Source organism: Anabrus simplex, chromosome 6 (assembly GCF_040414725.1).
Source record: "Anabrus simplex isolate iqAnaSimp1 chromosome 6, ASM4041472v1, whole genome shotgun sequence".
Lineage (NCBI taxonomy): Eukaryota > Metazoa > Arthropoda > Insecta > Orthoptera > Tettigoniidae > Anabrus > Anabrus simplex.
The window spans coordinates 194,132,351-194,389,274 of NC_090270.1; the positions used below are offsets into that span (position 1 = coordinate 194,132,351).

The 256,924-nt window shown below is 38.9% G+C and overlaps 1 protein-coding gene, 1 long non-coding RNA gene and 1 other non-coding gene across 3 annotated transcripts; 1 reads left to right on the forward strand and 2 right to left on the reverse strand.

Annotated features, from left to right (window-relative positions):
• Nucleotides 1-44,500: 44,500 nt before the first annotated feature.
• On the forward strand, nucleotides 44,501-63,425 carry LOC136876299 (uncharacterized). The gene is made up of 3 exons (XR_010860562.2): nucleotides 44,501-44,621; nucleotides 52,309-52,382; nucleotides 63,193-63,425. It is a non-coding gene; the product is annotated as an uncharacterized lncRNA (long non-coding RNA).
• Nucleotides 59,520-238,288, reverse strand: ClC-b (chloride channel protein 7). Its single transcript, XM_067150131.2, has 17 exons — nucleotides 238,094-238,288; nucleotides 221,227-221,358; nucleotides 212,038-212,236; nucleotides 202,815-202,924; nucleotides 186,877-187,020; nucleotides 178,078-178,255; nucleotides 177,867-177,998; nucleotides 161,362-161,521; nucleotides 147,163-147,301; nucleotides 134,168-134,261; nucleotides 133,915-134,084; nucleotides 118,990-119,166; nucleotides 111,803-112,015; nucleotides 103,519-103,683; nucleotides 84,649-84,732; nucleotides 77,409-77,489; nucleotides 59,520-63,537 (listed from the first exon to the last, which is right to left on the reverse strand). The coding sequence occupies exons 1-17, from the start codon at nucleotides 238,184-238,186 to the stop codon at nucleotides 63,436-63,438; spliced, it is 2,373 nt and encodes a 790-aa protein (XP_067006232.2). The 5' UTR covers nucleotides 238,187-238,288; the 3' UTR covers nucleotides 59,520-63,435.
• On the reverse strand, nucleotides 122,613-122,689 carry TRNAS-CGA (transfer RNA serine (anticodon CGA)). Its single transcript has one exon. It is a non-coding gene; the product is annotated as a tRNA-Ser (tRNA).
• Nucleotides 238,289-256,924: the final 18,636 nt, after the last annotated feature.

A 256,924-nucleotide genomic window follows, 5' to 3' on the forward strand; every position in this document is an offset into this window, starting at 1 on the left:
GGATTAGAGCATTAATAATCATAAAGTGCGAATAGCGCCTCTTCATCGATGTTGCGGCGCGAGCCCAACATCACGATCAGCTGATTGTAGGTTATTTCGAAAAGGATATAAGGAGAATCGTCGTACAGTGACATACGAACAGGCCACGAAATCAGAACACGAGCGTAACTCTGCTTGGCTTTTTGTGGTTAAGCCTATATTACAATAAAAACCGTGGATATAAATTTTATGAAGGAAGTCCTTAAAACGAAAGGGACGTACGATAGGTTACAACCTCATTCTGATCATATTTTTAAACGTATTGCATCCTCATGAGTACCACTCTAATTGTTTTATTTATTTATTTATTTATTTATTTATTTATTTATTTATTTATTTATTTATTTATTTATTTATTTATTTTTGCTACGTGTTTAACGTCATATGAACACATCGAAGATTTTCGGCGACGGAAAAATTGGAAAGGGCTAGGATTAGGAAGGTAGCGGCCGTGGCCTTAAGGTACAGCCCCAGTATTTGCCTGTTGTGAAAATGGAAAACTAAGTAAAACCATATTCTCGGCTGTCGACAGTGGGGTTCGTAACCGCTATCTCCCGAATGCGATCTCCCAGCTGCGCGTCCCTAACCGCACGGTCAACTCGCTCGGTGTACAATAAACACTTCATACATTCCACGAACACCAGTAAAATACTGTTTTTACCATGCCTGGTGTACTTTTGACTGAAATAGGCCTATATGAAACCAATGCCCAAACACAAGACAAGTCTTCAGGACCATTATGGAGAGAGAAAAAGAAAGAATGAATGAACTTGAATATCAAACTTCATTGAATCATACACCGAACCGGTTGGAAACAAAAATGAACTTTCAAGGGGAAAATAAACAGGTACCAAGAAATCACCACTCATGATAAGTCTGAAAAAAGGGAACATTATCAATCATCTTAGTGCAGCCATACGCTGAGTCTACGGCTGGCTGGCATTCTTGAAGGCGAGAATTTAACTTTTCACTTCTTAAAACACACGATGTTCAACCACCATGCACAATCTTCATGTCACCTCATTGTACGTTCTCGCGCCAATTCGCTTTGTTTTGACAACTCGAAACATGGCTGTCCCTTCGAGCATACACTGAAGAAAATGGAAATTGCAACACCCAGAAGGAGTGGTGCTACATTGCTGCAATTGAACATGCAGGACGAGTGTATTCGATTATTACACTTTCAGGCCCCTCCCTCTGACCGCAAGTTTGGACAACAATCACTACAGGATGTGCCCACCACGAGCTGCAATACATCGATGAATTCGTCGAGGCATGGAGTCAATAAGGCCCTGGATCGCTTCCTGAGGAATTGTGGCCCATGCTTGCTGTACTGCACGGGTCAGTTGTTCCAGAGTTGTGGGTGGCTGAGGACGGTTGGCCAGTTGTCGACCTATCATGTCCCACACATGCTTAATAGGACTGAGGTCCGGGGTTCTGGCGGGCCATTCTAAGGTTGTGATGTGGAGAGCTTCTCTGGAGATGCGTGCAGTGTGAACCCGGGCATTGTCCTACTGAAACATCCCATTAGCAATGTTCGCCATCATAGGGACAACCACTGGGTTGAGTACCCCATCAACGTACTGTCGAGCAGTCATAGTGCCCTCAACAAGCACTAATTGTGATTTCACATTAAAGCCAATAGCTCCCCAGACCATAATGCTTGGTGTTGGCCCTGTGTGCCTCTCAACAATAAGATCTGGGCGGCCCCTCTCCCCGGTACGTCGGCGCACACGATTCCGGCGATCACTGCGGGCAAGACAGAAGCGCCATTCATCACTAAAGACGACCCTATGCCATTCGTCGACCCACGTCGATCTTTCTCGACACCAGGCCAGCCTTACACGTCGCTGTTGTGGGATCAATGGAACACCTTCTGTAGGGGCACGGGCTCGTAAGCCAGCTGCACGCAGGCGATTACCAACTGTTTGTTGTGTAACGTGGGGTGCCACAGCTGCTCGAATTTGCGCTGCTGTTGCATGGGGTTCCATCCGGGCCATCCGAATGATGCGGCGATCCTCTTTCACAGTTGTCCGTCGCGCTGGGCCTGTGCCAGGTCTACGAGTGTGGGTACCTTCATTTGACCACTGCTCCCATACACGTTGTACCGTAGATGCCTGACGGCCAACACGTGCAGCGACAGTCCTTAGCGATAATCCAGCCTCACACCGCCCAATTATCCGAGCCCTCTCAAACGGCGACAGTTGTTGATATCGTGCTCTTCTCTGTCGTCGAGGCATGTTTGACAGGGAACACTTCACTGCACAGACTGCAAGTCAACTACGCTACACCAGAGTCCGTATACTGGAGTTGATTCCTCCGCGACCAATCACGTGGGGACACCTGTAGCAATAATCCAATGGGTCTGAAACTTTGATCGTTTACATACCTACATGGCATCGTGTCATATCTTGAAAATCAACACAAACGGCCAATGCCTTCATGGTGTTGCAATTTCCATTTTCTTAAGTGTATAAACAGATGGAGAGGGCGCTCCCTATGTTTCTACCGGCCAAGCGTGGCGCCAACATCAAGCTCTAAACGTATGGCAAAACAAGGCGGTCTTCCTTAAGAAGAGCATTACGGAGTGTTTTCAAATCCTGATTTAAGTGTGCTCCTTATGATTAATTGGTTTAAACTATTGAAGATGGTGATAAATGCAATTCCCTTGGAATATTTTATTTCCTTTTTGTATGACAAGTGTTAAATATAATTATGATAATAATATATTTATTGCAGCCAAATAGCCATACAGAAAGAGAGAAAAATAATACATTTATATACACTGTACTCGCGCGCTTGCGCCTTGGATTGCATATTCTTTAATAGTTTTTGTTCTTTTGATGCAGAGTTCTACGTGGTAACGTCCACACATGTATCCACATAGTTTGCACTTACATGTCTCTGTCGGTTCATGGTATGAGGTGTTGGTACAAATTAGATGGTGGAAACCATGTATGCCAGTCTTGTGAATACGTGCCTCATCTCGAAGTTGGATGTTTTCCATGTCCGGTCTATCATGGCCCCAGTTCCAAAGAATTCTGAAGGAATGTCTTCTCTTTTTTTGCTGAGTGTTGCTAGGAGATTTTCTGATGCTCTGGTGTTCGGTAGAGTCAGATGTGTTCTGAAGTCCAGTGAGGAAGGATTCTCGCGCTAGGAGGTAGACGAGTCTTGAACTTGTAGTCTTGGATACACCGATCGCTCTTTTTATGTATAGAGCTTTTACTCTTTCTAGAGAGGATAGGTTGTTTTCTGTGAGGTACGGCCATATGATTTCTATCCCATATGTCATTATAGGCATGATTTTGATCTAAATAGTGCCATCGCCGTCTCTAGGCTGAATATGTGTGATATTTGGATATGTTTACATATCAGTTAAGCGATACGGTGGCTTGATTAGGCCTTACATGGTTAACATTTTTCTTTGTCGGTAGATGCCGAGTGGGTCTCGGCCCTCAGGTGCCGCCGGGACAGTTCATAGTATAGGCCACGCCCACCACCCCCCTAACCTTCTCCGAGCATCACCTTCACCGTAACGAACCTCCCAGCCCGAGAGACGGCGTCACCGTCTAAAAGGCCCGCCTCCTCCTTCAGGGGAGGAATGAAACATTTCAGTAGTAGTAACCTATCTTAGTTACTTGTCTTCTAATTTAATAAGTTGAATTTTCTTCGTGATATTTATCTAAAATAGTTCTTTTTATAATAATGTTTTCTGGTTAAGTCTTATAAATCGGGAAACGTGGCCCTAATTACGCTGTCGGCCCCATCACACCTAGAATAATTATTGTCAAGGAAAATTTGAAGGTACTAATTCTTAATGCAGCTGATAACTTCAAGGTTCTACCCCTAAGAACAGCTATGACCACCACCCTCACACTTATTCACAGAGCTTCATATTTAGTTTATGATGTACCATTCAGCTGTGCATGTTGATAATTATTATTGTTTTACAGGGACTAACATCTAGGTTATCAACCACTATCATGCATGAACGGACACACAAACACCTAATACCTAGGTTATCAGCTACTATCATATATGAATAAGCACACACACTACACGTTGTTCATCACTTCTAAATGCTCAGGCTATATCAAACTGAGTTAATGAAGCCTGATGAGATGTACCATTCACAAAACTATCCTTTAAATGTAACATAATTTACAATATGATGTAAAACAGGAACCATGTAGGCTATAACTCACCAAATCAGCCAGTCAAGAAATGTATGATACAATGCGGGAAACAAATATTTACATGTAAGTCACACACCATTCTTCTCCAGAAATGTTGTGGAAACGTAAGAACTGAATGTCTTGACAAAACTGTCCCACGTGAGATTTTTAACGTGCTAGTAGCCTAAATCTACCCACACGAGGCTGACGTATTTGAGCACCTTCAAATACCACCGGACTGAGCCAGAATCGAACCTGCCAAGTTGGGGTCAACAGTCTGAACCACTCAGCCCGGCCATCTTACATTAAATAATTTATGTTGTTGTTAATTCATTTGAGGGACTTGGGACATATTGGCCATCATCCAGGTATACTTAGGTGTTCGTTGAATTTGTCTGATAACTTAGTGAGTAGAACTAGTTTTTAGGGTCTAGGATTGAGGTAGGTATCCCATGACATCAAACGAGGTATCATCCCGCCATTTTCCTGGAAGGAGTGTGGGAAAACCACTCTCAGGATGGCCGCTGTCAGGATCGGGATTCGAACCTTCTAACTCCGGACATCCGGACAGACGGCTATGCTGTGAGGTCCAGAAATATACGGTATTTAGAAAATGTTCAAAGTAAGATAATTCCACGATCTGAGTCCTGGAAGGGATTTCGGTCTTTGGTCGAAGTAGTGTAAGTCAGAACTAAACTATTCGTACAATATTTCATTTGGTTCTGATGGTACAAGTAAACATTTTAATGTCCATGTAGGAAAGAAGAGTGCATGCCATTTTTGTCACTTGTACTAACTTTCCCTGGCAGCTCAGCCTAAATACGGTATGTAATCATGTCAGTGTATTTTCAGTTACAGATCTTAATCCTTACCTGTGAAAAGATATCTCTTGATAATATTATTGACATTTATTTCTAATTAAAGAAATGTATTGATCAAATGAAAGCTGCTAACTTTTTATTTTAATGGTTTAATTCCATTGATATTTCTCCTTTTTATGGGTGTATATGTTTCTTTGTATATCTAGGTGTATGAAGCACGAAAATTTTTGATACTTTAGGGAATAATTTAAGAGTATTAGATATAATGAAGGTAAATAAGTACATGCCCCTTTTCAAATCTCTGACTGCAATTGCAAAACAACGCAGGATATGGCCATTTTTTGCCATGTTCCTTCAAGTTGGCGTACTCCGCTTATCACATTTACGAACATACCGGTACGTGCTTTTATAAGTTTGTAATATATTACACTTATAGAAAAAGCCCCGTACGACAACAATGATTACTTGAAATTTCCCGCTTACGCCGACAGCCCGAGCATATTCACCATACAGCTGATTTTTATTCTGGCGCCATGTTCTGCCAGCAGTCCCCTCTCTACCTGTTTTTATGCTCGAAGGGCTGTCCTTTATGAACGTGCCTCCACTGATGTCAGACATACCGCCCTTCTATGGTATTCAACCTCGTTGCTTCAAACCGGCATGCCTTTACGCTCCAGAAACACTAGCAAAATAAGTAAGATATATCGATTGAAAAAAGGAAAGGAAGTTCCTCAGAAAGATTTTGGGTCCAAAGAAAGTGTCCGAGGGTTTTGTCTTCCAGCCGAGGTCAAACAAGGAACTGTATGCGAGAGTCAAAGATATCAACATCGTTATGAAGAAACGAAGGTTAACATTTTATGGTCATCTGAAGAGAATGAGCCCGGAGTAGTTGACGCAGAAATTGCTCATTTTACAGGAAAAATGGAAATCTCATCCCTGCTGGCTGAAGGAGAGGCACAAAGACATGTGGGTAGATATAAGGCCAGAGGACATAATGGAGAAGTCCATCCTTTGGAAGAAAGTTGCGGGGTTGAGGGTTGATCCCGAGAAAGAACCTGCTAAACCACGGAACATTTCGGCGGAAGAACGGCTCTAAGAGGAACAAGAGGTTGAAAAATCTTTGGTTGCAATGTGTACAAAAATGTGTAAGCCTAATAAAGCGAGGCAGGTATTTTCTGTAACCGTAGTCCACAGATGGCTGTATCCACGTAATACAAAACACCTGAGATATACAGTGATATTCAGACGTGTCATAAATGCATGTCCTAATAAATACAAATTTATTTACATTGTTTGAGTTCAGAATTCTGGTCTTACTTATCACCAGGGTGCGAATTTTCACAACCTAATGACTGCAAAAAATTATATGTAAAAATGACCTAAAAGTCCTCAAAAATCACCCCCAAAAATGTCATGGAAAGTATCTATTTAATAAAAATAGTAAGTAGTTTTTTTAGCTTTAGCGAGTGAATTCATTGCATTATGTGTCGTCGTCTTCATCTCTATTGCGCACTTCAATGTAGTCCCATGAGGACCAAGAGAATGACACGTACCTCCCATGCAAAATCAGCTCTGGATGGACATAGTTTGACCTCATGCCAACTGGAGAAGATGTGCCGTGTCAAACGTAACTTTTCTTTACAAAGTACAGAATTCGTGGTTGAGAGAGTTTCATTGTAATTTTTCTTGTAAAGGAGAGATAATAACTTTTATTGGCATGAATTTCAGCTCCTAAAACATTGTCGTTTTCTCAATATCGCTGTGAATGACAGAGAGAATAGTGTCTGTTCAAAAGGTGCTATTTCCACCCTAAGAAAGTTGTGAGAAAAGCGCAAGAAACTTAAAATAAAAGGCACATGGAACGTACCCATGATCGAGTTTGGTACAATTTTTAAGGGATTACATCTTCCTGATCTGGATTGCTCATGGCAATCAACAATATTCAACTACTGTAATGCTTGTGGACGAAATAATGATTTATATTTGGAAGTGGAAACAACGCCTTTTGAACAGACACACCTCATATATAGATAAGTAATGTCTGTGATGTACCGGTTATAAGATGACATTGAAACCTTTCATGATGCTATATGGAAGTGAAATGGCCAGGCTAATATCCGAATGTTTTGTAAATTAACAATAACCAAATGATAGAATACTTTCTATTTGCAAAGTGAAAATACTGTAATAATAAATAATCAAAGTCACTTAAGAACTAAAGCAATGTTTGGACGAGCTTGGGTGATAAAGACCTACAATGAATGAAGACCAAGACTTGAAGCCCAAGTTCAATTTTTTAACTAGCGTATTTACACAAAGTAGGCCTAGCTAAAGAAAATAGTGAAAACCTAAATTAAATCAAACAGTTGTATGTAAACCATATTATAGAGCGAAAATCATCACAATGTATATTCATGTACAGATATTTACTCCGCGACTACTTTTGTTTGAAGAAAAGATATTAGTGGCGGACGCAAATTTTCGTTGATTTCAAATCTAGTAAAAACTTGATAAGTTGAGACGAATAATTTGTTGAGGCCAAGCCTTAAAGTGTTGCTACATTGTAATTAGTTATAACAAAAAGAAAAGGTAACTAAAGGAAGAAGCTTTAATATATATATATATATATATTTCGTCATCAGAAGATGTATCGATACTGCAATACTTCGCCATGAAATGAAATGGCGTATGGCTTTCAGTGCCGGGAGTGTCCGAGGACAAGTTCGGCTCGCCAGATGCAGGTCTTTTGATTTGACTCCCGTAGGCGATCTGCGCGTCGTGATGAAGACGACACATACATCCAGCCCCCGTGCCAGCGAAATTAACCAATTATGGTTAAAATTCCCGACCCTGCCGGGAATCGAACCCGGGACCCCTGTGACCAAAGGCCAGCACGCTAACCATTTAGCCACGGAGCCGGACAATACTTCGCCATTGTATGTAGAGATGTGATATTGAAGTAAAAAGTAATTTTAAAGAGTGAACTACTTCGCCAAGTATAAAGTAAACTGGGTTCGTGAAGACTTGTTCAAGGATAATACTTTTGAATTCACTGATACCCTTGGAGAATAAAACATTTGGATGGATCTTTAGGATCAACTTAAAAAGAATCTTGAACTCAAGGTAGAAGACGTTGACCCAATTACACATACATCAGCAAGACGGAAAATAGATGTCAAGTGTTTCGCTTTGAAGTTCACGCCAGGAATAGTTTATTTAATCTAACGAGCTTCGTAAGAAGAATTTCAATCACCGAAAGTGTAAAGACTGTATGTACTATATGAAATATCGCTAGTGCGCAACTATCAAGTATGTGCTTTAGAGAAAAGAATATACAAGGACTATATATACAGTAGTGGCAATGTTAATAGAACGCAATATTTAATGAACTAACAAGTACAATTACATTACATTCCTTCACTTTAGCCACCCGCAAAGTCTATTGCGTTTTGCAAATGTCGGGAAGCCATTGGAGACCGTTTGCAAGGCGTCTATGGCTTCGGCTAAAAAAACAAGCAAATTCTTCGACAAACTTGTCGAACTGATCAGTGATCGTTTCGTAAGAAAACTTACAGTTCCACCGACACAAGCTCTTTTTTTATATTCGTCGATTGGTCCCATCGGTTTTCTATTCTCATTTTGAGAGAGAATTCTTCGTTTTCATAAGTTTCATAGTCTTGTGAAGCGGGAGAATGGTTTGCGGTAGGCTGTTTTTGTATTATCATTTTGCGATGGATATCAGGATGAGATCGGCTGATGTGCGTATTGAGTTTTATGAAGTCCTTGCCACAGTGAGGACAGGGTACTCTTGTTTTTATATAAATTCTTCTCTGAGCTATTCCTTGCAATATGATCTACAACACACTTAAAATTTGCTGCTTCTTTACCGGATTTCGCAGGTTCTCTCCATACCATAACATGTAATGTGATGTTGAAGAGCTTTTGCGATTTGTTGGTTATGATTTTCCCTATCAGGTTATGCTCTTATAAATAAATAACTATCAAATTTATATAATGGAATGGATATTAATAATAAATCAAATTTTACTATTCGTAGATTTATGTAATACAACCACGGAACGTACAGACGATGTGCGTTCCCTAACCTTAAGATATTACTATAAAATACTATCACTACTTCACTATACTGTCAGAGATTAAAAGAAAAAACTCTAAACATTTCGGAATTTAGCTTAATAACAATGAATAAAGAGCAAAATTTAATCAAAAATACTATTACCAAAAGCTTCGTATAGAATTAAAAAGTTTTCTCGTTACTCAGTCGTAATAACCATATGAACAAATGCACTAAGTGAAAGACTGCACCTCCAAATAAATTACTATAATCACCGTAAAACAACACTCAGCAACAAAAATAATCTTAAAAACTCAATCTAAACTATAAACCACCGTGCATAAGTGAAGAAACCAAATTAATAATTCAAATATCGAAACCATAAAGTCTCCACAGTCTTGTCTGTCTACCATCATATTGTTGCTTCTTTACTGGTTTTCGAAGATTTTATCACCATATCATATGTAAGGTAATGTTGTTCACAAGCTTTTACGACTTGTGGTTATGATTGTCCAAAGACAAAGTCACCTGCGTACAGGCCATGAAGGCCCTTGGAGGAGTGGAAGGTAAATGCTTCCACCATTGTTAACCGCGGCACGTGATGGGATAGAGTGGTTAGCTCTACGCCCGGCCGCTTTTGCCCCCAGGTATTAACCTGGTACTCATTTTTGGTGTAGGCTGAGTGAACCTCGTTATGATTGTCCACATCTTACAAATCATGAATTGCCAATCTATAACTCGACAACTACTTCACCTAGAGCTTACATTCTTGGACTGTCATCTTCAAAATTGTCCCTAGATGTCTTATTTCCTCTTTTGAGAGTAAATGATAAATTAATCCTTCTTCTCACATCTTGACCCCCTGTGGGTGTGGGCGGTAGAAGTTACACCCACGGTATCCCCCCCCCTGCCTGTCGTAAGAGGCGACTAAAAGGGGCCCAGAGGATCTCAACTTGGAAGCTTTGTTTGGCGACCACGGCGCGCTCAGCTGAGTCTTGACATTGCTTCCACGTACTTTTGTCAGGCTCCTCACTTTCATCTACCCTATCCGACCTCCTTTGGTCAACTCTTATTCTTTTCCGACCCCGACGGTATTAGAGTACGAGGCCTAGGGAGTCTTTCATTTTCACGCCCTTCGTGGCCCTTGTCTTCCTTTGGCCGGTACCTTCATTTTTCGAAGTGTCGTATCCCGTCCATTTTGTCTCTCTGATTAGTGTTATACAGAGGATGATTGCCTAGTTATACTTTCTCTTAAAATAATACCCCCTGTGGGTGGGGGCGGTAGAATAACACCCACGGTATCCCCTGCCTGTCGAAAGAGGCGACTAAAAGGGGCCCCAGAGGCTCTGAACTTTGGAGCGTTGGTTGGCGACCACGGGGTCCTCAGCTGAGTCCTGGCATTGCTTCCACTTACTTGTGCCAGGCTCCTCACTTTCATCTATCCTATCTGACCTCACTTGGTCAACCCTTGTTCTTTTCCGACCCCGACGCTATTAGGTTTGCAAGGGCTAGGGAGTCTTTCATTTTCACGCCCTTCGTGGCCCTTGTCTTTCTTTGACCAATATCTTCATTTTTCGAAGTGTCGGATCCCTTGCAATTTTCCCTCTGATTAGTGTTATATAGAGGACGGTTGCCTAGTTGTACTTCCTCTTAAAACAATAATCACCACCACCACCACCACCACCCCCACCACCACCGCTGATACCTTCATTTTTCGAAGTGTCGGATCCCTTCCATTTTTTCTCTTTGATTAGTGTTATATAGAGGATGGTTGCCTAGTTGTACTTCCTCTTAAAACAATAATCACCACCACCACCACTCTTAAAATAATATAATCACCACCACCACCATCTCACAGCTTGTCTGTTGCTATCTGAAATGGGTCACACAGCTGAATGGGATTTTGGCTGATCTGTTTCTTATAATTGTGCATATTCATGCAGTTTCGTTACTCTGCAGTTTATTTATAAACTTGTTTATAAAATACTCGAATGTTTAAAACACCTACCCCATGTGCCTCTTATCGTTTCCTTGCACCCTCGACGGTATAAATGGTGTGACTCTTGCATTTGTAACCCTAACCCTCCCACAATATCAACCCTGTTAACAGGTTATGTGTAAATTATGGCACTCATGTATTCCCACAAAATGAAATCCATTTCTCTGACATATCCCATAGTCTACACTAACAGCATATGCACCAATTCCTCGTTGCTGTAATGCCCCTGCTCCATTCAATAACAAAATGCAAAGGGACGGTTTACTAATGCCCTACTGTGATCGAAGTCATAACTTCAAAACACTTCTCCCCTCGTGTACAATGCTTTAACCTCCATCTAGTGAGTCATAAAAAGTCCCGATTGCTTTTATTATGAACCTTTAGCATTACTTCAGCAAGAGTAGACAGCCTCGCTGCACAGGTAAAGCAGACAGGTTGCCGACACACCGAGTGTTTGGACTGAAAATCGACTTCTCCGAAGCACCTATTACTTTACGTAACCCAGTCTACTGAGCTGTAACTATCTGAAGCGCATGGTACAGTTCCAACATCGTGGCGCTGTGACATCTAACTCCTCCACCTCAGAGGTGCACAGCTGGGCGCCCGTTGAGACCAGCTCAGTGCGACCGGGCTGGCTTGACGGAAATATGGGCAGCTTACACGCCAAATCGTACGCCACAGTCAAGCGAGAGAGCACAGGAGCAGTGACGTGAGATTGTGACTACAAAGCTTTCCTCGCACCATTTTCAACAAAATATTGATAGGAGTACAGTATTACAAAAAGAAAAGACTCTTTAATCGCAAGAAAAACCCACATACATTTTAAATGTTCGTGTTTGATTTATTCTGCACTCGGTATAAACAGACGCGGTTATTCAAAGAAAATCGACACTTACCATTTTTGTGTTTCAGTGTACAAAGATACAAGTTTTAAGCATGGAAGCTATAATTTACAATTCCTTGGATGGGAATGACACAATTTCCACTAAGAAAAGTAAAATACCAGTTATACATTCAGTAAAACAAAAGTACATAATTCAGCAAGTTTTATACTTGATTCTGCACAGCGTTGTAGTGTTACGTGACATTCCCTGTTCATCGAGTTTCTGAAAGTAATATTTAAAACGTACCTTCAACCATCGATCACTCTCTACAACGGTCTCATTGCGAATGAGAATGAACTTTCGTTCTGTAGTGGCGTTTTACATTATATACAGTAGTTTCGATGTAACAGGCTCCCCACATACAGACACGGTCCTCTGCTTGCACCAAAAAATACTGTTCTTTCCACTGGCTCTCTGCAGTCAGATTTGGCAAGGCCCTCTTTCTTTCATTAGTTTCTGCCTCCATTTCAAACTCGGGTATCACCGCAGTGATCAAGACTGACTGCCGTACCTTCACCCGGCATTGACCTTCACAGACTGTGACGTAACCACAACGTCACTCTGGCTGAAGCACACACCTGATCGCCCGTCTACCTACTTATATTGTGTGTGCTCGCATGAGACTGATGTAAGCTGTATACTACACTACTGTACCAACGCTTGCGTTTCAAAATTGTATTTTTTTTTTCCTTCTCTCCAACGTTCCCCATTTGCTCCAAAATCCACCCAGATTATTTTTATGATGTTGAAGAGAGGACAGATAGTAACGTAACTGAATGAACAATTTTTGTTTTCAGGATTATCGAGTACAGACCACAGAAGATTCACAAGAAACGCAAGCAGCACATCGTGAAGCGGGATATCTGTGAATGTGAAGCAGCTAGCTATTTGATACGAAGAACGCGCAGTGGATGTATCTACGGCTTATATCTATTTCCTGGGTAAAAAGATTCACATTTAAAAGTAGATAATTATAACCACCAAATATTGTACTGTATTGTACTACATTTACAGACAGACCTCAGGGCAGTGAACCCCCTGTAGACGAGGGCGGTAGAATAGCACCCACTGTACCCCATGCCTGTTGTAAGAGACAACTAAAAGGGACCCAAGCGCTCTTAATTTTGGAGCCTGGGGTGGTAACCACAGGTCCCTTAGCTGTGTCCTGGCATTGCTCCCACTTCTGTCAGGCTCCTCATTTTCATTTATCCTATCCGACCTTCCTTGGCCAACTCTTGTTCTTTTTCGACACCGACGATATTGGATTTACGAGGCCTAGGAAGTATTTAAGTTTCACGCCCTTCGTGGCCCTTGTCTTTCTTTGGCCGATAACTTCATTTTCGAAGTGTCAGATCCCTTCAGTTCTTTCTCTTTGATTGGTGTTATATAGAGGATGGTTGCCTAGTTGTACGTCCTAAAAAAAAATTTAAAAAAAAGGGGAAGGACCCGATCTTGCAGTGTTCTTCAAAATCTGGTGGCCTGGTTGTGATACAGGGCAACTGGAGTTACTATGGAGCAACAATGGATTTCCATATTTTCGACCATCGATCTGTTACCCCGACTCCATTATTTTCATAGTTTGTGTTTTTTGTAATGGAAGGCAGGTATGGTAGTGATTTAGTACTCTATTGTGTAAGTGTTTTGCATTGTGATTACTTGAAAATGTGGTGTTGCTCTTTTCATGAGGTATATTTTAAGTATGTGAAGGGGTATACGTAGATTTGTGAATGTAGGAGTAATATTTGGCGAGTCCTTAGATAATTCCGAACGCCGCCAGGCGGTAGTAAGTTACGTGTGAGACTAGCGTTAGATTGATATGCCATGATAAGACCACCTACATTTGCCTAGTTAGTGGACCGAAGCTTGTGGAGCGTTATTTATTTATTTATTTATTTATTTATTTATTTATTTATTTATTTATTTATTTATTTATTTATTTATTTATTTATTTATTTATTTATTTATTTATTTATTTATCGTATGGCTTTTAGTGCCTGGAACGTCCGAGGACACGTTCTACTCGCCTGGCGTAGGTCTTTCTATTTGACGTCTGCACGTCTAGATGTGGGATGATGGTAATTAGGTAGGGAAAGGGTGAAACCCGGTGTCGGCACGTGGCCTACTCCTGTGTCGAATAACATCAAGGGGTCTGCTCAAAGCTTTACGTCTCGTTCCGGCGGACGAATCACCATCAACAGCGTCATATGCTCTCACTCCATTTGAGAACCGCGGAGAGGTTTTGGAATTTAATCAAGGCTTTTGGCTTACAATATAGTGATTAGAAATTGCATACCACCATCTCCCCTACCCTGCCGGCCAACATTCTGATGCTGGTATTTTTTTCGACCAACGGGATTCGAACCGGCTAACCACGGTGTCACACCATATATACTTCAACGCCTTAACGATCATGACCACCAGGCGGGCGTTATTCATTTAATGTTGATGCCGAACAAGTTTGTATTAAGGGGAGACGTACATGAAATCCCTCGAAACTACGATTTTTTTTTTTCCTGAAATTGCTAGTGTACTATGTTGGGAATCTAGTACCAAAAGGATTTAGTTGAATTCAGTACCTGAGTGCACTTAAAAAATTAAATTCTTAGTAAATGTAGTCTACGTCAGGTGCCACGGCGCATTTTTTCATGCATCGCTAATTTTTCTTTATCTTTGCTGTACCAGTAGTACTCCTTATGTCTGTTTAGTCTGGCAGCTGACGGTATCTCACTTACGGGTATCGAAGAAGGCTGTGAAGCATCATTTCTGATTGGTCAATCATGGCATTTACCGCGGGAAGTTTGTTTTAATTTGAGTGATACAGTGTCAGCTTGCGAGTTGTAAAATTCAATGGTCATTTCCTGGACTTCCTTTTCCTTTGACAAAGGTACCTTTCTTCTCTTGAACTACTGAAGATATAAATCTGAAACATGATAGACGAGCAGGCTAAACACTGTCATACATTTTCCTGTAAGGAAATTTAAAAATATGTAATTCTATTGACTTTGGAGTTTTATTTATGCATTTTTGTAAACATTTCAAATTGAAAAGTTAATTTACTTTTCTAAAAATCGAAATAGGTTCGAAATTAAAAACGCTTGCAGGATTTAAATCATCAAGGTATTAATAATCACGAACCGAGTGATCTGACCGTGTGGTTAGGGTCACGCAGCTGTGAGCTTGCATTCGGGAGATAGTGGGTTCAAACCTCACTGTCGGCGACCCTGAAGATGATTTTCCATGGTTTCCCATTTTCACGCCAGGCAAATTCTGGGGCTGTACTTTAATTTTGCCACGGCCGCTTCCTTCCCACTCCTATCCCTTTCCTATCCCATATTCGCCATAAAACCTATGTATCGTTGCGACGTAAAGCAAGGTGTAAAAGAAAGAAAGAAAGAAATACTAAAACAAGTACAAGGTCCAGGACTTCAGCGTTGCTTTGGAAAAGGTACATCGACGGGACTAAAATTACAATTTGAAAAAAAAAAACAGTTTATTTAAATTAACTGATTAGAGTTTATAGGTAAGAACGATGTATTTTAAATCGATATGCAAAGTTTCATGATACTAACTCAAATAGTATCTGAGTTAGAGAGAATTTAGAAAATCAATTAATGTTCGTGCACGACTCCCCTGGTAAGTATTTTTTGGTCTGAAAGATTTGTTCCTCGCTTCTTGATTTTAAGAACAGTTCTTCGTACGTACCGTAGGCCAGAGTGGGGGTAGAGGATTTTGGGGTCAAACGTTACTTGGTTATGTGGGGATCATTAGTTGTGGTGATTATTGTTTTAAGAGGAAAGTACAAGCAGGCAACCATCCTCTATATAACACTCATCAGAGAGTAAAATGGAAGGGCTCCGACACTTCAGAAATGAAGGTATCGGCCAAAGGAAGACAAGGGCCGCGAAGGGCATGAAGATTAAAGACTCCCTAGGCCTCCATACGTAATACCGTCGCGGTCTGAATAGAACGAGAGTAGACCAAGGGAGGTCGGATAGAATAGATGAAAGTGAGGAGCCTGGCACAAGTAAGTGGAACCAATGCCAGGACTCAGCTAAGGGCACCGTGGTCTCCAACACATGTTCCAAAGTTCAGAGCCCGTGGGGGCCCATTTTAGTCGCTTCTTACGACAGGCAGGGGATACCATGGGTGTTTTACATCATCCCCACCGACAGGGAGATGTGGCGATCATTAGTTGTCCGGATTTTTAGGATTCCTTAAAAATACTAATACTGCGTTTTGTTGTGACCCGTCCGAGTTTCAAGTGTAGGTGGTTGCTAGTGGTCCCGGTTTCCCTATGCAGATTGATTGATATTGTTGTGATGTAGTCAAGAATGCAGCGTATTTTAGTCAGGTCGTGCAAGTGTACTATTGCTTGTAGCACAGTGTGTCTCACTCCCAGCGGGGCCGGCAGTCGACACGCATGCTCCGAGCGGTGTATTCATAACCTCATGCAATCTCAGTGCATTGCCATGAGGCGGTCATTTACTCGAGTTAGTGTGTCGTGGGAAGCCGCGAAGCCATAAAATGATACGTTTGTTGCAAGAGCAAGTTCCTTTATATGATCAGAATATTGGTGTATGGTGTACTGTAACTGCCTAATGAATATTAAGCCCCATATTTTTCAAGGATATCATAAATACCGCACAAATATTCTCGCACCATTTTTTTCAAATGTTGACAGATAATGAAATAAGATATGGCTATTTCCAACAGGATTCTGCCACAGCTCATATTGCACATGATTCTTTGCAAGACCTTTGCATTTTTTGATGATAGGATAATATCGAAAAGGTTATGGCCCCCCGCTCCCCCGATCTTACTGTGTGCGACTTATTTGTGGGAAACCCTAAAATATAGGCCTAAAGTTTACAGAAATAATCTTCACACTATAGATGAACTAAAAGCAATATAACAATAGTAATGAGGACAATTACGCAACTGAAACGTATGCGTGTGAATAGCAATTTCATTATAAGATGCCAGGAGTGTTTGAATGCAACCACTTTCAACACTGCCTGTAAAAAAGGATACTACTCATGATAAAGGCTATTGGGTGCATGATAACGGCCATTGTGTACATAAACAAGCAATAAATGTAATAATATTGGTAACAGAATACGCAGGAGGTCATGAATATACCGCTCGGAACATGCGTGTTGTTCCCCGGCCCCGCTGGGAGTGGGACACACTGTAGTTCTCGAGTGCCAGTCGGAGCCCTACTCCTGCAAAGCAATAAATGTCCCATTCCGGGTACAGAAATTTCGAAGCTATCAGAATTACTGGTCAACAGGTTATGCCATTCTGTTCATATATGTACCATTCCAAAAAACAACTTGATAATCTGTTTCCTCCAAACAATCCTACTTTAATACCAAGAAATGCCCTACTGTTGGTGGTTAAGTGTGCCGGCTCCCATAGTGACCAATTAGTGCATTCTACGAAGTGTAGATAGGACTTCACACATGCTGTGTTGTATCGCGGCTTTCTCCTTCGAAGTACTACATAGTTACAATGCTCGTTCAAGGCACTTGTGTTCAGAGCAACGAACACCTGCAATTGAGGGGTGTCTGTTCAAAAGGTGCTATTTCCACTTCCATAAAATAAATCAATATTTCGTTCACATGCATTCCAGCAAACGCAGACACATCGTGTGAATGTGGTGCTGAACACGACCCACGCCATCTACTTATCTGTCCCCTCCTGGACAACCCACGGACATCACACCATGATTTTAGAAGAAACAACAAGGCCATCGCAGGTGCAGTTTCTTGGAAATGCAGACCAGATACTGAAAATGAAATGAATGAGTGATTCCAGCAGTTGAATATCGTAGATAATATCGTAGATTGCCATTACCAATCCATACCAGGAATTTCTAATTCCTTAAAAGTTGTACCAAATCCGATCATGGGTACGTTCCATGTGCTTTTTATTTTAGGTTTCTTGCGCATTTTCCACAACTTCCTTAAGGTGGAAATAGCACATTTTGACAGACTCTCCTCAATTGTGTTGTGATTGTTTAAAAAACTTGTTAAATATGTGCTATATACGATACATGTCCGGCTCCATGGCTAAATGGTTAGCGTGCTGGCCTTTGGTCCAGTGGGTCCCAGGTTCGATTCCCGGCCAGTCGGAGATTTTAACCTTAATTGGTTAATTTCAATGGCTCGGGGGCTGAGTGTGTGTGGCGTATTCAGCATTAGAAATCATCCTAGATAGGGCCCTCATCTTCACAGACATGCAGGTCGCCTAATAGGCCGTCTACGAGAAAAAGACCCGCACCAAGCCTCTCCGGAGGCCATCCATCATTATTATTATATACGATACATGAGAGTCCAAACACGTGCAGATAAAATTTAGAAGTCCAAACACATGCAGTAACGTTCAGTACAGTAATTCAGTTATTTGCAACTTAAAATTGTACTTTCTGATTTATTTCGAACATCTGCATTGAAGGAAATAAATCATACAATTTCATACAAATCTGATGTCTAATGGTCGCTGTTCTCTTGTTCCAGGGATCCTGGTCCGTGCTGCAGTCATTTTAAGCCACTCTGTAAAAACACGTTTCAGAGTGAGGCAGAGCCTTGTATAATTCATCGCACATCAAGTGGTCGTATATGCGACGCGTCCTGACCTGTCTTCAAGTAGAAACAATAAAGAGCCCTGTAACCATAGAGAGAACTAGTGTTTTCTCCTTCCAGTCTTTTAGAGGTGGCACCAACCCCAGTGGTAGAAGGACTACACTACACCAGAAAAAAATGAGCCGTAAGCTTTCAGCAGGTTCTCAACTAGGTAGTGCGGGTTGGTGACGGCAGGACACCAGTTGAGTAAAGTATTACATTAAATTACTTGTGACTGGCTCCTCACTTTCATATTCATTTCTGGTTCTCCGATGGTATTGGATTTCCGAGGCCTAGCGAGTCTTACAACGATCAATTCCACCGTCCCCGGCGGTCTTTCATTTTCACGATCTTTGTGGCCCTTATCTTTCTTAGGCCAATGCCTTCATTTTCAAGTACCGTAATTAATATTATTAGCTTTACGTCCCACTAACCACTTTTACGGTTTTTGGAGACACCGAGGTGCCGGAATTTAGTCCCGCAGGAGTTCTTTTACGTTCCAGTAAATCTTCCGGCACGAGGCTGACGTATTTGAGCACCTTCAAATACCACTGGACTGAGCCAAGATCGAACCTGTTGGGGTCAGAAGGCCAGCGCCTCAGCCATCTGAACCACTCAGTCCGGCCCTTCATTTACCAATGTGTCGAATCCCTTCCATTTCCACCCCTCTGATCAGTGTTAATAGAAGATGGTTACCCAGTTGCACTTCCTCTTAAAACAATAATCACCACCACCGCCAGTCCCTCGCAACATCAACGTGAATTGAGGAATGTCTGTTCAAAAGGTGCTATTTCTACTTCAAATTTCTTTTTAGTATTTCGTCCACATCCATTGCAGTAGTTGAATACTTTCGAATGGCATGAGCAATCGGAGCCAGAAAGATGCAATTCTTTAAAAGTTGTACCATACCCGATCATGGTTAAAAGCCGTACTCAATGGCTAAATGGTTAGCGTGCTGACCTTTGGTCACAGGGGTCCAGGGTTCGATTCCCGACAGGGTCGAAAATTTTAACCGTAATTCGCTCCAGGGGCTCCCAACTTGGGAGCGTGGGTTGGCGACCACGGGGCTTTCAGCTGACTCCTGGCATTGCTTCCACTTGTGCCAGGCTTCTAACTTTCATCTGTCCTATCCGACCTCCCTTGGTCAGCTCTTGTTCTTTTCCGACCTCGACAGTATTAGAGCTCTCGAGGTCTAGGGAGTCTCATTTTCACGCCCTTCGTGGACCTTGTCTCTCTCTTTGGCCGATAGCTTTATTTTTCGAAGTGTCGGATCCCTTCCATTTTTTCTCTCTGATTAGTGTTATATAAAGGATGGTTGGCCAGTTGTACTTCCTCTTAAAACATTAATCACCGCCACCTTAACCGTAATTGGTTAATTGCGCGTGCACGGAGGCTTGGGTGTATGTGTCTTCTTCATCATTTCATCCTCATCACGACGCGCAGGTTGCCTACGGGAGTCATATCAAAAGACCTGCATCTGGCGAGCCGAACATGTCCTCGGACATTCACGGCACCAAAAGCCATTAGCTATTTCATTTCATGGGTATGTTTCCTGTGCCTTTTATTATACGTTTCCTTGCGTTTCTCCACAACGTTCTTAAGGTGTAAATCGCACCTTTTGAACAGACACTCCTAAACTGAAAATCCTTTCGTAGAATGAAGATATCACCTCAGTAGCAGTGCTCAATTTCGGCCGAAATGCACCTCCCAGTGTTTTTCTTTTCTTTCACGGTGTTTTTAAGGGGATTGCTGAATAAAGAGAAATCAAATGGCAGGCAAATAGTGCAAATGGTCAATGGTAACAATAAAACTTGTGATGTCGTAATGGGTCACGCTTCACAATTCAAAGCACAAATATTACAGAAACCGGAAGTAAACGGCCGGAAATGTACAAAAACATCGCTGAAGCCATAAATGTGGCATAAGGATATAACATACACGTTCTTCTTTTTGTTACAAATTGAAATATAAAATAAACATGCTAAATTACCTTCAAGTATTCATCTTTCATTGATTTGTAGATAGCTTCACATGTTCCTGGAACTATTTTTGAAATACTCAATTGTAGTGTTTTGGCACTAAAATGCAAACTTGTAAAATTTTCTCCAGTTGCCGAAAATCTTAGCGTTACCATAAAGAGAAAAGGTATTCTACACTGATGGGGTTCCTCAAGAGAATATTTTGTTTTGCAATATAGGGTGACGCTATTGAAACAACAAGCTGAAATATTCCATCATCCTTTCTAAAGTACTTAGTATAGGGTTTCACGTCTTCACATTTAAATTCCCACAATAGAGTTGGATGAATTCCCTTTGTAACTCTTCCCCCTACCCAATCTCTAACCCAAACACTTTGCTTTCAAATTCTTCTTTAGTATTAATGCAACAACCATCACTGCACTTTCAGTTACAGCACATGTTGTGAATCCATTTTTAACGTAAAAGCTTTGACATTACTCAAAATCATGCATTTGATCACATTTTTATCATATGCGGCACAAAAATGTGTAACATAGGTCAAGAAATTCGCTCCAAAGAGGATATTCAGAGGTACAATTCAGTGTCAACAGCTCCCCAGAGAGCTCAATACTTAGTGGGATAGCCTTTGGATTGAATAATAACCTGGAATCGTCTTGGCACTTCTGCGAGTGCTCATTTCAGGTCTGATTTGGAAGAAATGTGTCCAGTACGAATTATTTTCTTAAGGTAACCCCACATATGTGTGCTGTAGAGGATACATATTCTTGTATTGCTAGCTGGAAGCGTTATGTTGCATGAATACAAAACTGTCTTTAAGCCCAAGATTTCTACAGTGGGGACGAGAGGAAGCTTTTATATGTTAATGTAGTAGTGGTGGCCCATGTTTACTTCAATAACATGACAGGCTCCCATACCTGCGGTACTCATACACCCACATACCATTACGGAGCGTCCGCCGTGTCTCCTTCTTTAGCTCTGTGTTCTTCTTTCTCCACATCTTGCATCTCTCATCAGAAGCAAAATCATTCAATTTGCTCTCATCAGTAAAAATAACCCTATTCCACAGGTGCATGGAGGCAACTCTTTCATTGTAGTCGCTCTTTTTAAGGAAACTGCAAACCTTCCTGTGACATACATTTATACTGAAACTAGCTGCAATACCCATCCTTGGCGGGACAATCATATAGCATGTGCAAAGTTATCTAACTCCCCAGCTACTTTCAACTAATATTCAGGCATGCTGTTTTACTGGGGACGCAGCATAAATCCCATCTATCGGAGGTGAGTGGCAGCAGAAGAGAACTAATCACAAAAAACATAGGTAAATGTAATGTTATTGTCGATCAGTTTTATGAGCTTTGGATATTGTATGCCTTCACATTAGTTTTATTTATTTATTTAGTTATTTTTGTTATTAGTTTATTAGTTATAATTTTAGTTTTTTAGTTTTAGTGCGTGTAAGGTAAAGGGAAAATGCTATTTTCTTTACGTCCCACTAACTACTTTTACGGTTTTCGGAGACGTCGAGGTGCCGGAATTTAGTCCTGCACGAGTTCTTTTACGTGCTAGTAAATCTACCGACACGAGACTGACGTATTTGAGCACCTTCAAATACCACCGAGCTGAGCCGCCATCGAACCTGCCAAGGTGGGATCAGAAGACCAGCGCTCTATCATCCGAGCTACTCAGAGCGGCATTAGAGCTTAGAGTAAGTTGGTCGTACGGTTAGGGGCGCGCAGCTGTGAGCTTGCATTTTGGTGATAGTGGGCTCGAACTCCACTGTCGGCAGCCGGGAAGATGGTTTTCCATAGTTTCCCATTTTCACATCAGGGAAATACTGGGACTGTATCTTTATTCAGGTCTCGAACGCTTCCTTCCCACTTGTATCCCTTTTCTATTCCATCGTCGACGTAAGACCTACTTGTGTCGGTGCGAAGTAAAACAATTTGTAAGTACCTGTTTCGGTAATTTCGGAGACATATCTGCAATTATAAGATTAATAATAATTCGGACTTGTTAAAAGTTCACTATTTTATTTAGTGTTTTCTGACAGATTACCAGCTACGAAGTTTGAGTGGGGCGTTTACACCTAACACTCTGTATATAGATTACATTTTAGGCCTTCCCCTAAAATACCATTTCTCTCAGCGTGAATAAGATTATTTATGGCCTAGATTGTAGCGACTTATTCTCGGACTTTACATACCGATTTTCAATAAGACAGGTCCAGTAATGACATAAATATTTCAGAATTAAATGTTATACCTTCCCCTAAACTACTATTTCTCTCAGCGTGAATAAAAAGATTTATGGCCTAGATTGTAGCAAGTTATTCCCGGACTTTACATACCGATTTTTATTAAATTCTCTTCAGCTGTTTTCTCGTGATGCGTGTACATACATACAGATAGACAGACAGACAGAAATTACGGAAAATTAAAAAGTGCACCTCCCTGTTACTATGGACACGGCCAATGCAGAAATACCATCCTTTTTAAATTCTGAGCAATGTACGGACAAAAATCTTCTTATATATAGAGGTTGTTAGGGGTATACGTGCAGATATTAAGCTAGTCGGCAAAGAAAAATACATCTCACAATATATGCTATGTACTTTTTACCTTGTCCTATTAGTTTTCCCATAACTGAGCCAAATATTTCAGGACCTAATGTGTTTTGAACGGCCGTAGCAGGATACGCCGGGTACGTCATTCTGTCCACGTGTAGTGGAAGTACAGTGCCAGAGTATAGGGCTTGTTGAACCTGTTTCTTATCGCAGGCCAACGCATGTTGTTGTGCATTTCCCCTAAAGGCTTGGCAAGTAGGAGAGGTTGACTCACGTGCCAGGCCACTTGCTGTACTCGAAAACCGGTCTAGGGTAGTATGAAAAGTACACAGAATCCTGACAGTGACGTCGAAGATCCGTACCAGCACATGCATGCGAATCAAGTGTTGTGTAGTTGTGTGTGATTTATAAGACGTCAATGGCATTACTCACTGATCCAAGCAGACAAAATGAAAGGAAATTGTTAATAAGTAATGAAAAATGGGCGCAACATTTCTGTGCTGTTATTGCGACAGTCTACGATGAATTTCTGACAATAGACAATACGAGTTGTCTATGCCTATTCATAAACTTTTCAGGTCAATGGAAGGACGGTGGACACTTAAAGAAAAGGCTATAAGTATTCAGTGAAATTGTTATTAATGAGACAAACTTCAAAATCCGTAGTTGCATCCACCGTGAACATTGCTCGAAGGAAAAAGAGCTACTGTGGAACTGCCGCCGGGCATTTGTAAGAGAAGGCTTATTCTTCCTTTTCCTAATCTGTTTGCCCTCCAGGGTTGGTATTCGCTGGGACTCAGCAAGGGATCTCACCTCTACCGCCTCAAGGCCAGTGTCCTGGAGCGTGAGACATTGGGTCGGGGATACAACTGGGGGAATGACCAGTACCTCGCCCAGGCGGCCTCACCGGCTATGCTGAACAGGGGCCTTGCGGACGTATTTGGTAGGGATAGACAAGGAAGAGGGAAGGAAGCGGCCGTGGCCTTAAGTTAGGTACCATCCCGGCATTTGCCTGGAGAAGTGGGAAACTACGGGAAACCACTTTCAGGATGGCTGAGGTGGGAATCGAACCACCACTTCCAAAGGCTTAGTGGACCCCGTTCCAGCCCTCGTACCACTTTTCAAACTTCGTGTCAGTGCTGGAAATCGAACCCGGGCCGTCGGAGGGTGGCAGCTAATCACACTAACCACTACACCACAGAGGCGGACAGAAGGCTTCTTACTGGACAGTAAGTGCCGATAGGTAAAATGATGACTGTAAATGACTTCCGTAATAATAATATTGTTACTACTACTACTACTACTACTACTAATAATAATAATAATATCATTACGTTTCACTAACTAATTTTGACGGTTTTCGGAGACTCTGAAATGCCAGAATTTTTTTCCGCAGTAATTTTTATGCAACTAAATCTACAGACACGAAACTGGAGTATTTGAGCACCTTCAAATACCACCGAACTGAGCCGCCATCGAACCTGCCAAGGTGGGATCAGAAGACCAGCGCTCTATCGTCCGAGCTACTCAGACCGGCATTAGAGCTTAGAATAAGTTTGTCGTGCGACTAGGGATGCACAGTTGTGAGCTTGCATTTTGGTGATAGTGGGTTCAAACTCCACTGTCGGCAGCCGGGAAGATGGTTTTCCGTAGTTTCCCATTTTCACATCAGGGAAATACGGGGACTGTACCTTTATTAAGGTCTCGAACGCTTCCTTCCCACTTGCATCCCTTTTCTCTTGCATCGTCGCCGTAAGGCCTACTTGTATCGGTGCGACGTAAAACAATTTGTAAGTACATGTTTCGGTAATTTCGGGGACGTCTGCAACTATAAGATTAATAATAATTCGGACTTGTTAAAAGTTCACTATTTTTTTCAGTGTTTTCTGACAGATTACCAGCTACGAAGTTTGAGTGGGGCGTTTAACTTTTATTTTCATAATAGTTAGTAATAATAGAATAACACAGTTATTATTATAATATTGGTAGTGGCTTTACGACGAATGCAAGCTGACAGCGCTCCTAATCAAACGGCCAACTCGCCCAGTAATAATAATAGTAAATGTTTACGTGCCAATGGAGACGCGCGGTTTCGGAATTTTGCCCAAAGGTATTATTTAACGTGCCTGTAATTCTACCGATCAGAAGCGGACGTATTTGAGCACCTTCAAATACCAGCGGACTGAGCCAGGATCGAGCCTGCTAAGTTCATGAAACCAGTGCTTGAACCGTCTGAGCCACTCGGCCTGGCAACGTTTATTTTGATACGTTTAATAGGCATTGCAAAAGCAGAATGCTTTAATTTACCATTAAACATGTTCTTTTCGTTTGGAAGCACGAAAGGAAGGAACGTTTAATTTATTTTTATAACATATCCCTTATTGGTATGAAGCAAAACGTTCGATGTGCTTTGACAAATCGGGAAAGGCTTCCCAAAAGACGGGTGCCGAATCCATCAACGATACTTGCTGTACTGCAGCGTATTCGCGATACAGGTTGTGTTACATCACGCTTTGAGAAGCGATGGCCTGAACGGCCACGTGTAATCCTAGACGCGGAAGAAAACATCCTGACAATGAAATGAAATGGCGTATGGCTTTTAGTGCCGGGAGATCCCAGGACGGGTATGGCTCGCCAGGTGCAGGTCTTTTGATTTGACACCCGTAGGCGACCTGCGCGTCGTGATGAGAATGAAATGAGGATGAAGACAACACATACACCCAGCCCCTGTACCAGGGAAATTAACCATGATAGTTAAAATTCCCGACCCTGCCGGGAATCGAACCCTGGACCCCTGTAACCAAAGGCCAGCACGCTAACCGTTCTGCCATGGAGCCGGGCATCCTAACGGAAGTCAGCCGAAGTGGTTACTTCAGTTCTATATAGTTTGTGTTTCATGTCCCCACAGACATAAAAATCCATTGGAATAAGGTGTTTTGTTAATTTACAAAAGAAAGTTTAAAATTTCTTTTAGTGTAAGGCAATCTGTACATTTTGTTTTCGAAACTGTTGTACTGTAATGTCTAACATAGGTACATTTCTTGTACACAGGCGTTTTCGTGTACGTTCGTAAATCCGTGCTTTTCTATTCGAGATAGTCTTGTTACCGTCCACCTGGAATTACGGAGCCCCTACTGTATTTTAGTTCATTCTTTTCTACAACAGAGTGTTACTATTGCGACTGTAGTTCCTACGACCACGCCACTCTTATGTTTGTGTCATTAATGTGCGCCTTGTTCGGCTGTGTTCTGCTTGACTATGTGGCTCTCGTTACCTTCTTCTTGCTCTTCTTCTACTGCACCGAGCTCGAAAGCTGCAGTCACTTAAGTGCGGCCAGTATCCAGTATTTGGGAGATAGTAGGTTCGAACCCCACTGTCGGCAGCCCTGAACGTGGTTTTCCGTGGTTTCCCATTTTCACACCAGGCAAATGCTGGGGCGGTACCTTAATTAAGGCCACGGCCGCTTCCTTCCCACTCCAAGCCCTTTTTGTCCCATCGTCGCCATAAGACCTATTTGTGTCGGTGCGACGTAAAGCAACTAGCAAAAAAATCTTCTACTGCAGCCTTATGTCTTAACAGGTATACTGTATTCTACCGACATCATCTTAACACGCAGTACCGTAATCTGCTGTGATTTGTTAATAGCACTATCATAGTACAATGTAGGATGTAGTTGTGGAGGAATCTTCTTAGATACGTTCGACATCTGTGAATTGTGTGTAATTTGATATCTCATCTTGTGCTCATGAAAGCGCCCGTCGGCCTGGCGTTCAGGTTAATAGCTACATGTCTCTAACGAATAACCTTGTTTATGTTTTTCAGATTTGTTGATGTGCATGTTTGATGTTTATACACAATACGAGATAACAGCTGACTCATCCCTACGAACTTGACCTGGTTCTCGTCTTACACATAGTGACATGTCGTATGGCTTTTAGTGCCGGGATATCCCACGACGGGTTGGGCTCGCCAGGTGCAGGTCTTTCTATTTGACTTCCGTAGGCGACCTGCGTGTCGTGATGGGGATGAAATGATGATGAAGACAACACATACACCCATCCCCCGTGCCGTAGGAATTAATCAATTGAGGTTAAAATCCCTGTCCCGGCCGGGAATCGAACCCGGGACCCTCTGAACCGAAGGCCAGTACGCTGACTGTTCAGCCAACGCGTCGGACTTACACATAGTAATGTGTAGTTAACTACTGCGACCGAAGTTGCATATATTTCATCTTGTTTCCTCTTAAACCACACATATTTTACTATTTTCTTCAACGTATTTCAGCTTTTAATGACCTGATAATAATAATAACGTTAAGTGCTTTACGTCCCACTAACTACTTCTACGGTTTTCTGAGACGCTGAGGTACCCGAATTTAGTTCATTTATGTACCAGTAAATCTACCGATACGAGGCTGACGTACAGTATTTGAGCACCTTCAAATACCACCGGACTGGGCCAGGTACGAACCTGCGAAGTTGGAGTCAAAAGGCCGGTACCTCAACCGTCTGAACCACTCAGCCCAGAAGAAGGCACGAAATGTAGGTACGTTTAATTTATTTAGTTGTTTTTTGCTATTTTGCTTAACGTCGCACTGACACAGATATGTTTTATGGCGACGATGGGATAGGAAATATCTAGGAAGTGGAAGTAAGTGGCCGTGGCCTTAATTAAGGTACAGCCCCGGCATTTGCCTGGTGTGAAAATGAGAAACCTCGGAAAACCATCTTCAGGGCTGCCGACAGTGGGGCTCGAACCCACTATCTCCCGATTACTGGATACTGGCCGCACTTATGCGACTGCAGCTATCGAGCTCGGTTTATTTAGTTGTATAACATGCCCATTATTCCTTTGAAACTAAACGTCCGATGTGTTTCGATAATTCAATTCCGATGCACAACGGGGATCGTACCGTATTTCACGTCCCGGCGCGCCTATCCCAACCAATAATCATATCACACGCTCGTACAGGTCCCGCGCCGACACAGGTTTTCAGGTCATTTCCATACTCACTAGACCACGGGGCTGATGACCACAGATATCCCAATCCCCTAAAGGTCGTAACAGCAAATGAACCAGTATTAACGCTGAGAAATCGATACATCTCCAGGGTCCGAAACCGATGACCAGTGTTGTCTGAAGCCCCTAAGACTGAAACTAAATACTAGCAACAACAAAACCAGCGTGGCGAGAATGTAACGTAATACACTTCAGCCTTCAGCTGTTATCGCTGTTGAGTTGCTCTGAAACATAAAACCACTTTGACAAGTATGTGACGTAACATCTCGTGCATTGCATAGGTAGCGTTCAGCTGTTACATTAGTACATTTGCTCGTAAACATAAACAGAAACCAGTTTGGCACGGATGGCGCGTGACTTGCCTGTTAACAAATGGAAGCTATTCATTCACAAGAACAAGGCATACTACCTATTCTAAAAACATCGTATCTCTTTGCTCTCGAAAATAACTTCCGATGATTACTAAAAGTTTGATATACAGTTACTCCCATAAATATTAGGTCACTCTGATTTTTGACACACTTTTATTGGGTACTTATTCTCACACTATAATGATAACGTATAATACAACGAAATATGTAGGAAAAAATAATAACACGTTCTACAAACATTATGATGTAAGTCAACCTCTTCTGACAGTTATTAGTACGCCATCTGTCGCACATGAAATAAAAGCAATAATTCCGGTGCCGCCTCAAAAATATTCGGCCACTACACAAAAAGCAGCATAAACTCGCATAATTCACAACCCTGTTACACATTCAGTACCTTGTAGGTCCACCTTGATGTTTTATGACATCTTCAAGTCGATTCGGCATACTGGCAATAACTTTCTTGATATAATCAGGGCTTAATGCCACCCACTCCTGCAGCAGTCTCCTCTTCAAGTCTGTGACGGAACTTGGCGGCCGCAATTGCAGAAGTGCCTTAAGTTGACTCCACGCATTCTCGATGGGATTTAGGTCCGGTAATTGTGGTGGAGTCTCCAAAACCTTCGGGCAGTTGTACAGCAGCCACTCCCTAACAAGGTACGACTTGTGCTTGGGGTCGTTATCTTGGTAGAACTTGAAAGTACGCTGTATACCAAGTCGTTCCGCAGATTGTCGCAAATTGTTTTAAGAATAGCCAAATAGCCCTCTTTTGTGAAAGTGTGTTCAATGAAACTCAGTGCACCAACCCCGTTCGATGCAACACATCTCCACACCATTGCACTTCCTCCACCATGTTTTACCGTTGCTTGTAAATTGCTTGTTTTCAATTCCTCGTTACGTTTCCGCCACACCAATTCCTTTCCATCGGACCCGAAGACGTTGAACATTGACTTATCCAGAAATAATACATCCTCCCACCAAGCACTGGGTTTGCTTACGTAGGTTTTTGCGAACTCTAGCCGCTTCTTTTTATTTATTGCACTAATGTATGGTTTCCTCCTAGCTCACCTTCCAAAGAACTCATTCCTTCGCAGTACTCTTCGCACGGTTTCAGTACCCACTTTCTTTCCACACACCTCTAAAACAGCTGCTCCCAGTTTCGGAGCACTCATTTTCGGATTTCGTTTCACATTTCGAAGCACAAACCGCTCCTCTCGTTCTGTCAGCCTTCTTGGTCTGCCTGTCTGGGAAACTGAATCAATTCTGTATTCATTTTTGAATCGTCTTATTATATCTCCAACTGTTGTTCTGCTTACGTTAAGCATCTGCGATATCTTTCTGTGTAATGTACCTCGAGCATGATGGAATATCACGAGCTGGCGTTCTTCAAACGTGGTATTGTGTTCTCTTTTGCGCCCCATTTGATACCAGTCCGCAACACTGTAGCAAATGACGTGTCTTACGGCACCGCACTACTGAACTGAACGTTCTGCAACGCTATCAGCGCTGTCTCTGCAATCCCGGCCTTTCCGGGTGACCGAATATATTTGAGATGTGTCATTTACCCATGTGCGCAATGTCCTTTCTTTTACAGCATGTTTTACATCAGTGCTCCGTGATTCCTCTTCGGCATAAGCAACCGCATGTAGTTCCATTACTTGGACACACGTGGTTTCACATCCTGCTCATGGTTGCGTTATTGTCATCATGTTTTCGCGGATTTTATCAGTGACCGAATATTTATGGGAGGACTGTATAGTGGTTCGTCACATCGTTCTCTATTGCTAGAAGAAATATCTGCAGGTAACCCCTAACAGCCTGTATAGGCCGTGGCTAAAAGGGATATATTACGGGAGATATATTGCCCTTTTAGGATAAATCGTTTAAGTTCGAATACTTCTTACACTCATTGTATTTTGTGGTCCCATTATTCGACGTCCCAAAAACGCTTACTTTACAGCTGGATTTTGCTATATGATGCAGTCTAGCAATTCATTATATTCATTGTATGTGGCTTACTCCAAGGTTAGAACTCAGAGGAACTTATACAGGGTTATTCACCTAAGTTGTCCACCTCAGATGTATTCCGTTAAGGGTATATACATTCTGTTTTAAAATTCTTTAATTGTATTAAGGGAGCCATAAAACACCGTCCAGTTCGTCTCCATCACGTACCGGTACGTAATTACCGAGAAACCAGTACCAACTGTGTTTCTTAAAAATGGGTCTATAGTAATTTCACCCAATATAACAAGTAAGAATCGAGCGGCAAGTTTAGTGATGTGCTTAGTTTGAAAATCTGGTGAGTACCTTTGAGGATATTAAAGAATTTGATACGTGTAAGCATTAGATAGAAAGCGATGCCCCACTCGCTTTGATGCTGAGTGACACTTCTTATTGATAAACACACATACCTCGTCCTTATCTCGAACTGTCCCCGATAATACAACGGAATGATATACAGTATTTCGGAGTTACAAAACTTTCGTTTCATTGACGTTGAATGGGAAAGAGACGGGATAACACAGAGAAATTGTAATACTTCAAGTGCTTCATTGTCCTTCTCATGAGTACGCAGTACCTGAAATGAAAGCTGCCTCTGTGGATCAGCGGTAGAGTGTCGGCCTCCGGATCCCAAGATAGCGGGTTCAAATCCGGCAGAGGTAGTCGGATTTTTGAAGGGTGGAAAAAAGTCCATTCGACACTCCATGTCGTACGATGTCGGCATGTAAAAGATCTCTGGTGACACATTTGGTGTTTACCCGACAAAATTCATTAAATCTCAGCCATAGACGCCCAAGAGAGTTTCGGTTTACTCGGACTGCCATCTAGTGGGGGCCTAGAGTAAAACGGAACGTCGAAATTGACGAGCAGACAGCCAGATGGCGTCAAATTGAAATGTCTGCACACGGTAGCTGAGGCCATACGATTATTATTACCTGAAATGAAATCAACTACTTCAAAATCCATTGAATGACATGATCACTGAAAAAAAAGCAAGGCAAAAATTAACGGTGAACGTTATTGTTAGGCTCTTTGGTTCTCCTTAAAGCCAACATCTAAGATTCAGTAGTGGTCGAGTTCAGAGTAAATTACCGCTAGTGTGCTAGCACACACGCTGTTTAGACAATATGGTTCAGGTCATTTATTTTTTAAGAGCGTTGTTTCATTCTCTCCCTTTTCAACCTCTTTCGTCGTGCAGGGTACAGTCGCTCAAAACGTGGTTGAGGTATGAGTGTTTATCAAGTAGGCGTGAGTCTCGCAGGCATGTCCTCTACATCAAAGCGAGTAGCGCATGTTTTCTGCCTAAAGCCTGCACATATGAAACCCTTTAATATCTCCGAAAGTACTTGTCGGCGCACTAATATACCATTCATTTCAGCAATGGATGTTGGTTCACTTTCAAGTTGTTTTATACCATCACGAAACACAGACATTAATGAATGAAGATGTTATAAATATGCTTTACTTAGTCTGTTTTCAAAGAACAATTTCAGCACTAGGGGAATTGGATACAGATGAGAAATACGATTGTAATGGCTCATTCAACTCAATTATTCCAGCAAGGACTGAAAACAGAGATAAACATACTTAACATACTTAAACTGACTGGCCTCTGTTAGACGGCGTTATTATATGAGATGGGCAATCCGCACCAACTATATATTCATTACCATATGATTTTAATTCACTAAAAACATTCTTGCCCTCAGCTCGCCTTGTACCACCGAAATTAGTGTTGGTATGGTCAGCAGCAAATGCTAAACTTTTTTTCTTTTATACCTAAACTTGACAATGTATCGCTAATATACGATGATGTTGTCTCAGCACTTTCATTGTAAGTAGTTTTGATTTCCACTACCTTTGTCTCAATACCCCTAGCATCCGGGAGATAGTGGGTTCGAACCCCAATGTCGGCAGCCCTTCCTTCCCATTCCCCGGCCTTTCCTGACCCATCGGCGCCATAAGACCTATCTGTGTCGGTGCGACGTAAAGCAAGTAGCAAAAAAAACCTCTAGCTTTAAGATCAAATATTAAATCTAAACAGGAAATATTTTCTGGCTGCAATGATTGCTACCATCAATACAAACCCCGAAACAATAAATGTTCTATAGATATTGTGTTGTCACATCAGCAGAATGTGCTGAAATAACATTATTGGTTATTGCTTTTTTGTTTTTGCACAAGTAACTTTCCGAATCACAATAAACTTTAGCATTGGACTTAAATATGATACATAATGTTGAACCGGATGGCATGAAAGTGTTGCCTCTGCAGGGCTAACGCGATCTGAAGACAGCGTAGATAGAAGAAAAAATCCTTTAATATCGGAAGTACCGGAAGTATTTTCTGAACTTTTCTCTGAAAGGCTGAATAAACATCTAAATCCTGCACCCGTAAAATATAAATTTTAGTCCAACGTTAAAATGCATTGGCCGGCCCCGCGGTGTAGGGGTAGGGTGCCTGCCTCTTACCCGGATGCACCGGGTTCGATTCCCGGCCAGGTGAGGGGTTTTTACCTACATCTGAGGGCTGGTTCGAGTTCCACTCAGCCTACGTGATTAAAATTGAGGAGCTACCTGACGGTGGGATAGCGGCCCCGGTCTAGAAAGCCAAAAATAACGGCCGAGAGGATCCGTCGTGCTGACCACACGACACCTCGTAATCTTTAGGCATTCGGGCCGAGCAGCGGTCGCTTGGTAGTCCATGGTCCTTCGGGGTGTTGCGCCATGGGGTTTGTTTTATTAAAATGCACTAAGACTTAGACCAGTTTCGTAATTTAATATTTAAAATGTATTTGGACGTTACAATAATGTGTTACACTTCATAACTTGATTAGATAATTACTCTTGTAACAAATATTGTAATAACTGTATCATAGCAATGTGGCAGCCCACGTGGCTTGATTAGCACCAAAACATACGTTAAGTTGTACGCTTACCTTTATATGCTACGGAAACATAAGTTGCTGGAGGACGAATAAGACACTGTGTTTCGTGCTAATATCTCTCTGCTTAAAACCCTTTCACTATATCATCAGTAAACTTACATTTTCTTTTCGTCATCTTAACACGCGTGTTACATCTGAACTAGTAATTATACAATTCTTGCTTCTGTACTCTACGAGAAACAAAATGCAAATGGGAAAGTGTAGTTTTGCTAGCCTGTCGTTGCTGTCCACTCCAGTACACTTCGGTTGATCACTTTACTGTTGTAAAATCTTTCGTTTACAGTTACAACGATAGCGAGAAAATCCTGACGATAATCGATATTGTTACGGTGAACTGCAAGAAATATTTCTGTGGCTTGGTTCTAAAAGGGCCAATGTCAAAAAACCTGTTTTTTAGCTATGAGCATTTGAAGTTTTGCTTATAGTTTTCCAATTATTGTTTTCAACAACTAACTTTAAATAACTTTATACTTTCTTTGTGGAAGTCACCTTATTAAACGCTATTTTTTCTATCGTATTCTTTAAAAATTGCCAGGTCTCTAATCTTTATTGGTAATCTAACATTATTGGCATGGGTTTATTTAATTAAATGTTAACTGTTCGTTTAGTACTTATCAGAGACATTGGCCCTTTTAACATGTTGCAAGCCAGGATAAAACGCGTTTGTATCAGTTAATATCTCAATTTCGATAAAAAATGACATTGGCCCTTTTAGAACTAAGCCACAGATTTTTCTAATCTTTACCGAGTTGCCAATCCATTTGAAATGAATGAATGTCCACATTCCTCAAAATGTAGAACATCCCAGGTTTTTCAGAAAATATCAAAGTAATTCACAAGCAGAATTATCAGTTGTAGGATTCAGGCTAGTGAGGTTTTAAAGCACTAGAAATATTCTTGGTAGTGTTAAACTAAGTGTACAACAGCTACAGTCTTAGTTGTAAAGCGTAAAACAAAGGTTGGGCCGGTAAATATATTGTATAAATAATCTATGTAATTATTAAAATAAATTTTAAAATGTGCTAGCGACAGATGCTTTATTTTCTTATTAGTTACCTTAATTTGCCGTTTGAAGTAGATGTAAAACGTATTGCTGCAGAACTACCAATCAATGCCTCTACAAATTAACAGCCCTTAGAATGCCATATTAGTAAATTCCTACAACGGTGTTTTGTACCTTCCATTAGTCTATACTTGTTCTTTAGCCTTATATCTACTACATTAGCTGAAGATTGAACTAGAGTTCTTTTTAGTAATAGAAAAAGGCTAAAGCATACTCGCCTATGCTAACTAACTGAATAGCTGACATAGGACGGTGAGAAGCAGAGGATACAGTCAGAAGCAAGAAGAGTTGGTCAGGAGCAGGTGAACTTCAGAAAAGTCGGTAAAAAGCAGGTGATCCTAAAAAGAGTTGGTAAGACATAAACGATCTTCAGAAATTACGGCAAGACGTAGATGATCCTATAAAATTTTGTTTTTGACATGCTTTTCTGCACGACATAGATAATCGTAAATTTAGGCTTTTGCGAGGTGTGACAAAATGGTCGAACAGAATGTAATAAAATTTTCAGTGCAAAGGCTAGGAATAAAATGTTATTACGTAGACAATAAATTCGTTTTTGCTAGATGAAACAGTAGGTAGCTCAGCGGAAAGTCTAAAATTATATTCTGCGTTAGTAACGGTCCTATAAAAAATACTACATACCTTAAGCCGTAGAAAATAAAATTTCTTAATATTTATGTCTTAACATGATTTATTTTTTATGCAGGCTCTCATAACAGAAATAGTCGTAAATTTAGACTTTTCCAGAGTTGTGAAAAAATAGTTGAACAAAATTTAATAAAACTTCTCATAAGCCCCTGCCCATTAGCAACTGCCTATTAGTCCTTGCACATTAGCCTTTAATCATTAGCTACTGCTCATTAGCCCTTGGCCATTAGACCCTGCTCTCGTCGCCATAAGACCTATCTGTGTCGGTGCGACGTAAAGCCCCTAGCAAAAAAAGAAAAGACCCTGCCCATTAGCAAATTCTCATTAGTGGTTGCTCACTAGCCCTTGCTCATTAGCCACTACTCATTAGCCCTTGCCAGAAAAGTATCTAGCTACTCTGTGTATCTTCTTCTATTGAGTCCTACAAGAGTTCTTTTACGTGTCAGAACAAGAGTCTGTCGTATTTGTAGGTATTAGGTGTCGAGGCTTAGGGAGTCTTTCATTTTCACGCGCTTCGTGGCCCTTCTCTTTCTTTGGCCGATACCTTCATTTTCGAAGTGTTGGATCCCTTCCATTTTTCTATCTGATGAGTGTTATATAGAGAATGGGTGGCTAGTTGTATTTCTACTCAAAATCATAATCACCACCACTGTCGTATTTGTATGCCCTACACTACCTGACTGAGCTAGGATTGAGCCTGCTAAGTTGGAGCCAGCGCCTCAACCGTCTATGCCACCCAGCCTGGCTGCAAAAAAGTAAATCACACTAAGAACAGTCGGTTAAGATGAAACTGCTAATTTAAGCCCATGCACACCAGCCTACAGTTAGTATCTTATAACCAATATATATCAACCCTATTGTCTAGTTAGGTTAAGCCTGACTGCCATTTTAGGTGCCAGTATTCCATCACCCCAGTGTTAGGATAGGTTAACGCATGGTTAGCATAAGGTTAAGCCTGCAGTCATAGCCAGGGAGTGATGTTAAGACCGCACGTTTACTCAGAGTGTGAAGCCGCACTCTCAGTCAAGGTGTGAGATTAAGCCCCTAAACTTAGCCAATGTATGAGGCCCCACTCTTAGCCAGGGTGTGAAGCCCCGTACTTAGCCAAGTTGTGAGGTTAAGACTCTTAACTTAGTCAACGTATGAGGTCGCTCATATAGTCGAAGAAGCAGGCGATCCTCAGTGGATCGGGTCTGAAGCATGTGATCCACAGGAGATCTTATTAGAAACAAGTGATCCACAGTAAATCGGGTTAGAAGCAAGTGATCCACAGTAGATCGGGTTAGAAGCAGGTGACCTTCAGTTTGTCGGGTTAAAAGCAGGTGATCCTCAGTGGATCGGTTCGGAAGTAAATGATCCTTTCTGTATCGGGTCAGAAGCAAGTGATCTTCAATTTGAATTTTCAAGATAAGGCTAGTTTCTACACGAAACCAATTTTCACTCTAAACTTTATTTCTGTGGTACTAAGGCAGACTCCGATAAGTCAAAAGGCTTGATTTTCCAGGAGGTGCTTTTTTAAAGTTGGTGAGCTCGTTGAAATTCATATCGTATTTCATTACATCTAAACTGAAGAAGGAACAAGTGTTATTCTTATGTATTCAGCAAGTTCAGGGAACAAATCACACAGTTGTCTCAAACCTATGTATTGAATATATCGGAATCTTAATTTTGAGATCAGCGTATTCTAGGGGCACCAGAATCACACCGTGTTTGTCATCATATTCTTCATCGCAAATCTACCATATTAGCATAAACTGATTTTTCTTGTTTAACATATGGGGTTCTGCCTTAGCACCACAGATTTAATCTATTTTCCAAAAAGTTTTTAAAGTCAAAAGTAATTTTTCCTCAAACTTTGAAAAGAAACACTCGGGGGTGAGTTGATCTATATCACCGGTTAGAGGATAAATTTTGAATATCAATTTTCTAGGACCATTGGTTTAGGAGTTATTACATTTTGAATTTAAAGTTTTTTCACCTCCAAACTATTTTTTACTCTAATTTATTAGTAATTTTTACCTCAAAACTTTGAAACAGTGTAGAGAAGAGCAATCTGTTGTAAAGAGGGCAGTTTGGTGTAAAGAAGGGCCCCTGGTGAGCATAACCACGCACTCGAGTTCATTTTTAAAACCCTAAGGTTACCTAGTTTTGCTCAAGCCGGCCAGGGCATCCTAGTGTAAGGAAGGGCAGCCGTTTGGTTAACCCCACACTCTGGTTCAGCTTTAAAGCCCTGAGATTACTTATACTTGCTCAAGCCGCGAAGAACTACCCTGTGTAAGGAAGGGCAGGCGCTGAGATTAGGCCTATACTCTTACCTAGCGTGAGGTTGAGCCTACACTCTATTTCATCTCTAATGCCCTAAGGTTACCCAGACTTGTGCTAAATGTAGGGAAGGGCAGCCGGTTAGGTTAGTTTGAGGTTAAGCCCATGCTCTTTCCTAGCATGATGTTAAGCTTACGCTCTAGCTCAGGTTGGACAGCCTGCTGTAAGGTAAGGCAGCCGTTGAGGTTAAGCCTACACTCCTACCTAGCGTGAGCCTACACTCAGCTCTAAATCCCTAAGGTTACGCAGACTTATGAACGGAAGGGCAGCCTGCTGTAAGGAAGGGCGGCCGTTTAGGTTAACATAGCTTTACTATCTTTTCAAATCGCCCGCGCTGTGACGTTTTAGCCACGCCCCGTTTGATGTAATCATAAGGATCGGGCCCGATCCACAGCGTATGGATTGTGGATGCGGCAGAATCAGTAAAGATACACTACTTTCATTGATAGGCCTTACAAAAATTTCAAATCCTAATGCAACCAATCAAAAGTTTTTGAAGCCGAAAATATTTTTACATTTTGGTTTGTTGTAGTCACGTCCTAGATCGTGAACCATGGACAACGGCTGAGTGGCCTAGTAAGTGCTCCTGAGAGTCGGGATACCAGTTGCTATGGAATGGGAGTGGGCATCTCGGACATATTCTGAGTCGTGGCCCTCCTTATGCTCAGGCGGCTATGACTATACAATTGACCGGTGGTCCATAACCCGTTAGAGGAGAGATCCTCACTTGGACTATGTGTAAGTAGGGTAGCATCCTGCTTCATGAATTTACCAAGCTCAGAACATTTTTGGCAAGCATCGGACCTATGGGAGTAACGAAGTCCCACTCCCATTCGACAGGCGAAGGACTCCTTGGAAACAACTTGGCGAACAGAGTGGAATTCGATGGGGAGCTATCAATATTAATGGGGCTTATGGAAGAAAGAAAGTAGAACTGGCTGAGTCTGCAAAGAGGATGCATCTGGATGTGCTAGGAGTAAGTGATGTTCGGAAGAGATAGGAGATTATAAAGTGTACTTGACGGGTGTTAGAACGGGAAAGGCAGAATCTGGGGTAGGGCTCTTTATCAAGAATACCATTGCACGCAACACAGTTTCTGTTAGGCACGTAAATGAGCGAATGATGTGGATAGATTTGTCAGTTGGAGGAATTAGGACTAGAATTGTCTCTGTGTATTCACCATGTGAGGGTGCAGATGAGGATGAAGTTGACAAGTTTTATGAAGCATTGAGTGACATCGTGGTCATGGTCAACAGCAAGGAGAGGATAGTGCTAATGGGCGATTTCAATGCGAGAGTTGGGAATAGAACTGAAGGATATGAAAGGGTGATTAGTAAATGAGAGGAAGATATGGAAGCTAATGGAAATGTTTGCTGGACTTCTGTGCTAGTATGGGTTTAGCAGTTACGAATACATTCTTCAAGCATAAGGCTATTCACCGCTACACTTGGGAGGCTAGGGGTACCAGATCCATAATAGACTATATCGTAACCGACTTCGAATTCAGGAAATTTGTTAGGAATGTACGAGTTTCCCGCGGATTTTTCGATGATACAGACCACTATCTGATCTGTCGTGAACTAAGTATATCTTGGCCTAGGGTAGAGAAAGTGAAATCTGTCTGCAAACGAATAAGGGTAGAAAATCTCCAGGACGAGGAAATTAGACAGAAGTACATGGATATGATTAGTGAGAAGTTTCGAAGCAGGTTCAGGATATAGAAAGTGAATGGGTGGCATACAGGGATGCTGTAGTAGAAACAGCAAGGGAATGCCTAGGAGCAACTGTGTGTAAAGATGGGAAAAGGCGAACATCTTGGTGGAATGATGAAGTGAGAGCAGCTTGTAAACGTAAAAAGAAGGCTTATCAGAAATGACTCCAAACAAGGGCCAAGGCAGACAGGGATTTGTACGTAAATGAAAGAAACAGAGCGAAACAAATAGTTGTTGAATCCAAAAAGAAGTCGTGGGAATATTTTGGTAATAACCTGGAAAGTCTAGGTCAAGCAGCAGGGAAAACTTTCTGTACAGTAATAAAGAATCTTAGGAAGGCAGGGAAAAAGGAAATGAACAGTGTTTTGAGTAATTCAGGTGAACTCATAATAGATCCCAGGGAATCACTGGAGAGGTGGAGGGAATATTTTGAACATCTTCTCAATGTAAAAGGAAATCATCCTGGTGGTGTTGTGAACAGCCAAGCTCATGAGGAGGAGGAAAATGATGTTGGTGAAATTAAGCTTGAGGAAGTGGAAAGGATGATAAATAAACCCCGTTGTCATAAAGCAGCAGGAATAGATGAAATTAGACCTGAAATTGTGAAGTATAGTGGGAAGGCAGGGATGAAATGGCTTCATAGAATAGTAAGATTAGCATGGAGTGTTGGTAAGGTACCTTCAGATTGGACAAAAGCAGTAATTGCATCTTACTATAAGCAAGGGAACAGGAAGGATTGCAACAACTATTGAGGTATATCATTGATTAGTATACCGGGCAAAGTATGCACTGACATTTTGGAAGGGAGGGTGCGATCAGTCGTTGAGAGGAAGTTGGATGAAAACTAGTGGGGTTTCGGACCACAGAGAAGCTGTCAGGATCAGATTTTCAGTATGCGCCAGATAATAGAAAAATGCTACGAGAGGAATAGGCAGTTGTGTTTATGTTTCGCAGATCTAGAGAAAGCATATGACAGGGTACCGAGGGAAAAGATGTTCACTATACTGGGGGACTATGGAATTAAAGGCAGATTATTAAAAGTAATCAAAGGCATTTATGTGGACAACTGGGCTTCAGTGAGAATTGATGGTAGAATGAGTTCTTGGTTTAGGGTACTTACAGGAGTTAGACAAGGCTGTAATCTTTCACCTTTCCTGTTCGTGGTTTACATGGATCATCTGCTGAAAGGTATAAAATGGCAGGGAGGGATTCAATTAGGTGGAAATGTAGTAAGCAGTCTGGCCTATGCTGACGACTTGGTCTTAATGGCAGATTGTGCCGAAAGCCTACAGTCTAATATCGTGGAACTTGAAAATAGGTGCAATGAGTATGGTATGAAAATTAGCCTCTCGAAGACTAAATTGATGTCAGTAGGTAAGAAATTCAACAGAATTGAATGTCAGATTGGTGATACAAATCTAGAACAGGTCGATAATTTCAAGTATTTAGGTTGTGTTTTCTCCCATGATGGTAATATAGTAAGTGAAATTGAATCAAGGTGTCGTAAAGCTAATGCAGTGAGCTCGCAGTTGCGATCAACATTATTCTGTAAGAAGTAGGTCAGCTCCCAGACGAAACTATCTTTAAATCGGTCTGTTTTCAGACCAACTTTGCTTGGGAGCGAAAGCTGGGTGGACTCAGGATATCTTATTCATAAGTTAGTAGTAACGGACATGAAAGTAGCAAGAATGATTGCTGGTACAAGCATGTGGGAACAATGGCAGGAGGGTACTCGGAATGAGGAGATAAAGGCTAATTTAGGAATGAACTCGGTGGATGAAGCTATACGCATAAACAGACTTCGCTGGTGGGGTCATGTGAGGCGGATGGAGGAGGATAGTTTGCCTAGGAGAATAATGGACTCTGCTATGGAGGGTAAGAGAAGTAGAGGTAGACCAAGGCGACGATGGTTAGACTCAGTTTCTAACGATTTAAAGATAAGAGGTATAGAACTAAATGAGGCCACAACACTAGTTGCAAATCGAGGATTGTGGCGACGTTTATTAAATACCACAGAGGTTTGCAGACTGAACGCTGAAAGGCATAAGAGTCTATAATGGTTATGTATGTATGTATGTATGTAAGGCACTTCTCCAGGAAAGAACAAAACTCGTAACAGTTACCAAATTAAGTAAAATGAATTTTGGTACACGGTTTTAATCATATTCTAGAACACGGGAATATACAAGCAGACTGGAATGGCTTTGTACTAGTTCCCATTATGAAGTCAGGAAAACCTAAGAATGATCCAAATGGCCATAGAGGAACTTGTTTAACTTCTTGTATAAAGAAAATACATCAACACATTTTATTAAACAGATTAATGTAGATCTTAAAATACTATGAGCTACAACCAAAGTTTCAATTTGCATTTTTAAAAGGACGAGGAACGACAGTTGATCTAAATAGTCGATATTTTATTAGCGAAATATAGAAATTAGCATGTTGTCACGATAGGCTCAGATATGAAAGGTGCATATGATAATGTTAATATTTCAATGTTACTTAATAGATTCCGTAAATTGTGTTTTCCGTCAACATTGGTTACCTCCCAGAATTCTCAGCGGCAGAGGCCATTTTGGGACCAAAGCTCTCTTCTTGCTGTAGTCTGCGTGTTATCCAATGCAATGAAATTACATTTATAATGCGTTATTGTGTCGCTCCATATTGTAAAAGTCACTCATCTAAAGGGGCTATATTATTTAGACTCCAGAAAGACTGAAAGAGAAGAAGATGAGGGGGAAATGGGTGCAGAATTGCCGACGTAGTAAGTGGCAGCAAACAAAAGATTCACAGCTGCGTGAAGTTAGTGTAAAATTTGCTAGAAAAAAAGAAGTAATAATGGCCAAGTTTATTCTATTTGCTTTTGTAAAAAGCTTGTGTATGAAAGTATTTTTACTGACCATATCTTAATTATAAGCCTTTCCTGTCAGTTCAGAGTAAAGAGAGCAGATGGAAGGGAGCTGCTAAACTGGAATGCGATCCTTACATTCTTCGACTTTCCTAATCCCTCGAAATCTTTCTAGTGTGTCAGGGAAGTCCCGAACGAAAGAGGGTTGCCTTCAAAGCTTGTATATAAAATTGTGTTTGTCAATTTATTGGGATGGTTATTTATTGTAATAATCTTTCTTTCTTTCTTTCTTTCTTAATCCGTTTACCGTCCAGGGTTGTGTTTTCCCTCGGACCCAGCGAGATATCCCACCTCTACCGCCTCAAGGACAGTGTCCTAGAACGTGAGACTCTGGCTCGTGGTGTACATTTGGGAAGAAAGTACAGGATCTCGCCCAGGTGGCCTCACCTCGTATGCTGAACAGGGGCCTTGTTGGGGGATGGGAGCATTGGAAGGGATGCACAAGGAAACGGCCGTGGCCTTAAGTTAACCACGGAAACCACGGAAAACCACTTCGAGGATGGGTAAGAGGGTAATCGAATCCCCGCCAACTCAGTTGACCTCCAGAGGCTGAGTGTATCCCGTTTCAGCCCTCGAATCCCTTTTCAAATTTCGTTGCAGAGCCGGGAATCAATCCCGGGCCTCCGGGGTGGCCGATAATCACACTAAACACTACACCACATAGGTGGACAATTATTTTAATAGTTTTGTAAATTCATGTCAATCAATGACCTCTCGGATTCTTTAGCACTTAAACACGGTTTTCTTGATAATAGTAATGTAAAATTTGCATAAATTATTCAACGGATTTTCATTCGATTATTATAATATAAAAGTTATCACTCTATTATAATAATAAACTCACGTCCTCATCTCGAGGTGATACAGCTGTTTTTCAAGCAGAGTTGAGCTATATATGTCATTTCAATCAAATACCAGCTCTCCTGCCATTCTTACATTTCTGACAGTACCGGGAATCGAACCCGGGCCCAGAAGACGGCATCTAAAAGCATTAACCGTTACGCTTCGGAGGTGGACACGCTGTTGTAATGTATCGCAATTTTCTAATACGGTATATGCTGTTTTCCTGTTACTAGGAATGTAGCCTAAATTGTTGGTTGTAATATTTATTGTAATAATGTTGTTTTAGGCCACCAAACGGGCTATCACCTAAGATACTTTCCTATCAGCAGTTTACGGCCAGATTTCATACTTGTTTAAATTTTGGTTCCTCCCGCGTACCTATATTGTATTATTTAATTTTAACCATCCGCACTTTTTTGATCATCATATTACTTTAGTCTGTTAGCTCAAAATTATTATGATAATTTTGTGATTTTAATCCCATTACAACTGTTCACAATATGAAACCAAAGTTCTTACAGATGGCAAAATAGATATGTTATCACAATTCGCAGGTTATATTAAAGCTATTAATTACGCCTACATGTAATCAGAGGCAAATAGAATTAATTTTAACAAATTTTGTGTTCCTAAATACATTTTTAATCCGAAACTTGCCTATGTGCAACATGTAAATGCTGTGGTACGCGCCTAGACTTAGTCTCAAAATGGCGGCTCTATAAGCAACATTTGTGCCCTGACCTGTGTATACAGACCTTGATCCGTACTGTCGGAACTAGCGCTCCGGAGAGAAGGCGGCACTCCAGTTAACCTCCGAACACCGCCGTCTCGATCCTCCTCCGTAACAGCTTTGTCTACGTCGCTAGTACCGGAGATTACCGGAGGAGCACTGTTATCACATTGGCCTCCTCTTCACAGCGCTAGTTGAATGAAATAAAGAGTTCGAAATATAATTCAAAATTTTAATGCTAAATGGCATGGCATTACGAAGGACTTTGTATTTCAATCTAACTAGAAGTGTAATAAAGTAACATTGGCCAACTGAAAGGTAGGAATAAAGATGTATGGTTTTGCAATGTTTTGTTGGAAATTAGTTTCTAGGTCCCAGGACCACGATTATGTACTATACGCGAACCTTTTCTTGAACCCTGAGCTCTCTAGTGCTGAATCGGTAGACCTCGGCTATCTTCGACATCCATATTGGCAGCCTTTGAAACACAAACATTAATCGCTTATTCATCGCTGTGCGACATCTGGCGTATAGTTTACGAACTAGTACTGTTGTTTACACAGCAAAGTCAATGCTAGTAACAAGATTCGCATCGAGAAATGTTATATAATTTAAATAATGTATGTGTGACACAGTTCTTGACGTAAGATAATAAATGTTTAGAAAATTCATATCGGTCGATAATATTATCGATTAAATTCAGATTTCATTTCCATCCTGTTGGCAATACAACCGGAACCGGCAGCGGTCACTTCTTACTCCTCAACCCGCAAAATCGGGCTCAAGAAAAGGTTCGTTTATAGTAGTGATAAAATTGATTATAGAAGTTCCTTGGATGTTTCTCTAGTCACCGATATTTGCATGCTATCTCGTTGGGACTGGAACGGCAAGTACGACAATCTTACGGATTTGTTTTATAGGTGCGGTGGAGTCGAACCTCAAGTATGTTGTTCGAAATACCGCATTCAGCAATCTTCATATGATTTATGTTGTTGCCCTTGGTTATGTTGATGACGATTGTTGTGTTTTAGAGGTGCCTAACATCTAGGTCATCGGCCCCATAATGGTACGAAACGAGACGAAATGTAACGACAGTTTAAAATTCCTAAATTCATCCATTAACTAGGATTCAAAAAACACAGTGATTATGAACTTAAAACAATCAATGGATACAACCTGCAAAGCCCCACCTTCCCAGGAACTAACTTAAAACAGTGGTATATACTGACCAAGGGGCTGCTTCCAAAGCACAATCCTGAATCAGTGATGCTTGTTGTCTAATGGGGGTCCAAAATTCAGGTCAACGGACCTTCATAATGGTATTTATCACTAGTAAAGTAGAACCAATGTATTTCTCATGTAACAGTACTATCACAAGTAACGTAGACTCACGGTGTTCCTCACCTTGTGGGACTACTCACAGGTAATGTACTTCGCACAAGTAACGCAGACCTATGGTGTTCCTCACCTGGTGGCCACTAATCACAGGCAACGCAGAGCCATGGTGTCGCTCATATAGTGGTACTAATGACAGGCAACTCCCAGACCCATGACGTCCACAATCAGAGTCTGAAACACCCCAGTGAGGATAGCCTCTTTTTTTTTTTTCTCCCATGGGGTGTTCCATCCAAACCTGGACAGAGGGGAGGTTCTGTCATAGTGGTGGATAGTACACACGGGTACTGTAAACCCACAGTGATCCACCCAAAGACCCATGGTATTCCCCACATAGTGTTACGAATCACAAGAAAAGTCGACTCATGGCGTTCCTTGCATTATGGTACTAATCACAGGTAATCTCTTGGTTCAAAATTCAGCATCCCTTGGTCACTCCTTTCAATCGCCTCTTATGACAGGCAGGGGATACCGTGGGTGTATTCTTCATCTGCGTCCCCTATCCACAGGGGTGCTTGGTTATGTTGTTACCTACCTTTTCATGTACATATTGGTTGTGTATCAAGTCTTGAAAAAGAGTTCCTAAGGATTGTATCACAGGATGGCTTGCAGGGTCTCACAACATTGTAGGCTTATTAAACGTCCAGTGTTTTGGAGAGGTGCGGTATTTCAACTGATGTGCTCAATGCCGCATTAGTACGAAACACGGGTATTTTTACGATTAAGTAACCTGAGTTTATTTAATGTTCTCAATCGGGAGCAAGAAATTAAACTTCCCTTATGGGAACTTAACTTTTGATCAATTGCTTAGGTGGCTGACAACAGGGATAAAACTCTGCTGTCTTTTGAATCAATAAGTCTGTCACGATTGGTCACCAAACTTACTAGAGCAGAAACCCACTGGATAAAAGTCTTGAATGGTGGGTACCACCAGTTACACATCTCAACCTGTGGTAATTTTCAGAATATGTGTATATACACAGCTGAACGAAGTCTAATGTCTTTTGTCGAGTGAATGGTGACAAATTAACAAACACAAACACGCCCGATCATAGTCAAATTCCTTATATTGTAAATAGACTAATTAATAAACACACACACCTAAACAAAGTCTAATCTGTAATGCCGAGAAAATATGCCAAAAGGAGGCCAATAATTTGATATTTCACATGAATTCACCATCATAATTTTGGTGACTGTTAGCCAACATTCATCACGACTTTGAATTGGGACCCACCCTCCAAGAGTTTTATCATGCACTGAGATATGTAGATCAGTAAGGCTGTTTGAGTAAAATGGCGGGGGGATTTAATATCAGCGTATTCAACTCCATTTTGATATTAAACTATTAAGTCTGCTCTGGTAACAGTAACAAAAGGTCACCTGCAGGAAACTATGCAATAATTCTTCCCCAATTGGACCATGATTCAGTTAGATCATAGGCCTATTTTAAGTTATAAACAGGTTAATAATATTCACTACAGTAATGTTTACCTGGCAGTGGGTGTTTTCGTGATGAGTTTGACACCCAGCTTGTTGCTTAAGTTTAAGGGAGCGGAGATTATCAGTGGGATAGAGCCTGGAGGGTGATCAGGGTTTTAAATGAGACTATGGAGTGAGTATGTGGGAAATTGGGGGTGAGATTTGTACATCCTAATAGGTGGTAGGAAATAGGGAGCTACACTCAGGTAGCCTTCACTTGAACAGCAATGGTATGTATAAGTTATGGTGTTTCTTTAGAAGAATTATAGGGAGGTACATTCAGGGAAACGGTGTGGACTAGGATATGATGATGAAAGTATAGGTAGCTGGAAGTAAGGATGACAAAGTTGTTGCTGTTAAACTGTAGAAGTATTGTCAGAATAAAGAATAAAATAAATAAAAAGGAACAAAATTAATTAATTTAATAGATATATATATTTACCAGATATTGTCATCATAAGAGTCTAATCATGGCTAGGAAGTGATGTTATGTATGCAGAAATTCTCTCGTTGAACTGGAGTGTTTATGGTAGAGATAGTATAGGAACGGTAAGAGGTGAAGTATTCATACTGGTGAAAGAAGAATTTGTAGGCTATGAAGAGTTAAGGATTAGAAATATGAAATTTTAAGTATAAGGCTCATCTCTGTGATGAATTATTTGATAAGATAACTGGATATATGGGGAAGACACAGAAAGGAACATTATTGTAGTGGATGATCTAAATTGATCAAATCCTAACTGGAAAGATAGTGCAAATGATAGAAAGTATGACCAACAAATATAAATATATATGAATCTGGGAAGCAAACCTGAATGGGAACCAACTAGATGGAAAAATATTCTAGACATGGTGCTGATAAAACCAGATGAGCTCTATAGACAGTGATAAGATAGATGGAATAAGTAATCACAAAACTATTTTTGCTGTAGTTAAAGAAACTGCAATAAAAAGGAGGATAATCAGTGGAAAATGGTAAATAAAAATGTAAACAGCCTATAGAATGTGTTTAAAGCAATTCTTGAGGAATGTGAAGACTGGTGTGTACCTTTAAAGGTAGTGAGAAATGGTAAAGGTAAAGGTTTAAAAAGAAATAAGAGTTGGGAATGGTTGTGGAAGTAAGAAGAGATTGGAGGAATTACTAGGAAATTGAATTTAGCCAAAAAAGTTGGCTAGGGATACAATGTCAAACATAATTGGCAGTCAATGAATTTTAGGTAAAAATGCATGAGCAGGTATTGGTAGGTACTTTAAGGCAGAAGTAGGTTCCAGGAAGGACATTCCAGAGATCTTTCTTTCTTTTTGATATTTGATTGGGCTCGGTATTTAACTAACACCCAATTCCAATACTTTATAAATGAAACACTTCCGAACACTCAGAAACACTTAGTTATGGTGACTAATAAACACTTTATCTCACAGATGTTAAAGCTGGTAAAACTGTGAACTTCTTGGCTATTATCATGTATGGATTGAACCGTAGTAAGTGGAAGTAACCTCAGAGATCATTAATGAATAAGGAGAGTGTATATGCGAGAACTTACCATAAGGCATGTGAAGGATGTTCAGGAGAGTTTAAATTTAAGAATTTCATTTTTAAGTCTGTATTGAACCGAAAATAATAGATAAGTAAAATTAAAAATCCAACTTTTCAATACTAATATTAAACCAAATAAGTTATAACATTTACTTGGGACTAGTTTCAACGCTAGCGAGTGTCATTTCAGCCAAATATGAGAACAGGCAATCGTAAAAATACGTATCATAATTAAATCAATACTCACATAAACACTCTTAATATGGGACCTATGATGCCCCGAAAAGTATCTGGAGAATACAACTTCAAATAATCACAATTTCAAAATTTTGAAGTCACGATTAGCACGCCACTTAAACACAGTATAACTATCTCAATCGGAAGCCACATTTTGGTCATGCTAGCCCAGGAGGGCAATATAGCAAGAGGAGATGCAATTCTCCCCTAGTACGTCGGCACTGCATTGTGCTTATCACATGTATGGCTTGCAGTGGTGTCGCTACCGGCGTGCTAGCCGACCAGTGTCTTGGAAAAGGTGCGGTATCCAACTGATGAGCCCATGCCACACTCTGGGTGAAACACTGGTAATTTTGATGATTGAGTTTCCTGAATTTTAACTATCTCAATCGGAAGCCACATTTTGGTCTTGTACAGTATAATCCTCTTCATTCAGGTTAGAACTTTGGAAGTAATGAGTTCGACTTAGAGCTGTAAGATTTTCAAATAAATAAAAAGTCTTGTCATAAATTAAATGTTATACAAAGGTCGAATCACATAACTTACAGAATTTCTCTGTAAATATGACAGTCACAATTAGAACGACACTTAATTATTTTATTCAAGATGGAATCTTGAAAGTGCTGAGTTCTACTTAGAGTAGGAAGATTCTCAATTTAAATAGAAGGTCTTGTCACAATTGATCAGAAGCAGAAATGAAACGTGTATACAGTTTCTTTATAAAGAAACAATTTTACGATTGCCTGTTCTCATATTTGGCTGAAGATGACGATCACCTGCGTCCAAACTAGTCCCAATTAAATGTTATAACTTATTTGGTTTAATATTTCTATTGAAAAGATGGATTTTTAATTTTACTTATCTGTTGTAAAGGAGAGGGTGTATAAGTCTCTGGTAAGACCGCAGTTAGAGTATGGCTCCAGTGTATGGCACTACTTGATATGAAAACTAGAAAAAAAGTCAAAGGAAAGCAGCACAATTTGTTCTGGGAGATTTCCGACAAAGGAGTAGTGTTACTAAAATTTTGCAAACGTTGGGGTGGGAAGACTTGGGAGTAAAGGAGACAAGATGCTCGACTATGCGGTATGCTTTTACATTACATGTTATAATTCTCATGTTAGGTCCGTATTGAAATATACGTAAATGCAAAGTATGTTACAAGTGTTATTTTTAATATCCACCTATTCAATACCTTAAATCTTATCATAAAAAGTTACAAGGGACATGTTTCACCCATATTAAGGGCATCATCAGCCTCCAACCCAAACCTGTAAGGTGAATAATCAGGATCCTGATTGTTCTTACAAATCATAGAAAGAGGATATCAATGTAGGTATTTGTCTAACATAAAATTATTAGAATGTCCTTCGTTAAAAGCTACAAAAGCAGTTGGGAATGGTACGATTTTTGTGAACTTGTGACATGAAACTTGATACTATAATTTTAACCAAGGACATTCTAAAAATTTTATGTTAGACAAACACCTATATTGATATCCTCGTTTTACGATTTGTAAGAACAATCAGGATCCTGATTATTCATCTTACATACAGGTTTGAGTTCGAGACTGATGATGCCCTTAATATGGGCAAAACATGTTCCTTGTAACTTTTTGTGATAAGATTTAATTCTTAATTTACTAGATCTCTTTGTATCAAATAGGTGGATATTAAAAATAACACTTGTAACATACTTGTATTTATGCGATATGCTTCGAGCTGTCAGTGGTGAGTTGGCATGGAATAACATAAGTAGAAACTTGAGAGGAGCTTTTGAAAGTAGGAAAGATCATAATATGAAGATAAATTTGGAATTCAAGAGGACAGATTGGGGCAAGGACGAGGAGTAAGGGATTGGAATAAATTAAAAAGGGAAATGTTTGATAAATTTCCAAGTTCGTTGAAAATACACAAGAGAAAGCTAGGTAAACAATTATAAATAAATGTAAATATAAGGTAAACAATTGATAGGGAATCTGCCATGTGGGCAACCACCCTAAATGCAGATGATTGATTGATTGATTCAGTCAGCAGTATATAAAAGTTGGAAATAAGGATAATATTCAGGTAGAGGAGGTGACTAATACTGGCAAAGTACTGAAATTTACCTCTAATAATTAAGACATTTACAAAAAAGATACAAAAGTTGAAAGCTACAAAAGCAGTTGGGAATGGTAAGATTTCTGGGGATTTACTAACAGTAATGGCCTGGGATATAGTGCCGTGCCATATATGAAATACTTATCTGATTACTGTTTGCATGAAGGAGGAAGGAGCTATACCACATGAATGGAGGGTTAGTATAGCACCCCCAATGTACTGTACAAAGAAAAGGGAGCTAAACATAAAACCGATTTTAAAAAAGCTACGAAATGGTGAGTTGTTTGATGCTCGCTGAGCAAATTTCGACAGAGGTAAAGGTTTGACAGTTTACCAACTTAAGTGTGTTAATAGTAGTGTTTGAGATTTTGATTCAATAATATACAATAAAACTTTCACCAATGGAACAATATTACACATGTATTACATTTAAATAGAAGTACAGCAGGATTATACAAGTGAAAATCTTTTAGTATTTGACTACACACTGAAAAACTAACAGACACTAAAGAGACGCTGAATTTGCATGGCAAGCGGGTGAATCATGCCTCAGTGTCCATGACTTTAGCAAGATAGACCACAATGGTCAGCACTCCCCCTTTGTTCTTACTTTAGAATTTTATCAAGGCTGTCAAAAACAATGAACGGCATTTTTAAAAAAACTTTTAATATGTCAACACCCAACTTTTCCATCGATCGTGTTTTTTAATCACCTATTTCACTTTGAAAATTTTAAGATATCTTCTTCATGTATGCTGGCTGAAGATGAACCATAAATGATTGAAACATGTCCTAGTCTTGCTCATTTTAATGAGTGTAAATTCCATGTAGTTTTCTTATATCAATATTTTTTTTTTCTTTTTCCAACCTGCTTTACGTTGCACCAACACAGATAGGTCTTATGGCGATAATGGGATAGGAAATGGCTAGGAATGGGAAGGAAGCGGCCGTGGCCTTAATTAAGGTACAGCCCCAGTATTTGCCTGTTTTGAAAATGGGAAACCACGAAAAACCATTTTCAGGGCTGCCGACAGTGGGGTTCGAACCCACTATCTCTCGGATGCAAGCTCACAGCTGCACGCCCCTAACCGCACGGCCAACCCGCCTGGTTTACACTGTATGGAACAGGTGGACCTACACAAATACATTCTTCTAAAGAATTCCTTTTTTTTTTTTTAATTATCACATGGTACTACTACTATTTTTTTGCTTGTAAATAGCTATACTATAGTTATATATTCACTGGGACCCCAGAAGGGGAAAAGACATGGCAAAGTTTGGCAGCCATCTCGCAGGCGATACCTGTTGTGGATAAAAATAAAATATTTTTCAGAAACACATTATTTTGCATTTTCCACTCAGTTTCACACTTTTAAACATTTAATACACTTTTTCAGCATTGTGGCCAAATTTCACATTTATTGCAATTTCAAAGACCTGCCATCTTCTATATATTGGCAATCATCAGGTTTTGTTAATTAAATCCAGTCTATATCCTTGTGCAATTAACATATATTATTCTACACTCTTTACATTTTTGCTTTCTTTAAACATTGAGGTACAAAATGTTTGAAGTCCTCACTAGAGCTACTTTGAAAAGGAAAATTTATTTTCTCTATAATATCAAGCAAGTATTTTACAATCCTCCTTAATTCTATACAGCTTCTATTGTTGATATTATTTTAAGGCTGTTTTATCTTTATTTTGATTTTGTGTGTCAAACATCTCTGTGTCATCTCATGGATGATTATTAAAATATTAAACATCTTTGTCTTGTATTCAAAATGACATGGCATATATAAACAAACAAAGCCTTGTATGTTTCAGGTAGGCCTATTTCACTAAGGAAAGCTCAGATCTCCTTCGCAGGTAGCCTATTCAGGAGCTGAAAATGGTTGCTGGTATGTGCAGATTTTTTGGGGCTGATATCTGTATCCTAAGTAATTTCATTTTATTGTGTATTTCTTAAAGATGTGTGGTGTTTTGTAGACCTCTTACAAAGTACAAATAGTGTTATTAAAGTTCTGATTGTATGAAATGAGTAAAACCTAATAGTTCAGTTGGAAAGACTACATTCATAATGGTGCAATGTCTTCGGTATAGGTGCTGTGAAACTTCTTACTTGTCCTCCGTGTAACAGCTCTCTGCATTCAATACATCCTTTTGAGTGCTTTTTTAAAGTCAGAGTCTTGTATGTCCTGCCAGAGCGACATCCTCTGCATAGATAAAGCTCTTTGCCCCTTGTGGGCGAGGCTGATCATTGGTGTAGATGTTGAAGAGTATAGGAGCTAGCACACTCCCTTGTGGAAGGCTATTCTTTAAGTTCCTCCATCTACTCCTGTGGCTTTGGAATTCAACAAAAAAACCTTCTGTTCTGTAGAAAGCACTCAATCATTCGGGTGAGTATATAGTCCTTAGTTATACTGTGCACTTTACGAAGCAGTATATGGTGATTAATATCGTAGGCTGATGGCAAGTCAACAAAAACTACTCCAGTGACTTTGTTGTTTTCATAGCCGTCTTCGATATATTGTGTGAGGTGCAGTACTTGGGAAGTACAACTTCTCCCTGGTTGAAAGACGGCTTGTTCTGATATGAGTAGTCAAGACAGTCTGTCCAGAATCATTCTAAGATTTTGTCTAAATGGCACAACAAAGAAATTGGTCAGTAGTTCTTTTGATCACTTGCATTCTTGCCAGGTTTAAGTATGGCTATAACTCTTGCTTTTCTCCACAGTTTAGGAATTTTGCAATAGTTGATGCAGTTATTGAATAAGTCTAAGAGCCATTGCTTACTGACAGGACCAAATCTTTTGAGTTCCTCAATACAAATGTCATCAAGACCTGCTGCCTTACCATTTTTGCATTTATTCAGCGCTCTATGTAGATCTTCCATAGCAAACCGGTTAGAGAGAAGACTGTTTTCCTGATTAGTCAGCTTTTCTTCTTTTTGTTTTGATCCTCTCCCAGCTTTATTTGATTTGCCGCTCTCCACGAGCTGTCTAGCTATTTGATTTGCAGAAACCTTACTGTGTACTAAGGTCTTAGTTGTATCATTACTGAGGTGTCTAAGTTTCTTCCCATATCCAGCTCTTCCATTAATTTAATCCATTGGTTACGTTTGGATTCTGAAATGGAGGAAATAACACGCTGTCCGCTGTGGATAGTTTCGTCACTGAAAGGATCTTTTTTGAAAAGGTCTTGATATTCCTTCAGCAAAGTGGATGTTTCAGAGGTAAGACCTTGAATGTAACTGGTCCTACATCTTCTAGGAATAGCTTTTCTGGAGCAATACTGGACGACTTCCAAGAACTCTTCTTATACCTCTGGAATGGGATCAAGTGTTGTAATCCTCTTATCAAGCATTGTAGTGAATTTTTGCCAGTCTGCCTTCTTAAAATTGTACCTTCACCTGAAGTGCACAGTGTGTGGGCGTATTGCTGGTACCAATTGACACATAATTGGGCGGTGTTGTGTGTGAGGAATCGATGTACAAATTGACTTTATGCTTTGATTAGCTAATTTCTCGCTCACAAAAATAAGATCAGGGTTGTATCCACGTTGCCATCTACCACTATTAAAAGATGGAGGAAGTTTATTATCATGGATCAAGGATAGTCTGTGCAGTTCTGCCCACTCTAGTACGGCATCTCCATTTGAATCATCTTGAGAATAGCCCCAAACAGTGCTATGACTATTAAAATCACCAACAGTAACAGATGGTTTCTGACTGCTGAAATTAGCAGGAGGATTAAATGAGAATATCTCATTGGGAGGCTTGTAAACAGAGGAAATTGCAAGGTTACCAACTTCTAAAGTAATTATTTCAACGTTATTTTGTTCTGTGATGGAAGTCGTAAGAATCTTAAGATCTGGTTTGGCAGAGATGGCACTACCATACTGATCATGAGGTCTTTCGGCCACTAATTTCATTCCTTGGATCTTAGGGCGCCGTTGATGAATGTCCCTATGTGTTTCCTGAACACATAATAAATCACATTTTTGGGTATAACAAAGGTTGTGTAATAGCTCTTCTTTACACGTTGATAATCCTTCTATGTTTACAGAAATAATTGTAATGATTGGCTCTGATACAAGCCTTTCCCTATTGTTAGAAAACATCTTACTCATCTTATATGAATTGTATTGTTTCTGGAATGCTTACGTTCAGTTAGGTAACGGAAATTCAATTCCGACTACGTATGCAGGGGCACCACGAGCAGGAATCAGCTTCACCCCCTACTTAATTATAATTGGTACCGATTTCGACCAGTATTCTTGGTCATCATCAGCTGTTCACAAATAAGTATAAAAGACAATGCACAGGTAAATAAATCCGTCAGATGCTGGTTGTGAAGTACTAAAACACTTTAGGGAGCACTGTGTGTTGAAATTTCAATGTTATGAATAAGTCTAGAATCAAATACGTATTTTTCAGTTGCAGTTTATGAGGCATTGTATAATTTTAGGGGACAGCACTGCGTATCGATAGTTCTGAAAAACTTGAAGTCATAGATCAAATACGTAAATGTAGTACGGAGCAAGTTTTTGAAGAGTAGCAAGAGGTATGTGCCAATTAGCACTGCGCTTCCAAAAGTTTGTGGAAATCTGATGAAAAAATTTTGAAAGTTCCAGTATCATGCCTTTAAATGCTGATATGAATTATTTAATCTTCACATTTTGTTTATACATATTTGTGATTGGGTGAAATTTCAACACACAGTGCTCCCTAAAGTGTTTTAGTGCTTCACAACCAGCATCTGATGGATTTATTTACCTGTGCATTGTCTTTTATACTTATTTGCGATCGGCTGATGATGACCAAGAATACTGGTCAAAACCAGTACCAATTATAATTAAGTAGGAATGTAAAACTTACATTTCTTATTTTAATAGTACTGAAAGGTTGAACCATCATTTATCTTCTTTCATCTTAATAGTGAACTCACTTCAATACGGAACACTATGAAAGAGAGATGCAGAGAAAAGAAGACTGTGCATATAGCTTTTTCCACATTTAAAAGTGCTATCATTTGAGAACTGCACAATCTTATATGGTGAGCACTAGGCAGCCACAGAGTCCCAGAGGTATATTAGAGAGGATGGATCAAATTTCTGTACCGTAACATCACAAGCATGATTCAATGTCCAGCTGAGCTCTTGCCGCCTTTTAACATCACCGTCGGCATTAATCAAGTTCATAACTCTCGTCCCCATTCTTCAACCTTTGTATGGATACAGCAAAACTTACATTCAGTCTGATGTGGTACTTCTACAGAAGCATAGCCTTGCACTTCAGTGACAGATGGAAAACTGGAAAAAGAGGTTGGACAAGAATGGGCTGTGACTCAACATCCAGGGTTGCATTCACAAAATATTATTCTCCAACTCCACGTAAACTCCGAGTTCACTCTATCCGTTCACAAAAGTAAAGAGTTAACTCTACAAGGTGTTAGAAAATGCATTTGAGTTAACTCAAGAGTGTAGTCTTTTTACTCCATGTAGATTTAACTCGACATGCGCAGTAATAAATTCATTGGTGGCAGTGAAAAATATTAAAATACGAGTATACTGACATGCCAATGAATTCAAATTATTTTCTAGTTGTCGACAAAGAAAGAGATATTGAATGAAGGAGATATTTTTGTTCAAAACAGGAAAAATAGGTACCAATTTTAATAATAGGCGAAAATGGCATGGTCGAATATTTATAATATCCATGTTATGATTGATCAGCTGATTTATTAACCTCAACTTTCTAAGATTTTCTTGGTAAATGTATAATACGTAACGTTATTTTAGGTGACCTGAACGAGACCAATTTTTATCAGAAATATCACACAGTGCATTTATAACTCTCATGAAACAGATCTGTATGAATCAGGTGCTAAGAGCCAAATTACAACCAGAAATTGCTTTCGTGGGTCTTGCAATGCTCTTCCTTGTTCCCCAATTTCTGGTTTAGAAAGTTTAGGGCCAATGACTGAGTAGATGTTCGAATGCTGATCCCGGCAATCTGAAATGATGTTTATATTTAATTTTGTCGTAGTTAACAATCTAATCTACATTGTTAGTTGTCCTAAATAGCTTATCATGCACTAGTGCAGAGCCGATATATTGGTATTCATCATCAACGTAATCACATTGTTCCCACGAGATAAAGAATAACTGATACTGTCTTAAGGCACAACTCTGTGAGGAAAGTAGTAACAACTCATATAGCACGCTGCTATGAAGAAACTCGCCTGAGAATTAGACATTAAATTCCTCGCAAATGAGGTTATGGTAAAACAAATAACCTTCCTTAATTGATTAGCCATGTTCTGTTACTCTGTATTCACTAAAAGTGTTCACAAAATACCATTACTCAGAGTTAACCTTACTAGTTACTCTGCGATACTCTACTCGTAGTCTTGTTTTGTGAACGCAGCTCGGAAGTCAGAATATCTAATATATGTCCCACCAATGTTTTCTCTGACATCCAGATGAGGGTCAGCACAGCATGGTCCAAGTGGAGACAGGTACCTGGTGTCCTCTGCAGTAACATGATTCCTGAATACCTGAAGGCTAAAATTTATAAGACAGCGATAAGTAGTGATGGGCAGTCTGAGACGAGGTCTCAAGATTCCTCGGGATTTCTCGAGACTAGCGCAGGTACTATTTCTCACGAGAAATTTCGAGAGGTCTCGAGAGCATTGTACGGCGAGCAGCGTGTCGTAGGCCTACAAGTAGTTGGAGTTGAATGTTGTTTGTGCCGAGTATGCGAATAGCCAACCACAGACCTTCTCCATTTCGTAAATACGTGTCAACAAGTGACTAGGGCGTTCATTTGTACCGAGGTCTATTTTGATGCAGTATAACGTAATTATAAAGGATACGCATTCTGGCATCGTATGCACTGGTAGGTACACGAATGAGTGGTTTAAGTACAGAAACTGACGACTACTGTAGGTACATGTACCTGCATACTAGAGGCGTGCATTATTCGAACTCAAGATGAGGCAAGATATGCCTTGCTGCATATGCAACCACCATTACGCATGAGTGGAATGTGTAATCTAAAATGCTTCAGTTTGCTCGAATTCTTTCAACAGGTTGGTGTACATCGTTATCAGACCCCACATTCAATAACAGATGACCATTGCTTGTCTTTACCGATATTTTGGTGACGAAGGAAATAATTCCTTACAATGTTATTAGAGTATTCGCGTCATAATTAGGTATACAATAATAAAGTTTTATTATGAATCCACCTGTTCAATACATTATAATGTTGTTACATTAAAATAACTTCATTAGTTAAAAAGTTATATATGGGACATGTTTCGCTCCCTTATAGAGCATCAGCTTAGTCACTTGCAATCATAATTAGTCACTTGCAATCATAATTAGGTACCGGCACTTCGATACATGACAGTGCAATGTGAAATTGTGTCTAGTTGTACGCGACAACTTGAAGACTATGTCCGAAATGCAACGTAAGTCGTGGATGTCGGTTATTTTGAAGAGATGTCACATAGTACAGCTCGCTGTGTTGCTTATTCAAAGGAAGTGAAATACGTTGGCAGAAATACTTCTGGGATGATCCGACACTTAAAAACATACGGTAATGTAAATGAAGAGGAATAGTCACAGAACACCTCCGGCCCAGTCTGAATCACAAGAAGCTACCCTATCGACAATGATTGTAAGGCATTCAGGTAGTTTTACATTCTTATAACAGTTATTAACAAATTATATGAGTTATTCAGTTAAGAAGTCCACCTGACATAAATCGTGAACAGTTTAAGATACTGACATTCTGTCTTCACTTTTGTTAATGGCATAAAGGAGCTCTGTTAGGGAATCTGTCATGGACAACAAAATATTTTTGAATAAGCAACTTTGGAAGACGCTTGTTTTCAAACACCTTACCCAGCTTGATGGAAGGGCAAACCGATGATGATGATGATGATGATAGTTCAACATGCAGTGCTTTCCTAGGCTTTTGACAAAATTTATCATCACACGTTTCCATATGAGAACTGCTGATGATAACTATCAAGCTTACACTCGTAGTTACTGGGACGTCGCACAGCTTAAAGCACACTAGAATCGGTCTCGAGAGCGTTGCCCATCACCCCTGATGAAAGAATTTGAGCAAAGTTGGACATTTTAGATTACACGTTCCACTTATATGTAATGGGGGTTGCATATGTGGCAAAGCAGGTCTTTCCCGTCTCAGGTTCGAATAATGCACGCCTCTAGTATCCAAGTAGGTGTACATCCTATCTACAGTTATTCACAAATTATGCATGGTTATTCAGCTAAGATGTCCACCCCAAATAAGTCGTGAATAGTTTAAGATACTGACATTTTGTTTTCACCTTCGTTAATGGTATTAAGGGGTTCATAGTTGAACACGCAGTACTTTTCCAGGTTCTTGACAAAATGTATTGGCTCACACGTTTTCATATGGGAACGTTATTTCACGCAATAACTGCCAATGATATACTATCAAGTTTACAGTCGTAGTTACTGGTACGTCGCACAGCTTGCACTACAGGAGGATCGGTCTCGAGATCTGCGACGTCAGTCTTGAGCGAGAGCGTTGCCCATCACTAGTGATAAGACCAGTTGCTCTCTATGGAGAAGAATGTCACCCTTTGATGAGGAAACACTGATATATCCTTCATGCTATGGACATGAAAATGTTGTAATGGTCACTGGGACCAACTCTCTCGGACCATGTCAGAAATGAAGATGTGCGACTTGGACTTTGGTGCGGCCCCAGCTCCCAAAAAAACAAAGGCGCTTGACTTCAGTGGTATGGTCATTTTATGTAAAGCAATGATTATTCCATGATAAAAACAATCCCCCGGTTTGACCCAGGGGGATGCTGACCATGAGAGAGACTGCTGAAGTGGTGGATGGACATCATTATAGAAGGCATGCAAGCTATGGGTTTCAACATTTAAGATGTCCTAGACAGGGCCAAATGGCGAGTGTATCAGAACAGCAGAGTCCATTTGATGGAAAAAAAAAAAACACTGTAGAGAGTCCGTTTTTAAAATTTATTTCTTATGGCAATAAATATTTCTTTATTCTGTATTGAACAAAGTATTTTACAGAATCAGATCTTTAACAAAGAATAAACATACACTGCAGAAAAAAATAAATATTTCATATTATTAGAGCCCTTTAAAATAAACCTGTTAAATGTAATAATAGCTCTTCTTTGGCTAAAATCTTTACTTGTAAAAATTAGGGTACACTCCAAATCCTGCAACACTTCTCTATTTTTTAACACCTAGGGGAAACCAGCCCCTTTACTATTCAGATAGCATAAAATTCTTGGTATAAAATACTTTGGAATGTGATGTTCAAATTTACATTTACTCTTATTAGCAAAATAGGTCTGAACACAAATGACAATGCTGTACATGCTGTGAATTAATAAAAATACAATTAGTTTTTGAGTGAAAATAGAATGCCATATTTCTATGTGAAAATGTGTTCTACAGTGAACTGGTCAGTAAAATTACCATTACAAGGGTCTTGTATTTGAGTTATTTTTTATGTCACCAACCTATGCTGGAATTCATTTCTACATCCTTCAGCTCAGTAGGGGAGGTTCTACTCAACTGTGCAATCCAGCCAGCCATTCTTGAATTCACTCCTCAAAGAAAATAATCATTTATATAGGAGCATACAAATTTGTTGTGGTATACAAATTGAATCAAAAGTAGAATACAATAACTGTCAATACAAAAACTAATAAAATATTCCTTCCAAGGAAGGGGAGTACAGTAAATAATATCCCTGTGATACTTGAAACATTATCTCTCTGGATAGCGATACCGTTGCACTACCAAAGATATTCAGTAGCGCGGGAATCATCTGTGATGTCCTGTAGCTCTCAAAGGAGTATCATTAAAGGTGCAAAAACGAGGATCCTTAAGCCTAATACCCTTGGACTTGGAAGAGAACAACAGTTAATCACGGATGTCCAACAGGAACAGCTTGCCAGAAATAGTTGGAAGTAACATTGTAGCAATGTATACTAATATATTAAGATCATCTATTTGGGCCTACTAGCTATGTAATAATAATAATAATAATTATGAAATTATAAAAATGGGTTTTAACACCTAGGAGAAACCAGCCCCTTTACTATTCAGCAATTATAAAATTATTATTATTATTATTATTATTATTATTATTATTATTATTATGACTGGCAGCATGTCAGTGCAGTGGTTGTGATTTCCACGTGAAGAATCGCATGGCCTCAGGAAGGGCAGCCGGCCAAATCCAAATTGGCCTAGGGTGGCTGTTCCGGCCTCAGAAATACCCGAGAACAGCAGTAGAAGATAATATGTTGGATAATTTAATGAATGAATATTTATGCATGATAAAGCAAAATGATGCTCAGGCACTTGACATTTAATAAATAATAGTAATAATAGTAATAATAATATTATTTGCTTTACGTCCCACTAACTACTTTTACGGTCTTCAGAGACGCCGAGGTGCTGGAATTTAGTCCCGCTGGAGTTCTTTTACGTGCCAGTAAATCTACCAACACGAGGCTGACGTATTTGAGCACCGTCAAATACCACTTGACATTTAAGAGCAAATTCAAAACTTTCACTTGAACTAAATAATATCCTTAAAGTACACCCAATTTCAACAGGTCTATGCAAAATTATACTGTGCTTACATTACTCAAAATTACTGAATTGATATTACAACTCGGAAATATTAATGGTTGCTTGTACAGTACACTTATCACAAGTTTCACAGGCTTCAGGTTGTCATTGGCTAAAACATCGAAGCACAGTTACAGTTCCTGGTTATTCACAAGATTCACAGGAATGTTGTTAAGCCTAGTACTGACAGACTGAGAAAAACTTCCTGCCTGGGTTCGCTGCACTGAGAACAGCAACAACTGTTACACAAAAATAAAATTCGTGAACACTGTATAAATATCGAAGGTGATAAATAAGCAAGTTTCCCATAATTATATGAAAATAGTATTATTTGGTTTTATATTACAGTAATATTCTATAAGAAAAATATAAAAATTTAAAGTTGAAACTGCCAATCCCAATAATTTTGTGGTATGAACCTTAAGACTACACTATCCATAACAAATAAGAAAAAATTTTTTATATCCTTTATTTTATATAAGAAAGGAAAGAAATCTGTGTCCTAACCACCTAACTGAGGCATGAAATATGTAGATTAAATTCATACAGTGCGAGCTTTAGTCTAGTTGCTGATTATTCCTGTGCAGTGTTTAGGTTGGTGGGTGATACAGGTGCCTGAGCCCATGTAGCCCAGTGGTGTCAGTCTCGGCTAATCTGCAATAAGGTTTCGTAGAGTGTGATTGCTTCTTATACAGCAGTAATAGATTGGTTGTGTATTTCCAGACTCCTGAATTAAGTGTTGAAGGTATTATCCTGTGCTGTAAACTTTTACATGCAATTCCCACCAAAAATTTTGAAGATTCATGAGGATGAATTGCAGAGAGTGAAGTGGAATAACATCACATGCTACAATGCTTGTCTACAGACTGAACGGGAGAATTTTCAACACTCAGGCCTGGTTTCATCTACATGGGTTAAACCTAAAACTCCCGAGTTGCAGTTTAAACTCTAGATTAGGATTAGAGTTAACCCCTCCTTTCACCTGAGTTAAACTGTTAACACAAGGCTAAAAGCAAAGTATCCACACAGTTCTAAAAAGTCCCCTATGTACACTGATGAGTACAGCAGAACAAGCTTTTTGCCAAACAGCTGCGATTTCAACATGCTCCGCTCGCTACAGTGATTCTCTCGTAGACGGTGGCGCCAATGCTACCTTTAGTGTATTATTTACTCTTATGTTCATATCAGAAAGGAGAGGGGCATTGTAACTGATGTTCATGGGGCAATAGTAAAAGAACCAACCAGCACCCATGCGTTCGACAAAAATTAATTAAAAGGTTTTTTTTCTCTAACCCTCAAGTTGTTGGTCTAATTTTTATATACAGTATGTAAAATATATATATCATTTGTACACCAATGTGTTAAGAGACAGTGAAAGGAAGAACACTGAAGATTGACTCCGAATGATGACTCCTCACTATGAAGGCAGAGTTGCCTCCAATTACGGTCCTGTTTTAAGTATGTTAGATTCGAACAGAACCACTTTCTAGTCTAGAAAAATCAGGTACCAAAATATAATGAGGTCCATTAATCCTGCTGTGGCAATTTCTGAATATGTAATTTAAATACCTATTCATTCTTAACATGAGGAGTTTCATACAGAACCTAATGAAAGTCATCAATATGTTAAATTTCCACATTAACAACTTACTATCAGTATAAGAAAACCTATCTTGAATTATACATAATATGTAGTTCCCACATTCAACATAATACACACTGTATTTAAAAATTACAGACTTGTGCATTTTCACAAAGTAAGGGTACAGATGCTTATGTCAAATACTGAGCACTCATCCATTAATAAGAATGAAATAATATTTACATAAAGAAATATTTACAGAATCCTTGATAAAAATTACCTGCTTCAATAACTTGTAATAGAATCATAGGGATAAATAGTAGTTACTAAAAGAAACTTGCTCTTCTTAGCCTAGCTCGATAATATCTTAGAAAAATAGACAATATACAAGAATTATCTTATATCGTATATACTTAAATATTGACTTCTTTGGTAACAGGTCCATCCTCATTCAACAGCAACTTGGCAGTGGCAACAGCAGCAGAAGAAAATGCTATCAGTGGCCTGAGCCACATGGAATATTACATCCTCCTCCTGCTCATTGTACTACCAGTTAAGCTGTTCTTCGCTCTGTGGGCTTGGCTTGGATGGGAACTCTTCAAAAATAACTGACAAAAAGAGCAATACTATTTACAAATAAAATAACTATTAAAATATATCTTAAAATATCAACTTGCTATGTTCAAATTTTTTCAGATATCATCAATTCCTCGAGACCCATTCTCCCCCTGTGTTTCCACACACGATATCTAGCTAGATCCTTCCGCGTAACCATGCCAATGACCTGCAGAAAAAAGACAAGAAGTGCACATTAGAATAAATAACAACATAAACAGAAGGCCTCCAGCCTCCTGACCAACTAATATCTCATTGGTATGGTTGTACTGAAACTGTTGAGGAACAATTTTTTCCAGAGTCATGATTTCTTATAACTGAAAATCTGCCTACACCATCTTAATCTACAGGGTTTTCTTCCCTTTCCAACATAATTTATTTCTTTGTACATATTTTTCTCACCGATTAGCAAGCCTGAAAATACTTTTGCAGTAGAATTCTGTTCCAGCAGCCCTCTGACACTGATGTTCTACTTTCTGTATGTCCTATATCATCTTGTAGCATTGGCCTAACATCTGTTCCTTCACAAAACTGACAAGATTATGGAGGGTCCTATGTTAGGACTGCAGGCTATGAGCAGCAGAACTTCTTACCCTATTTTTCCTATTTTCTCCTTTATGAAACGAGCAGAGGGGGAGGGGGGAGGGGGGCACATTTTATTGTGTCAAAGGTTAATCATTTTTGCAGGGCATTTTATCATGCATACACAGCTAAGCTTGTGCAGTGTTTGAATATAATGGCAAGCATTTACTGTTTGTCCATCAGGTTCAAGAAATTCAACAAGAATGCACCCCTTCTGAATTCCAGAAGACATTGCCCATAACTTTCCCAGCAGAATGAATTTTCATTAATAACAACATCAGAAGTACCAGCTTTCATAATGTGTCACAGTTTTCAATACAAAATCATCTCCATCTCTGAAGGCAGTCTCAAGGTTCACTTCCTGCATCCCACTGTGTCCCACTACAGATCTGCAGCAATTTAGAAGCACATCTGTCTAACTTTTTTCCACTATGCTTTCAATGGAGGCAGTTTGAAGGTGAATATTCAAGAGCTGATCTTGGATGCTCGTGTTTCTGCATCATTTATAACGGAAGCTAAAATATTACATAGTATGAAAACTTTGTCATCTATACATGAACGTGCAGGTTATTAATATAATCTTACAAGCACAAATGAGAAAATAGCTGGTTTCCTGTTTAGAACCCCCATTTTGCCATAGGCAGCCTATGTAACAATGGCAGGCATGCAGCAATCTTCTGATTTCTTTCATTGCAATCTATGCATTCAATACACCATGTTCCATTTAAAACTGCAGCAATAAATTACTAATTTTTAAGCATGTAAATATTAATTTATGGCAGAATGTCTATTACCAATAAGTTTACGATGTTTTCATCCTACCATGTTTCATTGCAACGGTCAGGTCCAACCTAGAAGTTCCCTTTCTAGTGACTGATGGCTTTAGAACCACCAATGGAATGGTTAGTCATAATAAATTTAGTCCACTGAGCGCAACGTATCAGAAAGAGAGCTGGGAGCGGAGCGAGTAAAACTGATGAGCAATCCGGTTGTAGCGGTAGAGCGCACCACTGATCCCCTCCACTTACAACTGCAAGTACTTGCGGAGGACCAGAGCACAATGTAGCGCAACGACATGTTTAGCACGGGGAGACCACGACATTAGGATCATGGATTATCTTCAAACTTTTATACTTTTAGTAGTCCATTAGGACAACATAATGTGTAAGTAGTAAGGCATACTACTTGGGCGTTGAGAAAATTGCAAAAGAAATTTTGGCATCAAATATGTACCAGTATGTTGCGACCATGAGCACGAAATGGCAGTGGTCGAGTGGTTAGCTTTCAAGCTCCGTAATCGCTGGGCCACTGGATTGAGCCCCGCTCAATGCCATTTTGTTTTTTAACACTGGTCATATTCTTTCATATATGTTGCAGGTCAAACAGTCCAGATGCCAAGTAGTTCCGGGTACCTCACCCGATTTCACTGTCAGGTATGAGGGATTTTGCAAATCATGACAAGCATACATTTTCAGGAAAACTCATTTTTTAAATTTACTTGTTGACAATTATAATTTTTTTTTTAAATGTAGTCCGCCTCTGTGGTGGAGTGATTAGTGTGATTAGCTGTCACCCCCGGAGGCCCGGGTTCGATTCCCGGCTCTGCCACGAAATTTGAAAAGCGGTACAAAGGCTGAAACGGGCTCCACTCAGCCTCGGGAGGTCAACTGAGTAGAGTGGGGTTCAATTCCCTATTCAGCCATCCTCAAAGAGGTTTTCCATGGTTTCCGACTTCTCCTCCTGGCAAATGCTGCGATGTAGGCCCTTACGTAATGAAGGCCACAACCGCTTCCTTCCCTCTTCCTTTCCTATCCTGTCCAATCTTCCTATCCCTCCACAAGGCATAGGTGAGGATGCCTGGATGAGGTACTGGTCATCCTTCCCAGTTGTATCCCCGACCCAAAGTATCTAGCTTCAGGACACTGCCCTTGAGGTGGTAGAGGTGGGATCGCTTGCTGAGTCCAAGGGAAAAACCGACCCTGTACGGTAAACAAATTAAAAAAAGAAATATATTTTTGTAATGATAAAAATTAGTGAAGAGCATTGGAAATCCAATAAAAGTTCATTCAAATACACTTTTTCATTATATTACCTTTGAATTGTAATATATATGAAAGAATGACCAGTGTAGAAAAACAAAACGACAAGCGGGGCTCGATCCAGTGATTACGGAGCTTGAAAGCTAACCACTTGACCATCGCCATTTTGTGCTCATGGTCGCAACACACTGGTACATATTCGATGCCAAAATTTCTTTTGCGATTTTCTCAAGAACGGCTTAGTAGTATGCCTTACTACTTGCACATTAGCTTGTCCCAACGGACTACTAAATGTGTACAAAGTCTGAAGATACTCCGTGATCTGAACATCGTGGCCTCCCTTTGTAAGTGTATTGTACCTGTATTTAGTCTGTGCTTATTAAATTTGTATCTATATTTCCTCCACTACTTGTGTTTTGTAGATAATGCAAAGTATATTACATAATAACTGTGGTATTATTTTGATATTTAATCCCATTTTTAGATGGTATTCATGTCTTAGAATATTTAAAAGCATTTAATAAATTTTTATGGAAATTTGTATCACAAATACCACGAAGACCGTCTGATGCATGGCAATTCTTTGGAATTACCGATGATAAGAATCAGCGAAATGCATATTTTGCGGTCGCATTTATGCGACGCGTGGTGGTGTATCAAATTTGAGGCATCACGAGGATGAAATAAGCAGGTCTGCTTCTGCAGCAGAAAACAATATTGCTGTATTAAGCAAACCAATTATGTTGTGAGAAAAGGGCATTGAATAGATGGGTGAAATACCTTTACATTGTCATACCAATAACATTTAAATTTAAGAATTTCATTTTCAAGTCCGTATTGAACCGAGAATAATAGGTAAGTAAAATTAAAAATCCACCTTTTCAATACTAATATTAAACTAAACAAGTTATAACGTTTACTTGGAACTAGTTTCAACACTGGTGAGCATTATCTTCAGCCAAATATGAGAACAGGCAGATACTTTCAGGGTCATCATAAGTCCTATATTAAGAGTGTTTATATGTGCATTTATATTATGATATGTTTATTTATGAATGCCTGTTCTCATATTTGGCTAAAGATGATTCTCACCAGCGTCGAAACTAGTTCCAAGTAAATGTTATAACTTGTTTAGTTTAATATTAGTATTGAAAAGATGGATTTCTAATTTTACTTATCTATTATACCAATAACGTGTTTAAACGTGCCGCTACAGTATATTCACTTGGTAGTTTACTCGGTACAACCAGGTGCTGACATCACAACAATTGCTCCACTCCGCACCGCTCCGTCCCCACCACTATTGCTCCATAATGACTGGTATTCCAATTCTGAGGACCACCCAATAGACTTCTCAGCCACTGCCTATGGTCTGCAAATTACTACAGAACACAGTTATAGGAAACCGCCACTAAAACATAAGTTATTAAAATTCAGGGGGGAATGTGCACAACAAGAAGTGGACTCATAACACAAACTAAGAATAGCCAATAAAAAAAACAAGAAATAATGATATTTCTGGTAAGTGTTAGATGTACAGTAGTTTCTCTCACAATTTACTCCAATTTAGGTGCTTAAATTTTGAATTTATGCAAAGTCATCCTCAACCTACAAATACAACAGAAAAACCCGAGTTTTTTCTTTTTTTACGTATCATAAGTACAGATTCAATATATACGGTCTTACAAACTAAGGTACATTGAAATATCAAAAACATTGCATTAAAAACACCTGGATATACCTTCTGCAGTGTGAACGTTTGATGTCAACACAAGGTATTGGCAAAGAAAATCAGGCAGTCAAAATAAGCTAAGGGGTTGAAGTGTACAATTTATTAATTGCATAGTGTTCTGTAAAGGAAGTTAGTTTGTATACAGGGTGAAGCGTAATTCGCGCACTCGGGCGTCGCAGCGCGACTCCTCACATGCCAGCAATAAAAAAAATGTCTCTTACAAATTTTCGTCTTGCGAGTATATCCGGTAGAAAACGGACGTTGAAGAGTAGCAATCTGGCAACACTGTAACCATATGTAGAGTAACTACCGCTTTCAGCACGTTCTCGGCGTGCTGTACAGTTGGTGCAGTGGGTAGAGTTTTTGGTTGGCATGCAGGAGGTCCGGGGTTGAGGCGCATTTTTTATTTGCTAATTTGCATCTGACATTACCTACTATAATACAGTAAGACACCGTTTCTGAGCTCACGTGTATCCTACATTTACAACATTTTGTAACGCTGAAACAACAAATACCTGGTCAGACTAATAAGAAATAGACAGCTGAAACAAATGACCAGTCATAGGACAGAATAACTACACAAACAATATCACTTTCGATATGCTAAAGATGATAGCACAGTACAATAACACAACATCTACTTGTCATTTACATACTACATGTATAATAATAATGTTATTTGTTTCACGTCCCACGAACTACCTTTTAAGGTTTTCGGAGACGCCACTATACTACATGTAATATGATCGCGCAGATGTAGCACATTAGCACTAATACTGTCCATATTAAATTCACGCCCACGACATGACCAAAGAAAACGATTGTTCGTCCATTTCTAGGATCGTAGTATGCAAGTGCAAATGGTTTCTAGAGGACCCACTGCAATCTCTGTTGACGATTAAGATGCCAGATACCATACCACCTGGACTACATTTACGAAATAAAAAACATACACCTCAACCCAGGATCGACCACTCGACCTCCTGCATGCTAACCCAAAACTCTATCCACTGCACCAATTGTACAGTACGACTACCTACTGCTGACAGAGGTAGTTATCCTACATGTGGTTACAGTGTTGCCAGATTGCTACTCTTCGACGTCGTTTTTCTGCCGGATATACTCGCAAGACGAAATTTTGTAAGAGACATTTTTTTATTGCTGGCATGTGAGGAGTCGTGCTGCGACGCCCGAGTGCACAAATTACACTTCACCCTGTATACACATTTCTTGGTTATTTTTTGACACACTTCAGCATTTCTAAAGAATTTAATATGGAAACTTGATTTTAATATGAAGCCTTTTGAGATGCTGATGCAGATTGAAGAAATGATTGTTATATGGTGTTTGGCGAACTGCAATTCTATGGGCTTGTGTAATTTCAAAATATCTAATATGTTCTTTCATCCAGATTTTAAAATTTTGTTCTGTCTGACCGACGTAAACGGAACTACAGTTGCCTCACTGTAAATTTTACACAATACTTTTATTTTCTTTACGAGCCCACCTGATGGCCATAATTGTTAAGGCATCTAGTCTACATGGTCCTGAACCATGGTGAGCACGTTCGAGTCCCGTTGGTTGAAAAATAATTTCACTATGAGAATGTTGGCTGGCAGGATAGGAGAGGTGGTGGTATACAATCTCTAACCACTAGATTGTGTGCCAAAAACCAGATTCAATTTGAAACCTCCCTGCAGTGTTCATATGAAGTGTGGGCACACGGTGTTGATGGGGACGTTACACCCTGAGCAGACCCCTCGGTACTGTTCAACAGGAGTAGACTACTACTACTACCACCACCACCACTTTTACAACTGCATACGGTCAATTTAGTCAGTCCATTATCCAAGTCTCTTTGAAGGGACTGTTTAGGCCTTGTGGTCCTCTCAGCACTTTTCATGTGTTCCAATCTTCATGCCCTTTCTGGTGTTGAAAATATTAATGTTGAGAGTGTCCTTCTTGCAATTGTGAAGCAGATGTTAGTGCCCTGGATTTTTTTTTTAAATATCTTATCTGTGGTGTCTTCTGGTGTAAAGCCAATTTCTTTCAGATCATCTCTTATTTCTCTGATACATCTGCAGCCTATTGTGTTGTTTTTTTAGTAGGGATTATACTGTAACAGTTGTTTCAGAAATCTTGAATCCTGCATTCTCATTATGTATCCAAAGAATCCCGGTCTTCTCTTGCAAACAGTATCAGTAATGGGTTTGAACTCTTCGTACACGACTTTGTTGGGTACTATCTGCCATTATCCATCCTTCTGGTATTTTTTGTTGATGCAGGTTGTTCCATTCCTTGTTTTGATCTTCTGCAGTCTGTCTTATTGTACATTCAGGTGGAAGAAGGTCTGCTACATATGTTGCTTCTGGTTTTATAACTTGTGTTGTAGTGTTCTAGTTTTGTGGGTACAGACAGGTGATTATTATTATTATTTTTTTTTTAGATGTCCCAGGTTAATTTTTGTGCTCTAGCTAGTTTATTCTTATTTGGATCGAGGGATTTTTATTTACGTTGTTTGTCATTACTTTCGACTTTATTACCATTTACAGTACATTTATTTCTTTTATGCCTTTGCTGGCGAGATGTAGTGTTTACAGTGCACTATTTCTTCTGGTATGGGCTACATCAAATTTGTTACTTTCATTGACCTGTCTCAGTGTCATCCTTGGCTTTGACAATATGAAAGTGACTGAGGTATGAGTGATGTTGGTAATACCATTGCTTATGCAGCCAGTCCCTGTTATGAATGGTGTGAAAATATCACTCATAGGGTCGGTTGGTGCATGCATTTCAGTGGGCTTGGCAGACATATGTAATAGCAATGGCTGGCTCGGTGAGGAAAACAATGGGAAACTACCTCACACATCATTTCCCTAGTACGCCTAGGCTATTTATGACAGCTGTTGGCAGAGCTGCAGAGGATCAAACCAGCCTTCGGGCTGAATACCCTACATACTTTTTTCTTTTAATGATGATAGTTTTTGGAACATAATTTCTGTCTTTTTGAATGATATTTTAAGGCCAAATTTAGTTGCAATGTTTTGAATTTCTGGAGCACAGTTGAACACTAGGGATGAGAATATTTCCAACTATTATATATCACATTATTAATCTCATCTCGGTAACTTCTCTCATGAGGTTGACATCAGGAAGGGCATCTGGTCGTAAAAACTCACTACAAAGATTCATCTACATATCCAACCCCACAGAGAAAGGAAACAATGGTTGGACACACACACTTATTTTCTTTATTGTTGGTATCCTTTGTTTTTGATAATTTTGAAAAATAAAAATTGCATGTAAATGCTACAAAATAACCCTACATTTGCAGAAGAGTTTCTAGTTTTATAGAAACTGGATTGGAGTATGGTAGAACTGTCAACTCATGATGGAATGATGAGTATGGTGAAAAAATACTTAATTTCTTCTATTTTTGAAATACTAATTTGTCAATGAGGTTCGTCTTATAGCCATTATTCACTGCAATTTCTTTAATAATCTGAAGTTCTTTATCAAAATCCAACTGATTTATGAGTACAGAAAGAAGTCTTAATCATGCTGTGGAAAGTAGCTAACTTTAATGGAAAGGGCGGCATGATTTACCTGGAATTATCCATAGAAATAGGATTCCTGTATATGTTAAAGGTAGATATTCTGAGAGTGGCCAATAGTTAAATGAAGGAAATTTACTTTGAAATTGTTTTCAGTTTCAAGAGTAAATTGCAAGGAGGATTGATATGAATTTAGTAACTGAAGTAATTTCTCAGTTTGACAGTTGGTACCTTTCAACATTAAAAACTTCGTATCTGGTCTGTATTGAAAGGAGATAACATACACTAGAGGGAAATTTGATTGATCCACCTTTTTTCAATACATAATATGTTGTTAATATGATCACAACATTTTTTTATTCAGTACCGGTTTCGGTGTCTATGGACACAATCATCAGCTGAAACAGGTCATATGAACAAAGATTTACAAGTATGTAGTACATATAATAAACCCTTAGTAATAAGTGACATTAAAAGGATGAAGTAAAAATACAATGCTTAAAAGAATATAAACAAGTTATGGGCTTGTTGGTCAAAGTATAATATGAAAGTGAAGATATTAACCAATGTTTAAAGACCTGATCACTTTGGAATGGTTAAAAAGTCTCAAGCGTAGCACTGCTAAATACTGGGTGAAAATAAAACAAGGACATCCAAAAACTGATTTAGTATACCGTCCTTCCACAGAGTATTGATAATAACGTAACATAAGTAAGTTTGATGTTGGCTTGTAATATGAGCTCATAAAAAGAAGCTGTCAATTATGAGGTACTCAAGGAAGTGGATCATATTGCAGGCAAAGAGAAAGTAGAAATATGTGCTCAGAGCACTTGCTCCTTGCTACTCTCCACGCATACATCAGGCCGTTCCAAGTTCCGAATTGGATCGAGGACTTTCTGGCCATATTTCTACTTTCCCTTTGCCTGCAATATGATCCACTTCTTTGAGTACCTCATAATTGATGGCTTTTTTTTATGAGTTGATATTACAAGCCAACATCAAACTTACTTATGTTACATTAATATCAACATTTAATAGTTAAGTTCCTCGCCATTTACACACCTGTTTGTGAGTTAATAATATTAAACCACTGCTGTCAAGTATGCACTCATCTTGAAATGTACTGGTACCTTCTGCTCTAAGAACATCATTTATCTTGCATAAACAGCAAAAACAGTCATTTCGATTACGCATGTTTTGAAGTTTCTGTTTTATACTGTTTTATACTATTTCCATGTGGTTGTTCTACTGAAAGTTCAACACTTCTCACAATTTCAATACTTGCATGAATTTCTAAGCTAGCAGCTTCTAAACGAGTAATTGACTTGATATAATTCCAAAGTTTAAGTAGAAAAGGACTTTTATTAGAAATCCACCTAATAACACTGTACACAAAATCTTATTACCAGGAGAGTTGGCCATGCGGTTGGGGGCGCGTAGCTGTGAGCTTGCATCCGGGAGATAGTGGGATTCGAACCCCACTGTCGGCAGCCCTGAAGATGGTTTTCCGTGGTTTCCCATTTTCACACCAGGCAAATGCTGGGGCTGTACCCTAATTAAGGCCATGGCCGCTTATTTCCAACTCCTAGCTCTTTCCTATCCCATCGCCGCCATAAGACCTATCTGTGTCAGTGCAACGTAAAGCCAATAGCAAAAAAAGAAAATCTTATCCTATCTCATAAGAAGTAGTATCCGTTACAAACCATTATTCTCGTCATTATTCCGTACTGAAAAATAGCTAATTACAAAGTTTATACAAGGAGTACTTTTAATAACACCTATTCAATACAATTTGTAATTTCTGGTAATTGTAATTTCTGGTAATTTCCATGTGTATTTAACCACACTATAGTGGAATAAATTGTATTGAATAGGTGGTATTAAAATTACTCCTTGCATAAACTTTGTAAGTAGTATCCAGTTTGGTCATAGTGTAACAATCTTAAGCTACATATGTAAAGTCATTTAAAAACTAAACATAACACACACAAATAATAATGACATGGCATACAAAATCTAAAAACTTTTTGTGAACATTCTTTACGATGTCACTTTTGGTATAGTCTGTTGATTTAGATTAAGAAAAACATCCACATTCTGCTATTGTTGAAGCTTCTTGGAATTTGTCCTATAAAACTATAATTCCAAAGTTCAACTTAATATACGCCAGCCTTTCTGACAAACTGTTGGAAAACAATTCCTGCATAATCTTGATAGAAGAGGAATCATCTTTGTTGAAGCCGTTAAGAATGTTTTTGATAGTGGAGTAGTTTTCGCAATAATACACTGCAGCATCGAGCCAAGCTCCCCACTTAGTAAGAACTGGCTGTGTAGAGAGTGGTGTCGAAGGAGCTAACTCCTCGAAAGTTGCAACCTGCAGTAGTGTTTTAAAAAAAGTTTTTAAATGTTAGATATCAATTTTATCGACTTCAGGGAAATATCCACAAATTTCTTCTGCCACACTATGCAGACCATGCGCAAGGCAAGTGAGGAGTCATTCTTTGATAAAATATCTTGAGGCCTTAAGCAGCTTTCACCATGTACGGAGCAGCATCGGTAACAAAGAGAAGAATGTTTTCCTGCTTAATTTCATCCTTCCACAAATTTTTTAGTGCATCATCAAAAAGAATTGCAATCATTGAAGGATTCTCTCTCGCTCTAAAACTTCTGAGGTTAATAAAAAAATATCCCCAGGGCCATCAGCATGGAGTGTTCCATTAATTACATTCTCTATACATCTACCTGCAGTGTCCGTCATCTCATCAACAGATATCCAAATCTTATTGTCCGCTACACTGTGTCGCATTCGGTTTAGATTATCTTCGTAGGCGGTAGTTTTTTCACAGTGTTGGTGTTGATTCTGTAGGAACGTATTTCTTTGTGTATTTATCCAGGAAATTCTTGAAATGGGGATTCTTCACCTTGTTTAGAGGAATGTTTGCAGACACCATCATCTCGCAAAATTCCTTTGAAAAATCCGAACATCTGTCCATCACTGAAGATGTAACAGCCTTATTGAATATTAATTGCTGCCTCTTCTTATAGACGTGTTGTCATTTGACATTGCTGCTGTGTTTTGCCATGTTACAGTGTTGTTGCACATTAAAACGTTTTTCAGCCACGACTTGCACTTCACACAACTTGCAAAATAGAACTAAACTGCCTGTACAGAAATACTCTTCACCAAATTCCTTAACAAAACTTTGTTACTAAACACTAGTAGAAGACTTTTCCTTAGGCATACTGGAATGTATGCTGGGATACGATTCACTGTAAATTGACACTTGCGTAAGTGAAAAGAAGGTTGATATTCTAATATCTGAACAAAGACAAGTGAGCAATTGCCAGGAGTAATTAGCTCACTGCTTGGATGGATTTTTCAGGATTATTTCTGTCTCTACCTGGGAGACTGAGTTGCCGAGTACAGCGGGTGGGGTAAGAGGTGCACTGATGTCTATGACCTTCATCCTATACAAAGGGTATTGCACTTCCATTAACTGCAGATGTGATACCAAGAAGTTTTGTGAACACTAGTTCACATTTGATAAGTTGAAGATGATTTTTGCACAGCTACAGCTGTCGTCAAACTGCTGAAATATGAAGTTTCTACGAGAATAGCTCAAAATATGACAACAAAAATCCAAAATGTGACAAATAAAAATCACGTAATTGTGACAATCACCTGACTTGCACCAAAATTCAATCAGGCAAGAAAACAGAGACAAAGAAAAAATATGACTTTTCCTAAACATCCAAGCCCTAATGATTACTACTGAAATTAACCAATTTATGTTTCTTCATAGCTGTCTGGATGTGTGATGTGCACTTAACTTTTAACACTCTGCCATGGTTGTGGATAAAATTAGTATCTGTGTATGCAATTAATCTGTCTAGGTTTGCTATATTAGAATTTGGAGGGCTGAGTTTGTTACATTTCTCAAGTTCATTTTCTGAAGCAGTAAAAGAAACATACAGAAGTTATCTAACCTATTATTAAATTTACAGACATTTATGTGACTGAACAGTTTATGAACTGGTAGAATTTCTTGGTTTGCTCTTCGCACCTAGTTAGATACGTAGAAAGTTCTTTCCCTACATCTATAATCCCACACATCCCATTATACAGGTGGCAATTTGAAGGTTAGTCATACCTGCAATAAATAAATAAAAAATTAGAGAAAATCATGGTGATTATACCAAAGCTTCACTTCATTTGATACCTAGAATTTCTTCTTTTATTTTTTGTCATATTTGAAGCCACTTCCTTCCACTTTTGACTCGTTCAATTTATAATAATTGTTGGTTTCTTCAGTCTATTGAAACTAAATTATACATACATAATCATTATAGACTGTTATGCCTTTCAGCGTTCAGTCTGCAAGCCTCTGTGAATTTACTAAACATCACCACAATCCTCGATTTGCAACTAGTGTTGTGGCCTCATTTAGTTCTATACCTTTTATCTTTAAATCGTTAGAAACCGAGTCTAACCATCGTCGTCTTCGTCTACCTCTACTTCTCTTACCCTCCATAGCAGAGTCCATTATTCTCCTAGGTAACCTAACCTCCTCCATTCTCCTCACATGACCCCATCACCAAAGCCGGTTTATGCGTACAGCTTCATTCATCGAGTTCATTCCTAAATTAGCCTTCATCTCCTCATTCCGAGTACCCTCCTGCCATTTTCCCACCTGTTTGTACCAGCAATCATTCTTGCTACTTTCATGTCTGTTACTTCTAATTAATGAATAAGATATCCTGATTCCACCCAGCTTTCGTTCCCGTAAAGCAAAGTTGGTCTAAAACAGACCGATGTAAAGATAATTTCGTCTGGGAGCTGACTTCCTTCTTACAGAATACTGTTGATCACAACTGCGAGCTCACTGCATTAGCTTTACGACACCTTGATTCGATCTCACCATATTACCATCCTGGGAGTATGAATAAATAAAATTTAGAACTACCTGAAAAAGAAAACAAGTGAAATATAACTGAAAAATTAACAACTTAATTAAAATAAATTTGATATAAAAGCCAAAGGTAGCCATTTATCCTAGGGGAAGTACATACTTCCCCTAGTGTATCGTCACTCCACTGTCCAACACAGGAGGCTTGCAGTGGTGTCTCAACAATGCACTAGCTGCCAGTGTCTTGGAAAGGTGTGGCAATCCAACTAATGAGCCACACTGGAGCAAAACGCTGGTAATTTCACTACTGCAAAGGCCTAAATAGCTTGTGTTGTTAAAACTGTTTCTTTTTCAGGTACAATTCTGTTATCACATATATTCTTTTAGGCAGTTTCTAAATTTTATTCATAAATTTGTTTCTACAGACTAAGGAAATCAACAGTTTAAAACAAAACATTTGCAGCACTAACACTTCTCTTGGCATTTTCACTGTGTGTTTCTCGTATACACATTAACATTTTGAAATTACATTATTTTTTAAGACACTATACATTAAACCAAAGGTTGAGGTTGGCCACATTAAACTTAAGCACGAGTCTGTAGTTTAAGCATTTCTGTTCCTCTTGACAGGCATTCTTCAAATCTTTTTCTTAAATTTGTTTTACGTCGCACAGACACAGATAGGTCTTATGGTGACGAGGGGGTTAGGAAAGGCTTAGGAGTGGGAAGGAAGCAGCCGTGGCCTTAAGGTACAGCCCCAGCATTGCCTGGTGTGAAAACGGGAAACCACAGAAAACCATCTTCAGGGCTGCTGACAGTGGGGCTCGAACCTACTATCCCCCGGATGCAAGCTCAGAGCTGTGCGCCCCTAACCTAACGGCCAACTCGCCTGGTCTTCAAATCTTTAATGTATGTACAACAATTAAACAACCATTAAATAATCCTATTTATATCAACTATTTTTTCTCAACTAGGTCTTGAAATATGCAAGATACTGAACCAACAGTAATAGATAACACCATGGTTCTACAGTTACAGAGCATTTCTGCATCTAGAGAACAAGTTCAGTTGTGAATGTGTTTTAGTGTTGGGGAAACCAAGTGAAAAAGCTTGAAGGGGGGTTAATCCTACTATCAGAGCAGACAAACTTATAAATCTAACAGAAACAGAAGATGGAGACCCTTCAGTTAAAGAAAATATACCTTTTATTACAAGCCTACACTTACCTCATTAGTATCATTTACTACAACAAGATGTCGAAGTCCCAGTCCACGAAACAGTCTGAACACTCGAGGCAGAGAAGCAGACTGAAAGCATGAACAGTAACTTTTTTGAAATACTGGAACAAAAAAAATTAATCAAGGACAATACAAAAATACATAATAGGATACTAATAATTTAATGCCCCTTCAACAACTGGTGGTTGTAAGTGGTACCTGAGTGCTGGATGTTTATGTTCTCATAAAATAAGAGTATTTTTTGAAGAGCTCACTAAATTTGATGTGAGTCACTAACATTTCACCACTCAAATGTTAACCAAAGGTGGTGGAATTTGATCCCATAAAGTTTAGTGGAGAAGGCAGTTCCCCCCCCCCCTTACAAGTTGCTTTACATGTAATTAATCTCATATTAGACCGTATTGAAGATGATATATTAAAATTATAAAATTATTTTATTTATAACTACCTTACATTAGAAAACTGAAAACTTTTTTGCCAACAGCAGTTATACAAAGGGCACTAGGAAAGTTTTGCAATGTGAGTGAACGCTTTAGACTCTTTCAAAATAATTTCCACCACACTCAATACACCTCTCCATACGTTGAAACCAGTCACTGAACCAACTTTGCCACTTTTCTTCGGTTACATTTTCACACTCTTGATCCCATGTTGCCAGAAGCTCCTCGTCGGATAAAAACTCCGCCCTTTCAGCTTCATCTTCACTTCTGGGAAGAGTGGGAAGAGTGCGAGGTCACATGCGGCAAGTTCAGGACTGTATGGAGGGTGATCAAGCACAGTCAACCCTGATCTGGCAAGAAAATTCATTGTTACATTAGCACGATGTGCTGGAGCATTGTCGTGATGCAAGAGCCAAGTGTTGAGCCGTGACCTTGAATGGAGCTGCTTGAGAGCCTGGATGACCTGAGGCAGACAAGTCGCACTATACCACTTTGCAGTAACTGTCCTTTGTGTTTCTAACACAACCAGGGTCTGGATGCCCCATTTTGTGAAGAATACTGCAATCACCCTTTTCTTCACTGACCTTGACTTTTGCATAGTCACAGGAGTACCCTCATTTTTAAACAGCCACACCTTGTTCTGGGATTTTGTTGGGACATCGTAATAATAAAGCCAAGTTTTGTCACCTGTAACAATGCTATTGACGTTACGCGAAGTCCCATTTTCAAACTGTTTTAGCATTTCTCGGCACCATTTCACTCAATGTGCCCTTTGTTCCTCTGAAAGTGAATGGGGCACCCAAAGAGAACAAACCTTTCTAACATGGTCATGTAGAACTGAATGAATAGCTGATGCAGGTATGTGGAGGGTCTCTTCTACCTGCCAGTATGTCAACTGCCTCTCTTGCTGCAACATTTTTCTCACAGCTTCAATGTTTTCCTCAGTCACTGATTCAGACGGTCGCCTTGAACGAGGATCGTCTTCAACCCCAAAAGTTCCCCTCTGGAACTCTTTGTACCAGCGGAAAATTGTTTTCCGATATGGACAGTCTTTCCCCAGCACAGGAGTCATTTCCTCCAGGCAATGGTCAACAGTTAATCCACGAGCAAAACTGTAGCGGATAATTGCGCGATATTCACCTTTAGACCACACTGACATCTTAATTTGCTTTCAATCCCACTGCTTGGTAATAACTGGTGTGAAGGTGGTCCCATTTTTCACCCCTCTTTTCATCCCTCACCATAACAGGGGTGTCCAGCCAACCGTTTCTGCGTACTGCAAAACTTTCCTAGTGCCCTTTATATTAATAAAGATCCTACTACTAAGATCCAACAAAGTTTAAAGAACCTAGTGAAGAATCTACCTTTCTTATTACAAGAACACGAGTATCAGAAACTTATAATAATGAACCCAAAACTCCTAACCGCAAAAGCTTTGCCAAAAATCCATAAAAATGACATACCTATGCGCCCTATTATTAATTGCATGAATAGCCCTTGTTACAAAGTCTCAAAATTTTTGCATAATTTTCTCAGTAAACATTTTAAGTTCAATAATACCACTTATATCAGAAATTCTGTTGAGTTTGGTGAAAAATTATTGAAATTCAATCTTTAACACAATCACATAATGGTATCCTATGACATTACTAATATGTATTCCAATATTCCGGTAAATAAAACTGAAGATTATCAAAACAAACCTTTTAAAACATGGTAACCTAAGTAAATGTGAAATAGATAACTACATCAGTTTGTTAGAATTTGTACTTAACAATAACTATTTTACTTTTAATAATACATCACAAACAATATGTCATCTGATGAAGAAAGGGCAGCCAGGTCAGCCAGAATGAAGAGGTTTTGCGAAAGGAAGATGATGATGCAAGCTAAATCTTCAGTTAATTCTTTGTTAACGTGAATGTATTTGGGTTTGATTTAAGTGCTCCATTGTGGGCGTAAACTATGTAAATAAATAAATAATAGTATATACCACCAAAAGAGCCTAGCAATGGACGACCTGATCTCGGGCATTCTAGCCAATATTTTTATGGATGATATGGAAAATAACAAAATAATCAATAATATCAACGGTCTTCAATTATGATTAAGATATGTTGATGACACTTTTGCCATCATACACAGAAAAATGACAAGTCACAGTATACCACAGTATACTAGCATCCCTTAATGAGCTTGACAATGACATAAAATTCACTAAGGAAGACGAAGTCAATGGTTCTTTGAACTTCTTAGATTTAAATGTTTGAAGAGAGAATAATAAGTTCATTTTTCAAATATATAGAAAACCTTCTTGTGCTCCAATCACTATAAGAAACGATTCATTACATCCGCAATCTCATAAATGGGCTGCATTTTTTAGTCTTGTACAGAGAGCATTAAAGATTCCGCTTTCAACTGAAAATCGCAGGGAAGAACTAGATTACATCAAGGATTTGGCCAGGATTAATGGCTATAATCCCTCGATAATTAATAAAATCAACAAGGTAACATTAAAAACTGCAACTAAATTGATTCCGGACAAGCCTAAGAAGACAAAATATGCCGCCTTTACCTATACGAACTTAGGCTTATTTCAAGTTACCAACACTCTAAAGAAATATGACATCAATATCGCTTATAGAACCCGATGCACGAACCGTAACATATTTTTCAGCTCTAACACAGTTAACACCAAATACGATAAATTCTCAAACTCTGGTATCTATGGACACAAATGTACCCATTGCGGGTTTTCTTATATCGGTCAAACTGGACGTAGCTTTGAACCTTGAACCTTGAACATTACAACGCTTCAAAACATAAAAAATATTCCGCCATGAGCACCCATATGGAAGAGACTGGTCACAGTTTCACGACAATTGAAAAAGACCTTCAAATCATAAAATACGTTAATAAAAGTAAACTGATGACAGAGTTCGAGAACATTTACATATCCTTAGACCAGCATTTTAATGGAAATCAAAATTTAAATGATACTTCAGAAATTAAAAGCCCAATAATCGAGAAAATTCCAGGGCTACTCTCTCCTTTCAATATAAACAAAAATAGTTTTATGAGCATCTTTAATTATAAAATTGCTAATAACATTCCTCCTTTAACAAGAGATACTGTTTCACCACCTCTTCACTCTACATCCCCTCCACATAAGTCAGACCCGCCCAAGGAATCTGCCGCCCCTTCTGACATGACTCCCTCCCCGCCTCTAAGCATACATACAACACTAGAAGCAGTAATAGAGCTACCCGCCAGTCTGCTTCACGCAGCCAACACTAGCGGACATCTCATACCAGTCCCAGGGGTTAAGCTTCCTTTTTTTCTTTTTCTTTTCATTTTCTTCTTCTGGTGTCAACATAACTTCATTCCCCTTTTCTCTTTCTTTTCAGATTCAAACTCTAATTTGCGCCAGAATATGCTCTCTGTCTTATAAGGATCGCTAACACTCTCCCCACATTCAAGTTTCATCGCTACTCTTTAATGAGTTTATTATATCAATTTCTAGTTTTATTTGCTACCTTGTATATATTAACTAGCTTAACTGGTATTTTCTGACAGCAAGATTGCACCTCTTTTATGAATTTTGCTTCTGCTAAAGTTCAAGTTTTATGTCAAATTTAGTTTGTTCAATGTCATGTGCCTTTGACTAGTTCAACTTGGACTCGTGACAAGTCAATGAACTCTTATTTTAACCCTTATTTATGAAAAATAACAGAACTTCATCCTCACAATATTAATCCACGCTTCACACATTGACGTATATTTATGTCACAATATCCACTGTCATGTTCCAGTGGCCTCATAATTGTTTTTAATTTCATAGATCGCCACCGTTCATGTACTCCACAACGAATTTTGCTTTTAACTTGCATATATTGTTACAACCTCAAATTTAATGTTTTTAATGTTTTTAGTGTATTGATTGGTGATTATCACTTTTTATTATGACATGCTTCATTTTTTTAATATGATGATATTTTCTATATTTTAAGCCCAGGGCCCTGACCTAGTGTTTGTTGCATTAATGGCTGATGATGATCGCTATGTCGAACGAAACATGTCCCAATATTAGAATTCCCCATCAACAGAGGTGTCAAACAAGGTGATCCCATCTCCCCGAAACTATTCTCAGCGGTCCTAGAGATGGCTATGTCTAAGCTGAGCTGGGAAGAAAAGGGAATTAGAATTAATGGGAAAAGGCTAAATAACTTGAGATTTGCAGATGATATTGCTTTACTGGCAAACGACTTCGAAGAGCTCCAGACCTTAATTACAGATCTTGCATTAGAATGTCAGTTGATTGGCCTAAGCATAAACCTTTCCAAAACAAAAGTTATGTCCAACGAATGGGTTCAAGCTGGAAATGTGAATATTAAGAACATGCCATTAGAAGAGGTCAGTGATTACATCTACCTTGGCCAGATTATAAATATGACAGGTGATATAAGACCAGAAATCTATAGGCGCATCAAGCTCGGATGGCAAGCATTTGGAAGGAATTCTTCAGTATTAAGATCAAAAATGCCAGCAAATCTGAAGAAAACAGTATTTGACCAATGCATCCTTCCTGTGCTGACTTATGGCTGTGAGACTTGGACTCTGAACGAATTCACAAAAGGGAAACTTCGGACCGCGCAGAGAGCCATGGAAAGGTCAATGCTAGGCTATACAAAGAAAGATAGGAAAAGAGCTGATGACATCCGGTCTGTTACAAAGGTTAAAGACATCTTAGAGAGAGTACGCTCCTTAAAATGGCAGTGGGCTGGCCATGTTGCACGAAGAAATGATGATAGATGGACAAAACTAGTGCTGGAGTGGAGTCCGAGAGAACATCGAAGGCCTAGAGGAAGACCACCGGACAGATGGGACAAAGATATCAAGAAGATCGCTGGTACCACTTGGATGAGATCTGCCCAAGACCGTTCTACTTGGAGAAGACTGTTGAAGGCCTACCTATACCCACGACTTAAAGAGGCCACATCATTTTAATGATTGAAATGGCTGATTGTATATATGTTCGACAAACAGTCTAGAAATATCGATTTCTGGAAATGTTCTTGCAACACAACACATGTGAACATACAAGGAGCAATCGATTGATGGGCCTCTCTATTGGAGTAGATGAAACTCAAATGTTCAATTATGGTTAGAAATCTATAACATTCGTAATGTTTCTACATACATCTCAGTATCTGGATAATAAATCATTACAGTGAGTTTCCAGAAACCTCCATATGTACTAGAATGATGGTGGATTATATCCAATATATGAATATTACAGAGTTCCTACAGTTTCAACTACACAGATTGAGGTTAAATGTATTCGCAATATGTATTAGAGATTATGCAAATTTACAATACATATTTACAGGGTGCTCCTCGGTGGTTCAGGCGGCAGCGCGTTGGCCTCTCACCACTGGGTTCCGTGGTTCAAATCCTAGTCACTCCATGCGAGATTTGTGCTGGACAAAGCGGAGGAGGGACGGGTTTTTCTCAGGGTACTCCGGTTTTCCCTGTCATCTTTCATTCCAGCAACACTCTCCAATATCATTTCATCTGTCAGTCATTAATCATTGCCCCAGAGAGTGCGACAGGCTTCGGCAGCCAGCACAATTCCTATCCTCGCCCCTCGATAGGGGCTTCATTCATTTCATTCCTGACCCGGTCGAATGACTGGAAACAGGCTGTGGATTTTCATTTTCATTTACAGGGTATAGTTATGCACAGCATTTAATAAAAGATAATAATAAAAATATATTAAACATACTAATTGAAGGTTTTACAAGAGATAGGTTATGTGTAGGATGGCGTACATATGGCATGGTTTGGACAAGTGATTGTAAGATGAAATGAAATGGCGTATGGCTTTTAATGCTGGGAGTGTCCGAGGACATGTTCGGCTCGCCAGGTGCAGGTCTTTTGATTTGACACCCGTAGGCGACCTGCACATTGTGATGAGGATGAAATGATGATGAAGACAACACATACACCCAGCCCCCGTGCCAGCGAAATTAACCAATTATGGTTAAAATTCCCGACCCTGCCGGGAATCGAACCCGGGACCCCTGTGACCAAAGGCCACCACGCTAACCATTTAGCCATGGAGCTGGACAATTGTAAGATATAATTATACACATTTCATTATCGTGGTGTTTAGCCAAATTGTTCGTAATTTTAATTTGTTCCCGGATTTTCCGTTTTCCCGTATTGTACATTTTTCCCGTGGTCCCTCCAAACAGAGAGAATCTAGGTTCCACTGTATTTGCTTTGGTGCATGTATGTTCTTCAATGTACAGGTCTAGATTTTGTGCAGTGGGCACGCAGTGCTGAAGTCTTAAGTTACAAGTATGTTCTGTTAAACACTTGGTCTTATTTACATGTTTTGTTACGTTTATGTAAATTTACCTTGACTTTGTCATAGATATTTAATAATGAGCTCATTTTAGAAAAGATTAACCGAGTTATTCTTATTTGAACATCAGTTCATGAAAGTACTTCAGTTCACAACCTCGTGCGGTCCCCTCCACTGTCCACATGCTGGGTTTAGTTGTCATTTGTTTTTACCCTGTTTAAACTTGCTTTACAATTGTTTTTACCTGTTTTGAATTTACTTTATGTTTTGCTGAATAATATATTTTAATGATGATAACCGCTTAAGTATACATCTTAAACGTTAACCAAAGGTGGTGGAATGATCCCATAAACTTGAGTGAAGGAAGCAGGTGTCAGACCAATTACATCATGGAGCTGGTGTATTATAGGATACTTACATGCTGTACAGTATACGCAGAAGGATTCAAGAAGGGTCTCAGATCAATGGTGAAGTTACGCTCCTCTTCTGTGAAAGTAACCTCCTATTTATAAAAAAGAAAAATGAAATCTATTAATTCAAACCATAAATTTTAGAAATATAAATATTTTCCTATCAAACAACTTAAGCTAGCAGTTAAAATTAAGACTGAAATATAACCAATAGAACAGACCAGCTTTGAAGTTAGAATGGCAAATGTCTAAGTCATAGTTTTACATCTGCTAAACGTAAAAGATGTTTTGACATTGAACACAAGCAACTGGTTCTGTGTTGTCACATTGCAGAAAAGTGACTACATAACATCACGACATGTTTGACAGTGACTGAGTCACCTAGTCACACTGAAGGTTGTAAATACTCAAAATAAATGAATGCAATTAATGCAATTTTCCAAGTTCTTTCCCTTTATTTTAAAATATTCTAAATGTAACTAATAATCTTCAGAAAAATATTAGAAAATCATAGGCAAGTATCTCACACCATGGACAATTTGAATATGAATGGTTAACAAGTTAAACTTTCAACAAGACAGTTAAATTTTGAGACTAAGAATAGTAACTAACTACAGTATTTCCTGTGTAGTCATACTATGGTATGTAGAGAGAAATTCTAAATTAAAGTTTGGTATTTTAATTTCTTTCGGAATCCTTTCAGACTGATGAGTACAATTTTCATAAAAAATATGAGTTCTATATTTTTCATACCAGAAAATGATAAACTGCAAGAAAAATATCAAAAGAATAAACTTCTTTTTTTTTGCACATATGACCTGCACATTTGTGTACAGTGGGTCATAACTATCAATTTTTCAAGTTCTTTCCCTTTATAATAGGTTAATTTTAACTGTAATTACTGGACATTTAGTAATCAAATAAAACAACGACAATGTATTGGAGGATTAGAAGGTAGCTTTAATCCATCCTTTACATAAGAAACAAAATATTTAAGATGTAAATAAATATCGCGGTAGTGGGCGAGCTGGCCATGTGTTGAGAGATGCACAGCTGTGAGCTTGATCCAGGAGATAGTGGGTTCGAATTCCACTGTTGGCAGCCCTGAAGATGGTTTTCCGTGGTTTCCCATTTTCACACCACGCAAATGCTGGGGCTGTACCTTAACCCTTAGAACTCGCGCAGCGGACCATGCCCGACGAGAATATTGCGCACAGATCCTATGTCGGGCAATGCCCGACATGATTTTCTTCCCTATACAACTCCTTTGTCAGGTTACGCACGCATGAATTACAGGTACAGTAAGCTACTGACATCTTTCAACGGCAATTTGAAGCCGTGTATAGCTATAATCTCTTTCACATCAGACTCTGTGGGCATGCTTTGAAGACTATGCGAGTTTGTAAACAGACGTTTAGCAACATGGCGTCATTCGAGCTGCATGAGAAGGAAATACCCTTAGCAACATGGCGTCATTCGAGCTGCATGAGAAGGAAATACCCAAACTTTTAGATGAAAGTGATGATTTCAGCGATAGAATAATTTTCAATTAAGTGGTGAGGAAGATACTGCGGAACGAGATTGTGTTGTCGAGTTGAGTGATAAAGATCCCGATAATGAGAACAGTATGCTAAATGGCAGTGCTGGTACCTCTACTGATGGCTGGAGGGAATACCATGACACGAACCTGGACTTCAAAAGAACCCCATTCACAGGTTCGTCAGGTTATAAGCCACTGCAAGGAACTAAACCTAACAGTGAACTTTACTTATTCCAATTATTTATGACCGACGACTTATTGTCGGAATTGTCTGCGAGACTAACTGGTATGCCAGTAGAAACATTCAAAAGGTTACGCTTTTCAGACGCGAGTCTATTTGGAGGTCGTGGATAGATGTTACTCTTCCAAATTCCAAGCACTTTTAGGCGTAATCCTAAAAATGGCAATGAACAGTAGGCCTGAATTATGATGCGAGACAGTGTTTTTCTGCAATACTTGTAAAAAAAAGCCTGGATTACATCCAAGCAAGTGCTTTGAGACGTTCCACACAATGCAAAATTACAAATAAAATGTGATAGATAATTTCAGACCAAAAAATGCTGAACACTGTACCTGAATATTGTATTGTACTCGTATTATATTTATTTTGTGTTTGCTTTAGTTGATTTTTATAAATATGCTTCTTGGTGTATTGCACTTTATACTGCCGCACATGTGGCTCCCATGATATTTTGCTATCAAAAAGGAGCCCAAGAAATCCGTGTCAACTACGGGAAGGGCAACATTTCCTAAATAAAGCTCAAGATGCGAGTGAAGAGTGCGCTCCTGGCAAAAGTGGACAACGGAGGTCTTTTTGCAGTTGAAAACCGAAAGCCATGTTCTAAAGTCCACTTGCTGTAATTGTCGCTCTGCGAGCTATAATGCAGAGCAAAATCATCCACATATAGCGACAGTATTACTTCTGAACCAGCAGCAGCGACAGTACCGTTTATGGCAATCTTGAACAGAGTGACACTAAGACCCGATCCCTGTGGGACTCCATTTTCTTGAATGTGGTATTGCGAATATTCCCCCCCCCCCCCCCCCCCCCCCAACTCGGACACGGAAGAGATGGAGGGACAAAAAAATTTGCAAAAAATGCTGGCATGTTACCTTGAAATCTCTATTGATGCAGGACTGAAAGGATACCATATCCCCATGTGGTGTCATAGGCCTCTTCTAAGTCGAAGAAAACAGCTACCAAATGCTGTTTGTGGAGAAATGCATCCTGGATAGAACTCTCCAGGCGTACCAGGTGGTCAGTGGTCGAGCGAGCGGCTCAAAAAACACATTGGTCCTCTGACAAAAATCCTTGTTTCTCCAGCCACCACACAATCTGCGATTTACCATCCTCTCAAATAGCTTACATAAACAGACAAATAGGCCTATAGCTTCCTGCATACTTAGGATTTTTGACAGGCTTGAGGACAGGAATAACTATGCTCTCTCGCCACTGAGATGGAAACTCCTCTATTCAGATTTGGTTGAACACACGAAGAAGATGAAAGACTATCCTCACTACGGTGTTTCAACATCTCGTTATAGGCACCGACCGGTCCAGGAGATGTGTCCTTGCGAAGCGCCAAGGTGCTGCGGAGTTCCCACTCCATAAAGGGCACGTTACAATCCTCTGAAACTTGAGTGGAAAAAGGAAGGTGGTGATGTTTTGCCTCCTGCTTCAGAGCGAGGAAATCACAATGGTAATTCCAGTAACCAGACACATCCATGAAATAACGGGCTAGATGGTTCCCAAGGAGGGAATTAGATATTTTTCCACCAATAGAGCATGTCAAAAAACAGATCAAAACGAATAATTCCATTGTGGAGTTTTATCTCCCGTATGCAGTTATCAGACTGTGCCTCTTATAAGGGCTTCTGATAAGTTCACCTGCATACACCCCAGCGTCAGTGGGTAGGGTCTGTCACATCCCACTCTGATGAGTCTGGTGTCAGACCTAAGACAAAACGCTGGTTAATAGAGCAAACGTCTGAAAAGCGTTTTGATCTGTTTTTTAGATGGTTAGCTATCAAGAGTAATTCAGTGACGATACTGCCTGCAATGGAAATTCCTTGGATACCCGAAATGCATCAAAGTTTAGTCCACACTCAAGATGATTGAGTACGTGACGTAACAGACGACTCATCTCTCCCACAAAGCTTTCTTACTTTGGCGAATAAGAACTCGTGCCTTAGCTTGGAGTTTTTTTAGATGTTACCAAGTTGGCCACAGTAGGCTGCCTATGATAGCCTGTATGAACGCGACAGCGTTCCTTGATAGCTGCTGCAATTTCTTCGTTCCACCAAGGAATGAGTTTTAGGAGAGGAGTCTGAGAAGGACGGAATGGACTCCTCAGCAGCAGCAAGAATAACTTCTGTTATGCAAGTTATTTCGACATCTATGGTTCGCCTAGTCACGTCGTTAAAGATAGCTAGTGATATGATCTTTGGCCTATCAGCATGTTTAAGAATCCATAGAGGAAGAGCCGCAACTGATTTGTTTTCAACAAAAACAATGGGAAAATGGTCACTGTCACAGAGATCATCGTGTGTATTCCATCGAAACAGCAGAACCAACGTTCGGCTGTATAGACTTGCGTCCATGCGAGAGTATGTGCCACAACGTACACTGAAATGTGTTCAAAATACATAAATCCAGCTCTTACTAATGTTTCCAACTCCCTTCCCCAGGGGCAAGGCGCTTTAGAGCCCCATATGAGGTGATGGGCGTTACAATTGCCCAATAAGAGGAAGGGAGGTGGAAGCTCATCTATAAGATCAGTGACATTTACGTTAAGAGGCTGGCCTGGTGGAAAATGAATGTTACACACTGTTGCTATGACAGGCAGTGGTACCCACAATGCAACTGCTTCCAGTGGGGTTCTTAGAGGAACCTTTTCCTATAAGTATCAGAATGAAAATACCCACGCCACCGGACGCCCGGTAAGCATAATATCGTTCTGTCGAGTATAGTCTGAAATTTCTCAAGACCACATGATGTGGTCTGAGGTTTTCTCCTGAATACAGACTATACTCACCGCAAACTTACTAATGAGCTGGCGCAGCTCCGCAAGATGCCTGTCATAACCATTACAATTCCACTGTAACAGTGCCATAGTGTGGACTAAAAGAGCGAGTATTAGGTTATGAGCGACAAGATGCTCTTAAACCTAAACACAATCAATGTCTACATCCGTAGATGTAGATGACAGTTCGATGTCTATCCCGTCATCGACAGGCGATGGGACTGACGCCCAGAACTTCCGACGCTTTCCGGGGGAAGGAAGTCCCCCTACAAGGGGAGCGCGCAGGTTTTGGAGCAGGCGTACCTGCTGGTGCAGACTCATACCCTCCAGATCGAGGGCATGATTTCCCCTTCGCAGCAGAAGTGCGGGAACGTTCGGTAAGGGCGTTCCTCTTCTCAGTCTTCTTTTCATGTTTAGATGGGCTGGGAGATAATTTCCAGAAAAACTGAGAAAAGCCATTATGGTCTCATTTTCAATAATGATGATGAAATCCCGACATCCACCTCCCCACGGTAGAGAGGGGGCAATGACTGTTTATGACAATTTTGTTATATGCAGGTGGCTAAAAAATGAAGGGTCCGAGTATCTTCCGGTATAAGAAGATCCCCTCTACCAAGTGCCAACAGTCTCCTTGAGGGTGGATGAGCGGGTAGAGGTTAGGTCACTCTATTGTCCTTGGGACAGGAAATGGTTCCAAAAGGCGGAAGAACCTACAACTGGTCAACAGCATTAGGATGCGGAAGGCAACAGGAAACCACTGCATTAAAGATCCTGAAGGATATCCCTTCAAGTTCATATGGCATGGCTCTGTTTAACGTAAAATTATTATCTGGAGTTTCTACTCCCCCATTCGGATCACCGGGGGGGAATGTGCTTTGAACGGTGCTGTGACTAGAAAACCCAGCAGTTTTGGAAAGATAAAAGTGTCAAAAACATATCAGATGTAAGGCTTTTCAGGCGTCTGCTCTATTAACCAGCGTTTTGTCTTAGGTCTGACACTAAACTCATCAGAGTGGGATATAAATATAAATCTATTGGTAAAAAATATCTAATTCCCTCCATGGGAATTTAGAATTTTCCATTCGGAATTGCTAAGCGGGCAATAATTCCATTATGGAGATTTATCTCCCGTATGCAGTTATCAGACTGTGCCTCTTATAAGGGCTTCTGATAAGTTCACCTGCATACACCCCAGCGTCAGTGGGTAGGGTTTGACACATCCCACTCTGATGAGTCTAGTGTCAGACCTAAGACGAAACGTTGATTAATAGAGCAAACGCCTGAAAAGCCTTACATCTGATATGTTTTTGACATTTTTAACATGCTCTATTAGTGAAAAATATCTAATTCCCTCCATGGGAATTTAGAATTTTCCATAAGATAAAAGTGTACGACAACGAAGTTCAAATTGAAGGACATCCGAAGCTGGCACAACTGCACTTCAGAAGATGCTTTCCATGCTGCAACATCACGTTCGGAGCTGGCTATGTGGACTGCCAACCTCTGCTAGGAGAAAGCGCCTCAAGAAGAAGGAGGTCGACGATGCCACCTCCGCCAATTTGGGCATGGCTTTCGCCGACCTCTTAGGGGGGGGGGGGGGGGGGACTTGGCCTTCCCCCCTGCTGTGTCAGCTCAGGACTGCCAGCTGGCACAGGCTTCTAGTTGGTCGAAGGTTGAGTGACAACCCCCCCCCCTTTCAAGCTTTTACTCTTTGCAACTTTGCTCTCAGGAGCAACAGCCACCTTGGGCGCAGCGATCTTCATGGGTAAAGATGTCGTAAATGAACCTGGGAGACTCTGAGCTATCTGCTGTAGTCTAGTGTACTGGCAGGTTTATTCATGGAATTAAACTTACGGCGCACTTCCTGGTAGGAAGGACCATCCAGGGTCTTGATCTCCTGGATCTTCTCACTCAGATATGTCGGACAATTCCAGTCTCAAGAATGAAGACCAGAGCAGTTAGTGCACCTGTACAGAGTTGTGCACTCTTCCACGCCGTGAGCTCCTCTTCCACATGTAGCACACACAGACCGATTCGAACAAGATACCGTATGTCCGAATCTGTGACATTGATAGCATTGCATAGGAGGTGGGATGTATGGCTTCACATCGCAACGATAAGTTGTTGCTTTGACTTTGTCTGGTATCACTGACAACTTGAGAGAGACAATGAAGGCACCAGTGGCAACATCTTCACCATTGACTTTGCGCGTAATGCACTGGACGTGTGTCATGCCACGGTTCTTCATGCCTTCCACCAACTCTTCATCAGTGTTCAAAATAAGGTTGCGGTGGAAGATGAGTCCGCGAACCAGATTCAAGGATTTGTGCTCCTCCACTTTTACAGGGATTTCGCCAAAGTGGTCACACTTAAGCAACTGATCAGCTTGCAGTGCTGTCCTGGTCTTCAAAAGCAGACTGCCATTGTGCATTTTCTTGAGATCCTGAAGTTTGCCGTAGACGCCTTTAATGTGCCTACTAAAGAGGATCGACTTTACCAGCTAAAAATCGTGCCCATCGGTTCTGGTAGCAACCAGAAACCTAGGGAAGCTGGGACCCATTCCTTCACGCTGCGCATGTTCCCAGGAGGTTGAACCCCTCAAAGAATCAAAAGTTAAAGACTTCGGTGGGGGACCACCTTGGGCAGGTCGAAGAAGTTTCGAAGCCATGCCCGAAATCATCCTCCCCAAATGCCACCTACTCCGATCAGGGGTCTCTGTAGCCGAACCAAGCAGCCAAAGCAATACCCACCTGATTGTAGCCGGTACTGCCCGGGGTCCAATGTTGGACGATGCCTAATATGGAATGACTGAGGCACTGAGCACTAGGACTCCCTTCCTCCAATCACCCGCAATAGCATGTACCCCATAGCGTGTACAGAGTACTAAATATAAAGAAAAATTTAAAAAACAATTAATAATATGTCCTCCTGGCAATCAGCTGTGTGGGGAGCTGTGTTGTCAGGCGGATACTACTGCATGGGTACATGGCGCTCCCACCCGCCGATCCCTGGGTGGTCATAAGCAGGCTTTCGGGTGTAATCGCCCACGGAAGATGCCCATCTCCGAGCAGCAAGCACATCAAAAATTTTGAATCAGTCTACAAATAACCCTAAAAAACAATAAAAAATAAAGAGGGGACCATGACGATATGACCTTTTTAGTCGCCTTCTACAACAGGCAGGGAGCAGGGATTACCTGTGAATGTATTCAGCCCCTTCCATCCACAGGAGGTCCAACACATATCAAGCCGCAATCCATGTCCGCGCCTAGGTTGCCCCTTTTAGTTGCCTCTTACGACAGGCAGGGGATACCGCGGGTGTATTCTACACGTGCGTCCCCCACCTGCAGGGGGGTGTTACCCTTTTAGTCGCCTCTTACGACAGGCAGAGGATACCGTGAGTGTATTCTTTTCCTGTGTCCCCCACCCATAGGGGGTAAATTTTCATGTAATTCAGAAAGGTGCTGAGTCATTGACTCTGGTACTTTTCTTCAGAAAATGTTGGCTATTTTTTCAGCTGATGATCAGGTTGATGTTGGTAACTTGGTAATGTTGCAAAAAATGGAGCAAATTAAGTTTCTTCATTTTCTCTGACAATTCTCCTGGTCAGAACAAGAATCGTACTTTGTCCAGAGCATGCTGAATTTAACAGACACTGGTAGATTCAAAACAATCAAGCAGTTCTTCCCACTGAGAGGACATTCATTTTTTTCCATGCAACCAGAAGTTTAGTAGAATCAAACGCCCAATGAAATGCTCCAGCACGATTTACACAGTCAAACAGCTTTGTGAACTGATAATTGCCACAGTTATTAGACAAAACACACTTAAATGGTTGAAACTGAACAGATTATTGACTATGATAAATGGTGGCCAGTGCTGTAAAAGAAAACTGTGTTCTCAATTGAAAAAGCAGGATGACCATGCAAGGAGAGGGAACAGGTCAGTGTATCCAAATAACACAGATCGGAATATAATTATGGAAGAAAAGCTGCCATCCTGGCATCAAAATACATTCATACAATGTACTCAGGAGACGATCAGGGTTATTACTACAACACACTACTATTGTTTTAGGGAAATGACCATAGTGCGCGCAATTCCTAGTATTCGTGCATACCCAGCTAGCCATCTACCCATCAGGTAGGCTAAGATGGAGGATATAAAGAAGGCAATGAAGTACGTTCCATATGAATTCAGAAACTTTTATGATGAAATAATGCTAGTGCCTACAGATTGTGATTAAATCACAAGTAATGGAATTTAAAGTTATTTTTAGTAACGTAACAATCTGCTGATTTTTGTAGTAGTCTTGACAATTATTTATGTATTGCAGATGAAAATTATGTATTGGAATAAATTTCCAAATGTGGTTTCTGTATTCCAATATCTGTTTTTGAGTATAAAAGTTAAAATTTAATAAAATAAATAACACGTATCAGTTCTTGATTTTATTGCAGAAAGGGACCTCTGTCAGCAGTATTTAAAAATTATTTCCTGGAAGTAAATGGAGTCCATTTTGGTTTGTATGTATGTTCAGTCCGTTAGTGCTTCTGCTGGTGGGATCCTCAACAGCTCTTCCATCAGCTGTCATAGATGGCTTAGGCATTACTGAAGAAGCGTACTAGGGAAATGAGGAGTGAGGTAGTTTCCCGTTGCTTTCTTCACCCATTTTGGTTTAGAGAAATTTAAATCATTCATTAAATACAGGTAAACAACATGACAAAAGGATAACCTGTATAACTCAAAATTAAACTGTTTTTGATATATTTCTCAAAACTATAGAAGAGTGACTTAGGTCCCTTTCTGAAATAAGATGTTCATTTATAATTGTACTAATATCAGAAATTATCTGCAAATGCTTCCACCTTGGATGCTGATGTAGAAGCTAAAGACCAATTCTAAAACCTGTGAACACTACCATCACTAAAGTACAACCAAGAGACAAGATCTTACTACTTGGTGATTTCAATGCCAAAGTTGGTAGAGATCACCCACCAATTATGGGGCAATGTGATAAAAAACATGACTTGGAAACTATAATGCCAATAGTCTACTGTTCCTAGGTTTATGTGCTGAACAATAACTATTACTAATACTCAGTTTTGCCCGCATAATCGCTACAACCATTTGGATGCATCCTCGCTCAAAGCACTGGCACATCCTTGACTATATCATCACCAGGCAATGTGATAAAAAAGATGTCCTTGTTATAAGGACCACAAGAAACATCTAGGACTGCTGGACAGATCATAAGCTCCTCCTTTGTCGGTTGAGAATCTTAATCTATCGCAAACCAAACAGATCTATCCACAACCTGCCCAGAAAGAAATTCAATACTTTTCAACTTCAAAACAGAATCCATTGCTACAGATTACAGAAATGCAATCTCAAACTAGCTAGTCATCCAGTCAGCAGTTCTAGTACAAATCAGGAGTGGGCTACGCTTCAGAAGGTCATCACTGAGTCAGCTGAAGAAACAATTGGTTTTGTGAAGAAAAAAAAAAAAAAAGGACTGGTTTGATGAAAATAACGAAGAAATTAAGTGTCTGATCAATGATAAAGATCTGTCTTCCAATGTGAAGAAATCACATTTCTGGGAACTTAAAGGAAATGTCAGGCACAGGTTGGGGAAATCAAGAATAACTGGTCGCAACAAAAAGCTGAAGAACTGCAAAGACTATCTGATGCCCGTGACTTGCAAAACCTCTATGCTGGCATAAAGGAGATATATGGTCCAATTTGATCTTCATTGGGGTCATTGAAGACTGCTGACAACTCCATCTTAACTGATAATGAAATTTTAGAGCGTTAAAGAAGGAACATTTCTCCGCGCTTCTAAATCGTGCCTCCACTGTTGCTGAGGACTTTCTTCACAATGTCCCTTAGCAGCCCCAACAACCATGGATGGCAGTTCCACCCACATACAGAGACTTCAGCAAAGCACTCAACTAAATCCAAGAAAGGCTTCTGGTCCTGACGACATCCCTCTGAAGCTGATACAACATGTGGGTATACCCTTGAAGATTAGACTTTTCACACTTGTCCTCTTGATTTGGGAAACTCTAGACATACCTGAAGACTTGAAGAATGCTACCATCATCACTGGGTAGGGTTGAGGCTCTGGTCATGGGGGATTCTATCGTTAGACATGTCGGGAAAGTGTGTGGAGGAAAGGGTACCAGAGTAGAGTGTTATCCAGGAATTAGGTTAAGGCAGATGCTGAGGAAAGTAGAAGAGAGGGAGGAGGGAAAGGAGAAGGTGGTAGTGTTTCACGTGGGTACTAACAACGTAAGACAAGCAGGTATAAGTACCAACATAGTTGGGGATGTGTGGGATCTGGTAAATGCAGCACGGATGAAATTTAAGAAAGCAGAGATTGTTATCAGTGGAATTCTGTGTAGGAGGGATACTGACTGGAGGGTGATTGGGGATTTAAATGAGACTATGGAGTGGGTATGTGGGAAATTGGGAGTGAAATATCTAGATCCTAATGGGTGGGTACGAGATAGAGATCTGCGCTCAGATAGCCTTCACTTAGACCGCAGTGGTACATACAAGTTAGGAAATTTGTTTAGAATGGGTATAGGGAGGTACATTCAGGGAAACAGTGTGGCCTAGGGAGCGGTGTTAAAGGAACAAGGAACTGGAAATCAAGTAGGGATGAAAAAACTGTTAGTGCTCAACTGTAGAAGTATTGTAAAGAAAGGAATAGAATTAAGTAATTTAATAGATATATACTTACCAGATATTATAATAGGAGTTGAATCATGGCTGAGAAATGATATAATGGATGCAAAAATTTTCTTACGGAAGTGGAGGGTTATCGTAGAGATAGGATAGGAATGGTAGGAGGGGGAGTATTCATTCTCATGAAAGAAGAATTTGCAAGCTACGAAAAAGTTAAAGATGACAAGCACGAAATTCTAGGGGTAAGGCTGATTTCTAAAGATAATAGGCAACTTGATGTCTTTGGAGTGCACAGACCAGGAAAGGGTAGCACAGATGCTGATTCAGAATTATTTGGTAAGATAATCAGCTATGTGGGAAACGATAAGGAAAGGAACGTGATTGTAGCGGGTAATCTCAATTTACCAAATGTCAATTGGGAAGGTAATGCGAACGACAGGAAGCATGACAAACAAATGATGTGTAAAGAAGTGGAATCAGAGAAGGCTTTTCGCTGATGATGATGTTCGCAGATGATGTTATTCTGTACAGAGTAATAAATAAGTTACAAGATTGTGAGCAACTGCAAAATGACCTCGATAATATTGTGAGATGGACGGTAGGCCATGGTATGATGATAAACGGGGATGAATGTCAGGCTGTGAGTTTCACAAATAGGAAAAGTCCTCTCAGTTTTAATTACTGCGTTGATGGGGGTGAAAATTCCCATTGGGGATCATTGTAAATACCTAGGTATTAATATAAGGAAAGATCTTCATTGGGGTAATCGCATAAATATGGTTGTAAATAAAGGGTACAGATCTCTGCACTTGGTTATGAGAGTATTTAGGGGTTGTAGTAAGGATGTAAAGGAGAGAGCTTATCTGTCTCTGGTGAGACCCCAACTAGAGTATGGTTCCAGTGTATGGGACCCTTACAGGATTACTTGATTCAGGAACTGGAAAAAATCCAAAGAAAAGCAGCTCGATTTGTTCTGGGCGATTTCCGACAAAAGAGTAGCGTTACAAAAATGTTGCAAAGTTTGGGCTGGGAATACTTGGGAGAAAGCAGACGAACTGCTCGACTAAGTAGTAATCAGTAGTGAATGAATCTTCAAGAAAGGCGATCATAGTGTATGTGGGAACTACTGTGGTATATCACTTTTGTTAATTACAGGTAACATTCTCGCAAGAATTCTATTAAACCGTCTCCAAGTTATCTCAGACAGGATTTTGTCCGAGTCTCATTGTGGTTTCCAAACCTCCAGAGGCACAGCAGATATGATCTTCTGTGCTAGACAACTCCTAGAAAAATGCAGAGAGCAACAGCAGCCTCTGTATTTAGTTTTCTATGATCTGGAGAAAGCCTTTGATTCAGTACCAAGATCTGTTATGTGGAAAGTATTGAGACATTTTGGATATGCTGAATGTTATGTGGAATTGGTTCAAGCTCTTCATGATGGCATGTCTGGACAGGTTCTTCATGGTATCAGATTCGTTCCCTATCACTCATGGATTGAAACAAGGCTGTGTGTTTGCTCCTACACTATGCACTGAACATGGCTGCCATGCTGTATGAATCATCTGCAAATAACTAAAGCACGGAGATTAAATTTCGTTTTGATGGAGGCCTTTTGAATCTGACACGACTTTGCTCACAAAGACGTACTCTGGTTACCCGGGTGACAGAACTGCAGTATGCCAATGACACCACATCTCCTGCTCTAACATCTGCAGAACTACAACAGTCAGTCGACTGCTTTAAAACTGCATGTGATCACTTTGGTCTTGCCTTTAATGCAAAAAAAAAAGAACTAAGGTACTTGCACAACCTGCCCTACGATTAACTCTTCCTGAGTTCAGTATCTCCATCTTAGACAACACTGGAGCAGGTTTATCACTTTTTATACCTTGGAAGCACCTTGTCTAAACAGTGTACCTGCGAAACAAGATGTTAAAAGAATTAGGGCTGCTCATGCAGCATTTGGACGGTTAATGTCGTCCTCATGAACAATGACCTAAAACTGCATAACAAACTCAGAGTGAACAAAGCTGTTCTCATTTTCACACTACTGTATGGCTATGAAACTGACACTATTGTCGTGATATAAAATAAACTTGAGCACTTCCACCAACAAAAAATGAGATATGTTGAATATCAAGTAGGACAGTGTGACAAACACTGCAGTTCTCGAGAAAGCACAGTTAAACAGCACTGAGGCAATAGTCATCGCTCATCAACTGAGATGGTTAGGCCATGTTCACCGTATGAGTGATACCAGGCTTCCCCACAAAATTCTTTATGGTGAACTTTGCTCTGGCAGTAGACCTTTTTTTTTTTTGCTAGGGGCTTTACGTCGCACCGACACAGATAGGTCTTATGGCGACGATGGGATAGGAAAGGCCTGGCAGTAGACCTCATGGAGCCTCTCTTAAGCGTTTTATGGACCAGCTGAAACACATCATGAAATCAATATACAGACATGGGAAGAATGTGCTGTGGACCGTTCACTGTGGCAGAACACTACATCCACTGCTGTCAACTTGTTCGAAAGAACGCCGCAGACATCAAGAGGCCAAGCGACAAGCAAGAAAGCTCCGTCAATTACAACTCCGCCTTCCTGCATCCATTCAGTGTGATTTGTGTGGGCACATGTTTTATGCCAAGATTGGTTTGTTTAATCAGCGCATACACATCCATAAACTGAGTTAAACTGCTCACTTTATGCAGAAAGAAGTTATTGAGTTACAGCCAACGATGAATATCAGAACTGCTCAGATTACTTGAGTTTCACGAGGCCATTTTGCGCCTTCCCAATGTAAACACAGCGTCTAATATACGTTCCACAGAATGCCTGCCTAAACTCACAGAATAATATTCAGAAGACCATGGATTCCCTAAAGCCTAGGTATTGCCCGAGAATCACAAAATACTTAAATTCTTCCTTCATAACAGATTAGACTTGGAGTAAACATTATGTCGGAACAGTTCTGACATACGAGCTCAACAGAAAATCGCAATGTTGGAACATTTACGACATAAGAGCACTAAGGGTTTATGAACCTCTGGGCGGATATACTGCTTTTCTGAGACGTTCTTGGTATTTGATTCCAATCATCTTCAGAATATCAGAGGATCTGGGTAACTTGCCACAATTTACTTGTTGGAGTTACAATTCAACACAGAATTAAAATTTGTAGTAATGATATTGTCACACAACTACAATTCTTCACAGTTTTAACAGGTGTATTGGATTTATCAAAATTGTACCATGTACCATTGAGTATCAACCTATTTATTTTTCCATAATTTATTTCTGACTTTTTCCTTTTCACAAAAATGTATTTTTTATATTTAGGTACTGACAACTTTCCAGATCAGAAGTTTTTTTTTTATTACACACTGTAAGCTAGTACAAAGTATACTGTGTACTTTGGGCAGATCCTAAATTGAGGAAGTATTAATAATGTTATTGGCTTTACACCCCTACTAACTACTTTTACGGTTTTTGGAGGAGGAAGTATCACTTGTAATAAATATTTCCACTGCAAGTTCACAATATTTTTACAATAATATGCTGAAATTAGATAGAAACAAACCAAAAGAGGACTGCAATTTAAGAATCTCATAACTGATCAAATATTGACTTTACAGTACAGAAATATTTAAATTAGAAGTCCACCTTAGTCAATACACAAATGGTGTCCAGCTGCATGGCTAAATGGTTAGCGTGCTGGCCTTTGGCCACATGGGTCCCAGGTTCAATTCCTGGCAGGGTCGGGAATTTTAACCATAATTGGTTAATTTCGCTGGCAGGGGGGCTCGGTGTATGTGTTGTGTTCATAATCATTGCATCTTCATCATGACGCGCAGGTCGCCTATGAGCGTCAAAAGTCCTGCATCTGGCGAGCTGAACTTGTCCTCTGACATTCCTGGCACTAAAAGCCGTACGCTTTTTTTTTTTTTAAATTATGATCTACTAGTGCCATATCTGGTCCCCCAGATGTTGGCAATCACCCTGAAAAAAACATCCCATTCTTTAGAGTAGTTCGGTGTTGATGCAAGGCCAGTTTTGATGTTTTGGAGCCATGACATCGGTGGTCTAACTGCTCATCACTTGCCTTCTATTATGAGATATAGAAACCCGTACTTTCTACCTTGTAGAACATAGCCTAAATAAGCCGTTTTCCTGGCTTCGATGATGTTTGCCAGCTCACGCTCAGATCTAACTCTACTTAACAATTCATTTCTTTTCTTTCATCCATTCACTTTTCCAGATTCTCTCTGGGTAGGGTAGTGTACCAAAGCCCTGCACCTTACTTGATCTTTCCACCACTCCTCTTCTAGTACTTTATTGCTATCGACTCCTCTACTGCAATACAGTCCACAACAGAGCTCCTCCATCTCATTCTAGGCCGTCCCCTAGGCCTCTTTGCAGTCTCTGTATCCATGAATGTTCTCTTTGGTATTCTCTCTCCTGGCATTCTCATATGTCCACACCATTTCAACTTTGCTATATCAATCTCTTCTTGAAGTTTTCATACTCCCACGGTTTTCCTTATTTCCTCATTTCGTATTCTATCTCGTCTTTTCCTTCCCTGTATGCTCCTCAAGAACCCCATTTCAGCTGCTTGTATCTTACTTTGGTTCCGCTTAGTTGACGTCCAGGCTGCTGAAGAATAGGTCAGTATAGCTTTATAATAGGATGTGTATAAAACCTTTTTGCACTTCAGAGGCACATCTTTGTTCCATACAATGTCTCTCGCACACTGGTAGAAACTTGCAGACTGCTATATTCTTAAATAAATTTCTCCATTCAAATTTCCATCTTGTGAGATCATGCTGCTCAAATACATAAAAATTTTCACTACTTCAAGAGGTTCATATCCTATTCTTATTACTCCTCTGGAATTTCTGTTACCTCTCATGATCGAAGTCTTGCTTTCCACAGTGCTAATCTTCATTCCGCTTAAGTGCATCCAGTATCCAGTATTCGGGAGATAGTGAGTTCCAATTCCACTGTCGGCAGCCCTGAAGATGGTTTTCTGTGGTTTCCCATTTTCACACCAGGCAAATGCTGGGGCTGTACCTAAATTAAGGCCACGGCTGCTTCCCTCCCACTCCTAGCCCGTTCCTGTCCCATCATCGCCATAAGACTTTTCTGCGTTGGTGCGACGTAAAGCAAATTGTAAAGAAAAAGAAAATCTTCACTCCAAAATTTCTTCTGTACTCCCTCTTCATTATCTCCCCAAACTACAATGTCATCAGCAAAGAGCACAGACTTTACTTGCTCGCCCATCATCTTCTCTTTGACATTATGTAGAATTCTATCCATGATGAGAATGAAGAGTAAGGGAGACAATACACTTCCCTGTCTTAAGCCTGTCTCAACTCTGAACCATTCAGTTTGACCAATTTTGGTTCTAACACAGCATTTGCAATTTTGATACAATGCTATTATCTGCATTGTTTTATTCCCAACCTGTGCCTCTGTCAAATGTTTTCCATACCAAATTCCTTGGGACACTGTCATATCTAGAAATGTTACTCCCATGTCCTTTCCATATTCCCAATACCTTTCCATTATTTGACGCAATGTAAATATTGGGTCAAATGTGGACATGCCTCTTCTGAATTCATTCTGGTGTTCTGCCAGTTTTCCCTCTACTTTGTCTCTTATTCTTTTATCCAAGATTCTTTCAAGGATCTTAGCTGTATGAAGTACCAGTGTCACTCCTCTGTAATTTTAACATTGCTTTCTGTCTCCTTTCTTGAAAATTGGTATAATGACCCCTTTCGTCCACTCTTTTGGAACAGTCTTTTCTCTCCATATCACTCTGAAGAGTCTTTATTATTGGTTATATTGGTTACAAAATCTGTCCAGTGTATTCCGAGCATTCTCCTATGTAACAACATTTCAAAGGCCTCTAATCTGTTCATGGAGAAAGTTTTGACAGTCCAGGTCCCCAGTCCATAAAGCAGTGTTGACCATACGTAACATCTCAACAGCTTTTGCCCGAGTCTTAGGTTTAGATTATCATCATAAAAGGATGATCTCATCTTTTGGAAAGATGATCTGGAAATCTCAATATGGTGTCTGATCTCTTTTTCAGGCTCCAGACTATCTTACGGTGCTCCCAAGGTATAACTCACTCATTTAATGAAATGGAGACACCTTCAGGGTTGGTTCTTCTAAATACCATGAACTTGGTTTTTGTAGTATTGATGTTTAGACCCTATCTTAATCCACTGAGATGAATTCTACTGAGCAGTCCTTCAAGACCTTCAATGGTGTTGCATAAAATAAAGGGTGCCATCTGCATACCTAATATTGTTTATGATGATTCCATTTACTTTCACACCTTGTTCAGTATCATACATGACTTCTTTCAATATAGAGGTTGAATAAGAGCACTGAAAGTATGCAACCTTGGCATACTCCTCTTCTGACACTTATCTCCAAAGTTCTTGTTCATCCAATCTTGACCGTGGCTTGCTGGTTCCAGTCAAGATTTTGTATGATGCAGATATCTTTTATGTCTGTTTCCTTCTGATAACCAATGAAACATGCAAATACATCTTCGCGTTTTTCTCAGCATCCTTGAAGGAGAACACTGATTATGAACAATGCCTCCCTTGTACAAAAGCCATTTTGGAACCCCATTTGGTTGTCGCCCATGTGCATTTCGCACTTGATCTCATGCGTGCATATACACTGGCAGAAAAATATATCCACACACCATGAAATAAGGAATGTAGAATACGGAAAGTTTGGCAATATATTTGTCAAGGTAACATATTTAATTGATTAAATACAGGTTAATATCCGCGCAAGAAAAGCCATCGCATATGTGCCGTGCTGGTCCATTAACAACCGGTGCAGTCACCTGACTGCTGAATGCAGGCATGCAAATGTGCATGCATTGTGTCATACAGGTGCCGGATGTCAGCTCGAGGGATGGAGTTCCGTGCCTGTTGCACTTGGTCGGTTAATACAGGGACGGTTAATGCTGGTTGTGGATGACGCTGGAGTTGTCTTCCAACGATGCCCCATATGTGCTCAATTGGGGACAGATCGGGGGATCAAGCAGACCAAGGCAACATGCTGACACTCTGTACAGCATATTGGGTTACAACAGCGGCATGGGGTGGTGCATTATCCTGCTGGAAAACACTCCCGGGAATGCTATCCATGAATCCATGAACAGGTGGAATCACTACACGGACGTACACTTCTGCAGTCAGGGTGCATGGGATAATCACGAGAGTGCTGCTGTCAAAGGAAACTGCTCCCTAGACCAGAACTCCTGGTGTAGATCGAGTGTGTCTATGCCACAGACAGGTGGAATGCAGGCATTCACCTGGCCTCCTCCTAACCAACACACAGCTAACACTAGCACCAAGGTAGAACCAGCTTTCGTCAGAAAATACAACAGACCTCCACTCCATCCTCCAATGACCTCTCTCTTGACACCACTGAAGTCGTAGACGGCAGTGGTTTGGAGTAAGTGGAATGCATGCCGCACGGCATTTGGCTTTGACCATATTATTATTAATGTTCAGAAAAACATCCTTTTGTACTTAGTGAAATGGTATGTAATAGGACATGCCTAGTTAAATTCACACTATGAAGTTTTCTGCACTTACCTCAATGGTAGGATAACGAGGATAGGCATTCCAGAACATCTTCATAGAAACCCTCTTAGGGTTCCAAATTTCTACCGACTCATTGAAAATTCTATTCTGCAGCAGCACTATCAACTGGGACCTCAAAATGATGCCACGGAAGGTCCCACAAGATTTCACATCACCCTGAAACACATGCATATCCACTACACATAAAAAGATATTACTGGGCAATCTAAGGTAATAAACATAAAACATGTGCAAAATGAAATCCTTATATTCCTTCAACTTTCATTCTTAAGGAATGTTGTAATGCCAGAATGCCCATATTTTAATTTGCTAGTGTATCTCCTGGTGGTCTAGTAAATAAAAAATAAAACAAAATATTATCCTGCAGATGCAAATAGAGGAAAATGGATTACTGTATATTTATTATAAAATGTCATTCTTCTGCTGTTTCCTCAGGGTGGGGTAATGAGGATATATATTTCACAACTACCTTAAGACAACCCAGGTCTCTCACATTAAATTATTCTCAATCTCACAATCTTATCTCATAACAATGTTAGAGATACACTTCAACCTATATGGCCAATATAAGTTTTAGAAATGAATGAACAAGTGATAAATCAAGTTGTATGTAGAGAGATGCTTGTTGGTCTTCAGCCCAAAAGCTGGTTAGATCCTCAAATACCACCACCAAATGTTATATGGTTATAGAAAAACTGCAGAAACCAATGGCAGTGCCATAATGTTGCATACTACGGTTGATTTGTGAAGCAGTTTGCCACTGCATTGCTTGCTGGGCCACAAAATTCTATTGCAGCATGACCAGACGTATAAGCAACAGATTTCACAACATCCAGATGCACAGCCATGTTCTGAATGACACTTCTCAGCAGATTCCATATTCTCACAGCCATACTTCAGTGAAAGCTACATTTTGCTCTGGCCTGTAAGGTGAAATGTAGAGGGATAGGAACATGGAATGGAACACACAGCAGGATAAACACAATGGCAAGTAAGTATGGAAAGAGGGACTAACAGAAAGAGGAAACAAGGGAAAACATGAAGACATAAAAGAACAAGGATATTCTATGAGTCGGCGAGTGAAATGTTAGAAGTTTAAATCATCGTGGTAGGTTAGAGAATCTGAAAAGGAAAATCAATTAAAATTAGATATAGTTGATATAAGTGAGGTATGTTTGTACCACACTAAGGTCTCCTTGGGTTGCACCATTCTATTATCGTATTCTTTAGGATGTCAATGACAACCAGTCTATACATTTCAATGTGACGTAATATTCATTTCTCTTTGACAGATGGCACTCTCTGACTATCTGAAATTGTCAAAGCATTTCTATCTCTCGAATGATTATTATTTTGCTCTCACTTGGAGAGGCAACAATGTCTGGTGTGGTGAGGATTGAGACGTTGGACAGTGGCATAAAAAGTATGAATTTATATAGTATTTTTTGTGGAATTACTGTCCGCCCTATTGGACTTCCTGCCTTGAGTCAATATTGATTATTATATAGGGTTCTGCTCTTCAAAATATAAGGTATTTATTACACTTTGGGGTCTGTCATAGTTATTCTGATCTTGTGTTTTGATTTTCTGTTTTGCAGACTTGTGTATTTCACTCGATTGCGAGTCATTAATTTAATATATATATTAAATTAAAGTTTCATTAATTTTGAGTGTTTTTGTTTTATACATGAAAACGGAAAGTGATACCGGTCAGTGTAACTGGTGTGCATGCATGTGGCTTCGATTTGAGACCCCTGATTATTTTTCTTTGAATCTTCGGCAGGCTGAGCTTGGTCAACACTGTTTTGGTTTGACGCTAATGCTGTGCATTTCATGTTCACCTTTGAGTTAGGGTGATATGAATTCGACATGTGGCGTGAATTGTGTGCGATGGTTACGATTGTGATTGGATGAGCCTGGACTATTTTGCGGCAATCGAATGTCACAGTCTGGGATTTTGTTCAAGCTCAGGTGCCTGCGATCTTGTCTGTCATGCTGTACGAGCGTACTCGTATTGTGTCTTGACACTGACATTATACTGGGTTTGTTTCATCATGGCCTCTACGCTGTGCATGCATGTTTGTGTGGATTGTTTGTGAAGATTTGTGTTATTTTCCATCTCTCATGGGTGCTAGTTTAGCTCCACAGTTACTCCTTTATTTACATTTGCTCTCGGCTTTAATTGCCTGATAGTCCTTTATATTAAAAGATTTTTCCTTTCTGTTTAGATGTGTCAGTGTTAGGTATGCTTGTTGATCTCCATAACTATGGCAACCTCTCATCCTCCTTGCTTTTGTTTTGTGTTATCTACTGGTTTTACCCTTTTGTTTTGCTCTCTGGGGATATAGTCTCTACGGACCAATTGTTGTGGCCCGAGGCTTTTGAAATGGCGACGGTGGCTCAAGTTTAGCATTACCATAGATTCCCTTTTTGCGTGATTTTTTTGGAGTGAGATGTGTTCTTCCACACGAGTCCACCCTCTTTATTACGGAGAAAGGAATGCTTTATGTTACGAACTAATTCGTTGTTCCGAGGAAGATTTAGTAAGATTGCTAATGTATTTATCAAGCTTCGTAATGTTACTACAGCAACCTTATTGATGTTTGTTAAAATGATGTGTGTGGTCAGAAGGAAAGATGACTGCACGTATAATAATCTCTGGGATTGATTATGTAAGGAAGTTGTTCTCTGCATCCCCTGTTTCTTTTGTTCTTTATTTATTCGCAATTTATTTGTGTTAATAAATCTTTTCATTTGATTCTATTTTTCACTGGAGGTTCAGTTCCAGGCAGTTTCTGGTCTGTTCCGACCTAGTCCACGGAGCGTGCTCTCACACACACACACACACACACACACACACACACTGGTAGGCCTTGGATTTATGGCCGCACATTGGTGTGACACGAAGTCCAGCCGACGAGTACCTGTGTAATAAACACCCTTTTCACGTACGAGAATGAGTATGTTTACTAAAATATAGGTATTTATGAATGGCCTGCATCGAAAAAGAAAGGGGAGTTCGCTTCTCAACGTGACCATAGAAGGTAATATCAGAAGCTGCACAAAGCCACAATGGTACGGACTTTCGGGAATCGAAAGTGCACTGGCCGAGATTCGAACTGCGGCCATTTTTGTGAAAGGAGACAACACCGCACGTCGAATGCATGCAGCAATGAATGTTTTCTAAAGCTTATTCTAAAAGTGCAGTTTCTGATACAGTTCTACAATTATGCTCACAAGAGAGGAACGTCATAACAATCTATAATAATATTATAAAAGGAAGTGTTTGTCTGTCTGTCTGTCTGTCTGTCTGTCTGTGTGTGTGTGTGTGTGTGTGTGTGCGCGCGCGCGATGCCCAGCAAAATCTACAGCACGTAGAGATCTGAAATTTTGAACATAGGTAGATGGAAAGGGGTCCGAATGCACCTCAAAGCTGGAATTTTCATTTTCGCTTTCGTTGGCGAGTTAAGAACGAAAAACCATCGGAAAACGTGCATTGGGATATGACAATCCAACGTGCTGTCACCAAGATTAAATGCATAGAGTCGCTGTCGCTAGGCAACGTACATAGAGATAGGTAGAGAACACAATATTCAAGGAGCCATTTTACGTCCAGGACATAGGAAACTGTTTTTGGTCTTATATGGCGTGAGGGCATATGACGGTGTTGATGATTCGTCCGTCGGATCGGGACGTTAAGTCTTGAGCTATTCGAGAGGAGTGGCATATGTGCCGGCGCCGGGTTTCATCCTCTTCATTCTTGCTATCATATATCATGCCATTCATTTCTTTCAACAAGCAACTTTTATAAGAATTACCCGATGTTCTACACATTTACAAGTCAATCGACTACAAGGCAGAGCTTCGAAAGACTTGGAGTCACCTGGAGTACCCTCGAACATCTTAGAGCGGACGATTGTAGCACCAATTATCCTTCTTAAGAATAAGAATCCTGCCCTCTGCAATGAACACGACTCTGAAACTGATGACTAATATTATTGAAGACATTCTCCTGATTGGGCATGCCGCGAGCGTAGTAATATTCATTCCTCGGATTCGAATAATTTCTTCGGATATACAGTTTAAGTTTAGATCTCTGCAGTGTTCAAAACAAAATATCTCTGTAATAATAAAGCAAGCATAATCTTCTTCCTCTTCTTACTAAATATAAAAATGGATGTATGCATGTGTGTGTGTGTGTAAATGACACATCTCCTCCTAAACCACTGCAGCAATTCCATCCAAACTTGGTACACTTATGACTTTATCTGGAGACGAGCACTGTGGGGGTAAGCCATCCGTAGCTCCCTTAGGGGAGGGGGGTCGGGGGCAAGGTATAAAAATAATCGGAAAAAGTGCCGAATCCACAGTTTTCGGGGTCGCTGAGATGAACAGTGACACTCCCCATTTTTCAAATGTCAAAGTTCAGCTCCCTTTCGCATGGGGGCGGGGGAGTGATATATAAAATTAAATGAAAACAGTGTCGAATACATAGTTTTCGGGGTCGCCGAGGTGAATTGTACACTCCGGATTTTTAGTATTAGGAGACAAACCACGTGGGGGTAAGACAGCCCAGGAACCCTTAGGGGCAGGGGGGGCCAGGGGCTGAGATATAAAAATCATCGAAAATAGTGTCGAATCCATACTTTTCGGGGTCGCTGAGATGAACAGCGACACTCCGGAATTTTTTAAAGTCCAAGTTCAGCCCCCTTCGTGGTGGGGGGCGTTGGGAGAGTTATATATAGAAATAATAATGATATATAGAAATAGTTGATACAGATGTTGATTCCCATTGGGAATTTGTAATATTTGTTCTGAATGAGTAAATTTATAATACCAATATAAATGGTCCGTTATTGGACATTATAAATTTTCCAGCTAACTCATTCCTGGTTGCCAGTGTTTCGCCCTCGTGTGCTAGGCTGGGCTCATCAGTTGGTACCTAGCACACCTACCAAGACGCATGGCTAGTGCATACTGTGGAGGCCACTGCGTAGGCTAATTGTAGCCACCGGCAGTGCCAATGCACTATGAGACACTCTGCCTCACTACTAAAAATTGATGCCTGCTTGGCCATCAGATGATACAGATGTTGAGCGTCTCACAGTGCATTCCCAATGGGAATCAACATCTGTATCATCTGATGGCCAAGCAGGCATCAATTTTTAGTAGTGAGGCAGAGTGTCTCATAGTGCATTGGCACTGCCGGTGGCTACAATTAGCCTACGCAGTGGCCTCCACGGTATGCACTAGCCATGCGTCTTGGTAGGTGTGCTAGGTACCAACTGATGAGCCCAGCCTAGCACACGAGGGCGAAACGCTGGCAACCAGGAATGAGTTAGCTGGAAAATTTATAATGTCCAATAATGGACCATTTATATTGGTATTATAAATTTACTCATTCGGAACAAATATTACAGATTCCCAATGGGAATCAACATCTGTATCATCTGATGGCCAAGCAGGCATCAATTTTTAGTAGTGAGGCAGAGTGTCTCATAGTGCATTGGCACTGCCGGTGGCTACAATTAGCCTACGCAGTGGCCTCCACGGTATGCACTAGCCATGCGTCTTGGTAGGTGTGCTAGGTACCAACTGATGAGCCCAGCCTAGCACACGAGGGCGAAACGCTGGCAACCAGGAATGAGTTAGCTGGAAAATTTATAATGTCCAATAACGGACCATTTATATTGGTATTATATAGAAATAGTGTCGAATACATAGTCGCTGAGATGAATAGTAACATTCCGATTTTTTTAAACTCAAAGTTTAACCCCCTTTAGGGTAGGGGAAGGGGGAGTGAGATATAATAGTAATCGAATATACTGCCGAATCCATAGTTTTCCGGGTCGTTGAGATGAATAGTAACATTCCGGATGTTTAAAGTCTAACTTCAGCCCCCTTTGGCATAGGGGGTGAGAAAGGGTGAAAAAATAAATTGTTAGAAATGACCGAGATGATGGACGTGTGTATGTTCCAGTATGATTTTCAAGTATGACTTACTACCTGGAAAACGTACTGTGGGAGTAAGACGCCCCTAGAACCACTAGGGAAGCGGGTAAAATATTATCCACACTAATAAATGGAAGTCTGTTTGGCGCGATCTATATATACTGTACTAATATATATATACATAAATTAAGGCATAAATATGAAACCAGACGTAAATTAGTGAGACCATTCTAGGCATCTTAGAAATTTAAAATTCTATGTTTGAAGCTGTCGCATAAGTATCTGAAAAGTAATGCACTGTGTGAAAATCTTACACAAATTTCACCCTATTCAACGTTTCTAAAACATAATGAATTGTAGTAGACAAGTGCACCTGTCATCATCACAACTCCACAACTCGCACTTTACATTGGAAACATCGTCTGTGGACCTCCTTATGCTTTTTCTCGGATAACGCCAATTTACAACCTGATGACTTCAGGATCCCTAGAAAAATATCAAATTCTCATAATTCTCTGAGGGGTACATGCTGGGAGTTTCAAACCTGCATAAGAACACAGTCGGTGATATTTATCCAGAACCTACAGGTTTTATGGGCTTAAAAGCTTCCTTAAAGTCCTGATTTTTAACCCATTCCCCCATATCAAGATAGCAGCACAATCTCCCAGACAAGTTAGAAAATTGAAATTTGGCAAAATTATAGCTTTTAGCATGTAACCGACAGAAAATTTACGAGATGTTTAAAAATTTTATTTTTTACCCCCGAAAAAAATATCGAAATATGGAGGCAATTTTAATGACGCTGCAGTCCTTCCTTTCGATGTATTTCGTGGCTAAACGGTAAGTCGTATCACAAAATGGATAGCACAATCTCCGTTCAATTTAGAGTGAACTACAACTTCGGTCCTAGGACCTTTTGTCGTATCTCTATCCCTTATACATTAAATTTCTCTCTACTTCTGGATTTACCTAAATTTTGCACTTTGTACACGTACAATTGATGGCTTGATTCACTTATAGGAAACATGGGATCATCAAATTCTACATGAATATTGGCCCACCCAGTAGCCATATGTGAGCCAAATTCTATGTTTGAAGCTGTCGCATAAGTATCTGAAAAGTAATGCACTGTGAGAAAATCTTACACAAATTTCACCCTATTCAACGTTTCTAAAACATAATGAATTGTAGTAGACAAGTGCACCTGTCGTTATCATCACAACTCCACAACTCGCACTTTACATTGGAAACATCGTCTGCGGACCTCCTTATGCTTTTTCTCGGATAACGCCAATTTACAAGGAATTTAAAAATTATTATTCACTTCATGTACAGTAATTTACTTCGATATCCGTATACAATCTGGAATACCATAGCGAAGCACGGGTACAATTGCTAGTGTTACTATAAGAAAACATACCTTGATATTTTTGTTTCCTTGCATTTCCACTGCTGTTCGTTACATAATTTCTTCCTACCCTTGCCAGGGCTATACTTCTCAATACGTTTATGAGGTGAATCCATTAGTAATAGACAATACACGACACTGTGTCAACACAAATGCTTCTTCTCACGGTCGCGCCAAGAGCTCCTCACGTGCCTGACACTTGGCCACGTATTGCCTTCCTATTGGCTGGCGGAGATGGCGGGTTATGTTATCTATGGGCTGAGCGTAAGGCGTAGGAGGTGGCGGAATATGAAAATAACTCTGTACTTTGACACTGAATTTCGAACGGTTAGAGCGGCTTTTGATGCATACTAATAGCATACAGTGGTGGACATGCCCACAGCAAAATAAAATCAATTTTTATCTCCATTTTTGTGAAAATTGGAGATAGGGGTTTTTGAAACTACATGATTCATTTATAGACTTTCATTTAAGCATTTTTCACACTCACATAGGTTCTTTTTTTCCTTCAGGCCCCTGGAAAATATATAAATAAAGTTTTACTGTATTATGAGGAGTAAAGGAGGATAGAAGGTTGTTACAAGAAATAGAAAGGAGAAAAATTAAATTTGTTTGACATGGTTAGACAACATCTTCATCACTAATACAAGTGTAAGGGAAGAAAAGAACAGGCTGACCAAGAAAGAAGTATCTGCAGGAGATCACAAGGAAAAAATGGGATGTGAAAATGATTACAAAGATATGAACAATAGTGGAAAGAAAAAAGTGGTTTCATCGAAAAAGCATATTCTTTAGAACATGAATGAGTGGATGAATATACCAACTTTCTATACTAAACTGTAAAACCAAATTCTTGGCTATAGGAAACTAAAAAGACTATGTTTATGTATCCCTCAACATCTGAAGAAGACTAACCTGGTCAGATGGTTGTGGAGGATCCACAATTGGAAATCCATTGTGAGTTTCTGTTCTCAGTACATCCACTATAGTTCCTACACTCTCTACAGCTCTGAAGGTAACAACAGGATGACTCATCACTTCACTAGCATAGATGTTGTTGGACAGTGGAGGTGGCTGCCAAGGTAGCAATGGCACACCAGATAGCTGGGTGTGGATATCGTATATGCCCTGCAAACAATTACACGATCATTTCACTAATAAGACTGCAATAAATTGTGTCATTTCACATTTAATTAAAAGAAGAAAGCAAAGATTTAAAAACAATAACGTGATGATGATGATGATGATGACTAAACACTATGAGAGTAGATTTGTCCACAACTTTCTCAAATGAGCTTAAATTAACTTTGTGTTCTCATATGACCGTAGTCCAATGTGAGAGCTGCATATTCTTCCACAGTATCTGCAATGTTTCCAAAAAGGCCTGTTCATAGAAAATCAGTCCTTTGTTAATGTCTCCTCAGCCTTCTATCTGCCAGTGAGTCGGCAGTTGGCTTTGAATATTTCTGCACCATTCTAAACAATTTCCTCCATAATGAGTGACCCAAGACTAACTTTTCCCACGATATCTACGTTGCACATTTTGAGGCTGGCATTTGCAACATCCTTATAACACTTCCTTTGTTCTCCGATATTACAGTTTCCTTCTGTAAGCTCAGAAAAGAAGTCAAGAACATGACATTAGGATCATAAGACATATCCAGTCGAGCCTGATGTCTAAGTATCATGGTTTCAATACTTGCTGCCTGAGCATGCTTCAAGCACGCTAATATAGCAGGCATGTATATACAGAAGAAGACACATTCTTTTTCTTCCTGTCGTTGGCAGCTGTTCCAGGTGCGGCATGCAGGACATGACCATACCACTGGAGAGACTTTTCCTGTGCCTTCTCAGTGATGGGTGCAATGACCATTTGCTAGTGAACTGTGTAGTTTTTGACGTAATGTAGGAGTGTGATGCCCAATGACCAACAGAGCATACCCATTTCCATGTGTAACTGGCATTCCACAGTTTTGACAACTGGTTGTCATTCAACACAGCAACAGGATGTACTACAATGCAGTATATTTTGGATTTCACATTTAGTGGCTTCCTTCTGTCACAGAATACGCCCCATCCATCTCATTTAGGCTGCCTTTATCCTATTTAGCGCTTCATCACCTACACCAGCAACAGTCTGTAGGAGAGATCCTAGATACCTAAAGCTTACGGTCCTCATTAAGGTCTCTCCCCACTTGGATGGAGTTGTTGCTTGGGATGATTTCTGGTTATTTTGTCTTCTTTTTGTTCAGTCTAAAATCGTATTGTGAGAGATGGCTGTTCCAAACCAACTTGAAACTGCAATCCTCTTCTGGTGACCATCTGCATATAAGAGAGACCAAAGCACACACTCTCCAATACCGCCTTTCACAGCGCAGCCTTGTTCATACAATAATTCAGTACACAGCTTACCGCACTTTTCATAATCAAGACAATCTTTCTTAAAACTGATGCACTCCCAAATGACTCTGAACTGAATCATAACTCACTCACAGGTGACTCAGAGAGACTACTTGTCAACTTCTCTCTTTATATAGGCCAGCGGAAGATTCTCGTACTTTCTATTTCCAGTTCATTCTCGTTGCATGCTCCATTGTTAGCCAGCTTCTTCTCAGAAGCTTCCTTACAGCAAGCCTCAATAATTCATTAGCAGTATTGTTTTTCTTGCTAGCCACGCTGTAAGGCACTGTAGCTCTACATACATAAATAATAATATACACAAAGAAACCACTCGTCATGAAATCTTCAGAATCAAATTGCATGGAAACTTTAAATTTCATATGGAATTCTCCACTGGGGTATTAAGTGCTTGCTAAGAAAAAACTTTTGACAATTCAGTGCCTCTCTATGAAAATTGTGATAAGTAAAAATAATTTCTCTCGAACCAAATTATCTACGTACACAAAATTTGTGTATGTACGTGGCTCTTAGGTGTTAGGTTCTTGAATACGTAAAGGTTTTGACATTACAATGTGCAAACCAAAACATATTATGTACAGTTGGTCTACAAGGTATTTGGTTCGTATTGCTTCTTGGATGTTAAATTCTTGGGTAGAAAAGGATTCCTTTGGACTGTTCAAAGTTTAACTGCAAAACGTGAATAGTAAAAATCAATCACACATTACAAAATACCCAGAAAGATCATGCACGCAAACTTAAAATTTGGTAGGTAGGGTGTTGAGTGCTGGGTGCATGTAAAGAAAGGATTTTTGACAATTCAATGTCTTAACTGCAAAGTTTGCTAAAAAATAATGCAATCTATATATATAAAATAAAGAGTTTTGTTTGTACATTACTCAGAATTTAAAAATAATAGTATTTCTGTATCAGTCATGTCCACAGCAACAAGGAAATGCACATTTTAATTTTTCGTAATTTCTGTCTGTATGTATGTACGCACATCATGAGAAAATGGCAGAAGAGAATTCAATGAAAATCGGTATGTAAAGTCAGGGAACAAGTCGCTACAATCTAGGCCACAAATAATTTTATTCACGCTGAGTGAAATGGTAGTTTAGGGGAAGGCCTAAACTTTAATTCTCAAATATTTATGTTATTAGTGGTCCTATCGATAAACACTACACTAAAGTTTTATAGTATTAAAATTTATGCCATACATTTTTACCGTACCAGCTATGATAACAGACATTCACAAATATGGAATTTTGTTGCTAAGAGAATATCAGCGCTGAAACATGAGAAAATGGGTAAACAGAATTTAATGAAAATCGGTATGTAAAGATGGGGAATAAGGAACTACAGTCTACGCTATAAATAATTTTATAAGATGCCCTAATATACAGAGTCTGAAGAAAACTAAATGTGAAGGCCTACAATATAGAAAGCTCATAAAATTGATCAACAATAACATTACATTGAAGATTGTTTTTTGTGGTAAGCTTTGTGTCTTCTGTTGCCACTCATTTCCAATATATGGGATCACTGCTGCGTACAGAGTATAACAGCCTGCCTGGATATTGGTGGGAAGTAGGTGGGGAGTTAGATCTCTCTTCTTTAGCATGCTGTTCCTCTGGTTCATAACTTTTCTGATACTACTGGTATGTAACACACTGGTTCATCATAGCATTCCAGCTATTCAATCCCTATTCTGAGGCAGAATAATGGCAGAGGAGTGTTAGGGCTGTCTGCAGCCTGGTCATTCCAGCTCTGTAATTTCCGTCTGTTAGATCGGCACCGTAGTACTGTTCATTAAAAGTGAGAAAATGCTCGGTTTTTCATTTGATTGAGTATTTTATATGATAACATTGCTTTTGATTGGTACATTGCTACTGACGTCATTGCAATGACTTATGTTGACTTTAGCTGGGAAAACCACAAAAGACAGTCTTTCTGAGAATTCCGTAGTGAAGCACGGGTACATCAGCTAGTAAGTAATAAAACCATTATTTCTCCATAAGCAAAACACCTGCATATGCAAAATTCAATATGTAGGCCCTATGTGCCTCTTGGGTGTTAGGTTCTTCAAAAGCTATGTATTTCTGACAATTCAACGTCTAACCACAAAAATCATGATAAATATGTGAAAATGCAAAAAGTACAAAAAGTGACAAACAGTATTCCTAATAAATCAAAATAAATTCTCGCTGTTTGTAGAAAGGGACTCAGGAAAAGAAGTAAATCTCTAATGTCTGATGTAGAACAAGCACCGACTTGCTGGAGGAAGCAGGCAAGCCATTAATATCCACGGTGACAGAGCATGTAGGCAATATAGCAGGATTTTGGAGTATATTTGGCAACAAAGGACTCAATTCTTTTAATTGCTTGTAGTTAATAAAATATTACGATGATATGCTATGAATATGCGAACTGTGCTTTGATAATATGTATGTAAAATGGATATTTGCATAGAATCATTGTAAATGAATATTTAAAAAAACAAAAACAGTAAATGTAGTCATCGAGATGCGAGTGTAATGGTGTGTAAATGTGAGTGCAGCATAGAATCTTCAAAAGCAAGCCACATGCTATATTATGCCACATGGAAAAAGCTGCAATGCGATGATTGTGACCATCGAGAAGAGCTTATAGTTGTCATGATATTACATAGCCTGTTATTTCATCCTAATCCAGTTGTTATAAGATGATAATCTTATGTTAGAAAAACATCCAGTGCTGATCATCATTTGACTGAGCATTGAATTCTCCTGTTAACAAGTTTAATATGTGCATGAACAGTAATGATCATCTTACAGGAGAAAATCAGAGCCACAGAATACCACGAGGCAATTCATATCCTCTCAAAGCAATTTCATGGGATGTTAGATTTAAATGATTAATCTTACGATGTGGAATGGGAAGTGTATCTTCAAGTATGGTAGAAAATTGCAAATTTATTTGCATCTTCAGCATCAGTCGAGTTTTGCATGTGCATGCATCTTTGCTGTTTTAAATCGTTTCATTTTGTGGATGCTGTTGGCATTATTTCCTCATTTCTGAGTGTGTACTATTGATTTCAGAGAGATTCCGCTTGAATAAGACAATGTTGACGTATCCTTTTATGTTTGAACTTTGTTATTGTTCGTCATAGTGTCTTAGCATTGTTTTGTTGACATTCAGGTTGAGAATCTCTCTCAGATTTAAAAAGCTTATATGACTTATGATGCATTATTTAATTCATTTCATCATATATTACTGTAAAGAGGAATTAAAGTAAGAGAATGATTATGAGTAGAAATAAAATCATAACCAGGAATGAAATATAAAATGATCAGGAAGAGGCATGAGAATTCCATAATATTTGATTTACTGAGCAAGTGGTTGTGTGGTTAGGGTCGCGCAGCTGTGAACTTGCATTTGGGAGATAGTGGGTTCAAACTCCACTGTTGGCAGCCCTGAAGATGGTATTCTGTGGTTTCCCATTTTCACACCAGGCAAATGCTGGGGCTGTACCTTAAGACTCCAGCTTCCTTCTTTCTCATAGCCCTTTCCTATCTCATCATCGCCGTAAGACCTATCTGTATATGTGCAATGTAAAGCAAATTGTAAAAAAAAGTTATTGTTAAAACTTCAGCATTTTAATCTCATTTGACTTGTGATATTAATATGAATATACAGATCTATGTGTGTGTGTTTTGGAATTCACATTACTTTCTTTTTTAAGTCTATTGTGGAATTCAAATGTCAGCATCATGCCCCAGACTACATTGTTTAGTCTCGCTGTTGATTGTTATGAATGAAGGATTAAGATAACCCTTTGTTATTTTTGTTATTGATGTAACTTACCACACATATTTCCTTATTTTTGAATATGCGACCCGTTTCGTAGAAAGGGACCCAAATTCGGCAATGGAAGTTTTATCAGCAATTCGAGTCATCATCACTTGATGTCATAAAAACTTTGTACAATTTGTATGAAAACTGGTGAAAGCTGTAATTGCGTTTTTCTCAAAATACAGTTTTCTTAATGGCAACGGTGAATAACTAAATATCTTGTGAAGTACTACATCTTGAAGCATGATCCCTTTTTTAAAATGCTTGGTATCTTATGCCAATTTGAGAACCACAAAAATCTCAAGAATAAAAAATCGGATAGGTTCCTTTCCGTGCAATGGGACACACATTAATGAACATGGAGCCATCGTCCTCTTAGGTATGCTCATTGATATTTATGTATTCTACATTATAACCTCTCCCATATTTATATGAATTTTATGCCACTGCACGAGATGTTAACAGAATTGATGGCCCGAGATTTGCGATGTTACAAACAATCTGAACGACAACATAGAAAATAGGAATCCTTTATTTAATTAAATACCTCCCTTATTAAACCCAATTAGCACCACTTAGACTGAACATTTCCCCTCCACCTCCTCCTGCAATTGTTGTTCCCCCTCCCTCCACTAAGCATTCAGACCTTGCCCGCACACACAGATACAACTCTACGAGGAAGGCAGCTTTGAGCGCAGTAGGAGACCTGGTGTGAATCAGGTGGTGAGTAAACTTAAGGTCTTATTAAACATGACAGCCATATCACTTATTATCGAGCTTCAAAATGTTGTTCACCGGGCGAGTTGGTCGTGCGCGTAGAGGCGCGCGGCTGTGAGCTTGCATCCGGGAGATAGTAGGTTCGAATCCCACTATCGGCAGCCCTGAAAATGGTTTTCCGTGGTTTCCCATTTTCACACCAGGCAAATGCTTGGGCTGTACCTTAATTAAGGCCACGGCCGCTTCCTTCCAACTCCTAGGCCTTTCCTATCCCATCGTCGCCATAAGACCTATCTGTGTCGGTGCGACGTAAAGCCCCTAGCAAAAAAAAAAAAAAAAAAAATGTTGTTCTTTCCAGATTTGGATGCAACATCATAGGGAGTTGCTTTCCATCTCAAACAATTAGACCATTTCATCTGACAAGAAAATTCCCTCTTTCCACTCACATCAAGTGTTGAATGTCAAAAAAATTTGTATAGTTGTGCACTGCTGTTTCTTTTTTTTTTTAAATCAAGCAACTTTAAGATCCCTTTGTCTTTGAATAATTTTCCAAGTGGTATTTTATGAATAACATACTTTCACATCAAGACATGTAAAATAGTGACAATGAAGAAAACTCTTTAGATATTTAGACCTTTCATCTTGTCAAGGACAAGTTTTTTATATGAGTGGTTAATTGTGTTCTATGTAATCTGTGTTTTTGTGCATATTTTAACTGTAAGTCAAGATCATAGCTGAAGATGTTTTCTATGAAAAACGAAACGTACCAACTAATTTTAAAATAAATCAATTTTATTTTAATCTAAGAAAAAAACGTAATATTTTAAAGTGGTGGAAAGGTGGAGCTTCTCAAACTTACAAGTTGGAATCTGTTATATATAGATTCTGCTATGACCGATACATATTTCGGAACCTACGTATCCCTTAAGGTAAAAGCAGTTAACCCTAAGGATGAATTTCTGAGATTATGGAGAGTATGATGCAGCCCTGCTGCCTAGCCAACGTAAAAGATATATATATATAAAAACACACACACCAAAAAAAACTGGATATGTTTTGCAATGAATAGAATTGTTATTGTTTATTCTTTCTTTCAAATTCTCTGAATTATGCAAATATAACATCTATAAATAATTGTAACCACAAACATTTACCTCATTAAAGAAGTCTCCAGTCCACTTTGCCATTATCACTGTGAGCATTAATGGAAGACCAAAACAAATGTCGCCAGTTGCCTCAATGAGGATAATGGTTAGACTGATGGTCATGCGTACAACTCCTCCTAACTGTGCAGCAGCACCAACCAAGGCATACTTGCCTGGGTCGATCATCTGAAAATAATACACCAAAGAACAACTCAGACTTAAATTCATAAGACGGTATGTAAATTTGCTTAGCAAGCAGATAAATATGTGACCAAGCTCTCAGGAAAGATACAGTGGAACCTCGATTATCCGTTCCCGGCAAATACGTTTTCCCGGAATATGCGTTCAAATTACGTGGTCCCGCGAGCATCGTAATTAAATCACGTTGTAAAAGTCCCGCATTATCCGTTCCTCGAAGAAACGATTTCCCCGATCAACCGTCCAGAAATTCCAGTCCCATCAACGCTAAATCCTCGATCAATCGGTTTTTAATAAACTGTATCTCACAAAAGGACGGCTATGGCATATTTATGGATCTTGGCGTTAACACCCCGTCACTGCGATAATTAAATCAAGTACTGTACCGGTACTGGAAAAGCGATCGGCGGTGAACTTGCATAAGGGACCATCTTAGCATCGCATTCGGGTGGTATTGTTTAGAGAATCTCAGAAAATCATAAAGCAGAGAGTGGCGACAATTGCAAGGAGACACGGCGCATTTCGACAGCTCTGCTTGAAGACGGAACGAGTTTCGTCAAATGTTCGCACTTATAAAACGTCCATATTACGTCCAGGGTTAAATGTTTATATTTTTACTTTTTTCGATCGTACTGCCGAAAAGGCTTTTGGCACTTTGCTCAGGGCAATGCAGAATAACTGGGCTTTCAGGCAGGAATCGAAACTGCTTCTTAACACAAATTCAGTATTTTTGATATTATCGTAGCCTACATGATTATGTTAGCGAGACCAAAACACACGTTGCACCTAAATGTAATTTAAAAAAAGAAAGCCATGGGAGGTCTTGGAATTGGCTATTACTGTTTAGGTCCTAATGCAAGACTAGAATTTTACGTTTTCGTGTTAAAATACCAAAAACCGCAGTCGTTTTATTTGCGCACGTTACATTTTAAATGGTTGGTATAATTTCAAACTCGTACTGACATCAAATACAGTAGAGACAATACACGACACTGAGCGAGATATCGAGGGACAGCTATTGGAGCTCACTCTAGCGGATAGACCTGAACGGTACTGATTCTGTCATAAGAGCACGTGTATTTTTGTGTGAAGTTTTTGGTGTTATTTATGCGTTTTCAGTGAGTTGACATAATTAAATAGTAGCGTGTGTCATTCCTTGATATCTCCTCTCAACATGAGGGGAAAGGTATGTCCTGTGTTTGGCTGCAGTATTTACGAAGTAGAGAAAAATGCGCGCTTGTTCTTCAGGTTCCCTCGTGACAAGAACATGTAAGTAATATTGTGTTTGCATATATATTCTTCCAGTGACAGAGATTTTTATAGTACTTCATAGTCTTCTGACCTGCTCGACCCATGTTTTAACGGGCTTAAAATATAATACGCATATTTTATTGTATAGTGCAGCAGTTAAACCTTCAATACCGATGTGTTGTTGTAGGTGTGATCTGTGGGTTTTGAAATGTCACAGAAGTGATTTGGATAAAGTGTACAAGAAATAAGGGACGTTACGCTTGTATAAGAATTATAAGATCTGTTCAGATCATTTCCAGGCCAGCGACTTTAAAAATCCTCGACTATACAGCCAAGGGTATGTTACATTTTTACCCTAATTGTACGTAAATATTCCTCAAAGCATCACTATCGACAACTTTTTCAAACTTTTCTTTCTTTTATCCCTCTTCTCAGATTAAAGCCGGGATTGTATAGATTTTCTTTCTGTTAGTAGGCTTCATGTTAAGAGGAAAATTGTCCAGCTATTAAATGTTAATTCATTGCATCATATGTGTAAGGAATGTGCCGAAATTTTTATTGACAAATGTCTTAATGTGATGATACATTGTTTTAAATGAGGAAAAAAGACAAATCCAACCGTAAGATTTCAGGTAGGTATGCTAAAGCTAAAAAAGTAATGCATAAATGAAAGATCAAGCCATTTCACAGCAGTCCATTTCACACCTTGTTTATATGTCTAATTTCAGTTTTTGAATAATAACCTTTTAAATAATTCTTCATTTAAAATTTAGCGCGATTTGTTCAGGTCAAGTCACCAGGAGCGCCACCGTCGAATTGTCTCCCATTTTAGCAAGGCGAAATCCGTAAGTGTCGTGTATTGTCTCTACTGTATTTGCTGACATGTGCAGCGAGCGCGCTTTCCAGATGACCTCAAGGTCACGAATAACCGTAATTTCTGAAGTTTTGATATTTCTTTTATCTTTCCAATTTGATTGGATTTGTGACGCGCAGAATTGAATATAATGCATTCGAGAACTTTTAAGAATCGATACTTATATTCGAAACCATGTTTTCGAGTTCAACATAACCTTTAAAAGTCGACGTAGGCCTAATTTGCGCGGTACGAGATTTCCGGAAACTGACTACGAACAGTATACCGGAGACCAAATTACAATGAATGATTAAGAAATGAACGGATTTCGCATTCATTTTGGGTGCTTTCGTATCTAATGTGCTTTATTTTATTAGATGAGAGAATTAAAAACTACTTGTGGTCGATTGTCGTTTGGCTTGGCGTTACCGGTATTAGATTTTTCGAAGAGTTTGGCTAGCCTAATCAAAGTCGCTGAACTGAAGGAAGTTTTCACGGGAAACTGACGAAGATTCCCCTGTAAAACTGAATATAAAGTATCGAGATTTTGACCTCGCGTACCGGTAATTAATGCGGTTTCGTGGTCTAACATGCCCGCCTCTCATCCAGAGGCCCGGGTTCGATTGCGACCAGGTCAGGCAATTTTACCTGGATATAAGTCTGTTTCCAGGTCCACTCAGCCTACGTGATTACCTTTAATTGTGGAGCTATCTAATGGTGAGATGACGATCCCGATCTACAGAGCTAGGAATATCGGCCGAGAGGATTCGTCGCACTGACCATGCGCACCTCGTAATCTGGAGTCCTTCGGGCTGAGCAGCGGTCATTTGGCAGGCAAAGTCCCACTGGGGCTGTAGTTTGGTTTGGTTTAGGAGTTTTGTAAGATTATAATTATACATATTTCATTTTTGTGATGTTTAGCCAAACTGTTGATGGTTTTCATCCATTCCCAGATTTTCCGTTTTCCCGTATTGTACGTTTTATTTTCATGGTCCCTCGAAAAACGGAGAATCGAGGCTTCACTGTACTTAAGCATAAAATCTTTGTATCCACACACTTTTCAAGTTTGTCAGTAGTACCTTCATGCTATACAAATGCAATAAAATGAGTAATAAGGAGGAAACCGCACACTTTCCCCCTCCAAACCTCACCTCACCTATTCTGCAACAGTTTAGTCAATACAAAAAAATTACTTTTCATTACATGCCTGGCAGGTATCCTGCTTTATGTAAAACAATGACTTAATAATCGAAACAGACTTTCAACATATTAGGTCGTGTTACGTACATGTAGTACGTGTTGAGATGTTAAGTACAGAACAAAAATGGCCAGCCGGACACCAGTGGGATCCGAACCCACAACCTCCCGATTTCGCGTCGGTTGCTCTACCAACTGAGCTATGGTGGCCTAGGCCATCTTTGTTCTGTTTGAAAGGATCTGAGCTACAGGTCTAACCCAATGCAGTTGTGAAAATTCAATATTCATTGACATGCCCCACAACGGGCGACTTAAACGCACTCTACAGTGTGCTAGCACCATAGCTCAATTGGTAGAGCAACCGACGCGAAATCGGGAGGTTGTGGGTTCGGATCCCACTGGTGTCCGGCTGGCCATTTTTATTCTGTACTTAACATCTCTTCAACACGTACTACATGTACGTAACACGACCTAATACGTTGAAAGTCTGTTTCGATTACAATGCGGTCGTTAAAATTCAATATTCAATGACTTAATAGCTCATTGGCCTGTTTCTAATTATAATAATGTTATTTGCTTTACGTCTCACTAACTACTTTTTAAGGTCTTCGGAGACGCCAAGGTGCCGGAATTTAGTCCTGCAGGAGTTCTTTTACGTGCCAGTAAATCTACCGACAGGGGGCTGTCGTATTTGAGCACCTTCAAATACCACTGGACTGAGCCAGGATCGAACCTGCCAAGTTGGGGTTAGAAGGCCAGCGCCTCAACCGTCTGAGCCACTCAGCCCGGCGGCCTGTTTCTAAGCAAATGGACATGTATATACTATTGTGAGTTTAGCAAACTGGCTTGCAACCCTCATGCTGTGGTAGATACTGGTAAATGAAATGAAGGAATTCCAAGTGGGTGACACCCTTCCAATATACATCGACAAGCATACCGCATGGGAGTTGTATAACCAACTGGAGCAATATGTCCGTAGTAGTATCGTCATATGGGAAGGACAGATATTTTGGTGTGATAACAATGAAATGTCAGACACTTTCTCTGAAGATAGTGATACACCTAGGACTCCCAACACACAACATAGCAAGTAGTTCCAGTTCCTATGAACAATTACCCTCTAGAGTGAAACAGAAAGTATTCGCAAACAGTTTTCTGAAGGGAAAAAAAACACACCGTGATGTACTTAGGTCACTGACAAGATTGGAAAGGAACCTAGCAGCAAATGCCCTGAAAATTCAAGATACCACTGAAAAAATTTTTTAAAAAAATAAAATGCAAATAATAAAGGTTGTTGAGAGAGAATACTAGAACAAGGAAATGCTCAAATTCACAAGCATATGTAAACCAAGTTCCGTAATGTGCATATATCATGGGACCAGTCCGGCTCCATGGCTAAATGGTTAGCATACTGGCCTTTGGTCACAGGGGTCCCGGGTTGGATTTCCGGCAGGGTCGGGAATTTTAACCATCATTGGTTAATTTCCCTGGCACGGGGGCTGGGTGTATGTGTTGTCTTCTTCATCATTTCATCTTCATCACGACACACAGGTCACCTACGGGTGTCAAAAAGACCTGCACCTGGTGAGCCGAATCCATCCTGGGATATCCCGGCACTAAAAGCCATAAGACATTCCATTCCATTCCATTCCATTCCATTCCATTCCATTCCATTCCATTCCATTCCATTCCATTCCATGGGACCAGCAATTCACTACTGGCATTTGAAGAAGTGGGTGAAAGAAGCAGCTATCTTGCTGGACATTCTCAGTTTTAAAGGTAGGAAGCATTTCCAGCACTAATTCAAATGCCGCTAAAAACTAACATCATACAACATCACAAGGTTTGTTACCAGGTGGGATATTTCTCTTGATACCATTAGAGTTTGTAAGTGAAGTTAAAGCCTTCGTTTCTGCTAAGACAATCAATGTCAACGTAGTGTTCAATACACACCACAGTCAATTTGAGTGACTTCACATCAAATCACAGGGGTCCCCGGTTCGATTCCCGGTAGGGCCAGGAATTTTAACCATCATTTGTTAATTTCCCTGGCACGGGGGCTGGGTGTATGTGTTTTCATCATCATTTCATCCTCATCACAACGCACAGGTCGCCTACGGGCGATGACCAGAGAAGCTGCTGTTCAAAGCATTATATCGGTACCTACCGGTACCTACTCTTACACCACTCAAGTGCCTATATACAGTATATGTAAGAATGCCTTGCAAAGAAACTCATCTGTTTTCATGAAGCGTTAATACTGGAACGAAAGGGAGCATCGCTTCTGTTGCTGGATCATGGTCTTGGCGAACTGACAGGGTGGTAAATTTTGCATAGAAAAATCACACGACTTGAAACAACATTCTCACAATCTTCTGAAATCTATTCCTTTCGCCAGTTTAAACTTTTTCATGACACATGGAAGAGTACATACATTATGATGATGTCTTTAACATGGATGGCAGGATCTTATCATGTTAGCTGCCATAGGAATCCAATCGGACCAGCAATATAGGAACTTGTGAATATCTACACCGGTCAGACAACAGCTGGTTCCTAGGGAACATGAGATGGAACTCTTATAGTAACTGCACACATTCTAGTGTGGAACTAATGAACTACGGCATCTCAAGAATCTTTGATACTCTGGCGACGTCTGGTCGGCTACGCAGCATAAAAAACCAAACCAAACCCCTTGGCACTACAGCCCTTGATGGGCTCAGCCTACCAACCGACCGCTGGTCAGCCCGAAGGCCTGCAGATTACGAGGTTTCGTGTGGTCAGCACGATGAATCCTTTCGGCCGTTATTCTTGGCTTTCTAGACCGGGTACGCAGCATAAAACACTTACACAATGACACAATATGTGACTGATTATTGACCCTATCGCTCACCCCAATTATTTGATATTACAATATATTTCAGTAGAAAACTATACAAAATTTGTTTGTATTTAAAGATGAAAAATAATTAGATAGAAACCGACCTGATCAACCATACATAGTTCCAGTATTCTTATGATGATAATGAAGTCTTTCTGCATATTTAGAGACATCATCAGGCTGGCTACATAAATTCAAGGTTAGGCACAGAAATATCAGCAAGCATGTGTTGTGAAAGTGTTGACGTTAATACTGTATGAGAAGGGAAAGGAAGTTGTTTGAAGGAGCCGATATCCAGTATACCCCCAAACACATATTTAATGTCAACAAGACAGATTTAAAAAAAAAAATGTAATGTCTGAGCGACCAATGGTAATCAAAAGGTGAGAATTGTCATGGTGGGAAGCGCAGTAAGGAACATGTGATGGTATTGTTATACGCAAATAGCGACGGAACAGAAAAGCTGCCTCCTTTAACTGGAAGAAAATTCACACAGCTACATTGTTTTAAAAAACATACGAGTGTTTGAAGACTGGCCGAGAGGAATTCAAGCAAAAATGGGTCCGAAAGTTAGGACGATCTATCTGCTTGTGGCTAGATGTACAGCATGCACGAGTGAAAGGCAACCACTACACCTTGGAATCGTACACAATTTTAAGTTGCACTATCACAAGATATTGGTGCAACACGCCATCCATTACATAGATATAGGAAAGATGGATTTAATGAAGATCAACATTTTGCAGGCAAGACTTTCTCTCTCTATACCAATAAATGATGTAGTTACCCAACAGCAGATTCCTTCACACAATGTCTTTTTTGCAGCAGCAGCAGCAGTTTTGTGGCAAGGACTGTCACAATTAACCATTCACAACAGTTTTCGTAAAGCAGGATCCGGCCATTATGAAGACTCGGGCAATGATGATGATGATGATGAAGAATCAGACAGGTTGACGAACACACAGACACCGACAAGAATGCCATTACTACGGAACCAATAATCATCAGTGAAATTGTTGAAGGCATACAGCAGGAGTTGGGTGAGGAAGAGTCTGATGACAACAGTCGCCCGCCGAGCACTGCTACTTGTTTTAATGAGGTGGTTAGTGTCTTAGAAACTATCAAACGTTTTCAACACATCATAAACTGTCTGAAGAAATATTTGAAGAGTTATCACGATTTGAGAACGAAGTTCCTTCCTGAGCAATAGACAATAAAAGTCTAAAATAAGATTTTTTTTTTCCTGTAACGAAATACATAATTTTGTACGAAGTGTACCACAAGTGTATATTACCTCACATACAGTGAAACTCTGTTAAGAAGTTCCCGCATAAGAAGTTTTCCCACCTAAGAAGTGTGAAATTCTTGGTCCCTTGATCGGTTGCATTAAGATATATGTATATTTTTCCCCGTTTAAAGTGTTCTGTTGCAAATATATTTCCCAGTTAAACAGTTCAAATTTTAGAGCCCCTTAGAAAACATCCGCTCAAAGCAGCTCCTGATTAGAACCCTCCAGTCTCCGCGCAAGTTGAACCCTGTGTTAGACCGTTTGTGCCTGTCATGGAGCCTCTCTGGGCTTGCTAAGGCCATATGATGTCACGCTATGACAACACGAACACCAGATGCTCACTCTCACCTTGTGGAATCGAATCGAACCCATCAGTCAAAATTTCCACTCCACCGTTCACATCAAGCGGAATAGAATCGAATGGGATTCTACGTGGGAAAAACAAACCACGCTATGGATGTTTGATAAAACTTTAATGCAGTAAGTTGCGTGCCATGACAGGGTGAAGTCATTAATTGGCCTGAACATTAATTAAAAACAGAAAAATGGATTTGTCCACAACACAGCAGCTTCTTTCTTATGCATTACCGTACTGTTCGTTAGAAATACATGTACGACAACCGGAGGGAATGCCACTTATAAAATTGTTCACAGTAAAGACTGTACATTCCAAGCCATGTCAATTATCGTACTGACATATCGTACTGTATATGAACTCCAATATGATATGATTCTGAAATAAGGTCAACAATAATTGGGAACATGCATCATTTTCAAAAATATTTTTTTTGAAAAGTACACCAATGAAATAGTACGTAAACGTATTACATTGTGGTATGTTGCCTTGTTTTATACCATTAAAAAAATATTTAATAGTGCCTTTCCGCAAGGCGAGTGAAACGGCCTCTGACGTAAGCGGCACGCTGTGACGTCACCATCCAGTACCGCATGGAGCTCTACCAGCCGTTGTGCATCAGCCGTTGCTAAAAGCCGATTGTTTATTACTCATGATCGCGAATAACTTCGAAATGACAGAAGAAGGTTCAAAACAGCACAGTCAGACAATCTACCATGTGTAGATGTCATCATTCTTGAAAAATAGTGACTTTTGTGGCCGCAGAAATTAGCGGATAACAAGCAAGTTTGTAAGTGGCGTCTTTTATATACGTGCAATATACTGTAACCCATAGTATTAGGATAACAACGAACCTGGATAGATATCACATCACTTTCAACATTTCCTTCTAGACTGATTCCCCTATTAAAGAATAACATTACATTTTCGGGCTTTCAGCATTAGTAAAGTAAGAAATCGGATTTCAGCACTAACATAAACATATAGGTAGCATTATAGTACTAGTCCGCTTCTGTGATGTAGTGGTTAATGTGTGCCACTCCCGGAGGCCCAGTTTCGATTCCCGGCTCTGCCATGAAAGTTGAAAACAAATAGTACGAGGGTTGGAACGGGGTCTACTCAGCCTCGGGAGGTCAACTTAGTAGAAGGGTTTCGAATCGCACCTCAGCCATCCTCGAAGTGGTTTTTCGTATTTTCCTACTTCTCCTCCAGGCACCTAAGGCCACGGCCGTGTCCTTCCCTCTTCCTTGTCTATCCCTTCCGATCCTCCCATCCTCCAACAAGGCCCCTGTTGAGCATAACAGGTGAGGCCGCCTGGGCGAGGTAATGGCCCTCCTCACCAGTTACATCACCATACTCAAAGTCTCACGTTCCAGGACACTGCCCTTGAAGTGGTAGAGGTGAAATCCCTCGCTGAGTCCGAGAGAAAACCAACCCTGAAGGATAAACTGATTAAGAAAGAAAGAAAGAAGGAAAGAAAGAAAGATCATAGTACTGTAGGTCTATAACCTATCATTTCTGAAAAAATATATATTTATGGTTGGGGCAACTGGCCTACCCACTTCCGGGGCCCATGAAAGAGAATTAAATATCTTTATGGAGGGAAAAAGTTAAACATGATAAAGATAAATATGACTTCATCTAGTTTTCACAAGTTGGGCTGAGTGGTTCAGACGGTTGAGGTGCTGGCCTTCCGACCCCAACTTGGCAGGTTCGATCCTGGTTCAGTCCGGTGGTAGTTGAAGGTGCTCAAATACGTCAGCCTCGTGTCGGTAGATTTACTGACACGTAAAAGAACTCCTTCAGGACTAAATTCCTGCACATCGGCGTCTCCGAAAATCGTAGAAGTAGTTAGCGGGGCGTGAAGCCAATAACATTAATTACATTTGGCTTTTAACAAGCTGAGCATATCAGGAAAGAAAAGTGTCCTGGTGACATTTTAGTCGCTCAATACAGGAATGTCTTTGGGTGCTGTGACTTTTACTTTTTTTTGTTTTTTGTTTTTGCTGTTTGCTTTACGTCACACCGTCACATATAGGTCTTATGGCGACGATGGGACAGGAAAGGCCTAGGAATGGGAACAAAGCGGCCGTGGCCTTAGGTACAGCCTCAGCATTTGCCTGGTGTGAAAATGGGAAACCACGGAAAACCATCTTCAGGGCTGCCAGCAGTGGGGTTCAAATCCTTCTATCTCCCTGATGCGAGCTCACAGCTGCGCGCTCCTAACCGCACGGCCAACTCGCGCGGTATTTTTACCCTTCGGTTTATTGACTTGGCTTATATAACCTAAAACTTAGGCTAAGTTGGATAATATTTTAAACACCTACATCACTATTTTCACCTGTGTGCAATTATGGTATTTATTTCATTAATATTATGATAATTATTATTATAATTGAGCATTGTTAACTTATAAGACCCCAACAAACAAGCATTGGTTTTGTGTAGAGTTATACATTTGTTAAATTCACGTTGTTTCCTTTCATGATGTACACGCCTATTCTTTGTTACATTATAGAGTATTTAGATATAGCCTAAATTTCTTTACCAATTAAGCTCATTAATAAAGACATACATAACTGTCCCATGCCAAGATATATTGGTAGAATTAGAGCTGTCAAAATGGTTCATAACCCCTTTGATTTATTATCTTGACATGGATCACCCAAAACATAGGTTAGGTTTGTAGAATACTTTAATAATCAGCATTATTTAATGCACTGTTTATTACTTTCATATTCCAAGATGTAATTGAAGCATTTAAATAAAGCATCATACATTAAAATTTAAAGTTTTACCACTAGAACAGCGGACATGGAAAAGTGATTTGAAAATTCAAACAAATTCATCTTACGTTAAAATCTTCAAAAAAATAAACTGTAGACTTTCCCGATATATCACCAGCATTTCTCCGGCTCGCCAAAATCCATTTCTCCCTAGTTTTAGCGTCTTTGGAACATGTATAAACAATTTGTTTGGCATGGTATGCGATGTGCTATTGCACATCGGAACTCTACACCATTTATAAGTTTTCTGCCTCACTGTCTGCGCAGGATTCATTTTAAGTCTAAAATATACCACTCAGATTATTATCCGATGTATAGACCTCGAATTTAATCATACTAGACACTAACGTAAAGTAGAAATACGCGAAGTGTATCCTGCTTCTCACAGCACACTATGTGTTATTTCGTCTGCTAATTCAGTCAACCTGTACGATGACGTCAGACCAATGAGATCGCGTACTTGCGTGACGTGACATTTTCGTAGATTTTTATCATGTTTGGAGTTATTATTTGTACATTCTGATCACATTTTTAAATTCTGCATGAAATTTTGAATCAGATTAGCATATTTTTAATTAAAACCCCGGATCATGCATGTTCCCTATTGCAAAATAAACTAAGTACCGTATGGGCCTAATCTACCACAAAATTGAATATTCTAACCTGTTTGATTTTTCATTCTCTTGCTTATTTCCTTCCAGGCATTCTCTTACGTTGTTGTTGTTGTTGCTGCAATAATACTTATGGGTCTTGTCGTAGAGGAAATTACGTTTTGGAACTAAACTGATAAGATTTTCCGTGTCCATTATTAGTTAGGTGAATAAACTATTATGAAACAAAGAAACTTCCCGACTCTATGCAAGAAACAGCTGACTTGCCAGCTGATACATGTTATGCTGCCAAACAGCCGGCTGAAGAACCCCGATCATCTATGAAGTTGAATGAATGTTGATAACCAGCTGGGTGTTGGTGGGAAGGGGCCTGACACACGCACACAGAGGTATTACGATACCACATGTTAGCATAAAATTGAAAGTTATTTTTATTTTTGCCTTTATACAAGCTAAACATTGTATCATCGTATCACTCGTAATTATTACATCACATTATTAGAACGTAACACAGGGATGAGGAGACATGAAATAAAATTCTCGCGGGGAAAGAGACTGTTTACGTTTAGATGTGCCAGTGTTGCTACTGCACCTTTATCACTCGCATGTAATACCCCAATACTTTCCCATGCACTCATTTCTGCAACTTTGAACCTGAGTTTCTTTTCTTCATTACTTATAGCATGAAGTGGATTAAAGCAGAAAAATAAACTCAATACCGGCTTATCCATGCAATACTTGCGAAACAGCCAGAAACTATGTCCGTTGCCGTGACAACTAGTAGGAATGCAGGGACGATATAGGCCTATGAATAGGTTCTAAGAATCTCCAAGAATAAGTTGCCGGATATCCCATTTGATGCCATTAACTTGAAGCAAGTGTCGGGGGGAGTGTGAGGAAGATAGAAAGCACATGCTAACGAACTGTAGTACACGTCTTGTCTTTTCGTCTTGTAAGCCTAAGCTACAGATTGCCAAGCGTAGTGTAGCGTTGTAATTAGTGTGAATAGAAGTCAGTGAAGTTAGTTGTACTTGTAATATCAACGTGCGAACGTTTTACGTGAAAATGAGCGGAACTCAGAGGAAAGTGATCAAGCGAAAGGCACTAACAATTAAAGACAAAGTGGAGATTATAAGGAAAGTGGAGTCATCTACACTTTTCTGTGTTGAGCATTATAGTGAAGGAAGAAGAGATTTTGGCTTCTGCAGGGAATACTTCAGCAAACTGCAGGAAAGTTAAATCTGGAAAGTACAATGAAGTAGAACAAGCTCTGCTAATATTGTTTAAACAGCAGCGAAGTTTAAACACACCTTTGAGCGAGACTATTGTGAAGGAGAAAGCCGAAAAAATTGCGTGCAAATTAAAGGTACCTTTTACCGTGTTGAACGGGTGGCTGGACCGCTTTAAAAATCGAGCCGGTACCATTTACAAAACAATTTATGGCGAAGCAGAGAGAGTAAGTGCGAGGAAAGGGGAGCGTGGAAGGAAACAGTTCTGCCTGCTAAAATAAGCAGTTACAAACTTTGCAATGTTTTTAATCTCGATAAATTCACACTTTTTTACCAGCTTATCCCAGATAAATCTCTAGTTTTGAAGGGAGAATCTTGCCACGGGGGAAAATTAAGTAAGTTACGGTATTGGTTGGTGCTAATATGGAAGGAACTGAAAAACTACCTCTACTGATGATAGCGAAGTCTAGGAAGCCATGTTGTTTCAAAAATGTCAGGACTTTACCGTGCAAGTACACCATCAACAAGTCCACTTGGATGACAAGTTCCCTGTTTGAAGAGTATATGCAGGCATTAGATGCCAAAATGGGGAGCCAGAACAGGAAGATTGTGGTGTTTATGAACCACTGCCCTGCTCGTCCCAAGGAGTGGCCCCATTTAAGGAACATCAAGGTAGAATTTCCCCCCGCCCCCCCCGAATGTACTACAGCCCATGGACCAAGGAATCAATGAGGCATAGAAGCAGAGGTACCGAAAATCAGTTGTGCGCCATATGTTGCTATGCATGGAAGCAGGCAAACCCATCTAAAAACCATCTCTTTTGGACACAATTTATTTCATTGCCTCATCATGGGATTCAGTGGAGCCTGTAATAATAGCAAATTGCTTCAAGAAAGCAGGCTTCGATGGTGGTACCAACAGCATTGTTATGGAAGTTGGTGATGAAGAGCCAGGATGCTGGAAAACTATACAGGAGAAAATGGAGATTACCAGTAGTTTCAACGACTTTACTGCCATTGATGATATGGTAATCACTTGCGAGGAGAAGACCACTGATGAGATCTGCAAGGAAGTTCAGGCAGGAGCTGAGGAGATTGAAGAAGAAGAAGATGTTGAGGAAGAGAATCCAAGACCATCTCGCAGTGAGGCAAGCATCTGCCTTGAAAGGCTGAAGCAGTTTATGGAAGGTTCAGTCAGTGTGCCTCAGAACACATGGAAAGCAAAGTGGGAAATTCAAGAAAGCAGTCAACCTGGACAATTTCTTTTCCAAGTAGGAGCCTTGTGTTTGGAAAGGTATTTAATGTCTAATGCAGTATGGAATTTACATAATGTACAGTTACCATCCACCGTTTTAATGTTCTTAGTAATTCTTCCTATCTCTTATGCAAGGTTTTATATAATATGCTCCCTTCTCTTATCAAGTATTTTTATAATACAGTATGTTCAATTATTGTACTTCATCTCTAAAAATACATGTCGTGATAATCTAATATTTATATTGTGGCTTTCTTTTAGCAGCTCTTATATATCAGCCTATTTCGGGATTGTTTACAAACAAGGAAATCTGTTGGCTGTGTGTTTCACATGTATTTCAAAGTACGGAATAAGTTTTCAGACATTACCCCTTTTAAGAAGTTTCCTGCTTAAGAAGTTTTAGTTTGTGTGTGTGTGTGTGTGTGTGTGTGTGTGTGTGTGTGTGTGTGGTCTCTTGAAAAACTTCTTAAGAGTTTCACTGTATATAATTTTCACTTTGATACACATTTGTGGTATATTTTCTGTATACTGTAGGCACACTTATTTACACATGTTTTACACACACTTAAACCTTTTTCCTTTTTTGTTCAAGACCCTGAAAAATGGATGAACGAAGCTTTACTGTACTACTTTTCAAAATGACGAAGATGCAATGTCGAACATTAGTTTCAGTTTTCTTTTATATGTGCATCTCAGATTCTTACAGAGATAATTTCCAATTCCCCTTTACTTTTTCCATAACCAACCAGATTTTACTCCCTGTATTCTACATATGTGCACATATCTTCTCTACGTTACAGTGATTGGCTCATATCTTTCATTACCCGAATATTCCTGGCTTGAAAATATTCACGTCTGATCAGTTATTTTAATAATAATGAACGATTAAGCGCAAGCAACACAAAATGGGAGATTATGTTCTACACTTTGTAGAAAAAATTATTAATCCATCAAATTTAGTCCACTGCGTATGAGGACAGTACCTCAGTTTTGAGGAACTAAACAAATTAAGCAGGTAACAAGAGACTTGCCCAATCAGGAAACATGGCCTCCAGCCCCATTCCCACAAGCCTTCCCCAGGCAGCACCAGTCAGCAATGATGGAATGAACAGCCCGCTGGAGATGCTTAATCCGTATGTCCAGCAAGAGAGTAAAAAGTAGATGGTAAAGAAGACAGCTACAGATGTTGCCTTGTGTGAACCTGAAACACATTCCTTGAAATACACAACTGCAGAACAGACAAGAAAAAAGTGTTAACAGTTTTCATCTTGTATGCTTGCTCACCTGGTGGATCGTGAAACAATGATCTTACACTAGCTTCTGGAGTCTGAAACCATATGGCACCCACAACATTGTATTCTCCATCACCACAGTACAACTACAACAGAAATTAAAAGCTTAATTATTCTCCTGTGGACTAGCTGAAGAGTGTGTGTAGTATTTTGACTAAGAAAAAATACACATATGTGACACTACCAGTAAATGAAACATTATCTACAGTTAACCATGTTTTAATGTAGGCCTTGTCCATGAGAGTGAAATACAGTACAAGTCCATTATAGTGAGAATTCACAACAGCAAAAAATTTACTCGCTATAGCGGATTGATACAGATTTCCACCGGGAACCTGAAATATTTACCCCGAATGAGTAAATTTATAATACCAATATAGTTGGTCCGTTAATGGACATTATAAATTTTCCAGCTAACTCATTCCTGGTTGCCAGCGTTTTGACCCAGTGTGCTAAGTTGGGCTCATCAGTTGGTAAACAGCACACCTACCAAGATGCATGGCTAGTGCATACCATGGAGGCCACTGCAAAATGCTTACAACCAGGAATGAGTTAGCTGGAAAATTTATAATGTCCAATAACGGCCCAACTATATTGGTACTATAGTGGATTGTCGTTATATCCGATTTTTGCAAAAAAAAAAAAAAAAAAAAAAAAGTCTGGTCGACACATTAAAATCTGTATGAAACGGCAATCAGTTTGTTCAAAACTTGTGTTTTCTAGATTTTCATACTGCGGCTTACTCATTTTTCCAATTCCAAGACAACATGAACGTGTATGTTCAACTGCATTCTGAAAAACTGGAGTAGTATCACTCCAGTGGCTTCTGTGGCAAACATTTCATTTTCTTATTCAGAGTCATTTAACCTAACTCAAGTAAAACCTTATATCATAAAAAGATATTCCAAGTGCCAGTAGAGTAATGATAACCTTTTGCTGTAAATTTACAAGGGAATAGCCTTTCCGAAATTTAACCAAACGCGAGAAAATACAGCGAAACCTCGTTAGGGATTTCCTCATTACAATAATTTCTTGCTTAGCAAGGTATTAATTTGAAGTCCCAATTCATAGCGTATAAAATCTACATAAAAGTACCACACTTATCGCATCACAGATTTTCACTATTATGTTGTACGATCACATTTTTCCTAGCCCTGAAAATGTTCGTCATCCCTTGCGAAAGGAACAGATTTCCAACACAGATTAGAGCCCTCGCAACAGGAGGAAGCTCTGAGAAAGTTGTGCGAAAATGAGAAGTGGCCTTGAATTCCTGAACTTTACAGGGTAAATGACACCTTCGGGAAGGAAACCATTAGCCTTAGGAAAGTTGTTTTGCTCTCCAATTTTCACTGATATTGCTGAATAACCTAAAAAGCCTGTTTGTGCTTGTATTTTGCATTCCTTCAGAAGTTAAGAAATTTATTCAGTGTTGAGTCATACGGTGAAAGGTAGCGAATATTTGTTGCGTGATAGCCTACAAACTGATGAGGAACACAATCGCGTTAAGTTGACTAGCATGGTCATACAGTGTAGCCCATTTATAGATACTGAAAAAGTTGTGATATTTTCTTACTAATGAAGGCAAAATTAAAATCCAGGAAGAGGACAAGCATCCACATCTTTCAACAGTGGTGTGAATGTTGAAACTTGCACCTTCGAGTTTTGACACTAGTCTAATCAAAGTGTTGTCGCAATAGAGATGACTAATACCAATGTAAATGGTCCGTTATTGGACATTATAAATTTTCCAGCTAACTCATTCCTGGTTGCCAGCGTTTTGCCCCAATGTGCTAAGTTGGGCTCATCAGTTGGTAAATAGCACACCCACCACGACACATGGCTAGTGCATACCGAGGAGGACACTGCGTAGGCTACTTGAAGCCACCAGCAGTGCAATGCACTATGAGAGAATTAGTCTCATTACCAAAAATTGATGCCTGTCTGGCCATCAGATGATATAGATGTTGATTCTCATAGGGAACCTGAAATATTTGTCCTGAATGAGTAAATTTATAATACCAACATAAATGGTCCGTTATTGGACATTATAAATTTTCCAGCTAACTCATTCCTGGTTCCCCAGCATTTCGCGCCTGTGTGCTAAGTTGGGCTCATCAGTTGGTAAATAACACACCCACCAAGACGCACGGCTAGTGCATACCAAGGAGGCCACTGCTAGGATCCATAGGACAACATATAGAAGATTATAAACATAAATTTACCAATACTGAAAATAATATGGAATTTTTAAGCATGAATCCGAAGAGCTCATTGCCAATCCTAATTTTAACCTGAACTAGATCACAGATAAAGTAAACATCCTCTTTAATACAGCTATCCCTTTCTTAAAAAGCATTTATTTAAAAAGAGTCCATCCATCCATTATCTAAAGGGTAAGCCTTGTCGTTGCAGCCACATACCATGGTCTTCAGCAGTCCTTTTCATCATGACATAGGAAGCAAAACCCAGCTGAGTGCTTATGTTCCTAAGGTATGAAAGACGTGGTAAATACACAAAATCCCATACATACAAATGAATCTCCAAAAGACACGCCCCGCTCTACCCCACCCCCTCCACAAGCTGCCTCCCTCGCCTCACTACCTCTCCTCTTCAATGCTACAACAGCTAGTCCCCGGCGTATACGAAGCAGTGTACGGCACTCTCCCGACAAACACATAATGACAAGCTAAGAACTGCACGTAAGTAATACACACACTTCACTTCAAAACAAATTCAACAGACATTCTCTACCAATAAAATCACTTTCACCTTTCCTTTTTCTTTCCCACACAGATTACTTGACATAGTCCAATGGAACACTAGTATGAAGAGGGGAGCATTCGCACTTATCAAATCCAATAATGACGCCAACACTTTAAAACATAGCAACTTATTATTCAAGATTACGATGTTTTAGTATAAAATTAAGTAGGTTTATTGCACAATAATAGACTGAGTAAATGAGCAAGTGCACTCATCAAGAACAGTCTCAATATACCGGCAAACATACTATACTATTCTTCACAACTATAACTCATTAATGAATTTTAAAACTTACCACGAGCAATTAATGGAAATAATGTTTTATCAACACAGTGCAGTGGAATGAAGAATGCCTTGGTGGTTTGAAAAATGTTACACCAGGGCCAAGCGTGTACACAAATATAAAGACGGGAACTTTCTACCTAATCAATACTCTCATTATACAAGGTGTCTAAAAAATTTATTTATCACAGTAACATCACAGTACCGGTTTCGACCTTTTACTTAGGTCATCTTCAGCTGCTGAACCTGCCAGTAATAACAATGTACAATTCTGAAACATTACTTAATCTAATCATGAATGGCACATAGTTCACTAAAACGATATTTTATAGTGTTGAAATATGCTGAGGATGTAGTCCTCATAGTCTAAAATGTTCAGTAGCATTCTTGTGTCACACTTAAAAAAGTCTTGCACTTGAATGTGGACATAGTGTATTTCCCGGAATAAACTAGACATGGTACACACAGAAGAACTAGATACACTAACCAACACACAAATATCAATAAAACTACAGCTACAATAAACTATTAAACGCATAAAAAACTATATGTTATTGCACTAACTTATGCTGTGAACTATGAACTACACTATCCTAGAGAGATGAAGACTAGAAGTAATATAACAATTTAAAAAAAAAAAATTACTGATGAAAATACTCAAGATCGCAAACCGTATCTGTAGGCAAAAAGTCAATTTACAAGCTATAATGTTCAGGTTATAGCAATCCTAACCACTGCTTTCATCTGAACCATCGTCTGTGTCATCATCTTCCCTGCTGCCGACGTTACCATCCCACGTGACGTCATCTTCACTCCCAATTAAGTACTTATTTATTTTCCACCTAGTCGATACAATGATTGCTTAAGGCAATTTTTAATGGTCAAAAGTGGTACATGTTTCGTATATTATCAACATCTTCAGCCACATAACACTGTTTAGATGAAAAATATATAAGTTGACAAAGTAATGCTTTAGAGGAAGTGTCCTTAAAATTAACATAAGATTGACAACATTGAAACGAACAAATAACTGAAGAGAAAATATATAAATTATTTCTACAATAGAAAGCAGTCGTCAAGGAAACACTTGTACAATATTCCATAGAGAATATGTCCTAATGAATATTCTTTTCTTAATAATTCATGAAAAAAGGACAATTTATAAATTAAAAATTATACAATTTATAAGTAATTATCGAAATGAAGAAATCCAGATATCACAGTGTGGCTCTTATTATTAATGCAGGTGAAAATATAACTAATTCCTAGTTGTCAAATCTTATTAAGCCTGCTTTCCTTTGGAACAGTAACTCCTGTCAATCTTTCACAGTTTTGCGTCGGGTGTAATATTGATGATGCGTTCTTCCTTGCTCTTGCACCTGAGGAGGTGGAGGAGTGGGGGATATAGGTGTGTCAAGAACTTCCTTGCTGTCACCTATAGCTTCAACTGAAGAGGAATAATTTGTAGGGCTATCTGTAGGTGGAGAAATTCCAATTCTTTTTTCGTGATCTTTCTCAAGCATTTTCAAATATACTGAAAAAAAACCCTACAACCTGTTTTCCAGTCTTAGACCGGGTCAGGGATGTAATGAATGAATCAAGATATAGGCTGTTATTACAATGGGGTCGCCACTCCCAAAGTGATTTATGTTAATGAGTTATAGATGCTATGAAATGAGTATGGAGAGTGTTGCTGGAATGAAAGATGACAGGGAAAACCGGAGTACCCGGAGAAAAACCTGTCCCGCCTCTGCTTTGTCCAGCACAACTCTCACATCGAGTGACCGACTGCTAATTTAGATTGTTGTTTCTCTGAAAATTTATTAATTATTTTATCAATCATGTTATTGTTGAAACCATTCAAGAGGGCTTGTTGTCGGATAAACAACAGTTCTTTATTCCTTTCAGATTTGGATAAAGGAATACTAAACGCTCTGAAAGGAATAAAGAACTGTTGTTTATCCGACAACAAGCCCTCTTGAATGGTTTCAACAATAACATGATTGATAAAATAATTAATAAATTTTCGGTGAAACAACAATCTAAATTAGCAGTCGAACCTAGTGAAACTGAAAAATATATCAAGTTCACATATAATAATGCAAACATACACGTAATAACAAATTTATTTAAGAGAAAAAATTTCAAAATTGCATTTTCCACCAATAACAACGTGAAACATCGTATTTTCAACCACGATACAATAAATCTCTCGGAAAAAGATAAATTTTTTGATTCGGGAATATATAAACTCACATGCTTTGAATGCAAGAATACATACATAGGACAATCTGGCCGCAATTTTAAAGTTAGATATTTGGAACATGTGAATGCTGAAAAACATAGAAGATTCTCAGCAATGGGATCACACATGACTGCCACAGGTCATAAATTTACCAACATAGAACAAGACCTGACCATCACAAAAAAGTTAAAAAAGAGCAGCTTAATGACCACATATGAAGATCTATACATTCATCTAGACCAACTTGTAAAGAAAAATGATAACCTTAATGAGGCTGTAGAATATAAGAATCCATTATATTATCAAATTCTAGTATATTTGAAAATGCTTGAGAAAGATCACGAAAAAAGAATTGGAATTTCTCCATCTACAGATAGCCCTACAACTTATTCCTCTTCAGTTGAAGCTATAGGTGACAGCAAGGAAGTTCTTGACACGCCTATATCCTCCGCTCCTCCACCTCCTCAGGTGCAAGAGCAAGGAAGAACGCATCATCAACATTACACCCGACGCAAAACTGTGAAAGATTGACAGGAGTTACTATTCCAAAGGAAAGCAGGCTTAATAAGATTTGACAACTAGGAATTAGTTATATTTTCATCTGCATTAATAATAAGAGCCACACTGTGATATCTGGATTTCTTCATTTCGATAATTACTTATAAATTGTATAATTTTTAATTTATAAATTGACCTTTTTAATGAATTATTAAGAAAAGAATATTCATTAGGACAATTTCTCTATGGAATATTGTACAAGTGTTTCCTTGACGACTGCTTTCTATTGTAGAAATAATGTATATATTTTCTCTTGAGTTATTTGTTTGTTTTAATGTTGTCAATCTTATGTTAATTTTAAGGACACTTCCTCTAAAGCATTACTCTGTCAACTTATATATTTTTCATCTAAACAGTGTTATGTGGCTGAAGATGTTGATAATATACGAAACATGTACCACTTTTGACCATTAAAAATTGCCTTAAGCAATCATTGTATCGACTAGGTGGACAATAAATAAATACTTAATTGTGAATCTATTGAAGTGCGATACGGACCATGAAGCTGATTTTATGTAATCTTCACTCCCATCGAGAGCATTTGAGATCCTTTTTTTTTTTTTGAAAATTTTCACAATAGTTTCGTTCTTGAGTCCACGCAATGAAAACCCATTCACATATGGTTTCTAGAGATGGTCTCTGTATTCTCCCAGTTGGTGTGAATGTATGTGTAGCAGAAGCCATCCATTCCAAATAAACCCTTTTCATGTGACCCTTAAATGGCTTGTTGATGGACACATCTAGAGGCTGGAGTATTGATGTTAGTCCTCCAGGGATGATTGCGAGATCCGTCTTTAGGGATTTCAGTTCGCCCTTAATAGCATCTAACAAATGGCCCCTAAATCTATCTAGCACAATTAAGGCTTTCTGCTGCAGTAGTGCTCCAGGACGATGACTCCACACGATTTTCAGCCAGTCTTGAACCAGGTCTGCTGTCATCAAACCTTTCTCATGTACTCGAACATGAATACTGCTCTGAAATATTCCCTTTGATAGACTCTTCCATTTAAATATTATGTATGGAGGAAGCTTCCTACCATTGGCAGTTACGCCTAGCATGACTCTACATCTCATTTTCTCAGCACCACTTGTACGCATTACAACACTAGAAGCACCTTTTTCATGAATAGTAGGGTTTCAGGGCATGTCGAAATAGATTGGAGTTTGATCTGCGTTGCCAATCTGAGAAAGCAAGTAGTAATTTAATTTCCTTTGCTGAATGATATAATGATAAAAAGCGATTACTTTATCCGTATAGTCACGAGGTAGTCTCTGGCAAATAGTTGTTCGTCTTCTCAAACTCGGACCATTTCTCCTCAAGAAACGTGTAGCCCAACCCCTGCTGGCTTTGAACTGTTGCCGACTGAGATTCAATGTTCTTGCCACTTCCAGTGCTTTAAGCTGTATCATATCATGAGTTACAGCAAAACCATCACTTCTCAACTCTGTTATATATTCTAGCACTTTGGTATCGATCTCAGGATATTTGCCTGTTTTGGTCCCACGAAAAGTTTGCAAATTTCTATTTGCTGCTTCCTGTTTCTCTTTTTGGTTGCACCAATATCCGATCATGTTTGGTTGCACATTAAATGTCCTGGCCGCTGACTTCACCCCTTGTTTTTCCGCTAAATTCACAGCGTTTAATTTGAAAGCTGTGGTGAAACTACATTTCTTATGTTTCGTACTATTTACCTCCATAATTTGAAGCAAAACTCGCTTAACAACAGGCAACTGAACTAGACACGCGTCACTATCAAAAGGAAGTTGTTAATAGTACGATTTTGCGCCATTATTGTACCGATACCACTACCTTCGTGATGTAAGCAAGCTGTACTGTAGGCGTGTATGCATGCTCTCCCAGCAGCTGATCGCGAGTGGGACGGTCTAAGCGAATGGGAGTACCGTACGTGTGAATGTAATACTGATGACTGGAAGCATAATTATTTAAATAATTGTGGCAGAACTTCAAATTATATTTCGTGCTTATTCTCTACATTTATTCCACTAGTTTGAGACATTCTCTTTGGTTTGAGATAGAACGCAAAGTTTAGGTTAGGTATGTTATTTCTGAGTGCACGGAGGATGTTCCAGAAGATCCATGAAAGAATAAAACATTAGGAAAGTTTACTATATTTATGGATATCTAAAGGTGTGGTGGAGGAAATGCATTTTGTTATCATTAATAAATTAGTCTCGATCGTTGCCTCCATATTATTATTATTATTATTATTATTATTATTATTATTATTATTATGGTTCATGTTTGTGGGTTACTGTAGTCACGTCCTAGTTCGTGAACCATGGGCAATGGCTGAGTGGCCTAGTAAGTGGTCCTGAGAGTCGGGATACCAGTTGCTATGGAATGGGAGTGGGCATCTCGGACATATTCTGAGTCGTGGCCCTCCTTGTGCTCAGGCGGCCAGGACTACACAATTCACCGGTGGTCCATAACCCGTTAGAGGAGAGATCCTCACTTGGACTATGTGCAAGTAGGGCAGCATCCTGCTTCATGAATTTACCGAGCTCAGAACACTTTAAGCAAGCCTCGGACCTATGGGAGTTATGGAGTCCCACTCCCATTTGACAGGCGAGGGACTCCTTGGAAACAACTTGGCGAACAAAATGGAATTCGATGGGAGCTATCAATATTAATGGGGCTTATGGAAGAAAGAAGGTAGAACTTGCTGAGTCAGCAAAGAGGATGCATCTGGATGTGCTAGGAGTAAGTGATATTCGGGTAAGGGGATATAAGGAGGAAGAGATAGGAGATTATAAAGTGTACTTGACGGGTGTTAGAAAGGGAAGGGCAGAGTCTGGGGTAGGGCTCTTTATCAGGAATACCATTGCACGCAACATAGTTTCTGTTAGGCACGTAAGTGAGCGAATGATGTGGGTAGATTTGTCAGTGGGAGGAATTAGGACAAGAAATGTGTCCGTGTATTCACCATGTGAGGGTGCAGATGAGGATGAAGTTGACAAGTTTTATGAAGCATTGAGTGACATCGTGGTCAGGGTCAACAGCAAGGATAGAATAGTGCTAATGGGCGATTTCAATGCGAGAGTTGGGAATAGAACTGAAGGATACGAAAGGGTGATTGGTAAATGTGGGGAAGATATGGAAGCTAATGGGAATGGGAAGCGTTTGCTGGACTTCTGTGCTAGTATGGGTTTAGCTGTTACAAATACATTCTTCAAGCATAAGGCTATTCACCGCTACACATGGGAGGCTAGGGGTACCAGATCCATAATAGACTATATCTTAACAGACTTTGAATTCAGGAAATCTTTTAGGAATGTAAGAGTTTTTCGGGGATTTTTTGATGATACAGACCATTATCTGATCTGTAGTGAACTAAGTATCTCTAGGCCTAGGGTAGAGAAAGTGAAATCTGTCTGCAAACGAATAAGGGTAGAAAATCTCCAGGATGAGGAAATTAGACAGAAGTACATGGATATGATTAGTGAGAAGTTTCGAACAGTAGACAGTAAGCAGGTTCAGGATATAGGAAGTGAATGGGTGGCATACAGGGATGCTGTAGCAGAAACAGCAAGGGAATGCCTACGAACAACTGTGTGTAAAGATGGGAAAAGGCGAACATCTTGGTGGAATGATGAAGTGAGAGCAGCCTGTAAACGTAAAAAGAAGGCTTATCAGAAATGGCTCCAAACAAGGGCCGAGGCAGACAGGGATTTGTGCGTAGATGAAAGAAACAGAGCGAAACAAATAGTTGTTGAATCCAAAAAGAAGTCGTGGGAAGATTTTGGTAATAACCTGGAAAGGCTAGGTCAAGCAGCAGGGAAACCTTTCTGGACAGTAATAAAGAATCTTAGGAAGAGAAGGAAAACGGACATGAACAGTGTTTTGAGTAATTCAGGTGAACTCATAACAGATCCCAGGGAATCACTGGAGAGGTGGAGGGAATATTTTGATCATCATCTCAATGTAAAAGGAAATCATCATGGTGGTGTTGCAAACAGTCAAGCTCATGGGGAGGAGGAAAATGTTGGTGAAATTATGCTTGAGGAAGTGGAAAGGATAGTAAATGAACTCCATTGTCATAAGGCAGCAGGAATAGATGAAATTAGACCTGAAATGGTGAAGTATAGTGGGAAGGCAAGGATGAAATGGCTTCATAGAGTAGTAAAATTAGCGTGGAGTGTTGGTAAGGTACCTTCAGATTGGACAAAAGCAGTAATTGCACCTATCTATAAGCAAGGGAACAGGAAGGATTGCAACAACTATCGAGGTATCTCATTGATTAGTATACCAGGCAAAGTATTCACAGACATCTTGGAAGGGAGGGTGTGATCAGTCGAGAGGAAGTTGGATGAAAACCAGTGTGGTTTCAGACCACAGAGAGGCTGTCAGGATCAGATTTTCAGTATGCGCCAGGTAATTGAAAAATGCTACGAGAGGAATAGGCAGTTGTGTTTATGTTTCGTAGATGTAGAGAAAGCATATGACAGGGTACCGAGGGAAAAGATGTTCACTATACTGGGGGACTATGGAATTAAAGGTAGATTATTAAAATCAATCAAAGGCATTTATGTTGACAATTGGGCTTCAGTGAGAATTGATGGTAGAATGAGTTCTTGGTTCAGGGTACTTACAGGAGTTAGACAAGGCTGTAATCTTTCACCTTTGCTGTTTGTAGTTTACATGGATCATATGCTGAAAGGTATAAAATGGCAGGGAGGGATTCAGTTAGGTGGAAATGTAGTAAGCAGTCTGGCCTATGCTGACGACTTGGTCTTAATGGCAGACTGTGCCGAAAGCCTGCAGTCTAACATCTTGGAACTTGAAAATAGGTGCAATGAGTATGGTATGAAAATTAGCCTCTCGAAGCCTAAATTGATGTCAGTAGGTAAGAAATCCAACAGAATTGAATGTCAGATTGGGGATACAAAGCTAGAACAGGTCGATAATTTCAAGTATTTAGGTTGTGTGTTTTCCCAGGATGGTAATATAGTGAGATTGAATCATGGTGTAGTAAAGCTAATGCAGTGAGCTCGCAGTTGCGATCAGCAGTATTCTGTAAGAAGGAAGTCAGCTCCCAGACAAAACTATCTTTACATCGGTCTGTTTTCAGACCAACTTTGCTTTATGGGAGCGAAAGCTGGGTGGACTCAGGATATCTTATTCATAAGTTAGAAGTAACAGACATGAAAGTAGCAAGAATGATTGCTGGTACAAACAGGTGGGAACAATGGCAGGAGGGAACTCGGAATGAGGAGATAAAGGCTAATTTAGGAATGAACTCGATGGATGAAGCTGTACACATAAACCGGCTTCGGTGGTGGGGTCATGTGAGGCGAATTGAGGAGGATAGGTTACCTAGGAGAATAATGGACTCTGTTATGGAGGGTAGGAGAAGTAGAGGGAGACCAAGACGACGATGGTTAGACTCTGTTTCTAACGATTTAAAGATAAGAGGTATAGAACTAAATGAGGCCACAACACTAGTTGCAAATCGAGGATTGTGGCGACGTTTAGTAAATTCTCAGAGGCTTGCAGACTGAACGCTGAAAGGCATAACAGTCTATAATGATAATGTATGTATTTATTATTATTATTATTATTATTATTATTATTATTATTATTATTATTATTATTATTATTATTATTATTATTTGTCTGGTATGTTGACAAGTAAAATACTTTAATCATTATGATTAAATTGCTTTCATCACATTTTAAACCTTGCTATTAATGCATTATCCATGAATATTTGTAAACTAAAATAAACTTGTGTCCTCATCGCAAGGTGGTGCAGCTCTTTTCAGGCACATTCCTTAGAGAGATGACTCGCATGTGCCATTTTACAGCATACCAACCTTCCTGCCATCTCCAATCTCTGGCAATACCGGGAATCAAACTCGGGGCCCCGAGGACGGCAGCTAATAGTGCTAAAGTTACGGAGACAGACATCTCCTAACTATAAGACAGACGTATCACACGACTTTGGTGTGGGCTTGAATCGGGCAGGTCAGACGGACGAACCTTGAGCTCTCTGTGTAGATTTTTTTTTTGCAAGTTGTTTTACGTTGCAATGACAGTTAGATCTTATGGCGGCGATGGGATAGGAAAGGGCTAGAAGTGGAAAGGAAGTGGCCGTGGCCTTATTTAAGGTACAGCCCCAGCATTTGCCTGGTGTGAAAATGGGAAACCACGGAAAACCATCTTCAGGGCTGCCGACAGTAGGGCTCAAACCCACTATCTCCCGAATACTGGATACTGGCAGCACTTGACCGACTGCAGCTATTGGGCTCGGTACTCAGTGTAAATTGCTGCAGTGAGTGGAGAGTTGCACTTCCGCCTCTCTTCCTGCAGGGAGTCCAACCAGCCGGCAATGGAACCAACAGTAACAAAGTTCGTCATATTGACATATATAAGGTTACGAATTCAAACCATATTTTCATAAACCCACATTTGCGTAATAAGTACTGATTATATCAGCTTTTACGGGAGATTTTAAGTCGCAATTCATTCACTGATGGCCGACTGAGAGTCTACGGAGGAATACTCACCACTCATCAGATAAAGCGGTTGGCTCCGATTGCAAAGAGTACCGGTACCGAGCTCTGCTGATCTGGCACAAGGCAGCTGAGGGCTCAAGAAAATGTGCGCAAACTTGTACACATATTTGTACGACTTCATCAGAGCTGCAGTACGGCTTGTAGTACCCGCTACGATGTGGAATCATCGTGTTGGTCTCAGCCGAATTAGGTCTTATGGTGACAATGGGACAGGAAAGGGCTAGAAGTGGAAAGGAAATGGCCGTGGCCTTATTTATGGTACAATATGCAAGATTTATTTTTTTCCATTCTCTTGGTCTCAAAAAGCCGGGAGGGGGTGGGGGTCTAATAGGCGAGGGGGTCTAATACACGAGTAAATACGGTATTAAAAATTTAATACATATATTCCACTAAATGACAGGCCCACCAAGTTACACTTCATACTGCTAATCCCCACCAGCATTATCAATTCATCACATAATTTAATTACATACAATTTTTCAGTCCAGTATCACAGTACAAAAAAAAAAAAACAATGTTTCTTTAAATATCTATACACCACAATTACTCGCATTAAAATTAAGATCACTATCCATAATACTTAATTTTATAATGTATATTACCTGGAGAGGGAACTTTGTTGGATCTTGACCAAGTGGTCTGCAATCATTGAGAAGGTATATCATGACAAAACCCAAGGTTGCACTTATAGCAGCCACAATGACAGCCTCCAGCACTTTAGCCCACCGATGTCGGATGTACCTGGTGGAACATACAGAAGAGTGTATAAAATTATGTTACTAGAGACAAGATGAACATGAATGGTATAAAATGTAGGTAAGTACCTGATTCTAAACATGTACAAATATAAGTCAGCAGAAACAGAAAAACATAATGACAAAAACAAAGCAAAAATGAAGGGGAGGAATGACACAAGGTTGCCTTCTATTATTTTACCTGTGTAACTTAATTTAAAGGAAAACAGATTCACAGCATCCATTCTGCAGATGATGGTAGATTAATAGCAGACTCAGAACATGAAATGAATCAAATACTTCACTACTTCATTCAGGAAGATTCAAGAAAAGGCAAAATTAATGGTATAGCATATCAACATGGCAGACTGTGCCAAAATCCTGCAGTCTAGTATTTTCGAACTTGAAAATAGGTGTAATCAGTATGGTATGAAAATGAGCCTTTCCAAGACTAAATGTTGACAGTAGGTAAGAAATCCAAGAGAAATGAATATCAGACTGGGGATACAAAGCTGAAACAGGTAGATAATTTCAAGTATTTAGGATGTGTGTTCCAACAGGATGGTAGTATAGTAAGAGAGATTGAATCAAGGTGCAGTAAAGCTAATGCAGTGAGCTCGCAGTTGAGATCAACAGGAAGGAAGTCAGATCCCGGACAAAACCATCTTTACATCGGTCTGTTTTCAGACCAGCTTTGCTTTACGGGAGTGATAGCTGGGTGGACTCAAGATATCTTATTTATAAGTTAGAAGTAACAAGCGTGAATGTAGCAAGAATTATTGCTGGTACGAACAAGTGGGAACAATGGCAGGAGGGTACTCTGAATGAGGCAAAAAAGGCTGAGTTAGGAATTAACTCTATGAAGCTGTATGTGAAACGTATGGAGGAGGATAGGTTACCTAGGAGAATAATGGACTCGGTTACAGAAAGCAAGAGAAGTAGAGGGAGACAAAGACCACGGTGGTTAGACTCAGTTTCTAAAGATTTAAAGATAAGAGGTATAGAACTAAATCATCGATTTTCCGCTCCAGCAAGCCGGGTGTGGATGTTTACGAGCCTCTTCCAGTTCATCCTGTCCATCCACAGCTGATGTTCTACCTCTTGCTGCCAATTTACATCATGTTTGGCATGGTCTTTGAAAACTTGCTTTCCCAACTATCATGAGACCTCCCTCTGGGCCTCTTATCAACAAGATTCTTTTCATAGTATGCTCTTGGGAGTCCTAATTGGAGTCATCTTTCTCATATGCCCATACGCCATACCATCATAATCTGCTTAACCACAGAACTGCTGCAGGTTTATCTGTCAAATGCTGCAGTTATTTTCCTCAATAACCTACATGAAAATGAAACCATGCCTGTAATAACATATTAGTCCTAATAAATCCATATTATACATCAATATAAAGCTGAACGACCAATCTCCACAAAGGCGAGAGAAATAATAAAAGACATTGTTACGAAACTATCGTAAAATAAAGTGTATTTTTTTTAACAAAGGGAATTGTTGAAATGTTTTGCTCTAAGAAAATAATTTCTGATAGATAATTTATTCCTGAAACATAATATTCTGAAAAACACAAGTACGTTCTTACGTATTCCCCCACAGTTCTTCACTTTTTATTTAGAATGGTAAGTAAAACGCTATTTTTTCTCGAAACAGATTTTGAGTTTTTTCACGAATTTCAAAACTACAGATTATGTTAGTTTTCTTAGGTCAGTTTCATTTTTTCCTATCCACTTATCCCTTCATTGGTTTCTTCAAATATTGGTGTACTGCCAATAATAACAATATAACCTGCACCAACTTGAAAATCATTCTGGTTATTGGAATTTCCCATTACTTTCGAGGCACCTTGTACTTTGCTGTCACTTTCGTTACGTTTAGGAATAATTTCCTCGTCAGAATTAACACCATAATCACTGCCACCATAAATACTGTCACTATGATCTTCGAAAATCAAGCGCTTGATTTCAGAATCGTCAACAAAGTGGGCTGCCATCTTGATTCTAAGATCTTATCGAAGTACTTTCATTTCTACAGCTAAATAAACCTCTCCAGAACGTTGCTTGTTTTTCAATAAAAGTGAAGATAAAAGTATCAGTATTCAGCTGATACATATAATAGTGCCATCTGGTGTCCTGTTATAAATCTACAGCGGAATAACGACACCATCTGTCAGAAAGACGATTGCACTTCACGAAAGAGTGCACCGTCTTCCAGAAAGATGGTCAGGAGTTCTAGGGTTAATTCTAAGGTTTCCAACAGGCTCCTGTCCAATCCAAGTTATTGCCGAATACTGTAATTACTTATTTTGCCTCTCCTTGTCTTTTGGAGACATGACCGAAGGAACTTCATTTCAGTGGCCTGTAGGCGACTTTGTGCACATCTATTCAACGTTGCTGTTTCCAGTCCGTAAGTTAGAATTGGTACAAGATATGTTTTGTATAGTGTGAGCTTGCAAGCTTGGGGAAATGGAGTCATCCCAAAGTAACTGACGAACGGAGTGGTAAAATTTTAATGTGCCTTGTATTCTATTGCCTATTTCTTGGTTTATGGTAACGCCAGAAGAAACAAAGCTCCCTAAGTATTTGAAGTTATTGATAATGTCTACTTCATTTTGCACTCATAGGTGGACTGCTTCAGGATTTCGACTCATCACTAAACTAACAGTTTTAGTTCAGCTGATGATCATTCCCGTTCTTTCAAATTCTTCTTGCCAAAGATCTAGTTTAGCTTGAACTGCTTCTGTCTCACCTCATAGCATAACATCATCAGAAAATACAAATGTATTTGTTGTCTGATCCTTCATTTTAACTGCCTTTATAACCTCATCCATTATAGTAAAGAAGAGAAGTAGTGATAGACAACTTCCTTGCTGGACTCCACTCTTGGTTTCAAAACAGTGACCTGCCTCCTTGGATTTGCACACAGCTCTTTATCTCTCAATATAATTGTTTTACTCGAGCTATAGTCTCATCTGGTACTTCTTTACGTCTCAGACACTTCCATATGTGCTTACGCGGTACATGATCATATGCCTTCTCAATAGCCAAGAATACAACTATAACCGTTCTATTCTTATCCCAGTACTTTTCAAAGAGCATTCTTGTCAGGTCAGGTACATCCTGCTACTGTATGTGACAGTAGATGGTACTACCTGCGATTGTCTGGCCGAGGGTTGGCCGGACGTTAACCAAATCTGACAAACTAAGGGAGAACCAATGGCTATGGGCAGAGGAGTTCACCCTTAGGGGCTTGTTGAAGCCTTTGTGAAGGAAATGACACATGAATTCAACAGGAAGCTGCTGCCTTGCAGATGTGGCAGGGGACTGCTAAAGGCTAAGGGAGATAACCCTAACAGAAAATCTCCAACGTTAGGCCTAGCAAGTCAGTTTGAGAGTAATTGCAATTGCTTTCAAGAAAAATATGAGCCTCGGATCAAAGAACTCAAGACAACGACAACAGCTAGGTGCGTATGACTGCTTACAGCCTGAAGCTTCACCAGCTATGAAACCTAAATCAAGACCTAGTTGTCGGATTGGAACCTTGAATATTTTAACACTGACAAAAAAAAAAAAAAATAGAACTAAATGAGGCCACAAAACTAGTTACAAATAGAGGATTAGTAAATTCACAGAGGCTTGCAGAGTGAATGCTGAAAGGCATAACAGTCTATAATGAAGATGCATCATTCATTAAAGGCTATCCCTTGTCACAACAACCAACTTTCTCTGTCCATTGCCAGCATCTTAATCTCTTCATAGGATCCTTTAAATGGCAAGAAAACAATATATTTCAAGAATATGGCTAAAGAGGGGACCAACAAAAAAAATTTTAAAAAAAATGTACTGGCAGGAATGGCAGACCATAAAAACTTCTGAACATAGTTATAACACCCTCGCACTACTATTCCGAATGCACTGAGAGTGTGTCTCATTTTCAAAAATTTATGCCTGCCTGGTCATCAGATTATATAGATGATTTCCATAGTGAACCTGAAATATTTGTCCCAAATGAGTAATTATTTACTATTTATTATAGTAGCATATTCATCTCTAAAATTTTTCCACAGTCTTCTAATTATCTTTACTTGCACGTTGTCGTTTATGGTGCTTTCATTCAATTTTGTCTCTAAGCTTAATGTTTTTTATTTTTGCCATATTTACAGTAATATTGCGTGAGATTTGAGGAACATTGATGATATTGAGATTTTGAAACTGTGGTAAGTTGTTTAGTAATAAGTTTAGTGTGAAGTGTCAACATTCAAAACTTTGAATCAAATGTTGGTACACATGTTTGAACCCTTGTTAGTAAGATATTTGCTACTGTATCATCTAAGCTTCCTCAAGATAGTTGTTTCATTCCACAATAGTACTTATTTTAATTTTTCATTCTTCATTCTAAAATTTGGGAGCTCACACTCATTTTGTTTCTTTGGGATTAAATGTCACTCAATAATTCAACTTTTTCTCTGGCAAAACTGTTTCTAGGTAGAGATTGTCATTCCCCGTTAATTCTCAAGTGGGATTTACCTTCTTTCCTCAATTCTCCACCTAATCAGCTCTCCAATTTTGATTTGAAACAAGCTTTAGCTAAATTACATCAGGCATGGAAACTCAGATGTATAATAGGAGGCACCATCCATCAAATTTTACGGTATCTAGTCTTGTTCTCTTAAGAAACCACCCACAAATTTCTGCAGAAAACCAGATTTCCACAACATTTTGCCCTTGTTGGGTTAGTCTATACAAAATTCTTGCATTCTTTGCTCCTGTTACCGCTTTGCTTCAATTAGTTTCTGATCCTACTGAGACTAAAAGAGTGCACTTGTCTCAAAGAAATGTTTTCTTAGTTTAAATTTTATCCTCTTTGCTCATTCATTAGTCACTCTCCACCCACACCAGCTCAAAGTGGACTCTCCCATGTACAGGCACATTTTCAGTTATTTAATCGTTCGGAGGGCAATGCGGCAAGATCCACGGCTACAAGTCGCTCGCTCGGTGGAGATCGCGGATATATCCGCCAATTCTAATTGTTTTTTTTTTCTCAGTTACCTGCCCGGAGTGATTTATTTCTTTTTCAGCAGCGTATTCCTGACGAGTCTGCCCTCTGATGTGAATTTTTTCACATATGTCCTCCCAATACCAATGTGTCATCCACGAGTTGCATCATAAAGAACGGAACTTACGTCCGGGCAAGAACGATCTAAAGCTTAATAGCCTCACGCTGAAGCTTTAGCTCATCGCCTAATCATCTCTTGGATGCAACAGTATTGCTTTAGAAGGGATTTATGGAAATTAAGATACTAAACAGACCTCTCTGATGACAAATTAGAACTGTGATCTGATTTATAATCCCCAGTCTTGAGTTCTTCCTTCACGACAGGAGCAAGTGTTAATGGCGAGTTATATAATATTTTTTATTATCGCAAGCATGTATTCCATAATACAAGCACAATTCATGATTTCCTTCCAAACTTCAAAGACCAGGGTTCTATTCGATTCTTTTTCTTACATTTTTTTCCGTTAAAGTGTCCAAAGGGAATTACTGGCCCCCAACATTAGAGGAAGATTATTTACAGGTCATGGTAAATGAAATGTTGGAATTTAGTAGGGAGGATAGTGATCTCAGTGAAGTAAGTTCTGCCAAAGAGGAATCAGTGACAGGAATTTACCTGGAACAAGTACTGCAGGCTCTAATGTACAAGATTTGGGCCCAGCTGATGCGAATATTCAGCAATTGCAAAAAGAGACAACACGTGTTCGATTCCAGTTCAAGTAGCGATCATGACAGTGATGTGACAGTGGTGACAATAATACTGATAATATACCAACCAGTGCAACTTCTGCAACTTACACTGAAAATGGACAAAGATCCCGCATTGATCCAAAATTCCATCGTAATGTAAAGGGAGAGCTTTTATGAAAAACAAAACAGCTGAACAGACAAAAGATGCCCAGCAGAAAATCGTACATAAAACCCAGTTTAGCAAGATGAAACGAAGGAGTCAAGATCAAAACCGGGTTCTGACAAATGAGGATGTTATAAAGCTTCTTATGGGCTTCTTAGGACAATATATTTCTGGCAATCACTTGTTGATGAGCTAATGACACAGAAGAGATTTATTGTCGCCAGGATGAGTGGCTCAGACGGTTGAGGCGCTGGCCGGCCTTCTGACCCCACTTGGCAGGTTCAATCCTGGCTCAGTCTGGTGGTATTTGGTTTTCAAATACATCTGCCTTGTCGGTAGATTTACTGGCATGCAAAAGAACTCTTGCGGGACTAAATTCCAGTAGCGCGGCATCTCCGAAAACCGTAAAAGTAGTTAGTGGAACGTAAAGCCAATAACATTATTATTATTATTATTATTATTATTATTATTATTATTACTATTACTATTATTATTATTATTATTATTATTAGATTTTCCTCCACAGCTTTTTACATTTCTCTGAAAATGAGGAATATAATGAACAAATTCCTCCCAAAATACACAAGATAAAGCCACTATTTGATCACCTGGTAGCAAAATTTTCGAAGCTTATACACCTGATGGCAAAGTGTCAATTGATGAGAATCTCTTGTTATGGAAAGGGTGGCTAGGGTGGAAAGTTTATATTCCATAAAAACTGATCGCATTTCACAATGGAATCACACAAATTTTGCGAAGCCGGGACAGGGTATGTAACATGATCTGCTTACATGTGTATCATAATGAACAGCTGTAAAAGACATAACACTGTGAAGACTTTACAAGTAATGAAAATCATTTTCTCCGTATTGAAAGAATCTTAATGTATAATAATATAAGATATTTATTTTAACTCAACCTATTCAATACAGTACAAGATGTTAACATATTAGTTAAACATAGTTAAAAATAGTTGAGACATGTTTCAAAAACTCATCAACATGAATCCCAAATTACCCACCGTCAGATCATTGCCAAAAATACATAAAAAGGACGTTCCCATTCGACCCATCATAAATAGGCATAGATATCAAGGATAATTTAATAAAAAAACCACCTGTTCAATACTTTCCACGTTTAATGTGGTTATTATCTACATGATTTTATGTAGACTTATTTGGTCAGGTACATGTTTCACCCATTATTTTGGGCATCTTCAGCCTGTAAACAACCTTTAGGTCAAGGTTTGGGACCTTTTTAACCAATATAAACATACCAATATATACACTATATACAACATATACATTATATACAATATATACAAACATAAGTCAATACAGTAAAGTTTTTTGGTCCTAATCTATCTAATATGGAAAATGTCCAAAACTAAAATGGATCTTCTTTTCGGTGAAGAGGATTGCATATCGGGGTTTATGTGACCCCTATATCATATTAAGTTCTTGACGTATCGTGTCTGGTGACAGGAACTTAATATGATATAGGGGTCACATAAACCCCGATATGCAATCCTCTTCACCGAAAAGAAGATCCATTTTAGTTTTGGACATTTTCCATATTAGATAGATTAGGACCAAAAAACTTTACTGTATTGACTTATGTTTGTATATATTGTATATAATGTATATGTTGTATATAGTGTATATATTGGTATGTTTATATTGGTTAAAAAGGTCCCAAACCTTGACCTAAAGGTTGTTTACAGGCTGAAGATGCCCAAAATAATGGGTGAAACATGTACCTGACCAAATAAGTCTACATAAAATCATGTAGATAATAACCACATTAAACGTGGAAAGTATTGAATAGGTGTTTTTTTAATTAAATTATCCTTGATATCTATGCCTAACGTCATCTTCAATACGGAACAATAATGAGAGTTGTTACTTGTAACCCATCATAAATAGCCGAAATAGTCCAACGTACAAAACTTCACAATTCCTCCAGAAATTTCTCAAGAAACATTTTACATTCCACAACAAACACCCTATAAAAGACTCAATAGAACTATGCGAAACCTTAAATTTAATTTACAACCTAACCACATAATGTGTTCTTTCAACATTACCAACTTGTAACAATAGAGTAAATTAATGTATTTTTGGGTCCACCTTTTCAATACGAAATGTAAATAGTTTAAATGACATAAATGATTAGGGACTAGTTTTGACCTAGTAACAGGTCATCGTCAGCCTAAAGCAAAATTAAAACACAAATAACGAAGAAATTAAACAATGTAAAGACATGTACGGCCTCGTAAAAGTACATACCATGTGAGATATTGTGCAGCACTATGTTAAAAAAATAACTCTCTGAAAGAGATTCATAATAAGTCCAGTGTATATTAAAAAGATGTTATAGATAGGAATCCTTGAGTTGCTGGAATATGCTGGCTCCTTTAAGATGCAGGTATCCAATTGAACCACTGAGCCGAAGTTACGTCTTTTATTTATGAATGAAGTCCAGTGCGCTGTATAGCATTAAAAAGTCCAGTGCACACTAAAAAGATGTTATAGAAAAGAATTCTTGAGTTGCTGGATAAGGAGATTAGAATATGCTAGCTCCTTTAAGATACTGGTATCCAATTGAAGAACCACTGAGCCGAAGTCACGTCGCTTATTTATATTCCAGCAACTCAAGTATTCCTATCTATAACATCTTTTTAATATGCACTGGACTTATTATGAATCTCTTTCAGAGAGTTATTTTTCAACATAGTGCTGCACAATATCTCACTTTTATGAGACCGTACATGTCTTTACATTGTTTAATTTCTTTGTTATTTGTGTTTTAATTTTGCTTTAGGCTGACGATGACCTATTACTAGTTCGAAACTAGTCCCTAATCATTTATGTAATTTAAACTATTTACATTTTGTATTGAAAAGGTGGACCCAAATAATACATTAATTTACTCTATTGTAATCACAGTTCAATACGGATCTATCATTATGAAACTTATTTCATTTAATTACCAACATGTATTCGAACATTCCCGCTAAGGAAACTATAGAAATCTCATGAAATAATCTTTCCAAACGCAGGACCTTAAGTCTATTAGAAATAGAAGAATGCTTAAAATTGCTAAATTTCATTCTTCATAATAATTATTTCACTTTCAACAAGATATACAAACAAGAAGGTCTAGCTATGGGAGATCCCATTTCGGGAATACTCGCCAAAATTTACATGGACAATCTCGAAAATAGTAAAATAACAAATAACATTAATGGATTGTGTCTTTGGCTATGCTATGTCGATGACATATTAGTAATAATAGATAAAAGTTGCAACAATAGTGAAGACATACTAACCTACTTAAATAGCCTAGACAACTGCATCAAGTTCACCAAAGAGGACGAGAACAATAATTTAATCAATTTTCTCGACATTACAATTACCAGGACCTTAAACAATTTCGATTTTCAAATTTACAGAAAATCTTCATTCACTCGTACAACCATAAAACAAAATTCTCTTCACCCACAGTCACACAAACAAGCTTCATTTTACAGTTTAGTGTACAGAGCGCTAAAAATTCCCATGTCAACCGCCAGCTTGAAAAAAGAAATAAATATCATAAAAGAAATAACTAGTTTCAATGGACACAATCCCTCAATCATACATAAAATAATCAATAAAGTGAAATTGAAATTGACCATGAACCTCTCCCCAATGGAAAGAAACAAATCAAAGTACGCAACCTTTACCTGTACTAATCCCATCATACATCAAATCGCTACCCCTTTAAGGAAACATGATATTAAGATAGCCTTTAAGACCCAAAATTCAAATCAAAAGTTATTCCTCAACCACAAGATAAACTCGGACAATAATCAATTTTCGGGTTCCGGTATTTACAGACTGAAATGCGCCGAGTGCAATAGTTCGTACATCGGTCAAACCGGAAGAAGCTTCACAACTAGATATGCTGAACATTTTAATACCCAGAAACACAACAATCACTCAGCAATGACCATCCATATGAAGGACACAGGACACAGTTTCACCACAATCAAACAAGATCTCCAAATTTTAAAAAGACTAGATAAAGGCAGACTCATGACCGAGTTCGAAAATTTGTACATTTTCTTGGACCAAAAATACAACAGTAAAAAAAAAAACTTAAATGATCCAATAAACAACCGAAGCCCTCTTTATGAACAATTAATAATTTTGTTCAATAAGTTAAATCTGAAAGACAAACGACTAGTTGACGTTGTCAAAAAAAACCTCTTCAAGCACCCCCACTAAGCCGTTCAACTTATAACGCCCCTGTTCTCCCCCAAATACACAAAACTCCTTCCCATGCGTCAATCACAGGCCCACAGCCCTGCCTCCTCAGGCCCACTCCCTTCCACCAAGACATCACACGTATAATACGAGGAGCAAGACGTTAGTGACAGCCAGTGCTTTATGAACCTCTTAGCAATAAGGTAACAGCCCAACAACACTTAAGGTAAGTTTTTAACTTCACAGTCTCAATTCTTTAACGCATTCATTCTTTCTCTTTTCCCCGTCATATCACTCAACTAATTAAGGGCTTATCCTTTCTTTCAGATTTTCACATACGTAAGACAGCACAACATTAATTACATAGCACAACATTTCGACTGTCGCCCATTCAACCAATAAAACTGAAATCCCATACTCCAACAACAAACACCCGAAAAACTTAAAAACGCTAGTCAATTGGGAAGATTTAACGACATCTCAACCGCCCTCATTCAAGCCATTATTTTAACTTTTTCCAACATGGTTCATTTTGAATCAAATACTTTTGTTTACATGCACTAGGCACACCATCTTCTTAGGAAGTGTCCAACGGAGGTGATAAGCCCATGGATACTTTGACCAACTATTTTGTTTGAGTTTGAAATATAATTAGTCAGCATAGACATCCAAGTCGAATTATGACATCATGCAACATTTTTAAATGACCTGGTCATAAATCACATACAAAATTTCACATCTTGAAGCCATTGCTGATTAGACTGCACCAGGACCGCAATATTGAGCTCAATTTTTTTTTTTTTTCCTTTTTATGGAAATTAACACAAATCCGGAATGCTTTTCCACATCATTTTACAATGTTAAAATATGCATACAGTAAATTGTAACTATATATATTCTGCATTCATTCTCAATATTTGTATATAAATTTTAAACTGTCTTCGAACTTAACATCAAATAAGATTTTAACTACCATTATCGTCAATACTGTACATATGACTGCCTTGTTTTGAGTGGAAATTCACTAACATGTTCACTAGTGTAAAATTGTTTAATCAAATTGATATTTTGTTAATGATAAGATCTTGTAAAAAAATTTTTTTTAATGTATTCACTCATGAAACATATTTTTATAATTTCCAACCAGACGTCTGGTAGAATTTTGAGGTATTTGATATGACTGATGATGCCCCACAGAAAGGGCGAAACATGTCGCAACTATTTTTTAATGATGTTTAACTAATATGTTAACATCTTGTACTGTATTGAATAGGTTGAGTTAAAATTAATTTCTTATATTAGTATCATACACCGTGAAGACTAAGTATTACCTGTATTGTACTGTAATATAGTCAGTGTGTGACACTTATGAATTGTAGGTATATAAACTGGATCCCTCAGAAGAGCTAACCAACGTAACAGAACCTTTTGTATTATAATTTATTTGATTATAAATCTTTTAAGTACATGTAAACTTTGTCAATCTACAATTTACATGTACACAAAAAATTACTTCCATGAAGAGATTGTTAGTAAACTGCCTAAAATATTTAGTTATAAGTTACTGGATAAACGAAAACCAGAGCTTTGATATTAGGAAAAAACAAACTCGGTATCACAGTGTGAAAGAAAATAGAACGTTCTTGCACAAAGTACTGAAAAACTGAAATAGGATTTTTCAACAATTAAATACACTATATACAAGTAAATATTTCTATTATGGCCTTTCTATAGTTCATTTTATTCTAAGATTGTTTTTAAGCAAGTAATTAAATACTTTCTTCAATCACGGAAATCTCTCCCCACCTAGGAGTGAGACTAGGAGTGAGCCGTGTACCGAGCTCCCCGCTTAATGGGTTAAAAGTCTAATGGGATCATTAAATTTAATGAAGACACTTTACATTTCTTTTCTTCAAGCATGTAATAAATGTTCAGCTGTAAAATTTTCATATATAATATTTATAAACTTACTGTAGCATTATTATAATTATTGAACCTTTCCTTTTTTCTATTTGGAGCAGCCCATTTTTTTAATACATCCCCCTCCCTCCCTTTTATCTTTTCCCTCCAGCCTTACCTCACCCCCCCCCCCCTTCTTTCTTTTTGAATCTTTAAAAGCAGTTTCTTTCACAAGCTTTTATATGTTACTTCTTCCATCGACTATTGACGATAGTCACCCCTACGAGAAGGCGTCTCTCGTCGGATCCTGACTAAGCCATTGTCTTCACTCACCACTGGCAGCTCATCATTCTTCGGTCTCTGTCTTCACAAATCCTTCAGATTTTTTCTGGCCGGGGGAATATATAACACCCTCGCACTACTATTCAGAAGAAAATCCTAATTGGCTTTTATTTACCTTGTCATCTACGTATCAAATCACTTCTACCTGCTATTGCCAGCCGCCATCAACGTCAGATTCTCGAAAGAACTCAATCCTTCAATATGTTCTAGTGCTTTCAATCTGTGACACTATATAAGACAATCCACTCCACTTGCACCCTCAGTCCAGTTTCACCATCGGTGTGGCGTGGAGGGACCTTGCCTCGCAATGTGTGTAACACACCATTTTATTGTTCCTGATCATCTGGATATCAACTGTGTAACAATGGGTGAGCAAAGCTATAATCCTTGTCTTAAAATCCATAACAGGACTGTTTCCCAGAGCCCTTCAAGCTCCAAGTTGCGACATTACTTTGGCTGCCCTTATCTGTTATGGCCATGAACTATGTGCGAGAGCAGCGCTTTGCTTCTTTTTCAGTCTTGGCCATTCAACATGAACTTTCTCAGTAACTTGTGACAAACTTTCAGCAATAATTCACTACACTTATTTTTGTAATAACTGGAGAAGTATTTTAAGTGCCTTCACTTGAAATTCAATAAAATGTTTGCAGGACAAATCCTTCTACACTACGCCTGATCCCTATTCCTCTCCCTTCCACACAAATGGGTTCAGAATTTTGTTCATGTGCTTTTAGCCTTCGTGCCTTTTCCTATGTACCTCTTCTGGAAGGAAATTTGTAAATTAATCTTTGAATCTTTGTTAATCAGTGATTAGTACCCCTTTTGTAAAATTTTGAATGTGGCTAGTCTATCTCAATATTCAGCTTTGTTTTATCTTTTTAATCTTTTGGATTACTGTTAGTTTGAACTCCTGTCCTCTCTTTGTTCAACATGTTATTACATGAATTATCTACAATACATGTTATTACTTCGTTAAATTTGAGATTCTCTTGTTCGAAATTTCTCTTGAAAGTTCTCTCTAGTAATAAATTACCTCATGTGAAACACAGTAGCTTGTAGTTGATGTGGTTGAATACAGCACCCAAGAGTCCACCAATCATTCCCATTACAACAAATAGAGACAGCCTCTGGTGTTCTAAGCTGCTTCCCAGGAGCTGGTGTTAATTGGTATACAAATATATTTTTAAATTTATTCCCTACAAATCGTTAACTCTGCCTCAACAAGACTGGTTACATTATTATTATTATTATTATTATTATTATTATTATTATTGGCATTGCTGGTCTTTATGTTTCATCATATGAATTGCTACCACCACACAGTGTACTGATCTATCACGGAGAACATGAACATGCATTGTCCTCAATACAGTCTGAGCCAATCAACATCATAAATGGGACATGCAATCTTGTATACTTGTTTTACTGTATAAATGTGTGTTTTAAAAATGCTATCTTTCCTGAAGATAATGCCTCAAAACACAGCATAAAACAGGGTCAATTTCAATTTTGAGCTTCTTACTAGGGGAAACTGAGGGCAAAATCAGACCCAAACAGTTTCTATATTATTTACCTGACGATGTACCCTTCATTTCTTTCACGAAAATAGACAGTGTAAATCTATGTTCCATATCATGAAGTGTCTTCCTAATAATAAATTACCTCATGCGAAACACAGTAAGCTTGTAGTTGATGTGGTTGAATAGAGCACCCAAGAGTCCACCAATCATTCCCATTACAACGAAAATGAAAAGTTCCATGAACTCGTAGGAGATGCTGTCAAACTTGCCGAAGTTAAGCAAGCCAGAGTAAGTCAATTCCCCTGCAAGAGATGAAGTTCCATAAAGGACTTACAAATTTGGCAAAATTTCTGAATCAACACAAACACTTCTTTAAAAATGGCAAATGAACAAATTATTAACATAGCGCTGCAATTATTACACATACATAAAATTTATTACTGCACTGATAAATAAAACACCTCTGTAAAATTTAGGTGAATAAAATTATCAGGTTTATTAACCCATTCCCTGCCAAACCTGTATATATACGTGCCTCGTCCACTAAACCCATATATATACACGTTTTGGTGCAGTGTGTACTTCACTGATCTTACAAATGTACATGATATAGTGTCATGCTTTGAGATTCTGTGTAAATGCTCCAGGAAGTTCTGTACAACAAATATACCATTCCATTTCGCGCGTTTTGAAAGCGATCCGGTCTTATTTCAGCTTCGTTGGAGTGTAACATCTTTCCCGATTACGTGTAGCGGCATCTTGAAGTATACATTCATCTCTTGTTGATGAAGAAATTGAATGTTTCCTCATAAATTGTGATTCTGGAGTGCTATATTTTGATAATGGAGATGGAAAATAACTATGTGGCGATAATGAACTACAAGAATGTGCGAGACAAAGTAGTAATGATGAATCTCATGCGGAATTGTCACCCCCTTCCTCAGATAAATTTTTTCCCCCCAAATGTAAATAGTTTTGATAATACCAGTTCTTGGATCAATAATTTTATATTATATTTCAGTAATAGTATCACCGAGTGGAGTAGCCGCGCATATTAACGTGCTACGTCTGCATTCGGCAGGAGAGTGGGTTCGAACCCCACCGTCAGCTGTTCTGAGAATGTTTTTGTGGTTTCCCTTTTGCATTCCCAAGCAAATGCTGGGACGGATCCTACTCATAAGCCATAGCCAATTCCTTCCACTTTCTTACCCAGTTTCATTCACCATCATTCATTTCATATTCATTATGTTCTCAACTGAGATTTGCATCCGGAAGGGCATCCAGGTGCAAAAATATGCTGTAAAATATAATCTCACTTCATCCCCGAACCCGTATTGAGCTACGGGGCTAAGGGGACGATATGCATTCCATTAATTGCATCAGTAAAGATGCATCTCTGAAAGTGCTTCTTCCTTAAAACAAACCGGGCCCAGAGGGTTCGGCTGGTCATCAAAACTCGGCAGTGAAAAGGTTAATTACTAGCAAGAAACTCGTGCTTCACTACAGTTTTAAACTGAAAGTTACTACTCAAAGTTTTACATTTTGGAGAGTCCACTCAACTGAGCCTGTAAAATATGCCCTCAGTTTGTACGTCAAACTGTTTTGGGAAATGATTATTTCCTGACCTACCACTTATTTGAACCCCATATGGAAGAATTTGAATATTTTAAACCCTATCCTTTTTAACATCTGGGATGTAAGAGCGACCAACCTGTGAAAATTTGATTTTGTACGATGAACAACATTGGAGGAATGAATGATTTTTAAGGGGTGAATGTTTTAAAATATTAACATCAAGAATATAGCAAACCAACCTTCATAAACATTTAAGTTCGTGCTTGAAATAATTTTGTAAGAATGGATATTGTGTTTTTGAGAGTGAACCACCATCGCAACCCCTTAGGGGAGAATTATTTTGAATTATATTTTACACCTAGGACATAAAAGAAGACCCTTATGGTAAAATTACACCTTTGTACGTCAAACGGTTGTGGAGGGATGAATAATTTCGTTTACGGAGCTAACCTCATTTAACACTTTAGGGGTGGAACGTTTAAAAATATTTCCTATTTCACACCTAGGATTTAAAGTATATACTGCTATTTGGAATTTTGTCTTTGTACGTTAAAACTGTTTCGGAAGGGGTGAATATATTTGTTTTCGGATTTTTACCCCATTTAACACTGATCGGTTAAATTTATTTCAACCTTCCATTATTTAACCCCTAGGATACCATTTGAAATGGTAACTTCATAATTTCGCATCCAGAAGATAGTGGGTTCGAACCCCACTGGCAGCAGCCCCGAAGATGGTTTTCCGTGGTTTCCCATTTTCACACCAGGCAAATGCTGGGACTGTACCGTAATCAAGGCCACGGCTGCTTACTTCCCACTCCTAGGCCTTTCCTATCCCATCATCGCCATGAGACCTCTCTGCGACGGTGCAACGTAAAGCAAAATTCTAAGGAACTTCGTAATTCAAACAGTTTCATATAAATACATGTTTTTGTCTTCATTCCTCACCCTGCAGTCAAAACCCCTTAGGAGTCTATTGCTTAAGTCCACTTCTTATTTGTACACTCATTAAAAAGAATTAAACTCCTTTTACAGCCCCTTAAGTTGATCCCTCCCCCACACCCCATAAATACATGTGTATTTTTAAAGGAGATTCCAAATACCAATTTTTACGTCTTTAAACTGTTAAGTTTTTGAGATATCAACTCTGTTTAAACATTCACACCCCAAAAAATCCTTCCTTAGTGAGGACCTACATTGTAATATAAATGTATCCCCTAAATTTAATTTCTTTATGTCCGGTAGTTTTGGCTCGGCAATGATAAATCATTCAGTCAGTCAGGATATATTTTATATACAGTATATAGATATTGATTTTATATCTCACTAAATGTCAGGCTTATAACTTCTGGAAACTCCGACTCTTAGTATTATGAAACTTCCAGGAACTAGACTATCTGTTGATATTCACTGTAAATTTGAAATTACACAATATTTGTTGTTGTCCAGCTTTTAATTCTTAATTTCTGATGTAGTTCAGAAAATTATATTTTAGATTGATGCTTTCACGGCCCATAATATAGCTTTTGGGCTTTTTGCCACGTCAAGAAGAATAAGGTAAAATTCTTTCCCTCTGCGAAACTTAAAAAACAACAATCTGATTTTACGTTGCACTGACACAGATAGATCTTATGGCAACGATGGAATAGAAAAGGCCTAGGAGTGGGAAGGAAGTGGCCTAGACCTTAAAATAAAACTCCAGCATTTGATGTGAAAATGGGAAACCACGGAAAACCATCTACGGGGCTGCTGACTAGAAATTCTTATGAGGGCTTAGAAAGAGGTGATTTTCTCATGCTGTGTGTGAGTGTTTGAGTCATCAGCCCATAGACTGGTTTGATGCAGCCCTCCATAACACCCTATCCTGTGCTAACCTTTTCATTTCTACGTAACTATTCCATCCTACATCTGCTCTAATCAGTTTGTCCATATTTATACTTTGGTCTACCCCTACCGTTTTTACCGGCTACACTTCCTTCAAAAACCAACTGAACAAGTCCTGGGTGTCTTAAGATGTGTCCTATTATTCCACCCCTTCTTCTTGTCAAATTTTGCCAAATCTATTTCCTCTCACCAATTCGATTCAGTATCTCCTCATTCGTGATTCGATCTATCCAACTCACCTTCAGCATTTCAAAAGCTTCTATTCTCTTTCTTTCACTTTCTTCCATACAATGCCACGCTCCACATGAATGTCTTAAGACACATATTTCTAATTCCTACATCAATGTTTGAAGTGAGCAAATTTCTTTTCTTAAGAAAGCTCTTCCTTGCTTGTGATAGTCTGCATTTTATGTCCTCCTTACTTCTGCCATCGTTAGTTATTTTACTACCCAAGTAACAATATCCATCTACTTTAAGTCTTAATTTTTCTTATCTAATATTACCTGCATCACCTGCCTTCATTTGACTGCACTCCATTACTTTTGTTTTGAACTTATTTACTTTCATCTTTTACTTCTTACCCAAGAATTCATCCATACCATTCAGCAACTTTGAGATCTTCTGCAGTCTCAGATAAAATAATATCGGCAAATCTCAAGGTTTTGATTTCCTCTCCTTGGACTGTGATTCCCTTTACAAATTCCTCTTTGATTTCCTTTACTGCCAGTTCTATGTAAACACTGAAAAGGAAGGAGGACAGACTGTAGCCTTGCCTCACTCCTTTCTGGATTGCTACTTCTTTTCAAAGCCCTAGGTTCTTATGGCTGCAGACTGATTTTTATACAGATTTTAGATAATTCTTCGTTTTCGGTATCTGATCACAATCACCTTCAGAATCCTAAATAGCCTGGTCCAATCAACATTATCAAATGCTTTTTCTAGATCTATGAATGCCACATGTGGGCTTGTCCTTCTTAATTTGATCCTCTAAGATCAGATGTACAGTCAGGATTGCTTCACATGTTCCTACATTTCTTCTGAAGCCAAATTGATCTTCTCCCAACTGAGCTTCAACTTGTCTTTCCATTCTTGTGTAAATATTACATGTTAAAATTTTGCACGCATGAGATACTAAACTAAAGGTGTGGTAGTTTTCACATTTGTCAGCACCGTCTTTCTTGTGAATAGGTATAACAACATTCTGCTGAAAATCGGATGGCACTTCTCCTGTCTCATACATCTTGCACAATAAATGGAATAACCTTGCCATGCTGGTTTCTCCTAAGGCAATAAGAAATTCAGAGGGAATGTCATCAATTCCGGGTGCCTTGTTCCTCTTTAGGTCTCTCAATTCTGTCAAACTCTGACCTCAAAACTGGGTCTCCAATTTCATCAGTATCAACAGCCTCTTTTTGTTCCAGAACCAAATCATCTACATCTTTACCTTGATACAACTGTTGGATATGTTCCTGCCATCTTTCTGCTTTGTCTTCTTTCCCCAGAAGTGGCTTTCCATCTGAGCTCTTAATATTCATATACCTAGATTTCCTTTCTCCAAAGATTTACTTGATTTTCCTGTATGCAGCATCTACCTTTCCTAGGACCATACAACATTCAACATCCATGAACTTCTCCTTCAGCCATTCTTCCTTAGCAACCTTGCACTTTCTATCCACTTTATTCTTTAATGACCTGTATTATTTTCTACCCTATACATGTGAAGCATTCTTGTATTTTCGTCGTTCATCAATCAGGTCTAGTATCTCCTGAGTTATCCACTGATTCTTAGTTGATCTTTTCTTCCTTCCTAACATTTCTTCAGCAGCCCTACTGACTTCATTTTTTGTGACTATCCACTCTTCCTCTATTGTGTTCCCTTCAGCCTTTTCATTTAGTCCTTGTGCAATATATTCCTTGAAACAATCCTTCACACTTTTCTTTCAACATGTCTAGATCCCATCTCCTACTATTCCTTCCTTTCTTCAATTTCTTCAACTTCACATGGCATTTCATGACCAACAAGTTGTGGTCAGAGTCCACGTCTGCTCCTGGGAAGGTTTTGTAATCCAACACCTGGTTTCTGAATCTCTGCCTAATCATAATGAAGTCTATTTGATACCTTCCACAGTCTCCTGGTCTCGTCCATGTATACAGCCGTTATTTGTGGTGTTTGAACCAAGTATTAGCAAGGACTAAATTATGATCAGTGCAGAATTCAACCAGCTCACGACTTCTTTCTTTCCTTTGTCCCAATCCAAATTCTCCTACTGTATTACCTTCTCTTCCTTGGTCTACCACTGCATTCCTGTCTCCCATCACAGTTAGATTCTCGTCACCTTTTACATATTGTTTTAAATCTTCAATCTCTTCATACATTCTTTCAATTTCCTCATCATTTGCGGAACTTGTAGGCATACAGACCTGCACTATTGTTGTGGGCATTGGTTTGGTGTCTATCTTGACAATAATTCTTTCACTATGCTGGTTTAGTAGCTTACCCACTGCCGTATTATTTTTTAATTAAACAAACTCCTGCATTTCCCCTGTTTGATTTTGTGTTGATAATTCTGTAGTCGCCTGACCAAAAATTCTGTTCTTCCTGCCAACGTACTTCACTTATACCAACTACATGTAACTATCTATCTCCCTTTTCAGATTCTCTAACCTACCAAAATGATTCAAACTTCTAACATTCCACGCTCCGACTCGCAGAATGTCAGTATCCATCTTCCTATTATCACCTCTTCTCGTGTAGTCCCCACCGGGAGATCCGAATGGGGGACTAGTTTACCTCCGGAATATTTTACCCGGGAGGAAGCCATCATCAGTACATCATTCATACAGAGAGATCTGCATATCCTCGGGAGTTAGTTACGGCTGTACTTTCCCGTTGCTTTCAGCCACGTACCAGTATCAACACAGTTTAAACCATGTTGAGTATTATTACAAGGCCATATCAATCAATCAATCAATCAATCACCTAGACTGCTGCCCTTGCAACTTCCGAAAGGCTCCTACCCCCGTTTCGATGAACCATTCGTTAGTCTGGTCTCTCAACAGATACCCATCTGATATGGTTGCACCTGCAGCTCGGCTATCTGCTTCATTGGGATGCAGAAGCCTCCCCACCGCGGCAAGGTCACATGGTTCGCAGGGGAGGTTTTTCATGCTAGGAATTTTATATTATCAGATCCTAACATTTCTGCTTACCCTGTCCGGAGACTGCCAGAGACAAAGCTTACAATAAAAAGTAAATAATAATTAAAAGGGCTTTAAGACATAAGTTCACAAGAAGTACATTATCAACATAATATTAATGGTCCCAGTTATTAAAAATAAAGCATGCCTATAATTGTTAAAGCCAATAAATATCTAAATGCACAAAAAATTATCTCCTTGCAAAAAATACCTCAGAGTACAAATTATTTCTAAGTATTGTTAATGACCACCTCAGATTCACTAATTCAATAATATCATTGATAAATTTGGCATCTAAATTAAATTTTCTGAAAAAGTTAAATTTTTTTTTGCTAGGGGCTTTATGTCGCACCGACACAGATAGGTCTTATGGCGACGATGGATTTATTTTAGACTGATTCTTGCTTCTATCATTAATCCCAGTATTTCTATAGATTCCAGATTCAACAAATAGATGAATAAGTATAAATTGTGTGATAAGCACTGAATGGATTTCCATGGTTAAAGCCTTAAATGAGAACCCTCAATTTCAGTATCAGTTCAAAAATATGATTAAAGAGAAAATGAAGTACTGTTTTCTATATACACAGTTAAATTGTCATTTAATTTTCATTTCATTGACTGTGTGGAGATCTGAAGACAGCTGATCAGGAAGGAGGACTGCATGATCGTCAGATAGTTGGCAGGTTTGGCTGTTAGTCAATCTGTTTCCTTGGAGCTTGCAGCATATTTGAACTGAGTTGGCTTACATCTACATTAAATCTGACTAGTACTGTTACATAAGAAAGGCCAGCAAAACACAGTAGTGTTCTGTAATGAATCTAAGCATAGGAATTTCATGCATTGTTGAAAGTTATTGTTAATAATAATGTTACTGGCTTTACGTTCAACAAACTGCTTTCACAGTTTTTGCAGATGGTGAAGTGCCAGAATTTATGCCTGCAGGAGTTTTTTTATGTGCCAGTATATCTACTAATATGAGGCTGACATACTTGAGCACCTTCAAATACCACTGGACTGAGCCAGGATCAAACTTCTCAAGGAATTTTTTTTTGCTATTTGCTTTACGTCGCACCGACACAGATAGGTCTTATGGCGACGATTGTATGGGAAAGGCCTAGGAATGGGAAGGAAGCGGCCATGGCCTTAATTAAGGTACAGCTCCAGCATTTGCCTGGTGTGAAAATGGGAAACCACGGAAAACCATTTTCAGGGCTGCCGATAGTGGGGTTCGAACCCACTATCTGCCGATTACTGGATAGTGCCCGCAATTAAGTGACTGCAGCTATCGAGCTCGGTCTTACCAAGGAAGGTTATTGCAGGCCTTTCAGAAATCCTTTATTGGAAGAATTCACCACACCTGATCACTGCTTGGGCACTATGGATATTCAGTGCATCTGCTGTCGTGCCTTGCATTTTGCCAATGATATAGCAGACTTATTTCAATTCTTGTTATAACAGACTATGCTTCCAGAACTGCAAGAAGTTGAAAGAATTACTTCTCGACAGCACTAATCTTGTGTGAAATATCTACAAATACAGCAGCAGTGTGATGTCATGTTAATGATGCCCACATGGTGGTTCAGGATTTAATGGAAAGGGTAGTTAAACTTAATTCTTACAGAGCTTGGAAGACATTTTTTCATGCTAAGAATAAAGCTTGTACCATCCAAATATGCTAGTCAAAACAAACGAGCAGCTTGCAACAGCATGGTGTACCGAGCCTTCAATGTTCCAATATCTAAAAGAGACCTCAAGAATGAGTTGAACACTTCGTAATATAGCAAAACGAGGAGCATCGTTTCAAAACGTATTAAACGCAGTCGAGGTCAGAATAAGTTTTGATGCGGTTTCCCGCTAATTAGGATATGCTCCTTAACGCTGTTGAGTTAGATCGGGTCATTTCGTATTCTTTCCCATAGGAATTCAGTGCTGAAAAACATGATTCGGAACAAATCGTATTATGTGCACCACGGTGAACGGTTCAAAACTTATTATGTTCACGATAATATCTCCCAGCCTGCACTTATCCCGCTCTTTTGTCGGCTGTTACCGCTTTTTTTTATATCGTACTTGACAGTGTGGTATTGCTTGCATGCCCTTTCACTTTCGATCACCATGGAGAGCTACTTACCCGTAGGAGAGTGTTTCCGCAGACCTGAAAGTGAAAAAGTGGTCCTTCCAGAATATTTTCTGTACACAGTTCAACGTTGGGTTTGGGACACCATCCACGGATGCTTGTGGTTACTACGCTCGAATGCTCTTTCAGATTAAATCTGAAAAATATAGTGCTAAACAGAACCGTTTACTAGCTGATTTGGGAGCGGATAAAATTCGCTCACAGGCTTTTCACAAACTTATGAGGGAACGACCTGCTGACAGAATGTCCTTTTGCTTTGATTTGCAACAGGTACAACCACTGCCTAAATTATCAATTGATGAAGCGTTCTATTAGTGCCAAATATCATTTTACACACTGTGTGTTAGTGATGTAAGTATTCAGAATCCAAAATTGTATGTATGGAATGAGAACGAGGCTGGAAGAGGGCCAAACGAGGTGTCATCAGCTGTTACTTCGTTTTCATATGAGGTACATTTCGATAAATGTATCACTTGTATCTGGCTGTTCGCAGACGAATGTGGAGGTCAAAACAAGACCATGCGTGTTATTCATGCTCTAGTTTACTGGCTACAAACCAAAGCACCTGCTAACATTTCCATGATTGTTGTCATCTTTCCTGTCAAAGGCCATTCCTTTTTACCCGCAGACACAGTTTTTGGTGTTGTAGAAAAGTTTCTTCTTAAGTGCTCTGACATCGTTACTCCTGAGGAATACCGAGAGATCTATCAGTCTGTGCGGACTGATAAACATCTACGAAAAGAATGAGTTATAAAGGACTACAAGATCCTCGCCAAGCATTTTATGAAATTGTACAGGTTTAAAGAAATGAGAACAGTGATTGTGAAGAAAAATTAGAAAAATAGTCAGTATCACAATACAGTAAAGATGGAACTGACATACAGGTTTCATGACCCCTCAAAGCGATTCGTAACCCTTCTAAAACGAAGCATAAGGCTGGGCCAGGAACGTGAACCTCCCATAATCGATAAACCGAGAGCATTACCTAACGCTAAAAAACTGGATGTCGAGAACCTGCTGAATGCCAGATTTTGAGGCAACTGGAACGAGTTCGACAGTTTACAATTTTATGTTTCAGCACTAAACATCGGTTCAACGTCAGATACTGGTAGGCCGACTCATGATGACGACTGTGACTGTTTGCATGAGGAAGAAGGATTACTTGCAAGACTGTAAATATCCATATAGCATTAACAATGTGTTAATAATAACTTAATTTACTATACATGATGCGCTGTAGCTAACGATAAAGTCAATTAAATCTTTGGAAACAAATGAACGTTTCAAATGGTATTATATGAATAAAAGGTTGTATCAAAACGTATTTTGTTCAGTGAATTGGTTTAAAACTTATTAAGTGAAATTTTATAATTAGAATTATGCCTTCATGTACTGGGAAATGATTTGAATCATGACTGATTCGGGAACATAACCTCAATACCTAGATTTTGCCATTTAGAATTTTGACATGTCTTGTTTGATTAGAAAGTAAAACGTTTTTGTGACTTCCTGTAAAATTATTATCTGTGCACTTAATACGATTTGAAACAAAGTTCCTCAAATGTAACGGATACAACAGTTTCTTCATTGAAAAAATAATCAATAAATATAAATATCGCTCCTCTACCACTTTGAAAAAACATAAACAAAACAACTCCTCCCTTTTTATATGTTCAACAAACATATTTACAAAGTCACCAACATCTTTAAAAAGCATGATGTAAAAGTAGTTTTCAAAACCAACAATAGGAATGCACAAGTCTTACATAATGCCACACCCGTAAACAAGTTCAATAGGTTTTCAAAATCAGGAGTATACAGCATTATTTGCAACAGTTGTAATTCTTCTTACGTCAGGCATACCGGGAGGAATTTAAATATAAGGTACTCGGAACACTCTCAATGCCCTAAAGTACAATAAATTTTCAGCTGTAGGACAGCATATGCATGACTACAATCACAAATTCATAAACATAAAACAAGATATGGAAATTCTCAAAATCATCAACAAAGGACCCCACCTTATCATTCCTGAAAGCTGCTTCATACATATAGATCAATATTTTAACCCAAATCATAATCTCAATAACATTTCAGAAAAGCCAAATATCCTATTTGACCTAATTCCCATTTTTAGAAACGTCAAACCAACAAGTCATAATTCAGTTTTTCATAATATTCACAGCACCTTTCCTCAGCAGCCATCGCTTTTCCCCAAATCCTTGGACCCCGCCTTAATTCCCCTCCACTCCCCTTCTCCTTTCCCTGACCTCTCCCCTTGCACCACCCCCTCTCCCCTTGCCCTACCTCTCTCTCCTTGCCCCATCCCTTCCTCTTCCTTTGAATCTCGCAACCGTTAGTATGAGGCACACAACAATAGGCCACGCACCACATGTCGCAATGAGAGGTGTCTCATATAACCTATACCATTTGACTAACACTCTCTCCTTCAATTCATTAATTTTAATTTTATAATTTATTCAGATGCCTTTGCTGGCAAGATGTAGTGTTTACAGTGCACTATGTCTTCTGGTATGGGCTAGAATAAAATTGTTACTTTCATTGAGCTGTCTCAGTCTCTTCCGTGGCTTTGACAACATGAAAGTGGCTGAGGTATGAGTGACGCTAGTAATGCCATTCCTTATGCAGCCAGTCTCTGCTATGAATGGTGTGAAAATGTCGCTCATAGGGTCGGTTGGTGCAGGCATTTCAGTGGGCTTGGCAGACTGATGTGCAATGGCAACTTCTGGCTCGGTGAGAAAAGCTCACTCCTCATTTTCCTAGTACGCCTCTTCAGTGACACCTAGGCCATCTAGGACAGCTAATGGTGAACCTGTTGAGCATCCAACCAGCCTTCGGGCTGAATACCCAACATACACATACATACAATTTATTCAGGTTAACTTCATGAACACTGCAATGAATTGCGAATTTATACCAGCCACAAATTAAGAATGTCAATTTTAACCATATCTTCATGTGCCGTCCTGTCAATATCCAACAGCATTTCAGCACGATTTTAACAAGCACTACGGGAACATTTAATTTAATTTACGTTGGTTGATGTGGAAACATCATCTAGCAGTTCTGCATCTGCTGGTGATTATTTACAGTGGCGTCCAGTGGCTTGCATACTGCTAGCACCACTCAAGTAGATTTGGCGATTGATGATCTGACTACAGAATCAACATTTACCAGTTCCCGTTTTGAAACTGAAATTGTAATGATTTGCAGTGATGGAACTAACAATTCTATGAATATTAATGCAAGAAAGAGTTTGGATGATGAGCATACTCCAGATGCTAAGAATTTAGAGCCTAATTTTATTTTTCAAATTTTACGCATAGTTCATCCCAGATTTTAATGCCAATTGTGTGTCTGTACATTTGTTTTTATGTCAACTGTGTGTCTGAACATTTGTTTAGTTATTAGATGTATTACATTAAGGCTGAAGATGGCCAGCCAAGGCTGAAACTACTCCCTAGTTTAGTAATGTAATTAAAAAATATTGCATATTATAGTACTGAAAAGGTGGAGCATCACGACATTAATAATTATTTTTGTGTATTTAATAGGAAATGAACTGGAACTTAGGAATAATGGTGTAATAACCAGGGAAACGTGTTAGAGATGGACGTCCTAACTGGTTTCAGCTGTATTTTGTACAAAAAAGTTGCAGTTCTCATTAAGTGATGATTTTTTGTAATTTGGTTGCAAAATCACAAAAATTATAGTTATACAGTAGTTATAAATAAATCCCAAGGGCACACTTTTAGAAAATTTTGGATCTATTTGCCTAAGCACATTTTTACTCATGGGTAGCTCAATCAGGTCAAGACTCCAACAGATGCACAGACAACTGTGTCAACAACACGAGGGAACAAGGCCAAGATTACATGGCATATACATATATATATATATATATATATATATATATTTATTGAACATAACAGGCGACTTCGCCCCTATACATGTTCACATGCAAAGTAAAATAAATAATAATAATAATAATAATAATAATAATAATAATAATAATAATAATAATAATAATAATAATAATAATTAGGATAATAATAATAAGAACAATATCTAGCAGTCATTAGGATAATAATAATAAGAATAATATCTAGCAGTCATTAGCTGTAGCAGTCCCTCACTCAATGTTCAAACATATTCATCCAGTGTCCTTATTGTGCTCTGTACTTGCGTCACATTATTGTTCCTGACCTACACCTAATCAATAAATCAAACAACAACACTCAGCATTTCAGCACTTGCATTCCAGCTAACTTTAAAACAAACAGACCATGTAATCCTGTATCATTACCCAACTCCACATAACTAAGTACTCTATCCCTATATTCCTTAATCCATTAGAATTTTATCATACTATCCCCTTCCCTTATATACATAACTATTCCACCCCCCTATTCCCCTGCCTACCCTCTAACTCACTCTCCTTCATTTTACTCTCGCATGCCTTTTTTGTCGCACATAAATACCTATTCAATTCACCCCCTTCTTCCCATTGTTTAATAATCCATCTCAGGATTGCGTTCTCATCCCCTCTCCCCAATATTTCCCGATGCTCGGCACTCAATAACCCATGTCTTAACCCCCTCGTCACCTCACAGTCTCTTAGCAAGTGAAAATCATTCACATCTCCGCGAAGTACACATCTTGTCTTATCCCTCCCCTGTATCCACCCTGTATTCCTTTGCAAACCTAAAAGCCACCACATCATCCCATACCGTTTTGACCTATCGACGTATCTAATATTCAACCCTGCTATCTCCTCTATTTTCGTCAAAACCGTCAGCGAATTTCTTAGTCTGCTTTCCCCCAATAATTTCTGCCTATGGATATCTCTAATTCTCCTTTCCAGTATAATTCATCCCTCTCACTTCTGTCTTCGACCAAACCTCCCCCCACAGGTGTCCTAATCCTATCCTCTCCAAATATCCCTTTATTTTTTCTAACCATCCACCCTTATACATGCTCTTAAATTGCTGTGCATACGCTGCCTGTAATACTCTCCCACCTTCCTGTCTTTTTAAATTCATCCAGTATCTAACTATTCTTTTCACAACCTGATTCCAAATCCTCCCCACACATTAATTCCGCCCCTACATTTGCTGTACACCTCGGTAAGCCCATTACTAACTTAGCAAAACTACTAACAATCCTTCTTAGTTCCTCTCTTTTCTCATCCAGCCCCCAAACTTCTGAGCCGTATAATACCCTCCCAACGATTACCGACCTGAACACAAGTCTCAGTGTTTTATAACTGATCCCCGGGTACTTGACTAGCAAATTTCTGACTGAGGCTAAGGCTGCCAATCCTCTATTTCACCCTTTTGATCTGGTCACTCCAAGTTTCTTTATCATTAAAAATAACTCCTTGATATTCCAACTTCCTTACCTGTTCCAATCTTTCTCCCTGAATTACCCAATTACCTTCTATCTTTCTTCTTTTGTCCACCTGTACTACTAATATTTTAGACTTATTTCCATTAATTCTCAATCCCCATTTCCTCGCAAATAGCGTCACTGACTTTAAGGCCCTATTCATCGCCCCTCCACATCATCCGCAAATATCAGTCCTGGTACTTCAAAACCATTAATTACTGGTACAGCCCAATTTTCTGCCCCAAACCCCTCTAAAATATCGTTGATAAATAAAATAAACAGTATTGGCGATAACTTTCATCCTTGTTTTAAACCCACCTTGGACTCTAATGGTCCACTCAGTCTCCCTTCTCCCAATTTTACACAAAACCTGACAACCCTATATATTCCTTCCACTGCCCTCAACATCATCTCCGAAATCCCTAGCCTGCCTAATTTCTCTAATAGGGCCTCTCTATTCACCTTGTCAAAAGCTTTCTCAAAATCTATTGCTGCTACATAAACCGTACTTCTAGCCATATTCTTATACTTTTCTAAAATAGTCTTTACTATCATTATATTATCCACTGTTCTTTTCTTTTTCCTAAATCCCCCTTGGTAATCTGTCAAAATTTCATTTTCTTCCGCCCATCCGCTTATTCTGTTCGCTAACACACCAGTATATATTTTACTCAAAGAATCCAACAGAGATATAACTGTTCACACTGTTCCTACTACCCTTCCCCTTGTATATAGGGCATATAATTCCTGTTTCCCATTCCTTAGGGTAATTACCTCCCTCAAATATCCTATTGAATAGTTTAACCATGCCCTCTATCATTATCTCATTTTTACTAATTTCCTTCCAAAACTTGTTATTTATACCATTACACCCCCCGGCCGACTTCGCTCTGGCTCTGCTTATCACTCTCAGGATTTCCTCTCTTGTGATTTCTTTATCCAGGTCATAAATTGCCACTCTCCTATTCCTCCAAATTACTTCTTCTCCCAAACCTCTCTATCTTTCATCCCCCTTTTTCCCTAGTAATTCATCAAAGTGCCTGACCCATTGCACTTCCTCAATACTCGTTCTCTCTATATTCCTTCCACCCTTAATAATTTTATTAATCTTATCCCAAACGCTCTCAAAATTATTTGTCTTGCAGTCATTATTTATGACTTCCATTTGTTCCTCTAACCACGTCTTTGTCTTACAAATTTTCTTTTTATACTCCTTCCTCAATCTACAGAAAAACTCCCTTTCTTGGCTCCCACCTTTCCTTCTATATTCTCCTAACGCGTCCATCACCTTCCTCCGCATTCCTTCACACTCCCTATTAAACCATTCTTCTCCCTCTTTCTTATTTCCCTTTCTAGCTTTCGCCTTCTGCGCTATCATCTTTATTGGATGTAGCAACAATTCCAAGGCTTTATCAGTATTATTCTCTTCTAACGCCCCTTCCCAAACATATTTCAGAAGATGTAACTCCTCTTTTACTACCCTATTCCAATCCCGGCCCACCTTCTCTGTCCATTTATACTTATTATAACCACTCCCTCGTTTATCATTTGTCTCATCTTCCTTCATTGTACACTTCTCTTCCTCCCTTTTCAGCATAACCCTCACCGGGAAATGGTGTGATTCAATCCAGTCTCTTATTTCCATTCTTACAACTTCCTCAATCATCCCTTCCGAACTTAAAACCATATCTATCACACTACCACCCTTCTCAGTAACATATGTCAATTTCCCCGTCCTGTCACCCTCTATCCACCCATTCAGAATATACAAATTTCCCACAGCACACATCTCTAGGAGCTTCTCTCCATAACTATTTGTAATTTTGTCCTCACTCCTTCTACTTTCCAACAAACATATTCCATCCTCCCTACTATAAACTGGGCTCTGTTCCCCTATTCTCGCGTTCCAATCCCCAAATAACAACATATCCTCCTCACCTGGATACATTCCCCTTATCCTACCAATATCCACCAATAACTCTTCAAAAAGATATTTATTTCCATATGCTGAATTACTAGGGTGGCAGTAAACAAAAGCTAGATTTATTATCTTCCTCCTTCCCTCACCCCCTCCCAAATTCAATCTCAGTACATGGCATATACACAGAAACATTGTAACAGAACATTGCAACAATATAGCATGCTTTGCTGACTTTATTGAAGAACAAATTTTGTTTTCTCACTTCACTAAAATGTGTACAAACATTCTAATTAAATTGAGGCTACTGCTCCAACAAGCAACAAGTTAAATATGATATTAAGTTAGCACATATCAAAGTTTTTAATTTTTCTTTTTCGCTGTTCAGAAATAATTTATACTGTATTCATTGTAGACACTACATAAATGAGCACATTAGACTTGGTGGCAAATTGTAACAAATTTAATTCAAACCATTTTAATCTTACCAATATACGTGTAAACAGCGTATACAGAAAACTTACCAGGACGTCCATGGTAAGTACTCAGAACAACATTCAAAGTGAATGTCGAGATCATAGAGGAAAAGAATATCCTCCAAGTGAGAGACTGGTTCCAGAAACTAGTTCCCTCCTCTAGACTGAAGAGAACACCACCTAGGCAATACATATATATTAAAATGAGTACTTTTTTATAAACATCAATTTTGTTATTCTAATGATGTGCCAAACTCACCAACAGGAGCTCCAAAGGCTGCAGCAACACCAGCAGCTGCACCTCCAGAAACAAAGTCCCGCTTTTCATGATCTTCTCGAAAATACTGGAATATCTTTAAATCCAGCTTAAAGGTGGAACTCTTACCCTGTGAAATACCTGCAGCAACAACTGCACCCGAGTGGACCATAGGTCCTTCCTAGAATAGTAACACAGTCATCAGAGTTTAGTTAATCATGCAACCAGCTATCATTAAAACACATCAGCTGTTGGTCAACCACGTTTGAACATGCACCATTAAACAATGGATCACAACTAACTACCTGATTCCCAATTTTTGCAGAATCCCTGACAAAAAGTATTCTAGAGCACTTTAATCTTTTAGGAAATATATCACAGAAATGTAACTTGTGTGCAAACCGAATACCTTACATGTAATGTACATATTTTATGTCTGCTCATCCCAGACCCTGAGCACAAATCTACAGTAACTGAATAAATCAAGAATAAAAGGTAATAATGATAATCCCAAAACAGCAAAAACACATCTGCCAAGCACATCAATAGATGTTTCCATACACTTCATGTATTTGCCTTTATTTCCAGGACATTGCATCCAAATACGATAAATTCTTATTAATGAATAAGGAAGGACTGCGATATCGGCTTTTGTATACAAACCATTATTTATCCACCAAACATACTTTGTTTGGACTTAGTAAACATGTGCTTCTAAGATGTTAAAGGAAATGGCTACTAGTTCCTGCATTAGGAGTAAATGTCTAAAGGAAAGTGAAATTAGTGCATTGGTTACAAAAAGCATTTGTCAATTATGATTCCGAAAACTATTTAGTAATTAGTTTGAATGAAAATAAAAGTGAGGGTGAAAGTTATAACAATACACAGGTGAGTGTCTCAGACCAAAATAACAATGTATGTATTACTGTAACTGATCAGCATGGTAGATAATCACCTCAGCAAAACAGGACTATATTAGATCCTATATTACCTGACTGGGCTGACACCAATCAACAACCAATTCTTACAAACTATTCGAGGACAGTAAGTATAACATATGTTCCAATAGATACTAAATTTTGTATTGAATACATCCAGTTTTTTACAGTATAGTTTATTTAGTACATACTGACAGAATCTTTCAGGTTGTAACTAGAACCCCATACAAAGCAGTTGGAGGCCTGAACACTTGTAACAATGAAGAAAATGAAAATCCCAGGTTTATGTATGAACTACATGACAATCTTTTTTAGACTCAAAATTTTAGATATGCTTATGTGACTCGCCCTCACTCTTGCTGTGACTTAAATGGCTGGTACAAGATGATAAGATACCAGCTGGGAAACATGACAGTGAATGTGATGAAGAGAGACAGCACTTGAGAGATGAACTAATCCAGCAACACTCAGTGGTAAAATACCACACCAACACAGGTAGGTTTCCACAGACAGCAGAATGTATTGGAACGTACCAGCCATGGTCAGGAATTTGAAACAATCTCTCAAACGCATGCTAACACGTACACAAATTGTATCATGCGGCCAAACTCATTCAGTAACGAGGAAATTAGTTTTCATAATCAACTTCTCCCTTTCCATCTTTTGGCAACCTAACCATCACCTCTGAAACACTAATGAACAGTACCTTTAACACCTCAAGCTGGAATTCTCTTCCTTCGAGACTGCAGAAGGCATAATCTATATATATATAAAATAATTTGTCCTGACTCATCGCTGAGTCAAAACTACTGGACATAGAGAAATGAAATTTTGGGGATACATTCATATTACAATGCAGGTGCTCATCAAGGGAGGATTTTTTGGATATTCCATCGCTAAGAGGGTGAAAAGGGGGGTGAATATTAAAATGAGCGTATCTATATCTTGAATACTGAACGGTTAAAATACGTCGAAGTTGGTATTTGGAATCTCCTTTAAAAATAAAGAAACACTTATTTTTTAGTTTTCAGAAAATCCTGTTACGGGGGTGAAAAAAGTGAAAAAAGGGTTGAATACCTTTTGTGTGGATAATTATATCTCAAAAACGGAAGATGTTACAGTCATGAAAACTTATTTTGAATCTCCTTTAAACATTAAGAACATGTATTTTTTTTGTTTTTGGAAAATCTACTTTAGGGGTGGTGAACAGGAGTGACAAATGGGGTGACTTCTTAAAATTAATATACAGTATATCAAAAACTTAACACGTAACAGACGTGAAAATTGGTATTTTTAATCTCTTAAAAATGAAAGTAACATATTTTAGGGTGGGCGAAAAAACTCAAATTCTTTTTTCCAAGTCGTAATACCACAGAAAAGTTGCGAATTGGGGAGAATAAAATAGGGTAAAAAAACAAACAAAATAGGTTCATTTCTTCCGGTCGCGCACGTGGTCTAAAGTTTGCCGAAATTCAGAAAATATGTATATTTTTACGATAATTTTCTACCATGCTTAACTTGTCAATATTTAAATGTAATAGCTCTAGTCGACTCTTACTCGAACCAATAATGATTTAGAAACACAAATGGTTCAAATCGGTTAACGTCTTTCGCTTGCGCAACAGCCGTCAAATCTAACAAATTCTCACGCTCGTCGTAACTCGCTCGGGTCAAAGACCCTGACGCTCCCCCCCACCTACCACTCTCGCCATCACGCCGTGGGATTGTTGTGTCATTCTGCACTTATCCCTCGTGTTTGATGTATGTTTCATTCGCTCTTCCCATTACTAGTGTAGCATTTGCATCTACTGTATTTCGATGTTTGTTTTGTGTTATGACATTTTTGTGTAACTTTGTGATTTAACGGTGGTATAACATGACTGTACCTAAGAAATTCATCACAAGACAGGTATTTGACTGCCCTATATTTCGTGAACCTAAAGACTTTTTATCAAACATGCTAAAGTTAAAGTTGTTATCCTTCTAGCAAAGGTAGCAATAGCGATGAAGCTATTGGTCTTCATCATCAGATTCAACAATATTTACATTTGAATATGAGCACGAGGTTTTCAGATGAGATTCAGATTCATCATCCAGAGTTAAATGGCTGTCACGCGATCTCCTTTCCAATGATTTAATACATTTGTTTCAGACACGTCCAACACTCCAACTTTTCCTATTCCATGTGCTCGTAATAAGGAAACAAATCTTAGCTCAATAGCAGGTATCTTGTTTGATTTTGCACAAACACAGTTGACAGTTATATCGCATTTACATAAATTGGGGGTTCTGTTACAAATGCATTTAACAACAATGGGGCATTTGCAAGCTGCTACGTCAAAAAGCAACAAGCATATTTAGTTAAACTCGTCAATGTTCTGCTTACACGAATATACTTATCCCGAGTATATGACTTTTGAATGCAGTAATATTTATCATGCAACGCTTTTATAAGTTGCACAATTCTCTTATCTGTAACTTTTGGGATGGATGCTTTCTGATACAAACCAATTATTTTGTTTAGCTATGTACTGGCAACGTGTGAAAAGCTGATGCTCTTATTATTAACTTTAAGCGCCAAGTGTACCTCACCTGTGAACACTGAATCATCTCCTCACCAGTAGGAAGCTTGTTTGATGAAAAGTTTTTAGGTGCACCAAATGTAGGGCAATCAAATACCTATCACCGTTAAGTCACGAAGTTACACAAAAATATCATAACACAAAACAAACATCGAAATACAGTACATACAAATGCCACAATAGTAACTGGAAGAGCGAATGAAATACACATCAAACACAAGGGATAAGTGCAGAATGTCACAACAATGCCACGGCGTGATGGCAAGAGTGGTACGTGGGCGGAGCGTCAGGGTCTTTGAGCCGAGTGAGTTACGACGAGCGCGAGAATTTGTTAGATTTGACGGCTGTTGCGCGAGCGAAAGACGTTAACCGATTTGAACCATTCTTGTTTCTAAATCATTAATGGTTCGAGTAAGAGTCGACTAGAGCTATTACACTTAAATATTGACAAGCAAGGTAGAAAATTATCGTAAAAATATACATTTTTCCGAATTTCGGCAAACTTTAGAGCACGTGCGCGACCGGAAGAAATGAACCTATTTTGTTTGTTTTATTCTCCCCAATACGCAACTTTTCCGTGGTATTATGACTTGGAAAAATGAATTCGAATTTTTCGGCCCACCCTAATGTATTTGTTTGTTTTCGAGAAAAAAAACACTAGTGGGGGAAGGGGGCTGAAAAAGGCGTTGAATTATTTTTATTTGGATACTAATATCTCAATAACTGAAGATGTTACAGACATGAACATTGGTATTTAGAATCTCCTTTAAAAATAAAGAAACATGTATTTGTTTCTTTTTGGAAAATCTACTTAAGAATAAGAGTGACAAAGGGGGGGAATTTTTAAAATGAGCATATCTACAGCATATCTCAAAAACGTAACGTATTACAGACGTGAAAACTGGTATTTGGAATCTCCTTTAAAAATAAAGACATGTGCATTTTGCAGCAGGAGAGCAGGGTGGAATCAACTTACGGGTGGTGTAAAAGGAGTTGAATTCTTTTCAAGAGGATGCAAATATTAAGTGGACTTGAAATAATACACCCCTAACGGGGTTTTGACTGGGGGATGAGGATGACTACAAAAATATGCATCTATATGAAACCGTTTGAATTATGAATTTCAAATTTCAAATGATATCCTAGGTGTTAAATAACAGAAGGTTTGAAACAAATTTATCTGCTGAGAGAGTTACATGGGGGTTAAGATCCGAAAACAAATATATTCCTTCCTTCCTCCGAAATGGTGTAACGCACAAAGACAAAATTCCAAATAGTGGTGTACATTTTAAATCCTAGGTGTGAAATAGGAAATATTTTTCAACGTTCTACCCCTAAAGTGTTAAATGAGGTTAGCTCCGTAAATGAAAATATTCATCCCTCCAAAACAGTTTGACGTACAAAGTTGTAATTTTACGAGAAGGGTCTTTTGTCCCTAGGTGTAAAGTATAGTATAATTCAAAATAATTCTCCCCTAAGGGATTTAGCTGGTGGTTCACTCTCAAAAACACAATATCCATTCTTCCGAATTTGTTTCAGGCACGAACTTAAGAATGTTTATGAAGGGTGGTTTCCTATATCCTTCATGTTAATATATTTTAAAACATTCACTCCTTAAAAATCATTCATTCCTCCATTACTGTTTGATGTACAAAATCAAAATATCACAGGTTGGTGGCTCTTACATCCTACATGTTAAATAAGATGGGGTTTAACACATTCAAATTCCTCAGTATGGGGTTCAAATGAGTGTTAGATCAGAAAATCATTCCCCTAAAACAATTTGACATACGAACTGAGGGCGTATTTTACAGGCTCAGCTGAGAGTGGACTGTCCAAAATGTAAAATTTTGAATAATAACTTTCAGTTTAAAACCGTAGCGAAGCACGGGTCTCTTGCTAGTGTCCAAATAATTCTACTCTACTTGTGTACTTTCTAGAACCATCCCCAAACAATGCACTCAACCTCTTAATTGTCTTTCATATAACTCAAATAAAGAAGCTTTTACATGGACATTTTTAATTTTTAATCTTATTTTATGAGAAATAGTGGGTGAATATCGTTTAAAATAGAAAAACAACAACAAAAGGTACTATGTAATGTAGTAGGTGCTCTCTCAAAATAATAAAATAGGCTATTCTTAATTTAACATGCTCACCAAATGGAAAACTCACCAGAAATTAGGACACCTTTAGTATCCACTTAATACATAAATTTTCTGAATGCATTCTTCTCTTACACTAGATTCCTAAAATTCAAAGATCTAAACATTGCAAAGTTATTTTTCACAATAACACTTTCTTGCTGAACTTTGCACACAGAGGCCTCATTGCTCCTGGATTTATATATAATGAGCTCCTAATTAGACTATGGAAAAAAACTGAAGAAAATGTGTCTTTTCTAACATACAGGCACTTGGACATTAATACAGTGGCTGTGATAAGAGGTTTGTGATCATTTATCTGTGTCATATTGGTGCAAAGTTGACATTTCTTATTAATAAGTTTGAAGTTTTTTACATCTCTCTGGATTCCCTACACATGCTCGTTGATAGTCTTTTTTTTCTGCTACAAATAACATTATGCACTTCATTATCAGCTTTTGCCGATGCACCTGATTGCTGCATATCAACGGCACCCTCAAGAATAATTTTAACAGCCAGCTTTACTATATCGTCTCATGTGTATGATTTTAAGTTTTTTCGTCAACAGGTATTGAATGTTTGTACTTGGAACAATCTGGAACATCCTCGCTATTTTAATTGACGTGTTCGACAACCGATTTATTTTATTGTGTTGTTCTGTCCTTGTCCTTTTTTAAGCTTTTTCTTGAATATCTTACGGCTGATGATGTCTACAAGTTAGACGTCCCGTATTATTTAATAATGTTGTTTAAATAAATAGACAATAAACTTATGGTATTGTAAAGGTGGAATATTGACTTAACCTTAAAGTACACGTACGACAATACGGACTTTATGATGAAATTTATTTTATGTAATAATTATTTCTCTGAATTTCACAAACCACTGTTGATTTTACAATAGGATTGCCCCACTTCTCTGACCACAATGAGTCCAGTTCTAAGCCTTTAGCTCCTATGGTACCGCGAATGTACAATATAGCAAGAAAGGCTTCCATCTCCTCAATCTTAAGACACTGATCATCTGACAACAGTACACGATATGCGTCTGTCTTAGTACATGTCACAATGTTTCAAAATCTTGTCCGTGATCATAAGTCGCCAAGCACTTACGCAAGTCTCATTCACATTACGTTCAGCATGTGCAGTAGGTCCAGCGTGATCTCTGAACACAATTTGAGCTCCATGTTTATCAGCTGTAACATCACCAATTACCCCAACTTTCCAGGTCGTACTATCTGGAGATGGAATTTCTGTACCTGCTGGAAGCTGAATCAGGCTCCCAACACAAAATCTGCCTCGTTTCACTGATGGCGCATCCTCTCCGTTTTCGTCAAATTGTACAAGTCCTTGACCGTCAGCGATGGCCTCTGCTCCCGTTGAAGGAACTAAACAGTGCTCCTGGCTACGCCCCCTTTGATGACCGTGAGAAGTCCCTGGCATTGCAAGAGTATATTAGATACAATGTTAGATAAAATTTGTCTTAGTTTTTCCACCCGAAAATAATATTTACAACAAGTAAAAATGCACCTAACTATATAAACCTAATAGCAGTGATAAACTGTAAACTAAATACTTTTAGGCCAGAAATGTGCAAAGTATGAAAATTATAATCCATACGTTGTGAAATGAAAGTTTAGAAAAGCATACCTGCTCTATCAGGATTTGCTACAGCTTCGAATGGCATGACCATTTTCTGATGACGAATCTGAAGGTACGAGCTGTGATCCTTCATCAGACGAAAAATCCATGGGTTCCCCTTCAGATTCCTCACCAGAAATGTAATTTATGGTATCAATAATATTTTGTTCAGTAGTAAGTCATTGACGTGCGGCCACTGCCAATTACTCGCACACTATTTACAGACAGATACTGCAAAACTAACAACATATTGTACAATACAGCGCGAGTAGTGCCTTACTCGACAATTGTTCAGATGTGACTAAGCGGTTTCGTACCTCTCCCTTCCTCCACAGCCAATACGATGTTGCGGACTTGGGCACAGTATATATGCTTGGAGAATTCCGGTGACACACGGATTAAAAGTATAAGAGGCTAAATGGAAGAACAGATGCTAACATTATTATCAATGATGGGTCAAATCTGACCCAGCCACGGTTCTAGGTAAATCTGGATTTTTTAAACAAGGGGTTGCCCCCTGAAAACTAAAATTATGTGTAGTTGTTAAAGTCCCTTATTTTTGAAAAGTCATAAAAATCTAGTGCTCCAAGTAGAGACACAAAGAAGATAGGGAAGAAAGAACTAACAGCTGGGTCACAAATTACCCAGCCACGGTTCTAGTGTTAAGTCGGTTTAACACATTCTCTCTCCTCGTATGGGTTCCAATACAATACAGTACATTAGGTTACATTTAATACACAGGTAAACTCCATAGAGATTGTAACTGTAAAGTAAAATGTTCTTCAGACTATCACAAGACAGCAGATAAGTCTACTTTCAAATGACAGCACCTCAAACAGCTGGAATATGAAACTAAAATGGTGTGCGCATAGAGATGAACCATTTCATCAATAGCATTACCAGGTGGTAGCGCACAGGACGAAGAGTTTTGTGAACAATGCCTCAAACAGCTGGAATGTGAAATAAAAAAAGGTGTGCACATAATCAGAGACCGCTTCGTCAATAGCATTACCATGTGATAACATAACAAATTGTTTTATCAATAGCGCCTCAAACAGTTGGAATATGGAACTAAAAAGTTGCACGCAAAGCAACAAACCATTCCATCAATAGCATTCCGCATGGCAGCACTTGTGATGAATATTATCTTGTCAACAGCACTGAGGGTTTAATTAAGTAACATGCCATTAACACAGTTTCAACACTGCTCAAATTCCAGATCACACTGCAAAGCTGGCCTTCTCCAAAATGTCACTAGCTAATTTTACCAAACAAGCCTGGATCTGAACGGATTCAATGCATTCTGTTTACCAAAATCCTAACGTTGCAATAAAATATTTTTGTTGTACACGGAAGTAACATGTTTTTAGGTTTACCTGAAATTTTTTTTTTTGAGATGGCCAGATCTGCAACTAGGTGACGATAGTTATTTACAGAACATAAACATACACATAGCAGGAAGGTTATTAACACACAATAAGTGGAATCCGATAATCACCTTTCCTACTGCCATTCCACCAACAACAGAACTGATGACGCCAACAACCTTGACCAGCAAGGTTTTAATGCGTACCACTCGAGGAATCTTAACACCATTCAAGTAGCACTTCACTTGAGGAATGCCACTTCCAGCTGCCACAGGCTGAACACACACAAAAAAAGAATTCATTTTTACAACTTGTAAATAAAGGCCGATTGCAAATCACACGAAGATACACAATACATACAACAAGTTTAAATGGACTGACATAGCATGAGAGGAACTGGTAATAAGAAAGGAGAAAGCTTTAAGAACAGGTATGTATTCATTTTATTTAGCATATGGTATTAAGAACCCATATACAAATCTGACACACGTATCTGCAAGTATGCAATGAAATATCATCATCCATTGATCGGTGTGTCCGACTCCATGCTGACCATTAGTTTTGACTCCCGGCAGGGTCAGGATTTTAACCTTCATTGGTCAATTCCGATGCCTCGGAGGCTGGGTGTGTGCTTCACCTGCAGCATTAGAACTCATCATAGGTAGGGCCCCGCCCTCACAGACGTGCAGGTCGCCTAAAAGGCATCAATAAAAATCTCACTACACTGAAAACATGACATAATTTGATCTGCTTTGTCAATACTATTCACAAAAAACTGTTTAATACATATATTCGTATATATATTGAGAAATCATAATTGTCTTCTTCAGTGGGAAAGTATTTACAAAAATCACAATGACTTAATGACTAATTAGATTTTCAACTATTACTTAAAATAGTTTTTCACCGTAGTGAGATTGTCACAGTAAGTATTCAATATCGATCAATGTAGACCATTAACATGGTGAAGTGTATAGATTCTAAAAGGCATCAACACAAAAGACCTGCAAAGGCCTCTCTGGAGGTCACACGCCATTATCATTCACTAGTGTGAACCTAACAACTGTCTTCTGAGTGCATCCGTGTTGTCAATATTATGGGTTCTTAGATAACTGTAGAAACCAATTCTAAAATCACAAGCTGTGCCACAATGTACGCACATAAAATTTACCAAAGTTCCCAGTTGTTAGAGAGCCTGGCACTCCACTGTTTACAAAATGCTGTAGATCATTATGGATAAGATGGCACAGTGTACAATAATAAGCTGCATCCTCCAAGTTGAGGATGTCTTTCAAACATTTCTTCATATTTGATTTTAATAATGTTATTTGTTTTACGTCCCACTAACTACTCTTTTACGGTTTTCGGAGACGCCGAGGTGCCGGAATTTAGTCCCGCAAGAGTTCTTTCACGTGCCAGTAAATCTACCGACACGAGGCTGACGTATTTGAGCACCTTCACATATTTGATTTTACAATGTCCTTCAATAGTTTTTGCTGCGCTTGTTGATTATGTCATCCATCCTTCCATCAGTTAAGTGGATCAGTTTTGATACTTAAGGAGCTTTATTATAAACAACAGGAGCACAGCAGAAGAAAAGAGGATAATGTTAGCAAAAAAAGATGTTTTACAATAAGACATTTATTGACTAACATTCTTCTAAATTTGATATGAAGAAAGATGCTTACAAAATATTTTATTTAAAGTTTAAAAAATGAAAGTTAGAGCTGGATCCTAGCAAAACAGAATGTTAAATGAAATGAAGCCTATGAATGTGGATTTGGAGGAGAATGTTAAAAATTTGGTGAACGGCAAAGAAATCAAATTCGGAAACTTTGCAGATGATTGCAGAAAGAAAGGGTACTAATCAATACTTTGAAATAAAAGGAACATTAACTTTGTAAGCCATATCATCACTAATCCCAACTGAACATCTTTCAAGGAAAAAATACTTCAAACAGAATTTTGCATCACCTTGGACCAAAGAGTTCCAGATTCTTTACAGTAAATTTTAAAACAAAAAAGTACAGAGGTAACATATCATTTGTCACCCAACAAAACTACAAATGAGAGCTTCCACAACAATACAACTTTGCTTTCTCAATGCAAGTTAAGACAGTACACGTCAGTACCTTAAATACCAGGTAACATATCCCGTGCATTGATGAATGCCAGAATTCATCTTTACATACTGTCCACTATTTCATCAACGTAATGTTCCAAATTGTTCCACTTCTCAATAGCGATTCAGTGTAAATTTCTCAAAGTGGTTCACGAGGGTTGCAACGGCTATTAACAGCCTTCTTTAATTTACCCCAGGCACATTCAATAGGGTTCACATCCGAGAACACTGCGGCCACTCAAGCCGAGCGATATTGTGATCACAAAAGAAGTCATTAACAAGAACCGCATGATGGATGCATGCATTATTGTCCATTAAGACAAATTCTCCTCCAAAATGATGGCAATAAGGTGTTACTATGGGTCGGAAGATGCCATCCCTGTATCGTACAGCCGTGACATTGCTCAGCATGACTAGGAGTAATGTACAGTGGCCCCACAAGCCACCCCATCAGGGAACCACCACCTTGCTGCACGTGCTAGTCATTGTGTCAGACGTGATGCCTCCAACACATTGCAGACTACTGTCCAGAATAAAGCTTATGCAACACTCATGGGTCAAAAGGACTTTATGCCAATTCTAAAGAGACTATTCAGAATAATATTAGCCTTATCTGTACCACACCCCACAATATCTAGCTTTAAGAACTGGGCTTCATCATGGGTGTTGAGAGTGAAGTCATGCCTCGTACAACCTGTTCCTCACAGTTTGAGTCGAAATGTTGAAACCTGTGACTGCCCAAAGATCATTATTCAGCATGGCGGCATAGAGTTCAGGGTTCCTTCGAGCTGAAATTCAAAGGTAACTGTTAGAGACTGCAGACTTAGCCCTTGGATGACCTGTGCGTGGGAAGTCAACAGATCCTGTCTGGCTGTACCGCTTTCATGTTCAAACCACATCACTTTGATAATGGCCTACACTTCGAGTAACTGCCCTTGTTGACCATCTTAATTGACATAATGTGATTATGTGTATGTGTTCACATGTCGATATTGCAAGTCATGCAATCCTAGACACTCAATTGCAATGCTTAGAAAAAACCTCTAATGGTTCCACACAAGTGCAACAATTTCAACTGATATACTGCCTCCCATTTGAGTGTGACATTCTGCCTGTAGGCTGGTGTACCTGGAGTTATATGCATACTAACATCCTCAAGGTTGTATTTCCAGTTTACATAGGCCAAGCCCAGAAAGTAAAACAGTCAAATGGCACACAGATGATGGAAAACATTTTTGGTGTGTATTTTGGAGATATTAACCAAGTTATGGAAACTGAAAAATTATGAAAAGATGAAAACAGAAAGTAACAGAGAAGAATGGATGCAGCAACAAGGCAGAGCCTTTACAGATTAAAGATGATCCTTGCTTTGAGAGTACAGGTTTGGAAGGTATGTGTTACGCACTCAGGTGATGTGGTCGATAAATGCATACTAGATAATGTAAGGTCTGGAAAGGAGACATTTCAAACAAAGGATGATGAAGTTCTTCTGACGTACGCCAGAAAATTCTTCCCGAAATAGTACATCCACTTATACTTAAATGGGAAGCATGTAAGAATCGGCTGATATAAAATTGTTTCACTACATGCAAACAGTTTACAATATTTTCCAGTGTGAAAGTCAATTAAAAATTTGATATTTAAACTTATGGAAAGAACTATTTAGTTAGATTTTATGGCAGTAAATGATTGCTACTGAAACTAAGTGACAGGTGCATTACCTTGTTCTTACACCGAGCACAGTGGCTTCGACTAACAGTGACCATGGCTTTACTGTGGCTCTACAGCTCTGCATTCGGGAGGCAGTGGGTTGGTCCCACCGATGACTGTCCTGAGAATGGTTTTCCATGCTTTTCCATTCTCCTCGGCAAGGTGAATACCGAGACAGTTCCTTTTACAGGCGTTGGCCCTTCTGCTCTGAACTTCTCCGCACATCAAATCACTGCAACACATGTCCTGGCCTGAGGCAGGGTGTCACACTCTCGGAGACGGTAGCAGCAGTTATAGCAGTTTGATCTTAATGCTTGCAGCATTTCTTCTTCACAATTTATGAACCTTAAGAATTGTTTAGATGTTATTAATTCTGTCACCTTCATCTGTTTATGTCTCGTGCTTGGTTATCAAGGTTTCACCATCTCCCTACATACCACCACCAACTCCACACCCAGATGTGCACGTCTCCCAAAAGCATCAAATAGAAAAAACTGAACCATCAATCAATCAATCAATCAATCAATCAATCAATCAATCAATCAATCAATCAATCAATCAATCAATCAATCAATCAATCAAAACTTTCTTACAAGAATGTCACCAAGTCCTTCGCGAGTGCAGACTCATTGCATTCAATACCCTATAAACTTGGGAACAATGTAGACAAATGTTCTTACCAGGTGGACATTCCTTATGTAATGTAAACGTGAAAGTAAAATTTACAATGGTTTTCAGAGAGAATACAAATGGCTCGGATAGCACAATGCTCCTTAGTCTTGCTTAACAAAACACATCAAACGGCTGTCAGTGGCCGACGTTGACAATTTTTCTATGGATGATGAACAATCTGTTCTCCTCGGCTATTCTTACTAAATTGCTAGCGAGGACAATTCCATGGTAAATGGTTGTTCTGAAAAGAACTAGCTACAAATAATCAGTATATAAACATCAGGTAACTTCATATTTAAACAAACGGTTAATCTGTAGGTTGATTTTAATATTTTCTTTCTTCATTCGTATCAGAACATTGTAATACAGAAGCATAAAAATGGACATTTTCGATACAAATTTAAAATATACAGTATAATACAAATCTAACAGTAAAACACTGAGTTACACTCAGCGGCACAGTACTGCACTATTTGCAGAGCCACATCTGTACCGTTCATTAAATCTTCCTGGGTGCAGGTCCTAGAAGCCAAAGGGTATTGAATGAGATGGCTCATAGTCCGGGTTTCTCCACGTGCACATAGTGCAGTATCATTAGCCCGCCTGGTGGCCATGAGCATTAAGGTGTAGAGTCTATATGGTCTGACACCATGGTTAGCCCGTTCAAGTCCCGTTGGTCAAAATAATGTTCACCATCAGAATGATGTTGGCCGGCAGGGCAGGAGAGATGGTAGTATACAATTTTTAACTACTAGAATGTGTGCCAAAAGCATGGCTCATATGGATTGAGGGCATATGACGCTGTTGATGTTTATTCGTCCAGACGGACAGGTAAAGCTTTGAGCATGAGAATGAAGATAGATGTAATTTAATTCCTTGCACATTGTGTGTGTTAAATAAATTATTATTTACCTGTGTTTCATAACAATCAACTAAAATCTAATTTAACATCAATCTATTCTATATTAATTTTTCACCAACTACTTTTAATTTTATAAAAGTTTTAAACAATTTATTTACAGAACTTCAAGACAGTGATTTATATTTATTGAAGTGTACCAACAGATCATAAGAATTTTCAAGTGTTGTGTTACATCCTCAAGACAGTGACTTACTTTAGTGTATACTGAATATTAGATCAGAACTATTTTCAAATGTTATGCTATCTATTTTTGTTATATGTATGGCCAATTCGTTTAAGTGTTTTAAGACCTTACGGCAGATGATGGCCTCATATCCTTAGGCTCAAACTAGTACCATCTATAATACTAAAAGGAAGTGTCTGTCTGCGTGTGCGCGATGCCCAGCCAAATCTACAACACGGAGAGATCTAAAAATTTGAACATAGGTAAATGGAACGGGGTTCAAATGCACCTCTAAGCCAGATTTTTCATTTTTGCTTTCGTTGACGAGTTATGAATAAAAAACAGTTGGAAAATGCGTGCTGGAATATCACAATCAAATGTGCTGTCACTAAGATTAAATGTATAGATTCACTCCTGCTAGGCAACGTACATAAGACAGGTTAAATCCTGCAGACCTATCTGCGTATTACCAGTACTTGGAAAGATTTTGGAGAAGTTACTGATTGATCGAGTGATGTACCATCTCCATAGTCACAATCTCTGTTACGTGCTCCCTAAAACATCTACTACCGGGCGAGTTGGCCGTGCGCGTAGAGGCGCGCGGCTGTGAGCTTGCATCTGGGAGATAGTAGGTTCGAATCCCACTATCGGCAGCCCTGAAAATGGTTTTCCGTGGTTTCCCATTTTCACGCCAGGCAAATGCTGGGGCTGTACCTTAATTAAGGCCACGGCCGCTTCCTTCCAACTCCTAGGCCTTTCCTATCCCATCGTCGCCATAAGACCTATCTGTGTCGGCGCGACGTAAAGCCCCTAGCAAAAAAAAAAAAAAAACATCTACTACTTCAGTGTTTTGCCTTGCCATATGTCAATTTTGCCAGCCTACTGCTGCTACATCTGATTCATACTGCACCGTCTGCTTCCCAGCCGACTACACATTGTACTGCTCCTCTCACTCCTTACCCTTCCCTCTTCCACATCACACCTACGTCATGTTCACTTCTAGTATGTTCTGGACCTCGCTACGTTCGACTATATAAGTGTGCTCCACCTTTGAACTGGCAGGCATTAAGTAACTACCTGCAGTGGAGGGAGCAGTTTTATTTCGCAAGCGGCTGGTCCATTGCTATCTTTATTTTAACTTGCAATGCTACTTCTGAACTGTCATCGTTACGCTGGGTGTGCAAAAACTGTTTTGGCTTAAAATATACTACAATTGTGCCCTTAAGGCATCAACTGCAACTTGGACTTTATTTAGTGTGGCATTCAACATCTTCACTCCCTTTTGAAACATAACTCTAAATTTTTAATGGATGTGCCGCAAGACTCTCAGTGGACAAATGTTTCAAGTGTATTTAAATGGGTGACTGTCAGCTCGGGAAAACATTTCACATGCCTAGTGTCTACGTGGCGTAATTAACCCCGTAAAATCAAAGCAGCCTGATTTTTCCTTGTCTCTCCCTCGCCACTCTTCCGATTTTTTTCTCTTACCATCCTTTGTTGGATTTGTTTCATGATCCTATTTTTCTTTACAAGTCATTTGTATTTTAACCCTAACCCTGATGGTCTTTAAATTGTACTGTGGCCTTTGCATTTCTTCTTTGTGAATAGTGTCATTTAATAGAGTCTACCTTCTTGCCAAAAAATTGTTACCTTTAATGATTTTTCCTTTAGGTTCAATAGAACTCATCTTTTATCTTGAAATCTAGTCATGATCAATATGATCACATTTGTTAAAGTTCCTTGTTACTCTTTCTAAATTTGTAAAAATCTTCACTTTTAAAATGTTACCCACCATATTCTATGATGTTAAACTATGTCAAATTCACTTAATGTAATCGCTTTGTTTTTTCTAAATGGCGTTGTGAAATATACAGTATCTTGGAAACCAACTTTGTTCTTAAGAATATTCCTGATAGTTCTATTACTCCCCATTTTTTCCTTGTGAAAACTATACTTACCACGCAAGCCCTTCTGGATTTGTCTCGGCAACACTTCGCACTAACTCTGCCTACTTTTTGTGGCTCTATCTTTAATTGTAAGTTCCTACTGATTTAGATCTTTTACCCTAGGAAGGTATTGTATGAAATATTATCTTTTGTCTTGGTCTGTCTGCGGTCTGTACTATTTCCACCACTTGGCATGGTCACCTGCTGTCCATATAGGAACTACCCTAGTCAGATATTTGTTCCTAAAACATCACTATATATATATATTAATATTATTCTTTTCGGTCGCTATCACCTACACAAAAAGAAATCATTACGCCCCATCTCCTAAGCCGAAAGCAATATGGTTTCAGCCTCAGAGGTGTCAACTGAGGACGCCGTCCTTGATGTAGTTAGATGGATCCAACAAATCTTTTCATTGAAAAAGGTAGGTATTTTAATCTCTCTGGATATAACAGGTGCTACTGATAATGCCTGGTGGCGAAATTTTTTATCCTTGTTAAAGACAAAACAATGTCCCAGAAATTTATATAAGATAATACAAGCGTACTTTCAAAATCGAAAAGTTACACTTAAACTTGTAACTCCAGCCAGTACCAAACATGTAGTCTAGGGGTGTCCACAGGGATCCAGCTGCAGCCCTGGATTTTGGAACATTTTGTACGATGACCTCCTGCGGGAACTTCTCCCGACAGGGTGTGATGTCACTGCCTGCGCCAATGATGCCCTTCTAATAGAAGCTGACAATGTACAAGAACTCAATGCATGTGCAAATGCAACCACTGACATTTCCACAATTGGGAGAACAACAACAAACTCCAGTTTAATCCAACAAAGACCAAAGCAATAGCAGTCACTAGAAGAAACAAAGTGAAAAATCTAAAAATAATGATGGACAAAGAATAACCTTGGAAGATCATATCCTGTATGTAGGGGTTATACTAGATAACTACCTCACTTTTAGGGCTCATTTTCATAGGCTGAAAAACAAAGCCAGCAAATTCATACAAGGCATAACTTGCCTGCAGGTCTTCATGTGGACTCAATTCTGATGTACTGCGAGTAATATACAACACAGCCTTTATGCCACTGATTTTATACTGTGCCTCTTCATTCTGCTCTGTACTGGAAAAGAAATGGGCTCAAAACAATTTAATGCAACTTCAAAGATGATTTGCTGTTTGAATTTCCCACGCCTATCGCACAACGTCCACTGATGCTGCACTTATTGCAGGAATTGAACCATTACTTTTGATTGCAATTTGTAGGGCTGAGCTTGCTTTACTCAAGAAAAACAGAATCTCATCAGTGCCCACCATCAAGATCACCGTGGAGGAAGAGAGCAATTATTTTAAATCTGGACATCCTAGTATCTTTAAGAAACTTGTCAGCGATAGTTGCTCAAGCTCTCATGACTATAATACATACAGACGGCTCATGCATACCAGACAATGATGAATATGACCAAGTTGGATGTGCCTTCATGATATATGAAAATGTTCTTGAAATATTTGCAGAACAACATAAGCTTTCTTTAGACTGTTCAGTTTTTCGAACTGAACTTTGGGTCATAAAGACAGCACTGCATTGGTGCATAGATAATGGCAAAAATGCAAAGGTATACAGTGACTCATAAACAGCACTAAACACAATAAATGACAAGTATAATTTAATCCAATAGCTGCTGATATAAGATCCATAATCCAGAATGGCCCCACGTGTGTGTATACTGGGTTCGAGGACACATGGGGACAATTGGAAATGCAGAAGCAGACCTGTTGGCAAAAGAAGCTGCAAAATCTGCGATGGAAGTATCATATGATAAAGCTCCGATATGTTACCTGAAAAGGCAGCTTAGAAATCACACATCTCATCGGCTGAATAACATCTGGACCACAAGCACAAAAGGATCTGTAATGAGAGAACTGTCCTTTCCTGAGATCCAGCATCAATTCCAGTGCAAAGTGCTCGTGTCTAATTTTGTGCTTGCACAATTTCTATCTGGCCATGGCAAATTTAAATCATATTTCAAGCGATTTAACATCAATGTCTAAGATGATTACTTATGTTTTTGTGGATCCTCTCAAACAGTGCAGCATTTAATTTTTGATTGTCCTGCTTTCAAAAGACTAAGATATACCCTAATATGTCACCTGAACTTTTGTGACACTGAATTGAACAAACCTCTATTTCATATATTTAAAAAACATTGTTAGAATAACTTTTTAATTTTCATCCACTGCACCTTTAATCTTTCATCACAATGTTCAATCTGTTGCAAATTGTATGTAATTGTTAAACTATAGCCCTAATATGCTTTTGCTCAACAGGGTTCCCTTCTATTTTCATTGGAAATTCAATAATAAGATAGGTAGAGAACACAAGTCAAGGAGCCATTTTCAGTCCATAAGGCTAGGAAACCATTTTTGGTCCCAGACACGAAGAGCCACATTTAATCCATAATATCCATAAGCGTTTGTATGTATGTATGTATGTATGCATGTGTACGATGCTCAGACAAATCTATGGCACACAGAGATCTGTCTTGTCTTTTAGGCGACTACCCACCAAATCTGATAGTCTTCTCCATCCTTAATGGGTTGGACGGTGGAATTTTTACTAAAAGACTTTTCCATATCTGACTATCAAAGGTTACCAACCTTAAGTGGAACAAGCTCAGATTTACAACTAAGGTTGTTAGCCACAGAGGATATTTATTCAGCCGTCACAAACATGTGAAACCGTTGTGCTCTTTATTGCCTCAAGATGTTTATTTTCTGGCTGTACTTTTACGGCTTAACCAACCCTCCTCTTTTTTCCGGGCTTGGGACTGGCAACAGCAACTACTGAGCCACTCAATCCACCCAGCATATACTGCAGGCAGGACATCTAATACGGTCACCAGAAAATAGAATCAGTAGAAAAATGGAACAGTAAGAGCAAGAATATTAGATGGATCACAGAACTTAAAAGACATGAGAGAGTTACATATTACAATAGAAGATTTAAAATACGAAATAAATACACTCAAGATATTGAAAGAAAAACACTAGACTACAGACGAATATCAACAAGCTGAGAATAGGGAGAGTGATTCCAGAAGCAGAAAGAAAATTACGTTCAGAAAGGATGAAACAGTACTGGGCAGACAAAAAGAAGAACCTTCTTAAACCTGACTGATTTAGTCCTATGTTGGCTAAAAAATGAAAATAAATAAAATACATATACCAGTCAGATGCCATTTTAAGTCCACGACATAAGAATCTATTTTCGTTCTGTCCATGATATCCTGAATTCTGTGTGTGTGTGTGTGTGTGTGTGTGTGTGTGTGTGCGTGCGCACATGTGCACATGCACAATGCCCAGCCAAATCTACGGGACGCAGAGACCTGAAATTGTTAACATACGTGGGCGCAGCATTTCACAGATTACTCATAGCTCCAAGAAATGAAGCTGCCAGCATCATCAGCGAGCAACTTTTATGGTTTAATAACATCTAACATGGTTGAATTAATAAATGTGGGCAAAGCCGCGGGCACATGCTAGTAATTAAAATAAAATGAAGTACTAATTTTATATTGCACTATAAAGGTGGATTATCTCATTTATCTACAATAATTTCAGATACCGTAGGTCTTACGGCGACGATGGGATAGGAAATGACTAGATGTGGGAAGGAAGCGACTGTGGCCTTAAGGTACATTTTTGCCTGGTGTAAAAATGGGAAATCACGACAAACCATCTTCAGAGCTGCCGACAGTGGGGTGCAAAACCCACTAACTCCTAAAAGCAAGCGGATATTTATTTATTTATTTATTTATTTATTTATTTATTCACAAAGCACAAGATACAGCTACACTGAGCAAATTTCACTTGCACTGCCAACAGACTATTTAACCAACGTAAACTTTCATAATAAAATATAACAAACATAACAAAATATAACAAGATCAGGTACACAGCCTACTAGTAACAACTGTCCAAATCGAAAACCATAAGAATGTCCATATTCATAGCCAAGTCGTCGTGGGTCAAGATGGCGGTATAATCCCTTCACATCAACTTATCTTTAAGAGGCTATTTACACACCTCTCGAATACACTTTTATTTGATGTTATATCGAGTTCTTGTCTCCTGTTAATATTGTTAAAGAGTGTCGGGAGGCGGATTAGGAAAGATCGTTGAAGTATTGAGTGCTGAGTGTGGGGAATGTGGAGAAGGTCTTTGGTTCGGGTGGAGCGGGAAGGAACGCGGAGAGAGAAGAGTGAGACAAGATGTTCCGAGCGGTAATGCCCATTTAAGATCCCGTGGAGGAAACTCAGGTCAGATACCTGTCGCCTGATGTGCAGCGGTGACATATTAATTGCCATTAATACCTGCTGCGTAGACAGATTTCTGAGCTTGGGGTTTCTGTTCCTTACAATTGCAGCAAAGAAGGACACTGCTCTGTCTAACTGCTTAGTATTGGAGGGGGAGGCTGTTGTCCAAATAGGAGAGCAGTAGTTTAAGAGAGGTTGAATGATCGTGAGGAAGAAGTGACGAAGAGCAATGGGGTCAGAAATTTCTGTGAAGCGATAGAGAATGCCTAGTAATTTCATGGCCTTGGTTGTATATGTTTCTATGTGGGTCTTAAATTGTAATTTTGTATCAAATATTACACCTAGGTCACGCTGTTGCGTAACTACGGTGATGGGCTTGTCGAGTAGGTAATATGATGTCGGTAGAGGAGATTTACGTAATGTTATGGTCATGTGGCTGCATTTTTGTGGATTAGGGATAAGTTTCCAAGTACGGCACCAGTTCGAGAGGGCATTAAGTGAGGACTGTAGCAGAGCTGCATCTCCTGGATTCCTGATCTCCCTAAATATCTTGCAGTCGTCAGCAAAGAGTAGGGTATTGGCTGTTTCGTTGAGTTCGGACGGCAGATCGTCCATAAACAAAGAAAACAGCAAGGGGCCAAGAGTACTGCCTTGTGGGACACCGGACGTGACTGGTAACCATGAGGATGAAGTGCCTGATATTACCACTCTCTGCCAACGGTTATGTAGGAAGCCAGAAAGAAGGGTCAGAAGACTGCCATGTATATTAAATCGTTCGGAGAGTTTATGGAGCAACAGAGTATGGTCTACAGAATCGAAAGCTTTCGAAATGTCTACGTAGCAGATATCCAGCTGCGATTTAGCTGCAATGGCGTGTGATGCAAAGCTATGCAGAGTGGCTAGGTTTGTTAGACAAGAGCCACCTGGTAGAAAACCATGCTGCTTGGTTGAGATATACGGCAACGTGAATGCGAGGAGACGCTGGTGTATAATTTTTTCAAAGATAAAGGATAGTGTGGGGAGAATAGAAATTGGTCGGTAAGATGAAACATTAAATTTGTTGCCTGATTTGAGAAGTGGAACAATATTTGCCTGTTTCCAGGTATTAGGAAAATAGCCCGCGGCAAAACATCTGTTAAATAATTTAGATAGAGGGACACAAAGAGTACTGGCAGTATTTTTTAGGAAAAGAGGACCTATAGTGTCGGCACCGGTAGCTTTGTTGGTACGAAGAGTTTGAAGAAGGTCATGAACTTCACTTGGTGTGGTAGTTATGCTTGATAGGGTTCTGTTTGAGGCTGTACCAATGGGTGGGAGCGGTTGGTTTTGTAAGGGAGGGGAGAAGTTGGAGAAGAAATACCTGTTGAACAGTTCATTGCGATCGGCGCCGTCTGCTGTTGCATCGTTGTGGTTCACGGTGACAGGAATCCGCTCCGTCCTTCTTCGTGTGTTGATGAGACTCCAGTAGCGCTTGGGATTGCTGCGGACGTTTTCAGTGACAGTGTCTACGTGTGTTTTGTAGTCTCTTCTGACCATAAACCTCGCGTGGCGGCGGATTTTAACGAAAGTATTGTGAGTGTGTGGGTTAGGGAAGTCTTTCCACAGGCGCCAAGCTCTCTTTTTATTAAACAGTATCAGTCTGGTCTCATGTGATATCCAGTGTTGATGTTTGCTGGTAGTAGCCCGTTGTGCAGGTACGAAGTCTTTAATTGCAGCTTGCAGCCAGTCGTGAACCAAACCACGCAGCCATTTGCTCGGTGCATTCCTTGCACAATTACATTTTGGCACAATTGCAACTTTAAAACATCACTCTCCTGACATTACAACATCTAACTGGCCATGGCTGAACACTGGCTGAGGTAAATTGAGATCTACATGTCCCTCGAGGTTTACTGATCGTGATACAAAATGCCAAGCAAATCGGAAATTGATGCCTCTTGAAAGAACATTGAAGTGTTTTATCGGATGTTAAGTCAATTTGAGGGATTAGAGCTCTGTCCAGTTTTATCTCCACTTATTTTCAAATCTAAGCAATTTTCGTACATATAGACATGATACTATATAGGCTTTTGGGCTTCTGCAGTGTCAAGGAAATAAGGTGAAATTCTTTACGTTTCGCAGAGAACTGTGCTCTGCGTCATCAGAAGAAAAACTCAACTGGCCACAAGAAAGGCTTCTTAAACAATGACTTTTTGAAATTTAGACGTTATAATAGAAGTGGAAATGGTACGTTCATTTGTCACCAGACGGCTCCTCCGACGCGGTACAGCGATAGCGTTCGAAGCGGAAGCTGACAGAACCATCAGAATCAGTTTGAGAGGGTCACATAACAGGTGTACACACATATGAAGGTATGACATTGACACAAGTCTGGAATGAAACATCTGGCGATGAGGAACATACGAATTTGGAAAACACCGAAACGAAATAACGATTGTGAACAGATAGGGAAGGGAACTACCTATGTAAATCCTTAATGGCTGGCAATCGGGTATTACAGTACTTAATTGATTGCCAGTGTCCCTGTTGAAGTTGTTAGGATTTCTACGTATTTCCACAGCTTCCCAAATTTCAGATGAAGAAAGAAAGTTATGATCCGAGAGAATGGAGAAATACTGGGTTGACAAAACTGAAAAACCCTTTTTATAAAATTTACTAGAGTGCTCCAATGAAGGCCATAAAATGTAAATAAATAATAATACAAATACAATTCCACAAAAGGCATCGACATCACTAGAAAACTACCAGCATACTAGCTGGCTCATTAAGTGCTAATTAAACAATCCCTATATGATTTCCAAAACAATAAGAAGAATGAAACTAACACTATTATTGAACCAGATCTTTACCTATTTTAAAGATAAGATCCAGCCAACTTGGTTCAAGGAGGTGGAAAGGGGCCTACAGGAGATTAAGATCACTTAAGATATACAAGCACGCAACTCACTCAGGAGGAAACTAAACCACCAGAGTTTTTAATAAAGGCCAAAGTTGAAGGCGGGAAAGATGTGGACAGAGGAAAGAAATGAGCAACAACCAGAGAAGACAGAGGAAATAACGTGGTCCTTAGTAGTGCGATACAAACAAATAAATAATAATAATAATAATAATAATAATAATAATACAATTCTTAATAGTCATTGACATCACCAAAGCACAACTTAACTGAATGTTACCAACAAACTAGCCATTGGCTCCATGTCAATTACATCACCTTGCAGTCTTTGTAAGAATAGCAAGTAGACAGGATGTACTACTGGAAATGTAAAAAAGTATGATTCGATAGAACTAATGATGCTCTTTGAAGAACAAAATGTGTGATTCTTTGTTTAATAGTGTTTTTTTTTTTTTTTCCACAGGTACATTATAGTGTTTGACAGACTGAAGAAGTTAAAAGTTACATTAACTGAGTCGACACAAAAGTATGGCTCCCTAAACAAAAATGAATTTTTAGAGTTTGGTAAGCATTTGCACAAAGCAATACAGCCTGGATGGGAACATGGTAATGGCTGAGTGGTGGAAGAAAGGTAAGAGAAATGGAAATGAATCGCGCGTTTCAACATGACTGCATACATACCATATTTACAGCATTATAAAATGCATCTGTTTTGAGAAGTGTCTTGAAAACTGGACTGTGTATTATATTTCCATGCAGACAATGCAACTGAAATGAACAATAACTGAAAGCAACCACTAGAAAAGACTGTTGCAGGTTCATGCACTTTTCATTTTCAATATCTATTTTTGAAAAATATTCATTGACAGCAGCTGTTCTTATTTTTCTTTCATTCTTAGTTTATATGTAGGCCTACACAATGTATAACCATTGCAGCATCCTAAAATAAACCAACAGAGCTTGCCAACAATCAGCAATATGCATGAGATAGAATTAGTCTCTACATATCAGTGTTAGTAAGAAGTTCACAAGTTTGTTTCGCGACTGTACATGGTTATTAGAGACAAAATGGATGTGAAGAAGTAGGGAAAATCCTGTGATGTGTGTTTGAATGCAAAGTGATGTTTCACGTTGAAAAACAGTATTTTAGAACAGGTGCATATTTTATTCACCAGTATTTCTTTTCCAGATTTTAGGATTTAAAAAATTAGGGTGCATAATTATATTCAATGGCATATTATTTCAAGTTTAAAATGGTATATATGGGGAAATGGCAATAACATAATAGAACACAAAATATCTTGTTTTTACAGTACTCACCTCTACATAGGCTACAAGAAAAGAACCAATGGCAACAGGAATTATGTTTGAAACTACCCATAGAAGGTATGGAATGTGTAGACAGTTATCCCACACACATGTATCCACATCTGGAATCACAGTAATTAAGGAAAATATAATAAATATTAAAGACAATCACGCTTAAAATGTTTGATTTTTTACATCACACTATACATATTTTGGAAAACAAGAAGAATAATTATGTAAAAAGAACAGTGTACTGAAAGCAGGCATGAGGAAAGCAGTTCAAGGTAGAAACAGAACATTTAAAACTAGCTTTTGCCTGGATGTTGATTTTTGTTAATTTGTTCAGAAGTTCTTTTTTCAATTTGCTTTATGTCGTACTGACTCGGATAGGTCTTATTGCAACAATGGGATAGGCCTAGAAGTGGGAAAGAAGTGACTATGGCCTTAGTTAAGGCACAGCCCCCAGCATTTGCCTGGTGTGAAAATGGGAAACCATGCAAAACCATCTTCAGGACTTCCAACAGTGGGGTTTGTACCCACTACATCCCAAACGTAATATGATAGCTATGTGACACAAACTGAGCAGCCATGATAGAAGTTTAATATTTTCAGAAAGAAAAGAGTAGGAATGTAGAGAAGCCCTCAACCCATAGAAATTGCTTTAAAGTGGGCATATAACACCATGATTACAAAGAAACTTAAGTATTACTGGATCCTTCATGTGTGGTGCCAGAATAAGGTACTTTGGATTCCACAGAATGAGCAGAAGGCAAGAATTAACAACTGCCATGGTTGACAAGAAACCATCAGTGAATCTGGGTGTGGTACCAATGCCCTGAAAGGGAAGTCACACATTTATTATTCCTTTCTCTCTCTGTATACTTGAGGTTAAAATACTCTCTTTCTCGGCTCCCACTTAACGGATTGAGATGAAACCAAGTGTAGGGAAATTTTGGATGCCTGTACTTGAAAACTAACAAGTTTCATGAAAAAAGGGCTGGCAGTTTTTGTATTGATTCAACTCAAACTACCAGCAAGTTGCATTCACGGTTTGGGCCACGCAGCTATGAGCTTGCTTTCGGGAGATAATGGGTTCAAACCATGCTGTCAGCAGCTCTGAAGATGCTTTTCCACGCTTTCCCCATTTCATACCAGGTAAATGCTGGGGATGTACCTTAATTAAGGGCACAATCATTTCCCTCCCAGTCCTAGACATTTCCTATCCCATCATCGGCATTAATCCTGTCTGTGTTGATGCGATGAAAACAAACAGCAATACAAACTGAATAACATACAAACAGAACTTTAAAAAATGATGGGTATCATCTCTGCATCGTGTATACTACCAACCCTATCAAAATAGTTTTTTTTTTTTTTTTTTTTTTTTTTTTTACAATTTGCTTTACTGTAACCGTTCATCACCATGCCACAGGCATGTTAGGAGGTTTAGTCAATCATATATGCCATTTTCCGCAACATTCTGAGACACATGTCGTAATTAACAGTCTACATGCCAAACTGGAACGTGATTCGCTATACGCCAGCCCGAAGGAAGCAGTTTTCTGCGCTGTATCGAGAAAACGATAACGCATTACTGTTGAACCTTGAAATCAAGCTCTCTTTTCGTGCAAGCGAGGAGGAGAGATGACTACGCGTAGAAATGCAGGTTGTCTAAGAGTGGGCTGAATTAAGGTGTGTTAACCCCCAAGAAATAAATATCCTTTACTAATTCAACACTGCATTCATTGGTGCCACTTCACCATAATTAACTAAAAAGAGGAAGAAGAAGAAAATCTTCATCCAAGATAATCTCTCGAAATTTCTGAGTCAGGTCTCATTCGAACCAATGTATTTAATGCTAATTGTTGATGCGTATAAATGCAATACTTTAATAGAGGATCGGTAATTATGCCTGTCATATAGTAGTACGCAGACTAAAGATGACTGCCAAAATCTGGCAACATAAGGGAAAAGGTGGGAGGTCTTGCATGATGAACCATGACGCGTGAATGACTCGCTGATTGTATTAAATTTAAACGAGATCAGTAGAAAATAGGGGTCACGAGCTATAATTTATTTGCTTTCACGTCGCTGTAAGATTCCGTTTACCGGAGCTCCATTTCGACCAGGGGCGTGGTCTACCTCCCTGACCACTCAGTCCAGATATTATAAATAAGATCTGGACTTAGATGCAGTATCCCATTGTAATTTGTGTAGCCACAGTACTCTCACGTTAGGAGTGAACTTGGATATCAGTGTATGAAGTATTGTGTCAAGGAAGAAAAACACATCAGTGCGATGTAAAATATCGCGAAATAAGCTGTGTGGTACAAGATAATGTACAGTGGTGATGAATAGAAGTCTTATCTCAACAATTAATCTTTTAAAAATCAACAACAGTCAGTTGCGGCTCATGATGCAATCATTAGTGAAAGGGCAAACGCATCAGGTTGTTTAGAAGTAGTGTGACAGCTAATTATGTTCAGTAATTAATAGTGACTGATCTAAGGCATTTTAAGAGTGAGTGACGTTCAGTAAAATTAAAGAACTATTCCTGATAAAATTAGCGTTTGCATAATCCATGGACACTCGTGGTGATAATTAGACTGTGTGATTAATGGGGAGATGAATAGTGATTTATACAAACTTGTCACTATTTGGATTAATCTACTTAAAGTTATTAGCGGATCTAATCACCAGTAGATTCTTTGAAAGCACATAAACAATGTTTAGTAACTGATTTTCCGATTTTTGTCTGTATGTTCGTGAGTGATCATCGAACCCCGAGAACTGGAGCCTACGAGAATCGTGCCCAAGTGCTTGCAGTCATTTCTACAGGGAACGTCTAGAGACTCCACTAAGAAGACTACAGTTCGAGACATGGATCGTGTTAGGATGAAGAGGAACCAAGGACTATCAAAGAGAAGAACAGTCATGATGGTGTAAAATCTCAAGTGTACCTCGAGATGACAGCAAACCATACCCAGCATTCGATAAGTACATTTAATTTGAATATATTAAACCACGAGATTTGCATGCCAGTAGCAATTTTTATTTTGTAAATATTAAAATGTTATAATTAATAATATTAAATGTAGGGAACACTATACGCATGTGTCTGGGAAAAGATTACTATTTTAGTTAGGGTTTCTTGATTCAAGAATAATCATTGATACTTAGCAGGCTTATTTGCATGAATTAGTATATAGATCCCATAAATACTTAGTGCATATGAAGCACATATTTTGAGAAGAATCGCGCTTTAGCTAGATTTATACTTTCTTCGTAATGTTACTATCTGGTAAAGATTTTCATAGTAATTTGAATATAGACTATATGTTTGCTTCAAGGTGATTCAGGTATTTATAAATCCTATATAATAAAAAATTATCATTGAAGATGTTCAAACCCAGGTAATACGTGAATTATATAGATATGCGAGAAAAATTGAATTAGTTAACCTGTGAGAATGGAGTCCTCTCTGTAAATTAATAGAACGGATTTGAGATACAGTGGTATGATGTGGGAAGGTGAAGCTTGTGAGATGTTGGAATAATAAAGGATTATAATAATTATGGCTGTCATGATATATTGAATTACGCTGAATATATAGCCAGATAATAAATAATAAGAAGTAGTGGCTCTCAAATGCCTACTTGAGAACGAGCTAAGATGATGGAAAGAAGAAAAAGAAAGAAAAGAAAAAAGAAACAAAGAATACAATATGTTTTTGTAGCCACAGAGCAAGGCACACAGCCATTGTCATAGACCGACGGATTTACGACGTAAGGATTTGAACGGTCTGAAGTAAGATTGTGTTGTTTACAACAGTCTTAGTGTCTACCTGCAAGCCTTCTTTCATTTGCCAATGCAGTATCGATTCCATGCTAATGATACGTTATGAGTAACGTGGATAATTATATGATTTTGCGTAGGATGGACTCCTCCCCATTTTCATGCATTAAATTAGCTTGTGATAGGAGTTCCAGATTTTTTACCTCGGAAGCTGAAGTACTTGAGTTCGACTCACGTCGGAACCATGGATTTAACCTGATACTATGGCTTCATTAAGCCATACCTTCAAGATGTATTGTGTGCTATATGTTGGATATTTTTCTATGTAATGTGTTTACGTGTTTTATTATTCCCAAAGTGTTTTATGGTGATGGGTTTGATATCAGCATTGGTTGATTTTACTTTGAATAGAATTTGTTAGGTAAACCCAGGATACGCGTATGTGTTCAGTGTAATATGTAATTTTTGTGGTAAAATAGACCATGTGTTTGCGGTCAAATAGACCATGCGTTTGATACATGGTGATACAATCTCGTGTGTAAAAGAAAATGTACTAGTGGAATGCATACATTCCACAACCATGATAGTTAATTAACGATATGATTCAACAAGAAGGTGCCATTTTTGATCAGCCTATTACAATAATACATGCCATTTAATATCACTATTATAGATAAATCCACGTATCAGTGCGTATTAAATAATAATGTACATATTAATCAAATGATTTAAGGTATGCCAAGCGACAACTACAACTGTGAATAAACTTTTTTTTTTTGCTAGGGGCTTTACGTCGCACCGACATAGATAGGTCTTATGGCGACGATGGGATAGGAAAGGCTTAGGAGTTGGAAGGAAGCGGCCGTGGCCTTAATGTACAGCCCCAGCATTTGCCTGGTGTGAAAATGGGAAACCACGGAAAACCATTTTCAGGGCTGCCGATAGTGGGATTCGAACCTACTATCTCCTGGATGCAAGCTCACAGCTGCGCGCCTCTACGCGCACGATGTGAATAAACTAAAAGGAAGTTGAGGTATACTATATATAATTATTGCTTCAGTCTTGATTATTTCTTTGTTTATATGTTGTAATATGGCATCATCTCGTGTACTTACCGAGTGATTTTATCAGTATCATAAAATGTTAAGCAAATATTTTTAACAAAGATTCTCCCAGTATAAGGAGATCCCCTATACCAAGTCCCAACAGTCTCTTTGAGAGTGGATGAGCAGGTATGGGTAAGGGCACTATTGTCCTGGGGACAAGAAATTGTTCCCAAAGGCAGAGGAACCAGTTTGGTCAACGGCATTAGGATGCAGAAGGCAACGGGAAACTACTGCATTAAAAATTCTGAGAGATATTCCAATAAATCCACATGGCATGGCTGCAACGTCAAGATCGGAGCAGGCCGTGTGGATCGTCTACCTCCGTTTGGAGATGACGGTTTAAGAAGAAGTGTATTCCTCTCACATTATAGAGAACCCTACTTTCGTTATATTTTATGTAGTGCCTCTTTTACGAACATTCCATTGCCCATAAGCTTGTGAGCTCCACCCGCTGACACAATGAAAGTAGGGAGGACGAGACTCAAGCCCGGGAAATGACTTCTGAAGGTTCTCATCCAACAATTCCATTTATACATCTGTTTGTGAAACCGAATTATGTAATAGTTGCCCTAATATGCCCGGGATGGGTACATTACGTTACACTGACACAAATAGCTCGTATGGTGACAATGGAATAGGAAAGGGCTCGGAGTGGGAAGGAAGAAACCATTGCCTTATGGTACAGCCCCAGCATTTGCCTGGTGTACGTATAATAAACTCAGGCTTATCCGACAAACAGGCTGGTGGGTCGGAGGTTTAGTGGGAATGTCTAACGCGGAAAGAGAAAAAACTAACACGAATACAGACAAATGTCATTATTGATATAGTTGATATATACATTCATTGTAGATATATCTATGTAAAGCTAATACACCGAGGATCGTCATGATGACAAATGTTTTTACTAGAAAAATGTAGTCTGTTTAAAAAGTGTAATTCCTAAATTCAAAATAACAAAACTTTTGATCATCTGTACCCAAAACTGGTACATGTCAGAAACTGAGATATACAGATTGTCAATATTGTATCAGTAATGCACTAACAAAAGTTTAATCACTCAGTAAGGTATATTCTTGAAAATATTAGCAAAAATAATAATGATGCTTGTAGTGTAGACTCACGGTGTTCCATAAGTATTGTATGTCACACAGGTAACTCAGACCTATAGCGATTCTTACACAATGGTGCCACTCATAGGCAATTAACATAAGAGATTTAACTTTTTGTCCATATTGAACTGAGATTACGATTAAACTTTTTTGGATCCACTTATTCAATATTGTCTAGATGTAATTACAACATTCTAAAATTTATTCAGGACTAGTTGGCACATTTTTTGCGTCATCTTCAGCTGTACAAAGAACTTGTAAAACAGGCAACTGTATAAAAAATCTCATGATAAATATAAAGCTATTTTCATAAAATAAAAACCTTATGATATCTACATTAAAACAAAGACATAATAAAACCTTTAAATTACAATGTTTAACTGTTCGTTCTTTTCCAACAAGTTGAAGAATCAAATATATATTGGATGTTGAGTAACAATTCTCAAAATGGTTCATGTCCTTGTGGACATATAGTACTGAGTTCAAAATACTTATTTTGCAATCCACAATAATAAAATAGCTTGTATTTTAAAACATTTTGTACATTGATCAATTATAGTTCTTTAACTGCGTTTCTCATGTGGAGCCATCTTAAAATAAACATAAACAGCTGAATGAGATTTAAGTTTTATGATATTCTAGGTCTACATGCCTTTGAAGTGGAAACATAAAAGATCCTTCATTTCCCAGTTTAATTGTGGAACCCTAAATGGCCATAGACTGATCGTAGTGCAAATGAAGTACCGTGAGCATTGCATTGCCTGTTTTCTGAGGTCTCTATACAGATGAAGATGATGCAAAAACTAATCCTGAATAAATTTTAGAACGTTGTAATTACATCTAGACAACATTATTATTGTATTGAATACGTGGACCCTAAAACGTTTAATCATTGTACTCGTAGGCAACGCAAACCCATGGTGTACCAATAACGGGTGCCAGAATTCCCGTGGTGTTCCTCACATAGTGGGTCTAATCACATGCAACGCAGATCCACAATGTCGCTCATAAAGTGGTACCAACCACAGGCAACGCCCAGACCCGTTGTGTTTCTCACAATGGTACTAATCACAGGTACTGGAAAACCCATACTGATTTACCCTCTGCTGCTACTAATCACAAACCTATTGTGTACCTAACAGTGGTACTACTCACAAGTAAAGGCGACCCAGGGTATTATCTGCATGATGGTACTAATCATAAGTAGTTTCATGGTTCTAATACAATCATCTCTTGGTCGCCCCTTACGACAGGCAGGGGATACCGTGGGTGTAATATTAGTCTGTGTCCCCCACCCACAGTGGGTAGAGAGAGAGAAAAAAGAAAAAGAAGAGATCCGTCACTTCAAAAAATGAAGTAACAGACGAAGAAAGGCAAGGCCCACAAAGGGCGTGAAAATGAAAGACTCCCTAGGCCTGGAATGCTCTAATACCATCGGGGTTAGAAAAGAACAAGAGTTGACCAAGGGAGGTCAGACAGGATAGATGAACATGAGGAGCCTGGCACAAGTGGAAGCAATGCCAGGACTCGGTTAAGGGGCCCGTGGTCGCCAAACCATGCTCCAAGTTGAGAGCCTTCCAGCCCCTTTTAGTCACATTTTACGACAGGCAGGGGATACCATAGTTGTATTCTTCGTCTGCAGCCCCCACTCACAGGGGGTTCAGGAAAAAATGTATTGGCATGCAATCATTTGGAGGTGTGACCTTATACCACATTGTTATGATAGGTTGCTTTATGGAAGGTTTGTCATCACTTTCACTTTCCGATATTTGATGCAAAGAAATAGCTTATGAACATTTCAAATCTAACTCTTAATCAGTCAGTTCATTCTCAATAACCTCAAAGTCGGATCCGTCACCTCTATCTTCCAACAAATTTTGCACTACTTCATTACTCATTTTCTGTAATGACGTGAAGATGCCATAATTAAACACACACTGTACTAACAATGTATATAATCAAATCATATATACACGGAAGTAAACAAGCTGCACCAAATGGAAAACTACAAAATAAAATGAAATAAAATAGCAAAGCAGAGCCCGTGAAGGTTTGTTTACAAATAAAGAAATGGCACTCAAACGGATCGCCTGAAAACTACGCCCAAAGAGGTTGTAGATATGAATGAAACTGAACTCACGGCTGCTGTGGACATCAAGAACAACAAGAAGCAGACTGTCATGACATCTGTTGATGAAATTATGAGAAGAAATACGAACATGTCGAATATTCGACAGTGACACTACAGCAGAAACCAAAGTGTTGAATATTCGACACTTGCCATTTCTAGGATTAAAAAGTTGGTAATACACATTTAACGAATTGCTTTAAGTTGCACCGACACAGATACTGTAGGTCTTATGGCGACGAAGGGATAGGAAAGGGCTAGGAGTGAGAAGAAAGCATCCGCAACCTTAAATTAGAGTACAGCCCAAACATTTGCCTGGTGTGAAAATGGGAAACCACAGAAAATCATCTTCAGAGCTGCTGACAGTGGGGTTCGAACCCACTATCTCCCAAATGCAAGCTCAGAGCTGAGCGCCCCTAAATGCACAGCCAACTCTTACTTGCCTCTGTGGATCAGTGGTAGAGTGTTGACCTCTGGATCCCAAGATAGCAGGTTAAAAACCCGGCAGAGGTAAAAGGCAGAAAATAATCCATTCAACACTTAATGTCATACGATGTCGGCACGTAAAACATCTTTGGTGACCTTTGGTGCTCACCCAACAAAATTAATTGAAACTCTGGTACAGATGCCCAAGATAGATTCGGTTTACTCTGCCATCTAGTAAGCCTAGAGTAAAACAATGTCGGAACTGACGAGCAAGCAGCCAGACAGCATCAAATTAAAATGCTTGCATACGCTAGCCGAGACCATACAATTATTATATTATTATTATTACTACTTGCCTGTCAACTACCCTTTTTAACCAACATGTTATGCATTTTATGTAGAAGTAACATGCAAATGTTGGAGGTTTTGCATGGAACTCTTTTTTTTTTTTCTTTTACAGATGTGTCTAATAAAACAATGTAAGATAAGCAAAGGTTGGTTAAGTGGGACTATGTATGTACGTATGTATGTATGTATGTATGTATGTATGTATGTATGTATGAACTTAAGTTCAATTGTCAGTTTAAAGCGGTTTAAATTTCAGGATAGTGTACAGAATACCCCAAATTCTGTAACACTTTTTTTTTTTAATTCATTTTTACAAAGGATACAATACTTAAGGCCTCTATACTTGACATCTGAAAGTTGCTCAATGGTGATGTCAATAAAACACGCGATCAGTGCAGTCAATACACCAATCAACAAGAAGATTATCCATCTCGCTAGATTCTTCTTGACCTCGAATCTGTAGCCTTTGCTCCGTTCTTCATCAAGAGCAAGGTGATTCTCACAAATATCATAATCTAAACTCTGTAAAGGAATAAATTATAATAAGAATGGTCATGATATTTCAAAAGAAATGAATCAAAATATTAAATCAACTAACATGTTAAAGGATAGGAAAGTAAAGTACCACATACAGTACACTGATGTTACAAGAAATTATATACGCACATACACTCTTGCTATAAAGTGACAAAGCATGCCTCTATCTCATTCTTAAGATTAAGGTTATTTACACTGCCTGAGAAAAAAATTGAAGCAACCAGAAGGGAAGGGGGAAACTAAATGAAACTTCACATGTTGAGAGGGTATGTGATAAGTGATTACAAAATACAGTCAAATTTACTAAGAACTTGGTAGTACGAGCCCACTTATCAGTATGATGCTGCATCCCCCTCTGGCGTGGATGCATGCACTGATTCAGTTGTGAAGGGTTGACGCCCTTGTATCCTCTCCTGAGGCAAGCTGGCTCACAACTGTTGTAATTGGTCCTTGATATCCTGGATACTGACACTGAAACGGAGCTGATGTTCGAGCTGGTCCTACACGTTCTATCAGAGGCAAATCTGGGGGTCTAGCTGGCCACAGGAGTACCTCAATATCACACACAGTTCATAGACATGCATGTGACGTGAGGACGAGCATTGTCCTATTGAAAATGGTACCATGATACTGTTACATGAGAGGTAACACACAAGGATGCAGGATATCCATGACGTACAAAGTTGTGCCACCAGAGTACCCTCAATCACTACCAGCCATGACCTGAAGTCATACCCGATGGATCCCCATACCATGACGCCAAGAGTAACACTGCTGTACCTCTCCAAAACATTGGAAGAATGGGACCTCTCCCCAGGTCGCCGCCATGCTCACAGATAACTGTCATCCAGGATAGTGCAGAACTCCAAACGCAGCTGTTTGTGTTGTGGTGTTAATGGCAGCCTACGCATGGGACAGTAATTCCTTAGTTCGGCTACTGCTAGTCTCTGACCAAGTTCAGGATGACTCAATGTTGCAGGGAGCCCATTACTTGTTCTTGGATGGCAGGCGCAGAAGTGAATGGGTTATGACATGCTTGGTGCACAATAGGGCAATCCTCCCTTGTAATGGTCAGACGTGCTCGACCGGAACCTTGACGACTAGTATGCCTGCCCTCACGTTCCCATGTATTCCAACATCAGGCCACTGTCACATCGAATGCCCCACAAATCAGTCTGTTAGGTGCCGATAATGCTGTCTCGCACGATTACGTAACATCTCCGTGCCCTTCAAAGTGATCGCTCAACATTGACACTGTTCACACTCCTTATATACCCTACCAGGCCTGGTAGCAACACTAAACATGAACACTAATACATTGTGATGGCCATTCTACCTGTCACAGAGAATTTTTACTTCTTTACATACCCACTGATGGTGTGTACGCATACAAAGTTACAATGACATCCAATCATTTCTTCTGGATGCTTCAATTTTTTTTGTCAGGCAGTGCATTTACTGGATCTATATTCATGTCTCATTCAGCTTTACGTTTTCCAAATTCAAAAATATAATATTCTGGGGATGAGGGGGTATTTAATTTCTAGCTTAAGACATTTAAGTCACATCGCAAATTTGGAAGAAAGATTGAGATTACAAACTGTTGTAACAACTGACTGGTGTTAGGTGGAATGAGTTCTAAATTACTGTAGAAGGAAAGTGCCAAATCATCTAGAGTAGATGAATTTACAGCTGCTATGATAAAAGCAACAGGAATACACAAGATACAAAGGCCACATCAAACTCTGGAACGAAAGGGGCATTCTTGTATATGCATGGCTTTTTTCACAATGCAATGAAAACCAGCATAATTGTGTTGCCTCAAACTCTGAGCAGAAGAAATTGAAACAATAATTCAAAGATTCATTTAGCACTGGGACAATGAATTAATGAAAAAGAGGGTGTATACTTCGGCATGTTTGATCATCCATTACTTGGTTGCGTGCATCGTCCAGTCTCATTCCTTATATCGTGCATCGGCTCTCGCTTCGCTCAGTTCAGTCTAGTGTAGTGGTGTTATCATCCAATTTATTCAAACTTAATTGCTTCATTTTTATTCAAACTGAAGTGCCATGCTTCTGCACCATGCAATATTGTATATCAAAGTGACGGCAAGCCAAGTAATTACAAGCCGTAAGAGGTATTAGACAGTCAAAGAACTCTACAATGCAGTAGAAATTAAAATTTATATGCTCTCAACTGGAAAGAGATCAGACTATTTCAAATTCCAAGAAGAAAAAATGAAACATTGATTTGGGCTGATTCGTATATAGAAAGAAGGCAGACATCTTCAGGTTTAAAGATACCATTTCCATCTTTAAAACCTTACAAGCTATAACAAAATGAACTTAGGCCTGAAGGGGTCTATACCACACATGGATATCTGTAACATGTTAAGGAAAAGTCTATATGACGTATGGAGGTCGGCGTCAAGGTGTTAATGATATTATACAATCTTCTATATATTAAAAAAAATTATGAAAACTAAAGTCAGTCAGTCCCGCCATTCTATCCGGTCGATTTCCTTCATTTCTTTAAAACTGAAAGTTATTCATGCACAGATTTGTCATCAGGTACTATAAATCACTTAACTTCCGCCTTCCTCAAATTATTTGATTTTTTTCAATTTTTGTATCTTTGAAGCAATCATATCTTTGGGTCTAACTGAGGTATGGAGTTAGTTTTGGCCTAGGAACACTCAGTGGATCAAGCTCTTTCATTTCAGCTCTTAACTAATTTGTCTCCATGATGAAGATCTTTGAAGGACTATTTAACAGTTCGGCGCATAGTGTTGTTCCAAGGAACGTTTAATTCAATTTCTTTGTGCGATGTATTTTCAAGTGTTTTGTTGACATAATATTACATTCTATTACCACAGCAGATCATGTGCTTTATTTCATTAACTCGAAACTTTGCAAATACTGTACGTCCGTGAGGATAGTAACGAACACCACCATACTTCGTACATTGCGGGCAGAGCCAGCGGGAAACTGCTAGTTATTAATTAGGTACTATGTAGGTATCTGAGGAGTGATACCTGTAATATAATCTTCAGTCTGTGTGCACCAAATATCAACCTGGATTCTGGTATACTGTACTGCTATATCGAGGAATTTACAAATCATAAGACTCTTGTCTTCATTGTTAAAATAAGGTTTGTCTACTCCTTAGTCCCACTTCCATTATTGAAATCATCTAATCTGTATATATAAAACGCATGCTGAAATGGTGATTATGTATAAAAATAGCTAAATGTTCAAGCTGTAAAATGATGTAAACTATTGCTGAAATAATTAGGTCTATGTATTTATAAAAAAATAGGAGACCTTATTTTTGGGATTACCTTCGTATATATGTATGTATGAACATCACGAGAAAATAGCTGAAGAGAATTTAATGAAATGGAAATGAGCCGCTACAATCTAGGCTATAAATCATTTTATTCACACTGAGTGAAGTGGTAGTTTAGGGGAAGGCCTAAAATTGAATTCCCAAATATGTACGTTATTAGTGGTCCTATCGATAAATTACTATATAACTAAAGTTATGTAGAATTAAATTTCCCATCATTTATGTCATACATTTTTGCTGTAACGGCTATGATGCCAGAGATATTAATGAATTTGTATTTCTTTGCTAAGTCCATATCAATACCTAGCCACAATAAAATGGGTAAACAGAATGAAAATCAGTATGTAGAGTCAGGGAATAAGAAACTACAGACTAGGCCAGAGAAGCTCAGCAGGGTGCTCAATGAGACTAGTCCAGTGCGGCCAGGCTGGCGTGACGTAAATGCGGGCAAACAAGCAAGTTTACATCACAGTGGAATGAGAGAGCAAACATACTTTGCAGGAAAGCGAGGGAGCATTGAAGTTCAATTGTGATTACGAAGCCCTCCTCCACTACTCAGCAAAGTACTTACTGGGATACATTTAAAATAAAACTATAATCGCAACAAAAAACCCTGACCTTTTCAAGATATTTTGGTTTACTGGACTCAATATAAAAAGTCGTTTTTCTCATATTTATTCATTCAAAGAAAACTGACACATTATAAATTTGCAAGTCCTTGGATGGGAATGACAGTATTTTAATTTTTGAATAAAGTAAAATTCCTGTTATTTATTAAGCAAAATGTAATATAATTACACTGATTTTGCAGTGTTGTAGTGTTATGTGACTTTCCCTGTTCAATGAATTTCTTAAAATAGTACTAAAAAATTAACAGGTGTCTGGTGATAATAGCTAGTCTCTAAATGACGAGAGGGATTTTCATCACGAGTGAGGACATCGATATTTACTATCAAAAATTAATTAATAACCTCACTGATTTTATTCCTGGTAAGCATGATTGGTTTGTTGGCGAGTTTATCAGATAATTTAAACCCAAACAACCACAAGCCACAGCTTATCACCTTAACTCTGTATTAGAACTGTTTGTAAAGCACCTCTTAAAATACAATAGTGGAAATTGTAATTCATTACATACATAGTAAAAATACTGGAAGTTGTAGGCCTAACTCTATTGTATCTGGTCAAAATACAGGAATTGTATTGAACATAAATAACTTATTTCTTACAACGTAAATTGAAAATAATGCGGATATCTGCACTCTTATTATAATCTATCAGTTCCATGTCCGTATTGATACTTTTATTCACAATTACAAAGAATGGGTACTTGTCCACCTAATCAATACTTTATTATGTCTTATTACAATGCAGAACCATTTTCGACCTTCACAGAGGTCATCCTCAGTTGTCATGAGATCCAAAGTTAACATATAATTTAGAAACATTACTAAATCTAATGAAGAAAGTCACATGATATGAGTGATAATATTAAAATATACAATGATATTATGTGTCCTCTGGTTTCTGCACTCTTTCTTTCATTATTTTCTGCCTCCAATTCAAACTCAGGTATCGCAGCAGTGATCGAGAGTGACTGGGAGAACTTTGCCCAACCTTCACGGCCTGTGACGTAGCCACAACGTCACTGTGGTTGAATAGCACACGCTGCGCTCATCGCCTGCCAGCCCGCCCACTTACAGTGCTGGGCGCCTGCAGGACGAAATGCCCAGCATGAGCACCTCTGGTCTAGGCTGCAAATAAGTTTGTTCACCCTGGACAAAATGTTAGTTTAAGGGGAGGCACCTAAAATTTAATTTTTCAATAATTATGTTATTGGTCCTATCGAAATGTGCTACATACCAAAAGTTATAGAAAATACAATTTTTGATCATTTTGTTTTATTCAGCTTTACCATACCAATTATGATACGAGTGGTCTTTCGGAGTTGGAAGAAAACTAAATGTGAAGGCTTACAATAACAAAAGCTCAAACTTGATCAACAATAACATTATGCTGACCAGCTCTTTGTCTCTTATGCTGCCACTCATCTCAGATTAGATTACTGATGCGTACCGAATATAACAGCATACCTGAATATTGGCACGAAATAGCTGGGGAGTTAGATATAACTTCTTTAGCATGTCATTCCTCTGGTTCATAAATTTTCTGATACTACTGGTTATGTACACACTGGTTCATCATAGTATTCCAGCTATTCGATCCCTACTCTGAGGCGCTGATTGTAATGAGCAGTATGCATATTTAACAGAATAATGGCAGACGGCTGTCTGCGACCTGGTCATTCCAGCTTGGGAACGTTGGATTATTAGGTTGACAGCATAGTAGTGTTCATTAAAAGTGAGAAAATGTGTGGTTTTTCATTTGATCGAGTATTTCATATGATAGTATTGCTTTTAATTATGACATTTCTACTGATGTATCGTAATGACCTATGTTGATTTCAGTTGGGAAAACCACTAAGACAGTCTTTCTGAGGATGTAAAAAGGCAGGTGGAGAGAGATTCTGCCATTATAATGAAAACTCCCCCACCTGATTGTGACTTATAGCAGGCCAGAGGGCCTACCATTTCAATGAAAATTCCCTTACCCAGTCTTCACATGAGAACAGGGGTGATTTCACAGTCACATTTCTGGGGTAACGTAAAGAGTTATGTAATTTAATACAATCTTACGTGTACACTAACCTAACCTAGAATTCTGTATACAATGTAGAATTTCATAGCAAAGCACGAGTACATCAGCTAGTGTTGACTATAAAACAAACTACTTTCTCTCCTTTTTGGATGTGTCTATTGATTTAGACTCTTTTCCAACAAAAACTTCTCTTAAAAACTGCTCCAACTTTTTCAGGATAGAAACTCACTGCAGAAATAAGCAAGAAATGCTAGCATGCAACTACAAGACTTTTACATAAATACTAAAGAATAGTTGCATCCGTCCTGTCAATATAGTCTAAAATTCATAATTTTATACAATTATTTTTATTTATACCTGTCTCAGGAGACACCACTCCCTTAATCGGTAAATTCTACATCACAAAACTTCCCATATTCTAGGATCTAACAATGTTCACTTATACAGAAAACATAGTTAAAATAGTAAACTTGTGTTAACCCTCTCTAAAACATTTCTTGATACTGTTTGTTGTTATGTTCTTACTGGACTAGAACAATTTTAAGAAATTAAAAAGTCATCTGGTTTTTATCCATCTTTGTTCTCCAATAGCTCACTGAAAAACAGAGAGAATACAGTAAAAAAACTGCATGTGCTATTTGTAGATTTCAAGAAGGCTTACAATTGCAAACTTTGGGGTGGCTAAAAAACTCAACCTGGTAAGGATTACCCGGCGAGTTTTAATTAATTTTGTCCGATAACACCAAATGTATCAACAGAGATGTTTTACATGCTGACATACAGCATGGAGTTCCAAATGGACTTTTATGCCCTTCACAAATCAGACTAGCTCTGATGGATCTGAACCGGTAATCTTGGGATCTACCACTGGTCGAATTTGAGGGATGTTCCACCATTCAACACAATGTAAAATAATTTGTATTTATTAAGCAAAGACTGGTTTTGACTCCCTTGGAGTCATCAGTTCTTGTAGATGATTAAATCAAGGAATCTGATAATCATTATGAGGATTGCCTACATCTCAAAAGGTTGATATAAAACATAATGAAAAATTTATTCACCCAATGGCAATTTAGTTGAATTATTCACCTTGACAAGAAATGCACACAATGATATGAAAACTTGGCAACTTCAAGAAAGTTTTTGGTTCTGGTTTAAAAACACTGCTGTGTGTTTGTGGAACACAAAACAGACCTGTTGGTCTTGCTTTAATCTACTCTAAAACATATGAATAAGTTGAAATATACATGTTGACATGAAATGCCAACTTGAAAACATGTGAACCAGTTGAATAAAACCTAATGACAAATTATATATACATTGACATGAAACACTTGGCACTTCAAGCAAGATCTTGGTTTTAGTTTGAAAATTCTGCCATGTATTTGTGAAACACAGAACAGACTTTATGGTCTTGTTTCAGTCTACTTGTAAATAATAATTTCGTGTGGCTATTTCTAGCAGAGTGCAGCCCTTGTAAGGCAGACCCTCCAATGAGGGTGGGCGGCATCTGCCATGTGTAGGTAACTGCGTGTAATTGTGGTGGAGGATAGTGTTGTGTGGTGTGTGACTTGCAGGGATGTTGGGGACTGCACAAATACCCAGCCCCTGGGCCATTGGAATTAACCAATGAAGGTTAAAATCCCCAACCCGGCCGGGAATCGAACCAGGGACCCTCTGAACCGAAGGCCAGTACGCTGACCGTTCGGCCAACGAGTCGGACTACTTGTAAATATATGAACTAGTTAAAATATACACATTGACTTGAAACACATACAATGACATGGAATACTTGGCATTTTAAGAAAGTTCTTGGATCTGAGTTAAAAATACTGTTTTGTGTTAGAACACTGAACAGACTTGTTTGTCTTGATACAATCAACTTGAAATATGTGAATCAGTTGAAATAAAACAATGACTAATTATACACACAATCACCTGAAACGCTTGACCCTTTAAGAAAGTTCTTGGATCTGGGCTAAAATTATTGCTGTGCATTTGTAGTACACGGAACATACTTGTTGGTCTTGTTTTAATAAACTTGAACATATATGAAATAGTTGAAATGAAACATGTTTGACAATGAAACATGACAAATATAGAAATCGCTTTGCTCAGGTAATCTTGCAGTGCTCTTGTATAGTGTGGAACAAACTTGTTGGTCTTGTGGAAAGCTGATGTTACGAATAATTGGTAGATTTAATGACTGTAACCAGATTCCTTGATTTAATCATCTATAAGAACTGATGATGACTCCAAGGGAGCTGAAACCGGTCTTTGCTTAATAAATACAAAATATTGTACATTGTGTGGAATGGTGGAACATCCCTCAAACTCTATTTTATCAGTCATAGTCAACACTGAAATGAAAATTGTAACCTATGACTACCACTGATCCACAATGGAAACTATGAGGCTAATAAGATCATCCTGAAAGAAATGGTTGAATATGAAAGAAGTGGGGATATGAAGTGAAGTGGAGTGGAGTGGAGATTACAGAGCAGGCATTCCTGGATAAACAACATAGGAGCAATTTATTCACCACTACCGCCACCCCTCACATGCTTAGAGAGATTACGTGATAACGGTATGGTTAATAAAGTGTAAATGCATTACCGTATGTAGTTCCTTCAGTTCTGAAAACAATATCCATACTAAATATTAAACATTCAAACCAACAGTAAGATTTTTCTAATAGAATAAATATTTATTTTAATTTTTTCCAACTTTCAATTACAGACTCTTCTTACATCAAATTCATGGAATGAAACAGGTGAAATACTGAAAACAAAATGTCCTCTCCATACAAGAACACACATGCATACCACCTGCACCTAATTAAGACAATACACAAAGCAATGAGCATCACATGGGCAATTTACAAAGATAGAATTAACATTCATACTCAGATCAGATCAAGTAAAATGTAATGAAATGCAACTAAATGAAATATATTACAAATGTACCTCAAATTTGGCTGATATCACATTGAGACGGCCCGTTTCAATTGTCTCTGTCATCACCTTACTTCTCCAACGATGATGATTATGATCATCTTGTCTGGAGTAGTCCTCATCAGCATTGATGGATGGAGATGCCTATAGGAGATGTAATGCAGGATAAAGAAAAGTATGTCTTTGTAAAACTGATAATGCATGCATAGGGAAGAAGGCATACAGACAGTACATTTTCTGAATATACACAGTAGCTTTTAGAGAAAAATAAATTTCTAAACCATAAAATAGGTTATTTAGAGCATATAACAATGTCTTAAATTAAATCAGATTACACTTTGCTAGCAGGGTGCATGTTTAGGAAGAGGAAAATCATAGAGAAATGATACCTTAAGTATCACAACGGAGAGATTCTTGCTTTATGCTTACCTGCGACCCACCAAACCGCCCCTAGAAGTATTCTTACTTATGTAGAAAAATTAAAACTTAGAAAATGTCAATCTGTTAAATGTGACCATTTTCTGTGTTTCTACTGGCTGGAGATAGAACTTGCATTATGAGTGACCCACAGTTGCCATATTCCAAGATAATGAAACTGGAGGTTTAAAAGTTACTTGTCGTGACGTGTGCCAGATACAACTGCAGTATCCGCGATGTTAATATATTAAGTAGATAACACAAGTAAAATTCAGCTATCTTTCTAGTCATAGGTTGTGGAGTTAGTGGCAGAGATCTGGAAGTTAAAGCTGGGGAAGTGAACAGTCTTTCTTGCAGGCCTCTTCTAGCAAAGTAAGATCTGCAGTCACTTGCACATAGTCAATGGAGTTGATTGGCATAGAGAGTGGTTCAAGTTTTATTTGCAGATTGCTCTTATTAATATATTCTTTGGCAAGACTCAAAGTTGGGGCTAATAACTGGTTTCTTGGCCCAGATCATTTGGGGGGATAGCTTTTGTAAGCTGAGAAATGCGTTGGAAAGGAAAACAGAACTGGGGCAGAAATACATTCATCTCTCTTCTCACTCCACTTCCCAATAGGCCAAAACAAAACAAAAAAATATGCAGAGATAAAAGCAATTTCCCATGTACTACAGCAGTTATTAAGCAGAAACAATGATTACCAAAAATTTGTTATTCTTACAGATTCAAAAGCAGCCATCCAAGCCATCTCGTCAAATAAAGAACTGAAAGAAATTCTATGTATGATAAAAACCCTCCGAAGACTCCACAAACAGATCTCATTTCAGTGGAATAACATAATGAAGAGGCAGACAGATTAGCCAAAAAAAGGTACCACACTAAAACAACCTGCCAGACAGACTTATTTTATGTCAGCAAAAAGGATTCTGAAAAATACTATTAAAAACACGCATGAAGAAATGGCAAAGAAAACAGCAGAAACCAAATTATGAAAGGCTATTGATATTAAATGGGATCAGTATAAAATAAAACCAAGAAGAGAAGTTGTAGCCTTCTTCAGACTAAACACTGGCCACGATTGTCTTGCAGCTCATCTGAAACGAATCAACATCCTGAGATCCGAAAAATGCACACTTTACCATGATCCTGGAAGCAAAATGGATAAGGAACACCTGCTACAGCCAGAACTTCAGGAAATCTCACTCAACTATACTGGAACGCAAGAAAGCTGATGGACTGGAATCCAGGCTAACCATAAGATACATCATATTCAAGAGCTCTGCCATGAAGGGTACATGTTTGAAGGGGAAATTTTCTCCCATTTCGTAGCCTACTGGTTACTGGAAAACAGGCTTAGTTAAATTTCTACTAGCAGCGAGCATGTGGTATCCTCCACCATAGTGGGTAAGTCAATGTTCATTACTGGTAATCAAAGTTTTGCCCACTGCTGAATATAGGATGCAATGATCTTGTATTTTTGTCACTAAGCAATCCAGACCAATGGTCTTGTCACTAGTTGCACCAAGTTGGCAGCCTTGTGCAGCGTGCTATGAAATCGTGCAAGCCGCATCACGTTTGATTCCTAACCTCTCTTTTGCTCCCCGGCTAGTCAGTTTTACCTTAAATCACATATAAAAAGTTGGGAACATGAATATAAAGACATAGGATTAATAATGATAGGTCACTGTGTAAAAAGGGAGCAACAGAAATAATAGACTAGGACGAACATGCAAACACAAAAGACCATGGACAATCTTCAGATCTTCTCACATTGCCATCTTTAAAAGGATGAACTCTTTCTTCAGTGAACATACTTCTTCAATGTACATTTTTTTCTCTTCTTGTTTCTGCTACCCAACTTCATACGGAGGGGAGGATTCAATGCTAATTGAAGGACCACCAGTAGGACTTGCCACTGGACCTTAATTGGTAGATCAGCCATGAAAGCCAAAAGTTGGGTTTGGGTCTTGCCTATCTTTGAATAACAAATGCTTAACAGCTCTCTGGCATGTACTATATGTACTCAATATAACCTAAAAGCTGAAAACTTAATTTGAAGTAGGCCTATGATGGAATTTTCTATTTCTCAACTTCCAGGTTAGGCCTATTTGATTTGCCTGTAATAACCAGATATCAAACATGGATATGCTGAATGAACGTACTAATATTTCCATTGTTTTTCAAGCACTTTTAGGTAGTAAGGACTTACCAGGTGCAAGTGATGCTCTAGGTTCTAACTGGATTGAAGTATTATTTTATTATACACTAAGATTTAAATTTAGTGATATTGTAGCTTTTTATTTTTGTACTGCATTGCCTTGGACAGGTCTTTGGTAATGATGGGATGGGATGGGACTGTGAGGGAAGCAACTGTGACCTAAAGGTGCCTGGTGTGAAAATGAAAAACTACAGAATATCATCTTTGCGACTGCCATAGGGGTGAGGGGTCCAACCCACTATCTCCTGAATTAAAGCTATATAGTCGAACTTGCTTAGTTATTTTAGTATTCTTACTTACATTATATAGAGATCTGATCCCTCTAGTTATAGGGTCTTGAAATGAAAGTGATGAAGCAAATAACCTCGCAATTTTTCATGACCATAGCCACGAGACCTCCAGTTTTACATGGAATTTGAACCAGAGGGTCGAGACTTGAATTTCAAAAATCCCATGGAAAATTAAACTTATTTTTGCTACTGGTTTTAATGTCACATTAACACGTCAAATGTTTTTGGAAATGGAAGGATAGGAAAGGGCTAGGATTGGCCTTAAGGCAAAATCCAAGCATTTGCTTGGTGTGAAAACTGAAAACAATGGAAAAACCTCTTCAGGGCTGCTGATGGTGGGACTCGAACCCATTCTCTCCCGAATGCAAGCTCACAGCTGCACAACCCTAACCACACAGCCAACTCTCTCGATGTTCAATTTTTTTATCAGCATTTCTACAAGTATGTTGCTTGCTTGAGCATCTTGCTTGCTTTGTCCTAGTAACTGCGCATTGTCCACTACAACACAGGTACCATGTCATTTTCACAACAGGTATCTATACAGGTATCGCGCACGCTGCGGAAAGAAGCCACGCAAGTGTAATGTATGTTGACGATGCTTGTTTAAAAGGGCCTAACATCTAGGTCATTGGCCCCTTGTAAAGTATGTTAAAATATGTCCTCAAGGACAGAGGTGAAATATACAACATACAATAGTAAGCCTCCATGAAGAGGGAATCATCATCATCATCATCATCTATTCACTCAGGGAAGTAGGAAGACTGGTGTCAGACATTAAGACGTTTGTATGAAGTGGTGATCTTATACTGTAAGTCATCACGGAACACATAGGAGAAAAAGGACACGCAAGTTTAAAGTATATGATAGAGAATTTACACGTGGGGAGAACCTCAAGAACTTAAAAGACACCTCCACAAATGTTCTGAGAAGCTATGCAAGAACAAAATGTGCAGAGGCCTCCCTGGGGAAAAACTGCACAACTGACAATGTAATACCACGTTTTTGCAAATTGTTGATCTCTAAAGGTACAACTGCATCCACTCAAAGGTGAGGCTATACAAGTGTACAACATGCAGTAATAGGTCCTCACGAAACGAACTAGGAAATAACCTGTTCACCTGACGAGTTAAACTGAGCATTGTCCCTGCACTGCAGGAGGCCATAACCCTTAGGGGATTGATTGATTGTATTTATTTTTTTATCTACTTTTTATGGATAAACCTGTTAAGATAGCAACAAAGTGTTTTCTCAACTAAGCCTTAGCTTAATTTGCATGGAAAGCACAAGATCTGCATTAAACAAAAACACCGACTTTTCCCTAATTGACAACCCCTCCCACGTCCGTACCTCCATTGGGACCGACGAGAAGAGAGCCCATCTATCTGAAGATGTGGAGACTGTCCTCATTCTTTTTGTGTTTTTAATGTCTGTTCTAGTCTCTTTCTGTTGTTCCCCCTTCCCGTATTGATCTGTCATTTTGCTTAATCTAATATACAGTACATGCTCCTCTATGGTCCCATCTTTTTATTAATGATGCTTTGTCTAGTTTCTTCCTTTCCATTACATATAGGTAGAGAATAAAAAGATTTGCTGTGGATTATATCATTTATATTGCAAACACTCAGATTGAGAGTGTACTCAACATAAGGTAATAGTCAACAAAGAATTGGAAAATATTTATTAGGCCTATGAAACAGCAAGAAGTAACAGCATACAAAATGCTTATCCAAATGCTTTTCTCACACCTTGGATCTATATAAAGTCTATGAACTGACTGATCAAGAAAGCCAAGGAATTCCAATGTTAAATCAAGGTACTTTTGCTATGAAACATTGGTTCTTTGGTATGAAGACCTTACTCAGTAATTTTTTTGGAATTATTGACCAAATTTTTCCTGGAATGAGAGGTCTACAACCTATTATAAATATATTATTGGGGATATACCATGGTTGAATGTCAAAATCTTGATGATGATGCTTGTTTAAAGGGGCCTAACACATAGGTCATCGGCCCCCTAATGGTACGAAATGAGACAAAATGGTATGACAATTAAAAATCCATAATCCTCCACTGACCAGATTCGAAAACATGAGGAAAAAGAATGAATGGATGGATATGAAGTTAAAAAAACAATCAGTGGATCCGACCCGCAACGCCCCACATTCCCAGGAACTAGCGATAAACAATAGTATTACTGACCAAGGGACTGCTTCTAAAGCACAATACTGACTCGATGCTTGTAGTCTAAGCGGGTCAAAAATCTAGGTCATCGGCCCCTCATAATGGTACTTATCGCTAGGAAAATGGAACCATGCTATGTGTCATGTTGCGGTACTAATCAAAAGGATAGACTTGCGGTATTCCACACATTATGGTACTATGCACAGGTAATGAAATTTGCACATGTAACACAGATCTATGGTGTTTAGCACACTGTGGCACTATTTACTGGCAACACAAACCTATACAGGCAATGCAAACCTATGGCATAAGTGGACTAACCACAGGGACCCACACTATCCTGTGGTGTTCCTCACATAGTGGGCACTAAGCATAGGCAAGGCAGAATCATGGTGTCCTTAATCCCTTGGTGTTGCTCATATAGTGGTATGAATCACAGGTACTGTGAAAGCTGCCAACGCACTCTATTGCTACGAATCACAAACTTACTGTGTACCTAACATAGTGGTGCTATGCGCAAGTATAAGCGACCCATTGTGTTCCCTGCATGGTGGTACTAATCACAAGTAGTGGCATGGTTCTAAGACAATCATCCCTTGGTCGCCCCTTTGATTCGCCTCTTATGACAGGCAGGGGATACCGTGGATGTATTCTTTGTCTGCGTCCCCCACCCACAGGGGGTTGTGTGTTTGGTCCACAAGAGGTATTTTATTTCCCTCAAATCCACAGGCAACCCCCCCTATCCGCCACCTGGGACGCGCCACGTGGGAGTATCACCTCTCCCCCTGCTACGCCAGAGTAATAGGTGTGTGGAAATCTTTTAGATCAATTGTATCAATAAATTAAAGAAAAATTCTATTCTTGGAGTATTGATAACATCAATTTCTCATCTGGGATGCGTTGTTGAACAAAAAACAGTCAAAAACTAACCAAACAAGGTCAATGCAGTTATCAATACACCTTGCCCTGTTAAGGAAAAAGTAAGAAGATTCTGTGGGATGGCAACATCATATCCCAAATTTATTAAATAATTACCCATTATATATTTATTTATATATTTATTGAAAAGAACATCTTTCTGCTATTCCAGATGAACACAAGGATCCACAAGAAACTGGCACAAATACAGAACATATGTAAATACTAAAATGACATTATCCATGTATACTCTAATGGCTATACCTTAAATGGTGCCAAACAAATGGTAATGCAAAATTTAAGCAAATCTTTCAAAATATATGTACAGTTTTCATCTATTGCATTTTCAGCTATTCAGAGTTCTTTCAGGATGGCTACCTCATGCTTGAAAGCTGTTTCCTGAACTCCCTTTACCAACCATATCTTTGTATCAGACAATGAAGTGAGGCATCCATGGATGGTAGATAGCATTCTCCCCCTCCTCCTCAACACAAACTGCTTACTGGTTGTCCTACTCCATTCCCACCATTGGGTCTAAAATTAGTTATTTCTAAAGAATTTCAGTTGTCATGTTCCTGTCAACAATTATTTCAGAGACAAAAAAGCAGAGATTTCAGGTGATCACGATCTGACCACCTTCAACTCACACCTATATGTTGTCCTAGATTGTAATGCTAGTCCAACTATGACAAGTCCATCCTATCGCACACAACTGATGGCCAAAGCAAACAATTTGCTTCCATATCCCTACATCAACCAATAGTACTTCCAGTCAACTGGACTATTAGCATATCCCTAACTAATCATTTGTAGGACTGGACAGTCCCAATGAAGTTCTCCAAGTTCACAGGTCCTTCACAGTAGTTTTCATTGCTGCATAGCTATCTACTATGTCATTCACCATCTGTTCAACGAAGATGTATCCTTGTCGTCCATGTGGTGTCTTACCTTCAATAAAACCTTCTGCAACTGTCTGTATTAAATTCTGAACAGCACATCACACGTCACCACCAGGACAAATACTGCTTATGTACAAGGTGTACTCAAAAACATTGGAATTAGAGATCTTATTCTACCAAGCAAGTGGGCATGCAGTTTGGGTCATGTTTTCTGCTTGCATTTGGGAAATAGTGGGTTCGAACCCCACCTGTCCGCAGCCCTAAACATGGTTTTCCATGGTTTCTCATTTTCACACCAGGGCAAATAATGCTGGGGCTGTACCTTAAGGCCATGGTCACTTCCTTACCACTCCTAGCCTCTATCCCATTGCCGCAATAAAACCTATCTGTGCCGGTACAATGTACAGCAAAAATGTATAAAAAGAATCTTATTCTTCCACGAGATTTATCATCCTACAGAAGCACCACATTTCAAATGCTTTCAGATAGTCTATTTCTGCCTTGCATAACATCCAGTTTTCAGACGCATGCAAAGCAACAGTTCATAAAAAAGTGTGTAGCAATTTAATTGCTGAAAAGCAATGCGCATTTATGCATAAATTCAGCCTTGGTTTGTGTAATGCAGCACTTAACTTCTGTAGTACATTTACCAAAATCAGCGAGTTCTTCGCATTTTACTATTAAGTTCTACATAAGTTACCATACTTCTTGAAGAAATAAAAAGGTTTGGATGAAAATTTCCAAGACGCCAAGTACAAGCATAGGCTAACTGAAAGAAAGCAACACATTCTCAGAGACTTCTTGGCCAGTTAATACAGGGTGGTTTATCTTACACTTTGTCAATACAAATACACACCACGAAAAAAAAAAAGAGTTATCTTTGGAGCCAGATAATTTCCCTAATATTAGTGGACCTTTTTTAAGCTTTTCAAAACAAGTATGTGATTTACAATATAAACTTGCTGAGAGAGGATTTTTCAGCTTGCTCACTTTCTAAGTCTAACTGTACCTTTCTGTTTTACAATAAGCTTTACGCTGCACTGACACAGATGGGTCTTATGGCGATGACGGGATAGGAAAAGGGCAGGAGTGGGTAGGAAGCAACCTTTGCCTTAATTAAAGTACAGCCTGGCCTGAAAATGGGAAACCATGGTAAGCCATCTTCAGAGCTGCCAACAGTGGGGTTTGAAACCACTATCTCCCGAATGCAAGCTTACAGCTGTGCACGCCTAACCACACGGCCAACTCTCTCAGTTCCAAACGTACAGCAGTAAGTGCCAACACAACCATAATGTGGTTCCTAGGTCAATACTGAAAGGTAAGGAAACATGGCTTACATAGAAGTTGCGGTTATAACTAGTATCTATGAGAGTGGGAATCAATACAAATAGCACAGTTTTCTGTACACAGCCTTAAATAGGCCAAGGTGGTAGGTAGCAAGCAGACTAATAGGTGCTTATCCTATTATTGTGAAATATTTGTGTGGTAGAAGTATCCGTAGAAACTCTCTTACTAGAATTCTGTTGTAATTAGGATAGGCTTAACTGCAGTTTAGAATTGTGTAATTCTTGTGTATTCCTTTCAGTATTCAGAAATTAACAGCAGTTTTAATCCTGTTAGGGTGTTGTAAGATAAAAATATAGTGCAACTAAGCAGTATTGTAGTGCAGTAGTATATTAATTACCTTACTGTCGTGTGATCTTTGTGTACTAACCTAGACAAAAAAAAATCCTATCTTTTTTTTTTTTTTTAGCACAGAATAAGTTATTTTATTTTCATCATTCCATAAATAATGGATAAGAACTGCAAGTGTAGGAACTGTGGCTATGGCCAGGCATTAAGGAGTATGAGGGAGGAGCTGGCGAGTTTGAGGGAGATAATTAGGATTCTCTCAGAGGACAGGAGGGTAGGTAGGCCTCCCTCAATGTATAGGATACAGTTGATATAACAGAGGAATGGGAAAGAAAGAGTGGAATTGCAGAAGACAGGTGGTCTAATGTTTTAAAGGAAGGGACACTGCAGGCTAAGGGCTCTATTCAGAATCAGAATTCAGGACAAGTGTCTGTGGGAAATAAGAATGAGTTACTGCACGTAGAACAGAGGGAAGATGAAGAACAGGGAATTGTTGCTGAGAAGTGTGGAAGTAGAAGGAAAGGTAGAGTAGTGGATAGGAAAAGACAGGTGGAAAAGGGTCACGGGAGGGAGAAAAGGGAGGAGGAAGTAGCTTCTGCAGCCATCAGGAGAGATAGGACTGACTAGGAGGGGAGGGGATGAAATGAGATGGGAACGGTTGAGGCTCTGGTCATGGGGTATTTCATTGTTAGACATGTGGGGGAAAGTGTGTAGAGGGAAGGGAACTAGGGTATAGTGTTATCCAGGAATTATGTTAAGGCAGATATTGAGGAAATTGATGATGATGATGATGCTTGTTTCAAGCGGCCTAACATCTAGGTCATTGGCCCCTAATGGTACGAAATGAGAAGAAATGTACCGGTAATGGCAATTCAAAAATTCAAAATCATCCACTAAGCAGAATTTTAAAAAACGTGATGATGAAGAATGCATGGATGGACATGAATTTAAAACCATCAGCGGATCCGACCTGCAATGCCCCACCTTCCCAGAAACTATCATAAACAATAGTATTACTGACCAAGGGACTGCTTCTAAAGCACAATCCTGAATCGAGGATGCACAGGTAACTCAGACCTATGGTGTTTCTCACATAATGGCACCACTCATAGGCAACGCAAACCCATGGTGTTCCTCACTTAGGTGTACTAATCACGGGTGCCGGTATTGCCATGGTGTTCCTAACATAGTTGGTACTAATCACAGGCAACACACACCCAAGGGGTCGCTCATAAAGTGGTACTAATCACAGGCAATGCCCAGATCCATGCTGTTTCTCGCAAGAGTACTAATCACGGGTACTGTAAAACCCATACTGATTCACTCTATGATGCTACTAATTACAAATCTATTGTGTGCCTAACAGTGGTACTACTTGCAAGTAAAGGCGACCCATGGTGTTCCCCGAATGTTTATTTATTTATTTATTTATTTATTTATTATGCCTTTGTAGGTGCCGAAGTTAGGGCTCTTGGCCCTCTCTTACACTTAACCACTGTAGTGATACATCAATGAGAGCAGAGTTTGAGTACATAATATTATACAGTAAATAATAACCTACACAAAAATATATTACACTTTTCTAACTCGCATTCATTCGATCTTCCAGTCATACAAGTTAGTCAGCTGCATTCAGCAGGTAGTCTCGACAAGCAGTCTTAAATTTAAGTAATGAGGTGGAATTTCTGACACTGACAGGCAAGGAATTCCAAAGTCTAGAACCTGCCACAACAAAGGAATTGTTGTACATAGAGGATCGGTGAACAGGAATAGAAAGGGAGGAACCAGAGCGGGTATTACTGTTGTGAAAGGAGGACAAATACTTAAGCTGGGATGAAATGTATAGTGGTCTGTCTTCAGAGAGCAGTCTGTATATCTGTATCAGTATGCGATACGTTTGTCGTTTGTCAGGTTTCAGCCATGAAATAGTGTGATAGTATGGGGTGACATGTGTATCATAACTTAGACTGTATATAAATCTACGGCAACAATTAAGCGCTCGCTGAAGTTTCGAAGTCTGCTCTTTTGTTGCGTCTACCAGAATGACGTCACAGTAGCCGAGGACGGGAAGCACTAGCGTTTGTATGAGTTTGACTCTCACAGTACAAGGTAAAATATCGCTGTTTCTTTTAACCGAATGAAGTATCGAAAATATTTATTTTACACAGATTCTTAATATATTCAGACCAATTTAAAGTTTTGTTCATTGTCACTCCAAGATTTCTCACAGTTTGGCTGAATGGAATAACTACCATTCAGTATAACTGGAGGAATAGTTTTGTATCTTAGTGTGGCCAACAATTTTTGAGAGCCAATAATGATTGCTTGTGTCTTGGAGGGGTTAAGGAGGGAATTTTTCAAGTTGGTACTAATCACAAATAGTTTCATGGTCCCAATACGATCATCCCTTGGTCACCCCTTTTAGTCTCCTCTTAAGACAGGCAGGAGATACCGTGGATGTATTCTTCGTCTGCATCCCCCACCCACAGGGGGTATTGAGGAAAGTAGAAGACAAGGAGGGAAAGGACAAGGTAGTAGTTTTTCACGTTGGTACCAACAACGTAAGGCAAGTACCAACATAGTTGGGGATGTGGGGAATCTGAAAAATGCAGCATGAGTGAATTTAAGGAAGCGGAGATTGTTATCAGTGTAATACTGTGTACGAGAGACACTGATTGGAAGGTGATTGGAGATTTAAATGAGACTATGGAGTTGGTATGTGGGAAACTGGGAGTGAGATTTCTAGATCCTGATGGGTGGGTGGGAGATAGTGATCTGCACTCAGATGGCCTTCTCTTAAACTGCAGTGGTACATATAAGTTTGGAAATTTGTTTAGAAGGGTTATAGGGAGGTACATTCAGGGAAACTGAGTGGTCTAGGGAGCGGTGATAGTACTGGGATCTGGAAATCAAGTAGGGATGATAAAAATGTTAGTGATGAACTGGAGAAGTATTGTAAAGAAAGGAATAGAATTAAGTAATTTAATAGATATATACTAACCAGATACTGTAAGAGGAGATTAATCATGGCTGAGAAAATGAGATAATGGATCCAGAAATTTTCTCACAGAACTGGAGTGTGAATTAGAGATAGGATAGAAATGGTAGGATGGGGAGTATTCATTCTGGTGAAAGAAGAATTTGTAAGCTACCAAAAAGTTATAGATGACAAACATGAAATTCTAGGTGGAAGGCTCATCTCCTTACTTCCACAGCCATTTATAACTATTTCCTTCCAACCTGCACCTCGTTCTTAGTCTCTTTACTTCGCTGTTACATGTCAGACATGCATTGCATGTAAGCTTTGGGAAAGCATTCTTTTGGATTATATTAGATATGTTTGTGAAATTAATAACTGGTTTGATAGAAGGCAGTTCGAGTTTAGGAAAGATTACTCCAATGAAGCTCAACTTTTTTTTTTTTTTTTTTTTTGCTAGGGGCTTTACGTCGCACCGACACAGATAGGTCTTATGGCGACGATGGTATAGGAAAGGCCTAGGAGTTGGAAGGAAGCGGCCGTGGCCTTAATTAAGGTACAGCCCCAGCATTTGCCTGGTGTGAAAATGGGAAACCACGGAAAACCATTTTCAGGGCTGCCGATAGTGGGATTTGAACCTACTATCTCCCGGATGCAAGCTCACAGCCGCGCGCCTCTACGCGCACGGCCAACTCGTCCGGTAAGCTCAACTTTTAGGATTCCAGCAAAATATAGCAGATATCTTGGATTCAGGTGGTCAAATGGACTGTATTGCAATTGACATATCTAAGGCATTTGATACGGTAGATCATGGGAGACTATGGGCAAAAATTAATGCAATTGGAGTAGATAAAAGTGACTGAATGGGTGGCTATATTTCCAGAAAACAGATCTCAGAGAATGAGAGTAGGCAAAGCTTTATCTGACCCTGTAATAATTAAGAGGGGAATTCATCAAGGCAGTATTATTGGACCTTTATGTTTTCTTACATATATAAATGATATGAGTAAAGTGGAATCAGAGGTAAGGCTTTTTGCGAATGATATTCTGTATAGAGTAATAGGCCTAAATAAGTTCAAGATTGTAAGCAACTGCAAACTGACCACCTTAATGTTGTGAGATGGACAGTAGGCAATGGTATGATGATAAACAGGGTTAAAAGTCAGGTTGCGAGTTTAACAAATAGGAAAAGTCCTCTCAGTTTTAATTACTGCACTGATGGGGTGAAAGTTCCTTTTGGGGACCATTGTAAATACCTAGGTGTTAATATAACAAAGATCTTCATTGGGGTAATCACATAAATGGAATTGTAAATGAAGGGTACAGATCTCTGCACGTAGTTATGAGGGAACTTAAGGGTTGTAGTAAGGATGTAAAGGAGAGGGCAAATACGTCTCTGGTAAGACCCCAGCTAGAGTATGGTTCCAGTGTATGGGATCCTCACCAGGATTATGATTCAAGAACTGGAAAAAAATCCAAAGAAAAGCAACTCGATTTGTTCTGGGTGATTTCCGACAAAGAGTAGCGTTACAAAACTGTTGCAAAGTTTGGGCTGGGAAGACTTGGGAGAAAGGAAACGAGCTGCTCGACTAAGTGGTATGTACAATTTACGAACTTCATCATATATATCCGTATTGATACAGTTTAAATTAAGAAACAGTGTTAGGTTTAATGGTCCACCCAATCAATACACTTCACTTTCTAAGCGAAAACTATTTAATATAAAAATATATTAAACATACTTTGGAACATGTTTCATCTTATTTGAGACTTCTTCAGCCATAACGTGTCGTAGATTACAAAGCTCATTGTTGCTGTCTAGTAATTGAAAAATATGGAAGAACCCATGCCCTTTAAGAATTATTTGAGAATACACTAAAGATAAAATATACACATTAATTACATAAAATTTTCCTCACTTTTTGCAAAAAAAAAAATGTTATCTTCAACGTTAAAATTTGAAACATTTCTTGAAATATGACATGCCAGCCATAACGTCTCGTAACAGATTACAATACTCATTGTTGCTGTCTAGTAATTTAAAAACAGAGGATCCTATGTCCTTTATGAACTGTTAAGAATACACTAAGGACAAAATATACACACTATTTACAATAAAACTGTTCAACACTTCTTGCAAAAAATCTTTCATCAATGTTAAAATTTGAATGACCTTTCTTGAAAATATTACATGCAGTGTTGGTAGCTGGTAGTTTCAGTGTGTTGACTGAGGGAGATTGAAATTCTGGCCTCGGAATAAGAATGGGAACAAAAGCTTTGATTCATATGGAAATTTCTTTCAAAAAATAAGCTATATCTGGTAGAAGGAATCTGAAGCTTCTGAGATAGCCTGTCATATGGCAAATATCAGCTCTGCATGATCACCGTATTAATAGCTTAATTCATATGAATATTCCTTTTTGAAAAAGACAAGGTCTGGAAAGAAAGAGATGTATAAAATTAATGGGTTTAAAATCCTTGTAAGAAATGAGTTTCCGTCACGAATGCGTGACGTAAAAGCTTACCATCAAATTTGGTGAAACTCCGTGGCTGGTTCACAACTGAGCCTCGCTCTAACTTTCTTCTTGCCACGCTACTGCGCGTGTTATAATTATGTTTCCCCTCGCCCGGCAGAACTTGGCTAGGGGCAGTAGGAGAGGAGCAGAGCTATTAGTAGGGAAAGGGGAAATATCTCGGCCTATAGGTAGAGTGGTAGGGTGGGATGTTTGTTTTAGAGAAGGTGACTTCAAATTATTAATCTTTTGTGATGATAAAAGCAACGGTATCTGTTCATATAACAGATTTTTGTTCTTTTGCTATGTCATTCACATTTTTTTTTCAACTTTTTGTTTACATTATTTATCTAGAGAAAAGTTTGATACATTTTTGACTTCTTTGGATTGATGGTTTTCCTGTTGATACTGGCGGCAGAGTAAAAAAAATATCCAAGCGGATTTGAACCAGCTACCTTCCCACTGTGAACCTGAGTCTGTACCCACAGGTCTACGGCCTTATAAACAGGCACGCACAACACGTAAGTTTGGACCAGAGTATTAACGCAAACAAAAATCTGTTATATGAAGAGATACCGTTGCTTTTATCAACACGAAAAATTAATAATTTGAAGTCACCTCCTCTAAAACAAACATCCCATCCTCTTGCACTACCTATAGGCCAAGCTATTTGCCCTACCCCTACTAACAGCACTGCTCCCCCCCACCGACCGCCCCTAGCCAAGTTCCGCCAGGCGAGAGGAAACATAACACGCACAGTAGCGTGGCGAGAAGAAAGTCACAGCAAGGCTCAGTTGTGAACCAGCCATAGGAAGTTTCACCAAATTTGATGGTAAGCATTAGGGACAAACTCATTTCTTAAATTTCCGAGGGTTTTAAACCCATTAATTTTATATAACTTTCTTTCCAGACCTTGTCCTTTTCAAAAAGGAATATTCATAAGAATTAAGCCATTAATACGGTGATCATGCAGAGCTGATCTTTGCCATATGACAGGTTATCTCAGAAGCTTCAGATTCCTTCTACCAGATATAGCTTATTTTTTGAAAGAAATTTCCATATGAATCAAAGCTTTTAAATATTCTGATGTGGATTTGGTCCCATTCCTATTCCAAGGCTCGAATTTCAATCTCCTTCAGTCAACACACTGAAACTACCAGCTACCAACACTGCATGTAATATTTTCAAGAAAGGTCACTCAAAATTTAACATTGATGAAAGATTTTTTGCAAGAAGTTTTGAACTATTTTATTGTAAATAGTGTGTATATTTTGTCTTTAGTGTATTCTCAACAGTTCATAAAGGACATGGGTTCTTCCATTTTTTCAATTACTAGACAGCAACAATGAGCTTTGTAATCTACTAGCCGGGCTGAGTGGCTCAGACGGTTAAGGCGCTGGCCTTCTAACCCCAACTTGGCAGGTTCGATCCTGGCTCAGTCCGGTGGTATTTGAAGGTGCTCAAATACGACAGCCCCGTGTCGGTAGATTTACTGGCACGTAAAAGAACTCCTGCGGGACTAAATTCCGGCACCTCAGCATCTCCGAAGACCTTAAAAGTAGTTAGTGGGACGTAAAACAAATATTATTATTATTATTATTATTATTATTATTATTATTATTATTATTATTATTATTATTGTAATCTACTAAGAGACGTTATGGCTGAAGTCTCAAATGAGATGAAACATGTTCCAAAGTATTTTTAATATATTTTTATATTAAATAGTTTTCACTTGTAAAGTGAAGTGTATTGATAGGGTAGACCATTAAACCTAACACTCTTTCATAATTTTAAGTGGTATGTTCCGAGCTGTCAGTGGAGAGATTTATTTATTTATTTATTTATTTATTTAATCGTGTCAGAAACATACATTATACTTACAATTATACAGGACAATAAATCTGGTACTATAATCATTAATCATTTCTGATGAAGGCAGGTAACGATGTGATTTAAGCTGTACATAAATACAAAATTAATTAAATGTGGTGTGACCAATAAGCGGCTAATTTACATGAGTGGAGAGATGGCGTGGAATGACATTAGTAGACCAACGAGTGTGAGTGGTGTCTTTAAAAGTAGGAAAAATCACAATATGAAGATAAAGTTGGAATTCAAGAGGACAAATTGGGGCAAATATTCCTTTATAGGAAGGGGAGTTACGGATTGAAATAACTTACCAAGGGACATGTTCAATAAATTTCCTATTTCTTTGCAATCATTTAAGAAAAGGCTAGGAAAACAACAGATAGGAAATCTGCCACCTGTGCAACTGCCCTAAATGCAGACCAGTAGTGAATGATAGTTATGCGTGCCTGTTTATGAGGCCGTAGACCAATGGGTACAGACTCAGGTTCACAATGGGAAGGCAAATCCGCTTGGATTTTTTTTATTCCGCCGCCAGTACCAACGGGGAAACCATCTATCAAAGAAGTCTAAAATTTATCGAACATTTCTCTGCACAACTAAAAATTTTCGAGAACAGCAAACAACTCCACAAACAATGAAAATGTAAAAGAAAAAGAAAAGTATAATACCCAAAATTATACCTATATATCACGAGGTAGATAACCAAAAAAACAGAAATGACTGTCAAAACCAAAATATGGTATTAATGAGAATAATGTGTCAGATAATATTTGGACACACAGTAGGCCTATTTGACACTTGTCGTCGGATATAAATACAAACTGTCAGCACGTACCGGAATTACAGGTAAATGCCCATGCACTCCAGACTTCAATACAACAAGAAATACATTAACAAGCAATTAGATCGATTTCTAAGACGAATTCATGAATTATGTAAACAACTCGTACAAGCTACTTACAATAGACGTAGAGCTGTTCGCACCATAGCAGACCTGTGCCGTTCCTTTCTGAATTAATGAATCGTTTTCAGAAGAACCTCTTTCTGTGGCCATTTTTTCTTGTTAGTTACTCCAGATTCGAACGACAGCTTGTCAATGTCAAATACGTCTGGAAACAGCTGGAAACATGTGACGATGTGACTCAATTCCTGTCATTTTTCCTCGTGCATTGAAACAAAACAAAACAAAAGATGTGCCTAGGCAAGCTGCCATCCTCTGCTTCAAACTCTGTCCTTGTACATCTGTCTTACTACAAACTTATCTCTTAAATATATCGTATAAGTCAGGCATTCTTTTGTACATTTAGTACGATTATTTCACAAAATTTCAAACATTTCCTCATTTCAAGAATAATTATTTAAAGGAATGTTGAACTTTTATTTTGTACGTTTGGTAATAATTACAAACGTGATGTCGTGATTCTGTGTTCTCTTTGCCGTAATGTTAATTCTACACATTCTCTTTGGTTAATTCTGAGTCACATTCTCTTTGTCAGAGTCCGCACCTAAAATTGCCAATTTAATAAATTAAGAAAAGATCTCGCTGTAAATCTTCTCTCTTACTACTAGAGTTTTTCATAAGATGTATACTCTGTTAACTCAATAAATCTTAACTCTTGAAATGTCGTATGGATTTTAGTGCCGGGATATCCCAGGACGGGTTGGGCTCGCCAGGTGCAGGTCTTTTGATTCGACGTCCATAGGCGACCTGCACGTCGTGATGAGGATGAAATGATGATGAAGACAACACATACACCCAGCCCCCATGCCATTGGAATTAACCAATTAAGGTGAAAATCCCCGACCCGGCCGGGAATCAAACCCGGGACCCTCTGAACTGAAGGCCAGTACGCTGACCGTTCAGCCATCGAGTCGGACATCTTAACTCTTAATCGAGCGAGACGGCGGTGTTCTTAATCAACAGCCCCAGGGACTCTTAAATTGGGGCGCGGGTTGGCGACCGCAGGGCCCTTAGTTGAGTCCTGTCATTGCTTCCACTTATTTGTGCCAGGCTTCTAACTTTTATCTATCCTATCCGGCCCCCTTGGTCAACTCTTGTTCTTTTCCGACCCTGACGGTATTAGAGCGCTTGAGGCCTAGGGAGCATTTCATTTTCAAGTCCTTCGTGACCCTTGACTTTCTTTGACCCATACCTTCATTTTTCGAAGTTTCAGATACCTACCATTCCATTTTTCCTTTCTGATTAGTGTTTTATATAGAGAATGGTTGCCTAGTCGTACTTCCTCGTAAAACAATAATCACCACCATCACTTAATGAACAATGGATTTCCTAATAAACCTTCAATATTTCAAATCTCGACTGTATAAAAATTACAAGGTCGCAAGGACAGCTGTCAAAATCCAACTGCAGCAGGTAACATGCTGAACTATCAGAAAAAATAGCCTACAAATTTAAAAGGTCTGTCAATTAGTTACTATACATCTTACTAATTTTCTAGATTATCTGGTAAATAATAATAAATATAATGACAAGAAAATAATAGCAAAACATTAATGAAGGTATTTTTCAAATTCACATAAAAGTTACTTAACGGACCTATAAGATACTTCCACATAACATAAAATAGCATACAAGCTGCACAGTACTGGTATTTATCATGATTACACATTATATGAAAAATTACTTACAAACGGCAATAAAATGCAAACACTCACAATCAAAAGAGCTTACAGAGATTCTTGTATCTTTCATTTTCTTGAAGCTGACCTTGTGTCATCAGCCATCCTATGTTTTAATGACCATTCTTGTACATAAGATGTTGGATGCCACAGAACTCGTGGCTGGAATAAGTTGATGAACATCAAACTATAGTTCATTCCATGTTAAGAAAACAGTACTGCTCTTATGACAACAGGGTTGCCATATCGAATTACTGCTCAACACCGTCACAGGAAAATGGCGGCATGTAAATTTGTGAAATTTAAGTTCAAGATAAAAAGCGGAAGAACCTAAGCTGCAAATGACTTTTATGAACTACAGGGGATGGATCATATACAGGGGCTATTTTTGGTTTTTACGGAATCAGAGGTACACAACGGCACATAAAAAGCCTCAGCAATGAAGTGTAAGGCAAATTGGGCAGAAAATAGAAAAATAATATTTTTATGGGCTCAAAGGGAGAGGGATGCATTTAATTGCATTTAATAAATTTCCCCAGCTAATGCGAGGTACTACTGTGCTGTTGTGTCGCTCACAAGAATAATAGTAAAATTTAAATTCGGTTGTGAAAAAAGTGATAAAATTAAAATGCGCTTAAGAACAGCTAAATAACAAAACCAAGCACAAATAAAACACACGGCAGTTTTTTATCAGTACAATTATGCCATGACGTATCGCTGCACGCAACACCAAAATCTTCAGTAACAACTTCTGTACATTATGAAAATAATAGAACACACACAAATACTTCGCAATATACAACCAACTCTCACTCAACACAAGACAAGTACGCACTGATTTAAAGCCTAAAACACATACGTGCAACAAATAAATACTATAAAATACTTCACTACAGAAGTGAGCTGACGGCGGTTCACAGAATGAAGGACTACACGAGGCTTGTACCAGTGCAACACAAGAAGGAGAATGAAGGAAGGCAATGAAGCGATTGCTGTTCCTGCCATTGTGCTTCCTCCCTGTGAATATATTTATGAAAAAGAAAATGTTATGTAGTTATTTTAATAACTCACGGGCAAATATGCCTCAACCTTTTCATCTCTCTTTCATAATACATTACAAAGTACAGTATAATATCCCTTAATCACAAGGAATTATGGTTGTCTCGGACGGGTTGTGTTCCCTCCTTGTACGTCCGTAAGAGCAATACTGTTTTCTTAACGTGGAATGATCTATAGGCACATATTCAATCACAAGACGGTTCTAGGATGGTGTCATGATGACATTTAAAGTGCTAAATCCCCTTTCACAGTCAGTGCTAGTTATTGGCAATATTGATACAGCCAGTCTCACTTTATTCAAATTGTTTACCATTACTATTTATGAAATCCATGAAGTCTTCATGAACCATGTCAAATGGCATGCAGAATCATTCACATGGTTGTGCAAATTGGTTCTCTTTCTCAAGCCATATAATATCTACATCTACTGGCCATGTAGAATGTTCCATAACTTGATTTGTTTAATTAGCGCTTTGAACTCTGACATATTGGCAGCACCACTTTGGGAAACTCGTGTGAAGAAATAAAAGGGCAGTGGCATTTATATATTGAATGCTCTTCAGAACTGTGATTCTGATCATCTAATGCCATTAGATGTTCATACAGAGCTTTGTAAATCTTTACAGTTGCCTCAACAGCTCTGCGAGATGAAGCTACGCAGTGTACAGACAGCATTCTCCCTATTTTTGCTATTTGCATTCGCAGGTCGTTTGCCTGCAGTTGATACCAATTTTTTTGGGTATCTGTGGTACAATGAATAGACTTTACCCATGAAAATCTAAAATTAATTTACTCCAAACACAGAGTTTACGATTTTACCAACACTCAGTTATATTCTATGACACAGACTATACTTCAGATTCGGTAATTTCAGCGCACCAGACTTTTACCCATCATAGAACTTATACCATCTTCACATACATCAATCAGAAATTTATGTGAGAGGCCACTAGAATATAATCAATTAAGAAAGGTGTTCACTACACTCTCAGAAGCAGGCTTAAATTACTGTCCAGCAATTTAAAAAAATTTAAAAAAATGTTTTAACACCAGTGAAATATGCATGGATATACACATACTAGTAAAAGAATGTTTGATGGTATTGTTGTCATCTGTAATAACCAACAATTTAGAATCAGCTGCAATGGTTTCCTTGCATAATATTAATACAATTAATTATAATGGAGGCTGATGTATGATTTTGGAGGCCTGTAGCCTTATCCAGTTCACTGGCTACCCATAGATCTATTAAATGAGGATATTTGTTATATGAAATGCAATGTTTTCTACACTGTGTGTTGTACGAAAAACCTTATTGGTATTTGAATGCCGTTTACTGAGTTGTTGATCGATAAGATGTATTTGTGCTTTTATGATTTAAATATTTTCCTTTCCTTTATTGCTTCCATAATGCCGTATTTGCTTGCATATAACTCGCCACCGCATATATCTCATACTCCCTGCACATAACGCACATTAATTTCCAATGTTGTCATAAAGATATACGGTACATACACAAAATAAAGTTTGGGTATTCCGGGGACGCACTCACATTAAATATCGGAACTGTACCAACTGCTGTTACGGTACTTTGTATGTGACAGTACAAGAAGCTGTATTTCTTTCTACCTGCAGAATGGTTGAGGCTAGCTGTTGTAACAAAAATACCTAACTTGCAAACCCCGCTCCAAGGCCGCATTCCTAGCCAGTCAGTCACACTTAGCCATCCCTCTCACTCTTTCGTCTTTGTCAATATGCTCGAGCTCTTACCCACACTAGACACTACAGGTCCAGGATTATACGGGAAGTTGTGGAAATACGAAGTATGTTACGAGTGTTATTTTAATATCCACCTATTCAATACAAAGAGATCTAGTAAATTAAGAATTAAATCTTATCATAAAAGGTTACAAGGGATATGTTTTGCCCATTTTTAGGGCATCATCAGCCTCAAACTCAAACCTCTAAGGTGAATTATTATTTATTATTATGCTATTTGCTTTACGTCGCACCGACACAGATAGGTCTTATGGCGACGATGGGACAGGGAAGGGCTAGGAGTGGTAAGGAAGCGGCCGTGGCCTTAATTAAGGTACAGCCCCAGCATTTGCCTGGTGTGAAAATGGGAAACCACGGAAAACCATTTTCAGGGCTGCCGACAGCGGGGTTCGAACCTACTATCTCCCGAATACTGGACACTGGCCGCACTTAAGCGACTGCAGCTATCGAGCTCGGTCTAAGGTGAATAATCAGGATCCTGATTGTTCTTACAAATCGTAAAAAGAGGATATCAATGTAGGTGTTTGTCAAACATAAAATTATAAGAATGTCCTTGGTTAAAACCGTAATATCAAGCTGCATGTCACTAGTTCACAAGATTACACTCTCCGGAGCGCTGAGCCAATGCGCCCAAAACCTGTTGAGGGTGGAGCGATAAACAGCTCAATCTATATAATGAAGTAGAAATGTGTTTCCTTGAATACTCCTATTGGAGGATAAGAAAAAAGTAAAGTTGATAGACTGTTAAAGATGTTAATTTCGTATTTTAAGATAAGACAGCAGTCTTCTTTAAGTAGCTGAGGAGCAAGGAAGGGTGGTCAGCTGTCTATAGTCGTAGTTATCTGGCTTGAAGGAGCGAAAATCGAACTTGACTTTTTTGTTATCCTTCAATAGGAGTATTCAAGGAAACACATTTCTACTTCATTATAAAGATTGAGCTGCTTATCGCTCCACCCTCAACAGGTTTTGGGCGCATTGACTCAGCGCTTCGGAGAGTGTAATCTTGTGAACTTGTGACATGCAGCTTGATACTACGGTTTTAACCAAGGACATTCTTATAATTTTATGTTAGACAAACACTTACATTGATATCCTCGTTTTACGATTTGTAAGAACAATCGGGATCCTGATTATTCACCTTAGAGGTTTGAGTTTGAGGCTGATGATGCCTTAAAAATGGGCGAAACATGTCCCTTGTAACCTTTTATGATAAGATTTAATTCTTAATTTACTAGATCTCTTTGTATTGAATAGGTGGATATTAAAATAACACTTGTAACATACTTTATATTTACATAATTTCAATACGGACCTAACATGAGAATTATAATATGTAAGCTGTGGAAATACATATAAATCCTAACAATTTCAACAGGGACACTGGCTATCAAGTAAGTTATACCTGGTTGCCAGCCATTAAGGATTTACGTAGGTAGTTCTCTTCCCTGTTCCTTCACTATTGTTATTTTGTCTCAGTGTTTTCCAAATTCGTAGTTCCTCATCGTCAGATGTTTCATTCCAGGCTTGCGTCAGTGTCATACACCTGTCTAAGTCATATGTTACGCACTCATGTTATGTTATGTGACTCTCTTAGACTGATTCTGATGGTCAGGCCGATGACCTCAATGTTAGGCTCCTTTAAACAACAAACGATGGTTCCGTCTGCTTCCGCTTCAAATGCTAGCGCTATACCGCATCCGTAGAGCCATCTGGTGACGAATGAATGTACCATTTCCATTTTATTATAACATCTAAATTCAAAGCTCATTGTTTAAGAAGCCTTTCTCATAGACAGTCGAGATTTCTTCTGATGATGCAGAGCAAAGATCTCTGCGAAACGTAAGGAATTTCACCTCATTTTCTTGACACAGCATAAGCCCAAGAGCCTACATCATGTCTATAATATCGGGCCGTGAAAGCATCAATGGCAACATAATCTTTCTTATTCATTACGACTGTGGCTCCTCCTTCATCGGCTTTAGTGACTATGACATAATTCTGTTTTATTTTTGCAAGTTGCTTTACGTCGCACCAACACAAACAGGTATTATGGCAATGATGGGAGAGGAAGGAGCTAGGAGTGGGAAGGAAGCGGCCATGGCCTTAATTAAGGTACAGCCCCAGCCAGCATTTGCTGGTGTGAAAATGGGAAACCACGGAAAACCATTTTCGGGGCTGCCAACAGTGGAGTTATCGAGCTTGGTATGTTTTATTTTAATTTGTATATCTTTAATTTGTGTGTTTAGAATTTGTATTCAGTTCATTAGCCAAATTGGTGAGTTTTTTCTTTATTTCATGTCTTGTGTCATTTTGCTGTTCTATGGGGAGCTCGGATATGTTGGATTAAACTTCAGCTATTGTTGTTGTTATAATATATCTTCTTTTATGAAAAACTAGGTCAGTTATACTTTAGTCCTTTATTAAGTAATTTTCTTTCTTCTTCTGTACGTTTGATATGTTTACCATGAGCAGAGTGTTGTTAACTATTGAGTTAGATTTTACTGTTTCGGTAGTCTGGTTCGTTGACTTTGAGTAGGTTCTTTTGAGGTGTAAGAGTTTATCATCTAGTGTTTTTTGTTTTCTACTTAGAATGATTTCTAATTTATTATTTATGTAGATTTCAAATTACTTCCATTCTAAGGGAGCAAAGTGTTTTTTGTTTTCTACTTACAATGATTTTTAATTTATTATTTATGTGGATTTGAAATGACTTTCATTTTAAGGGAGCTAATTGCGTCTTGTACAACTGAGTATTCAAATATGTTTTTTTTCTTGTATAGACATTTTATTTCATTTTTAGCTAGATTTTGTTTTCCTTAATTTGGGTGTTATTCGTTTTAGCTGTTTGTGTAGACCTTATACAATTGGGTACTAAGTTGTGTCTTAAGCATTCTTTCTGAAAACTTATGTCTTTACCTATTTTACTTATTCTGATTTTGAGGTTGAGAAACTTGTTCAGAATTTTGTTTGCCTGGTTGGTTACTGGTACTATATAACATGTTATAAATTTCATTTTCTTGGTCCGTATTGAGCTGTCATATAACATTTATTCAAAACAATTTTTGAAGGTGTCCACCTTTTCAATACAATTTATTTTTCTTTACAAGTAGAATCTTTACATTAACATCAATTCAGTTGTTGGGACATGTTTTGCCCTCATTTAGGGCATCATCAGCAAGTTTCTCCACTCAAAATCTTTAATTATCAGAAGTACTTACGGTTACTATTTTTTTTTCGAAGATTTATCCAAAGACAGATCATTTACAAAGAAAAACAGATATACTATTATAATTTATTGTATGTGAAGTGAAATTTTGTTCATTAACCCTAGACCGGGCGCGCCAATTTCTGTCACACTACCGGGCGCGCGGTTGACTTTGTCAACCAGTTACGTTTTCAGTCGTTTACAGGGTTGCAATCGCATAAACATTTCATTTAACGGCGTTTTATCTTTTGTCTCAATGTTGTTCTCCAAAGCAAATCAAAAACTTGTATTAGTGACGAATATGAATGTACTTAAAATGGATAATTATGTACACGTGAACTAATTCTGATAGGGACATGAATACTGCGCCTATTTAAAACGAGTTAAGCTGTAGATACATAATTAAATTAAAGTAATTGTAATAGTTTAATATCTGCACAATTATACAATTAAATGAACAGATATAATGGCAAGAAAATGACGGATGGTAAATAACCTTTGTTGCCATGTCCAAAAAATCTTTTACATCTTATCCCCGAGCAAGGCCATAATTTCACTGCGGTTCGCAAATTTAGAATTGCGCTCACGGCTGTATTTCACTTCTTCCCGCTTCCTAGAAATGTACAAATTAGTCCAGTATAATAGTTCATGGACCATCTCAGCGTTTATCAACTGCATGAAACACTCAATTTCTGTTGTTACCTTCCTCGCCTCCCTTTTCGGTCCTGGCAGTATTTTTACAGTATTCCTGGCTTTTACCCTCAAGGTAAGTTTTGAAAAGTCCATCGTGGACCACATTGTTCCTCAATTTCTCCCGAAAATAAATTCTCTTTAGTTACCGTGTTCATAGATCTCATTTTCCGAATCAGCCTCCTGCTCCGTACCACTGTTATGATCCTGATCCGATACGTTTATAATTTCCTCATCCCCATCCGAAAAATCTGAGGCAGAGTCCTCTATTTCATCGGACAACTGGCTCAAAATGTCAGATATGTCTTCATCATTGACAAAAAGACCTAAAGTAGAAATATACTACGCGTAATTACGCCTTAGTTTGCCTAATTACCCGAAAAGTACAGAGGAAAGAAAATATTGTAAAGAAATAAATTTTACTTACATGACCAGGCGCGCGGCTTCGGGTTCCAAGAGTTCACTCAAAATAATTACACACATATCACTTCCACTGTTGTCAAAATTCGACTGAACAGAAGGGCAAGAGTGAGAACAAAGGTATTAGACACGAGGTGGTGAAAGACTGACACTTCTAGGAATTACGGCGTTTTTGTCAACCAGCGCGCCCGGTCTAGAGTTAAATAGTGGTAACTCAAAATTGCATATTTCAATCAATCAATCAATCAATCAATCAATCAATCAATCAATCAATCAATCAATCAATCAATCAATCAATCAATACTGATCTGCATTTAGGGCAGTCGCCCAGGTGGCAGATTTCCTATCTGTTGTTTTCCTAAATGATTTCAAAGAAATTGGAAATTTATTGAACATCTCCCTTGGTAAGTTATTCCAATCCCTAACTCCCCTTCCTATAAATGAATATTTGTCCCAGTTTGTCCTCTTGAATTCCAACTTTATCTTCATATTGAGATCTTTCCTACTTTTATAAACGCCACTCAAACTTATTTGTCTACTAATGTCATTCCACGCCATCTCTCCGCTGACAGCTCAGAACATACCATTTAGTCGAGCAGCTCTCCTTCTTTCTCTCAATTTTTCCCAGCTCAAACTTTGCAACATTTTTGTAACGCTATTCTTTTGTCGGAAATCACCCAGAACAAATCGAGCTGCTTTTCTTTGGATTTTTTCCAGTTCTTGAATCAGGTAATCCTGGTGAGGGTCCCATACACTGGAACCATACTCTAGTTGGGGTCTTACCAGAGACTTATATGCCCTCTCCTTTACATCCTTACTACAACCCCTAAACACCTTCATAACCATGTGCAGAGATCTTTACCCTTTATTTACAGTCCTATTTATGTGGTTACCCCAATGAAGATCTTTCCTTATACTAACACCTAGATACTTACAATGATCCCCAAAAGGAACTTTCACCCCATCAATGCAGTAATTAAAACTGAGAGGACTTTTCCTATTTGTGAAACTCACAACCTGACTTTTAACCCCATTTATCAACATACCATTGCCTGCTGTCCATCTCACAACATTTTCGAGGTCACATTGCAGTTGCTCACAATCTTGTAACTTATTTATTACTCTATAGAGTAATAAATAACATCATCTGCAAAAAGCCTTACCTCTGATTCTACTCCTTTACTCATATCATTTATATATATAAGAAAACATAAAGGTCCGATAATACTGCCTTGAGGAATTCCCCCCCTTAATTATTACAGGGTCAGATAAAGCTTCATCTACTCTAATTCTCTGAGATCTATTTTCTAGAAATATAGCAATCCATTCAGTCACTCTTTTGTCTAGTCCAATTGCACTCATTTTTGCCAGTAGTCTCCCATGATCCACCTTATCAAATGCTTTAGACAGGTCAATCATGATACAGTCCATTTGACCTCCTGAATCCAAGATATCTGCTAAATCTTGCTGGAATCCTACAAGTTGAGCTTCAGTGGAATAATCTTTCCTAAAACCTAACTGTCTTCTATCGAACCAGTTATTAATTTCACAAACATGTCTAATATAATCATAAAGAATGCCTTCCCAAAGCTTACATACAATGCATGTCAAACTTACTGGCCTGTAATTTTCAGCTTTATGTCTATCACCCTTTCCTTTATACACAGGGGCTACTATAGCAACTCTCCATTCATCTGGTATAGCTCCTCTGACTAAACAATAATCATATAAGTACTTCAGATATGGTACTATATCCCAACCCATTGTCTTTAGTGTATCCCCAGAAATCTTATCAATTCCAGCTGCTTTTCTAGTTTTCAACTTTTGTATCTTATTGTAGATGTCATTGTTATTATATGTAAATTTTAATACATTTTTAGCCTTAGTCTCCTCCTCTATCTGGACATTATCCTTGTAACCAACAATCTTTACATACTGCTGCCTTTTGATCTTCACATACACACTCCCCTCGTTCATTAATTATTCCTGGAATGTCCTTCTTGGAACCTGTTTCTGCCTTAAAATACCTATACATACCCTTCCATTTTTCACTAAAATCTGTACGACTGCCAATTATGCTTGCCATCATGTTATCCTTAGCTGCCTTCTTTGCTAGATTCAATTTTCTAGTAAGTTCCTTCAATTTCTCCTTACTTCCACAGCCATTTCTCTCTCTTTCCGGTCTGCACCTCCTTCTTAGTCTCTCTATTTCTCTATTATAATAAGGTGGGTCTTTACCATTCCTTACCTCCCTTAAAGATACAAACATTTTTTTGCATTCCTCAACAATTTCTTTAAACCCATTCCAGAGTCGGTTTACATTTTTATTTACCGTTTTCCACCGATCAGTTAATTTTTAGAAACTGCCTCAAGCCTGCTTTATCAGCCATATGGTACTGCCTAATAGTCCTACTTTTAAGACCTTTCTTTCTATCACATTTATTTTTAACTACGACAAAAACAGCTTCATGATCACTAATACCATCTATTACTTCAGTTTCTCTCTAGAGCTCATCTGGTTTTATCAGCACCACATTCAGGATATTTTTCCCTTTGGTTGGTTCCATCACTTTCTGAATCAGCTGTCCTTCCCATATTAACTTATTTGCCATTTGTTGGCCATGCTTCCTGTCGTTCGCATTTCCTTCCCAATTGACATCTGGTAAATTCAGATCTCCCGCTACAATCACATTTCTTTCCTTGTCGTTTTCTACATAGCTGATTATCTTATCAAATAATTCTGAATCCGTGTCAGTGCTACCCTTTCCCGGTCTCTACACTCCAAATATATCAAGTCGCCTATTATCTTTATAAATAAGCCTTACACCTAGAATTTCATGTGTCTCATCTTTAACTTTTTCGTAGCTTACCAGAATGAATACTCCCCCCACCAATCCTATCCTATCTCTACGATACACTCTCCAGTTCCGTGAGAAAATTTCTGCATCCATTGTATCATTTCTCAGCCATGATTCAACTCCTATTACAATACTTCTACAGTGCAACACTAACAATTTTATGTCATCCGTACTTGATTTCCAGTTCCCTGTTCCCTTATCACCCTCCCTAGGCCACCCCGTTTCCCTGAATGTACCTCCCTATCACCCTTCCAAACAAATTTCCTAACTTATACGTACCACTGCGGTTTAAGTGAAGGCCATCTGAGCGCAGATCCCTATTTCCTACCCACCCACTAGGATCTAGAAATTTCACTCCCAGTTTCCCACATACCCACTCCAATATTCACATTAATTACACTTCAAAATAAAATTTAAAAAATTTGATAAATTGTTTAATTAGCACAGAAAATCACATGATCCACGTCCTCGGGGTCAGTATTTGGGATTTTAATCATGCGGTTGAATCTTTTATTTGGAAGTTGTGTTCTGGAATAAAGGTAAGTGATCTCAGTCCTGTTTATCTTTGGTATTTCCTTGTGTGATTTGTGACAAATTATTTCTCTTGTATCTTCCTTGTTCTGATATCCTCCCTCTAGTTTAAACCTGTGAAATTTTCTGACTTTCCTTGTGTGCATTACTTGTAACACCTGTTCTACTGTAGATTTTCATTGGTGAGATTTCTATTAGAATTTTGGAATTCATTTTCCCTGACATTATTTATTCATTTAGAGTGTGGGTACAGTTTGCCAAGTTGTTTCCAAGGATTCCCTCGCCTGTCAAATGGGAGTGGGACTCTGTTACACACATAGCTCCGAGGCTTGCTTAAAATGTCCTGAGCATGCTCGGTGAAAATTCTGAGAAGCAGAATGCTACCATTACTTACACATATTCCAAGTGACGATCCCTCCTCGTAATGGGTTAGGGACCATGGTGGATTTTATAGTCCTAGCCGCCTGAGCACAAGGAGGACCATGACTCAGAACTTGTCTGAGACGTCCACTCCTATGCCATAGAAACTGGTATCCTGAGTCTCAAGACCACTTGCTAGTCCAGTCAGCCGTTGCCCATGGTTCACAAACTACGATGTGACTACTGTAACCCACACCATGGTTCAAAAATAATAAAAATAAAATAATAAATTCATACTACATACCTCAGTTAGATAATCCAGCAACAGATTTATATAATTTTGTGCGGAACAGATACAATAATGAGACTAATGAAGTCATACACATTATATACACTAGTTGATCAGCATTAACACAAATCTGTTCTTGCTTAGAACTTCCTCACAGTGCACGTTTTATAGAAGTAACACCATTAGTAATATTGTAGAGTACTCTCACTTACTTCCTCCACTAATCCAGAATTATACACTGGACACAACTATCCCTGGTAGCATGGTTTGGAATTAAAATGCAGGCACGGCAAATAATGTTGAATAGTTTCGCGTCATTTTTCACTAAGATAAAAATAATGAAGTTCATTACTTGTAATCATTTTTTACTAACAAGAAGAACTGAATGTCCTTTATGGCTGATAGGGCATGTCAGTAGGACTTCACGTTAAACAAACTAGCTTCTTCATCATCTTCGTTCTCTTCATCACCACCATCAATATCTCGCACACAAGTATGAAGGATGAGTTTTCCACCTAATCAAAACTTTATTTTACATAGTGTCAAATATTATTTACATTAATAATATTAATAATATTTGAACTATCAGTATGGACTATGAAGCTAATAGATTATAATATCCCATCAATATCTGTTTTCTTTTCTTGGTGGTGATGGGTGATGAACTCTTCGATGCTTTCTAATGCAGCCTCTGTCTCAACTTCTAGATCAATGGCCACATAATCTTCTGCACTGACATTACCATAATTAGACTGTGTGAGAGTTTGTTGTAACACATCAGTATTTTTGTTTATTATGGTTCCTTCGTCAGGGTGAGACAAACTTCGCTTTGTGAAAGCACTTATGTACTGTGTTTGGCAACACCCCTTTCACTGCTTCTGCGGTCCAAATTACAGCATTGAGCACAGAGATTTAGTTCGGTGGCAGAGGCTGCTGATTTTGCAAGCAACAATGCCATTATCAGTTTTCAGTAATTAATCTTAAAACAATTAATGAAGCCCTGGTCCATTGGCTGAGTTACACTAGAAGTATTCGGAGGGAACATGCGACCTTACCATTAGAAAGTTGTATTGCTGGATGTCATGAAACATTGTAGAGAAATAGAACGGCATTCCTGTTTTGTTGCTTCATTCTCGAGTTGAATTACACCAACTATTCTTCCATTAGGTGTAACGTCTCCATGCCCTCTTATTGGATCTCCAATTGACAGGTAGACTCTTTAAATCAATGTTTTTGGAGCATCTGGGTTTTGCTGCTTTTTCTATAACTAATGGCTTTTCAATTCCTCAGAAAGAAAATTACATAAAAAACTGCCAATTTCTCTGTGGAATGTTTTCCTCCTGTACAGCTTTCCCCTTCCAGAGATAATGTTTTGCTAGGTAGTGCTCGGGAAAATAGTGCCGTTTCATCACCATTATCTGTGTTCATAACCTTTAATTACAGAGCCAGTTTTTGAAATCTAATCTCCAGTATTTCCTCAGCAATGTCTCCAGCCTCTCCCCAGACCTCCTTGAATACTACCTGATGTCATCATTTAAAACTTTCCAACCACCCACTGGAAGCGGTAAAATCTTCCTTTCCGAGCTTTTCTGCAACTTCTCTTGCATGGTGTTGTAGCATTGTCCCGGATATGGGCAAATTTCTTGCTCTTGCACTAACAAACCAATCCCAAACAATCTTATTTATTTGCTCATTCGCAATAACTCTGAGCTTTCATTTCATTGCTCTGTTTCCCAGTAACCAGTCTTCATTTCATTCTGCCTTTTTCTTAAGAATGTCACAGACTTGAATTTTTCCAGTCTTAAGCTTTCCTACGATCTACTAAACAGCTTCTAAAACCTTAATTTTTATGTTCAAATCTAAAAACACGCCTTTATTTCCTTCCATCACTTTTTAACACTGTAATTACAGCACAAAGTTCTGCGATTGCACACTAAATCTGTGATCTTTCTAGGAAATCTGCACTGCATTGTTAAGCAGGTAGTGATGCCACACTCCCAAATTCCTGCATTCTGTTAGTCAAAAAATCATTAAGGTTACTCTTGCATGATAATGAATATAGATTAAGGGATGAAGGAGGCTCCTAAGTTTTGGTCTTTCCGCATACCTACAGAAAAGTATATACAAACCTCATGGAATATCCCTGTCATGGTGTACAGATGGAGGTGCCACCTTACATAAAATGGTCTGAGTTCATTCCCAGGCCAAATGCTATATCGGCCAACTGAGATCCTTTTGGAATACACATGCACTGAAAAGGTTTAGGAAGGAAATTTACATATTTTCTCCATTATAGTTGCAAAATTTCCTTTCGTTTCCATGCCAGATGGGTTTTGCTAAATACAGGTAAACTTGCATGATTATAACACATATAATTCATGGGACCAGCACGTTTTACTGTACGATGTACCAGTTTCAGTCCCTGTCATAATGTTTTATTAGTCAAAAGGCATACTGGCAATAGTGCGGCATCTGTTTGTTATTACATAAGTACCAATCTAATAATAGTTTAAATGGCTACGATATGTTTAGAGATCTTTATAAAATTTTGTGTGAAAACTTTTAGCATAATAACTGCACCCCCTATTTTGATACTTTAAAACTGGCATAAAAATTCCGGCCAATATGCGAGTAAATCACCATCATGGATGACATAATGAAGAATATCAAGAAAACCTCTGGTGAACTCAATGCAATGGCCTTTGCTGATGATGTTATGATCTAGGGAGAAACTGAGGAACAAGTACAGTCGAGACTCAATGAATAGAAGATAAGTTCCAGGAGTGGTGGTGGTGGTGATTATTGTTTTAAGAGGAAGTACAACTAGGCAACCATCCTCTATATAACACTAATCAGAGGGAAAAATGAACGTATCGGCCAAAGGAAGACAAGGGCCACGAAGGGCGTGAAAATGAAAGACTCCCTAGGCCTCCATACGTAATACCGTCGGGGTCTGAAAAGAACAAGAGTTGACCAAGGGAGGTCGGATAGGATAGATGAAAGTGAGGAGCCTGGCACAAGTAAGTGGAAGCAATGCCAGGACTCAGCTAAGGGCACCGTGGTCGCCAGCCCACGCTCCAAAGTTCAGAGCCCCTGGGGCCTCTTATAGTCGCCTCTTACGATAGGCAGGGGATACCGTGGGTGTTATTCTACCGCCCCCACCCACAGGGGGATAAGTTCCAGGAGTTCAATCTCAAGATAAGCGAACTCAGAACAGTAGTGATGGCAATAAACAGAGGGACGACCGGTGAACATCATGCTAGGAAACCATCCACTAGAAAGTGTGGAAAGTTTTACATACCTCGGCAGTGTGATATCTCGAGATACACTAGCCATAAAGGAGGTGGCAAATAGAGTGCAGAAGATCTCTCACTTTTACCTGCAAGTACGAACACTCCTCAGGGATCCCAAAGTACCAACAAAATGAAAGCTGCTGATGTTTAATCAGTAATTCATACCAATCTTGACCTATGGTATTGAAACCTGCAGCCTCACTAAAAAAGACTCATCAAGGTTGCAGGCATCCAAGATTAAGTTCCTTAGGTCCACAATTCAAAAAACCAAACTGGACAAGTTGAGGAATGATGTGGTTAGGAAGGAAGCTGGGATTGTTACATCATTGTTAGATCAGATCAGCATGTCCAGACTGAGGTGGTTTGGGCATGTAATGAGGATGGAGCCAACAAGGACAGCATATGTTAACTTGGAGCGACATGTGGCAGGAAAACGGATGGTGGGAAGACCAATAACCCACTGGATGGACATCGTAAATATGGACATTGCAGATCGGGGAAGGACACTGGAGGACATCATTAACAACAGAACATATCTCAATAAGACAGAATGGAAGAAGCTCGCCAGCAGTACCTAGGAAACTGTAATTGTAAAATGACGACGATGATGCAAGTAAATATGGTATTAAGCAAATTTAATAAAATTCGTAAGTGCTTATATCAAGGTTCTGTAATGTATTCTCATTTCAACTTAAAGTGCAACTAATTCACTCTCTGATACTACCTAAATTGGACTAATGTGACACTGTGTTGACTGAAAAAGCTATGACAGTAACAAGAAACTGCACCGGAGCCTGAACAGCTGTATAAGATATATCTTTATTCTACGATATTTTTACAAATAAACCACAATCTGTTTTAATGCTTTAATTTGATCCAATAAATGTACACACATATATCCACACCAACAAACAATTCTATTCAACCATGAATAACCACACTTATTAATTGCTGACTATTTACAAGTCTCTGTTCTTTACACACAGTGGGCGATCTGGCTCATTGGTATTACCTGGGAGACAGTAATCCTGACTGACAGGCCTTTCACTTGCGCTCACAAGTCCAGTCACCCCACATCACAGGTGTGTCCAGAGAGTTAGGTAATACAGGGATACTCGACACACAACGCACGACTGTTCCTTGGTTTGACTCCAGAGAAATTCCAGTAATTCACAGTCAGGCACAGTGAACAACTAATTACTGACAGCTATAAAGTAACAGCTCAACAGTGTTAAACAGCAGGTCAATACTCTTCATAACAACGACCATTAACACTGTTCCAATTACAATCACGATAGCTGCTTCAGTCGCTGACTCTACGATGGTCCTCAGACCACAGACGTACACACAAACAGTACTCTAAGGCAGTACACGCAGTATTCTGTCCTATACCTGGCAGAACGCTGACTGACAGCAGCTAACAGCCGTCCCAGTCCAGCTACTCACTCGATACTCCGATGTAACAAACACAACTCCTCATTTGCAGCGGCCTTTAGTTGTACCTCGATAAGGGGGTAGTTGGAATATTCAGAGCTCAGTCCCGCTGTATCTTCCAAAAAGCGCATGAAGAAACTAGACAAAGGGAACAACGGAGGAGGAGCCACGCCATGTCGTTGGAAGGGCTGGAAGGTCTCCTGAGCTGGCTTAGTCATCCCTTTCAGGAAATACCGAAGGGCCTGTGACAAGGCTGATGGTCGCTTGAACACATAACAATATTATGCTCATATTTTATCTTATTACGAGGAGCTGTCATGGCTTTGAGTGGTGCAACAGCATCATGAACTTTACTTATCATTTCTACACAGAATACTTTCCACTAATAGTAAATATCGTTCTTCATCTTTTTCTTACCTAATCTATAACTGTGAAGTTATAGATTAAGTACTGTGTCAAAAGTGAAAAGAAATGGCTTTCACTATAAGTAATTTTTTTTTTTACCTCTCGTCTTATCATGACCATAATACAAGATCTGGCTTCTCTCTTGTCATACCTGTAAACTACACTGTTGTTACAACTGTTCCTTTTATAATCTCTGCGACCAGGTCATAGAATTATTTACCTGGACAAACATTAGAGACATTCCTTCTCATCACAAGTTTAAAGTGGCTTGCCGCGAGCACTTGCAGAGTAGATCCCGCTGACTTGATGGATAATTGTGGAATGAATGAATGAATGGAATAGTGCAGTTACTTCATTTTAGTGCATTTAAGTTATCATTTTTAAATTAAGGATTTTATTATCATCATCATTATTATTATTATTATTATTATTATTATTATTATTATTATTATTACTGTGTTGCAAATATATATACACAGCTGTGCAAAACTTAAGGATGAAAATAACTTTCACATGTTGTGTCACTGCCAAGCAGCTCGATGAAACTTGAACCATACATAGGAAGAACTGCTAGAGTATGGTATGGTAGGCAACTGAAAGGAATACCTATGCGATGAGACAAACAGAAATGACACTTTTATACACAGACAATAAATTACACATAAGTCACTGTGACTCACGATGGTCCCCTGGACATCACAAAAGAAGGGACATGGTTCTTAAAAGGGTGTGTGATCACCATGGACAGCAATGCATGCTCTGCAACGTGTTCCCATGCTGGTCACAAGATTGGTAAGGAGTTCTTGAGGTAGGGCGTTCCATTCCTCCA

Coding starts and splice junctions, on each gene's coding strand:
- ClC-b (XM_067150131.2), bottom strand. CDS start 238,186: ATGGCCACAGAAAGAGGTTCTTCTGAAAACGATTCATTAATTCAGAAA. Junction 134,262..147,162: donor CAACAAAGTTCCCTCTCCAG/GTAATATACATT, acceptor TTTCTGTTGTAG/TTGTACTGTGGTGATGGAGA. Junction 112,016..118,989: donor CTGGAGACTTCTTTAATGAG/GTAAATGTTTGT, acceptor AATTGTTTGCAG/GGCATATACGATATCCACAC.